At 39.5% G+C, this 250,385-nt stretch overlaps 2 protein-coding genes across 5 annotated transcripts; both read right to left on the bottom strand.

The window, feature by feature from the left end:
• Positions 1-52,671: 52,671 nt before the first annotated feature.
• On the bottom strand, positions 52,672-189,047 carry negr1 (neuronal growth regulator 1). Of its 2 annotated transcripts, XM_088312966.1 has the most exons (8): positions 188,605-189,047; positions 151,756-151,994; positions 132,184-132,309; positions 115,153-115,284; positions 99,771-99,891; positions 95,548-95,696; positions 85,323-85,364; positions 52,672-57,072 (listed from the first exon to the last, which is right to left on the bottom strand). In XM_088312966.1, the coding sequence occupies exons 1-8, from the start codon at positions 188,763-188,765 to the stop codon at positions 56,972-56,974; spliced, it is 1,071 nt and encodes a 356-aa protein (XP_088169092.1). In that variant the 5' UTR covers positions 188,766-189,047; the 3' UTR covers positions 52,672-56,971. The 2 variants fall into 2 exon arrangements, with proteins under 2 accessions (XP_088169092.1, XP_088169093.1); XM_088312967.1 differs by lacking the exon at positions 85,323-85,364 and having other exon boundaries at positions 188,605-189,040.
• Positions 189,048-235,341: 46,294 nt separating this feature from the next.
• Positions 235,342-249,333, bottom strand: vtg3 (vitellogenin 3, phosvitinless). Of its 3 annotated transcripts, XR_015846370.1 has the most exons (29): positions 249,245-249,333; positions 249,109-249,129; positions 248,866-249,017; positions 247,906-248,157; positions 247,662-247,823; positions 247,362-247,510; positions 247,123-247,279; positions 246,176-246,333; positions 245,589-245,754; positions 245,384-245,509; positions 244,138-244,356; positions 243,847-244,064; positions 243,657-243,754; positions 243,458-243,582; positions 243,281-243,376; positions 243,068-243,187; positions 242,797-242,986; positions 242,600-242,687; positions 242,329-242,514; positions 241,534-241,675; positions 241,286-241,454; positions 241,086-241,195; positions 240,920-240,997; positions 240,010-240,216; positions 238,342-238,487; positions 238,090-238,228; positions 237,869-237,999; positions 235,714-235,791; positions 235,342-235,610 (listed from the first exon to the last, which is right to left on the bottom strand). XR_015846370.1 is itself a non-coding variant. In XM_088313838.1 (28 exons), exons 1-27 carry the CDS (start codon positions 249,282-249,284, stop codon positions 237,910-237,912), a joined length of 3,804 nt encoding a protein of 1,267 aa, XP_088169964.1. In that variant the 5' UTR covers positions 249,285-249,333; the 3' UTR covers positions 235,342-235,791; positions 237,869-237,909. The 3 variants fall into 3 exon arrangements, 2 of the variants coding, with proteins under 2 accessions (XP_088169964.1, XP_088169963.1); XM_088313838.1 differs by having other exon boundaries at positions 235,342-235,791; XM_088313837.1 differs by lacking the exons at positions 235,342-235,610; positions 235,714-235,791 and adding an exon at positions 237,444-237,807 and having other exon boundaries at positions 237,892-237,999.
• Positions 249,334-250,385: the final 1,052 nt, after the last annotated feature.

Here is a 250,385-nt window from a genome sequence, read left to right as displayed (position 1 = left end):
CTGACTGCAAAGCCAAAACTGACTGACAGTAAATGCCTACAGGTGTATATTGTTTCTGTCCGTCACTAGATGGGCCAAAGAGAGGGAATGAGTCGCAATGTTGTTGTCTTTGTTTTTTTTTAAACATCTGCATCATACTCCAACACAGATAGATAGATAGATAGATAGATAGATAGATGAAGATCTAAACAGTGTGAGTGTAACTATGTTTGGGGCTCAGTGGTACAATACATGGTTGGTTCATCACAAAAATAAGATTTCAAGGACTGAAATAAACAGCATTTGATAAAAACACAACACACACATAATTCACTCTTAGTCAGTTAGTTTAACAGGATGATACAAAAAATACTGCCCTGATTTGTGTACAACAATGTGAAATGGTGGAAAATGCAAAACAAATAAGAACCTCATCACCATTCAACCTCATTGGATACTGCTTTTGGTTTGATTTGCATATTTCATAAACAGACCTGGCAGGGCATTCTCCATATAATTTTCTAGTCACAAAAATTTCCAGAATATTAATGAATTACTACCAGGAAACTTTTATGGTATGATATATTATTACAGGGGCAGCATGGTGGCCATGTAGTCAGCACAAATACTTTACAGTTCCAGGATTTAATCGAACCTTTGGCTTTCCTGCGTGGAGTTATTATGTTCACTCTGTGCATGCACAAGTTTTTGTTTGAGTTTGCTTCACTTCCATGACAGGTTAATTGAATGTATGGTGTGTTGTAAAACAGGATATTATGGCCACCCCAAAAATGACACTTTCACTGTGACAGTTTTCCTTGTGCTTTTTGATTATAGACTTGCATACTTTGCAAGAGACCTTGCTGCTCTCATTCTTGGAAAAAAGTATTTCCGCACGCTTGAAGCATATTAAATCCATATGTCGCGGTCATGCTGGTATGAATATTCTAAGACTTCTGCACACCTAATTTATATTTATCCTCTTTATCCGACCAACAGAGACATATGAAGACTCTGTAGCATTGTTGGCCAGACACTTTGTTGCTCAACGGGCAGGCGACAGCAGAAGACTGGCGAGCTAAAAGACCTCTGTAGAATGGCCAATTGAATGACGAGAAAGCAAAATTATGGTTGACTTCAAGTCCCAATGACTAGGCGAGTAATCTGTTCAACCCGATATCACCCACGTGCACTGTGAAAACATATATGACAGATTAGTGTTCCAGACCGTTCTGTGGTGAATTTACCAGCATCACTACAATGCCATACCACCTGGCCTCATTTTTCTAATTTTTCAGTTTGTTTTAGCTGTAAATTTCACTTTTTGAAAGTGGAAGGAGTGAGCAAGATTAGATGCACAGTAGTGTGTGCTCTACAATCATGAAAGCTTTGATCAAAAATAGGAGAAAAGAAATGGAAGTCGTCTCCTTCTCCATCTCACTCACTTGAGTTTCAAGTGATTTGTCATATTGTTGGAGAGTTAGTTACAACCTCTCTAATTCAGGGTCCGAATAATCAGCAACACTTCAACCAGCCAATCTATGCAGCTTCATAGCAATATGTGCTTTTATAGATTATAGGCTACATACTCGGTGCCTTGATGAAACACTTTGTGTACTCCACATATATCACATGTTGTAGTACGGTAATTTGTCAATGGGTGGTGCTGTTGCTTAATGCTGTGACTTTGTGTATCGCGAAGAAGACTCTTTGTTTACTTCCGTTTTTGTGCGCTGCTGTATGTTGCTGATTGTTGCGCACCTCAATAAAGAACGGCTCACGCCACAAATTCAATATCACACATTTTACAATTTGAATTTGATTACACTGGTAAACAAGTTTTTACAATTTCTTTATTATTTTTGCAAGATGCAAGTAATGCTTTGCACCGATTCTGAACTTGCACAGTAGCACATCATGTTTTCAAAAATAATAAATTAATAATAATATGTAGTGTGTTTTATATTTTTTAATTAGTGGTTAGGGTCAGCAACAAGAGGATTTTTTTCCCCTGAAACAGCAAATCAGTATTGCACAAGCAAATTTAAGAACAAAAAAATAAATAAATACATATAAAAAAAATTATGTGGTACAAAAAGTAAAGACAGTTTGAAATCGGATTTAAAATTTTTTTTGGGGACACATAAAGCCATTCTTGAATAAAATAGCTTGTTAACCGGTGTTATTATACCTTCATACACCTACATTTAACCCTGAGTCACTCTTTCGGGCTTGCATGCGTTTTCACTCATTGCACTCCTTTACTTCCATTTTCTGGAAAAAAAAGAACACACAACATAAAAACAAAAATCAGACAGAAGGGTGAGCTGTATAACTTTAAAGGTTTCAAGCTTGAACGCTAGCGGCAAGGATAGTAATTTGGCCTCATGTCATGAGGTTAGCATTTAGGTTAACAGTCTTGCAACACCAACCAGAACGACATACCATTATTTTGTGGATAAAAAAGATACAGTTAAGGCTTGCAGTGGAGCAGACCCAAGTCATACAGGTTGATTTTAAGGAGCTCAAACAGATGAGAATGAATGAAAAAAAAAAAGGAATCCTTATTAAATTGTAATTATCATAGCTAGCACCGCTACCTGTCCTACTGGTTACTCTTTTAGGCTTTCCAAATGATGGGTGCTAAAAAGTAATTAAACCTAATAAACCCAGTAATTAAAAAGCTTTGCTGAGCGCTTTCTTATTAAGTGGCACAATATTGTTCAGTATGCGTGATTGCGTGTGTGCGTGATCTCACTATTAGGATCCACATTTTCTCTCGTCATTAAACAGGAGTTGGATTTCATTGTTTGGGTGGTGTACGTGTTTGTGTGACATCGCTGTCATTTTGGCTCAGGCCCAGGTTGCCTCATCCAAACATTCACAGCTGTTGAGACTGTCCTCTGAGGCAAACGTGACACACTTTGTGATAGACACTCACGGGTAATTCCGCCCCAGTTAGAAGCTCAACTCTACATCATGCTTCATAGAGACGATCAGGAATGGCGCCGTAGCACAGTGGTAGCTCGCATTTCCTCTTCATTACATATTGGCTTTGATGAGTTCGTCACATCAGGGCTGCCTAATGAGCGTGTGCTGACTCCTCAGATGTGGAGTGGCCTTGTCAGAGGTTGATAGCTCTGAATGACAGATAAAATAACCATTTGAAAGACACCGTTATTAATTTTAAACTGATAAATAATTTCACAGCAGATGGCCTACAGTCACTCTTACAGTAGTGTTCATTCAGATGCTTTGTTATTTTGTTACTTTTGCAACTTTTGATGGAATATTAGGTGGACAGCTATATAGATCCAATGCCATTTGTAATCTGCTGCTTTACCAAACAGATGCCATTTTATGCTATTTAAAAAGAAACAAAAATTAAAATGCAGTAATTAATGATAAGACATTTTATTGATAAATATCCTGTCAGATTAGTCAATGATTCGTTATTCAAGGACTTCATATACTCTCAGTAAAAGAATTCTATAGCTTGTTTGATTCATAAAAAACATTATATATTTCAAAATATTCAAATTGTACCGTGAAATTTGTTCTTGGTTTCCGGGGAATTGATATTTCAGGACTGACATGAGGCACTATAAACTTTAGCTGTCTTGCATGTTTGTCGTTAATTTTTTTTGGTTGCACTGCTTTCTATAAAACATTCATAGCATAAACCTTTTTGTGTATGCATCTGTACTATTTATCTAAATGTAATAAAATATTGTCATATCCACTGACAAACAAAATGTTACATTGGTTCACCAATACATGAAGTAGTTCCGTCTTTTTAACTAATAAACATTATTTTGAGTGACTTCCTTCCACAGGCAAAATATTGTGATGTCATCATGATGTCTGACGCCATGACTCCTACCCCAAGTATCCATATGCCTATGAAGGCACTGCAATGAACACAGTTTATAATGTGGCAGATGGCTTAGTTATAAGAGCATCCTTTTGGAAAGGGAGCTCATTCTTCACCAGGACACTTTGACACATTTCAATCTGGGGCACTTGATTGCACTATTCCAAGCACTCCCCATGGAAATAATCTTGGATTATCCATGAGCAAAGCTTATCCCATCTCGCTCCAGCATCTCTGAAATGGATTTCCCCAAGATGCCAACTAGCACATGGCCACCAACTGCAGCGTTTGTCATGTGTGATGCCATCACTGTCCATATGTGACTGAAATGTTGGGGCCAGTATGACCAAAGATGAGTTCTCTTTCTTCCATGACCAGAGGCGTAGAAGGAATGGCACTGGCTCAGCGTTTTATTGCATCTATCTGTGAGGCTTCAATGGGTTGTCCGCCAAAGGGAACGCACTTATAGATAACAAAGAGCGTAGGTATGGAACCATGAAGGTCACTCCAGTCAGTCAGTGCCTATTATTATTAAAACAGCAATATGTCAGGCTAGAGGAAGGATGAATTCACTGTTCAGTAGTTGTTCCAAAAGGGAGTAGCCTACTTAAAATTGAATTAATCTGTTCAAGCGTCAAACTGTGACCATCATAAAATCTTAATTGACTGTACAGGAAAGCAGGAAAGTAAAAATTTACAAAGTGTACATGACTCTTTACATAAGTGTAAGCAATATATGAATATATATGACATATTTCAAAACTTACTTAAAGGGCAAACTTTTAAAACAATTAGCATTGCCGCCCCAACCGTGAGTCTCTGACCAAAGCAATGCCACTCACTGACATGCACAAGCTCAATTCTCCAAACTGATCATTCATAATGACATGCAATTAAAAGTGTGTATTGTGATAAAAATCAACAGAGAGTGCTTTGCAGCGAAAGCTCGAGCAGCAATGCAAGCATCCACAGTCCATTCACAAATTATGGCGTAACTCACCTGGCGTTGCCTAAAAGTCTTCGTAAAGCTATGTGCGCCATCGGTCAATCGTATGACGCTCGCAACTGTACTTTGAATCACCATGTTTACATCGATGTCCAACCATTCATTTGCCGGATTTTACAGCATACTGGTACCTATAGTGGGCGTGTCTATCGCGTTGTCCTTCACCCGCACCGTTTAACGTCCACTTTTGCACGCAAGCACACACACACACACGCACACCCACCCCCCCATGCACACACGCACACACACGCAGAGTTAATCCCTTGATGCTTTCTGAATTCAGGTCTCTTACAATATGCTGAGGTCAGGCGTGAAGTCAGTTTGAACTGAAAGTTTAGAGGCTTATTTTTCATGAAATTCTAGTCCAGAGTGTTCCACGATCGATGTTTCACTGAAAAACGGTAATAATGACTTATTTTCCTAACCTCCCCTTGAATAATATGTGGAGTGACTAGTTTTGTGCATATCAGTAGACTAAATCAATACTGACTGTCTCTCTTGGACTAATTAGTGTTGTCTTCCTGTCTCTCCTAAAAATATTTGCCAGTGGCCCTCCACAAACATGCTGAGTTTGTCAGGCCCTTTCGGAGTTCTGGAACTGGGCCCATGCAGTGGAGGATGAAGCCGATAGCCACGGGCAGCCCATGAGCAGATTTAGCTCCCAGTTTCCTTGTTCCTGGCTTTGCACAATAACTCCCACCTTCTCTTTCTCTCCTTCACACTCCTCCTTCCAAGTCTCCATGGCATGCCGCACCTGTCCCCGTACCAAAAATACCCAGGGATGACAGCAACACTGCAATCTGTCACCTCCAGGGCCTCGCTGACATTTTTAATCAGAAAACGCTAGGTTCACAGCTATAAACGATATTTGCCCTCTTAGCAGACACACCTTCTTCGCTGTGATTGTGATTTGTGAGGATCCTTGTTGTGAGAGCGGAACACTCTAGTAAAAAAAAAAAAAAAAAAAAATCAAAGAGGAACCAACATTTCCTACTAAAAGCTTTTTCTAATTTGCCGCAACGGCTACAGGTAGAAACAGCCTTGTAATTTTTGACCGACCGCATCAAATGATTGAATAGAACTATTAGTTTGGTAAAGTCCACATGCAAAATATTACGCTTTCCTCCCTTTCATCTATTCTCGCACTTAGAAAGGTCCTAATTTTTCCTCAGAGAGAAGCTTCAGAATAAAAAAAGTGCACTGACTAACGCTAATATGCTCCTCTCAAAAAAATGAAAGGAACACTTAAGGCGCATGTCCTATACCTTGTTACACACAACAACATTTTGGTGCAAATCTTTTGAATGATTTATGGAAACCCAAATCATTATCCCACTGAGGAATGGATTCAGACAGGTACCCTCAGTCAAAGTAGAACTCTCTGTTGTCTGCCAGTCAGTCGATGGCTGGGTGGATGGAGTTTCTTCATGCACACAAGTGAACTGCTAGAGGTCAAATTTTAGGGATTCAGCAGTGCTCCTCCAGATATTTGTCCTCCTGCTGCCCCTCTTCTCTTATCCTGGTGTGCTGACCTGTCTTCTGCGTCTCATCCACGCTGCTGACATTGTGCTGGGGGACACAGCAAGCCTTCTGGCCCGTGATCCGCACTGCATGTACTGCATGTGCTATCTTGATCCACACGACCTGAGCAACTTCTCTGCGTTATAGATACCGCCTCATCTTTTTGTGATAAGGTCAAAATTGCCAAATGCGTCTTAATGCCACCTTTCTTGTTAATTGCTTCTTCTTTGTTTCATTTACACAACAGCAGATGAATGCGAGTCGGCATCATCATTGCGTGCCAACTGGACGTCACGGACACACTGTAAGGATTATATGCTTCTTTTATTTTTGAGCAGCGTAGAGTTAATACATAATCACAGAAGTAACAACAAAAAAGAATATGGAAATCTAAACATAGTCTATTTGTCTTTTCCAAAAGTTTGTTACATCCCATTGGCAATTTATGAAAATGTGTGCTTAAGGCAACATTCCCTGGCCATCACTACAAAAGATTTCTTTGTATCAAGGGATGCTGCTGCCTCTGGAAAAATAACAAAGATTCTCTTGAGCATGGCATAAATCCCAAATGGAAAGTGAATTTTTATTTCAGTAGCTCTAATGGATAATTGATGCAAGACGGAGTCTGAGAAATGTCCCGTATAGTCATTGTCAGGACCCTGCTGAGGAGAAGCCGCACTGACTGGCAGATGTTAGCCTTAGGCGACTGATCTGCAAATCATATTTCCTCCTTCATCTTAACATGGACAATAGGAGGCACATTTATAAAATCATCTCAAGATGTGCACCGTCATTAGTGCGAATGCAAGCTGCTGAGACAGACAGGTGAACTGACGAGAAGTTCAAAAATCCGACGGTCCCACCGGAGAGATAAGCTTCGCCTCACTCTAACTTTTACAGTCTCCTGTATAATTAAGGGTCTCTCATCTCGCCATTTCAAATTGCTCTTTTTCACCGGCAGCCTATAAATACGGCTGTGGCTGTATCCCATTTTCTGGATGAAAGTGGCTGAGCAAGGCAACGGCTGCCACCCCCTCAGTGGTTGAATAATGGTGTGATGCCCCGGCTCTGCAGCCTCTTGGGGATTATGTTTCAACAGTGACCTGCCAGAGTAAAGGTTGTGGCAGTAATTAAAACCAAATATTTAAGAGCTGGCCAGCAGTCAGACACTAAATTTTCAGATCAGTGTGTGCCAAGCCCAAAGACCTTGTTGTCTGCCCAGGGCTTCGTGTGCCCCGCAGTGAAAGTCAAACTGATTGAGACCGCTCAGCCGCTGGCCAACTCACTGGGCTAGAAGGTAGAATTCCAGTTAAGATTTGTTTATGGATGAAAGAGGATGCTTGCAATATTGCCATGCTAACTGTGCAATCACAATTAAAAAAACCACCTCATTAGTCTGAGCAACAGAGCATATTGCATGCTTTAAATAAAATCCCTGAAGCAAACGGTGTAGAATATTTGATCTTTTATGCAATGGTGCCTAAAACCCCTGTCATACTGCGACCAGACTAGAACCATGTGCATGCCAGAGCCAATTCAACTCCAACTAACCCAATGAATGAGATATCAAATACCTCATGTTGAGATAAAATGTGTGCTTTCGAGTACAGAGGAGCCTCTGAAGTGAAATACCCTGGCAGTCACATCATGCAAGCGCGCTGCATATTTTGCAAGACTTCAGCCAATCTTGCAAGACTTCAAGCGTTGTTAACATCTAAAGGATTAATTGTAATTAAGCTGAATGTAATGTTGGAAATCTGTCTCTGCCCTGACTTTTCAGAACATAGTTGTCATTTTGAATTATTTTTATGTTCCCATGTAAATTAAATTTACACAATTATTTCTACTGTGTATTTATTTTTTGGGCGCTTGCATGGCTGTCAATAATGGTAAAATAATAATAATAATAATATTCCCTTTATTAGTCCCACAATGGGGAAATTCGAGATTCGAACCCAGGCCTCCTGGGGAGACTGGGTCCTGAACGCGGCGCCTTAGACCACTCGGCCATCCTGGCAGCCAAAAATTCGAGATTCGAACCCAGGCCTCCTGGGGAGACTGGGTCCTGAACGCGGCGCCTTAGACCACTCGGCCATCCTGGCAAAATATTTGTTAGTTTTATCATGTACAGTTGATAACCAGTGTGACTCAAAAATAATGAATCATTTGTTTCACTAGGGGAACAATTGACTGTAAATTCAAACAAACTAGATGAGGACCAACTTCCTTTGTATCTAGAATTATTTCCATTACAAAAATTATGATTATTTCTTTCTTTTCTTTTTAAGGTTTTCTGACTCCGGCCACATTCCAAACACACTCAAGATTCTTAATTTTCAATAAGCGTTCGTGGGATTGGTTATTTGTCTTTATGTACCCTCTGATCGACTCGTGATCAGTTCAGGGCAGGATCGGAAACCTTAAATACCAAGAGCCATTCTGGTCGTCTACCACAGAAAAAAAAAACCCTGGGAAACACAAAATGCTTTTAATGTCTAAAGTGCGTGAAACAGTTTTTTTTACCTGCATTTATGAATTTGTTTATATATATATATATATATATATATATATATATATATAGTGTTTTGCAGGTATAAAATACCATTGCTGCTTCAGGAAAAGCATTTTAATTTTCTTGGTTGAAAATTACTTTAAAAAAATAGTCAATGTTATCAAAGTAAAAGCCTTAAATTGAGTTTCAAACAAACTTAAATGATCTACGTGTAGCGAACAGAAAATGCCATATTTTTCTGTGTTCTGCCATCATTTTTATTGGTGTATGCAGTCAGCTGGCAACCTGAATTATATTTCAGATATACTGGATAATTGCAAAATATAAAAGAAACAAAAATAAAAAAGGGAAAAGAAATGTGTTTTACCTGGTTAATGTAATTTTTGTTCTCATACTCAATGTACAGCGTCGGCACATCATCGCAATAGATGTCACTAGAGTTTGACCGATATGGATTTTTTTTTAAGAAGATGCCAATTCTGATATTTGGCAGAATAAAATTGAGATAACTGATTCATTTAATTTAAAAACATATCTAATGAATAAAATACCTTCATTTTTGGTTGCTTAATGTTTACAGGAATAAAGATGTGGATTAGAGGTAGATCATTTAACTTTTGTACACAATCAAATGTTCTGTGCTTTCTCCAGTAGTATTTGTTTGACCACAACAGAGAGAAAACGGACGTGACCTTCATCTTCACACATGATTGTCAGCCGGCATCTGAGAAGCGTATGGTGCAGCATTGAACATTCGGTTTTCTTCAGAAACTTTTCTTTTCTTGGATTTATCAATGGTTAACCTACCGGAGGTTGAATGGATCAATAAATCTTGGCGACGGGTGTTGCACATCAGCGCTAATAGTGTGGGTTAAAAATGATTTGTTTGAAATATAAACAATCATTTGAAATGAAATATTCATTAGTCAACATCATTATACCCCCCCCTCCCAAAATTAAAATAAAATAATAAAAAAAAAAAATCACAGACAGCTAACCAAAGAGGCTGCAGGTTGGAGGGTATACCTCTTACCGAAAGTCAGCTTAGACTCCAGTTAGCCACAACCAGAATGAGCCCAAGCAGTATAGAAATTAAATGTATAGACAACACACTGGTCTATAGTTGTTATCTTGAACTACAGCTATGCTATACGCCATGTATTTCCGAAGAATGTCAATGTCACTCCTACATGAAAAGGTCAGGTGCTGATCTTCAAAGCCAGGTTACAATTCACATCCAAAGCTTCAAGTGTCTCTTTTGAAAAAGAAAAAAAAAATCGCTTCCAGTCAAAAGTAATGCAGGATTTCAAATCACAGGACAAGTGCCAGCTCCTCTCTTAGGCAGCCATGTCCTGGAGGCGGTGAGTAGGCTGGTGGAAAACATCCTTTGAGGAGCTTCATATCTTCTGCAGTATTGCTTCAAGACAAAAGCCCCTAGGCCAAAACTGAACAACAAAGTCGAATTCTCTTCAGTATTTTACAGCATGTGCATTCATACATCTACAAACAAACTGATAAATAATGTAAGCATTAAGCACAAACAACATAAAGAGACCTTTATGCGCAGTGAACACAATAGTTAGTTATTATTCTAAAGCCATGTGGTATGTATCATATTTGCATCCCCACTTGGTGCCAATATCGGTGAAGTAAATGTAAAAACGTTTTTGGATGAATAATAGTTTGGAGCCAATACGGTGTGACGATTACACAGCAGAGGACCCAGTGCTTTAAAACATTACATCACTGTTTAAAGCCATTGAAATAACAATGACTTGAAGGGATCAAATCATTTTCATCTCATGTCGTTGAATGTCTGCAATACGGCTCGCGGCATCGGAAAGCATTGTTGAGATTAGAACCAACACACTCATTCCCACCAAAATATGCATGACCCTGCCATTACATTAACTCACGTCAACTCCAGTTCACAGATGAAACACATCACACTGTGTATATTCATATGCATATAAATGGGGTAAGGGATGTGATGTTTTGTTTGAGTTTGGAGCTGGCGATTGTTTAATAACATGCCGACATTCTTAACAGTCATCCAACGATCACTTTTCGAATGCGCTTATCCTCATTTAGATTGTGGGTGGACTGTAGCTTATCCCAGCTCACTGAGCGGCGGCGTGCAGCCTGGTCTGGTCATCAACCAATTGCAGCTCACATACAAACAGCTTTCACATCGGAAAGATTTCAATAAACCTAACATGCATGTTTTTGGACTGTGCGGGGAGGCAAGAAAATCAAACGCGGATCCTCAGAGCAGACGTGTTAGCTAGCCACTCTGCTACGTTCACCAATGCTAATAGTAAAAAGATTAAACTCTGTAATCATGTTACAGAGTGACAATGTCTTCCGATGCACCATTTACCTTAATTTTCTGGAGTGCAAAAAGAGCTTAATCATTATTAATGACAGAAAAGTTGACCTTAACTTTGTGAAGACACAACAACATAAACAGGTGTGTGCACACTGGCCCTCCAGGGCACCATGCAAAATGTACAGTATATATTCTTCTAAATCTCGATGTCAAGCCCTTCTTTTGGAATAAGTGTTGCAAAAAAAGGATACAAAAAAGAGAACGGAGATAATCTGCTTAAATTTGCTGAACTGAGATCTTGTGAAATATGCTGCCATTTTGCCAGATATGAAATCACGCCTGATGGACCTTTAAGCTCTGAGACTTTGTGCAACTTTTCCCTTTGGTTGAATTTAAAAATGTACCTCCAGTACATACAGTACTGAGAGGACACAAACGGACTCCTGTTTCCAAGTAACCATTCTGCTTTGCTCTCTTACAATGAGAACAAGTTGCCTTGACATAGACAATATTATTATCCCAGTCTTATGGTGCATGCATTATGTGCAGAATCCCTCATTATTTTGCTTCGCCTCTATTAAGCACATTGCTCCTGTTTTGCTTAAGTCACTCTGGGTCAGTTACCACAGAGTCGGCTAAACTGTGATTGGGTGTTTACGCGTGGCCACAGTGGACTTTTTGCAACCCAGAAACATCATTTAGAGCAGTGACCCGTTTTGATTTGCTCTAATGGGGAGAACAGAGTGCACACATCCTCTAGGGTGCAATCCCTCAAACTGAATGGGGTCATATCTTCCACAGGTAGGAGAGACTCAGGGTTTCAGATTTTAAAAATGCAAAAAAAAAACTATATCAATAGTGTGTAATGTAATAATAAATATATTTAATATATAAATATATTTAATTATTTTTTTTTGCAAATATCTAAATTTGAATTTGATGTCTGCAACATGTTCAAAAAAGTCATCCCCTTTCCTTGATATCCAATGATAACTGGGGACACTAAGGATCCTATTTTCATAGACTGGGCACAATGCGCTCAGCATAAAAACAGGTGTGACTTAATTTTGTGCCAGCTGGTTTATTTTGTTTGAGGTTGTATTGTATTTAAATGGAGAAAACTAAAAGGCAAACTAGGAACTCAGCTATACAAAAAGGTCAAAGTACAAATTAAATATGAGAAAAGGGAATTGGACGTGGCATGGAAGAAAAGGCACTGGAGAACAAAACAGGAGATTTGCAGGAGTGACATGGACAACTGACACAGATATGAACCGACAGCAAACGGAACTAAATACAAACAAATTAAAGAGACAACGACGGACACCTGGACAAGACACAAAGGGTTGGAGGGAGCTGATTGGTTAACACTGGGGCTTGGGCAAATGAACACAGGTGAACACAATAATGACGACTAGACAGAAGACACAGGAGCGAAGCAAAACATGAAACTAATGTCAAAAACCTAATCCAACAAAGCAGATCATGACGTGTGGTGGTTTTGATCAACAGATTAAAAGAACGGTCATGCTCATCATTAGAGCAATGTCATCAGTGTATGACATCACCTTGCGACCAAAGGTAGTGTAATAATAATTTTTTATTTACTTTATCGAAATTATGTCGTTGAATTTTGTTTTCAAAAGCCAACAAAATGGCTTTTACAAGCACCCTCCCAAAAAAAGAACTCCAAAAAAACAATAGGACAAAGGGGCACTTTGGGCATTAGTCCCGAAAGGGTCTGTGCCAGTGCAAGCACGGCCCCCCACCCTCCTGCTGCATGTTCATGCTCTTATACTCTTGTATGAGAGGCTTGTATTGTTTTGCTTTGCCATTGTGCCAAGTAGTTGGGGGCACCTCTCCAAATTTTGGCCCAAGGACATTTCCTGTCCACCTATTTAACATTTTAATTCAATATAGATAGATGAGCATAAAAAGGGACAATTATACAAGTTAGTTATTGTCACTATTTGACTTCTTGATGAACATTCCATTTTGAAAGAGGGTTGTAAAAGGTTAAGAAGGTAGGGGCTCTGTTTTTGTGGAAAATGTGTTTCGTATGTTAGGAGCTGAGGTCACGGAAGGTGAGTGGGTTCATGCCTCATTCACACAGGACGCATCACCCAAGGGCACACTCACTGATGCAAAGAGACGGAAATAAAGAGGGAAGTCATCAATCCTGTTGTTAGACTCATATTTTCTACCATAATTTATATTTTTTTTCTTGCTCATACCAAAATCAACCACATTAGGATACCGGTCAAATGTAAATATTACTGTGAATTGGTTGTCAGTCTATGTCAATATGTGCCCAGCGATTGGCTCGTGACCAATCCAGGGTGTCGGGTGGAATAGGCTTCAGGAGCACTGTGACCCCCACATTCTAAAATACTAACAAAAAAAACATAGATTACATTACAGTAATTTATGCGTAATTTTAGGCCTATGGTTCATGCTTAACATTGATGTTCCCTTTCAAGACAATAATTATCATTCATTTCATCAACTAAAATGTGCGTATTTCCTGTACGGTCTAATATATTTAACAAATGTGTGTGACATATTTAGTCACTTATGGCCAAAAAAGCCACTGAGTGCATGCCGGAGCCCAGAAAGTACCGTGCTGCTCTCAGCATGTGGTAGGTAGTGCTGTGCTCCATTGACACAAGGCACACAAGACGCCCATAGACAAACATAAACATTAAAGTAGGGGTGTCAAATTCATTTGAACTCAGGCGCCACATGGAGGGAAATCTATTCCCAAGTGGGCCGGACCACAAAAATCATAGTATATTAATAATAAACATTTGGCGTCAAAAATATGCAGATAAAAGCAATTTGCGGGCCAGCCTGGTCCCTATTACCCAAGAACAGCCGGGGTCAACTGTAAATATGGTGTTCAGAATATCTAACCAAATATAATTGTATACCAATACCTAATAGAAATCTTCCTTAAATTGCAAGAAATTAATGGTAATTTAATTTTTTACATATTTTGCAGAAAACACAATAAAATGAACTAAAAATCCAAAAATAAATACACAAATATCCAGTGGCAGGAAAACATCCCACTCAAACTATGTGGTTGTACAACTTCTTTTCAAGGAATGTACAAAGAATAAAATTGAATACAGCAGTGTTTCAGTAACATTTAGGAATCAGGTAACACAAGTTGGTCATCTTATACATTAGTTACCGTTTAATTGACTGTAAATGACTTGAAAAGGAGAAAACTCTGAAAAAAGAAGTAGCGCTGTATCACATTACTGAACAGTGTTGACTTGAAATTGAAAAAAAATGTTTTTACTTTATTTGATATGTTTCAATGAAGGTCAAAATTAAAATAAAGGCTTATGTTCTATTTTGGGTTGATATCATTCTATCTGACTCTTGGGGAGTAGTGCCTCACTAGTCATGAACCTCTCCGCATCATCACTGCTTCCACTCATAATAACTGCATGCAGTGGAGGAACAACATTTATGCTTTAGTCACTATTTGTGATGTTTAGGTAATGACGGATACAAACCCCAAAAATTCTATTTTAAAAATATATTAGTTAATTATAATACACACAGCAAGTGATGACCAATAAAGCAAAAAAGTCAATGTGGTATTTTGAAACTGGTTGATCAGATTATTAACTGGCTACAACAACATTTCTCAATAGGCTCTGGTCAGAAAAAAAAATGGGGATTATTAAAATCAGTGGCAAAGAATAAAAAACAAACCAATCAACAATCTTTTCTTTCTCGTGCTTTGAATTTGTATGGTCTGCGATTACTATTAGTCACATCTTTTTTTATACAGCCCAGGGGAGCATTGAAGTTGTTTTCTCTCTGTGGGCTGCAGCTTGAGCCACATCTGGAGAGGTCACGCAACAAGGACAAACCAGCTGATTACGCTCTACGGGAGGGCACATCATGATGCGATGAGACACACTCCCCGAAGGACCATTCATGGCAGACCTTGTCCCCTCCACCTCATAGCCAGCAATAATCACAAAGCAGCCGGACCTTTCTCGGAAGCCCCTCTCATTCCTTTTGTTGCAGGCATTTTGTTAACATTGCTCACCCAACAATCCACTGTATGTTGTGGAACCGCGATTTAATGGACTAATTGGGGAAAGGGGTCAGCCGTTAAATCCGGCGGGGCTGAGTGGACGAATGAACTAGTTCATTTTTAGAACGATCAACTTGGTGAAAAAAAAAAATCATTTATGAACTATGAACCCAACTGGCTCCTTTTAAGATTTGCAAGCTGAACTTTGAACTAGTTCACATGGCAGACTGGTTATTACTGTTCTCTCGTTGCAGTCACTTTGTATAAAGTACATGTGAAAGGGGCCATAAAAACTCAAATGTGTTGTGTCATTTTTATGCTAAACGTGACAAAATGTTACTGTTATTTTTGGTGAGAGTCGCTATACAAATGCCAATCTATATGAAAATTGCTGCTTGACACAGCGCAGTTACATATGTGGACCTTCATATTTTTAGTTTTCAACCTTAGTTATTGGAGACGTGCGAGGCAAAAAGAGCTCAAACGCGCCACACAACAAAGCACTGAAATCTTTATCTGGGCTTGCACTGGCAATAACCGAAATGCTTTTATGCTGTTTTCAAGCCACCGCCATCATTTTGACGCGCTACATTAAATTGCTTTTGAGACCACAATACTGAAGATTGAAAGCATGCTTATGATGCACTGCGCGTTATCCCCTCTAAATTGTACCAGCCTCTAAGTCAGAGTTTGTCTAGATTGGTGTCCCACAGACGTGTTCATATGTGCAGAAGTCATTAGGAGCAGCGTGAGGAAACTGCTGGCACAAAGCGTCAAATTGTTCATCAGTCATCATCACCATGGCCCCTGAATCGAGTCACTTTTATTTGCAACTTCAGTCTCCTCACTTTCCTGACGGCATCATTGAGCAGAGAATAGCACCACCGCAACTACGAGAGAATTATTCCTCCTACTCAAACCACTGCTATATGTTCTTGACAATTTAGTCTGCGAAATAGCTGTTTATGTTTGAGGCTGGGATTCGAAAAATGCTTAGTTTCAAGGTTTGTCAAATGAAGAACTTTGTTTTTAATGTCTTTTGTTTGATGCGCCAAATACATGAGCACGGCATTTTCATTTCATGTTCGTTGATAATAAAAACAACCCTAATTCTTACAATTTGCTGGATACTCCAATTTATGGCTCACGATTTACTGCGCTTTTTTTAACAGGCCTTTTTTTGTTCCCTTTTCCACCAATAATGCTCACTGCATGTTCATATACAACTATACCTTATCCTGTTCAAGATTGTGGGGGAATTGGTGGGATTGATTCCTTCCTGAACTTGTCACTAGTCAATCGCATCATCGGAGACGCAATCAGATTGACACTGTCACTGAGTGGGAACTGCCCAATCTATCTATCTATATATATATATATATATATATATATATATGTATATATATATATATATATATATATATATATGCACTGGAGAGGGGAGCTCTCTAATCTCGTTGCACACTTGAGTACAATGACAATAAAGGGATTTCTGATTTCTGATATATATATCCATCCATCCATCATCTGTACCGCTTCTCCTCACTAGGGTCGCGGGGGTGCTGGAGCCTATCCCAGCTATCTTCAGGCAGTAGGCGGGGGACACCCTGAACTGGTTGCCAGCCAATTGCAGGGCACACAAAGACAAACAACCATCCGCACTCACACTCATACCTAGGGGCAATTTCGAGTGTTCAATCGGCCTGCCATGCATGTTTTTGAAATGTGGGAGGAAACCGGAGTACCCGGAGGAAACCCACGCAAGCACGGGGAGAACATGCAAACTCCACACAGGCTGGCCGGAGCCGGGAACCAAACCACGACCGGTGCTGTCTCTCACTGTGAGGCCATCGTGCTAACCAGTCGGCCACCGTGCCGCCCATATATATATATATATATATATATATATATATATATATATATTAATTATTGCAAGTCCTTCCCATGCCTGTGTGGGTTTTCTGCAGTTTCCTCCCACATTCCAGAAGCATGCATGGTAGGTTAATGGAACGCTCTAAATTGCCCCTAGATGTGATTGTGGATGTGAATGGATGTTCGTCTACGACGTGTCCCCTGCGATTGGCTGGCAACCAGTGCAGGGTGTACCCCGCCTACTCCTGGGATATGCTCCAGCGTGCCCGCGATGTGAGGATAAGCGCTTTTGATAATGGCTGGATGAACCTATGACAACCCCCGCGTCTGTAATTGATGTGATGTCATACACATACAGTTGCCTATTGCAACTATTGTTCGATTCATATCTATGTATGTATACATATATATATATATATATGTATATATATGCCATGTCTTTATCCACACCGCTTATCCCAGGAGGGTGCTGGAGCCTATCCCAGCTGACTATGGGTGAAAGGCACACTACACCCTGAACTGCTCGCCAGCCAGTCACAGAGCAGAATATATATATATATATATATATATATATATACTGATACTGTGTTGTATTTGTTCATTAAATACGTTCAAAGAGCATTATTTCTCTGAAGTGACATGTGATACGCTGCAGCCAGGTGCTTGAAGTTCACAGCACTTTGTTAAAATGTCTTTTTCTTCCCATCAATCAAAAGCACTGGTGACCCCAAAACCCACCACCGTAATTGCCTCCAGGATTAAAATGGATTGGACCCACCACTGAAATCACACATGCATTTCCTTTTTACCACCCAAAGTTTTTTTAAATTTTTTTTTTTATGTGAGCCACAATTAGGGACACAAGGCACAAATGTGCATCTATGCAAATTTCCGCTTCCGCATCTAATGAAGAAAATGTGGTTGTTGCAAATTGAACCTGTGATGTCTCGGCTGTCATTTTCCACTGCAGTCGACATAATGGTGACATGCTTTTCCACGTGTATTCAATAATGAATCGAGCCTCTACCGAGAGACGGGATCATTTAAGGTCCTGCATTGTCTCAAGCAAGCAATAGATGTGATTACATCAAACATTAGATTGCATAACATTAGATTACAGTTGGTCCCTATTATGAATACAGAGAAGGTCAAATGACTCACGAGATTGCCTGTAATATGATTACAGTTGAGTCAATGGAGGATAAGCATCCATGCAAGCAAAATGATTTTATCAACAGCGTGTCACAGAGGCAGCGAGTTGTTGCAGTGAAAGCCAATTTAAAAGATGCACTGTGAAAACAAGCTGCATCACAAGGCACATCCATTTGCATATTTATGACACAAAGAACCATTCAGATATTGCTCACACATTAATTGGGCCCGAGCCTTGCTGGCCATAAATAGAAGACATAGATTACATGCAGCATGTTCCACCCAGTCATTAGCTATTGTTTACTCCACTCCCACTCTCAAATGTATTCTTTATTTATTTCGCCTCTCTTATAACGGCGCTCCGTAATGCGACTTGCTGTTGAGGTCGTTCAACCTACTCTCACTTGCGCTGAGCTCTCGTGGTGCCGTTAACCTCCATTGTGTGCACTTATTACAGATAGGCGTTTAACCCCTGCCCTCAATTTATACTTTACTGTGTATGCCCCTGCAGTGAGCAAAAGAATCAACATGGCCATCTCCGCCCCTTCAGTCAGACAATTACCATCTTTTAGGCTAGCTCTTTTATTGACTTTTACATCAGCCAGAGGATCAATAAAATGCTTCTACTGGGACAAAAAAATAAAAACACTGCTTGTTAGTCAAAGTGTCCCACACTAGCTGGTTCAGACTTTCCTGTAAATGTCAGCATGCACTATCACAAAATAATGGATACATTTGGATTTCAATGGCGTAATTGGTGGTGTTTAAATCCAAAAGTGCTTATTGTACCATGCCAGCTGGGTTTCAAACTCACTGGCCCTCATCGGGCTCTCTTCTATTCAACTTCTTTCACAGAGAATGGAAGGTGTGCGGCGTGGCTGTTGTGTCCAGCCAGTTGTCTTTGGGCCAAGGTGTCTGTGAACGCAGTATGATGGTACCTCACATTTGCATGAAGGCTGTCTGGCAGACTTAACCAGCCTGGCTTTCTGACCCGTCTAGGAATCAGACAGCACACAGTCGTGGTCGTTGTTTCATTGCAGCATGCTCTGACTGCACAAATACATTACAATAAACAGGAAACAATACTCACTTCCCGTATAGACATAAGTGGGCTGTCATTTATCTTTAAAGCATTTTTTACATTTATTTTCAAATAATTCCTGTGTGTTGACTACGTCTGTGATATTTTGTCAAAACTTTCCACACCACATCAGCCCGTTTGAGTGGCCTCACTTCCTCATGCAAGTGCACCTTTAATACTGGTCGACCAATGATGAGTACGTGTTTCGTTAGCATGACGAAAAGGAGCTGAGGTAGCGGTGGCTGCGAGCTGCAAATCTCACGTGAACGTGAGCCCCTAAAACCACAGCCTGAAATCTGTCTTGCTTCGCGGAGGCAGCACCAAGTCGTCAAATCCCACTTGGCTACGAACCAATGCCCACCACGTCGACTACCTAATGGAGCAAAATAGTAAATGCCAATATTAGACCCAAACGCCAATTTGTGCATCCAACAAAACTCTTACCTACCGCTTACCTTTTGCTGGATTGTTTATCCTACTCTGACAGCCACCACTGCCTGATTTCACCACGGAGGCAGAAGTGTCAATTGTTTAACGACATTCACCTGTACTAATTTCGCCATTCACTGCGGCTTCACTCTTTTTATCAGCTGATTTTCACGGACGCAGTCGGAGTGACAGGTCGATCATGTGACCTTCCATGCCAACAAAAAAACATGTGCAAGAGCAAAAAAAAAATAAAAAAATCCTTCATCTTTGTTGAGAGTGTCCATATCTAATCTCTATTGCCTCTTTGATCCATTGTTTATGTTTGTGGTCTTCTGATCCAATAATTTGCGTTGTTCCAGTTCATGTTGTTATTTTCCCATTGCAGTGGTCAGAGATTGCAAATTTTAGCTTTTCTTGTTTGGCCCTTTCCTTCTTTGCTCTTGTGAGACATGTTGCAGCTTGTTTTTCCACATTCTTTCTGATTTTTTTTTTCTCCCTCAATTAAAAGACCTTCCTGTTTTGCAGGATATTTTGTATATTACATTGTTCTTATTGTCCAGAACTATTCTGTCCTTGGGGTGTACAAGTAGCTGCCTTAGTTTTGTATATGGTAGCCCTATTGTACCCATAATGTATATTGGACTTCCTCGTTGTTCTTTTTATTGGTTCTGTCAACCAACCTAACGTACGGTACTGTGATTATTTTCTTGAAATTGATTCTCCTGGTATTTTATTCTCCTGCCGTTTACTATTTTCCATACACCATTATGGATATATACTATTTTCGTTTGGCTTCCCTCATTTTGTCCTCCATATTTGTGATGATTTTTATGTGCACTCAAAAAGTGTTTTAGCAACTGACAATTTGAGTACAGTGGGATGTTTCGAGTTCCAGTGTAGAGACAGTTCCAGTTCTATTGTATTGAGAAGGTCTGTTCATTCTTGTGTTTGTCCTTGTTTCCATAATGTTGGTTTACATTGTTGTGGAGCTGTGGTTCTTTTCCAGGTAATTCAGGAAAAAATTGTTTACAGTGGCTGAAAGTGGCATGGCAAAACCTTCCTTTAGTTTGTATATTGTATTTTCAGATGGAAATAATGTGGATTTGGCAAAAAAAAAAGAGAAGTTGTATAATGTCTGTTATGGATGCATTAGATCATCTTGAGTGATTTCTACTTAATCAGCTTGTACTTCACGATCTATATTTGGTTACATGCAAATTCAATATGAAATCTTTGTTATGGCAAAATGTTTTCTCTTTATGAGTACATCCTCTTTGTCTTTTTGTTCGTGCGCGCCAGGATAAATTAGCGAGTCATTTCTTCTTATTTACTGAAAACTTGTGTTGTTTGTTCCTTTCTATTGGCGTCTCCAGGTTTTTGATGTGTCGCTGTTTTTTGTTTAGAAATTCCTTTTTGGATGCAATATTGGCCTCAGGTGATTCATGACGCCTTCCTCTTCTTGCTGGATGGGGTATAGGCAGCGGAAGCTTGCCATTTCCTCCTCGGTGTTGGCATTTAACGATTTTATTTGACACTATTCATATCCTCTCGTTGGTAGCTCCCTTTTTGCCTTGTTGATAATGTTTTGAGCCTTTTTTTTTTGTATGTAGTGGTTTCTTTAGGTTAAGGCTCATTCTTGATATTCCCTCATCCTTGCACCTCAAATTAAATCACAGGTGCCAGTGTCAAGTGAAATTCTTTTGTACAATCACAAAAGTGACTCAAAGGGATTAACAAAGCGAAAACAAAGAAAGATTATCAACTTCCCGTGATCTGAACCCCGCAACTGGGTAAGGAAAAACTCAAAACGCCATTTGGGGTACAAAGAAGAAACCTTAAGAAGAATGGATGTTATGTGGCCAATATTTATCCCATGATGTCACCACCGAGCTTCATCTACAAGCAGGAGAAGAGATGGGAGACGTAAAAGCCGGAGGGGAGAGAGGAGAAGTAGCAGTGCAACAGGCCTACTGGTAGTCGAACTATATGCCATCATATATTTAATAAGTCTGAGGTAGAAATTTTAACAACTGTACTGAAGTAGCCTCTCTAATTTCTACGGGTAGAGCAAAAGAGGACCTGGAGACTTCTTTTTAGCTCTCAGACTCTCCGAAAGACGCAGCCATTCAACTTCAAAATGAGTTCTCCTGTGTTTGTCAGATAACTGTTACAATTTGGTGTGTATTGAGTATTTCAAAGAGACTGGAATTTGTAAGTGGGGGCTATACTTATCCACTCTGATGATTTATTAAATTAAACAAACTGCAGTTTTTTTTTTCAGACATGAAATATTTTTCACTTATTTTTGTTGTTTTTGTTTGCGGGTTTCTTCTAAGATCTGACAAGGGAACAATTATTATGCATATGTACACATACCGATCTCTATCTTCATCAACAAAAATAATGTGCTCATATGAGAGTGGTCTGCAGAGTTTACAGTAACTGATAGGTGTGGAATCTGCAAAATTTGTAACGCATTAAAGGGAGGTACGGCGCTTGTATGTCTGTCTGCAGGGGAAGTAATACTGATATGCAGAGATGGGCATACCGCCCCGGGGACGGAAAGGTCCATCCGTCGATCTCGGATGGACACCCATTTTGTGGACGGAGGCCGGATGACTACAACTTTATAAAAAGGACGGATTTATAGTTTTTGGTCCGTCCATTAATTAATCGTCCCTAACCGGGTAAAGTACCCACGGGATGCCCATTTCACTCCAGAAACAGAGCGTTGCACGTGTAATCCGCCAATACACTATTTCAGACTGAATGTGAAATATCACGACACGCTGGGCCATAGGTCTGGGCCTGCATGTTTTTCAAAGTGTGGAAAAGTAAGGATGGAAGCGCTTTTTGATCAAAATAGGGTGAAGTGCCCATCTCTGTTGACATGTGTGTGACAGATGCCATCAAGGGAAATTTATATCTGACAAAGGGAAAGTGGGACATCTGATGGCCTCGCTACAGTACAACACACAAACATGGGCTTAGCTGTTTATGGTTAGCTCAGCCAGTGACTCACTTGGACAGAATTTCAAAAGAATTTCCCTGAAGGAAACCAAAGTAATGGGCTTTCCTTTCCCATTCTGCACATCAATAGCTATGTTTATCTCAGCGTATGTACAATGAAACATTTATGCCGGATTCAGGTGGACCCTGGGAATAAAACACTTTGATGGTTGACCAACTCGGAACAGTACCAAAAATGGATAGAAAAATGTGGACCAAAATAAATACCAACAAGCTAAACCAAAATGAGATGCTATGAGCTACTTCACCGATGTTTGATTCATTTCACAATTCCCCAAAACAAATACTTTGTGTTTTATTTATTTATTTTTTCGCCCTTCATCTCTTGTACAGAATTGGAGACACAAAGCAAACAGAGATACTTGAAATATTTCTTCTCAAAAATTAACTTCATAATATTTATCTAGCTCTTTAAAAAAAAAAATCTATTTTTTTTTTCATGACTTCTTAGTGAACGGTGGGATGGTACCCTAGCGCCCTCTCTTGGCCATCTAATGCAAATTCAATCAAAGGTCAGAAAGCCTCCTGGAACAGACTGAGTTACGCTTGTCGGCTGCACTGGATGTGCACTGCGTAATCTGTCACAGATGTTGTTTTGGTTGCCGTCTTGTCGCTGAAGACAAAATCTTAATGAGACATCCTTCCTTCTCTCTCCGAGTCGCTCTTTTAATGTCGGACTTAATGGTGGAGCCAATGTGGCAGGTGCCAATCCCCCTTTTCCTCGAAAAACAGATCGTCACACGGGCGGGCTATGGTGATTTAATTGGAATAATGTATGAAATGAGTCAGAGACGCAGGCAGGGAGCGTTAACTCTCAGCTGTGCCAGCTTCGACAGAGATCAATGCACCTAACCTCAATTCACGAAAACATTCTTTAATGGATCCCCACGGGACGTGCACACAGTCTCTTCCTTCCTCTTCTCTTATTTATTTATTTCAATCCTTTTTCATTTCGACTGCGGCACATGCTTTTTAATTACCCGCCGGAGGATTACCGAGCCAGTGGGAGAGGATGATTTTTTATCCTGTCACACAAAACAATACTGTTTCACCATGTTCCTTTCATTCTCTGTCCGTCCCCTTCTCTTTTGCGAGGAATGTAAATGTATGATGTCTCTCACCTGACAGCATAGAAGGTTACCTTTTGAATTCCCGCTGTGTTTGCTCTTTCCCCTTTGTCACTTGTTGCTTCAATGTCCATTTTTCTCAACAATATTCACACGCATGCACAGCGCACACAAAGGCATAGACCTCCGCCCCCAATATAAATTGTGTGGAAGTATTCTATGCATCTGTATTCCTTGTTTTCTAGGTTGCTTTTATCAGAGTTTCAGAATTCATGAATCACACAAATGCTAGACTACAACTCTGAAGTGTTGCTCTACTCAGGGAAACAAATATAGGATTTGAACTGCAGTTGACACCTTATTCTTTTTATTTATTTAATTTTTTATCCCCCTGAAAAAAATCATTTTTATATGATTAAATGACTGTACAGCCCAGTTGGAAAAGCCTCTCAACGGTGCTTATATTTGAATTAATCATGCTTCGTTTTTTTGTTTTAGCGTGGTTATTCAAAAGGTACTGCCTAAAGACACATTTTTCAATGGCTTTGTCTGAAGAGTATTTGCAGTCATTGAAATGTGGTTATTTATATACCTAATACATAAAAAGCCAGATTACAGATGCAACCTTTCTTCATGGAGAGAATAGCAATTAAGTACATCGACTGTTTATCCTCATGGCAAGTACATTTTTACTCTTCTGATTGGCTTCCAGAGACATGATCAAGTTGTGATCAGATTTAATCTAAATGACACAAAACTCGCTGTTTGATCATGGACAACAATACTGAACATTCCAATGCTTGTCTGACCACTTGGAGAAATTTCTTTGGTGAGTATACTACATTCCTATTCGAGTCTCTCTGTGGTCAGCCATCATATTTGGTTGTCAAATCGGAAAAAGGACCTTGCGGGGTCCTTTATACTAAGCACTAAAGTTGGTTATTAGTATGCACATTTTCTATCAGCTTTTCTCAAAAATTGTGAAAGTGTGGGCACTGATATAATAATCTCTCCCATGCCTGGAGTATTACTCACATGCGTTGGTTCACCAAAAGGGGAGCTCGACATTGCTGTCTGTTGATTGGATGATAGAGAATCACGATCCAACGGTAATGGAAAGGGAAGAGCTCAAAGGGCGCATTTTCTCAAACAAAGGCCACACGTCAAGAAGAAAGACGACAAAAATGCTTAATGAACTCTTTTGTTGTACTTTGTGGAAAATTTCCAGACGCATCATGGTATGAAAAAGTAGGTATGCCATCAAAATGACACAGGGTGCTTGGATTTGACTGTATTTCACGAAGGTGAGGATTGTCTGAGTAGTTGTTGGTGCATGGCAGAGCAAATGGTGTGTGTATGTCGTTATATAAGCTGTTAGGAAGAAAAGGCTCAATTGAAATTGCGGGTCCCACTTCCGATTTGATCCATTTATCTTTTTTTTTTTTTTAACTATTTATATGTACATTTCAAGTAACAAGACCAGATTCACAGCGTATATCCGATCTGTGTGTTTCGGCTGTCCTCACAAATCCAATCCGTGTCGGAGTTTTATCCACAATTGTAAGAAGCCTGATTCTGATCTGAAGCAAGCCCATTCCATGCCTTTTTCCTCCCTTAACGCTGCCATAACACATATCCAAATTGGGCCATTTGAAAGCAAAAAATTGGAAGTCAAGTCAAGTGTATTTCTACAGCCCTTGATCCCAAAAGAGACCCAAAGGGCTTCAGAGAGATCCCATGGTCTAAACCAGACCAAATGAAACCATGCAGTATAATCCAGCCACAGTTTATTCGCTTGTTTTGCTGTTTAAATCATTTAAATCTCCGAGAGAGAAAAAGCCCCCTGACCTCGTCCTCACTCAAGACCTCAAACTGTTTCTATCTTTCAAATGATTTCAAATATACCTTCAGTCAATTGATTTTCATCCAAACCTTTGCCTGATTCATTCATATTTTAACCACCTGGAAGACACCTGCACATTTTAGCCAAGGCCAGATAAAGGGCCCACAGAACTACAGTACCTGGAGCGCTTCCCCGTGTGAAAATAATAAATGAAACCTTTGTTGGCTATAAATGAGGAGCTGAACTACTATCAAAGCGCTTGCTGCATATGGCTGGATCTATTGTGGCTCTTTTATGATTCCATCAATACCTTGATGACATCTTGCCAGTCAAAGATAAGCGCTGGTGTGAGACCATATTGCAAAGCATGACCACGCCGTTAGTTCAACCCCTCAAAATTATCGTGCAAGTCAGTTTCATCAAAATTATTTATTTATGAAGAATAGTTAAAGCTGACAATCTCACCACTTAGCATTTGATTGGAGTTTGATGAGTTCAGTTGACGAGTCCAAGCGCAAAATTTGACAATACCATTTAGAAATAAATGAAACTTTAAACTGAAGAATAAATACCGCCGCTGTAAATCCTTGTACTTGTTCTTCTTCGTCTTTCATTTTGAAGATAAGAAAAAATGGAAGTCATGGCAACTAGTTTTGGCTTTCAATAAAGAGCATTTACAGCATCAAACAATGCATTGACCAAGCAGGTTTGTACCTTTGGCTACAATGTGCTGCGGGATTGTGATTAAGGCAATCCATTTTAAAATAAAAAGAAAACTTTAACGCAGTTATTAAGCAGACACTTTTTCATCCTTAGGTGCTGCCAGAGGCAAAGCGCTCCCTCCACTCACATTGATTTCTGAACGCAGCTGATAATCGTCAGCTCGTGCTTCAAACGTTTACTTTCCATGTAGCACCTGATGCACTGGGGTCCATCACTCCGCTTTTAGGGGATGAATAACCATACGGCATATTTGAACAATGTTCTTAGTTTCCGAACTGTCTTAGTGCAATCGGGGCGGTTATTCCGCACGCACCCACAACGAAGGAACATACACAAAAATACACAGTACCACTTCATCTGTGTATATTTGGAACTTGTCTGTTTTTGAAGAAAATACATATACATTTCTGCGAGCTGTCGACTTTTGCAACATTTTTTTCATTTTTTTCAAAAACTATCCTCTATATTGGTTATTTTATATGAACTTGAAAAACCCTAAATAAAACGATTGGCTAACAAGAAATTTGAAAAACATATCTTTCAGAATATGATGCAACATCAAAATTCTGTACAAAAGGGTCCTTCAAGTTTTCTAAGGTTGCTGTTGAAGATGAACATTGCAACAGTGCTAAAAATAACATCCAGAAAGAAAGGTAACTTCCTTGTTTAGTGTCATGCTGAGATGCTGCAAGACTAATTGGCTCCGCTGTCATTAAAGATAACCCTCTTGCCTCTCTTTACATAACAATGCCATCGACAGTTTTATCCAACATTAAAAGCATACAAACGTCTTTCAACGAGTCATTAACATAACTGTTTTCCGTTGAAAACTTGTGAAAAAAATGTCATTTGCTCATTTGAAAATGCAAAAAAGTTGCATTTTGCATTGATAGTGACAACCAATTGGCACCTGAAATTATATTCAACAATAATTTAAAAAATGTGTGTTTTTATTTTTAATTAGTTGCCAAATTAAGGTGAGAGTGTTAATTTGAGTAGAGCACATGAATTTAGATATGCAAAATTGGCGACCACAGGCGTTAATGGTAAAAAAGCAACTCTCGCGAGCTTCTTTTATTGATGTAACAAAGTTATTTTCAGAAGTTACAACTTTTATATCAGCTATATTATTATAAAACACTATCTATCCCTTTTCTAGGCCGCTTTTCCTCACAAACGTCACGGGCGTGCAGGAGCCTATCCCAGCTGGCTTCGGTCAGTACATCCTGAACTGGTTGCCAGCCAATCGCAGGGCACACAGACAAACAACTTCCCAGGCTCACACTCATACCTAGGGGCAATTTAGAGTGTTCAATCAACCTACCATGCATGTTTTTGGAATGTGGAGGAAACCGGAGTACCCGGAGAAAACCCACACAGGCACGGGGAGAACATGCAAAATCCACAAAGGAAGCCCGGTGCTGGAATCTAATCCACGACCTCTGAGCTGTGAAGCCATTGTGCTAACCAGTTATGTACTGTACCGCCCCCGGCAAACATTCCAAATGGTTAATTTTAATGCAAGGTGCCATGTTAGGAATGGATGGGGGGACGTCCAGGTGTTGATTGGGTTGTCCTTGCACTCGCCAGTTGCTATTGAGTGATGCTTGCCTATGGAAGTAAGTCTGTCTCGTCACATTATTTTTCTTGATGTGTTTTGATGTCTATTTGGCCAGACAGTCACGACCATAAGGCACACTTAAAAGTCTTCAATTTTCTCCAAAATGGATGGGGTGGCTTACAACGTGGTGCGCCTAGCCTGAGCACCGAGTTCCAAAATCTGTGAATGTTGTGCGACTTTGATGAACGCTCTGCTTGACTGACTTGGAGCCTTTACAGAGGAAAGGCAGACGTTTAATAGGGAAGTATGCATGATAATGGATGATAAAATTATGCCCCCAGGAGGTATAGGGATACTGAATAGAGCTTACCATTATTTCAACACTTGGACATCGGTGTAAACAGGGCAAAGTTGCAAGCGGCGTGCGAGCGATGTGAATGGATTGTGGATGCATGTGCCAACATGTCTGTTTGCACTGTTGTTCGAGTTTTTGCAAAATCCAGCATCATTTCTGGGGATTTTTTTTATTATGCCAGAGAGAATGACTCTTACAATGAGGAGAGGGAACAAGGCGTGTTACATACTTCAATAAAGAACAATTGAGCTCAGTTTTTCTCCAGCTGTCTTTTTTAAAACATAAAACATGGCAAGACTGACTCTGATTCGTATGAATGGCGCATTGAATTGGAGAGATGATCGGGCCAAGACTGTTTTCAACTCTACTACGTCACGGCTCCACTTCTATCAGGCACATTTGCTGGCATGCGTTAATATATATATTTTTTTTTTCCTTCTGACCATCATTTTCATTATACCTGTTTTTCAGAGCTGACCCACCTCCATTTTAGCACTGCTTGAACCATCTCCTTAACAATATAGTATCTTGTAATTAAGTTGAGAATTGCCTTTAAACTAGCTTCCATGGATACAGAATTGGTATTATCAACACTGGTCCACAGTGCGTGTGCTGCGTACGCAGTGTTTCACTTAAGTCATTACCAGGCTCTGTCTGAGAGCAATGATAGACAGCATCTTGTGCATTGCTTCATTTTCATTTTGGTGAAACGTGTTTTGTTCTGCCTGCTTCATTTTACTGCATTCTTTTGGCCATTCACTTTTATCTGAACACATGAAGCAAAACCTGATTATTTACCGACTGAGGCTCCACAATAGACGGATGGGGATGTGATGGCTTCAAAAGCCTCTCTGGCAATCAGATGTTCTGCAGTGCAGTCTTCCTCTCTAATTAAAAAGCAATGAGCAGCATGAGCTATATACCCAGTGCATCTCAGGTAAAACTTCAGAGTAAGCAACTTTCTTCACGATTTGCTTTGTTTCCAGCCACCTTCGTTTGCATCTTATGTAGGAAATGTGATGTGCATTCTTGTACGTACCTGTGACAAATGATACATACAAACTTATACAAGTGACAAATTTTAAAAGGAGGTACATCTCAGTCTGTATTATGAACAAGGTGGATTAACAGGAGGTCTGATTCAGTGACTTGCCAAACCGACACACTCTCATCTGAGGTTGTCAGCTCAGCCTAACAATGCTATCAATCAAAGCATCCAGTCGTGATACATTGCTGTGCTACGTGGTATGTTTCGTTCTTTTTTAACTCAACACTCACATGACTTCTCCTTCATAGTAGGAATTGAGTGCTGTCAAAATCAATGTAGAGCGCAGAATTGATTTCACTTTATTCCTTTCATCCACGAGGCAAAAAAATACTGATCAAGCAATGCAACATGGATGAGTTGCCATTGCGTTTGATTTGTAGTAGCTTAATTTCTAATTGGAATTGTAGTTTCTTATTCTTTTGGCAGAATTACTGTTTACGCTAAATCAACAGCACCTCTGCTGGTTGCAGTCAAGTAGTACACTCCATATTGCCACAATTTCTTCTTGATACAATGAATTCCACACAATCGACTTGCACTCTCACAGTCTCGCATGGCAATATGGTGCCATTCTCTCAGGGTGATGCATAATCCATGCGTGACTGGAGCAATGTCACCGTTTTAGTTATGACCTGGCAACATTATGAACTGGTTTCCTTATGAGATACAGAATTAGCTATTAATACCCATTGGCGACTTAAATATGTCTGCTGAGCTTGGCATCTGTCAGCCTGCACCACGATCAAAACCAAAATTGCGTAAGACCAGCAGTCCGTCCCGCGCCAAGACGTAGACGTGGTCTGAGCTGACGTAGGGTTTGATTGACTTTCTGCCACCAAATTGTCACTCCGACAGGCGCATCTTCACGGACAGTCCCTCTTTACAAACAAAAAAAAGAAACAACAAATATCAGCTACAATGATATAAAAATACTCCATCCTAACCAATTACATTTTGATTATTCGTCCACTCTGTGTTCTCCAGTATTTTACGTTTGAAATCCCTCACAATGAAGTCACTCTTGGTGCCTTTTTTTGAAAAAGAAAAAAAAAAAAAAACATTTTTTTTTTTACAATTTTACAAACAAGAAAGCCTTCGTATAACATTTGTTCCATTTTGGCCACTTGTGCTTGATTTCACAATCACTGTTAATGTTTGTAACAGGTCAAGAGACCAGAGACGCACATGTGCGAACATCTTGTTAATGTGGACGCTTGTCCATAGGCTTCAAATTAATCAAGTGTCATGAGAATGTTTCATTTACCAAAGTAGGGATATGTCATTTGCTCTCTACATAACAAATTAATGGTGGCCCTCTTTCCCAAGCTATTTTACAGTGTTTGCATAACAACAGGTCAAAGCGACAGTGTTTTTATTGAGCCATGAAAACATTCCTGACTGGCCTCCATGTTTAGTGCAGCTACAATCAATCATAAAGGGCAACTGAATTATTGTGCCAGTCAGCAGCTTTCCAGCACATCTGCAGGTCAACCAGTGGCAGGGTTAAAACACAGTCAAAGGAAAGCAAATGCTAGTGCTGAGGTGTGCTAATTATGTTGAAGCACTCTGGGACAGCAAAGGTGAGACCAAAGGGTCGTCATTTGGCTTACACTTCAGTTCATAAATTATTTCATACTACACAGGCCACAAAAACAAGTGATATAAAAGGTGCAAAGCAACAACAAACCTGGAATATTTTTCACGAGGCCTTCGTTATGAGAAAAGAGTTTTATTGAGTTTGGATTGTTGTGGTTACGCAGGTTCAAATTTCCACTCATAACACATCGTTTATTTTTAATTAGGTGTTAGCAAGTAGCTCTGACCAACAAACGTGAAGGAAATTGCAGTGACTGCTTTTTGTATTCGCAGAAAATAGTAGATAATTTTAGAACGTGAGACCATCCACTTTCTGAAGCGAGTCCTAATTAGCGCATACACACACACACACACACATATATATATATATATATATATATATATATAAAATTTAATAATATATATTATTATTGATAACTCAATAAAAAAACCTCATTATGTTTTTTTTCCTACAGTCTAAAAATGGGCATGAATGCACACTCTGTAGTGGTTAAGAATCCAGGAGTCGAACTGAACGTTACACTCTGAGATGAGGATGAAGAAACGGGTATTGTCGTGCCGAGCAAATAGGAATTGTTATCAAACACAGAGGTTTCTCAGTTAAAAACTTGTTATTTTTATTATTCTTAATAAAATCCATTCAAATTTTGCAATAAAAACTCATTTTAAAAAATGCCAAACGGTGACATTGAGTCAAACAGAACCATGCATTTTGTGTATTGTTACATCCCATATATGTGATGTGTACAGTATGTGGCCTTCTTTCTAAGTATAGCCAATACCATGAAAGCCCAATTTACGAGTACCTAAGGAAAACCATCATCTATATTGACTTGTCTCAACTAAAGGCTCAGTTCCACCGGGGTCTACCTAATACCTCTTCAGTAACACTATAAAAGTAATGAAAAAATAATATCATGGTCACCATTCAAATAAATTATCTCTGAGCTGTGCTTCAAAGGCCCATCCTTCAATTTCAGTTGGCCTGATAACTTTCCACCCTGTTCCACCATCTTTTACATCGGATAATGGTGATGTGATATTTAAGTGCTTGTCTTTTACCCCCATAATGGATAAGATAATATCTTTCACTTACTGGTAGAATGCAAGAATATATATAAAGTGCAAGTCACTTTTCTTTTTTTTTTTTTTTTGTAGAGATGAATGTTATCATTATTTTTCTTCATCATGGGCAAATCATCCACAGAAGATCCGAGATCCACACTGTATGGTGACAAGGTGAAGTGGATAGTCTATAAACTAGTTGGCAACGTTAATATTCCTACTGAGGACGTTAGAGCTTCCGAAAGTCTTGTGACTACTCCCAAGAGACATATTATTTTTTCGGTCTATGTTTTTATTCAGTCAAGCAAGAAAGTTTGGCATTGGCTAAACCTTTATATGAATGTTTGCATGTGCTCTCTGTGCTTCCGTGGGTTTCCTCCGGGTGCTCCGATTTTCTCCCACATTCCAAAAAACATGCATGGAAGTTGATTGGACAGTCTAAATTGGACCTAGGTGTGATTGTGAGCGCTGATAGTTGTTCATCATTGTGTGCCCTGCGATTGGCCTGAGGACCCAGTTCAGGGTGCACCTCACCTACTGCAGAGGACAGCAAGATAGACTCTAGCACACCCGTGCCCCTCGTGAGGAGAAGCGGTTCAGATGGATGTTTTGCTTCATATCCATAAAAAAGTTACAATTACACAGCAGTAGAGAACAATTCTAAGAACAATCTGACTTTTTTTCATTCTTTTCTACAATGCAAGATTAATATAGACACCATTGCATCCGTCTTGGAGGCACAAACACGCACACACTTTTACACACATTGTTTTCATCCATCTGGGAATGTATTACTATGGGCCAGCGCATTTACGACGCATAACTACTGACTTTTTTGAAACATCATCACCCCTCGTGTATTAGTATGACTGACAACGTAATTTGAATTTGATTACAGCAGCAGAACACTTTCTATTATATTGTACTTTGATATTTCCAAAGTGAACAGCCTCTGTGCTTTTGGAATGACAGCCAATTTTGCCAACGATGAAATAATGATCTTTGAAATTAGATAATTAATTAATTCATTCATTCTCCTGATCATGACCCGTGTACTTTCACTACAAAGTGAACTCAGTCTTTCTGTGTGATTTGCCAGGTTGCGGCGTTCCGAGACATTCACAGTATGTATGATCTAATTAAATAAGCTGTTCAGCCAAAAGTCAACTTTTACTTCCACTCATTCCACTTCACCGCTAACGTCAAGTCTCCTGTCGCCAATGACACATTAGCCATCAATTATAATGTAATTGAGATTTATCTTTACATTTCTTCGATGCAACCACGTGACAGAAGCTGTTGGGCAGTGCGGCCAAGTGCCCCGTGGGCAAACTCAAAACAGGTAGAAGGAAAATAGCCTTGTATCAAGCCCCCATCTCAGAAATCAGAGTTGGGTGTGCTAAGCACTTACTGTGCCAACCTGGGCTAACCTTTACTTTTGTATTCTTTCAAATTATCGGCAAAAAGTCAAGTTACAGGACCAGGTAAGTACTCTGGAACACTTTAACAGAGACATCTCCAGCCAAGCGTAGTTGCAGACTTGTTCCATTCCAGAAAAAAAACAAAGACTCACCAAAATGTCAGCCTGAGCAGATTTCATAGCTTATGTACCATCCATTTGTACAAACCATATTCCAAATGTGTGTTACATTAAATACTGCATGCACGTTCATCACAAGAGTTGGTCAATGGGCCACAGAAAGCTTGAATTCCTGAGAGAGAGGTTCTCCAAGTACATGAGGATCACCTGCTCCCCCATTTAATAGCAGCACAGCTCTGCATTCAACAAGGCACGAATCCCTGAGAGGGCATGTGGCAGGTATAAATCTTTCAGCTTCTCTTTTAAGAGAACAGCCATTTATCCGCAGTTCAAGGAGACGTGGCGGCTTAAGACACTTGCGAGTGAAATGCTTGCGGAGGGCTCCTAAGAGCTTGTGACATCGAGATGACACGTCATCAGCTGCCACCTTGCTCATATCAATATCTTTCTGCCTATCTCCGTCATGGGGGATTGAATGTTGAGATTGTAATAGATAGATATTGTCCTTCACCCTGCAGCTTTACTTCTAAATGATACAGCCTTTATATCTGTGCTGGTATTTTTGCAAAGGCACTCTTGATGTGTTGATGCTGGAGATAGAAACGTCTGGGCTGTGAGGGAGAATTTCCAAGTGAAAAGCACCTATGGCATGGTATTCTTTCCCCGTTGGAGGCATTCCGTACGATTATCTCTCTATCTTAAGACGATGGATCGCAACATGAAAACAGCTGGAGGGTGTCCCCTGAATAAAGATCAGGCTCCAATTGGCTCATCTGTAACTCTCTGTGTCGAGTTTGTAGCAGGCAAGTGGAGTGATGAAAACAACTTTTGGACACTTGCAAGAGTGATCCATATGACATCTTAGTTTATTCAGGCTGTCATAAATGGAAGCTATTTTCTGAGAAAAAAGGCATTTGAGACGGTTTGCGTAAAGATAAGGAAGATTTACATTTTAGCATTTTCAGCGAGATTTCTGCCTCACAATGCCTGCCAATATCGAAATGTTTAAATATTTTTGACCTCGCGATGTGCAAAATACACAGTTGTGTGGGCTACTTCAGCTTCTTCGGCATCTTCTGCTGAGAGCAAAAATCTGTAGTAGCCAATTTAAATGCATCCTCAGAATTCAAGATGAAGGCCTCTTGCGATGTTGTCAATAACTACATATTAAAGGGTACATTTGTTGATACGGGACTAGGCTGTTGTCACTCTTCATATTATTCATCCTATCTCTTGGAATGCATGCGGGCTTTTGTTCCCTTTTTTTCCCCCAAATCAGACGATGTTTTGTCATATAAGCGGTTAAATTTAGCCGCATAATCATAACAGAAGCACCAATGATTCAAAATGACGCTCCTGTTATATTGTAGCTTGTTACGATAGTTTTAGACATGTGAGTGAGCTTCCGACAATACAAGTCATTTAAAATACAATATAATACAATCAACTTTAGGAATATAACGTCTCAGAATTGACATTCAAAGATCACAAATATGCGCTACAATGGCAGGCTACCAATCCAGGGTGTATTCTAGCACAAAGTCAGCTGGGAATGCTATAGCTCGTTTGCAACCCTACTGAGGACAAGTAGAGAATGGATAGCTGGATTGGCAAAATTATATTCATCTATTAAACTTGATATTATCTGGAAAAATACGTGGTTTTTTTCCCCCTAAATTGATTATTCCTTTTGTGGGGGATGTTTTTATTTAATTCTAATCATTGACTATGAAAAGAAATGGCTACTGAGTGAATAAAGAAGTTCAACTGAAAGGTATTTCATTTATTATTTCTCTTGTTTTGGCATTGACATGTTTTCATTTTTAAAGTTCAGTGTCATTATTTCTCATTAACATTGCGTCGCAAATGAAAATTAAAAAAAAAAAATGTATTATGATTTCTGTGTGGACTGTCGAAACACCAAACATAACCAAGAGTAACGTTCACACCCACCCTTACGAGAACAAAGCATTACAACACGATTGATACAGGACATGATTCTGATGCGCTTTGAAAAAAGTAACAAATATGACAGTTCGGCGACAAAATCCAGGTTTTATTTTATTTTATTATTATTATTATTTTCTATATTATACTCAAGGTATAGTGATCGTTTTAGTATTTTAAAAATGCTCTCGACAGTGGTGCCATGCAAGCACTCAAAACAAAACACTCAAACATGAATGATGCAAGATGCTAACACACACAAGCACACTCCATATAAGGACTTAAACTTGTTAGAATTAGAACAGGTAATCTGCATCTGTAAATTGCAGTTCTTATATATCTGCATGTACAACCACTGAACATTATTCAAAGTTTCATTAGTGCTCATGCAAACACAAAAGCCTCCAACATGTCGCTAACTCGCCACCCCTCAAAAAACAAATAACATACACATTAAAGCTAGATGGAACAATTTGTGTTTTAACATAGTGTCATGGATAAAACAGGAATAATTTTAGAGTGTGGAAACACTGCATATAACTTTTAAAGATTGCATTAGCATCCATGTTAACACAAACACACAAATCAGCCTGTCAACAAGGTCTTTCTAAACGTGGATGTCATTGGCATCAGGCCAAAGCCTTCTATAGAATTAAATATTTTTTTCACACGTCTATATTATCGGTCAGTCTACATATTTGGGTGTTAATTTGACAAATTAGTGACTCATCAAACTATCTGTAACCTATGCAACTCAATTGAAATGTTTTATTCTTTTCAATAGGCGAATTAACAGGTGAAATCTTGGGGTTGCACAGGTGTGCACAACTCCTATAATTTGGACGTGGCTGTGTTCCGGAAGCACAATGCTGCCACCACCATGCTTCACTGTAGGTATGGTGTTGTTTTGGTGATGTCTGTGCCAAGTAGACTGTTCCTTTCTTATTTACAGCCCAAAAGTTCAGCTTTGGTTTCATCCGACTGAATGACGTTTGATAGACTCTTTTTTTTTTTTTTTTTTTTTTTCATGTGTGCTGCCTTCACGTAACTACTCTGATTGTTGCTGGCTGCTTAGGTTGCAGTTATTTGTTTTTGAATGTAGTGATTGAAAGTGAGTATTGTGAGTGAGGTTTTTCTCATTTGATGCTAGCAACAATACGCACTTGAAAGGAGCCTAATGCAAAATTTCTTTTAGCCATGTTAAAATGCACTAGCGTACTTTTCATCCATGTTAAGTATGCAATTTTAAATGTGGCCCCACCAGTTCGATGAATAACACAAAATATGTGGCCTGTATACACTGTGTTTTTGTCTTGAAGGCGGGCGACTTGTGTCTCACTGGCTTAAACAAGCAGTCTACGACTGTATTGACTTGTTTGCATTTGATTTGTGCATTTGATGGGCTGTACTTTGTGGCCGCATAGTACAAAGGTAAGTCATATTTTAGTGACTGAGACTCGGCATTCGTGAAATGTGTGTTTGTCGCCATCAGGCGCATCCCTTATACCGCATCATGCCGGGCCAAGTGGAGTAGTGCGTGGTGTTAGGGACTAATGGAAACGCGGCACTAGGTAATGATAAGTGTTCATCACTGTTTCCTGTGTCTTGCATGCAGCAGACAGCTTTATGAAGATGTCATTAATGGGGCGCAGCAGTCACATGGGAAGAGGTGGGGTTTTCGTGAGCAAGGTGTCCTACTTCTGGGTTTGAAAAATAACCCATATTTCATGAGAAATTAGATCACCATTTTGCAAACGGTAATATATAATCATATATATCCCTTTAGTCAATTGTGGAGAGCAAAAAATAGCATGGGTAGTGATACAAAATTCCTTCATCTATCCTTAAGTCTTTCAAGAATAACGAGAAACACCTGTTGCCAGTTGGCTAGAATTGAATCTTGTGCAACATGTGGATCTTGAGGACAGAATCAGCCCATATACACACTCAACTCTGCAAGAAAAAGACATTTTGGATTACAATCATCTTCTATAATTGTCTTGTTTTTTTGCTTCACAGTTCTCCTGAGGGCGAGTGGCCAGGTTGGATGGATGGAAAATAACAGATGGGTAGAGCACGCTATTCCCATGTTAGCATCCCACACAATCAAACAGCGGCCACAAAATACCCCTTAGCCAAACATTTTGTTCCCAAATAGAGAATCACTGAATACCATGTGGGGACCTGAGCAATGTGCAATGCTTGACGTGGAAGACGAGCATAAAGAATGTTAACTTTGAATGAGAAAGCTACCATTAGCGCATCATCACAAGGTCACAACATGTTTCGAGTGAGAAAGACCAACAAGGCTATGGTAATAAACACCAATACGAACATGACAAAGGAGAGTAAACACCAAGAAGAAAGCTTGTGATTGTCTTATTGAGATGGACGCTAAAGAATGTGCACATTTTGAATAAGAGCTCAAATCACACTGCTGAACTGACAAAATCAATTCAATTGCTCCACATTTTATGAATGGATTATAAAAATGACTTAATTACTCTGAATACTAATAAAAGTTAATTATATACTAAATGTATTCAGACAGATGTGTCCAATGAGGCTTATAATGGAAAATGGCCACACTGTCCAGAACAGAAGTGATGTCGGAGGGAATATATTACTGATTAATAAATATTCACAAAGGCTGAAATATTGTCATAGTTTTATATGGTGTGTATCTATGGGATAAATTGTGTGTGTGTGAGAGTGCGTGTGTGTGTGTCTCGACCAGAAAAGTTGGTGCCACAAAAATTTCAAACTAAAACTACAAACCAGGAGTTTTCCCCTCCAACATGGGCCAGATGATCAACCAGCAGATCTACATAGAGACCCATCCATCCATCCATCTTCTGTACCGCTTCTCCTCACTCGGGTCGCGGGGAGTGCGGGAGCCTATCCCAGCTATCTTCGGGCAGTCGGCGGGGGACACCCTGAACTGGTTGCCAGCCAATTGCAGGGCACACAGAGACGAACAACCATCCGCGCTCACACTCGTACCTAGGGGCAATTTAGATTGTCCAATCGACCTGCCATGCATGTTTTTGGAATGTGGGAGGAAACCGGAGTACCTGGGAGGAAACCCACGCAAGCACGGGGAGAACATGCAAACTCCACACAGGCTGGCCGGAGCGAGAACGAAACCACGACCGGTGCTGTCTCTCACTGTGAGGCCATCGTGCTAACCAGTTGGCCACCGTGCCGCCCCTGCATAGAAACCCAACGGCGGTTATTTTGTTGAGGCACGACAGACTCAAAGACAAGGCACCTGCTCACAATGCCCTGAGCATAAGCGAGAATACCATCGCTGTGCTGGAGCAAACTCCCTTCTCTCCTGACCTTGGTCGGAGTGATTTTATTTTCCCACTTCTTTTACAAGCTCAAGAGGTTACTCAAGGGGACGTGTTTTGAAGACGTGGATAGCCATGATGATGAAAACATGGAGGAATCTTCCAGGAGGGCATGAAGTGGAAAAGAAGGCTAGGAATCCATGAGACTCCAGAGGGGTTATTTTGAAGGGGAAAATTGTAGCTTGGATTTGAAGTACAGTATTTTTTAAGACACCGCTTCTTGAGACTTTCAGACATAGTTCGTATACGTTAGTAGATATAAATTGTTTACACACACCCTTGTTCAAACAACATTTTTTTTTGTAATTTGAAAAATTTCCAATAAATAAAAATAAATGTAAAGTTCAAGAGATTTTTGGGGGGATTCCAAGTGGGCAAGTAAGACTAAACAACTATCGCAATCACACCACACCAGGCAATTTACGGTCCTGACGTGAAATGCCCTCAACGAGAATCCTAACGTGGAACACCGTCAACGTCAACTCCATTGTAAATGGGTGGACAATTCTTCATCATTTAGTTCAATTAGTAAAAAAAAAAAAGCATTAACTGCGGCCAGTAGACAGCAGCATTGGATCTCTCTTGGATGAGCTCAACTTGAGTCACAACAATGTGGAAGGTCCTGAAAACACGACGGACCCATGGAAATGCGATTGTTAAAAAGAAATTGTGATTGATCAGTGTTTGTCGTAAAGAGTGAAAAAAATGGCACGGATTATTTAAATTAGGAGTAGAAGCGATAATGTTATGTATGTACATAATCACACAAACACACACTCATGCATCGCACTCCTGCACAGACACACACACTGGTAAATACTACTACTATTAATAACAAATAGCTTGCAGTTTTATAAAGTTTGTCAAATTGAAATTTTTACACTGATGATATATTTGTAAATACGTTTATTTTGTCCAAAACTGGTGACTTGGGTTAAGTCAACCCATTTTATTGCTGATTTAAAAAAATGTATTAAGGTAGAAACCAACTTTTCTGTTTTGGTTAAAGAAGAGAGTCTCATCTTACATTTAGTAGTTTGTGTTTCGTCATAAAATCTTGTGTAAGCCTTGAACGATCAGAATGCACCTCAATGGCACTCAATAAGTTCTCTTTTTTTTTTTTTTGTAAATGGCTACCACTCAAACACTTCATTACCTCTATGAAGCATTCTTTTTGGATGTGGTACGATGTCGGCCGGTCAACAGAGGCTGCTCAGGTGCCACCCCACCGCTCAGCTGAGTCACCTTAAATAAGACAAAAGAAAATTAAATATGATAATAAAATGTTTCAAAATATACCGAATGAATATTAGATGAGAAGGAACCATAGTAGACAGTAAATAATGAGGAAAGCCTTATTTTGTGACATAGAAGAGATAGGAGCATGGTGTGGCGTTATAATGCTTCATCCGACCATGGAGTCAACGCGACGATAGTTGAACTTGTGCATCTCATCATATTTCTGCAATTTGAATGTTCAGTGTACAAATACTGGTTGCTAGCCTGTCTTGGCATGAGATTTTTCACCATATATTCGAACCTGGATCTCCTGACTGTGAGCCAGATGTGCTATTTTATTTTAGCAGAGTAGGCTATGGTTTGAAGATGAAAAGCATTCATGTTTTTTTTGTTGTTTTTTTTTTATTTGTTTGTTTATCAGACTGCATGGAATTTTTGTGTTACTCTCGCCACTGTAATTTTTCTGTCTCTTTGGTTCTTTAGAATCAAGCGCAATCACCTATTAGGGCTTGTTCAGTTATTGATTTGAGCTTTCATTGTGCGGTGCAAATTACATGGCTGTCACCTTTAGAGTATAAAAGAGAGCCTGGTTAACAAATGGACAGAATGTCTTGTAATGGATTTTTTTTTTTTTTTTTTTAATAATGAACAGGATACTAGTGAGACAGAGGCGCAATCTTTTCTCTCAGTCTCTTAATCATGCAGGAAACGTCATGATCACCATTTGTAATGATCACCATTGTTTCCCTGTGAGCTCAGCCATCTTCAGGACGCTTGACATTTTCAATCCTCAAGAGACCTTTTCTCCACACGTCTCGCGGATACAAAGTGGCGGGTGAATACTTTCCAGTCATTTTTGTTGTCTCTCATGTGTGCCGTCACATTTGATTGTATGCAAACGAATGCGCTGTTTGTTTGCACTGCGTTACTGTTATGACAGCGAGGAAGGAGTCATGACGAGACAACTTGTGTTCTCTCAGCAGGACGTCACGCAGCACGCTTCTGCTGCAGCACAATCAGCTTTGCGCTCAACGTGTCTGTGGCACGTCAAAATGTGCAAGCTTGCTGAAAAAAAACAAAACAAAGAGATGTCAGTGTTTATGAGACATTATTCATCAATGTCCAACATGAGAAATCTGTAGCAGGACCCAGCGAAAGGTGCTGGTGTTTAGAAAGGGAAACGTTGCAATTATACGTTGCCACATTTTCTTACATTTAAACGGCACCACTTGGAACATTTGTAATCAAACCCCTTTAATGTCTTAAAAATAACACAAAGTGAATGATTGAGTTTTGCTATTCTTAGACTTTTCTTTTTCGAGGGTGGGTCACGTTTTCCGTATTCCATATACTCTGGCCTTTGAATGTTTGTTTGTCTAATTTAGCCAGGGATTGGCTAGCAACCAGTCCAGGGTGTACACAGCCTCTTGCCGAGTCAGCTTTGAAAGGAACCAGCTTCCATGTGACCCTAATGAGGACAAAGAAAATGGATGGACTATTCCAAAAAAGGAGCAGGCTCAACGAGGGTTGCTAAGTAGGGTGCCCAGGCGTCCAGATTTGCCCTACAAAAAGTAGCTGGCCGACATTCAAAAACCTATGCAAACGTTTTCTATACAGCTTATCCTGTTAAGTGTCACGCCAGTTGACTTTGTAGCAAAGACAGACTTCTCCAAGGACTGATAACTAGCCAATCACAGAAACAGACCATTCACAGGGACACTCAGTGAATTAATTCATCTTTATCAATTTAGCCCTTTAATACAAAAAGAAAATTACAAATATAAAATGGAAACAGAATTAACAGAACAGTATTAAATAAGAAGCAAAAGCAAAATAACTGAAATAATAAAGACAACAAAAAGATACGAAAATGACCTAAAAAATTCCACTGTCGTCTCGATATCTTTAACAGGATTTGAGCGCCCCATCGGCCTCGCTCAGCATGCACCTGCCAGTTTCCAGTGAAAACGTGAAATTTCACGAGGATTTGGCAGTCCTTTGTGTCCTCCATGAACCATGACTTCTTGATGCATGAGGCGCCAGGACTCATCTAATGACACAGCGGCAGACCACCGCGAGCCGCCAGTCCATGAAGACGCGTGACAGTCCGCCGACAGCTCAGAGGCCGCTCAGCCAAATCCAGCTGCTCGACGCTAATGACGCGCCGTGAAATATGGAGGCTGAGCCCGTCAAGAGGACGATCCGAGGAGAAGAGCGTAAGAAGGCATTATCAGGCTTGGGGCCTGTCGAGAATAAACACCATTTGTATCTTTTGACTATTTATCATCTGCCTGCTGACCTCTCTCCTGCTGATTGCATTTCCATTAGTCCTACTTTCCAGTTGAAAAATGCACTTTGAATGTAAGAGTGCGACAAACGTAAGCGTAATAACAGCATGCCACTGTTTTATTGCTTTTTCCTTTTTTTTTTTTTAAAACATTTTGTGTGACTGTGTCTCTGCTTGCGTGCATTTCCGTCTGGGACTTGAAAAGCCAAAAAATGAATCCAATTGAGGGAATGACGTAAAATAAAGGACGGTTCAGATGCAATAACGACATTTTGGAAAAACGCGCCGTGTTTGAATTAAAATGGAAAACATCGCCTGGGGGTGTTAAAAATATAATCTTGTGGGAAGTGAAAGAAGCAGTGATGTTCAATTTAAGCGTGCCTTTCATGTGCATCATGCAGGTGCTGATATGGTCCCAGTTTCCATAAAAGTACTATAAATGTTGGTATTTTTTTTTGAATGAAGACAGGCCCTGTATATATGTTTAGTCAATAGGGTTGCTAAAAAAGTTGCTCATGCACAAGTACCATAAAATCACTTGCATGGCTCTATGGTTCATTTCGATCAAGAATTCAAATGTCAATTTTCCTCTTTATACATATATTATATATGTATGTATAAAATAGAAAATTCAATAAATTCATGATATTACTTTGATCAGTTATCAGTGAAGTCAACAGTGAAGCTAACTTAACTATTTTACCTGCATCTGACAAATAAAGGTAGACGTCACAGATGTTATGTTGTCTTTGAGTTTCAAAAATTGCATGTTGCGATTGCCTTGTTCGCTATTTTGTCCAAAAAAATCGATAAGATATTGAAATGTAGTCATTTTTGGATTTCTGTGATACTTGCTCACTGCTCAGTGAGGCAGGCTCAACTTACGTCATAGTTGGTGGCTGGGTTGTCAGATTTGTCACACAAAAATATGTATTTTTTTTCTTTCAAAAACAAACGCAGACTATATTGAAAATTCAGATTTTCAAATGTATCATCAAGTCATGTTGTCAAAGTTCAGTCTATCAAGTTTTAGTCCGAATCAAGTCAAGTTGTATGACAATACATTTACAGTATTAAATCTGACTACCTGACCTTACCTTTGAGCAGTCTGGTTTATGTGACTTGTGCATGAGTGGTAACATGACGGTGCCTGGATGAGCAACTCTGCAGTACAGTTAGTGGAAGATAGCGTATGTAGAGAATTACAAGTGACTAGCGACAAACAAATACACAATTAAATGTGCGCTAGATGTTTTAAATGAGGATCCACTATGGCGAATACATTTTTGCTGAGTACACACATGAAATATGTCGTAGTGAAGGAAAATTCTCATTTGGTAACTTGTGTATTGACTTCACGCTGTGTGATTGGCGAGTCACACACAGCGATCGGCCCTCACTAGACAGACTTGCTGCAGCAAGACGAGTCGCACAGATGACTGATGATCTGTGCGCTTGCTTGCCTTGACTATAGCTCACGTTGCACTATTTCACTCTGGAAGACATTTAAAGTTACACGATTCATTTGTTTTTATTATATTTATTTTCAATTTTTCAGTTTTCCTCAGATAGCCTCTATTTCAATTTGTATCTGAAGCAACTCGGGAAATTTGTTTTGAGACAAGCCAAAGCTGTAAAGCACGAATGCATTCATCACTTTTTTTTTTTTCTTCGTCTACTTGCTTATAGTTTGGTTGGTGATATAAAGTTAGTTGGAAAACTGCTCGTAGTATTGAACACGAGGCTTTTGAGACAAATACACTGGCAATGGCAGACATTATTTCCATGTTTACCATCAATGCATTTTTGCAGGGTCATTAAAAAAAGAATTCAATAAACATTCTTAAAAATATCTACTTTTGTGATAAAAAAACAAAACAAAAAACAAACTGAATTTGGATCTCCATTTTGAGGCTGTTCTGTAAATATTTTCCAAATCAGCAACTTCTAATCAATTTATGTCAATTTTAGGCATAAAATAATGTACCAATTGTAGTTAAACACACCCAGTTCTGGTTTAAGCCCCGCCTACTACATGTCCAGAAACAGAGACGGATAATTTGGGTGTAGAAACAGATAGTGGAGTACTCAATCATCCCTAGCGATTACCTTCTATATCCAAGTCCATTACACGAGATTAAGTCGTGAAATATTCTGTGGATCATGAATAATGATGTAAAATCAAGTGAAATAAATAGCAAAATCTCCTCTAAAATGTATCAAATATAAAACTGTCACATGACGCCCCCCTTAGTGATGCATGTCTAGAACCGGACCGGGTGGACATTATATAGCAATAACAGGGTAAACTAAAGTTAGCATGCATTTTCTTTATGTCATTTGTCATTAAGTCACATAATGAATCAACTCAACCAATGAGCAGTGGTACAGGAATTAACGGCATTACTTGCTTTATGTAATGGCGAGGTTTACTGATGAGTGCAAGATGGCCGCAAGTTGCCTCATTACTTTCACTTTGCAGGTCTACTTGATGATCTGTTTTGACACTGAATAGAGCCGGCTCGTTTGTTCTCGGGCCGTGCGGAGTTCATGCCAACAAGCGCACTCTCTCTGAGAAAAGTGGCAGGAAGCGACAGATGGGTCTGCGGAGGGGAGGAGAATCCACGCTCATTTGTTTCTGAGGGCGTCCGCCAGCCTCACTCTTGCTCTTATGTAAGACATCCTGATCCATGTTGGAGTTTTGCTGCACTGTGATGTCATTATTATTGTTTGTTGTGGTTTTTGGAAGGATTAGAACAGCGCTTCCCCAACCCTTTTTCCATCCACATGAGAAAAAGCTCACAGAATAACAAATTAAAAATGTCCCCCAAAGATGGCTTTATACTGTGTCCTGAAATTTAAAAAAATCTCATCGTGGTTTACTCGCGAGTTTACTTAGTGTGAAATTAGGGCCAGTTTAACGGACACTAAGTTGAAATACAATAGTCACAGAAATTGAAGTAAGACGCACACAGAGATCTTCTGTCTGAATTTTTACTTTTTGTTTTCTTGGCAGTCATGCTTGAAAAGCTCAAATCACATAGAAAATATGGTTGGGTGATTTCTCTCAGAGCACATCTCATTTCAGATGATTTTGTAAGCGGATATTATTATTGCCTCTGCTACGGTGTGTGGCTGTTTGCATTTGGGGATGAATTTAGTGACTAGGTAGCTAGTTTTTAGCTTTTTTCGTTCACTTTGGCGTTTTTGTGAAATAAAACTGCCTTCTTCCAAGTCTGTTCTGTTAAACAAACTACTATTTGTCATTGTTTTGAAGTGAGGGTTGTTTTGTTAAGAGATGTCGTTTAAAGGCACCATCCAGCCAGGATAGCTCAATTTTCACTCATAAAATGTCGACGTGTATTTTTTCATCAGGAAAATGAAACGAGCTTGCATTTTTGATTTTATCAATTTGTTTTGGAGAAATCATTAAATAATTAATGACTCTTGAAATACCTCTTTTTAACTCTGCAATATGTGAAAACACAAATGCTCTGTCCCAGAGGTGGACAATTTACTACATTTTACAGGTCTGTCATTCGGCATTATTTTAAGCCAAATAAAACTTTAATCGTCAGTCTGTCCCTCCGTCATGTAATTTTAACCTTGGCAAACTGACAGACCCTCTGCCAGTATTTAAAGTAATGGACAAATTGCTCTATTGGACGACTACTTCCCCCAATCAGTGCATCAAATTGAGGTTCAACTGTACTTATGAAACCACAACTCCTCCAATGACTTTGTATTAAAGAAAGGCTATCCTAGCTGACTTGGGATAAGTGGGGTTTACCCTGGATAGGTTGTCAGGGAATTGCAGGTTTTATGTGTTTTGGAGCAGGATGTAACGAGATGAAATCAGATCTTTTCATTCAACCAAGCCTGATTGATGTGAACATGTCCAACTAACTTGTCTAAATGTGTTTGTTGAATTTAAATGCAATGCCCTGCGATTGTTTGGTGACAAGTCCTATACAGTCTTGGCCACAGTCAGCTACGATAGGTTCCAGTTTGTGCGCAAACGCTAAGGTGGCAAGTGCCATACAAACACATAATATATAACGATGACCTTTCATCCTTGGCGATTATTTATTATTAATAAGTGATACATTTACTTCTGCATCATTTCTGTTGAAGACAGCATAGCCAATTCCCATTAAAAGCCTCGTTTAACAAATCCGCCAGTTTCAAAGCTGTAACTGCGATTGGCAAGTGACTAGTCCAGTACAGAGTGTGCCCTGTCAAATGGGACAGGCCCCAGCTCACCTCTGACCCGAATGAGAACAAGTGGTATAGAAAACGGAATGGAGTGATTTCACATAACACACAAATCCACTGTGATGGCTGTAAAAACCCAGCTCTCGATTTCTGGTGCTAAATCTGTCTGATAACGGGTGTCTGTGATGTGTGCGTTTTCAAATAAAACACATAGCTGCAAAACGGATATTTTTTATTTTTTTGTTCCTGAAAATAAATCCCCAAAATGCGACATGTGGTTTTCACTGCACAACAACAACAATATGCTTGTTGAATAATGTCCTACTTTGGCCGCTCTTAATTGCTGTGCCAGAGCAGAGACTCATTAGCAAGAGTCTCAAGCACCACTCGCTGTCTGCCTTCCACTGCTGTCACTTTTTGGACCAAGTCAGCCGTTCAGGATTATAAAGTCCACCTCGTCTCATTTGCATCCCTGCCAAAGCCCCCCACATTCTCTCCTTCCCGCTGCAGTGTCTGCAGGTGAGATCAGGCTTAAAACAAGTGAAAAAAAGAGCCCAACTTTTCAAACCGCATGGCCTCGCCTCAATTAACTGCCGAGGGAGACCTGTTGTTGAAGCCACTGCAATTGAAGCAGCCAGCTGTGTTATCTTGACAATCTCCATGGCTTTTAATTATTGGACCACTTAACGTGTGCTGCAGAGTTCATCTTGATGCCGTTACACTCAATAGTAAGGCTGCCAAGAAGTAAAGAGTCAGTGGGTGGGGGTGCTGATGTGAGTGGGCAATTAGCAGTTTCCATTGTCCCGGTGGACCTATATGTCCTGTGGTTCCCGTCACAGCGTTGAACTCTTTACCAGCTCATCACAATGACAACCCCCGTGCACCAGTTTCTGGAGCTCAACTATGAACGTCTCATCAAAGTGATACTTGACTGTCATAAAAAAAAAGTATGTCTCCTTAAAGACTACGGCCAAATGTCTGCTAGAATTTTTTTATATTGCCATCAACAGTATTGAAAGAAAATATGAAACTAAATATCAACATAATGACAAAGTTCATGCACATTCATGCAAAACGCAACATCTCCATTTGTATGAGGCGGTTTTTGCCAATCAGAGTCTTGAAGAAAGTCATTTTTGAAAAAGGCACAGCGTCAACAATGGTGACTGCTGTCAAAGGAAAAGTTCATGTGAATTGAAAGTAAAGTGGATTTATTCATGCAGTAGGAGTCACACTTAAGTTTGGTACAAAAAAATAAAAAGATAACCTGCACACTGGAAAAAATGTGGCAAAATATATAGATGTATGCAAGGTCAACTATATATCTATAATGATCTAAAACTCCAGTTCAATCGACTCTGACTCTTTCCGTGCACTGCATTTTGTCTGCTCAAATTATTGAGATGATCCAACATAATATTTAACATCCATTTTCTGTAGCGCCTATCCTCATAAGGGTTGCAGGTGAAATGGAACGTGTCCCAGCTGAAATGGTCAAGACGTGGGTAGACCCTGGATTGATCACCGCTCAGTTGCAGGGCACAATCATTCACGCATCACAGTTTTCATTGAATCTAACATGCATGTTTTTGTATATTCAGGAAGCCAGAGGATGTATAGAAACACCACACAAGCACGGAGATAAAATGTAAACTCCTCACAAAAAGGCAGGTGAAAACATTTGAACCCAGAACCTCAGAATTACGATGCAGACGTGCTCACCAGTATTATATCATGCTAAAATATATCAGAAATCAGAAATCCCTTTATTGTCATTGCACAGTTTGCAACGAGATTAGAGAGCTCCCCTCTCCAGTGCAGTACAACAATAATTTAATTAAATATATAAATTAGATAAATAAAAGAATAAATAATGAGATGGAAAATAATACAAAATTGGATAAATAAAAACACATTACGTCGCTGTTCTGCAAGGTAAGGGTGGTTGTGTGTTTGTGTGAGAGTTCAGAATGGAGATGGCTCTATTAGTCTTTGATTTGATGGCACTTGTAGCGCCTGCCAGAGGGCAACAGGTCGAACAGGTGTGAGTAATGTCTTTGACGATATTGAGAGCTCTGCTGAGGCACCGGGAGGTGTAGATGTCCGACAGGGAGGGGAGAGGGCAGCCAATAATCCTCTGCGCCGTTTTGACTGTCCTCTGTAGCCTCACTCGGTCTGCCTCAGTGCAGCCGCTGTACCAGGTGGAGACACAGTAGGTCAGCAGGCTCTCGATGGATGAGTAGTAGAAGGCCAGCAGCAGCTTCTTGTCCAGATTGAATTTCCTGAGGACCCTCAGGAAATGCAGACGATGGTGGACCTTCTTTACCACTGCTGTGGTGTTGTGTGTCCAGGAGAGGTCATCGGAGATCTGTACTCCCAGGAACTTGAATGTGTGGACCCTCTCATAGTTGAAATCAAGTCACGGCTGTATTCAAGATAAGTATATAGTACATCACTATTTTTTTCTAACTTGAGTAATTTCTTCCTGCCATTTTAGTAAATAAATAAAGAAATATATATATACACACACACACATAAATGACAAAAAATCACAAAAAACAGGCAAATGTATGTCAATTGAGAATCATCAATGAAAATATGAGAAAACCCACATAAGCATAGACGGATACTAGAAACTATTTTTATACTGCTGCTAAAGTGAGATGCCTATATGAGACATTTAATTGTATTTGTTTCATGCAACGGGACCAGTAAATGTATTTAATTTTTTTTTTCAAGTCCGACTCGACTTACGTGGATATAAAGCGGATATGTGATGTGTAACTCGTGTGACTGCAGCTGGATGCTCAGGTCGCTCTTATTCGACATAGACGTCATCAAATGGCGACGTGATCATGCTTGTCTCTTCACACATGATTTCCATTCACGTTAGAAGTGGCATTTGTTTTTGTAATGAGAACCGCTGAACAAAATTTAATTAGTTAAATACCATTTTTTTTTTTATTATTCAGAATACAAATTTATCCATCATAACCTGCAGTGTGAACATTGCCTCAGATTCAAATCTGGATCCTTTTGACTGTAACAGACACTAAGCCAATTTTTTACTGTTCCACCCCCACTGGAACGCACAAAAGAAGCAAACTTCAGGTTTTTACAATTCCATCATCGACTGCCATTTATTAGTATCAAACCACTGCTACAAAATTACATCAAACATGATGAAAATGGACTTGCATACGTGCTATACTGTACACAATGTAAGCTTTAAATCAATTAAAGTACATGGATTTTCTCATATTGGGACAAATATCATTATATATTTATATATTTAAATATATATTTATATATATATAGGTTTAGGTATATAAGTGCCACTTATTCATATCATTCCAGTGATTTAGAGCCTATAAATATACAAGCGGCATCTAGGACCTTCAAACACATTTGAGTAAACCTTTCCATACTCCTCACACCGTTTCTTTAGTCATACCATCATATCTTCAACATTAAATACTAAAAAGAAGAGTTGATCCTATGGTGCCCTCAGAATAAGAAAGTCCATCAATGATTTTTGAACAAACACTAACACATTAAATGTGTACCTGTGTGTTTAACAGTAAACCAAAGAAAAACATATTATGTTGCATTTGTGGAAGAGAGCAGGAGTGGGAGACCATTTTCCAAGGGCCATCCTAAATGCATGAAAAAAAATATGACGCAAATGATAATTACTCTAGTTTACGAGCTTTGTTCTTGTATTTGTGTGTTTCATTTTTGGCCGCTTTTTAAAAAAGTTCCTCTGAGATTTTGTAAGATTTCAAAATTGCATGGCTGACCAAATGAAAAGCTCACATGGGCCATGTATTAGGTTCTCCACCCCTGCTTTCGATCAACAAACGAAAATGAGGACCAGTTGCTACAAAGAGGTGACTCATGGCGCCATTGTGAGCATTGCAAACCAACCCAATAAACACACAGCAGCATTGCATTGACTGTCGCTCATTTAAAGTGGCTTTTACAGCCTGACGTTATCAACATTTCACGACTTATTTTCCACGGGTGGCAAAATAAGGAGGCCTCATTTGACAAATACTTTTCAAACATCCACTCCAGCAATGGCAGCTGCCGCGCCGGCATTCTTTTTTTTGTTGTTGTTGAAGTTTTTACCAATTTACTTTGTTGGGCAAAGTTCATTTTGTCTTCCGCATTTGCTTGACGGAAAGACTTATTCCAGCCTTTCCATGTGTCAAACACGTTCACCAAGTGAATGTGAGTGTGTTTGTGTTGTTCTTTTGACGCTCACAACTCAGTATGCAGCTCAGGGAGGTGCAATGTGACTGCTGGGGGGAGTCAGACGGCAGAATGCAACAACATATCCCCAAATTAAAGATACAAAGGCATAGGGTAGGAAGGTAGGTAGTTTCATTAAAAGCAAAGCCAACCCATTTTCATTAAAAAACTAAATCAAATGAATAACTATAAAAACACAAATACAAATAATGGGAAAAAAAAGCACCATGCAGCTGCACGCTACCTAATTTTCCTGCAGGACCGACGCAGATTTAAATCAACTAGAAGTGAGCAGTAGGGGCGTCAAATCACTATGCTTGATATATTGAATAAATGTATTAATTTTAAAGCTATGAAGAAGCATTAGGGCCACACCGAATAAAAATAGTAAAAAAAAAGTGGGAATATTTCAGGAAAGGAACATTATTTTATGAGGAAAAAGTCATTACAATATTATGATTACAAACTACATAATGCATAACTGTGTATACATATATATATATATATATATATATATATATATATATATACACATTATACCCACAAAGTTTTAAAAGTCATAATAATAAAGTTTGGTGTTAAATAAATAAATATAAATATAAATCTATATATGCATATATCTATATGTATAGATAAATGCATACATACATAGACACACACACACACACACACACACACATACCGATATACCTCAGAAAATGGGCAACTTGCAGCCAGTGGAAACAAACTGCTAAAATACCAAAAAATTATGTGATTAAATTGATTTTTGCCTGAAACATTGTATTGTTGTGTTAGATAGTGGATGCTTTATTTGAATTGACAAATGTAGTGTCAAAAGTGAAATATATTAAATTCTGAATTTAAAATAGCATTTTTTACATTAGTATTGTCCTATAACACCTTCAGTAGCACTGTTGAAAAATAATGCCACCCCCCTCCAGTATTTAAGTTGCCCATCCATCATAGTATGTACATTTAATGTACATTATACACACGCACACACAAACGTTCACATATTTTTTTTGTCAGTTTAATACCAAACATTACTATTAATACTTTTTAAATTAGTTGTTTTGTGTGGCCCTAATACTCTTTTTGTAAACACAGTACATCACATTGTGTGCGCAATTTTGTCAGTTCTTCCAAGTGATCTCACCTCCCCATATTTTTACTAACTCACTACTGTCAATGCATTCTGACTGGTAGAGGAGTTGCTCCTGATTGTTGAAACCTATTTCCGCCAAGAAGCATTGTTTAGTTTATTTATTTTTATGTAGCTGCAGGGAAAGTAACTGTCAGGTGGTGTGTCTATCACCTTAAACGCCGAAAAAATGTGCGGCAAAGAATGAGTTGTACCCTGCATATTTTATATTGAGGGCCACAAATGCAATGCTTGGTATTTGGAGTCATTAAGTGTAGAAATCCAACAAGATGAAAAAGCAGTCCAATTTAGTAAAAGTGCAATTTTATCTCTTCTTTTGCTCCCTTAATTGATTTTTTTAGGCGCTGAAAGGTCACTGCGAAGCACATTTCTGGCTATAATTAAAGAGTCATATAATTTTGATTCTATCGCACAAACGTGTAAATGGATAAAAAATAAATTCCGACCATTATCAGTGAAAGTAAGGACTGAAAGACTGTACATACTGCAATATTCATTTTAAAATACTGTAATTTTAGTCCGTAGCTAGCAATTTCTGAAGCCTCATTTCCCCTAAGCAATATGCTTGCTACACCATTTTAGTTTATTTTTTTGGCGTTTCCATGGTAAAAAAAAAAAAAACAACAAACTGTACCGTAACCGATCTACTTTTCAGCACAGCATAGCGCAACAGGCTAGTGCAGGGCGGACAGAGAGGTGTCATGAAATGGGTTGCAAACAAAAAGCTGCACTGAAGCAAACCCTGTGAAATTATGACGTCTCGGCGCTTGCTTAAGAATTTTTCAGGAGTATGTCAGCGTGCGGCATTATTATTTGATGAAATCTCAACATTCTAAATTTCTAAACTTGTTTCATATCATGAATATTGCTACTCAGGAATTGTGCTACATCATCCATACGTAGCTTAACTCGGCATAGCTGACATCACATCGGGCTTCTTTTGACAGCAAACTAATAGCGATGAAATCCACAGCACCTCTGCTGCTTGAGTAATCCTAAACATAACCCTGCAAGGAGTACGCTCCATTTGGTCTCAAATTCTACCCAATTGGTCAAATTCTCAAGATCTATTAATCAATTGGTATGCCCACAAGCATGATTAAGATTGCCCAAGTAAAATGAAACAGTTTGATGTAAATGCGGCTCAAATGAAAGGTTAACTTTTTCCATTCTGGTGTTTGACAAAATATTTTGAAGGCACATTCAGTACAGTACTTCTGGGTCCCGGGACTGGCATAAAGAGTGGCTTGTATGCATTTGAACGCATCAGTCGGATCCTGATACATGGAGATGGCTCATTTCAAGCTTCAAGCGTGGGGCTGCTCTCCATGCAAGGGTTTATTTAAATGAGGTGATTTTTGATGTCAGCAGGGAGGTGAGGCAGTGAGCTTTCCGCTTGTAAATCAACATTTTAATTTGGACTGGAGATCATCATGAAAAAGCCTGTTGGAGCACACAGGGAGTTCAACATCATGTGATTCGAGTTTGTGCAAACAAAATACAATCCGAGCCACCCCTCAATGCATTTTGGGATGAAATGAACCGTGTTTTGTGTTTGTAAATATGCCAGAAGATTTAGCGAGCAACAGTGCAGTCAATAAGGACGACGGGCGCAAAAGCAGGATAATCCTATATGCTGTGTGCACCATGGCATCTGGCCATCTGGGCTCAGCCAAGTATTGGCACGACGCGTTCGAGGGCCAACAAATATGCATGATATGCCACAATAATCATGACTCAGCAGCTACACTGGGACTAACCCCGATGAGCGTTCATGAACTCACATATGGGTTTAAGTGTCGGAACGTGAAGGCTTTATTGCAAATAAGATTGAATTAATAAAAGGGAATCGTTTCTACTATTTCTCATCCCAAAATATTCAACATCCAGTACATTTGACGAGGAATGCAGTGGTGCCTTGAGATACGAGATTAATTCAATAGGTGACCACGCTTGTAACTCAATGCGCTCATACCTCAAATCATCTTTCACAACTGAAATGAATGGAAATGCCAAACGGGTCCAGCTGTCACTGTAAGTGAGTCACTAATATACATTAATATCAATCATTTTTCGCAGAGGATAAAGAATATATGCTCGTGTTCTATTGTCTGTCTACATGTGTTTTGCCAGCAGTGTGTGTTCAACATCTGTTCCTTAAAACGGAGATGTAGATGCTATCTGTTAGCCCATCCATGGCGATTTCCATTATGAGTTAGCATTAAGCTAGCGGACTTCCAAGGCAAAGTTGAATTTAGCAGTAGGAGCGGCAATAGACAGTTTGAAGCCTCCTTTTTTTTTTTTTTTTTTTTTTGGAAGAATTGTTCTCTGCCAAACTATGGCGTGTTATGGAGAGAGCTACATTAAGTCAAAGCAAAAAAAAAATTAAATAAATAAATCAGCCAAACGATAGTTCGTATCTCGAAGAACTTATCAGTTAAGTCATTTGTATCTCAAGGCACCACTTAACTAGCAGGTGGTTACTGCCAACAAAATTTCAGGCTATCCTCAAATATGCCACAGGCTAAATGATAGGCGACTGTGATTAAAAATAAATAAATACATTAAAAAAAAAAAAAAAGGCTGATGTTTCATGTCGACATGCATCACAAGCACACTCTCTGCACGTCAAACACTCAAGTGTGTGAAAACTAGGACTACACACACTGGCTCTAAAGATACATCTGTATCTATATTTTCTCCACATATACACACACACATTGAGTCTGCTCTAGAATACTGTAATATTGGTGCACGCCCTCTCCCTACTTCAAAAAGGAACTCAATCGATTGCAAACATTTGTTCTTTTACTCGACAAATAAAGCCCCGGACAGTCATGACCTCAATCAATGCCACACTGTGCCCATTCAAATCAAATGAGCGTCACATAATCGGTTGTGTACTTTTATACAATGTTTTTATAACGGAAGTGAATAAATATACTCCTCACTCATTGTTCATTGTAGCTTAACATTTAAACGAGACCATATGGTGCAGATTTTTTTCTTTTTCTTTTCTCTTTTTTTTTTTTTTTTTTTTTGTTTAGAATTTGTTTAACAAGCCAACAATAAAAATAAATCACCACAAAACCAAACGTAGAAGCAATAACAGTGTTTGTGCTTTAAAGTCTTTTAACTGCCATGGCTATTTTACTAGAAGATTTGCAGTTTCAAGTTCATGTGAGCATATTGGGAGTTTGACACCACGACAACTGAGTAAATGTTCTTTTCAATTTGTGCCCAATTGATAGATTTGGACAATTTGTTTGGCTGGAACATTCAATAATACAGTATGTCAAACGAACATTTAGTAGCTCGTCTAAATGTCGTTTAGTGAGTATGTTACTATTAAGGCATTGCAGTATCTTCTTACATTGTAGATTGATACGGTAGATACTGGAAGATGATTATGCCATATACTGAAAGTGAAAGTCAGAAGTCAGCAGGTTCGGTTAACAAAATAAAAAAAAAAAAATAGATTTAGACTAGACTTTAGATTTAGACTTCAGATGGCTGCTAACTTACTCCATGGATGATTCAAGATTGGTTTGCAGTTTTTAGCTGTTAGCAGGTTAAATACTTGGGGTGAAAAGTGAGCAGGATTTAAAGATACAGTACTTTTGGAGAAGCCGCGTGTAGATTTTGGGAACATGTTCAGCAATGTTTCATCCTATTTACGAAAAACGTAGAGTTGGTTTGGTACAAATGCTGCATTGCAGAGAACTGGGCAAATTGGTCATCAAAGTTGAAGTTCCTACGTATCGAGTCAGGACAAAGTTTTCCTGTTTGTTTGATGTCACACAACTACGGCGGTGCCCACTAACCCGCCATATAATCTATATTAGGCTGTTTCTATTAGCTTTGTCAGAATTTGCTATCCCATGTTAATGTATATTTATATATATCTAAATCATTATGTTTGCCCCCCCAAAAATTCTATTTTTATCAAATGCCCTATGCGCAGATTTTCCATTATGCAGAAAATTTTTTGGGGGTCGTAATTCATATTTTCTAAATGACCTCTTCCCGACTTCTTGGCATTTGTGAGAGCAGCAGATACCGTACCGTTTTAAAATGCAACAACACTGTAAGGTGTAGATCTATTTTAGAAGGAACACTTTTATATAAGAAAGAGGAGCAAAGCACTCCCCCAAAATGCAAACAGTGAATCACTAAACCTTCAAGATGTATGCAAAGCACATGAGCTGGGCTTTTTCCTCTCGACTGAAACAGATCTTTAACAAACGTGACAAGATATTTATATCTGTGAGGGGAAGCAAGGCTGTCTTCTGTACATAGTCATTTGATTGAAGTCCAAATTAAAAAGCAAGAAAACATTGTTAAGATAAAGATATGTTACAGGTGACTTTTCGATGTTTGACCGCCTGATTCGAGCTGTTAATCAGGGACACTAACTAAAAGCAAACAAATTGAGGTGACTACTGCTTTAGATTTTTTTTTCATAGTAAAATGAGGATTTTTTTTTCTTCCATTTAGCTACTCACAATACATTCAAAAAAACATTGTTATGGTAATCATCTGCACTGAGAGAATTGGCACAGTTGTTTCGTTATAGTGAGATAGATAAACAGATGCAAATATCAAGTGAGTGAAGCTGAGCGTTTGATATGATTGGACGCCAGGGAGTGGGAGGGGCTGATTCATCCATCAATCAAAAAATAAAAATGCAAATAAAGAAACCAACAAATAGTATTTACATGAAGTACACCGTGACAAAAACAGAAAAATAATGATTATTTTCCCCTCTTTGCCTCGCAACAAACTGCTCCCGATTGGAATCCAGTCATGGGCGATGCTGCCAAAGACTCGTAAATGCTCTCGACAGTCACATAGTGCTCGTCGTGCCGCCGCTAGTACGCCGCCATCAAGGTGGTCAGAGCCAGGACCAGGTACCGGCAGGCCATCGGGACGTGCGCACTTCCTGTACTCCCGTAGGGCGCAGTGTTGGGGGCTGCGGGTGGGAAACGAGACAAGATTAGTTGAGGTGGCGCCGTCACTCGGCAGCAAACTTAACACTGACACATGGACAAGAATCCTGTGAATGACGCTATCGTCTGATGGAAGTCATTCCTATTTTACCCACTTTGAGTTAGTACAGTTGGCTTCTCTGAAGGAGAAGTTTTGTTACATTAAAAAACAGAATTGCATCAGAAGAAAAAGTGCTGATGTTTGATCTTAATGAAAAAACAAATCTGTGCCTTTCAAAGCCTATTTTGGGAAATATTATCAAATCTTTTCACATTTGGTCGTTAAACATTCCTCATATTAAAGCACAGTAACAGATTAATTGAATATGTGCAGACAAATCCCATTTAGTCTCTTCTTTTATTTTGTGAGGCTCACAAATTGTTTCATCTTCAATGAAGTGTTGCACGAGACACAATTTTAATTGAGATCATTTAAAATATTAATGATGCTTCTCAAATAAAGTCATATTTTAAAGTCATGGACAAGTTTAATGATGAAATGAGGTTGAATAAACATGATTAAGAGAATCGGCAGACAAATGTACTTCCGCTCAAAATAAAATGAGTTGTGTTGAGGTTATTGAGCTACAAAAGTATGAAGGAACTAATTTTACCTCTGCCAAGTACAATTTCTGGGAACTTCAAAGAGGTGTGACACATTACTTTTAATTCCTGGTGAAAATACAGTAAAACTGTAGATACTTTTGCTTGATGTTATAGTCCGCTTGCATTGGAGCCAAAAGTCAATCCAGAAGACAGAACGGGCTCTACGTGACTAGACATGAAAAAACAACCTTACACAGATGACGGACAAATTTAAGTTTGTTTAGGTTTGCCGTAGGTCTATGCCAATATGATTTCATTTTTTTCTGACATGTGCTGTGTAGGTATAAAGATGTTAAATATCCCATACTGTGAGAATGTCAAACCTATGTTCGTTAGTGTTAAGAGTAATTTTCCAAACTCACAAAACTCATCTGTTAGGACAGCACATCTTGACTTGAACTAGAAGCACATTATATAGTACAATGATGCTCGTGTTCAGGGCTACCATTATTAGTCGACTAGTCACGACTACATCAACGGGCAAATACGTCGACAACCAATTTAATATTCTTCAATATTATTTTTGTAGTTATGCAAATTAACAACCCCAATGGTCAGGACCAGCCCAGAAATACACCATCCGTTCGGGAAAATTCACATACTTTCCCCAAATTCCCGATGATCACCCCGCCTCAGATGATGGTAATATCAGATCAGCTGCTCACTGTCGCAATATGATTCAATATACACACGATTCGATGAGACAACTAATCGTGATGACCATCAGTGACTTGTTGACTACCAAAATAACGCGAAGATAATATGGTATCCTGAATGATATTCTCGACTCAAGTGACTTTTTCCCTTTTCTTTCGGCTTTTGGTGAAACTTTTCTTCTGAAACGACAGCAGTAAAAAGGGAAAAATATCCACAGTGGAGTAAGACTAAAGCAAGGCTTCTGTTGTCGTATTTCTCTTATGCATAACATTCTTCAGCTCCACACCCAGGCAGGACTTCTCGACCAGAACTTCAACCTGAATTCTCATTCGCTCTCTATGATTATTCTCTGGATCCTGGACTTAATCGCTCACAGAACAGAGAGTCCTGATCCCTTATCACGGGCTATACAGGCTCCCTACAAGGCTGTGTCGTCTTACCACTACATTCATCCTCGACATCAGGGGTGTCAAGATCCAGTCCTGGAGGGCCGCTTTCCTGCATTCTAGCAATCTCTCCCAGCTGCAACCCACCTGAATCAAGTGATAAATGATCAGCTCATCAGCAAGCTCTGATAAATCCTAATAAGTATCCTGCTCATTTGAAACAGCATGTGTTACAGCCGGAAGAGATGGAAAAGATGCACGACACCGGCCCTCGAGGACTGGAGTTTGACACCCCTGCTCTACACTAATGAGTGCAGGACCTCACAACCAAACTCATGGTGATGTTTACTGACGATAGAGTTTTCCTGTCCCTTCTGTCGGGCCCCCTCAGCACCATGGACCTGCTCTGCAGCAGTTTGGTGAGTGGTACAACAACTCCTGGTTGGAACTGGGCATCGGCAAGCCCAAGAAAATTGTGGTGATCTTCTCCAGAAGACAGAAAGAGCTAGCGGTCATGAGCTGAGGCGGTGATGAAGAACAAACACTTGAGGACCATCTTTCATGACCACTGGCGGTTCTCCTCCAACAGAGGTGATCCTGAGGAAGTGCCTTCAGAGAATTTACGCACTGAGGAAACTGAGTTGTCTAAATTCAGTAACAAAATCCTTTCATTCTTTCACACCTTTTGAGTCATGTATTGTCATTCTTGATGGTCTGCTGGTACTGGTTCCGACAACCTTCAGGAGAAAAAACTGTCGACACAGTGTAAACAATTTGTTCGGCGGGATCATTGGACTACCCACTTGATCTCTGATTATTGTCTATGAGCAGACGTTTCGTGGCATGAATGCGTGCATACTGAAGTACTCCTGAGACCCTTTTCCCGGCTTTTGAGAGGATGGCATGCGGTTGCAGCTACATTGTCCGACCTGTAAGGCCCAGAGGGGGAGCTCAATCTTTGTTCCCTTGGATTTCCTTCTGCTGAACACGAAGAACTCTGATTTCAACAATGGAGTCGACGTGGTCTCTGAATCACATGATTCTTTATATAATTGATTTCTATGAGAAATGTTCGTTATTAGAGCGGTCCAAATCAAAGTTGCGCCATGGTTGTGGTGCCACTATAGTAGGTGATCAGTGTTGAGTTTTCCCTCATAAAAGATAATTTGAAATCAGTATTCTTTTTTACAAAAAAATTGCGTTGCATGTCACTGCATTGCTGAACTAATTCGCTGGGTGTAGGTGTTGGGGATTTTTATGGATGAAAGTAACTTTTAAAGTATAATGTTCCTTAAATACTATTACTAAGAAAACTAAATACTTGGGTAATGTAATTTAAAGCTGAGAACAGACACAGGAAAAATGGCAAAATAAAGACGGGGCTCATGTCATTCATGTACATTTAATTTCTCAAGAAGAGCATTTTGAGTTGTGATGTTTAAGTGATTGGAAAAAGTAGAACTTCAGGAGCGAGAAGAGATATGGCTTTGTCCTGTTCGTGTGACCATTAGAAAGCCAGAGTAATTTGAGCAGGCTTCTCTTGGGAGCTGTGTCAGACAGGGCAGCATTTCATTGGGAGGGGCTACTCCTCAATTCCAACTTACTCTTTTACCTCGTAGCTCAATAAAGCGCGCAGACGCACGCGCCGAGCCCGAAGAGGCAGTGCAAACAAGCCACGTTCCACCTGGGGAAATCATGTGGTGCAACGCCCATATCAGCAGGGTGTCTCTATTTACACGTCCAATATAATTAGTTCAGTGTAACTCCTTTGATGTGGACCTCACTCTATGCAAACACTCACCACCCAAGTGACAAGCATAGAAGCACACACATACAATTAGTAGCCCATACACATGTCTACATGTCACACTTTAAGAAGACTGGACTGCATTTTTCACTCTGTTTGTGCTGTATTGACAAAAACAGAGTGAATGTGATTTTTAGCCAACAAGGAGCTTGTATTTGACAATGGCAGGGAGAGAACAAAGTGACACCTGTCCTATTATCACCTGACAGTAGTGCTTTTATCTGCTATTTTCACACATTATTTGCTTCTACCAAAGTTGTTTAGCTATTATGGAGCAAATTCTGTTTCCACTGGCAGACAGAGAGAGGGGGAAAGCATCAGTTTGAGGTGTCCAAATGAGAGCACAATTTGATGACGCGGGGCTCTTTGGTTCTTGTTTTTCCTTTTGTCTTTCCAGTTCTATCTTTGTCTCATCTTTCTTTCTTCCTCAGTAGCGCGCTCTCCTCTTCTCTCTTCTCCAATCGGCACTACAGGATAATGACACAGTTTTCGGCGAGTGAGCCAAGAAAAGGTTTCCATGGCAACAGCTCCCGTCCTGCTCAGCCAGCCCAGTGTTTGCCCGAGTCTGAGAGCTCTGCATTGTGCTCCAGCCACACCACAGCGACATCAATTGGACAGGTTTCCCTCTTTCATTTCTATATGCAGTTATTATCAGCCCCTTGCTAATATTGTCATTTGCATAACAGCAATAAAGGCCACATGCAATAGGAAGTCTAGAGGCAGGTAGAAGGTTTGTCAGAGTTACTTGCTCGCCGCTTGCTCACAGTATTTGACTTTAGCTTATTATCTCTTTGTGTCACTGTGAAAAAGCAAAAGCAAAGCCTCCATTGTTTCCACTCTGTGGGCTTTAACTTGCCATTCTAATTAACTTGCAAACCTGGAACTGTCTTACAACACCATTAATGTGCTTATTAACATCAAGGTGAAAGACAGTCAGAGGAAGTGAGTCTGTGTGTGAGTGTGTGCGTGTGTGAGTAGGGGAGGGGGGGGGCTGATGGAAGCAAGAAGTGAAATCAAAAGAATTGAGAGCGGTGAAAGAAGACAGTGATTGAAGTGAAGCTTCTTTGGGGCTTCAATTTAATTGCCATGTACATCAGCGCACGGCTACAATAAAGTGTCAGCCCTGAGACAATATATCGTAAAATAAATAAATAAATAAAGTATAACAAGGTGCACGAGCGTTGGGATGACAACACAACTCCAAAGGCAAACGAGAGCTCAGAAACGTGCACGGATGAAAGCGATATGCTTCAATTACTGTTTTGCAACACAATGACAATAAAAAGCCTCCGCAAAGCAAGACACAAAGTCATGAAAAACAAAACCTGCTTTCGTGCTGTCGTTCTGGACTGGAGCCATCAGCGATAGTCTGCTGGGAATACGAAGCAGACTCCCCCTCCTTGTCCATCCCCTCCCTTATCATTCCAAACCTCCACCGACAGCAGTTTTGTCATCCACATATCATATGTACAACAAATGTTAGGGCCATGAACCTCACTCACTATCGACACAGACAATGAATCATACTGAAATATGCAACAGTGACACTCTATTTGGAGTTTGTGCGTAGCACCATCTGCGTATGTGTGTGCGTTGCAGAGGAACACCCTTGTGTGAGAACCATTTGCACAAAAAAAACCCTAAATATACACACACACACACACACACACACACACAAAATTGCCTCCCAGCAATATAATGTTGTGTAATATCATCGTCATCGAGTCAAACTCAGAAAAAAATTAGGAATGGATTAGTCATTACTCTTCTGAGGCTAAATAGTTTAAGCAACAAAAAAAAAGTAATTTTTAAACACAATGATTAGAAAGCAAACAATGCCTCAAAGCTCTTCCAAGACGGCATTTGCATGGTTTTTAAAGCGTTAGTCCTCAATTTTTTTCTTTACCCAGTGATTGATTGGCAATCCTCCTTGGTTCAAACTCCCTGTGACCCTAAAAGAATACGCTAAGCAAATAAATGGATTGGAGGATAAAATGTAGCTAGGATATAGCAATTCCCATCATTCCCAAGCATAAGACAGTTCATTAAAAAACAGCCTCTTCCTTCTCCCCACTCTTTTCAAACCTCCCAAAATCCAAAGTTGGCCAACAGATAACCTGTCAAGAATCAAGGAGACTCACTGGTGTGGTTGTATTGATTTGTGTTTTAAATTTCAGCTCTTTTATTGCTGAGTGATGATTCATCCCTCGACTCGGTATAATCCCCCAAGCAGGTCGTTAGGAGTGACGCGTGGACAGGCAGTAAGCCAGCCAGCCAGGCAGTAACCCACTCTCCCAAAGGACACTGCTTCAGATGGGCTCCAAACGTGGGGGGGTGGGGCTTAGCGTCCTTGACCATCAACTCAGTGGCCTGTGGTCCCGTCCTCACGGCTCGTGCGAGAGTGCCCACATGTGGCAAAAGTAATCCTGTTCACACAAGCTGTATAGCGGGTTAAATCCCTCCAGATGCAAGGGTCGCAGCAGCCACCAAAAGGATCTTCAATGCACTGAAAAAGCTGGGGCAAGATGGTTGGTCGATAACCACTCAGGACATTTAGTGGCGGTATCGTCCGCCCTCAAAGAATGTGTCGCCATCCATTTTCTTTTCACAAGCTGTGCCTAAGGCCCTTTTTCAGTACAATCATTCCAACAACAAACAGCACGATGAGTGTCAACCATGTGTGTCACGCTGCATCCAAGTCAGTCAGCCTGAGACATTGCTAACTAGACTCACTGACCCGAGAGTCTAATCATTTCTAATCCTGTTCTCGTTCAAGGCGAGCGGTTTTGATGTTCGAGATTCATCACCTTGGCTATGATCAGCGCGCGCGGCAATTCCTCGGAGCACTCATTCGCATGCACCTTCAAGCTCATTAGCCCCACCAATCATTTGCATTGCAGCAAGTAATGAAAAGCCTCCATTATCAAAATAGCCTTCAGAGATCATTTAACTGCCTCACAGCAACCCCTCTCCCAGCACATCATAGTACCTGACCCAGAGCATTTATGAACACCCAACTGAATGCTTTTTGGGTCTGAAGCTCTAATGGCCTCTCAGCGGCGGGCTCGGAATGAGGGAGGGAATGAGCAAGCGTGGGTCACCTGATAGCTGGCTGAGTGAGCGGGGGGCCTCTGATTGAAGGGAGACTGGCCTTCAGCTTGACTCAATCAACGAATCAGTGGGGTATCTAGACACATGACATGGTGAGCTGAGGAAGGAATCTCATTAGGGAAGGCATTTCCGGAGTTCTCCTTACAGATTGCCCTCCTTGTCAGGATGCCTCGAGTCCTTGCTTGACTCTTGTGTCTTAAGCAGTGTTTATTTGGATTCCAAACCTTTCACAGAAAAAAGTTACCAAGTTATCAGTGGAGAGAACTGGAATACCCGAATGGCCTGCTTTTGTGTTTATTGCACCCATCTGTTCAACTCTTGATGTCTGGAATTTGGGAGCCTGCAAATGATGCATTTTACAAACACGTCTCCTGGGTAAATCTTTGTTTTAAAAAGATATTTTATTATTTCCCCCCCAGCACCTAGAGGGTAAACATTCCAGGAATAAACAGAAAGAGCTGAATTTTTAATCAGTCTTTCAAAAAGTATAATTACTCAATGACTTTGACTGCTCCCTCTAAATCTGTTTAATGTTTGAGGCTTAATAAAATGCACAGGGAGACAAACAAATGGTGTCAGCATGCAGCAAATTCCCACAGCACCCCTCACCAACAGCCCACCCCGCTCTCTAATAATCCCCTTCTCATATTTGGGTCTCTCATGCCCACTCTCGCTAATAATTCCCCTGCCCTGTCTAATCGTTAATTCTTATCAGGGGGTTATTTCTGTGTTGCAGACACAAAGCTTTTGCTGAGTCAGTTGCTGTGCCCCCCCTCCGCCCCCACTGTGATGACAATGACAGTCTGGCCACTTATGAGCAACCCATACTAGTTCCATTCCCGTGAGTTTCTCCATCAATACAGCCTGATACCATCTGATCTCATGCCAGGAAGCAACCTTGTCTTTCTGTCCTCCGTTTCATGCATTGCCTTCTGTACGTTCCGGAAATAACGATTCCTGCTGTTATGTATGTAGGATTATGATAACATTGCTCGCTGTTATCGTTTCCCGAGATGGTGCGGATAACACCGCATGCGTGAACTGTAGGGCTACGTGTATTTTGGTCCTGATTGATTTAAGATAAGTTTATCGCTGCCAACCGGCTGGTTATCGCTTCTCTCACCTGAGGCTACTTGAACCGGACTTGATTTCGCTTCACGTCGAGCTCACTCATTCCGAGTTGCAGCTTGAACTTGACCGGCCGGTCGGTCGGCCCTACTGTCTTTGCCTACTCTGAGCCGTTCATTGATCTCACTCAGATCATCAGCCGTTTACAGAAGTTGCGGGACCAAATCAATTGCCAAGTGATTAGCATGGGCAGTGGATTATGTCTTGCAGCTGCACTGCATGAGGCAGGAAGGAGGAGAGTCACAACTCAATCGTGCCACATGCCAAACAGTTTGTGCAAGCAAAATATTCCTAACTCTCAGCTTTGGATAGGGCACGCCCACAGGCTTCGACGGTGTCACACATGAAGTATTCCATTATTAAACAAACACAGAACCAGAGGCAGTGAACACAATACAGTCCCTACTCCCCACTTGGCTTCCTCCTGCCTGCCTGAGGTCCAGATAAAAGCTTTAGTCTCCTAAAGAGAGGAACATTGATTCAGGAGTGGTTCCAAATGTTCCTCTCACACCACATACAACACCTACAACAATAGTGTACAAGTAGCTTGCTTTCAAATTCACCTTCAGAGCCGGATAAAATCCACCAGGATTTACCAGCATCTCCTGCTGCAATATCAATAAAAGCATGAAAAACTAAGATGAAAGAATATACAGGACTAAATAAAGAGCACTTTTGACGATGTGTGTATTTCAAAAGAGAAAAGAAAGCAACAATATATCCATTTAATAAGTAATTAAATACAACTCTCACTGCATATGCATATGAGTTCAAATTCTATATTGGGTGAGTCTGTGGCATTTGATATTATCGCCAATGTGGAAATTTGCCAATTTGTCATAGAAATCGGTTATCAAATAATATTTTGGGGTAAAATTAAAAACGTGGAAAGGTCATCATGTGAAACATCCGCGTGTGAAATTGATTTAATTCCGATATGATATATTACAATGACTCCAGGAAAAAAAAAAATTAGTCAATGCGGTCAGAATGCCCACCTCTGCAAATGTTTGGTATTGTTTAGCATTTGTGAAGCAACATTTTAACATTCTGAACTGCCATGCAAGTCAAACTGCAAATATAAACAGAAGTTAACCATTCCAAAATGCCAAATCAGCTAAATATTCACAGCCTTTTTCCTTAGATACTAGCTAAGACGGAATGCAGCAAAAATATTCAAAGGTCTAGTGCAATGTCATGCATGACAATGGTTTGAATTTGCCACTTTAAAGTCACATTTATCCAATTAAATACTTCTATTTAATCTTGCTTTAGAGGTTCCACTGTTTTAAACAATGAGAAAAGTGCGCCTTTCAAGGCAAGCAGGTACATTTGAAAGTTAAGTATGATATACAAGCTCATTCAATCTGCTCTGAGTGCATTCTGTATAATGGCTTAGAAGTGCTGAGCTGTGTGCTCTTTGTGCAATGACAATAATGTTTAGCACAACAGAAAAGGGCTGATCATCATCTCACACTGAAAAGTGTCAGCCATGATCTTATCGATGCATGTAAACACCTCCTTTAATTCAGGGTTCCTTCAGAATTTTCTGTGTAAAGCCACTCCAAAAAAAAAAAAAAGCCTAAAACCAATACGTAAGGTAAAACAATATTGACTTAGTGATGCATTTGAGCTGAGTACAGGTAGCAACAGACGCTTCATAGCCAAACAATTCACATGCTGTGTCATCATCATCTATTGCCTTCATTCCAATACATATAATTATAGCAGAATGGCTAAGAGTGCTAGTTTCGCTTAATCTGTCGAGAAAGTAATGATCAGAACACCACAGACAATTTATTAAACAATGTCTAATTAGTTAATAATCTAGAACATAATTATTGAGTTTGGATACCAATTAGGGCTGAACGATTTATCGTTCTGGGACAGAAATCGTGTCAGAATTTCGAGATCGTCAAAGCTGCATTTTTTTTTTTAAGGGCTCTTGTGCCCCACGCTCACAGAGGAGGTCACACTAACCAGCGCCGTACTGATTAAAAGAAAAAAAGTGTCGAGCTGTCGCCCGCAGTCGCGGAAGTAATTAATTTTGCCGCTGCTTGAATGCTTGGCGCCATGCTATCTTGCACCGCAGCCGTGCGGACTTTATTTGTACTATATGCAAGTCCGTGCACAACAGCAGTTACGAGCTGCGTGATGCGGATCATCTACTGCGTGGCGACAAATAAACTACCCCACAAAGTAGCGTTTTAGCCGAGGAGGCAAACAAGGAGTCGCTAAGTGTGCTGATCGCTAAAGTGAAATAGAGTCGGAATAGAACCAAAATAAGTGACTCGGTGAATTTTCTCTGAAGTCTGGTTAGAACCGCATGCTCTGAAGAGCTATGAAGAGAAATGTTGTATTTCAATCAATATATATCTTGACATAAAATAAGACGACTGCTACATTAGCAATGTAGCAGCAGCTCTCAGACAGGAACACGGAAACGGCTGACGTCATTATGACGAAGAGGTTCAATGTCAAACGTGTATTAAATATTAATTATCTCATCAATAATATTTGCACTATTTTGCAGTCATGAATTTTGCGTTCTACACAACAATACGTATCAAAATGATAGATTTTAATCAATGTAGCTAAGTGGACAATGATTTTATTGACATTTATATACAAAGAACATGTAAATTAGTACTAAATATAAAACATTTTGTGGTTTAAAAAATGCATTTTCATATACACAATTACACATAAACAGAGAATTTTACTTGACGGCAAGTAGTTATTAAAAACTTGAGAAAGACCTGCCCCTCTCACAAAACCTCTTTAGTCTCCTTGCGTTATTCCAGTAATAGCTTGAATTGTTTTTTAATGGTGTAATGGCCTTTTGTGTCATTTTTGTAAATGTCACTGTACATTGAGAAGAAAATCGTCAAATGAATTAAAATTGCAATAGCTGTCAGTTTTTTCCCCCCTAAAATAATTCAGACCAATTACCAATGCTGATTTAGTGAGCAAATTCCACTAAGATTCAACTCCATATTATTTCAATAAGCACCTTCCTAAAGCACTTTAATGGTACTTAAAATACACATACATGTATATATTCTTGAGGCGGAGTTACAAATCACTTTTTTACATTTATTTTAAAAGACTCCAAGGCTTGCTCTGATCTGTAACAAAGAAGTGTGTTACTCATCAATCTGCTAAATGTCATATATCAAAGCGAATGCACCACTGCGCTCCACTACAATGTCATTCAAAAAAGCAAGGCAAGTGAACAATAACAGAATGTCTTTGATATTTCTCTGTGATATCAAAAGCTTCTAGCGGTGAAAGGCACATTCCCTCGTATTCAGCTGTTTCATGTTCGTATGCAGATCTACGGCTGGGGCCCCACTGGGAGTCGCCCACCATCAAAAGGATCTCTCCATGTTAGATGGCATTAGGAATAACAAAATGGCATAATCTGCAAGTATGCTTTCAAGTGACATGGTTCAGGATTCCTCAGTTCCAATTAATTAAAAGGCAAAGGTGGCAGACCTAAGATGGGCTTGTGAGATGCTCAAACACGTTAGAGCAGATGAGGGAAAATAATAAGCAAATTAATTCAAGGTGGGTTTAGGACTTCTAAGGCCATCATTCTGGGCTCTACGTCCTTTTCCAAAGGCATTTCACAGCATGCTCATTGACGTTTTCTCATTATTATGAGTGAATGTAAAAAGGGCAGATCCTTGTCAAGATCCTTGAATAACTCATCAGCTGGTAGGCCCGGGGAATAGTAAAGAGTTAATAGTTTCTATTTGGGGCCTTGGGGGCTTTGCCCTTAAGCACTTGCATTTTAATTCCGCGGTTGTATGAGAAGAGCTCGGCTAAAATGAGAAGCGGCTGAGCTGTGCAGGGTGCAGGAAAGTGTTTGTGCAAGCGTGTGTGCAAGAAGAAGTGTATCATTGACTGTCAGCAGCAGCCATCCACAACTAATGCGCACAGCCATACGCAAATCCTACCATCAAATGGGACACACTTGGCTTGCAAGGACTTGTAAAGTTTGCAGACCTGCCAACCTTTGGAAAATAATTCTAGTGCCACAATACCAAAACCGCACACACGTATGCAACGCAAGCACTCAGACAGCCACACGCACACACACGCACACACATAAACCCTACTTGCAAAGGTCGGCATCTCATCCCAAAACATGATGGTCGTACAATTTCTCCTTTTGAATAATATGAACCATATGTAAATTAGGGCCCGATTGATTAATCGGACTGCTGATTAAATCAATCGATTTTAGCCCTTCTAACATCAGTAAAAATCATCAGCAAATTGGCAGATGTTTGCCGATTGTTTGTCCCGTTATGTATCTTAATCATTTATAACGTAGAAAGATAATATCTTCGAATAATCTTGTAATTTACAACAACAAAAGAAAACAACATCAATCTTCGAGTCCTTCAATATGTACTACGTGTGAGAAAAATAGTCATTCATTGGTTCTGTCAATCAATAACGAATGAATTTTGACTATTCCAAGCAATGCTATGGGGAGCATTGCAATCATGCCCCCCCTCAAAAAGAAAATAGTATAACAAAAAAAAAACTATAAATGTGACAGTTAAATAAAAAATACTGATAACACAAACGCATATGGCCAAGAGTGCACCATGTAATGCATGCTGGGAACCAAGTCACATTATTGTCATTACCATGGATATGAACAATCGGTAGATAGAGGTAACTTGGGCTACGTTAAAGCTCATACGGGCGAATTGATGCTGCCTTCCATATTGACAGCACATGCTTTGGCGTAGACAAAAAAGAAAAAAGTAAACTTCATGAAAATGAATTGAGAAATGTGCAAGATATGCCCTGCGCTTAAAAAAAAAAAATTGTATTGTCTTGTATTTTCAATGCACATGCATTACCTTTGATGGAAACGTTACCGCCACCGATGTCACTGACCTCCTGGCTAATGTTGTATCACAGCGGTTGAAGCGTTTATGCTTTTGTGACAAGATGATGGCTTGCCGATAACAGATCTGATCTAACGTGGGTAATGAGCGCTCACATTAGCATTAGCACGTTATAAATTAAAATTTTGATTGAATCTTTTTCTGGCCTCTGGTTATTTGTGTTTTATGAACAAGTGTAAAAAACAATCGCGATCAACTTTAGGTAATTTTCAGGAAAATGCTATATTGGCACATACGGGGGGGAGGCATGAAATTATTTTAGTTTTCAATCAACCAGCCCATGAATTGGTAATCTGTTTTTTTTCTTGCCAAATATTGGAAACGTCCAAAAAAAAAAATCCACAATCTAATTATGTAACATTATACAAGGTGGCACAATGTGATTGGAAATCAAATTCTTTCTTTGTTTTACAGCGGACAACTCACTGCCACCTCTGCTGGTACACATGAGTACTACACTAAAATGACACACCTGACAGCCATTTGTGTGTAGCTTTGAGTGACAAATTGTCAACAAAGATGCAGACCCATTATAAGTACAGGTTGATAGGTTCCGGGGACCAATTATTTATTTATTTATTTATTTATTTTACGAAGAATGGATTGCTTTGGCTGCTCATTTATTCGGCAATGGACTGAAAGTGCAACCTTTTTAAAAAGAGTAAGTGGAAAAAAGGGAAGAAAAAGAAAATAACCACACAAACAAACAGTGTAACAACAAAAAAGAGAATTGGCCATGTGCTTTATGGAGCATATTCTCCCATACACGCTAAAGTCAAATTGTTAAAACACCTTTGTTATGCTCTAACAAGGTGCCGTGGTTCTCCCATCTCAGCTTGTGACACACCCACATGCGTAACCGGTGAAAATCCATTGATACTCTGAATTCTGGGGATGCCTGCAAGTCCCACATTGTGTCGTTTTCCTGAGAGGTGAATTCCAAATAGAATGATTTGAAATACACGTCACACTTTAAATTTAAATTTGACTTTATGAAGTTATATACTGATCGGCCCAGTGATGCGCGCGGCTCATCTAGTATGCTACATTAAAGGAGCCCTCGTATTTGCATTGTGTATTTAATAGATTCAATAAAAAGATATTGAATCAGAGGACCGTGCTCGTGCCTGATTGTATATTTGGATCGAAAAGCGAGTGAGCCGGGCGTTGTGATGGATTTCATGACCGGCATATGTCATATGCAAACAAATAATTAATGATCTAAATTACTATTGTCACCGTTACAATGATTGCAGTTTTTTTTTGCGGCACCTTCAGAAAAAAATCCAAATCACCAGTATGAGTCAACAGCTCGGCTGTCACCAGCAAAGCACAGAGGCAGTAGATTAAATCAAAATGTGCAATATATATAATATTTTTGTTACTGTATAATATAACACAATAATATATACAGTACAATACAATACAGTAAAATACTTAATATATTTACTATCCCCTCGATGAGTTATTGTCTGGTTGGGCCATACTAATTTGCACTGATAGCTTTCAGTATTAGTGTAAGGTTAAACATCTCTTAGCTAAGCCAGAGAGAACTGGAATTGAGCTGATAGAACTAACCTTATTTAACTGCAATACACCCCCAACCCCAAAGAGAATGCCATTTCTTAATGCCATGACCTTTTCTAACCACGTTAAAAAACTTCAAGCTCTTCAGGTGAGGTTTGTCAATAAAAAAGATTTGGAAGACAGCGGGAAAGTCGGTGGATCTACTCTGCTTCTAATAGGGGTTATTATCCAGACCTGTCGTCCGTTGTTGGTCTGAATGAGAGCTTTTTCCTGAGGCTTGACAGTGATTGAAGAAGGTGTTGATTTTAGTTTAATTTATTTACAAAGTATGTCGTCGGGAGAAGCTCTGTGCTTTGCGCAAAAAGTAATTCTAAACATTGTGCAGAAGCAAACCTACCATGAGTGCAAAGTTCACAAGAGAGAGTGCAGAGGGAACACCACAGATATATTCTGCCAAAAGAGCTAAATGAGGAATGAAAGAAAAGACGACAGAAAGGACTCTGAGAGGTTAGAACACCTCACTCAGTGCTGCGCTATAAGGACAGTGCATATGGATCCACACAGTCGATAACACCACATTGTTGAAGGTGAAACAAGTCCAGAAAGTCAATAGGATTTGTTTAAAAATCCCTTTATATTTGGACAGAGACGATAACACAAACGGGGGGGAATCCTGCTTTGCGAGAGCACCGTTGAGTCCTCCTGCCACACTTCTGCCAATGAGAGGTGTGCTATTTGTCTGCAGGGTGCTGTGCTGAGGACCTTCTTGAATTCAGATACGGCCAAAGCCAGCCGATGAAAGGCCAAGAAGAGGCGCAGCACTGACGCCTCAAAGACACTTTCACGGCAATGTTTAAGCGCCAGTTCAAGTTCAAGAGGCCAAAAGTGACCCAGGGGCAAGGCAGTAAGTAGTGTTGTTGGCAAGACCAGATAAACTAAGACTAAAGGCCTCTTTATACTCCTGCGTTTGTACAGGTGACAACAGCCGCATTAGATGACATGACCGACTCGTTGTGTCACGTGGTTGTATCATCTGATCATCAAGGTCCATTTGTCCGGGCAGGCAAATGTTCCAGAGTCCCCATTGTTGTTGCTTTTTAACTTGTTTCGCAATGTAAAAACCGCCATGGGAATCGGCCCTAAAATGTAGAGCAAACACCACCCGGTGGTGTCCCAGCAAATACCAGCCGTAGCGACACCCCCAACTTGGAGTGAAACTTTATCACATTCTCAAAACAACGTTTGCGGGTTGCACACAAGGCAAACTGCTCGCAGTGATGCCGCAGTGACGTCAGTGTGGTTGCTGCTGCCCGTGCGAGTATAAAGAGGTCTTACAGCAAAATCAAGAGCAAGGAAATGTGTGACAGAATAAAGAACCCGACCATAGCAGATTGACACAAAAAGTAGACAATTATTTGGATACCGACCTGCTGGAATCAAAAACATTCAAAACAGACCAAAAAAAGTTAAAAAAAAAAAAAAAAAGGATAAAGCACTGAAGCATGATCGCTAAAGAAAAAAAACTTCAGCTTTTTCATGTGGACAGACAAAACTAGATGGAGGCAATGGATCATCCAACAACTGACAGAGTCACGACTGTGGTGTCCTTCAGCAAGACACCGATCCCCTGAACTGCTCCCCGGCAACTAAGTTTCCCATTGCTCCAGTGTGAGCCACTATCTATGTTTTTGGTGTGTTCACTATTGTGATGGGGTAAACAAAGCCGGAAAATATCATGAATATGCATGTATTTATCATGACAATAAAAGATACCTCTAAAAAAGTACCTTAAATGGCAACATCTAAAGCAGAACTTTTACAAACAGTGACAAATATTCGGCGCATGAATTCTGCATTTAAAACGATTAAATTACCGTACAACAGATCGCATATCTGAATAAAGAAGGAGCACAGAAATGTAAATATGCAGCAGTTTATCAAAACAAATAAAATGATATTCTACAAAACAGACCTGACTGCGGCTGCAATAGTGCACAAATGAATTCCAAAGCGTCGAAACCGGTTCACTTAAGAAAACAAATGAGCATTAAGTGCATTGCAGGCTTCTTCCTCAGTGTGTGCCAGTCAGAGTTTATTTCGAATAGAGATGCTAATTACAGTTCAATTCCCACCACTTATCATGGAGTGACATATACGCACCCTGTTCCTTCAAGATTCAACTACACGGAGAAATGGCATGTCATGGGTGGGTAGGATTCCAGAGGTTTAAGTATTTTAAGGCTGGTAGGCTACAAAGACTCCACCCCCGCTGGCACACTCGCATGAAACACCAATAATCTGCTGGAAGCCAGCTGTCGTATTTGAATACCTTTGAAAACCCACACCAAGATGCCAAGGCCTCATACGTGGAGTAGAACATGATGGGAATGTGATGCGTAAAACAGAAGTACAGTATATTCAAAATATATCAATGCTGAAACACGTCATTAAAATATATATTACACTCGTACCTTATTTCCATCCTTATGGCATAAATGAACTTTTACTGCCCCACTAAGTGGTAGTCGTTTACTTTTTTTTTTTTGACACCGTACACTAAGAAACATAATCAACGCCAGCCAAGGCTCGTTACAGGAAACCTTTGTCAAATTGCACAGAGCCGGTTAAAACCTCAATTACTTTCTATCTCACTCTTGACCATCCTATATTAGAGGAGCCATAGCTTACTTTTAAGTGTTTACAAAGCACACGCTCACTATTGGCCATCTTTCATGTTTTGTCACTGGAAAATGTGCAAGATCATACAGAGTGTGCGGGAACACTATGAAAACTCCGTAGCACTTCACTGTAAGAGCTCTACTTATTGATCCATGTGGCACCGACAACTGCGTAAAAGTGTGTGTAAAGCATGTATTGAAATAGATTGATGGTAACAAATAATTATTTGGAGAATGATTAGAAACGGAAGAGCACAAGATTCTGGGACATCAAAAAAGTCTGATGAGAGTTTTCCGCCGAGTGTTAACAGGTCAAATGCAACGCCTCGGTTGTGAATGATTGCTGAAGAGGATGGCAAAAACTTCACTTCCATTACCACTGAGTGTTCACTCTCTTACCTCAAAATTACTCCCATTTAACTTCGCCGGAGAGTGCTCCTACCACATGAGAGAGAGTGATGGTGATGTAAACTGCACAGTGTGAGACCACCACCATCAACAAAATTGGACAAAAAAAAAACCAACATCTTTTGTGATTTACTGCAGCCCTTACTGTAAGTGTGGGGCTTTCTTCAATCATGCTCCTTAATGCACAAACCATTAGACTCTGTCCAGAAAAAGAATATACCCTGGTGTCTCAATTATAGACAAAGACTGAATCTCTACAGCAGCCTTCTGTGGCCATAAAAGGAAATGGCTATCCATTTTCTGCTTCATCTCTCGCGCAACTCAGTCCTGTCTGCGTGTTGGGAGCACCAAATTCCTCTTTCCGACTGAATTGTTTCATTAATAACCACAAGTGCTGTGGCTGGAGTGCCAATTAAAGTTGGAAAAAGATTTGACTAAAAAAAAGATGGATTTCTTTGTCCCATAACGAGTGATCATAACATCTTCGCGTGTGTGGAAAATGTTCAACTTATGAGTAAGACTGCAGGTTTAAAAAAAAAAAAAAAAACACTTTAAGGAGAAACTGAAATTTGTCACAGTACACTGATAATGTGTCTCGATCCTCTAGTCAGAGATGAAGAGGTGTGCAGTCTGCAAGAACTAGCTGGTAAAAAAAAGTCATATTACGTCTATTCTCGTGTGTTGTGGTTGTACTGTTGACATGACTGCATATGTACACAGTTAAAACAATATATTTTCTCCACATCAGGTAAAAAAAAACAAAAAACAAGCATGCCAATTTTCTGCCTCCATGAAAACATTCTAGCCAATTAGAAGCCTCAGAAAACTACAGGCTTCCACCAGGAGGTCCAAAATGGGTTTAAAAGCAGCATGATGTCATTGCATGAGATAAAAGTTGAGAAGATAACATTTGCAGTTGTCCCCAACCTTTTTTTCTGCGTGGATCGGTTCATCCAACTCCATAACTTTTGCTGGCCAATAGAAGTGGGGCGGGCGCATATTTTGTAAAGCGGATTTTGTAAATGGTATAATTTTTACTCATTTCACTAGGTTGTGTGTTTAATATTAGCGGAATGTGACCGAGACAATTTGCAGTTTGACATGCGTCAACTGCAAGTTTAATTGTCTTTTAACTGTGCGGCCCGGTGCTTGGGGACCACTGATCTGAAGAAGGTAAACATCCATCCATCCATTATCTGTACCGCTTCTCCTCAGTAGGGTCGCGGGGGGTGCTGGAACCTATCCCAGCTATCTTCGGGCAGTAGGCGGGGGACACCCTGAACTGGTTGCCAGCCAATCGCAGGGCACACAGAGACAAACAACTATTCATGCTCACAGTTATACCTAGGGGCAATTTAGAGTGTTCAATCGACCTGCCATGCATGTTTTTGGAAGAAACTGGAGTACCCGGAGGAAACCCACACAGGCAGATGGAGAACATATAAACTCCACACAGGAAGGTCGGATCGAACCCACGACCGCTGTTGTTGTTGTTGTAGTTGAATCATCTCAGGCACCTGAGGATATCCTTCAGAAGCGCTAGACTGCCTCGAGGTAGACGGACGAGCTCGTCCATCGATTGGCCTTGCTGCCGTTGGTAGCGGTTGATCTGTAAGGCGGGACACCTCAGCCAGAGGTGCTCCGCAGTCTCCTCCTCCTTGTTGCATAGTCTTGCAGTTTGGGTCCTCCGTCTGGTTCGTTAGATGTTGGCACCTTCGGAGGGATGGATGGTGGCCGCTTCGAAACCGCACAAGGTCCGTGACGTCGGCTTTTGATAACTCGGCCTCCTTTTGTTCGTCCGGAGCTTTTCTGCTGCTGCTGTCTCTCACTGTGAGGCCATCGTGCAAACCAGTTGGTCCACCGTGCCGCCCGAGGTGAACAAAAGTTAAAAAAGTAGATTCTTCTATGCTTTTGGAAAATCTCACTGATCATTGTTTGCTTAAATTGTAGTTAACCTGTAGATGGAAGGTCAAAATAGCAATATACCTTTCTTAAAAGTACCAGCTGTGAGGACATGACCTTCCTTTTGCTTAGTGTATAGTATTCATCGGTACGGCTTCTTTTGCTTGAGTTGCATTTGTAGGTTTGCTTTCACCCTGGTGGTTTTCAATGAAATCACAATTCACAACTGCATGGAGAGCAGCAAAAAAAAACAACATAATGTTCCTTTAAAGTTACTTCATGCTGGCATGATCTTATTGTATGCTAATGCAAATGCCATCGTAAGACATGGGGGGTGATGGTCAGTGAAGTGGATTTGAATCCCTAGCCTGCTTTGATGTTTCACCATGTAACGCTCATGAGCACTATGAATAACTAGAAAGCAGAGGATACATTTGATGTAAAGGGTGTATTCCCCAGGGACGGAGCAAATAGCTTTGAAGTCATCTTTGGTCTCAAGTCTTCAACTCTTTATTTACAGCTACAACAACTACGGGACCAGAGGTCAAGTACTCTGGATGACATGCACACATCTGTTTATCAGGCACTTGATTTTTTTCGAAGAGTTGACTCTTGGCAAAAATGAAGGTCAGCTCTAAACAAACCATGAGACCGGAGGGAGGTTGCAGAAGGGCTTGCACTGCTCTTGATCTTCCTACCATAGACTGATAAGGCTGCTGGAAAACGCACATCCAAAACGGATTATCTGTGTGGGTAGCTCAGTGGGTCTGACAGCCGGCACACAGTGTTAAGTGAAGCAGGCGAACACTTTAACGCTGTATTTTTGCGCCTGCTAGGGCTGGCTGGATAATTCTCCTCAGAAAATAGAACCTTATCAGTGGGATACGGTCCCTCCTGATGAATGTTTCATAAGTGCAGTGTATTCATACTGCCATTAGCCGGGGGTGACTCGCAAACCCAAGGACACAGTTGTCCAAGCTGACAATGTTGTAATTGCCACTTGACACACTTCCACACTTTTAGCTTGTGCATTTGCACTACTACAATTTAACAGGAAAATGTGAACGTTTGAGAGATTCCACAGATCCATTTATCTGTAAAATCGACAACATTTTACTTTACGTTTACTCGAGTGTAATATCTTTTTTTTTTTTTTTTTTTTTTGCTAAAAATTGCAGGAAAAGGTGTGTAAGCTACTTTTTCTACCGCCAATAACATTCATTTACGTGCATGTGTGTGTGTGCCAGTAAGACTTAATGTGAATGGTAAATCAAGTTGGACTTGGAAGCAAGTGTGGAATAGTTTAAAACATACTAGTTTATTGTATATTGTTTCATTGTTTTCCTGCATAAATAAAGCAGATGGATGGATTGTTTTCGTATCCTCTCCTCATCGGAGGAAAAAAATACATTTCGTACATAAAGAAAACATGCTTTAATTATAAATAAAAATGAACAAAAGCATTACAACAAAATATCTGTCTTAGAGTGTGCCTCCTAGTGGGGCCGGATTAAAACATTTAATGGGCCGCAAGTGGCCCATGGGCCATATTTTGCCCATGGCTCTTTTAGATGTTTCCCTCCTCCAATACACCTGATTCAAATGATTCAGCTCACCAGCAAGCTCTTTAGGAGCCTGATAACGATCCTGATCATTTGAATCAGGTGTGGTCCATTGAGGACCGGCGTTTGACATCTGCAAATTAGAGTGTCATATTAAAAATAAAAAGCATGGCTTGTAATTTGGGTCATCAGCATTTTATGTTTACGCATCAACAAACTGTGGCTATATTAGGTGACACTGTGGAGAGGAGTGAAAAATAAAAATAAGTCAACGTCATGTTAGAGGTTTTAACAAAACAGCAATGAGCATGGGTAGTTTTTCATTCATCCCAATTCCGTAGACAAAGTATTCAGAACCCAGAAAGTATAAATCTTTCTAGAACGATCCAATACAAAAAACACAGGTGAAGTCATTTTTGGATTAGCTTCACTTTCCCAGAACCGTGTGGTCCATCCATCGTTTACATAATACTGAGAGTGAGAGTCTTTAAATAGTGGCTCAGGTCATTTGACTTCTAAGATCAGCCCAGATTTGGGAGCGCAATAAGTGAGTGATCTGAAAATGTTGCAGGATTTTGAAAAAATGACGTTTCTCTCTTTGAAAGCTTGTCATAGATGTTGAATTAAGACAAAAATGTGATTTCCAACCACTGCCTTTCTTTAACTTCCCAATAGCTACTGACCCATTTAAATGAAAGCAGCCGATCAGACAGATTTCCAGCACACGTGAAGACAAAGTAGCGTTCCGTTAAATCGCGTATGAGCAACACAATCCGGACTGGGATGTTGGCCTATCGTCAAATGTTACCGGCGTAATTGAGAGATGATTTATGTCACAGATGCACCACACATCCCACTTGACACAAGACCTAAGGAGGTTTTGCATACAGTAGGTCTCGCACAACATTGGTTCAAATTCCACAATTTGGATGAATTTGAATTGTTTGTATCTGTAGGTTTCACTGTATTTCTTATCTCAAAGATGACTAATTGTAACGCGTTGAAGGGCCTCTACACTCAAAATTTAGGTGAGCTTCAGGGTGTCGTTACTTCTCTAACTGCAGCGTTACAGCATTCATAAGTGGAGTCTTTCCTTAGCTCCTCATTTACAATCACTTGAGGCAAAGGTTTAAGTATTATCTTCAGTTCACGACATTCAGCCTGCATGTATTATTTTTATGGAGAGGAAAAACTGCAGAATAGGAGTCACACATATTATGTATAATGCATTTTGCGTTCCTTGAACCAGAAGTAGAGTTGACTTAAACATGGCTTAGTACAGCGCTAAGAACGTAGTTTTTCAACTGTCAAGTGATTTGCAGAAACAAAGACAAGTTCCAGCCTCTGGGAATAGATGCTTTTATCGCATATCTACATTTCATTTGGATGACAGGGTAGCAGCAAGCCAGCTGCTTCGGGCCACTGGGTATTATGTTGAGCTGAATGGAGGCAAAATACACATGCTGGAGATAAAACAAGTTTAAGAACAGTTTTGCCCTCAAAGATACAGTGGATATAAATGTCTACACATCCCTGTTCAAATATATTTTTTTACAGTATACTGTATACTATGCGGGACGGTGGATGACTAGTTAGCACGTCCGCCTCACAGTACAAAGATGCAGGATTCAATTCCAGCTCCGGCCTTCGTGTGTGGAGTTTGCATGTTCTCTCCGTGCTTGTGTGGGTTTTCTCCGGGTACTCCGGTTTCCTCCCACATTCCAAAAACATGCACGGTGGTTTAACTGAACACACCAAATTGTTCCTTGGTGTGATTGTGAGTGTGAATGGTTGCTTGTCTTTGTGTGCCAAGCGATTGGCTAGCAACCAGTTCGGGTGTACCCCATCAAGTGGCCTAAGCCTATCAGGAAAAAAAATAAAAAATAATAATTCTGTCAATCAACCACGACCAACACGCAGGCGATTCTGCAAGCGCCATGGCCGTAGCAGAGATCTATCAGGAGTCGTTTAGTCAAATAGTTCCATATTATTCTGCCATTAGTTGACATTTCTGTCATTCACTTGCCACAGCAGGACACAAAGCCCAATCACACAACCGCATGATATGCTATGACAATTTTCAGCCAATCCCAATGTACAGGAAGTTTCCATTATAGAGCTCCAGATGTCACATGAGAAATCCCCGCATGTATTTGTTTACGCAGCCAAGGTGACAGGACCGTAGCGGCGACAGTTTACCAGTCAATATTCTGTCTACGTGAACTCACTTCTCACTTTGATAAAAAGAACATTACGAGTGTGCAGGTTGGAATGTCACAGATGCACCACGAGTGCTTTTTCAACTATTTCGACGGCAGATGCAACTGGTGAGTTCTTGCATTTTACAAAGGCTTGAAAGGTTACAAATTTTCAATTACAGGCCGAGTAAGAACTGCATGGCTTTAATCTTTGAGACGAGCATATTAGCACTAGCAAGATCAATTATGCTGCCTTGGACCAAGGGATTTATAAAATAATATAGTATGTGAACCTTTCGATATGTTGGCTCATTTATTTGTTAAAATTTAGGAAATGCATAAATATGCATGCTGAACTGTCAAAATGTTCATGTTAACAAGGAGTTGGGCATCTCATCTCATTCAATGTCGCAAATGATTTATAAAACGTTCGCCAGATGTTCGCCAACAGTTTTCATGGTTTTCATGAACGTTTGACGATAGTCTTGCAAACATTTGCAACCTCTAAGCATGATAGAGGCTTTTTACGGTTGGCGAGGGCAAGCCTATATTTGATGGTGTGTCCCGTGACCTATGAGTAGATAAAGGCTGATGACCAGGGATATGACTGTCTTCAGAATTCAACAATCACTTTTAATCTTATATTATTTGGGCACACACCTGCCACCATTTATTTATTTCTAAAGTTCCTCCAGAAGTTTTAGAGACCTTTCCTGACATTTTTGTAGTCACATTTTACAGCACAAGCCAAGGTCTGCTTAGAATTTCCACAACGTCAGAGGGATCTCATTGTTCAATGGTATCAATTAGGAGAAGGGACAGAATGATTTCAAGTCACACCATTTAACTGCAGTTAAGAAAGTTATCATCAACTGGAGAAAGAAATGACGCAATAGTGACATCATCAAGAATGGGACATTGCTAAAAAAGATTTTGAGGAAAAAAAAAAAGGACGGCAAATATTGTTTGTTGTTTCGTGCATGTGACCTGTCTGCTTCTTACGTCTGGGCAGTCGGGTGGGAGTGGCAAGACAAAAACCACTCACGAAGAAAAAAAAATAAACACTTTGAATCCCCCTACCACATTTGGAAATGTGTAATGACCTAATGAAAACAAAACATTACAAAAATCTGACATTTTAATTGCGGTGTGTTGAATTCTTAAATCCACTTTATATTACCACCTTAAGGACTTAAGGAGGCAAACGTTCACAGAGTAACGGCATATCCATTTCCCTCATGAGTCCCTGAAGGGTATGGACATAACACAGTACCGGTATATTAGAGCTCCAGCTAAAGTAAGTTAATAAGTGCATTAAAAAGACTCATGGGTGTATGTAAATAATTCATCATGTTTATTACATTACAAAATACAGTAATGTATTCATAATTGTAATTCATGGTAAATAATTTAAATAATTATAATTAGGACATACAGTGCGAAAGATGTTTTATATTTATTGGTTACTATTATTGTTAGAGCTCAAAGTGGCACCCAAAATCTGTATTTGCTGTTCATGCTCACGTTGACGAGCAAGTACCAAATTAAGTAGAACCGGTTACATATTTTTGTGCTGCCAAAAATGTTTCATAGCCTTACAAAATTCCAATTGTGTTTTACCATTTGGATCAAATAAAGTGCACTTACAGTATGTAGCAGTTTATCAAGACCATAACATTTCATGTGTATTGAATATTAATCAATATTTTTGGCAGAATTTACGGGGGTTAAATTGTTTATTTAATATTTTTGTTTATTTATTTTCCCACAATGCATTTCAATGGGCATCAATTATATGCAAATTTTGACTATTCATGGGTTGGTCCAGTTTCAACCGGGGGTCAACTGTAAGTTGTTCAAATATATTGGATAAATTGGTCCATTGGATAAATCAGCTTTTAGTTTATACAATTTCGTTTAAAAAAAAAACCTGTGAAGAAATGTAACATTCAATGTTTATTTTTTTTAATTTTTAATTTAATAAATCATATTGACGATATAAGTCTCAGCGGTTTTGACCATAAACAGACCTAAAGCAAGTAATAATAAAGACTGAATTTTGATGATACTGTAGCAGTGATGAGCACAATTAGTTTGACATTACTGGGAGAGGGCAGCTTGGCTGGGGTGGATAGGTCACAGCTGGCTTAGACTGTGGTCACGCTTGCCGTGGTGGAGTTGTGATGGCCGGTGACACTAGTGGACGCCCGAAGCGCTCCCGGCTCGCTCTTTGGCGGAATGCGCTGGTGGATGAACGTGCTCACCATCTGTCACTGTTGGTCATAGTGTGTGTGGGAGGGGGTCAGTGAGGAAGGTGTTCATCTTATCTGTCACCCTTCTCTGTGCTCCTGCCTCCACACTGTCCACTTCCAGGCCAAATGCAAAGCTTGCAACCGAACATGTTAGGCTCCAAAAGCCGCCTCTCCACCGCAACAATGCCAAGTCAATTCTCTGCCCACCACGGGCTTTTGAAGAGATTTTCCAAATCCTGTTGCACACATGGCAAGTTTTGTATGAAAAACAAGTTTCTGCTCTCGTTGCCGTGTGCCCAGTATATTTTAAGTAGGACTTTCTACAGCTGCTCCCAAAATTGAGGCCCTGAATGTTGAGTGGGGCAGGATTTTCCAAACTGTACTTTTGGCTGTTTGCAATGTGACAAGGTGACCATAGGACCAGTTAGATAAAACAGATGTTTCTCATATGCATAAAATAGTTTTGTTGTGGTAAAAGTGTAAATTTTCTAAATCATATCACATTAATTTTGAGATTATCTTGAAATTAATAGAAAAAAAAGAACTTAGTCTCTGTTTAGTAAACTGCACAATGGACATTTATTTATTTGTAATTGCTCAGTAGTCTGCAACAAACTCTCTGCGATGAAAAATGCTTCCATCTCATAGTTAGTTATCCTGGCAGACATTTTTTCCCTGATCCCTGATGCTTTTTTTAAAGGGAGAATTAAGAGCAGATGCTATACAAGTAGAGAGGAAATTATCTGTTGATACCCATAATGATTCCCATTTTTAAATTTTTGAAGCAGAGCAACTTTCAATTTCAGAAAGTCAGGACTAAACAAGAACAGTGAGTTTCTGCACGGGTTGATCTCCACTGGTGTTCCTTTGGACCATGAAATTGTCATTTGTTCTGCCAGCATTACATCAAATGAGAGATGGGGGTCGCGTCGAGTCTGCTACTAGGCACTGAGTTTATTTTAATTTTTATCGGGCAGAATCTCCATGGGTAATTATATTTGGTACTGGAAGCACGGGCAGGTGAGTTCATGCTCATCCAAGACAGTTTCTCAACACAGTGAAAGATGAAACAATGGTATCTATTCATGAGGCTGGACAAAAAAAGCCACAAAAACACATCCATCATGCAATATGAAGCCTCGCATGAGGTTAGGTGTGGAAGTGCAGGTGAACTTGAATGTTTGAATACTTCAGATTTGTTCAAGTATCATTTCACAATGACAAACCTTGTGTTTAACATTCACAACTGTTTTTGATGGCCGATTTATCGGGCGATTCTACAATTTCTGGAGCGACTCATGAACGATGCTGGCATTGTGGCACCTCCCAATACTATCAATTGTGTGTACACAATTTTGATAGAGCCGTTACTAGTGGGCTTCTTATTGCTTCTGCTCCATAACATGCACAACTCCATGGCGAGAATGCCTATTAGAAATAGCACAGACAATGCAGCATACATAAAAACATTAGCGAACCACACCAAAGTCAACCTGACAGATTGAGCCAGAAACCCCTCCGAGTTAACAAATACTACACCCTTTGTAGCTTCAAAATATGTCAATGTAACTAAATTCATCTACCAAAATAATAAGGTCAGACCAAGTCACATGTTGAATGACATCACGTGAAACTCCATCAAAAATTGTATAATATATCCAAATAGGTTGACAATAAAGTCAGTGCATTTAGTCACTCACAATACAAAGAGACTCCAAAGCATTAACAGTGATCTACCACTGGACATTTATTACTAAATCTATTTCTGATCTTCAAAGTTAAGGCAACAACACATCTTATTGTTATACTACTAATATTGATTACTTGCGGTATTTACAAGTACAAGTACAGGTACAAGAAATATTTTAGGTAGGCCACACCTTGCAATGGATTAGTTCATTGTGTTTAACTTTACATTTTCCACAGAAGTTATACACGTGTTGAAATTTACAGTACTTGCTAAATTGTGTTTGTTTTGTCATTTTGTATTTGTATGCAGAGGCCCGTGTGTTTGAGGCACTGAGAAGCGCCCCCATAGGGTAGAAGCTCTGGTGGTCTCTAAATAAATATGGCCCACTTTGAATGAATTCATTCTTTCTTGTAAGAACACACGATTAGCATGAGTTGAACTTTTCCTCAGTGCAGTGCTTCTCACGTGGCATCTTGGCCTGTTACATATTTCTTTGCCATCCAGTCACACGTCGATGTCCCAAAAACCATCCATAGCTAACGTTCCCTCAACGATTGAGCATGTGGATGGTAATAAGCTAAAATAAGCAGCAGAAAGATTACATTATGGAACCCTAAATCCATTGGAGAGGGAGCAAAGAGGAACAGACAGAAGGGATTATTCTGGACAGCAATATGGGAGCGCACAGCGACGAGGGTGGACGGGTAGGGGGGGGGATGACATTGACAGTGCACCACCAACAACAACACAAGCAGATCAGGGTGGCCACAACACCACATGGTTGTTGCGTGAAGAGATGGAACAGAAAGAGTAGGAAGGGAGAGTGATGTTACAGGATTAAGCCCCAGAAGGAGAGAGGGATATATGAAGGAGAGATACAAAGAGGGAAGAGATTCCATCTTCCAAACAACAAACCGAGAGCCTTTGCCACCATCAGCATCCTGCCTTTGATGTTTGCTACGTTGAACTAGCGCTAAGAAGCGAAGGGAGTGGTGCTGCCGGTCGTGGGAAAGCCAGAGAGAAGAGGGAGCCATCAGCATTATGAAAAGCATCTGGCCCAGAGGCATATGTAACAACCACTTTGATGATGCTACCATTTACTCCATGTGGGGAAGTGAGGAGGAGGCGGAGGCAGCGTTGTGATGGAAGGGACACCGTGTGGAGATGGTTCCAAGCTATGGAGCCAGGCTGTCGAAGCCAACCCAAAATTATAAGTCAAAGAAAATTTAAAAAGCAAATATAAGAAATTAAGGACATACAACAAAACTGTACACCCAGCAGGCATTGCGGCCAGCCATTTGAAATAAGATGGAGACGATATCGGTTTTGGTTAGTATGAAGCTGCGGACCTCTTTGCTAGTTTGGTGTACAGCACGGTGACATATACTGACCTGGCCTTGAGACAGCACTAGTGGTGGTGGGTTCAATAATTGCTACAGGGGAGGAGAGGGAGGAGGGAAAGGGGAGGGAAAGAGGACATTCATGTATTATTAACAGAATGGAGACGTAACGTAAAAAGGAAAAAGAAAATAGAAGAGCATGCCAGGACAAAAGGATGAGCATCTCTGTGGTAAGATGCAACCTCTACATGCTCGAGACTTCCTGTACCACAGATGTCTCAGTCATGTAAATCTATAAATAGCTTGGAAACTCCACACAGAGTGAAAATGTCAATCGTACTGCATGCCTTGTATGTTAAATAAATGCATATTTTTCCGAGTGCTACAACTTTACAAGTGCCTGTTTGGGACTTCTTCAAGGAGATAAAATATCCCTTCCCCCCACCAATTAGAAGAGCCCAAGGATCAATAATCAGATCATACTTTGCACCTTTAATCGACAGACCTCTTAAAATCAGCCTGTTTTGAGGAGGGGTCAAGTGTCATGCAAATGAGTCATTACTAACCCTGCACCTCTCTACTCCAGGGTGGCTCGGTGTTACCATGACGACGGGGGCAGAAATACGGGCTTGCTAGTGGCTGTCTGTGCTCAAGGGAAAGCCCCAAGTTAGAAGTTAAACTCAAGCACTTATAAAGACAGTGCATGGATTGTATTTTCACTCATGGAGGCAGCACTTCATCTCACCAAGCTGCCAAATGACACTTGTCAATATGTGGGCAGATTCGTGCATTTGGCGCATGCAACGGACACATTGCCAAAGACAAATACCATGTATTATATAATTAAAAAACATTGGTCCAAAAGTAGTTGTATGGCAGTGAGAATTGAGGGGAAACATACATTCTTAACATCCCGTCAGTCTTTACTCGCTCAGAGGAGGCAACTCTGGGTCCCAATCTGATTAGCTTGGGAATTTATTAAAGGCTACGGCACTGATGACATTTGGGAGATGAAATAATGTACAATCTAGCAATGTTCTGAACTGTGTGGCCAAATTACTTTTTTTTTCCCATAGTGCAGGTTTTAAATGCCACATGTGGACACACCCGGCAGCCAGACAAGGCGTTGATAATACATATGAAACTCTCAACTCTAAAACACTTATTATAAAAGATGAACCAGCCTCAACAAGGCGTTTTAAGAAAAGTAGAAAAAGTTTGTGATCATGTGATCGCATTTGTTTGGCTGATTGAAGGTCCAGTTCAGGAGGATAAGCATTAACTGTAAATAAATGTGTTTCTTTATTACCCTCACCATCTTACACCACTTTTGGTAGATGAGAGTATCTCAGAGTATCGAGACACTTTCGATGCGGCGGCAAAGAATAGACATGATGACAAAGTGGTCATTATAAACTCCTATAATCTTGACACAATTCATCATTTCAAATCTCAAATCTCTGTATAAGACAAGCGGAAATAAAACCGAGACTTTAATTTCATGATCTTGAATGGTTGGCAGCTCGTCTTACTTTCGCTAAAACAGCATTGACACGGCCTAACATTCGCCTCAAGGCTAGATAGTGATTAGCACCAGAATCTTATATTTCCGTTGCGTACGTACGTTGAATATAACACAACGGCAACAATCAACCGATTGAAAACGGGCATAAGTAAAGTAGGTAAAATGTTTTTTCTAATATAGCATAGTGTTAAAGCTTAACTTCAATGAAAAGTTCAGAACAAAGATGGCTGTATGGACGGGGTACCTGGCTCAAGTGAGATAAGCGCTGCTGATTCACGAATACCACAGCGACCATCTTTTCCTTAAAAAATCCTGAGCATTCCCACCCACATTCAACTGTGATTATGTCTTCACATAAATAAATATTCAATATACTCAATACATAATAATATGAATTATCTATATTCCAACAAAGTGAACATATCAGAGCTCGACCAGCATCACAGATTGTAATGCGTTTGACCTTAAAGTTTCTACCATACAGCCAGTCAAATACAGGGTGGAAATGAACCATTACCAAACTTTCCATCCTACTGTTAAATTATCATGATTCATGATGAATTTTTAATGTATTAGAACATGACTGTCAAACACAAGCTCAGTTTAAAATAAATAGACAACATTCATGGTTTTACTTTTGGCAAACGGAATTTTGAATTGAATTGAGGATGAGTTGCGACAAGCTGTGTAAACTACCTTCCGTGCAGAATATGCTTTTGTGTCACAAGGGATGTCATGGCAGCCTTGCTTATACCTACAAAAAAATAGACCACCATGTTGCTAGACTTTGTTGTAGGATGTTCCACCTAAACCAAGAGCCTATTCAGACTTTTAATTTGAATCAGATGACAAATTAATGTAATATTCAATTCACCTGCACCATCTATAGTTTCTTTCGCAAGTTAAACAGCTGTTCACTGATTTTGTTGTCGTATATGCTAATAAGCCACAAACAATTAAGCCATCCATGCTTTCGTTTGATTTCATCATTCCCTTTTGAAGCTGAAAATGTGTCGGGATCAGCATCCATGACAATGCATACGGGTGCACGGGCAGGTCGAATGCATCTTTTCTCCAACGAAAGCTTCCACTTCAACTAGTCCTCCGGGAGCAGATATGTGAAGACAATTTCTTTTTAGTTCTTTCTTCACACAGACATATGGGGGCTATCTGATTAATATTTGAGTATGAATCACCAGTGAATCTGTTCAGCTCTCAGACACTCAGTCGCTCCATTACTGTATGGCATTAGTCTTTTGACAGGCAAGCTCTGCCTCTTGGATTTGCACATAGTGGTGGATTTACATCCTGTACATGGTGGATGCAAGATCCACCAACTGATAAAACAGTTTCTTGAAGTTTAAGTTCATTTAATTCACATTCATTCTTGAATTTGAATTACTTCTCTGCACTGTTCCTTTGTATTGAATAATGTTATTCATTGGGCTTACTCAGTTTATTTATTCCAATTGTAAAATGGAGTCATTACTTACACAAGAATAGAGCTTAAGAAAAAAGCTGTCCAGGGTTACATTTTCATTTTAGTGGAAGGGGTAAAATCCAAAATGACAGCTAAAATGCAATTTTCACAAACATTATTAACATATTTCCTTGCAGACTATTTATGCTTATGCTTGAAAAGATTGACAAATACATGCATTTTAATACATGATCTATTTCAAGTCTTGAGTCAACATGGAAATGGACAAGTTGTACTTAAAAGTTTAGGGTAGAGCTGAGTGATATGACAATATATAATGTGAAGACCTTTCTCATGTCGTGTCTGTCATTTGACTGTCGCATTGTCACCTACAGCAAACTGTTAGTATAAAGAATGATAAAGCATGATTCGATGGACAAAAGCTTCAAACTCACCATTTTTATGGCACACATTTGCTGCCCGGTGGCAGACTGAACAACAACAGAGAGAATCGAATCATAATATATGGTCATCATAAATAACAAACATCCAGTGTTAATGGAAATTAATAAATAATAAGGTGGGTGAATGCAAATAATGAATTATTCTACTTTGTGAAAGAATGAACAAACAACAACCAACCCATAATTGTTAAGAACTGTTTACAAAAAAAGATCACCTCAGGGCTTGCTGGGTACACTTAAGTACTAAGGATTGCAGCAGTTTGCGTTTTGAGCCTCATCAATACAAAGAATTAAACTGAAAATCACACATTTTTAAGTTTTTCCTATAACTGAACCACCATGGATAGTTCGAAAAATGTTTCGCTGGGCTCACGTCACCTACCAAGGGTGGTCTGTTCTACTTGCGCCGCAGCAGTTAATAAGGGTTGAGGTTATGCTCACTACTTCTGCGAATAAACACATTGCGTTCTCGCTCATAAGTCAGTCATTGCAGCCTCATGGCGACAAATAAGCTCAACTTCTCACGAAAAGAATACAAGAAGTAAGATGAAGAATACATGCTAATTGCTAAGCTAACCTAATGTTATTGTGAAAGACCGGAATTAAGTGATTGGGTGACATAAATTTGACAGAGGCCTAAACATCGTTCACCACAGGTCGTGCTCCTGAGGATACATAGCCCTATGGTTTGTAAACTTATAAGCACAACTGCATATTAAACGCGTTGACGGGAATATAATTGATTAATCGACCGTCAGTCAATTGTATGGAATTCATTGTTGATTAATCCTTTCTTGAAGCAAATGAGGAATCTGGGGAATCAGCCACAACTAGATTGTGGTCCAAAAAAACAAATGAAGCCAGTTATCAGAATTTCAGCGACATCCACACATGCATACCTCTGCTATGTCCGCTCCTTCGTTTCGAGGTAAAATCCGAACAATAATTCACCAATCATCCGTTTTTACAGACTATCACATGCCAAGTGGACAATACTAGAAATCAATTAGAAAAATAGGACTCATACCATGATCCAACTCCTCTGACATGATTAAATATATATTTGGTGGTAAAGTCTGAGTTAGTTTCTCCGCGGGCAGTAAAATTATTCATTCAATGTCATTTTTAATTCAGCCCGGAGTGTGTATCGTCCTGCGGGGCATCCACGATGCTCACTCATCCTGGGATAAACGTTTCTTGCTTCAGGAGATGTTGTGGCGTGGGTGTTAAGTCTTAAGCCCCGCTGGGCTGCAGCATGAACACATTGTCACTGCACTGAACGTTTCCTCATCACAGTGCGAGTGGAAAAAAAATGTTAATGGCTTTTTGATTGCCTAAATATGTAAATTAAAGCATTCAAATGATAAGTAAATGGTGCAATATTTTTAGTCTGGTTTTGGAAGAAGACACGCATTTCCATGTCCTACATATGTGAGTGTTTTAACTTAAAAGCACTGTGAAAAACACTTAAACGAACCAAACAATGAATGTGCATTACGTAAGGATTCACCTTGCACGACTGATAAAAGAAAAAAAAAATTTCACATACTGATGAATGCAACATGCAAAACAGTGAAACTGTAGGTTTCATTTCCCGTCTGGCTTCAATAATGATTTGCTATTGCACAGGTCTCACTTTTAGCTCTCATCTCCCTGCTCCTTGTCTCACAGACAATCACACGGCGTGAGCAAACAACATCATGTCAGATGAGGAGACATGTCTGAACGACGCCTACATGTGCTGACTGATAGGTGTGACAAACGAATACAATGCTCATTGACCAAGTAGACATCAGTGGCTCTCCTGCCTGAGGGAGACTGGGCGGGGATTGAGAGAGAGTGAGTTACTACTTTTTTTCCTCATCAGTCTCTTCTGATTACTGCTCGGGGGGGTGGAAGGAAAAAAGGAAAGAGGAAATGAAGGCAGAGGTATAGACGGAGGAGAAAGCTCCACTGGGGCTAAGCCGAGGTGGGCTGAGGGGATAAGAGCTTGACCAATTAAGCTGGAGGACTTCTCAGAAAATTGGAGAGCACAGCTTCACTTCTTTTCATCAAATTTTACTTCTATCCAGCAGCTGAAATGGGAAATCGAACTGAAGTAAATGTGGTTACCAAAAGGAAAGAGAAAGTGGGAAGAACGCAAGATAGACTAAAAAAAAAAAAAAAATTAATGGCCACTATTTGTTTTGTCCTTTCCTCCCCTAAATTTATTCACATAGTGAGCATGTTGGTGCAAGTCTAATCCTTTTTTTGGGTCATGCAATATGCAACATGTTATGTCAGCTCTGTCATACGCTATGTTTGTCTTTGTTGACAAGCATTAGTATTCATTTATGCATATATAATCAGTTTATAGCAGTGCGTTTATGGAAATAAAAGAATATCAACTCAGCTAGATACTGCTGCAAAATCAGCAGGCTGCTTATCTTTATTTCTTGAACGTCATTGATAACTTTTGACTGTTTACACACAGTTTGCGTTTGACATTTAAACTTATGTTCAAGTTTTTGAATTTCAATTCTTGATCCGAAATATGAGCAGCTGTACACACAGTACATTAATGTAGGCAAAAACAAAAGTCATCCTAGTTTTCCCTAATTTATCGAAAAAGGAAGAATTGGGGTAGCTTTGGTATTTTATGCACTTTGAAGTTGCACTTTTTTGCAGGACGATCATGTTAACAGACTTTTTTGTGAATGACAAATGTTTTTTCTTGCAAAAAAAAAAATCACCCATTATTATACAGCTCAAGAAGAATCAAGGAAATATGTCACATTACATTTCACGGTACCTGAGACTTTCATTGCTATTCTAATGTTACAAATGTATAAATATAAGAACATATTTTTCACTGCTCACCAAGATTCAAGACTAAATAGATTGGATGTAGGTCATCTGTCATACCAGACAGCATTTTTTTTTTTTTACTGCACGTTGCCAATTTTTACAATGCTCGGGTGTCGTCAAAGACTCTCAGCGCATATCCAGGACTTTTTGTCTTCTTCGTATTTATGACATCAAGCGAGAGGTTTTCATCTCACATCAGGAACCGCCAACAGCTCCGAGATATAGCCCGCAGCTAGCAAGGTGTGTCATAAGTGCCGAGGTGTGAGTATCGAAGTGTGGAGGCGATTTCGCACTACACGAATACCCGAGGAAGGTTTGTGTGTGGACAGCCAAAACTGTCAGCAAAGTAAGAGAATATCACCCAAAAAATAAAAAAAAATAAATCAATAAATAAAATAAATGTCTGAACACAAGAATGCCAGTTTATCAAGTTACTATGTGGATAATATGTTAATTGTTTAGCATGGACAGCAGGAAATTAGGGGAGTGCATCATACAAGAGGGAAATGAAAAATCAGTTTTAGAAGGGTGTGCGATATATATAATATCGGATAAGTGTTATTCTCAAGAAATGACAATACATTATTTTTGACGAAAGGTACATTTTTCTAAGAAAAAATATTTATGCAATGCAAGTTGATGGTAAAAAGGGTGGAAAAATTTACTGATAAAAAAAAATCTGATTTGAATTGATTTAAAAAACCACCCGCCTCAAAAAATCACAGCATTTTAAGGCCATTTTGCAGATACCTAACAAATTGTTGACCTTACACTGCCCACATTACATTTCCACGGCGCAAATACGCTATCCTATATTTCCAATTCATTTGAGACAAAAAAAAAAAAAAACTAATTATGTTTCTTGCAGCAACTGCTTCATATTCCCTGCAAATGTGTTTCTAGTTTCCTGGGGTATGACATCCAGAGTCACAGTTCATCTCATCATCAATAATGGAAAGTGTTTTTCTGGGCTGATTTAAAGGTAAATGCTAATAACATCTGAATAGTAACAACCTTACCGAAACTTGTTATGAATCATATTAAAATGAAACCAGAGTACTGCTCCTTTTGCATATAGACAGTATGAATGAATCTTTAGAGGCTTCTCCACACAACAGCCATGTGCTGTTTCCACTTTAAATTCAATGCAACGTATGTTGCTTGGTCAATTATGCAAGCCTCGTTCCCCTTCCCATCTTGCTCATCAATGGCTATTGACTGTTTCTAAAATAGCTATCCAAAGTCACCTGTGGTCTCACCTCTGGATTCTGTTATTTGCATCTGTGTACCTGCGAGAGTGCACCACGGTGATTGCTTGCCATTCCTCATTAAGGGAGACAGTTGAATTGTCCTTTCTTTGGGTGGAGATCACGGGAGTAAAAATGAGCGAGGGAAGACACATTTTGTGTACGCGAAAGAAGATGCTGGAAATGCGAAACGATGACAGAGGGTGAATAGGAGACAGGGAGAGGACAGAAAACGGAATACGAGAATCACAGAGGAACGTAAAAGTGTGCCAGGAAGACAAATGAACGGATGAAGAATGAGTTAATTGAAGTTGTGGGTGCTTTGCAAATGATTCCATTTTTTTTAACTATGTTGAGGGTTTCTTTCTTTCTTCCCTTTCGGCATCGCCGGCGTCACATTAAGATCATCCATTGGAAGATCTGAGGCAATCTTTTGATGTTCCATGTGCATGCATAAACAGGAATGAGGAGTGTTGCTTTGACAAAGATAATCTACAGAAATACATTTTTGTATTCCCAGTCCCTGACCTGCGAGGGACGATGTTATCATCTAAGGGTGCTGCACAAACTGGTGAATAATTTAATTCACCTGTTCATATTTCATCATGGAATACATTAAATTGATCCCCCCCCCCACCCCCTCTCATCGTTGCTCTACAATGTTGTTCTTCAATCCTTAACTGGCATTGCTTCTTGCAGCTTGGCAAGTGCATTAGGTGGAAAAGATAACTAGATTCTGTCTTTCCGGTCACATCCAACAAAGGCTCAATAACACCTTGTTTGTAAAATACTATTGTTGCTCCACTCTACTACCACACTCTATTCATGCTCACACCTTGTCTCAATTAATTGGCGGGTGAATCATCCACTTGAAACACACAAACCCCTGTCTCCAAACAGACAGCTCCCTTTTTCTTCTCAAGAGAAAAGTACTACAATTTGCTGCTATACTGAAATTGTATATATATATATATATATATATATATCTCACACATTTTTTCATCTAAAATATTAAACGCTGCCTGGGACCAAATATAGTATTTTTAGCGTAAAATGTACTCTACTGAATTTAGTGCGTAGTGCGTGGGTCGTGACCGAAAAACAAGATCAGCGGCCGAAATAAATTTCCTTCCGTGGGGTGTCCGAGCTGTCCCTTAAGGCTTCTTTGTACTAGCGCAGGTGACATCGGTGCGCACGTCACTGCGTCAATGTCTTGCACAGTTTATGTTTCCCGTCACACTCTCCCACAACCACACGTGCTGTTTTGAAAATGAGCTGCAGTTTCACTCCAAGTCGGGTGGAGGCAGCGCTACGGCTCATACTGGCTAGGAAACGACAGTATGTAGTTTCCTCTACATATGGCCAACTCCAGTCGCCGTTTTTTTCAATGAACAAAGTCACAGCGACAGCAATTGAGCTTGAGACAGCAAGAAAAAAGGTACTTTGATGAATAGATAAGTGATTTAATTGCATCACAATATCGATCAAGGCGGCAGCATAAGTGCTATGCGCGTGTGTAGGCTTCTCTACTAACACGCACACATATCCATGCCACCTCCAAACTAGCTTGCTTCACAGCAGCAGCAACGAACTGCGGCTCCTCTCTTCCATGTACGTCATTGCATAACGTGACCAAATGGACCAATCACGAGAGAGAATGCGCACAGCAGCCTATGCGCAGCAACAATTTCTGACATGTGTGCGACGTGTTGCAGACTTGTTGTCAATGTGCTGCACAGCACAACGCGACGGTTACGTGATGCAATGCGGCCGTTGTCGCCCGTGCCGACGCGGGAATATAACAAAGCCTTTAGAGATAGGGTGAGGAGCTCAGTCATCCGGGAGGGATGAGGGATTCAGAGTCAAGCCGCTGCTCCTTCGCATCAAGAGCAGCCAGGTGAGGTGGCTCGGGAATCTTGTTAAGATGGGAGAGGGATGTCTGCGCTTCCCTGCTTAAGCTGCGAGCCCAAAGATCCGACTTTTGATAAGAGAATGGATGGATGCCATTTTCCTGTCAGATGTTTTGATAAAATTATAAATATTAGATATTTTTATCGGCAACTTCACCCACGCTTTTATGACATTGATGGAAAGAGTTGGAGAGTCTTGCAAGACTGGATCATAATTATTGGCATAGCTAGTATCTTTCAGTAAGTTTTTGTATGTTAATATACAATTCAAAATTTCATTGCCGCTTATTTGTGATCATACGATATTTCAATCATCTGCATTTTGTGGTAGTCTCTTGACTTGGGTAATAACTATTTTTGTGATGTAGTCTGGCAATTCGTGGCTTTGCAATTTAGCCTTTGGCCTCCTCCACCTTTTAAACCAGTTTGGTATCTTTGAACAGTATAAACGTTATGAAAGGGTTGACTTGCAGTCTTCTTTTGGAGTCTGGGTCAGCCTGTCTTCTCAGCCTTCAGCTTAAAACTAAATGTCAATGCTCATGCAAATACCAAATTTCAAAGCAGATCCACAGCAACACACACACAAGATAGACTGTACACAAGCAGCAAGAGTGGTGACTTGAAAAGAATAAAAGCAAAGAGTTGGCGGGTGAACGCGCACTGACTGGCTGGTACGGAAAGTGAGTAACAAGAAAATAAGGCAATGCCGATGAGAATGTGTGGGCAACAAGTTTCGCTTACTTCTGTGTTTCTAAGTGCTCCGGTTTAAATGCTTCCAAGGTCACAAACCGCCTTCGGCAGCTATCAGACTCCTCTATAAACCAGCACAAGAAATAAAGAAAATCCGGTATAACGGTACTTACGGATGAGAGGCACACTGGCATTAGCCGTCCCAAGTTTATTAGTAGCGACACATGTGTAGTTCCCGTAACGATCCTCTGTCATGTTGGTCACCGTTAGGACTGATCTGGAACTGAGGCTCTTGATGTCGATGCCATGGCCCTTGATAATCCTGAAAATTGAGCACAATGCCAACACATTAAGCCTTTATTTCTCACCCACACGCACAGAAAATGTCAAGGGGGAGGTGGAAAGTGTCAAGGACAGCACAAATGTTTGTCATCCTGACATTAAGTAGCACTTCAATACTCTCTTCAGATAGTTAGTCCTTGGTGTCTCACATCTGAAGCCTTTGGACTGTCACACTATTCTAATGACGATTGTTTGGCACCGCATTGTGTTAAATGTTGCCCACTCTGCATTCATTGCAGCCTGGTCATCCTGGAGGAGGATTCCCCCATCTCTGACCTCTTCTCAAGGTTTCATATTTTCCCCTAGGTCGAGTTTTTGCTTGTCCTCCTTTCAGACTCTTCTATGATTTGACTCGACTTGAAAAGGAAGGTAAAATGACTCTGAGGCCAACCAGATGAGTGCTACTTTACGTTACAATTATGTTGTGTTGCATTATGAAATTAACAAACAATTATAGCTTTTTGTTATGGTTGTAATTATACTGAACATCCTGCAAAAAGCAAGGCTTGGAATTTTTTTTTTTTCTGTGAACAGCAATTTTGCTCATCAGTGACTTCATTTGAGGAGCAATTTACAAATTTTGAGGAGCATTTTTGTATGTTAATCCCAGGGACTTGAAAGGGTTTTATTAAACAGTAATAGCTATGGCTGAAGCTATTGAATATTTCAATATTCAAGCCTCCGGCTGAAAATGCTACAGAATGATAATGCATTCAAATAAATCATATTTTTACTAAATACATTTTCGTCAAGGCATTAAATAAATTAAAGGCTTTAGCAGCTTTTATTTAATTTCACTTGAGCGGCTAACATATGAAGCGAGTTTGTTCATGTTTTTATGAGCAAAGACCAGCTATCTCAGAATAAGACAACATGATAAGATAATTCACCTGCTAGATAATACTTGTCAAGTTGGATTTTAAGGACCTAACTCTGGAATAGGATAATTTTCCGCAATTCACACTTTGTAGTTGGTGACATCCTTAACATTTAACATTTTTGGTGATGAATTTTAGTAGGCTAAATTAAGATATCAGATAATTGTAACTGATTTCAAAAGCAAGGTAAAAGTGAACTGGATACAATAACCCACCATATGTTAAAATTGAACTAAAGCACAGGGAAGGTACGAGTAGGTTGGTTGTGTATACCGTACGCCTTTAATGACCATCGATGGCCATGCCCTGAGCCAGTCAAATCGCAAGCCATCTGGCATGCACACCGTGTGATTGGTGCGCCTGAAAAGGCAGCAAGCAGCCGCAAGAACTAGAGTGGATAGCACGAAAAATTGATCATAGACACGTTATACATATGTTGCGGTAATATGTACATAAGAGTAATACAAATGTGTTAGTTTGAGGTGCAAAATATGATTTAGACTCATGAACTGAATTGCGAAACGACTTATTTCGAGCCTTGGAATTTAATCCTTTCTTCCATGAGTCACGTTGACTGTGGGATTTTCAAAGTTGTTGGTTCTGCGTTCATGGCAATTGGGAACATTGTAAATCACATGTCTCGGTTCCGGACAATCTCGAACGTGTCATTTGATGACATTAATAATTTAGCTTGAGCAACTTATTTGGGATTCATAGGGAACAGTCAAAATCCTCCCCAGAGTAAAGCCACTTAATTGTTATTTGCTATTAATCATTTATTCAGAGCACCTTGGCAAGTGGAGCAAGTAGTTGTGTGAGTGTGTGTGGGCAGGGACTTAGACAGAATTTCTTCAGTGGGGTGGCCACGGCGAGACAACATTTCCCTGAGGGCTGGCCATGTCCAGTCAGGGTTTCATTAAATAAAATTCACAGCTATCTAGAAATGTTGGTTCTGGTGGGTAATATGCACTGTCCTGTTCTTTACTACTTTTTCAAATTCAGAAATTTAATGATGTCAAAAAGCATTATTTTTAAACGCAAACATATATTAGAAAAAGAAAATTCTACGTGAAAATAAAAATTCAATACAATCTCTATGTAATCTATATATTATTTTATTTTATTCAATCAATCATTCAGTGACAATATATTTGTGGTTACATTAAAATGTGAGATATGCATTATTAAGTTTCAGGCTTCTGCATTTTCTTGAACTAAAGCCCTTTCACTTTTAAGGAGGTACACCTGTCATAATCCATCACATACTCCACTTCTCTTTACTGTGGCTGCCTCATCCACCTTCAATTTCGCTTCTCTTACAGTAAGAGGAACTCTGGCTTAAACCATTTCATTAGACCTCATGTCAAGCGATGTCCCAAGGTGACATCCTCGCTAATAATCTTGATGGTAGTCTCTAATGAGCTTTCCTTTCTTTTTGAGTCAACATTAAACGAGTCCATGAGCTCCTCTTTCAGTTTGAAAGCACCACCACCCAGATGTACGCACACTAGACTCCTTCGCCTCTTTTCAAAGCCGTGACAGATCATGAAAAGGCGTTTGTCAAAGACTGTTACGCTTTTCCAGCTTGGGCAAACTAGCAGCAGCGTTGAGCTGATGTCAAGGCCGTAAAACAAATAGACAAAAACAACACACTGAGAAAACAAAAGTGGCCCTCAATTTCTCTTTCTTGGCGGTTGTTTTCTGTGTTGAAAAATGAAGACCACATACTTCTATTTTGTTGATAAAAAGTAAATTAAAATCTCAGCCATCTAGCCAGTCACCAAAGTAAAAGTTTTAGACACAAGTAAAGACCAGAATCCAGGCATTTTGGCGCCTGAGCAATTTAAATAAATTGATTCCAGCCCATAATTACAATTATCACAGCATGAGCTAATGATTGAAGTTGTGCTCACCAGGAGTGGCTACATGATGGTAAACGGTCTTTCTTCTTTGATCTAACAACACTTGAATATAAAATGACCAATGTATATGCAGAGACTGATTTTAGAGGATTGCCAGGGAATCTTTTATTGGAATTCAAGGATAGGACAATTGACTGTTGTTGGAACATTAATGTGGGCTCTCTCTAGCTGGCAGCCAAACAGAATGACAAACCATTTCCTTCTGAGGGAAACCAGATAAAGCCACCTCTTTTAATTATGCAAATGTGTTGCCTGTAACATCTTATAATCTTCTAGTTATACTTCAAGAAACATTACACTGCCTGTCCTGTGCATCTAAACGAAATGGATTATTTATAAATATTACTTATGCATACATTACATACAATATTTATTGTAAATAGTGTGTACACAATTATTGATCAATGATTTAGGATATAATATTGGTTCTAGTGTTGAGTCGTTCGTGAATGATTCATTCAACACATTTTTTCAATGAACGTGACTGAATGGATCACATACTTAAGTTCGTTCTTTTCTCAGTTCATTTGAGCTCAACCACGCAAATGTCGTCAATCTTCGCAAACGAATAATCAGCAGCCAGCATCAGATGGCTGATAGATTTTACTGAACATTCTGCCACGCTATTGGCATTCACGAACGATTCAGTAAGTGAACGTGATGCATTTCCCGTTCGCAAACGATTCAGTGATGCATTTCCCGTTCGCAAACGATTCAGTGAGTGAATGTAGTGCCATTCTCTTTCGTATTTTACAGCTGCAACGTTTTTGATAGAAATAATAATGATAATAAAACTAACTTTTTATTCATTCAGTCCATGAGCCAGCGTGAGGAGCGTGGGTGTGCTATTTTATTTTATTCAATTTTTTTATTCATTTATTTATTAATTTTTATTTATTTATTTTTTACAGGGGCTGTGAGTGCAACTCATGACATCGACTACTTAAATTAATTATTGATGATTTGGATATGGTGAATTCATCTTTAGAACGATTCTTTTAGATGAACTGATTCTAAGGATTCAGTTCACTGAAAAGAACTGCCATGTCCATTACTTATTGGTTCTAAAAACATTTTCTAAACTCTACTTTTTATATTGACTTTTTGAGGCCATGAGACTTTTGAGGCAACAACCCCATGAAAACCTCCTTTGGTGTAAAATAAAGCTGTGACAGACCCATCAGCAAAAAAAAAAAAAAAACAGGAACACAGCTCATTCAAGTGACCAGAAATGCTTGAACAATAATGGCTCACCTTTTCTCCCCTTTGTACCACTCAAATGTCGGCGAAGGCACAGCCGCTGCCTCGCACCTCAGTAGGGCAGTGCGTCCCAAACCAACACCGTGGCTTTTCATCTCATGGATGGATGGGGCAACTGGAGAAAACAAAGACAAATATGTTAGAAAAACATTTCCAATGTCCTTACAATAAACATGTTTGTGACAATTGAGACGTTGAAGGCAAAATTGCGTGGTTTTGTTCAGAAAATGATGAGAAATGACAGCTTTTAATACTGCATTCAATGTTCACATTGCGCAAAACTCCTGAAAGAGGCAAAGCTGGGGAGGAGTAGAGGGCATCCGTCGCCACTGTTGGGAAAATGAAATGACTTGTACTGGATGGCGATAAATGGCTTAATGGGAGTTCAAAGACTCAATGGCGGCGGCTGGTTCTGTGAATGCAAAATGAGGCTCCTTTTATGTGAAGAAATGTGAAGGAAATCTCGATTCCATTGTCGTGAAGGCAGCCATACATGTCGAGAATTTCTGAGGCAAACCACGCCTTTGTGCTCCAAATATTTGCATTGCTTAGAGTAGACACAACCTTGAAAGAAACCGAATTGAGGTGCAATGACAAAGAATGAAACTGACAGCAGTTTCTTGTTTGTCCTCTTCAAGATAAAATGCGTTGCATCCATGATTATATTTTAAAACCGAACATGTAGTACTGGATGGCCCTTATCTATGTATTACAATTTTTTGTCCTCTCCACAATGTTCTCCTTTTGGGCTTCGGGAACTCAAGAAAAGACAGAGAATGGGATCAGATCTACAGACAGTGGTGATATTGGTGAATGTTACTGGATATGATCCTCAAAAGATCATCCTTCGACCGACAACAATCTTACACTGGAAACATCGGAGAAAAGAGATGATGAAGAGTGGAGTGTGGACTGTATCCATGGGGTTAGCTCTCTTGCTAACCTGTATGAGTCTACAGACAGCTGACAGATGAGGTAGGATGCAAGAGATGTGTGCAGTATGAAAAAGATCTATGTGCGCTTTTGTGAACGTGGACTATGATCTCGTAGGAGAAGGCCGAGGGAGGCGACAGTGTGCTGTGTGATGATGAATTTCCTTCCACCACTATTCTGCTGCATCCTAATGAACGCACATATGACTTGAGTCTGCTGACTTCATGTCCTTCCATGCGTGTGCCAATTATAGCACTCCTTCCGTTCTTCCAAGGCTGGGCTGACTAATCTGAAAGACCTGAGGTAGTCATTCAAGTGTTGGGTTTGGTGAAAGCTTTTCACATTCATTTTTCACTGTTGGGAATGTTATATGCCGTGCTGTGGGGAAGGGCTAGAGTTTGACTGCTGCTTCCGTGCCGGCTGTGCTTGTAAATGGGTGTGCAGGCTTTAAGTGTGCATAACATTATTAAAAAAGTAATGACCCGATTCAAATTCTCACCCACCCAATTTGAATCATTCATCGTAATCACAACACACGACCAACATCAGAAAAATAAACAAACACAGTGTGTCTGTGAAGATGTGGAGAAAAAAAATACTTTGTAGTATTCAGAGTGGCCGAGTGGTCTAAGGCGCCGCGTTCAGGACCCAGTCTCCCCAGGAGGCCTGGGTTCGAATCTCGAATTTCCCCATTGTGGGACTAATAAAGGGAATATTATTATTATTATTATTATTATTATTAAACAATATTTTTACTGGCTCATGAAGTGAATATTAGAAATGAAACAATTATTGATCGACAGTACAGAAATATTAGGCACATCACAAATAGCACAAAATCAATGGCTTTGTAGGTTCTCATAATCATCCACTGACGTCTTTGTGCAGCACCATTGATTATCTGGAGCGGCTCTGTTTGACAGTACAGAGTTGAGTTTTTTGGGGGGGGTTTTCTGGGCGGGGGAGGGGGTTCGGGATAGTTTTCCTTCAAACAAATGTGACAGAAACCATTGCTAAACTTCTCAATCATTGATATAGAACACACTTTGAACACGACATCCATCCATTTCCAATAACGCTTAGCCTCATTAGGGTGTGTGTGTGCTGGAATCAATCGATTTAAGGTATATTATTTACTTCAAAATAGATGATGTGACTGTTTCCCCCGGACAATTTGCTTCTTCATTATGATCCATTTCCTAATTATAAGGCTTTTCTTTTATCTCACCTGTCTGAGTTTTCAAGGTGGACTGCATCAAAGATCCTAAAAAAGAGATTTCTCAGTGGGGTATGTGAATCTGATTTAGCGTTTACTGATCCAGTGAGGGACTGAGCATATATATTACCTATTATCGTCTCTCTTATCAAGGGCACCTTACATAACTGTTTACCACACAAGGTATTTAATCTATCCATTAGAAGAATTCATAACAGTTCAGGCAAGCAAAGGTTTTGCTCCATATTTCTGGACCTTTCTGAAAAAGAAAATAATGACCACAGGCTTGGAGGTGGTCCAGTAAGATTTACCTGTACATGCATATCAATTCAATCAAATGGATCAAATTAGGTCCTGCCACTCAGATCTGTGAAGAATGATCACACCTATAAAAAGCTCTCCGATCTGATAATTCCAATTTCAACTGGATGACATGTCTTACATCATCATATGACGCGAAATACGCCGTCCGTGCTTGGAGAGAAATGCAAAGTAGTGCACTAAAATTCCTGAAAGTCCAATAAGCCAGGTAATTTAGTGTCCTGAGAATGCTGCGGCGGTGCTGTAAATCATGCTTGGATTCATGGCGACGCCACCAGATTGGGGTGAGGGGTTGGGCCCAAGAATAGCAAACACACACACACGCACACACACACACACACAACAGAAAAATATGGCCTCCGTGGTACAGCCTGATGACAAATGGCCAGTTGTGAGTCGATTACAAACCAAATTCACTTGCATCTATATTATGCTGAGCTTGTCGTCTAATCAAATGCAAGGTCTCCAACTGTGCATCCCTGCAAAGTGAACAAACACCCGCATGTTAATGATTAGTAAAATGTTTGACCCTCAATGTAATATTCATGGCCAGGTCGTGTTCAGAATGCATCAAATCTTAATGTAAAATCATTCACCTTAAGAAGCCTCATGAGACTATTAATGATTAATTGGTGTGTTTCAAGACTGAGGGCCAGATGTGTGTATGCAGTAATGTGTGAAGCTAAAAGTTACCACCCTATGACAATAATTTGCAGCACCCAGAAGTGAATAAATCATTAACGACTGCCGAGTCCCAAAATTTGATATGTTGAAAAATCTAACGGCGCGGCACGGTGGGCGACTGGTTAGCACGATGGCCTCACAGTGCAGAGGTCATCGGATCGATTCCTGTGTGGAGTTTGCATGTTCTCCCCGTACCTGGGTGGGTTTCCGCCGGGTACTCGGGTTTCCTCGCACATTCCAAAGACACGCAACTCTAAATTGCCCCTAGGTATGAGTTTAAGCGCGGATGGTTGTTCGTTTATGTGTGCCTTGCGATAGGCTGGCAACCAGTTCAGAGAGTACCACGCTAAATGCTATAGAAGTTGAACTATTCAGAGGGAAAAATAGAGTGCCCTCCATTATTATTGCCACCCCTGGATAAAATGTATTCTATTCATTTTTCCCCTGAAGACTACAGAACCAAAATGAAAAAAAAGAGGAAAATCCAACATGTAATATCAATGTAATTTTTTTCTGTGGGCGATACTTTGTACAACCCCCTTTTGCCAACAAAAAAAGCACATAGTGTTCCCGGAGAAAATGTCACAAGATGGGAGAAAGATGGATCTTTGACCATTGCTTTTTTTGCATAAGCTCTCAATCATCAACCAACCTGAGTCCTCTCCTCTACACTCTCCTATTTAGCTCACTCCACAGGTTTTCAATGGGGTTGAAGTCTGGGGAGTGAGATGGCCATGATTCTGTATCTGGTGAGCCATTTCTACAATTTTCAGTCTGAAATTATTCTAATACAATAAAACAAAATAATATTATAATCCGAGCATTATATTGTGAATGTCCTCTGGTGGGAGGCGCTCGCATGTAAAGAGTGGAGCGTCCAGCGATCGAGGAGTATTGAAATTAGTGTCTCGTGTAAAAGGCCAAGTATGAGCTTTTAAATGATGGTGTTTTCCATTTCAAAAGCAACACAACCTACCGTAAATATTGGTGTGGTCCAATATGCACACTGAAATTTAACTGCGTTATTGTGCTTGCAGCGACTTGCAGTCAATAGACTTGTCAAAGAAGAACATCCTTAGGAACCGAAGATTAAGGCCAGGTATACACATAAAGATTTTACGAATCTTAAATGATTTATTTTCTTTTTTATCTTTGGCAGCACCCAAACATAAACACAAAAAATCGAGCATTTAACAACTTTGGTCGTATTGTGCGTGTGGCGTGCTCAGATAATCACAACATAAATCTCCACACACATAAAGATTCTCTTTAACCACCGGGCAAGAATCCAGTAGGCGGGGTAGACCTTTGAACTGGTTGCCAGCCAATCGCAAGGCATAAAAAGACAAAACAACCAACCGTGCTCACAATCATGACTAAGACTATTTAGATTGTTTAATTAACTTAACATGCACGTCTTTGGAATATGGGAGGAAACCGGAGTGCCCGGAGGAAACCCACACAGGTACGGGAAGAACATGCAAACTCCACACATGAAGGCTGGAGTCGGAATTGCACCTTGCACGTCTGCACTGTGAGTCCATTGAGCTTACCAGTATAACGTCCTTTGTCGGAAAGGGGCAATTGCATCACAAACATTTGTCGTGATGAAAATGAAATGAGAATAGAGACCTTAAGGAGGGCGTTTTTGATTTTTAATCATCCGTATATTGAAAAAAATATCAATCGCGATAATAGCCTACGTAATAGGCATATCGCAAAGACGTGCAATAATTTTCTCATGGAATTGTATGCTTTTATCTGAATTGGACCAGTCAGATGCAAACGTAAATGTGCATCACCACCTAAGAGTTGGATATTATCTCGAGTAATTACAATTAATAAGCTAGGAATACATTTCTTTTGCCACATGAACATTTTTTTTACTTATTTCATTAAGAAAACAAAAATAACCTTTTTTTTAGGTACATGGTAAACATCACAATATCAATATCACTAAAGTTAACATCCATATCGCATGTCACATGTTTTACCAATATACTATGCAGCCCTTTATCCAATAAATTTTTTGTCCATTGCTGGAACCTAACCCTTGTGAAATATGGTCTCTTCAGCCAGAGGGGCTTACATATATATTACCACATGTCGAAAATTGTAAGGTGAGTAAAACCATCCCTTTCGCATGAGTTATTTATACACTATTACTTGCCAAAAGTACCATGAGAACACAAGCATTTTAATTAAAAGATCAATTAACATCCCTATCTCTTGAGTCAGATTGGAAAATGAGTTTTCCCCGCAATTAAGAAATGGACTCATCAATGCATGACTTATCAGCTTACACACAGAGACACTGTTCCCAACTGCCATCTGTGGGCTTCACTGTCCTCTCTATTTTGTTTTTTTCATTGTCAGTCAGGAATGATTCTGCTGCCAAGATTTATTAATTCAATAAGATTTCTATTCAGAAGAGCAAAAGCACATTGTCTTCCTCCTGTTTTATTTAATGAAAGCCTTATAAATAGACAGCTTAGTCCCAGAATTGTGTGGCTCCCACGGGGCATTCAATCTATTGTGTGATTTTAACGCTAAATAGTATAAGGTACGCTAATATACAGGACTTATTAGATGAGGACCACAAAAGAAGGCTGTCAATTGTTAAAACTGCACGCTACAAGAGCCTCTTCTCAAGGGTAAGGATTTAAAAAGTAATTACTATAATTAGTAAGAGGCCTGAGTTTTTGCTAATCGCTACAGATGCCCAACCTTTATAACTTGAACGTTATGTCAAAGTACGGAGGTTATGCCATATTGTAGCATTATCACCACAGCGTGTCTGCCATGCTCGTAGAATGCAACAGAACAAGTTATTTGTTGTTGTTGCTGTTACTATACATGTTTTTCCCTGATAATTTTTTGGCAAGGACTAGTTGACTATAAATTTTGATATTAATTAAAAATGATTCAATTCAACATTAGTATTTGAGTGCTCTTTTGATTGGCGATTACAAAAAGTGTAGTTGAATCCGAAAGTCACTGTCTACTCTGAAGTGGAACTAACAAGAGCATTTAGTTTGCAAGAGATCAAGATTTTGCTCATTTAATGGTGCCCTGAATGCGGCAAGAAATCTAAATAGCAATCACGACGAGAGCTCTGGAGAGATGTAGAGAGACAGATTTACATCCCAACAGCTTGAGGGCAGTGACTCTACTTAGAATTAGATCAGAATCCATTTCATGGAAGTCTTCTCTTCTTATGAGTTGTATGCCTAAGTGTTAATAGATACTGCGAAGTGCAGAGCAACTGCAACTTTCCCCTTCATATCTAATTATACCATATTACTGTGCTTGTGTAGTGTAATCAACATATAGCATTTTTAAATTTGATCAATGTGTAGGGTCCCCCACCTCACCGAAGCAGCTTTTAAAACACACACACATACACACACACACCTATTCAAATGCAAGGACACAGTGCACACACATTAAATTAAATATCCTATAAATGTCATGTGTTAAGCAAATTTACAGTGCATAATGATTGGCAAAGAATAATGTTAGTACTGTGTAAATATACTTGGGCTCAACTAAGCACTGTTTAATTTTATGCCATTAGGAGACACAAATCATGTTTATGAATGAAACAATGTCTGGACATCCCTACCAAGACCTCCCCTCCTTCCTGTATTTCTAAATTGGCCCAGACAACATGGGGGCTTTCTAGGGGATCAGCGGGCTTAGATAAAACCACCAATGAGCACAGTGACGTGAATCATTTCAAACATTTAAGTTGGGTAACTGCATTTTAATAATGACCAGAGTTTGTCTGTTACTGCAGCTGACGATCTTTGAAGTTCAGACAATGTGAAATGTATGATCAGAATTAATAAAAAAAATAATCAGTGCTATGTTACTTATTGTAAGAAGCAATACTAAAGATATTTTATTTATTTATTTATTTTATAAACAAGGCTATTGTGTAAGTTAGCATCATTCACAGCTGCAAGGCTACTTGAGGAGGAAGGAGGCATTCAGATGGACGACAAGGTTGGAAGCACACTGGGAATGGTCTTGAGCTTCCCATAGAGAAGAAACCACATCTAGTTATTCAATCTAGAACCACAATTTTAAAAAGTATATTAAATGTAAAGCAATGTTTTCAGCAAGTCAGTTCAATCAACATTCTGAGATATTTAAGTGTAACGGAGAAAATCAATAAAATACAATAATAATATGACACTTGAAGGATGATTAGTGTTTAGGAAAGAGGAGATTGCATGAATTAAGTAAACCTTCATACATCACAGTATAAGTTTTTGCTGTCATAAAACTGCAAAGAAGTTAACTGTGCATATGGAAAATTAAAAATAAAGTTTACTAAAGAGCGAATTGACAAAATAATTGAGTGACTTTGGTGTGCCGCTTCCGGTAAAAATTGAGCCTACAGATAACGTCTAACTCCCAAAGCAGGACGCGTCTCGGTGCGCCTGTGGTATTTGTGCGTATTTAAATGAGGCAATATGCATATAATTAGCAGAGAAATTGCCCACCTCTATGCAAATGAGCCTCATTGATAAACAAAGTCTAATTCACTAACGCTAATAGCCATACAAAGTCTGAGTGAAGCAAAGCTGGCAAGGGGTTGCAATTGTGACCTGCGACATCTGAGCAACGTGAGGGAAACTCCAACATGTACGAGACACCGGACGGACATACGGGACATAAAGACATACGTGGCATAAAATACGTCGGTTAGAATTTATTTGAAGTATTCCTCTCCATAGGTGCTCACTTTAGCGCATTTTTGAGTTGTGATTTGAATTGTGTGAAAGTCTTTTGGATCACTTCGTAGTTGAATCCATTTAAGACAGTGGAGTCACGTGTGGTGTCATTTTGAAGAGGGCAGACCTTCAGCAAGTGGCAGAAATGGCTCCATGGTCATTTACTCCATCTTTGTGGCATATATTAAATAGTTCAACTGAGAATATACTTCTTCTGGTACTCAATGTTCGCCAATCATTAAAGATGAGAGGACAGGTGGAAGTTCCCACGGAACTTTTCAGTTTGATATGTGTTTTATGTAAAAAGAAAAAAAAATCTATTTCCTCTTGATTGTATTAACAAAAAATCTAAATTAATCGACACCAGAGATTTGAATGAAGCTGTGTTTCTTCCAATTTTCATTACTCCTTTGCTCATGCTTACTGCATCCGTGAGCTGCAATTTGACACCGGATAGAGCGACAACTTTAAGTGGGTAAACACACACACACAAATGCAGTCTCAATGCAAATGGAATTGCAATAATCAAAAACTGTGGTCCAAAGGGTGTGTTGTCCCATGCAGAGCGTACCCAACGGTACTGTCGATCTGCCGCAAGGTTATAGCACTTCAGTTGTTACCATCCATTTCCTTTTCTACGTTTATTATCAACCACACAGTTCACTGGCTTGACTTCTGTGCAGACAGCATGGGTCTGGTTCCTGCTCAGTGGTGGCTGTGATTGACTGGCAAACAGTCCGGCGTATAGTCCACTTTTCAATCGCAGTCAGCTGGGATTGGATGGATTGCCATCATCAGACCTTTTCTCTTTGCCATTACTGGTACTAAATGAATGCATCTCAATCCAATTGTAATTGGGGCATTTGATAGTAAAGGAAGCATGACACTATTGAAGGGGGGCAAGGGACATACTTTGCACAAAAAAAACACATGTGGTGCTAACGTGACATGAGCAAGTCTGCCTGTCTGTGTTGTATTCCTGCAAGCAGGCTTGTTGCCGTTCCTTTGAGAGATCAACAGAAAGAGTACCTTTAAGTGGCAGCATCTGAAAGCATCCAAAAGGGAGCACAACAAATAAATTAGAGGAGAAGACAGTTGGTTGCTTCCGTGCAGATGTGGTGAACGCTTGCTCAAACTGTCAAATTACATTTTGCAACATGGGGCTCTTCAAACCTCACAATAACATTCAACATGGAGTGAGAACACAATACTGTCACTGTTGAGTGCTTTCTAAAGCACAAAGGACGGTCCAAAACATTTTGGACTCCTTAACACGGAAAGGACGCCATGTTTTGTGATAGCTTCATCTAAATTCACCTAGTAATGGACACAATTTGTCTGTGAGGTGGATTCATTCATTAATTAAACAGTGTCTCACAGGGAGATATCATGGTGGTCCCCGTCTCATCCATCCCAGAGACTCAGTCACCTACTGTAGATTCATGTGAGTCTGTGTCGGCGGATCACAAGCCAATAACCTGCAGCGAGGATGAATTATGTAAATTTGAAAAGTAGGTCAGAGATCACGTTTAAAAAAAAAAAAATAGAAAAACTTCAATAAAAGCCATTTTGGCTGAGCAGGGATTTTCAGCAATCTGAAAAAAACTGTGAGCCCCTGGATGATTGCCACCTTTCACACTTATCTTATTTAAAAAAAAAAAAAATCACCCATTCATTTATCAGCAGATTGTACGAAGTCAAGAGGCAAGCGCAGCAAGTAATTTAATTAATATGGTCAGATCATTACAGCCTTGTGAAACTTTAAAAGAAATTCAAACAGAAGGTTAAACAGTGTACTCAATGAAGATGCCTCAATCTCTAGTTCTAATTCTTTGCATCATAGAAAGCCAAATGACATGCTTAGTGTTAGCCTGTTTTACCATAGCTCCGTGATGGGGCTTAAGTTTGTTTTTATTACTTGGTTATTTTAATTAGTGGCCTTAATCTGTAATTAGCCCCGAGGTTAACTGCACTGTTATGCCCTCTAAAAATGAATTGGTTTGAAATTGGAGAGAAACTGTGTAGCCACATATTTAATTAGACTGTTAACCCATTCAATGTCATGTGATTACTATGCTCTTATAACGGAGGAGAAAATAATACAGTCACGAATGACGGATATTTATGACATAATTTGACTGAACCAGTTTGGAGAAGAGTTTCACCTGCTAACATGATCCAATTTTATCCTTGTGTGGTCTGTTTATTCATAGCACTGGGCACATAGTTGAAAAAACAGCACAACTTTTTGTAATGCATTAAAGTCAACATTTCATTACTGGTCATGTAATCCATTCACCCATCCAACCATTTTCATAACATTCGTACTCATTAGGGTCGCAGGTGAGGTGGAGCAGACTTTAGCTAGCGATGGCCTGGTTGTCAGCCAATCACAGGGCACATAGAAACAAAACACTTGAGAGCACAAGCCTTCAACAGGCAGCTGCCAAAGTGTTATTCCTTAACTCTGTGTTTTGGTTGGGTCAACACATGTAGATCGGCGCTTGTCTCCATGCCAACGACAGCCTTAAGAAAAATCCCGAAGTCATTCATTGTGAGGGAAAATGTGTTCAACTGTATAATTTTAAATGCTCATAATATTATTACTTTGGGTTCATTGGCATACTTGTACCAACATTTTAAATAAAAATCAATAATTGTCTACATTGACTGGGCATTTTTCAGCCGTATCGCACTAAAAAGCACATTACGTTTAAAAAGGAGTTTATTTAATCTTTATGTTGACTTGTTTATTTGCCGGGGCAGCACGGGAGCCAACTGACTAGCACAATGGCCTCACAGTGCAGAGGTCGTGGGTTTGATTCCGTCTCCGGCCTTCCTTTGTGAAGTTTGCATGTTCTCCCCATGCCTACGTGGGTTTGAGCCGGGTATTCCGGTTTCCTCCCACATGCACGGCAAGTTGATTGGACACGCTGAATTGCCCCTAGGTATGAGTGTGAACGCGGATGGTTGTTTGTCTATGTGTGCCCTGCGATTGGCTGGCGACCAGTTCAGGGTGTACCATCCCTACTACCTGAAGAACGCTGGGATAGGCTGCAGCACCCCCCGCGACCCTTGTGAGGAGAAGCGGTACAGATAATCGATGGATTGATGTTTATTCGACTTTTTCATAGTTGCTTTGAGTTCTTTACGTTTTTTAATATTAAGTCATCACCGCATGACAGGACAGTAACATTATGTTAAAATAAAATTACATATTTTTTTTCCCCTTGGGTTAAATTATATTTAAAAAAAAATCAATATATATCGATATCATCCAATATGAAAAACCTATATTGTGACATACTTTTCCGGCATATTGGCCAGCTCTACTAACATGCATTTTCTGGAGTAAAGGAAAGCTAGAGTAACCAGACAAAACCCAGACAAACACTGGAGAGCCTGCAAAATCCACCCGGGAAGGTTGGGGCTGAGATTTAAACCCAATGTGCGAAGCAGAGGTGCTAACCATTAGACCACTTTAGTACTCAGTCATACAAGCCAACCAACATTTTTAGGTCGCACAGAGTTTCCTAGTTTAAACCACAGCCAAGTGCATGAAGCCCAACAAAACATCATGCGGAGTATCTTATTGCATTCACATTCTACTATTAACAGTGCTTTATGTGCAGAATTTAAAAAAAAAAAAAAAAAAAGGTAGTTGGATTGGTATGTTAATTTCTTGCTCCTTGCAGCAACAAGTGATCGAGTTACTCATTTGGTTAATTTCTACCAAGGATGTACAAGTGTGTTCCCTTGTATATTCAATGGTGTTTTACTGGCTTGTGATTTGCAATCTTGGATTTTGGAAGAGGCAGTGACAGACTCTGCTGCTTGTAGAGCTATCCATGCACTTGCCCTTTCCTACCAGTGTCATAGACACTGGGACATGGTCCAAATGATTTCTTGCAGAAGAACAGTTGGACCATGGTGAAAAACAAAGACTGAAGATTGTTTACCATCTGGACTGAGACAACTGTGATCAGGCTTTAGTCCCTCAGCTCTGTGCATGTCTAAAGTAGCTATCTAACAAAAAAACATAAACAAAAAAAAACAGATGGCAAAAGTCAGGAAGAAAACTACAAATGTGTTTAGTAAAATTCAGAAGTCTGTGTATGGATGCCTTTGTTTATAATAAATCAAATGACCTTTCATGTGCTTTTGAAGCAGGTAGAGGCAGATTCATGTTGACCATTACTCAAACAGGATGTCACGAATCATAAATATTAATGTCAAAAGAGTGTGAGGATGAGAATTCACATTACATTCTAAACCTCTTCGTTCAAATCATACCAAAACTGTAGTGTATCGGATCTTCGTACAAAAAATGTTTTATTCAGTAAACATAGTCTCTCGATGTCAACAGTGACTATTTAGGATTCCCTAGTTTGGCAAACCTCATCTCATGCCTTTAATCAACACCCATCCAATTATGCAGAAAGGTAAGTATTGCATGGAATTCCAATTTGTGCGACACTTTCCCTTTGGAGTATAAAAATCAAAACATATGCAGTTCAGGTTTTGGGGTAGCAGCAGCGTGACTATGTGGTTAGCATGTCTCCCACATAATTTGGAAGTGCCGAAGCCTCTCTGTGTGGACTTTTCTCCTTCTCGTACTAGTCCACTGGTATTCAGAGATAAGAATATGTTTCACGATATATTTGCATTACATGGTTTTTGCCTAATAAACATTTTCAATATCACCGCCCAATTTTACTATTGAATTGGAATATTTAGCACCATATGTACAACATCTGCACCCACATCCATAAACCCTGACTACAAACTACAAAAAAGTGAATGCAAATCCTTAAGCAAAAACTACGTAAACCAGTGATTCTTCAGTAGGGTGCCGGGAGATAATCAAGGATGTCACGGAAAAGTATTCTGATTCAGTTAAAAAGTATATAAATATATATATTTTAATGAATTACAAATCTACCTTTGGTCATCTATCTATACCAGTGACAGACATCATATTTTTACTTTTCCTTTAGATCAGGGCTCTTCAATCCTACCTTTTTTCTATCTCTCCCTGCTGCCACACACCTGATTCAAAGGATCAGATAATCAGCAAGGTCTGCACAAGCTGGATAAGGATCCTGATCATTTGAATCAGCAATGAGAGATGGAAGTCAGGCAGGACAGTGGCCTTCGAGGAACAGGAGTGAGAACCACTGCTTTAGATGGCAGAAGGTACACTAAACCTTTGTGTCCACCTGTTGCCATTCATACAACAGAAAGTCGTGGCTTTATGCAAGTATGAGCTTTGAGTTTAATTAAGAGGACTATATTTCTTACTGAGCAAGTCAATTTTAGTGTAAATTCATCTCGATTATCGTTAGATCAGTATTTATATTTTTTGGGTGGCATTTTGTGTGGTAGTGGGCTGTGATGTTTTTCAAATGGGAAATAGGAGTCTTGTATCAATAAAGGTTGGGAAACCTGGCGTAAACAATGTGGACATGTGCTGAAAACCTGCTATTTTCCCTTAATTTCAAAACCATTCTCAAGTAACCTCATAAAATATGTGCATTTTTTTTATTCATTACAATGCATGACTTTTCCTGAATCTGTAAACAATGTGTGAGTGAAGAGTGAAACAATAGTGCCGTCAGCATCATTCTCCTTGGGCTAATTCACAAATCACCAACAGGAGGGAACCCACAAGGTCTGGACAATTTTCCACTATGTCAGAAATCAATCAAAAAAGAATGAGCAATTGCTCAGTAACAGGAACGCTCTGACGATCTGTCAGCGCCTGATAACTCAGGGCAGGAAACACTGTCTTAACACTTGAGGAACGACAGCTTACGCCCACTCAAAGTATGACTCTGATGCTCAAGGAGTGGTGACTTTGTCTGACAGCAGTCCTCCTCATCAATTCACTCATTTTGAATGGAGAAGTCATATGCTTGTCGCCTGAAACGTGTCCTCAGACGATGACACGCCTTATTTGAAATGGTGAATATCTTTTGGGGACCGTAGCGCAATGGTACTGTAGCTACTTTTCTTCCTTGAACCCGTGTCTCAGCAGAGGTATAAATAACTGGCATATAAAAGCCCACTCAGACCCAGCTCATTAGCGCCAGGCATTACACAGAAAGTAATGGCCACAAGACTTAATTTCATAATGAAGCCAGAGCCAAAACGTCCATACCAATGAGCTGGAAAATATACAGCACATACATTTCAGGCAATAATGAAAACTATATAATGGGTACGTTGTTTCAAGTTAAAAAATCTTGCAAAATGGTCCATGAGGGGCTGTTTTTCAAGACTGCCCCGCCCTGCCTTAACAGGGAAGTTTGCAATTGTTCATGTTAGCGCGACATTTCTTTGACTCAACTCTTTGATTATGATTATATGACTTCATTATAAAAAATAAAAAAAAATTTTAAAAATCGCAAAACAATAACATTGCGCATTACAGTAACACTTCATTATGAATAAGCAGAGCTGGGCAGTCTGTCCCGGGGGTGGAACCGTCCAGGCCAGAGGACGCCCATTTTTTGGGGTCAGAGGGTGACACAAAAAAAAAAAAATGGGCAAACGACCAAAATTGCTTCAGAACGCGTCAAAAGCGCCACTACCAACTGTTTGTGTATCAAGAGACGTGAGAAAGCAGTGTGGGTTCAAGCATGCCTGTATTTCCTTATTCTGACTTCACGTAACCCGCACCTCCCACCTGCTACTGGAGCATACCATTACAAGAGGGGGTGGGGGGGGGGGCAATACCGCAAATCCCGATAATCATTTTTATGAATAAGGCCGGTACAGAGATAGCGGCCGAAGGTTGATTTTAGTCCGGCCCACGACAAAAAAGGGTCAAATGCCCAGCTTTGAGAATAAGTCATGCTGGGCTTCTTACAGTGATTGCACGTCTGCTGCATGTTATTAAGGGGCGTGGCTTTGGGCAGAGACCCGAGAGGCGGAGGGATTAGTGAAGTGTGGCTACAGTCAAATCTTGCTAGCACTTTTGAAACGGCAAACTCCCCCTTTAGGTTTTGATAAAAGTAATATTGTGCACAGTCTATCTACTGAGAAGCCCATAAGATTAAAAGTAGGAGCACTTTTAAAAAGAAAGACAATGGTATCATTCCCTCTCATAGCTCTTAGTTGTGCTTTTTCTGTGACCACAGCAGCTAAAGCCCAGTATCATTCATTAATGTCAAGGCTCCTCATTACTGTCTCCTCACACTTTTGGAAGACTCATTAACTGCATAATGGAATAGCGCTTGGAACAGTCAGACCTTCCCTTAGCGTGAATTAATCACCTATATGCACAGACAAAAAGGGACTTATCACATTAAATATTAAGAAACGCTAAGCATTCCACTTCTGCAACTTTTGGAAGGAGCAGTTTCTGGAGGTGCATCATCAGGGACACGGCACTGCGATCATTGAAGGCTGTGTCGGCGTCTTTTATAGGGCTGAAAGGCTAGTGTGAAGCATGCAGAGAATGAAGGGGTGTACTTACAGTTGACTGTGACTTTTACTGTTTTGGTGTCAGGAGAGGCGATGTCATTTAAAGCACTGCATTCATAGTCTCCAGCTTGGTCCCTTGTGATGCCAGTGATGTTAAGATATTCTCCGCTGTCATACTTCCTGGCTGTAAAGAGACAAGTGAAGGTGCTTACTGCATGTCTACAAAGACCACATAAACACATGCACACACTCTGTAAACTCAATATAGTATAGCTATCATCTTACAGTTACCCGTGGTTTATGCGAGGAATTCTTGGGAAGCAATTCAATAAAGTGTTGTAATAAACTCTTGGTGACCTCCCTTTCACCATAAAATAGCAGCGGATGAGCAGTGCACTCATATAGATGTTGTGGTTGGAAATTAAATGTTGACATCTCCACCTCTAATTTGGTTATGATTAACTCTACGCCAGGAAATGCATTTCGAGCTTCCCCTGCACCAAGGACAAAGGGCAAGCACATGTCAGCGCTTTATCCAACAATGTCGGATGTACAAATCACCATGACGAGCATGATGGCAAGGCTGGAGAGTAACAAAAAGGATGCGGGTGTACAAAAAGGTGTCCACTCTAATCATAAGTGGACAAAAGAAGGTAACTGTGCTGATGAATTGAAAGCCGACAAAAAAGCATGGTTTCTCTCTGCTAGCCCGTGATCCTTTTGAGCGGGTGTGTCAAACTCATTTCTTTTTTGACGCATGCCACGTCATAGCCATAGAGGGCCGTTAAATAAAAATGTATGGTTGCCTTATGTTATCACATATACACATTGATGGATAACTAGTTTTGAAATCAGAAGAAAGGAAATTGTTATACTATTGTAACTATTTTCAATTACTTTTCAAGAAATGATTGGGAACAAAAATGCTCGCATTGTCTCATATCCTATTTTTTTTAAAGGTGAAGTTATTTTGCAAGAATCATTAAAATCATTAATGAAAATGATGTGGGGTGGATATGGGCTCTGTTACTTGAGTTTGACAATGATGCTTTGGAGGCTGCATGGAAAATAAAATGAAGGTATGCGGCACACTGGGCAGGTTACCAGTCAATTAGTTCCAAGATCATTAACATCATTAGCTTCCACCCATGCAGCCAATTTTGAGTCAGTCCTTTGTGTCGGGAGCCTGTTACAACACCTCTCTCAACGTTATACTTAATTTACACTCAATCATTATTTATTTTGCATCATGCAAAACCATTTACACACTGTCAGAGCATTTTAGTCATTATGTTTTTTATTTTGTGGAGAATATCACTATGATGCTACAACCGCTAGGCGCTCACTCAGTGAGCATCGAAGACATTACTTTATGTCTTTATTCCCTAAAATGTTTGAAGAGGTGCAAATGTCCTGATAAGAAGAAAATATCTATACAATAATAAATTAATGCTAATGTGAAATGCTAAAACTAAAAGGCAAAGGGATGCATAAGAAGAACAAATAGTGTTTAGCAAAGTGTAACATAAAGTGTGTCAAATAAGTAGGATAATTCACAAAGTACAAACAAACAGCTACGGATGAGTAAGGAGTAAAGCAAGGGCGTAGGACCAGAATATTAAATTGGAATTTACTAAAAGAAAAACAAGGAGCAAAAAAAAAAATAAAATAAAATAAAATAAAATCCATCAAAAGCAGAATCCAATACCAAAGCGAGACAGATTGCATACAACAAACAACAACGAAGAAAAGTATTAATTTGACACCTTCCATGTGTGGTTGTTGGGCAAATGACTGGGAGTTGATTCAGAAAAAAAACCTCCAGGAGTGCGCCTCCCTGGAAAGAGCATTGTTCAAATGTACTGTTTGGTAATTCATTGTGTACCAAAAAAAAGAATGCCGGAGTGCGTTCTCGATGCTCCAACTGGAGATCCTCCGTGTCCAATAAGTCAGGTAGTATAGGTGCAAACAGTACCAGCACAAGCTGCTGATTGGTTTCTAACATGGGCAGCATGTTCGGAAATTAGTGTGCTCTGCCTCCCCGAACTCACCACTCTCAGAAAGGTGTAAGGGTGTGAATTCCCGTATGTACCTTAAGGGTAACATAGGGAGCACCAACTGACTGGGAAAAAAAAAACAAATCAAAAGATTACTCAGACCGAACGTGATAGGTTAGCGCTGAAGCGAGTCACTTCCGAGTCACGTCCGGGCGCTGAGTGTCAGCAGCCCGTGAGAGAAGCCCCAACTCGCTTTCCTTCTTATTTTTGATGCTACACACACACGGCGCTCGGCATATGCTTATCCCACACTGCGCGTGAGGCACCACCTGCCAGTGGGGGTACTAAAAATGTCAAGCTTGTAAAAATAAATAAATAAATAAATAAAATAAATAAATAAATACACAATAACAATAATAATAACAGTATATAATATTCAAATTCAAAGTGTGTAAAGCTTGTTAATTATGTAATACAAAAATAACACATTGGCTGATTTGTGAAAAAAAAAAAGTCTCCTGCGTGGCCAGTTCGGCGGTCTCCTTTCTACATAGTAGTTTGCTGCATTACGCTTTAATCATAAGTTTGGCAGAAGTTTATACTTGGATATCTGGACCCATGGCATCAAGAGTCAGAGGCGGAAAAGAGGAAAAGAAAAAAAAACTGCGCGTTGGTGCTACCCGTCACTTGCAATACAATGTTTTAAATCAGCGGTCCCCAACCATATTTTTTGAGCCAAAACCTGGGTTTAAATGGAGCTTTGATGGATTTTTATTCATTTTATTTTTTTTGTATGATGGTTAATTACAACTACGGAGAGTGATCCATCCTATTTCGGGCCAGCATTAAAAAAAAAAAAAAAAATCACTCAGATTATTTATTTATTTATTTATATATTAAATGAGGGGATCTTGAAAACAAGTGCAGGACACCCACTAATTACAATGACTACCGGTACATTGATTGTAGTTAATTCATCCATCCATCCATTTTCTGAGCCACTTATGCTCACAAGTGTCACGGAAATTTTTGTTGCCTTTTTTGTTTCTATACCAGTCAGTCATAATGTGGATATGGGAAACTGGTCAAAGGTTGTAGATTGCTGACCTTGGTAGGCCCACCCACTTTGGTCCGCCAAACATACAATGAAAATAAAGCACGGTATTCTGATAATATTAATTTTATTGGATTTATTTATACATTAGAATCAAATGTACCCCTTCAAAATGTGGTGCCATAGCGGTCCACACGTGCCAACTACTATTGCCAACTATTACTACATTTTTCAAATTTAGTTTGCTTTATTTTTTTTTACAGGTTTTTAAGGACAATACCCTAAAAAAAATTCCATTCTTCTATGATTAGATGTCAGATACAGCGGTCCATAAATCATGCCTGCCTCTTTCCTCTTTGATGTTTCCATGGTGGGTGGGTGTGTTAGAAACCCGGGTGGGAGAATATAAAAAAAAAAGGATATGGAAAAAAAAATAAATAAAAATGACAAAGAATATGACCCTAACTGAATTCCATTAACCAAATGATTGTTACAACCTCAATGCGCTGTGGGGTCGTAAAAGCGGCGAAACTCCAAAAGATGCAAAGCTGGAATATTAATGAAAATAAAGTTGTTGTTTTATTCTTGGAGCTTATGTCACTGTAATGTCAGAAATAATTTATGCTGTTCAAATTATTTATTTGTGATGTTCCCGTGGTTTGTTCGTGTGTACGACGGGCTCAACGTGTATGAGAGGAAGGCTGTCAATTTCCAGCCACGTATTTGACGTTGCTAATGTTGAGTTAATGTTAAACAAGAAAGAGGCGCTAAATTGCATTTTTGATTAACGAAGTTGGAAAAATAAGATGAAGTAAAACGATCATTTATTTAAATCATGTTTTTCAAAGTATTGTAGCGTCTTCAAAAGACACAACGTCAGACGTCTCCTTTTTTATTGTTACAACATGGCTACTGTGGGCTGGAGCCGAAGCCAACTCCGAGCAAGCTGCAGTTCAATGTTGTTGTGTTGTCGCTTTTGCAATTGTTGTGACCTTTCTCGGTCACCATTAAGAAACCCTTCTAAAAAGAGAAAACTTGTCACTAGGAATAATTCTATAATAAAAGAGTCTTAGATATCTATTTTTTTTCCACCAAATGTAGTTTTTGTTATTTTGACTGATTTGAATTAACTACGATAACCTTGCTAAAAAACAATTTGTGATATAAGAAGGAAGAAGAGATGGAAAAACCAATGTGGGAATTAAATCTATACTGTCATTACACATTGTAATTGTCAGTATTTCTGTAATTTATGCTATTCAGCATTTCTGTTCTCGTGTAGTTGACATTCCATGGATATAGTTTCGTTATTGTGTCTTTTTCTGCTGTGGCACCGTTCCCCACTTTTGAGTTTCGTTTCTTATTCTACTAGTGTTAATGTCCAACTTTTGTTATTGTTGTCTCTTGTTTATAATTGTATTGTTTCCACATTTATCATGCACCCTTGGTTAATAAATTTGGTTTGATTGTCCTGTTTTTGTTGAGTCTGCTTTGGGGACCTTGCAATTATTTTGTGTAGTGTTCTGTGTAGTGGAAAAAAGATTCTGGTTTAAATCTACGTTGACATTCACTTGCTCGACCCGTTATTAAAAAAAGACCTGAAACACAGACCATCTTTTAGCGGGAGAAATATTGCTGTTTGATGTGCCTTTTCTTAAAGTATCTTGAATTCATAAAACAAGCTATTTTTCTCACTTGAGCTGTAGTGACTTTTTATCTGCTAAATACGTGTTGCGAAACTTGAGACTGGGGGCACTATCAATAATTAGCTTTCCATTTTCTTCACATGGTTGCCGTGGCAACAATGAAGTTCAAAGTCTCAACGAAGACATTGGCGGCTACACAATAAAAGCAAAAGAAAGAACATGTTTAAATGGCTGATTCATAAACCCGTGCTGGATGAGGCAAAAAAAAAAAATCCCTGCTAATATAAAAAGAGGCACAAGGGGGAATATAAAAGAACATTGGTTCAGTTCGTTATAACAAAGCAAGGCAAGTGGATGAGCTTTGCAGAAGAGCAGCGGCAACATGCATTGTCTATATCAGAATAGGGCTCGAAGCTTCTTTAAATGAAAACTGGATAAACAACTACCGTACTTTGCACGTTATTGCCCTCTGCATTGGTCTCATGTGAAATGAGGCTTTAATAACGGTACTCGAATTTAAGTTCGAGCAGATGCAGACAGATCAAATAAGTCACTGATTAACACTAAAACCAGTCTGGAATGGTGAAGCCAATCACGCTGACAAGTGGGAAACGTTATAATTAGAATCCACTGATGCCATGACAATGTCTGGATTTAACATTATATAAATAACATTGTGACGCTCGGCAATCCATTAAAGGTCATTACAATAGAACATTTTATTGTCCCTAAATGTATTTTGACGTTGATTAAAAGAGGCTTCACTTTTTTTATTCTGCATCAGGCTCATTTCATTTTTAAGTTTAACTCGTAAAAGTGTGTGCATTTACGGATTTTACCATGCATTTTAATTTATAGTTATAATGTTTCAGTAACAAAATCCACCTGTTATTGATTGTAACCTCAAATTCATAAATATTACTAAATATATAACCTTGTTATTATCATTATTAATATGAAAACCTCACGTGCAAGAGAAAAAATGAGGGAGGATTTGGAATCAGCACAAAAATTCATTTAGAAAAGTTTACTTGCATCACCGATATCATAGGTTAGGCGACACAGTGGGCGATCGTCAGCACGATGGGATCACAGTGCGGAGGTGCAGGGTTTGAATCTGGCCTTCCTATGTGGAGTTTGCATGTTCTCCCCGTGCCTGCGTGGGTTTCATCCGGGTACTCCGGTTTCTTCCCACATTCCAAAAACATGTTTGGCAGGTTGATTGGACACTTTAAATTGCCCCTAGGTATTAATGTGGGCGCGGTTGTTCGTCTATGTATGCCCTGCGATTGGCTGGCAATCAGTTCAGGGTGTCCCCGCCTACTGCCCGTAGATAGCTGGGATAGGCTCCAGCACCCCCCCCCGCGCGACCCATGTGAGGAGAAGCGGGACAGACAATGGCTGGATTATAGGTTAAATTTACATCTCCTTAATTGCCCTGAGGGGGAAAAAAAACAAAAAACAGTTGGCAACAGTGATTAGTTGCAGTTTTATTTACTATGCAGCAAGTTGGTTAGGTACATTACACCCTGATTTGCTTTGTGTTATATGCTAATATGAGTCAGGAGCTAATTCCATTCCTTTCACAAATGCAACAATTTATTGTAGACCAGTCAAATAATTGCAGCAAGTCAGCCTTTGCTCTTATGCGTGCATTCATACAAATAAAGGCCTCCTTCCAAATAAATGCCTCATTCTTTCTGCAGTTACATAAGTAAATGCCCATATCCAAATTTGCCAAGAACTATTCCGCTAAAACTCACTTGTACCCCCTTCTTCTGCTCATTCCGTGAGCAGAAAATCAAGGTTGAAATAATTCAACAAGGTAGCCAGATAATAATCACAACAGGTGACTTCCAGAAGAACGTGACATTCTCATAATTATGCCTGCTTTATTCCACACGATATGCACCTACAGTACAATCTTAAAAAAAAAAAAAAAAAGAAAAATAGCTGGCTGCCATAGTGACATTAGCAAAATATGCGTACAGACATAAGGGTCCTTGGTTTATACGGTAGTTATGATACATTTCGTAGCAGGCAATTCAATTTCATCATACATGCATCTGACTGTTCAAACTTTTTTGTAAATAGCTTTTTTCTGCTCTGTGTATTTTATTATGTTGCATTTCCCATCGTGTGGTCTAATAAATATAACTACGACTACGATTGGCTGACAACCAGTCTGGGGTTTACCCCGCCTACTGCCTGAAAAAAGCTAAAATAGGTTCCAGCACGCCCGCGACGCTTGTGAGGAGAAGCGGCTCAGATGTTGGCTGAATGGATTCCCTAATAAATTAAAATGTACATTTTACAAAACTGTGTTTTTGCTGCAAATCCCATGCAACTCATTCTCTGTGGTTGGATAACATCAACCTGTACGATGGCCCGAATACACAACTCTACACCTATCTTCACCTTAATGAAGAATTGTTAAATGCGTGTGTGGATATCCGCAGTGTACACTTGTGTCTTTTACTAGGGCAATAAAATCAAAGGAACTGACCCATGATGCTGAGTATGCTGGATGCATCCAATAACGCTTACCAAGAAGCTCAATCAAATGCAGGTGAGTTCACATGGCGACGTTTTGAGTGGCTTCAAAGCATAGGCCATCACTCTTTATTTTGCCACTGGAGTTGCCTAGCGATATTGAACTTCCATGGAATGCATAATAATTACACACACCTTGAAAGCTTTAGTTGAAAACAGCCACAAAGCATTGTAGTTGTTTTAAAATGAAGTATTGTCTATTCATTGTAAAACCCAGACAGGCTCTCGTTTAAACAGCAATTAGTACATTTCCCAAGATTTACCATAACATAACAAATGTTCCCATTGTCTTCCTGAAAAGTTTCATTGAAAGATTCCCAGTCTGAAAACTAATGTGACACTGTTTCCTAAAAAATGCCCATGGTCTCTTCTCTTTCTGTTTCCCTGAATCATCAAGTGTACAGCATTTCTATCTTATATAGTAAAACTATTATCCATCGGCAAAAAGATCTGTGCCTATCAGTGATAGCCACAGGTAGTTTGAAAATGAGAACAAATATGAGAATGAAATGTTCAAATTAATTTAAAATACATTGATTTTAATAACCAAACGTGCAGACAAATAAATTAGCAGTCTCAAAACTACACGCGAGTTGAACGCAAAATAGACAGAATGACACTTAAATGTCCAAATTAGACAGTGTTGAATGTTTATTTCATTCTCTTTCAACGCCTGGTCCCCTTGCTTCTTATTCCTACTTTGTATTTCACAACATGAAATCCATCATGGAGCGTTATTCTAAACAACTTTACTTCATGCTTGTGCGTTACTGTGTTTATGAAAACAAATAAATAAGTGCCCTGTCCAAGTGTTGTGTCAGCATATTTGATATCAGCTTAACGTTGCTGTGGCCCTTCGTGCATAAATAAGTAAAACATACACTTATCATTCCAACAGCAGGCATAGCTGCGGGTATTCTAAGTGTCCATTGGACTTTTTTTTTTATCCTGTTATCAAAGAAATTGAAAACAGTTGTGCACATATCGTTCGCATTAGGGAGTTTTACTGGTAATCTCTTGCTTGTTCGTGGGCTGTTGTGCATCCGAGTGTGTAAAACAAATGCAGTGTACCACCCGTAATGCACCTTATGGTAAAAATAATCTCCTTTTTGAATAACGAGAAAATACTGCAACATTGGCTTTTGACCAGTATTTCTTAGTTAATGACACCTCTCATTACAAGAAAGAAGTGCCATAAAAATAAACAGGGTAGTTAGTACAACGTAAGTGGCATTTAGGGGTGAAACGAGTCCTTGGTAATTTGAGTACCAAGTTAATGGCTGTTTATTTGGTGTCCACTATCGAGAGTACAAGTCAAGCTGGCCGAAACACATTTTTTTTACACAATACAGTAACATGTTGCCTGTGTGTGATGTGGTCTCGGTAAGTCCGTTCTCGATGCCGTTTAACTGAGTTGTGAAGACTGGGCGGGCCTGAAATACTGACAAGAACTCACAGGCAGGGGTTTTTGGGAGTATTGGCATACTATAGCGAGATAGCTGGAAACTAATTGTAACCATGTAATTTGCAATTGCATTCAACTAACGCGAACAAAGGCACTCAGATCTTATATGGTGAAGGAGGGACGTCTCAGGTTGGACGCCAAAGTGTGGCGCCATTTTAGCCATGCCCAAAAAGTCAGGAAATTTAAATGGTGAGTCAGTCTTGTCAGTCTTTGCAATTAAAGTATCTTCAGACATGTAACAAATATCTGAATTCACTTTACAGGGTATTTGAGGCACACGATTGGATAGATGTGGCCAACACAAAGAGGGTAAAATCTGATTGGACAAAAAAAATAAAAAAATACTAACATTTGCATACAAGTGGTGGAAGCAGTGCAGCAAGAGAGGCTCCACAAAATAAAGGTCAAGGAGTATTGGGAATTAACTAATCATATTTCATGCATCAAATATTAATCTGGATAAAGTTTTTTTTTGATTGTGTATAGGACAGCATAGAAGACTTTCCTGGCCAACTAATGAGGAAGCCAATAAAATAGACACTAGGGCTACGAGTATATGCAGCAAGTATATCTGACACCCGTGCCAAGCTCAAGTCAATCAAGCTCAGTTCATTCTAGGTAGGAACAGTGGAGCAGTTGAGGCATGTCTGCCCTCTGAGGAATTTTGATTATGATTGGCGAGGGTATTGCCGAGATATGTCTTAATCCTCATTTCTATGTCTTGAATGCCAAATTAATTTTCCCAGTCAAATTTATTTTTCTAAGCTGTAATGAAGATATCCACAGTCCCACTTGGACAGCGTTATGATTGAAAAATATTGGAATGAATGTAAAACAAGTAAAACAGAATAAATATACTAAAGTTGTTAATATTATCAACAATGTGTCTTAACTGTCACATATATCATGACACATGGCATATTGATTTTTCTTTTATAAAACAGAAGATGGGATTTTCATTGTCCGTCTTGCACCCAGATACAAATTGTTTTTCTATTTCTATGTGATCCAATAATATGATTATCATTATTATACCTTGGCAGCAAAGAGTTTCTCGTATAATCAGGTATACAATAGGTTGAGAAGGCAAAAAAAAAAAAAAAACACAACCTTACTCTCTTTTATGGTTACATTATCACCTAATAACTGCCCCTCTTGAAAAGAAAACGGAATGGAGAAAAAAAATGAAAAATAAGTCTTCAGAGTAATATTAAAGCAGCAGGGGACCAGCTGTGTGTGACACCATGGAGACATATTTTCAAGACACTAACCTAACAGAAGTGTCACTCCAAGCAAAATTAAAGAAATCATAGCACGGATAATCTCAAATTCAGCGCGACACTGAAGCAGTAAGCAATTTCCCACATTGTGAAGTGAAGCTGTGCACTTCCTCCAGGGCTGCAACGCACAGATAGGACAGACATCGTTGAGGTTTCCATTACACCATCGAGGGCATCCCTCCTCCTCCTCCACCCAACACACACACACACGCACACACACACCAACACGTACAAAAAAGATCCTTTGAAATCTTTAAAAGGGAAGAACATCCCACACTGCTACACTGGCTAGAGGTGCCTTCTGGCCCTAACACAAGGTGCGAGCCAGAAAACATTTTAAGGAAACTGTGTGTTCCTTTACTGTTGTGTAACCTGGTTGACTGTGTGAGGCAGCCTGAATCCGAAATGGGAGTGTGCCGAAGGAGCATTAAACCATGTCTGATTGTATGTGGTTGACCTGTAAACCTCTAAAACTACAGAAAAGTCATTTTCTGACATGTTCGATCAGAAAGTACAGTGGGTAGGAGAGAGAGAAAGCGAGAGAGCGAAAGATTGTGAGAGAGTGAGAGAAAGAGAGCGAGAGAGAGAAAGAGAGAGAGAGAGAGATAGATAGAGAGAGAGAGAGAGAAAAGCATGATAAAGGAACAATCTATCTAGCAACATGATTTATTTCTTATTCCACCATTAGATGCTGTTTTAAGGACAAAAAAACAGTCAACTGTAGTATAGATACAGTTGGAAGGATGAAACTAGGGCTGGGCGAGAGTTAAAAATCAATATATATTACAATGGACACATAATCAATATCAATAGAAGAAGCCTTGGGAAATATGTTCAATATTAAAAAAAATACAAAAACTTCGGGTTCATGTGTATTGTAGTCAACGCGCAGCCGCGTCCAAATATGAAGAAGAAGCAGCTGAACCTACAAAGAAAAAGTAACTAAACCAACGAAAAAGAAGAGCCTGAGTGACATACTCATGCAGAACGAGTGTGGTTCAGAGGTTGACTCAGAATAATATTATATTGCGCATACTAACGCGATTAAACACCTCTTGATGGATATGTGGTTTAGCAGTACAGATGTTCCCTGTCCTAGACGTGTATAGCGCTAGTGTTAGCCATATCCAATTCTCCCACCTTCACCTCAACCGCACTACATTAGCACAGGGAGGAGCCACAGGTGCCTGTTGCAGCACTGGGGCGAGATGTCTTGCTTCCGATTGTGAACATGCATTTTAGACAAACAATGTCACTTTATTGTCAGTTAGCAACGAGATCCGAGAGGTCCAAAACAATGTTTATATAGTATAGATCAATTATTACCAGTCCCATAAAGGGTGGGGCTTATCGATACTGCAGTCTTTCAAAATTCAGCCAGTTTAGTACCCGGGCTCGGTATCCATTCCTAGAGATGTGTAACTTAATCTCCTGAGTAATGTCGGAGATATGTCACGATTTTCCTATCAGCTCCTGTCAGTCCATATGGCATCTAGCAATATATGTCAACACAGGCAATGGCATCAGCCACTGTACCGAGGCCATGTCAAGGCTGACCACATTGCTGACTGTCATTTGTCCCATCAAGCAAGCCATCGCCCACTGCTATTACAAATTGGAATTTTTTGTTGAAGGTATCCTTCATCTTCAAAGGAAACAAAGAGGCTATGTTTTGGTTTGTATGCATACGGGTGTGTGGCACTGACCAAGAACAAAGAGCACTGTATTTATTTGCATATCCACAGATGAGTGCGTGTATGTCTTCATCTCCCTCAATTGTGTGGCATTTGGCAATGTTTTAGTAATGTCCACTGAAGTTACCTTCCCCACTCAGAGTGGAATAATTAACTATGGAATTTTAAATCTCTTTTGATCAGCAATTCAGCGCCACCAAAATGTGTGTATTAGAGGTTGCCTCACTCAAAGCTAAGTGGAGGCAATACCATCAAGTCCTTCCAGCTCTTTAAGGCTTTCAGCATATTGTAAGTAGGTATGTCAAGTGGTAGATTTATCATGCCAGAGTGGCTTCTGGGAATCTTACCAATGTACTTCTGCTAATGGTGTGTCTCATTGATATTCAGCTTTAATTTAACCCTACAAGTTGATTCCGAAAACATTTTAAACTCAGAGACCCAGAACTTGAACTCCATGTTTGGAAAAGATAGCCTTCGTTATAGGGCTATCAAGATTAGTCGACCAGTTGACGATCAAATTAATTTAATACTGTAGTTGATTTGTTATTTATTTATATATTTTGTTATTGGGTGCTTTATCAGTCGAAATTGCCTCGTCTCGTTTTTCTCACGCTGGCTGTAATGCTTTGTCTGTGACATATGTGCATTAGTGGTAATCCGGGTCATCCGTGCATTGTGGGTCATGCAGTGTCATGGCTAACCCATGATAGTCCCTAAATTCGGGCGCATTTAATTAAAATTAATTCGGGCGCATTTAATTAAAATTACTTAATACGATGCAAACCTCCCTTTCATGGCAGAATGGCGTTGATAAATGAGTATTTAACAGGAAAGCACGTTGTGGCTGTTGCATATTATTAGATATTGTTGCGCATACTGGATGGATGAATGGATTACAAAGGCACTAGTCAGTGAACTTAAGTTTATTAATAAAAAAGACAGTTTGTGTATGGCCTTGGTTGACAGTGAACAGGAAAAGCACACACACCACTTCACGGTCACTCACGGAGAGTGTCGGGCATAGCAGCACTTAAAGTGACATAACATGACATTTTGCCACAAGCCGTCAACGGAAAAACACATAAAAATATAACAAACAACCAGGTTAGTTCCAATTTATAGTGTTAAAAATATATATTGTTCCTAATCTTTAAGGTGTTTTTTTTTTCATTTCGTTTTGCATAGCACAATTTGATTGTGTAGATCAACGTATTACTTTTTTAAGTACACATCCTAGTGAAAGAAAACAAAATGTTTTAGATAAAGCTTGAATCAAAAACAAATTAAAAAAAAAACGAAAAAAATATTTTAGTTTTCTTTTGCACAGTGCATTGTCCTAATTTTACACATCTGATTTCATTTTCTACATTAAAAAAATGTGGTGCTCAAGAAAAGTATTTATTTTTCTATACATAAATATTTTCATAGTATTAATTTAACTCTGCGTAGTATATAGTTTTTGGTTCCAGTTTAAAATGCAGTAAAAATGTTAAGCCAGAAATTGTAAGGCAGTATCGCCTGGAATTTCAGTTTCTCCATCATTTGTAAACATGTCAGGAATGCTGATAGAAGCTGCAACGTTTCATGGAAATTGAATGTACTATCATCTTAAGTGCCTTTATTACAGTATTAATGTGTGCATACCTTAAAGAATTCAAGCTGTAAAATAATTAATGATGGCTACATAAGAGCACCTGCTTGCTAATGTGATATGATGCGATTTACATATGATCCAATCAGTCAGACGATCATGACTACTGTAGGTCATTAGTCAACTAGCAAAATGATCGTTTCTGGTAGCCCTGAATTTAGCTATGAAGTGGTTTACTGGTGGGACAAATCACAAAACACATGAAGCTCAAGAAGAAAAAGTTACATCAATCTTACGTTTCACTGTTTATCCTAACAGGGTCACTGGTGAGCCTCAGCTGACGTTGGGCAAGAAGACCTGTGCACCCTCAACTGGTCACCAGTCAATAAGCGAACATACTGACAAACATTCACACTCACGTGACATGTAAAGGCCATTTATAGTCTCTAAGTGACCAAAAAAGGCATGTCTTTTGGAATGAAGGAAGAGGAAATACTGCGGGAGATTACCCACGTAGGCCTGAGCCGAGATTCAAATCCCTTCAAATGTCTGAGAATTGGATTGTCAAGAATGGTTAATTAAGCTGTTACACCAAAGGCTGTGATTCTTCCAGACATATTCTGGCACAGTTGTTCTTCTTTTCAGCATTAAACGGAAAGGCTTTGTCTCTGGGGGAAAAAAAACATTGCTTGCGCACAATTTTACATTGCAATTTGCATCTCTGTTACAGAAAAAATGACATGAAAAAATGTTATGAATTCATCTCTCAGTAGTTTATGATCACGATTTAGTGAATGCTCAGAATGTATTCATTTGTCAACTGGCAGTCATGTAAAGGGGCAAAAAATGCAAAACCTAAATAATCGCAGGGGGAATATGAATTTGACAGTCAGTCGGGCCAATTTATCATTCTGTCAAACTTCATTTAATAGTGCAGCAGAACTATCCAGAGTGTGAAACTAACGCGCTTCCACTTATAATGGTTCTGTGCTGAAGCCAGAAAATAATGTCAGCCACATGCTGACATATTTGTGACTCGAAAAAGGCCTTTCAGCAGCTTTCACTTATAAAAGTCATACAAATGGCCAAAGCGCCTTCACATCTGTGACGAGGACACAGACCTTCGCTACGACAGACGTGACACGTGTTACAGCAATCAATACGATAGGCAAGGCAATTTATCCTTTAAATTGACACTCGCAGACAATGACAAGTAGTTTAACTTGTAGTACAGTGCTGGCGTTTTTTTCCAATGGGCACTTGTACCTGAGACGACTATTTCCTTACACAACTGCTTACACATTCAAGGAAACTGCTCTGCATAGCCAAAGGATTTTATGGCATTCCAGTAAAAGGACATTAGGCTATTACAACCTTCCAATGGTTCCACATCCTTTGGACAAATCGACACAGCTACAATAGTCAACTCAAAGATCCAATGGCTAATGGCTTCGTTTCTGATGTGCACGAAGACAGCCTGTGATTACATTCAGGCCTGCACCCTTTCATTCGACCAGCATATAATTTTCTTCCCCGGCAAACTTCAAAGTGTGGACACTTCAAAGCGGGATGAGTGACTGCCACTCGGACTCCGAGGATGGCTCTTTTGATCATCTTCCGAAAACTCTGCTAACACAATCAGCCAGGCACACCACGCAGGAAGATTTGACAGCCAAAAGATAAATGCAGTTATCCTCAAAACGATCTGATAGGCACGGCCAGCTGTAATCCATTAATATGAAAATTAGAGAGGAGAAGAGTAGGTGATTTGGAGGTCTACTGAGTGAGTGCCTTATAGTTACGATTTCAAAGTATTATGTATTTCCAAATTAAATGAAAGGATGTGATGTGAAAAAAATGTTAATGGTCTAAATTTCCAATGGCAAAATTAGAGCACAGTCTCGAACTTGCACTTCTAAAAGGTAAACTTTTTTGAAAAAAGGATATTTGCCCTTCTGTTCATAAAAGCAGAAATATGTTGTCCATATTTTACACAAATTGATTTTAAAGTTCAATTCCAATCCCAGCAGGCCTGCAGCCACTTAAGTGTCTCATAGTTTCAAAGAGTTTCCTTTAGGATTATTTTTCCGTTTTCAGAGGGAGCGAGACGTTGAAATGTTGGTGGGTTAACCTCACTCTTCAATGGTGGTCGCTTTGCGGGGACTACATGCAGCCTACATTTTTCCCGGAGACCTGCGCATGTCGCATGTAAAACAGCTGTTCCGATTAAACACTTTTACACAACTTATCAGAACAAATCATGTCACATGTAAATAGTTGCACAAAGATCTTCATCAGAATGGTTGCAAACAGAATATATGTAAACCCAATTTATGCCAAACAAATCTGTAAAAGCACGATATTTGATCAGCTCTTATATTTGATGTCATTACACAGTACAAGAGGTCCTAATTCTGTGGCTGATCGACATCACATCACTTTAACCATCTCTCAGACACGCACAAATACACGTTACCTGTGTGTTATTGCATACATACACAATTGTGCACCGAGGAAAAGTAAAACAGATAATGAGAGACCTGACACTGCGAGGAGGAGGAGGGGATTTTTTTTAGTAGCATGTAAAGCCATTTTGGCAGGAACATCCCTTTTTTAGTTTGCGTGTCCCTTTATAAAATGCCGCTGCAGATTCCCTTTCTTTGCCAATGCCATCGTTGTATTGCATTAACGTAAGCAAGCTTCAAATGGGAATAAACAAAAAGTATAGAGTATACATTTTTCTTAACAGCTCTTTTTGCATCCTCCCTGAGCTGTCACCTTATAGCGGTAGTGGGGTTTCCGTGTCTGAATGATGCAAGGAGCTAAGCTGTCCTAGGGTTTTAGGCAAACAGATCCTTGGTGAGAGAGCAGACAAATGACAGCTCGTAGACCTCCTATGATGACGGAAACCTTGGTGGCAGTTGAATGCGGGGACCCTTGCAGCGCAATCCCCAGCCACAGAATCTGGCTCAAGGAAAGTGGAATGTCATCTCTCTGGCAGGGGAAGGAGTCTGGGCTGGTTTGGGAGGTTAGAAGTTCTAATTAGAAATAGTCACCTTGACACACGACTTGGGCTCTGCTACAAGTCCACTTGAGAGGGGTACTGGTGGATGGAAGCGCTTTAAAAGGATGAGGACGAGGTCGGGAAAGAGGAGGATTATTTTATGAATAAGGACGGAGGTACAAAGACCGAAGGGTGCCCAGGGCGCGGATAGAGGACAGACTGTCAAAATAGGGGAAAGATTTGTTGCTTTGTCTTGTTGTTTATCAAGTTTTTATTTTAAAACTTAATTCAGCCATTAGGAATAAAATGAGATTGAGTTGAGGGGTATTGCTGTCTGCTGAATGAATGACTCTATTTTGAAGGTAGATATAAAGGAGTAGAAATTGGCCAAATTTAATAACTCATGAAGATAATTACACAGTACATCCTGTAATTATATATAATAAGAAAGGCCTTGATAGTTTTTATTGTGCATTGTGTCTGACTTAAATGGACAGCCAAAGCCATTGCTGAACTTGCCTTTCTGCATGATGCATTGTGCTCGATTATTTTTACATCTACTGCCACCCCACCCCTTCACTCATGAATGCAGCCGACCACATAACCCACATCCTTCATCTCAGCCTCCCTACCCGTTCTACAACTCAATGCACACCACAACTACCAGCCATCTCTCCTCCGTCTTTCACCTATTGATCCCAACCATGCTTCCTCATTTCCTCTGTAGGTGCATCCATCCAAAGAGCCGTACGACCACCCATTCATTAGCATGAGTGTGTGTGAGGTGACGTGAACTCACCTAATGGGGTTATGTGTCTCCAGGAAATGGCTGGCTCAGGTTTCCCGCTGGCCGTACAAATGAGCGACACATTGCTGCCCTCGTTGACCGTGATGTCAGAGGAAATGTCATATATCTTGGGAGGAACTGTGGGAAAAAAGGAAACAAAATATTGATTGAAAGATTTAAAACATGGATAAAATAAAACATACAATCAGACATTTGAAAGGAAGCACGGAGGCAGTTGTTCAGGGTTATTGAAGGAGGCTGATGACATAATAATTAAATGAGCGTTCACTTTCAGAAAGGCACTCAACCACCCACAAGAATGAATGTCGGTTCCTAATTGACATGGCGATGTATAATACCGGATATAACGAATAGAACTGGTTATCATGATGGGCAGTGCAGTGACTGAATCCATAATGCTGAGTAAGAATCAATTAATTCATTTTGTATTGTACTGCATTTGTATTGATTGGACTGCTTATACAAAATGAATCCTTGGAAGCATTAATATTCATGATATCTATATATCTGCATAATCAATAACATTCTAATCAACAATAACTTTACAGTACTGACTACGATTGAATGGAGAAAGAGTAAACAGGACGTGAAAGAGGATCTATCCAAACATCTTTACATTCATCCAATGAATACATCATGTGTGTGTCAAGCTCTTTTCATGATTTCAGGAGTGAAGTGATGCGACATTCAAACTAAATTAGGAATTTCACAATAAATTTTTTTTTGCACCTGAGTCCGAGTCCAAATCCAAATTGATTTCGTCCCGAGCCAATACCTCTGCAATGCAACGCATTGAAGAAGAAAAAGAAGACCACATTCATATTGTTTAAATTGCTTTAATGTAATTGCTATTTGATTAAGGGTATCCAGAGATTAAAAAATGTATAAGGTTATAAACCAGAAGTGGTTCAAATCAAGTGAAGATGAAAAATTAAAAAAAAATATGCATGTAAAATATGCTATTCTTGACTTTGGAAATTTAAAAATACTGATCAGCTGAAAATCACGTAATCAAACCTGGTTTACGATAATGTCGATCAGATCGCGACAATCCTAATTCAAATCTTGTGTGCAGTTACAAAACAGCTAAATCAGCTTTTAATTGTGCAAAGACTGATTATGCACGATCTATCTTGGATCCAATAAAATCCCAAAACGATTATCGGGAACTGGATCAACATTTTGGGGAAATGCGCTTTGGAAGATGTGCAGCACCTCAGCGGTTGAAGAAATCACGTGTGATGTCTTGCAAGGATCAAAAGATTGACTGGAAGTGTTTTGTTTTCCTTGTTTTCCCTTCAGCATTTATTCAGGACCATCCTCAACAGAAACCACTGCAAAATCAAATCAGATAAAAAAAAAAAAGGGCACGTTGATCTGAGAGTCTCTGCACTATTTGTCATCAAGTAGGAGTGGTCTCTGTTCTGGATCCAATGTGTGCTTGTATAATGTAAGATAAAATGGAGTCCTTCAAAACACAGAGTTTACAGACATCTGTTTATTTGTTTACGTGAGACAATGCAGAGACCAACAACTGTTTAATATTTTACAGGCTTAGAACCCTGAGTTCAATCCACTCCAAAAATGTTTGGTAGGATTAGTGGTTTGTCAAAATGGCATTTACAAGAGCAAAATCAGATTTACGACACAGTATACTGCATTGTAAAAATTGAGATGTAGGCAGAGGCTCTAAAGTCGGAATCGAGCGCTGAAGGTGATAATAAAACAATACGAGAAAAGTGAAGACTTTTCTGTTCAGGGGAGCCAATTGTCAATAACTGCTGGGCATCAAATCCTAATTGTCAAGGTTCTGATCTGTTACAGTTTTATCAATTTGAGACACCCACAGACACAAATCAATCTACCGAGCATAACACTTGAGCAAATTTAAATAAGCCATGTGTGTGCACAAACAGTCCACATCAGCAGAGGCTTATGAGACTTTTTTTATTTTTTTAAACCGGTACGACTGACTCACTATAAACTATTCCGCCCTTAAAAACCTCCTTGAAGCCTGCTAAAAAGATAATCCAATGGGAAGATGACTCAACATTTTTCACAGAGTTCCCCTTTCAGTAAATACGCAACCCATACTTGGAGCCTTGAGATGGCTTTTCGGACAAGCCTTCTGGATGACTCATCATTAAAATAATCAATATGTGGCGCCATAATGGTTCGTGTGTGCAATATAAAACATAAAATCAAAGATTCAAGGCTATCATCAAACAAGTTACCGGCAGGGGTGTACCATTTGTGGAAGGAGCACTACTCTGCAGCAGCAGATCCACATTGAAGTGAGATGAAATTGCAAGTGGACATTTGGTGCAAATGTACTTGTGTTGAATCTTGGTTATTACTTGTCGGACACTTATGTTTACTGACTGTCAGACCTGACTGTTGACACATCTCCTCTGAGTCCGATAGCACAAAATTGAAAATGTTCGAGTTATCGACTGATGCTATCGCTTCTTTGTGAGCACTATTTGGTTTTTCAAACAGTCTGATGAAGAGGACTAAGCCTCTTGGTTATGACGGCAGATCAGATCATTTTGTGCCAACAAAGATATAATGGCACAGGAAGTGAAGAAAAGATCAAAACCAAGCATTGGTCACAATGAATGCCAAAATATTCTCAACAACTTTCGATGTGAGTTAGGGCTTTTCCAGGTATCTGCTGTGGGGATTCCAAGAGAGAAACAGCAAAATTGCGCCAACTAATAAAAATACAGAACAACATGGTGCATTGCATTATATTAAGAACACCAGTAGAACTGAAACAAAAGATTCAAATCACCTTACATGTGCCATAATCTGCAGTATTTATTAAATGGCATTTTTTTCACCTTCATATTTACTTAATTTCATTGTACTACAGTATAAATCTCAACACAGTGACTGACCGCAGAGCTACATTAAAAGTACAAATATTTGTATATGGAAACACAAGAATATGAAACTGAAAAAGTTAGTGTATTAAAAATATTGCCCACAAAACACTCATATTATTACAACCCAAAAATCCCAATCACTTATTTCTACTGTAATACCTCTTTTATTCAATTCACATAGATCAATAACTGATATTTCCACCAAGTCATAGAACAATTTTCTCCTTTGCCTCCATACACTACTTGTTGTTTTCTGAGCATGCTAATTCATTAAAAACGCAATGATTGTCATGTTTTCCCATTCTCCTCTAATTTCCCCTCCTCGAGCCTTGTGGGAGGTGCGGAGAGCGAGGTGCCAAAGCTGATCCAGGCAGCATTGTCTCTCTCTCTCTCTCTCCTGTCAGACACAGCGGGTGAAAAAAAAAAAAGAAGCATCTAATGATGCCCTCTTGAATTAAAGAAATGCTTACAGCTGCACTATCAAAATGCAAGGGTATTCTTCTGGAGCTGCAAAGTAGGATACACACAACTGAACTCCTCTCTGAATTCTGACAGCCCCGGCCATTCCGACTTTTGCCACCAAACGCAAAACACCCCATTACTGACTAAACATACTGCCATCCAGTTTTCCAATTAAAGTGCCGAGGAGAGAACTGGCCACTTGGTCTAATTGACCTCAGTCTAAGTGCAAGGAGGAGAGCAGTTGTTTTTCACATTTGAACCAGAACAAAAAGAGTTATCCACACTAAAAATAATAGTGTAATGGTCTCCCTAAAACTACAGCACAAACTGATCTGAGTGTAGATAATTTTTGAATTAACAATATAAAGCAATAACATTGTAGATTGGGGAGGGATTAGAGTTTTATTTAAGACCAGCTAATTAGATATTGCTCCAAGGCTTTCTTTTATCAGACATTGATGAAAAGTATATGCATTATAACATACCTGTAAACTATACCACAGTGTGTTGGTTGTAAAATACACCTCAGTAATGAGACAGCTATTCCTAAAGGTGTTCACTGCCAAGACTGCAACACATAGGAACAACTTCTAATTTGTTAATTACGTGGCACATCTTGAATGTAAACATTCACACTGACAGATTATGTTACTCCAAGGAATTAGCTAGATTCATAAATCCAGATCATTGGTAGCTATTTCGTTCAGGAAAAAAAAGTAACTTTTAATATTACACAGGTTGCAGGTTAAAAACAAAGCACAGGGAAGCAGCAAGGCAAGGCAGGGGTGCAGTATGCACTCAAAACAAAATGTATTTATTTTCCAAAAATAAAACCAAAAGGTAAACAAGGCATGTGGAATCAAAAATATTGAATTGAGGACACAAAGTACAGGAGCAAACCTAAACTGGAAATGGATTTACAATCTGGATCATGACAGGAACAACAACATAAGCAGCAAGGGCGCGGCCAAAAATGTTTTAGTGGCCAGAGTGACACCACTCTCAGTGAGAAATGGCCATAGGGCACCTTCACTTTGTGAAATGAAGCGGGCGTTCACACAAATGTCGTTTGCAAAATTAATACACTTCGGTGGAGTCTCCAAACATCATAACGTGCGGTCCAACTAGTGATGGGAGGATATATAATAATTTAGTGATGCAACGGATCTTTGTCGACCCATGATCACTACCGATCATGCACCACGGTTCGGGCTGTGCACGTTCCGCCGAATGGTAGGTGATAATAAATTCATGATTAGTCCACATTGATTATAATTGCAGCCCTCATGGATCACCTAAGTGGCAAGTTAGGGAGAATTGTGGCAACTTGGGGTGAAACGATTCCTCAAATCAATGATACAGGATATTTTTCTGCGTCTTGACCCTTCACCGTCATTCAAACATGTCAAAGAAGATGCAAACATATTCAACGAACACGCCGCCTCCGCAAAAGCTAACTTCAAAATAAAACTTGCCTAATAATATATTGAGTCATTGATACCAAATGTAAAGCTGGCCCGATGGCGGCGTAACGGCTAACTTGACTTCCATTTTCAACGCTTTGCCTTGCCTTTAAAGCCTTATAGCATTTTTAAGTCCATTTGGGAAATGTTTAACTAATGAAAAAACACTGCAATAGAGTGTGTTTTAAAAAAAAGTGGTGTTTTTAGTGGACTGGAGACTATTTTATGTCCCTTAAATCACAAGTCTGTTAAATGGTTATTGAATTTATGCCACTCAAAGAGCTTTCACCATCATGCTTGAACCAGTGGAGATGCAAACCTGATAAAATAAAATAAAGTAAATAAAAAACGTCACTGTATATGCTGTACGTGAGAGTCTATTCATTCAAATGTATTTTGCATACCGTGAGTGCTTAGTACTCACATAACTCTTTCTGTAAGCTGCTGTCATTTCAGTCGTAATAATTTTTACAGCAAAACACGCTAAGCCATAAGGTAAGAATAAAAAGGAGTACACACATTCATGCTAAAACTGAAAAGTATGGGGTTTTTTTTCACCGCATCCATTGAAGTGGTCCCGGCAGCGATATTGGCAGACTGAATGTGAGAGTGGCAGAGTGGAGTGGCAGAAGCCAAGATATAACCCTTATCAGCCTTTATTGCTTGTCTGCTTGGCATCCCATCATATTCCTCCTGCTTGTGGCTTTGACGTTGGCTATATGAATAGAAAATGGAGATGTGGGGAATGGTGGCAGAGAGCAAATGACTTAAGACACAAATACATTCCAAGCAAGTGCACACTGGCTTATGAGCATTATTCCATAATGGAATCATTATCAAAGATGAATTCAGCGATTCACCCTCCTAATGTTCCACAGAAATTAGCCTGAGGGAGTGATGATTGTGTGTGATGGTGTGGTACAGCGTGATATCAAGTATGTCAGCAGACACGTAAGCTTCTGTTCTAATGCATCATTTAATGTGCATGGAAATGGTTCTTTTTCTCTACAGCAATTCACATCTCATGTAACACGTAGGCATTTGGTGTACAAATGGATGCCGGATAGAACAATTTTATTCTTTGTAGTCGCACAGAGGCTTTACAGTCCTTGGATATTGGAGTTCACACAATCTACCTGCTGTATTTCCTTTATTTATTAACAGTCAATGAATTTGCTGGGGCAGATGAACAGAAACATTTTTTTCTGGTCATTAGCTCAGTGGTGACTTTAGTAATACTTAATTCCAAATGTTTAGCATAATTCCGTGTCACAATTTATTGGTGCAAAAAATAAAAATGCTAATTGTTACTACATTTCAGTTGGGGTTACTGATGCTAATGAAGGTTACAATCTACATGGTTATGGATTTTGTGCAATGGGGAATCATGAATCAAAGAAATCAACTGATGAAAATAAACATTTTGAAATACCATTAGTCTCAATGGGTTAGCAGAAGTGAGCCTGTCAATCAAAGATCACCCCCTGAGTCACATTACGTTAGGTTGTATTCACACTAATCGTTCAGTCTCAGCATTGTGCTCGGGATAAACAACAGCCCTCTCCAAGATCACTGGTTATTTTCAATCAGCAGAATATGAGGTGAAATCATCTTTTAAGAGAGACTAAAGGTGTGTTTCTTTCCACGGACAACAGAATTTCAGCCTGCGTCCGAAGAGTAATGGCTGGGAGTGATCGTCTCTTCAAGTCTTTCAGCGTATGTGTGTGCGCGTGCGTGTGTGTGTTTGTGTGCATGTAGAAAATCAATGATCTGATGAGAGAACAAAAGCTTCATCCCCATCTGTCACAGACCAGAAAGGTCAGAGTTCAACATTTTAAAGTCCAGGTCATGATTAATGTGGAGGGAGCTTTTGCCAGCTTGCTACATTCTGTCATAATACCGAACTTTTCACAGTTGGAGTTGGATTCTGCTCTTTAACAAGGTCTCGCTCTCTCCACTCAGACTGTGGGGTGTGTTAAGAGAAGTTGATGCGGTATTTTATACACGTTGTAGAAACATGTCCTCAATCTAAAATCCAAAACTAATTGTACCAAAGGAAATAATCATTAGCACTGGGAAATTCCTGCAGTGATACAAACAATATACATTAAAACAAATAAAATATACAACCACCGTCGATTAATCACTCAAAATCAAGGGTTTGTGAGGGGAACCTGGCAATTTGTCTCCGTCATCTAGCCAGCAAATGTTAGCATGTTGCTAAATCTCTTACTTTCGCAAACCACATTTGCCGAATGTCCGAGAAAATGTCCACAAGTACAGAGAGAGATACTTTTATAAATAGTTACTACTCCTTGGGGTGAAAAGACCTATGCCCACAAAGATCTATTAACAAATGAAAAAACATTTGTCAGATTGCAAAGGCATTTTTGACCAATCTAAAAAAGGTTAGCTTTTTCAGACTGTCAATTGTTCGTGCAGTCCTGAAATGGCACAAAAAAAGACTTCTATCCAAGCTTAACCTTGAACATATTCAGTTACAACAGGAACTGATAATTAAGCAAATTAAAATATCTGTTATTGCTTAACACAGTAGTGCTCCATTGGAGTTGTGAACAATGGAATTTAAATGCATCAACTACGATTAAAAATGATTGATTTGAGCTGTAAAAAAATACCCAAGTATATATTGATTACTTTATTCTCCCACCCATACTAAACCGCATATCCAAGCATCTGCATATTCCGGGATGTGTTATTGGAAATCCCCATTTGCTGAGGGATGGTAATTTTTCAAAGACTTTTAGGAACTTTCAACTCTCAAGTTTCCCAATGCTTATGGCAGCTATAACAACTGTCATGGGAAAAAAACAAATAAAAATCTCGCTTGGGCTTCGGGTAGTCATCACCATCAGGGCCATGAGTGAGACTGTCCTTGTTCATGCACTGAGGAAGACATTAAGCCGTTTCCTTAAAATATTCATGTCAATTTCTAATTTGATTCTTGGGTGGAGATGAAGTCTTCCTTTTCAAAGTTTAAACGCTTCATTTCTTTGACTGCCCTGTTCCTGTCCTTATTCATGTTACATTGAGATGAGTCATAAAGTACGGCATAAGAAATATTGTGACTATGGCTGTACGCTGTACACTTTATACATACAAGGATTTCAGAAGCACCCATAGAAACTTGTATTTTGGTGTCAGCTGCCACATTCATTCTCTGATGGCGCCCAATATTGACTGCAGGGTGGTGGGACACGATCGTGTCTGAACAACACGTGTGGACTACAGAAAAGCCGGTCCCACTGAGGTGTTTGGAAAGGCCAAAGTCATGAATATTCAATAAAGTGGTCATTATGAAAAACCCTGAGCTTGTGCTTTGCAGAATACAGATGTCAGCCCATCCCGTTTGTTTAGAATCTCCCTTTGGACTGCTTGCTCACCGATTCTTCAAATAAAGGCGTTCACACAAAACACCGGCAAGTCTGATCTTGTTAAATATGTAATTTCAATGATTTTTCTCTGCGTTCAAGTTGTTTGCCATGCTTCAGCAATGATGTCAAGTGTCAGAATTAATAGTTGACAAGGCATGCTCTTGATTTGCACTCTGGCCAATTGATGAAATTGAGGGATGAGACAGGTGGACATCCCCCACTGCTGGTGGTCAGTCTGTATTCAGCATGAGGCATGCAGTAGTGCTGCAGGGACAGGGAGCACAGCCTGTGATATTTATCTGCCCAATTAAGGCCAGCGTTTCTCCGAGATGCCTGCCAATGCTTCACCCCCTAAAAATCTGTTTCAGCGCAATTCTAATTGTGATAAAGTGTATGATAAACAAAAGCCTGAGGACTTTGGACGGTGCTTTAATCCACACAGTAGACACAGAACTCAGTCAACTGGGTTCACTGAGGCACAGCCATGCTAGAAAAGAAAATGGCCTTCCCAAAATCGTTCCCACAAAATAGGATTGGGTTTAGGATTTACACAACAACAATATAGTGCATACAATAGTTTTTGTTTCTTTGCTTTTTTTTTTTTTTGCAGGCACCAACTGCTAGTGATCTTCTCGTTTCCAAATGTTTTCCTTTTATATATAGGATGGCCGAGTGGTCTAAGGCGCCGCGTTCAGGATCCAGTCTCCCCAGGAGGCCTGGGTTCGAATCTCGAATTTCCCCATTGTGGGACTAATAAAGGCAATATTATATATATATATATATATATACATATATACACACATATATATATATATATATATACATATATATACATATATATATATATATATCTAGTCCAGGCCAATCCGATGGTAATGCGAGAATAGGCAATATGGTAACAATAGACAGATGAGCAGGTAACAGGCATGTCAGTCGTAAATCCGTCAACTAAGGAATGCGCTGTATAGCAATGGTGTGATGATGGAGGAGCACAGGTAAATTCATGCAATTAGAATTGCGACAGATGGTGAACTTGTCAAGACAGCTCCCGTGGTGATGCAATAGTAAAAATGGAGAATATAGTCCAAATATGCAGGTGAGCAGGTAACATTCACATCAAGCAAGGTGCATAAAACAATAGATATAGTGAAGTGGTGGACTAAAGGACATACAGTAAATATGAACTTAGTATCACAATGGTTTGAAAAAACAAAAGGGAAGCAATGGAGGATACATGTAATTAATACACCGTATGAAAGGAGTACTTTGCTTTAATCGCTAACACAAAATGGAAAGCGCCATAGGCATGGATGGCACTATGTGATGGTAATCTAACCTTTTGGGCTATGGATAATTGAACACAAACAGTGTAGCAACACATGAATACAGACAATATAACAATACTCACAGGTCTAATATAACTGATGTACTGAGAATCTGAGATTGTCTCCATGTACAGAATATCAGTTTGTCTGTTTTATGCTGCTATATTGACATCAGGTGGCCAAGGTGCGCACAGCAGAATGAGCAACACAATGTGACTTGAATTGAAGGACAAAGTGTGTTTTGAGTAACAAGCATGATCCAGGAACAAATTAAACTTGTGTCTCAAGGCATCACTATACTCTAAATCTAGTTGGAGGGATTAACCGTAATGTCCACATTATTGAGCACACTATATTTACAAGAAGGAAAAAATGTTGATGAACTAAAGGTAGCAATGGAGTATAGACTGCAGCTGTCCACAGAAATGTGCTATATAAAGAAAATTGTATTGTATAGTAACATGATATAGTTCCAAGAATATTGTATTCTTCTTCTTCTCATTATTATTATTGTTATTATTATTATTATTATTATTATTATTATTGTTGTATTTTATTTCATTTAACATGCACATATAAATCCCGATTCAAAAACTGAATTCTCTATGTATTTGTGGATTATATTTATTATCTGCGCAGCAATTTAATAGACTGGGCTTCCTTCCATTCAGACTAGGGATGGCTTGATACCACATTTCCGTATTTGATACCAATACTGCAGCCTCAAAGATCAGTTCATCTATCTAAAAACACTACTGTACAACAACTGTTACGGTCCCTTTAAGAATGAAGAAAAAAAAATATGAAGCTACTTTATTGCATTTAGATTGAGTACAACCTTACAAAAGACAAAGGTACTCTCCACAAATTGCGGTGCCATTTTTCAGAAAAGAATGCTGGATCTTAGTAGTTCTACTTCCTTAGAGACCAATTCTCAATTAATTTTTATTCATAGAAGCACAGCAGAAACAAAGTTCTATACATAAAAAATCAGTTATAACATAATGTAAAAACAATAAAACAATAAGCAAGTTAAAAGTGATGAAAACAAACAAGATATTAAAATAAGGCATCATGCCTCATGCTGTATCCACCTCTGAGTTATTGCATAGACTTTGGGACCTACAGGAGAAGCAAGTCAGATGACCACAGGCACTGGGTAGCTTTAAGTAAAATGCAAGTGACACAATTTATTAGTCATTAACAAAAAAAATCTGTTGCTTTCTCCACATTCACACTCTCACCACAGTTTCCCTGCAACATTAAAGCCAGGCTGTTTGAATGCCTCACTACCCCACTGAGATGCTTCCTAGGGATCCCCATTTGGAATCTTACTTTAAATTACTTACTTTAATTGTGAGCACTTGATTATAGCACATGCACTGTCATGGGGGTCTTTGTGAACAAAATGCACATCAATAAAAAACGGTCTTCAATGAAAGAAACAATAACACCACAGACAAGACTATGTGAGGAAGACATTATCTTGATACTATAAATTGAAATATTTTTAAAAAAGTAACCATAAAAAATTCTTTACATCTATTTTCTATAGCCTTTGTATTACAGGAAGAGCTGGAAGCCAATTCCAACTGGCTTAGGCAGGGCACATACAGAAAAACAGCCATTCATATTCACGACAGTTTAGAGTCTTTGGTGAAACTAAGAAGCATGTTTTGGAAATGTGGGAGTAAATTGGAGTACACGGAGGAAAACCAAGCAAGTGCCAGGAGAACATGCAAACTCCCGACAGGAATGTGACAAGGGACAGTGCTAGCTTATCACAATGTGCTGCACAGCATCGTGTGAAGCATGTTTATTGAGAGTGACACCTGGAAGTGTTTGCACGTGTATAGGAATATTTAGTCGGCTAATGAGCATTCAATTAAACTATTGAGCAATCAGTCAATTAAGTCCATCTATGCAGTGCATCAACGCCTTTGTCATTACTTCACTGCTAGCGTCTGACACTGTTCCAGTATGAAGGGAATTTGGAAACTAGCACTCTGGACTGGAGAGACAAACCCTTCCAGGTTATGTTAGTGCTAGCTGGTGCAGCAAAACATGACCAAAAGCGAAGAAAAAATAAAAACACTGCATTCTGCCGATGGCCAGTGGGTGGCGAGGGATCCTGGAGGTTCAAGTATGTTATCCATCCATCCATTTTCAAAGCTGCATCTCCTCACTAGGGTGGCGGGGGGGGCTGGAGCCTATCCCAGCTGTCTTCGGGCAGTAGGCGGGGGACACCCTGAACTGGTTGCCAGCCAATCGCAGGGCACACAGACAAACAACTTCCCATGCTCACACTCATACCTGGGGCAATTTAGAGTGTTCAATCAACCTATCATGCATGTTTTTTTGGAATGTGTGAGAAAACCGGAGGACCCGGAGAAAACCCACGCAGGCACGGGGAGAACATGCAAACTCCACACAGGAAGGATGGGAGATGCTTCTACTTGAGGGGTGCTCATTTACCTGCTGGTTGAGTAGATACACAAGTGGCAAAAAGCTCAACTGAGGCAAGGTTTTTAGCTACTGGACATGGATGTCCCACCTCTGACAATAAGTAACCCATTCATTGATTCGATTCACTGGTTAAACGATCCATTTATAGCAAAGGTGGATTTTGGGTGAGAGGCTGAGCTCTAGTAAGGCTGCGGAGCTTGTTTCAGGCATAAATCCACCATCCATAAAGACCATAAATCAAATTTGATGGTGATGTTTCAGTGCATTGTTTTCCGAGTTCTATTGTTTTTTGGAAATAGAGTGAGTGATACTTTAATCTCCCATAGCTCTTTGTTAGTACTACCGATTATATATTTCTTGGCATGCTTCTGGTGAACTCAAAGCAACCGTTTGGGGTAAGTGTGAATAGCTGCTTCTCGACAAAGACTAAGTGGTGAGGTGGCAATGAAATTCAGAACATTTATCTTATATTATATCCGAGATGTACACATTCATTGAAAGTGGAGACGTTTGCTTTTAAGTGACAGTATTTGGACCAAGTCATGCAAAAATCAATTTCAAGTCCACCTACGAATTATTTATCAGAGTAACAGATTTATTGCACATTATGAATCAGAAGTGATTAGGTAGGCCACATTATTTAATTATGCGCTTTCCCTTTTCTGACATTGTGAATGAATCGACAACCCAGAGCTTCAAACCTCAACATGTGCCTTTGTGTCATCCTACAGGGGCTGGCGGTGAGTTCTCTTTTCAGATCAGCTCAGATCCATATTAATGTCCGTGAGCTTTTTCATCATATGCCGGATTATGTCTTGACATTTGTAGAACGCTTAACCCTTTAGAGCACTGCATCACGTGGCATCATCTTGTCTCATCATAATTAAAAATTCAAATGTGAGAAATATTCCAAAATACATTCATATTATAATCTTGTATATGTCAGTTTAAATTCCTGTAATTATATCGTTTTTATGATTTCAACGAACATGCAGCATACATTGTGTTGGTGAAATGTGTGAATACATTTCAACAGCTTGGCCCAGAGGCATGTGTTGTGATTAAACAGACTACCAAGGGCCATGAGAGCGAAACGCCTCAAATTCCCCCCTCCCCCCCTCACTGTGACAAGATATTCTTAGACAGGGTGCATATTTAATGCATTAACACATCTACAATCTTAATTAACAGAGAGGGATGGTGGCAGCGTGGTGTGGTTGGAATGATAACAATCTCTCATTCCTCTGTACAAGATGAGAAAATGGTCAGAAGGACCCTATAAATAGGCCAGCATGTGTAAAATCTTACTTGGAAAAAAAAAAGGCATTTTACTAATTCAGCAGATCCCAATGACCTTGATGTTTTTTTATGTTAGCACAATTCGGAGAGCTTCTTGTGAACATTATCTGTATATTTTAAATTATCAGCAAAAGGCATCTTCAATTGCATCACAGAACTAAAATAAAGTTAAAAAGGAAAATTAGAGCTGTCATATCCAGGGTCATGTACCAAGCCTCGGTACTAAATTTACCCTGGGGCCAGATTTTTAAAAACTGCAGTATCGATAACCCTCCGCCCTTGACGGTTCTGCGAACAGTCTTGGAAAAATTACTCAAACTAATTGTGGATTGATTTAGGCAATAAAAAACACATTTTGCACTTTCGACCTTCCTGAAGCTGGAGAAACACCAAAGACTGAAGGAAGAACTAGAGAAAATGGGGAGGGAACAATAGTGCCAGTAGTGATTGAGCACAACTACCGACATCACCTTGCACATGAGGGCTCAGATAACAACCAATCAAGGCTCACCTGTTTTCTGGGTTTTAATTTGTCATGTGACGTTCGCAAGCTGAGCATTTTTTGACTATGATGGCATTTTCAATCGACAACAATTGGAAAATGGATTTTGCAGCTTAATTAAATATTTATCAAATGCAATATTAATCAGAATACCATTTTAAGATTAGTGGGTTTGCATAGAACATTTTAGTGTATAGAAAACTTTTAACCTGACTTCCCCCCTTCAATAGAAAGCATTTTTATTGTTACACTTTAAAATGTACTGTACCTGAATTATATTGCACGTTATCGCGATACATATTGATTCTTATTGAATCGTCTTTCATTCAAGATGAATTGGTCTCAATATAGCATGGTTATTTTATTCTTTGAACTTAATTAACTTGGTTTGGGCATTGAAGAGCCTTTACACATTGTTGCATGCAATAATTAATAAATTTGACAAAAGCTACAGAGGTATCTTGAATCGAATCGTAATTGAACTGAATCAAATCGTTCCACTTGAAAATGTACAATTTTTTTAATACATATCGTATTTTATGTATTGACATATGTAACAAATTGTCTTCTACTGAGGAGATGCACACCCCTACACACATGGAAGTTCAGTCGCATTTGGCTGCGGCGCTCGGTTACATCCATCAGGCAATATTGCCGAAAACTGGCACAGCAGCTTCAAGGTGGCTTGTGCCATATGGCCAGTTGTGAGGATCTGCGGTGACCCGGAACCCCCCACCCCGGTAAGATTCCCATTACAGAATGTTGAACAGAAAGCCAACAACTACAATAGCACGATGGTCCTGGAGTGATCATTACTTGCCTGCCAAGCAGCTGACTGCAGTTGATCGCATCATTTTTGGAGGCTTGGGCTTAGCAGTAAATGAGCAGGTAATAATTTTGGAGGGGTTTAGACATTCTTCAAAATATTTGTGGTTGATAAGACTCCATGGCTGTGGAGTCAATCATTTTGTGGTATCATTCTCATATTCATCTTTCTTAGCATTAAATTCATGAAATCTTTTAGTTGTAGTTCTCTGTCTGGCTAGTCATTCAAAGAATAGCAAGTCAAACGAGCCAGCTGAAGTTTGAACAGAACTTATCAAAGGACTGCCCCCGACACATCAGATGAATGGAAGCATCTGGTTTTATGTGTTATACATAAAACCAGATGCGTCACCTCATTTTGACCATGTGGTTTCACAATTGCATTGACTTTCACATAATCACATAATGGTGATGTCATTGGAAAAGCATTGCGATATTTTATTGCCATATCCAGCGGTACCTTGATTTATGAGCGGAAGTTATTTTGCAACCAAGCTCGTAAACTCAGTTTACTGGTTTATCAAATCAATATTGCCCACTGAAATTAATTGAAATTCTATTATTCTGTTCCAGGCTTTGAAAAATCCATCCATCCATTATCTGTACCGCTTCGGCTCACAGGGGTCGTGGGGGGTGCTGGAGCCTATCCCAGCTGTCTTCGGGCAGTAGGCGGGGTACACCCTGAACTGGTTGCCAGCCAATCGCAGGGCACACAGAGACGAACAAACATCCGCGCTCACACTCATACCTAGGGGCAATTTAGAGTGTCCAATCAACTAGCCGTGCATGTATTTGGAATGTGGGAGGAAACCGGTGTACCCGGAGGAAACCCTCGCAGGCATGGGGAGAACTTGCAAACTCCATACAAGAAGGCTGGAGCCGGAAACGAACCCACAACCTCTGCACTGTGAGGCCATCGTGCTAACCAGTCGTCCACCGTGCCGCCCCTTTGAAAAATCACCACCATTTATTGGTTACGTTTTAAAAAGTAAAACAAATAGAATAGATTGCAAAGGAATTAACTAGTTTTACAATGGTTAATTACTGTACATTGAGATAGGCCACAAATCATAACAACAGTGTCTATGCTTTTAGTCGTCAAAAGGGCCATGGCCTGGTGAGTGACATCAGATACATGACCGGTTAGACTCTGTGAGCCTCTGGAAGTAAGTTTTGGACTACCATAGCCGCTTCAAACAGTTAGCATTTTGTATTTGAGCGTTTGATGGTTCAAAAGGGCTGGCAAGGCATCAGCAACTGTAATTCATATTTTCACTTCACTCAAGCAAGGTGTTCATCAAATGTTTGCTCACAACGCAAACAAAAAAATTAATGAATGAAAAAAAACAAAACAAAACAAGCGACAGCTAAAAATAAACCGTAACTATTAGGGCACTTGTAAGTCAAGGTTCCGCTAATTAAAAGAAGTATTAAGATGAAAAAGGAAGCACTGCCAAGTCTACACGGTTCCAATGGCATTGTCCTCGGCATGTATTAGAACTGATTTAAATTCATAGCCCTTCTGCGAGTAACCCTTTACTAAAGGGAGGTGAGCGTGAGATTCTCCTCAAAAGCCTCTTGCCTCCCAGTGTAATGGACAACTACACAAGCAAGCACGATTGTTCAAAAGACACTTACGGCATATTCATACCTACCACAGCTCCACTTCATGCCCACTCGTTTTTAAAGTGCAGAGTAAGCAGATGGAAGTTGGCATATAACAGCTTAGAAAAGATGTAAAAACAACGCAGCCTGAGAGCACTGCAAATTTTGAGCTCACGTTCATGGTAGACAATGGGTTTTTAACGGGTATAAATTAGAGATGGCCTCAAAATTATATGACAATATTAGTAGGCAGTATTGTATTTTTGAGGATATCGAATGACATTTAACCGTAATTGCATTTTTATAGGCGTATCTGTGTAAATGAAAATGCTCTTGTCGCCAATACTGATATTTGTGATAATATGTGTCTGCATCTAGCTTGTTCTCCATGATGTGATTTAATGCTTGTGCTACAGTGAATTGTGATTTAAACATACATGGACACACAAACACAGCGTAGCCTTACAGCGGTAACAGGTTTTAGTTCAGCCTTCTGCATGCAGCACATACAAAAAAAAAAAAAAAAGCCAATACCCAAAGTATGTATTCTCACGTATGAGCAAGCAAAGTAGTTCATGTCTTATTTAATTGTGCATAGGACAGACAGAGAGATATTGTGTGTTTAGCAGGGCTTCAGGCTGCCCCTAAATTGTCAAAAATTCCACCTAAAATATGAGACAGTGTGAGTGATCATCCACTCATGCAATTGTGATCATTAAATCTACAGATTGTATTTTTAATTTTTGTTGCTCACAATTCTGCTCTAAAGAAAGATCAAAAGACTTTAATCACCGGAACAATGCTGGTGGAAACAGGATGCTGTGGTGATGCAAAAAAAAGAAATGATCCCCCACACATTGGGCACAAAACTTAAAGGGGCATGAATCGGTGTTCGCCTGACGTCGTTAGCGTCAAACACAAGGCCCGGGGGCCAGATCCAGCCCGCGACATCATTTTATGTGGCCCACAAAAGCAATTATGTTAATTTCCTGCTAAAATACCAAAATTGCTAATTATCTTCACTTTTAAAAACATTGAAATATTGTAAGCATTTTTGTTATCAATCCTCTTTTAAAGTAAATGTTCTAATAATTGAAAAACATTTTTAATAGCGTCTAATTTCAATTTGTTATGTATAATGTATATGTAATATGAGGCGCTCAAACATTTATTTGGGTTCTCTCTCACAGTCGTAACAAATCTCTAAAGGAAACCAGAACTACGATGTGGCCCACGGCAAAAATGAGTTGGACATCCCCTGGGCTACCCCGATTGCCGCTAGCCTAATATTAGTTTCATACTAGTGACAGCGGGACCGTGGAATAGAACAAGGGCAGTGATGCAATTTGACGCTTATGTCCAATAATAGACAGACAACAACTGCATGTTATTCTAATTACTTTATTCATCGTTAATGTTTTAAATGCTCTTCCGCTGGATGACAGAAGGTACATAATTAACCTGTATCGTGCATTGTATTGCTAAGTGGCGTGCCGTGAGAATTTTTTTTTTCCCCATGAGAAATATGTGCCTTGACTCAACAATGGCTGGGAAACAAGGCTCTATACGGATGAGTTCTTCTGCTTTTTTATTGAGCATTTGTTACATTTTCCTTTAGTAATTTTATCTATCCTATTTCGGCGTCATGCTTCTATTGTGTTCCGCCCAGCCGCTTGTGTATTTTTGTTTTTGCGTCAGCCATAAGATGTAGTTTTTCCATTTAACTTTTTTATCCTTGCTCGTGTCCTTGTTCTCCTGTGGTTGAATAAACAATTTGTGTTGGCTTCTGCTTAATAATTACTGAATTTCTGTGCAATGTGATTTATTTCTTGTAACGTGCAATAACTATTTAATACCTTACCCATTGAAGTTTATTATATTCATTTCTGCATTACACGTTTGTATTTTTGGAGTTTTATTTCATTTCATCGTACATTGGCATTTAATATTTTTATTTTATATTATATATAGGCACCAAGTCGTAGCAACCTCAAATTTCATTGCATTGTATACAGTTCAATGACAAAATATAAAATTCAGCGTTCTGCTTACTTATAGCACTGACATTGTTTGAGTCACATCAATGCATATCGTTACTCCCTACCTGCTAGAAATTACCATGATAGTGTTACCAAAAATCACATACATAAATATTTTTATGCGCACCCACATACACACACGCACACGCACACACGATTTGAAGTTGGGCAAGATTGAATCACCGATCCCATAACATTTAAAGAGACACTTTAAATGTCCCAATCAGGCTATGTAAACTAAATCCAATAATTTCCCAGAGTGTGGCTTATCACTAGCCGTTGCCCTGTTGTGAATTCAAAAAGTGAAAGCTATTAACTCTTCTAACAGCTTGATGTATAAATCCCTCATAAATATTCCTTATCAAAGAGTTATAAACCTCTTTTTTACTGCAATAAAGAAATAGAACATGGCATATGGAAGATGGATTTTAGAGAAAGCTGACAAGCAACAGTTTGATGATGCTGCATACAAACACAGCCAAGACTGCAGAGACTTTCCTTGTGCTTGCAGCCTTTTAATCTAGAAAATCTTTGACCATGTTACAGAGGGATGCATGAAGTTAAGATTCCATTTTGTCCTCCAAGGATCTAGCCTGCATGTTTATAATGTTAATAGCTACAGATCTGAAACCCTGCTCTTCAATTCAGTATCACATACAGAATGCTACCAACCAATTCATCTCAGTGTCATAATAATCACATCTAGTATTTTTCCTGCAATGATAAACCAAGGAGACTAAATTAAATCTGCCTTCAAGCATCTATTTTATGCGGCACGGCATTCAGCAGAAAAATGTGTTGGTTCGCATCCACCAAATAAAATGTGCGTCATTCTGCAGAATACATTTTCAAAGCACTTGCTCTTCCACCGAAGACTAAGAAGAGAAGAAAGCGGCACATATGGTGGCATACACACTGGAGTCGTGATAGTTATTAGGAGTGACATGAATTAGGACCTCTAGTTGAACACATCAAAAGTCTATAAAAACTTTGATAGCCCAATGTAGAAAAATTACCCAGTCTTGAAAAATGACGGAATGTGCGTTACTGATATCAATCACAGCAAAATTGTGTTAATATGAATGTTTAATGATGCTTACGCGTGATTGACCTTCCGTATGGTCTTCGACACTGGTTCAGATTAACAGGGACCAGCAATGTGAATATTATTTGTGCTGATACATGGCTATTGACTTCCATGTTTTAAACCATGTAAACTTTACACAGCAATGCCGAAAGAAAACAACCTCAACATGGAAGAATAAAACCTGTGACACTTTAAATATGTACCTACCTTTTACAATGAGGTTGAGAAGTTTAGGTCGTAGGTTGCGCTCGCTTTGAATCGAGCATGTGTACTGACCATCGTCTGTTACATCCACTTTCTGTATCTGAAGGCTGTACTCATGCTTGTCTCCAACGCTGGACACAATAGACACACGTGGGTCTGCGGACCACTGGTCATTCCCTGCAAAAATGATGCTTGAGCGGTTCAACCAGGCTCCTTTTGAGATCCCATCCAACAGGTAGCACCTGTAGGAACAAAGAACATGTTGGTCAGATTTGTGGAAGTGCTGCTTAGGTTTTTAATAGGGCTGAAACGGTTCAAATTGTTGCTATACAATACTATACATGACAGTAACATGATGCCAATGTGAAAGGTAGGCCAGCTATATAATAAATCTTAGTTAGTATGCAATATACTGACATCAATGCCAAGGCACGCTTTTATTTTGAACGTGTTCCAGGCAGCAGTCACGGCCTCACACCTGATATGACTCACTTTCTAAACTGTGTTTGGGGTTTTGTTTATTACAAAGTGTGGCTTCCGACAACAACAATATATTGTCCTGAAATGATGTATAATCACTAATTAAGGGTACTACAAAAACTGACTTAATTACGCTGGCACTGTATTGTAAGGCGCTAACAGCACTAGCTACGCTAGCAGGGCTTGCAACGCTCAATTTAATGGACCAAATGACAAAGTAAACTTTTATGCTGACACCTTGAAACAGTTTCCGTTCCTACTGATCACTTTTTACAAAAAGAGTGTTGTTTTAGCCGGCGATAATGCTACTGTGCCACTGACATCACATCGTCTCCCAAAATTTAGAGGGAGGATTTATCTGAAGGAAAATAGTTTACTGTTACGCACAGTTTAAATGTAATGGGACTGTGTGTGGAATTTAGTGTCATCTAGTGGTAAACTAATAGCCTACAACCATGTCTTCATCAGAGGTGCAAGCAAAATGTCATCACGAAGGACTTCTAGTATGAGCTCACGTGACAATGTAAGTGCATTACATTTGTTACACATGCTGTCGTGATTGATCCACCAATTTTGTGATCTGGCGATTGTCTCTTTTGGGCCCCCGTAGCAGAAAGATAGGGACGAGACATGTCAACGTCCTGTATGGTGGGCCACCACATATGTATTATAATTAGCAATTACTAGACCTGCAATTCTCTCTCTATTTATAAAGCAATGTGAATATGTTTGCGCATTTTATTGATAATAGTAGTGAGTTTCTAAAATGAATGAAGTTTGAGCAATCAATCAACAATCAACTTTGAAAAATTATACACACTGCCCCATTAAGTACAAAACGTTGATTATCTAAAAATTAAAACTAGTTGGCCAGTCATTATTAGGTGGCAAATTTGTTTGTTTGATTTTTTTTTTTTGGTGTTCTGTATCCTTAACCGAGCCAAAATATATATTTTTTTATTAATATCTGAATACACAATTATTTTATTCGAATTTTTAGTATAATATTCAAATACTAAAATATTCGAAAGCTGCATCCTTAAGTTAAAAATATTATCTTGTATAATGCAGGGGCGTGCTGATCATCGGGAATGTCAGGAAAATATGATGATTTTCCCAAAAAGCCTGTCTATTTCCAGGCCGCAGCAATTTTGTCTAGTATGCGTGCTAGTCAATGGTAGTGTCAAGGTTCTCAAAGCTGTGGTTAGTGCAGCTGCCGTTGAAATCATTTCACACTCACTGTGCTTTTCACAATCACCCTGTGATTGATTGGTGGCCAATCCACACCGATTAACTCTGCCTTTCTCAATAAGTCAGGTAGCAAGGCGATATAGAAAATGGAACGGTAGGTCCATGTAACACGAAACCTAAGCAATCATGGTTGATTGCAACATAATGTTACATTTCCACTGTGTTCCGTGACGGGCCATGGTGGACATGGAGGCTCAAAGGTGCGCCATGTTTGGGCCCACAAATCACCCCAGATGCCAGTATGTTCTCTGCCGACCCTACACATTGTGATGGAGTTCCTCACATTCGTCACGTTTTTTCAAGGCTTTTGACGGCTGAAATATGGATGCCAAAGTAGCCTTGGAGGACATTTGTAGCCCTGACCGAGTCCAATGATACTCCTGCCTGGCCTGGGCCCAGAGTCGGCGTCAGCACGGAGGGGAAAACGTATACAGTGGTTCAAGTGGCTGATATTAGTTTTCTGCCAACAACTAATTCACTAATCCATCTTTTATATCATAGCATACAAGAGCCCATTAATTGGATACACACTGCAAAGTGCGATCACACTCACAGAGAGCGTACCTTTCCCTTTTTCTCTCCTTCTTATTCTCGCTCTCTCTCTCTCTCTCCCTCTCTCACAAACACACACACATCCGATATTAAACATTCTAAACAAGCATGCCATGGTGGCCAGCTGGCCACTGTTGGTTAATTAAACACATGGCTTAACTATAGAAAAGTTGTAGGCCGCGAGTGCAAGATTGCGAGAATAAATAGGCTTCCTGTCCCGTTGCGGACATTCCGCATGTTGTTACGCCTCATTACAGTGCGTGCTGTCAGGTATTTTTGAATTCACCCCGTAGGCCACATAGGTTTCTCATCCACACCACGACTGTAGCAAATGATTGACAATTTAAATATATCGCCGAACAACCACAGAAATCAGATTTGCTCATTCGGTCACCCGTGTCCTCTCACGTGACATAATGCAAGTGTAGTTTAATCGAGACTCATCAAGAAAAAACAGACCAGGAATCTCAAAAATCCAAGAGACCTTCCAAGTATATATTTTTCATAAATTATCATCAGAAAAGCATGGCTTTACAAGTATGGAGCACATTATACCCAGACATAATCTCGACTTGACGTTTTTCTTCATCTTGATTGACTTGTCCTTGACGTTCATTCACCATCTGCTTATCAGTATTAATCGTCTTTGCACTATTCCACCAGAAATAATTACTGTTATCTCTTCCATTGTGATCCCTTACCAAGGTGTCATACGGTTACTTGTATTTTACACCTCATGACAAATATGTGTCAAAAGAGGCCATTTTTGACATAATACGACACCGAGATCCCAGGTGTTGTTTACTGTAGCCACTCCAATTTCTATATTTAATATGACTTCAAACGTTGGCGTAGTTTTTTTCTTTTTTTCGTTTCTATAAAAGGAGACATATTATTACACACATACACACGAGATGACTCCGTTTAGATCATATTCAAGCATCAAAGAAAGCTAATTGAACAGTCTTTGAATCAAAATACACTTAATACTTGGTGATTTTACATTAATTACATGATATTATTCAAGTAAATACCTCTTACAAGCTTCACAAAAAAATAGTAGTTAAAAAATGTGATTAATCACAATTAATTACGTGTTTTTTGTGATTAATTAGTTAAAAGATTTAATCGCTTGGCAGCACTAAATATATATGTGTATGTATATATATATATATATATATATATATATATATATATATATATATATATATATATAATCATTAGAGAAGTATACATATTTCCTGATGCAGAATTTTATAAACAAAACTTCTATAAAACATCCTTTTGTCGCACAAAACTCATTAAATGAAGCTTCACCTTGGGTCAGTCACGGGGAACACTATTCACATTCACCTTCACAGAGGGCTGAGCGCACTGTGCTTATTTTTTATTTATTTAGATTTTTTTGCACTTGCACAATCCAACCCATCCCTTCTCACATTTGCAGGAGACATATTCGAAGATGGACCGGCTGACTGCGCCTGTCTGCCCTGCTAAGAACCAATATCGACCAGCATCGTTTGTTGTGTTCTTGTGCTTGTCTTGGTGGTGACACCAGCTAGTAGCAGGGCAACAGCGGCATAAGTTGAGTGCAGAGATGGTTTAAATACAATTTTTGAAGCAAACCAGCGAGGTAGCACAAAATAATGATGCAAGCAAATTACATTTAAATGTCTTGTCAATAAAAAGATGGATAATTTCCTGAACAAATGGTGGTGTACACCCTGTGTTAAAAAGTTGCAGCTTGAAAAAACGACAAGCATTTTTTGTGGAACCCGGCACTCACTCCGCCTCTCAACTTCTTAACGACACCAAACAAACCTAAAATGTTATATTAGGTAATGTAAAAATAAGCTTTTGAAGATAATCTTTGTACCTACGGATTGTTTTGTCACTTATTTAGATTGGCATCAACATTTCCGTAGAAACGTGTTATTGTGAGTAAAGGAGAGTCAGGGTGTGATGTATAATTTTTCAATACAGTATCTGAAAATACGTATGTTGTGGTTTATCATTATTGTAATATAAAATGGCCTATATCATTAGAGAATTTATTATCCATCAGATTTTGGCAATTTTTTTCTCCGTATTCAAGTCTTGCTCTGTTCTGTCACAGTCTATCACTGTATTTGTGACGGTTGGTTTGTGGAGTTGAAGTGGGTGCTGAGTCCCGGAGACTCTGGTTAACTTGATGTTCTGATTGGGTCCCTCAAAATCCCTAAAAGTCTTGCATTCCACCACAATAACGGTCTTACACGCATAGTCACTTGTCCAAAGCATTCGTCCACAGTTGCATGAAACGTGACTGTTGTAGCCATCGGTAACATGACATACATAGGTGAAAAACACTGGATATAATGTGCAAGATGTATAGAACAAAATCTCAAACGTTGTGTTTGAGTAGTCAATGAGCACAATGATAATTAGGAGACTGAAATTCTCTGAAAAACATGAAAGTGCATAAAGATGAATGGGTCTCACAAATTAGCGGTTGAAAAATATGAGAGAATTAAAGCTGGCCTTTGCCATAAGTAGGGTGAGCAATTATCTAACAGTAGACAATTATTTCACATAATTACGAGAAAGTACTGTCCATAATACAGCCTTATTAAAAAGTCCAGCGAAACCTAAGCATGATTCATGAAATCAACATTTCAGAATAAGGGCATGAGCAGCAATTTAACTAATGTTATGTTGATGTCATGTTTGCTTGGTCCCTGCAGATAGAAGGGCTTTTAGCATTGAGACTCTTTTTTTTAATCTAGCTCAACATTGGAAACATATTATTTGTCACTTTTAAATTACTGTGTGAAGTTCCTTGACAAATAGCAATGAATGTCCAGTGAGAACTGTGTATGCAATTTTATTGAGTAACAAAAAAAAAAAAAAAAACGTGTTTTCCAACAAATGGGTTCACAAAAACTCATCTCAAAAATCTAAAACACACAGCTCAAGAAAATACAATGAAAGAAAATGAAACAAAACCAAAAATCTTATGATTATTACAGGGAGCCTTTCCTTTATTATTCAACTTGAAGCCTAAATGATTCAGAGCAATATAGTTTCTGCATTGAAGTTAAACAACGCATATTTAAACCTTACTATCAGTATCATTGTGCCTCTGGGCCTCCTGCGGTGGAGGGTGGACATCCATCTTTAAATGCAAGCAAACCACTGCACTGCAAGTGTTATTGCATTCAACTGTGTGAATAAATGGTCCTATCTAGTAGATAGTCGAAGGTTGTTCAACATTCTAGAATTTCCACACCACAATTACAAATTCATAGATTGAGGCAACCACAATAATATTGCATCATCCATTTGTTAAAGCTCTACCAACAAAGACCTCCAATAAGAGTGTCAGCTAAAATAAACCCCTTAACTTAGCGTCTTTTCCCGACTATAAGCCACTACTTTTTTCTTAGATTTTCAACCATGCGGCTAATACAATGATGCAGCTTTTCTGTGGATTTTTCTTTCACCGGTAGGGGTGCTCTATAGTTCAGAAAATACGGAAAATAAAATGTCAATTTTTTTTTTCTCTTGGGTCTGTTCTGTTTTAATTAGCAAAGTTGTTACTATGTCAAAAAGGCACTGTTTTAAGAATCTGTTTATGTACCTTTATGAGCATTCACAGTACAAAATCATTCTGTACAATCAGGGAAAAACATTTTTTTTCAACATAGAAATTGCAGTTTATAGCCTATTGCGCTTGCATATAATTTTTTTTTTCAAACTGAGTTGCGGCATCTTATAAACAGGTGTGCCTTATAGTTAGGAATATTCTGTGAATAGAAAGGAAAAATGACTCCTTGAAGCAAAAAAGGTTGCGGTGGGTGGTGAGTTGGAGCCAGCAACAGATAAATTCGGGCAAGAGGCAGAATACACCCCCAGACTGTTTACATCATGCAACACACCTGATTCAAATGATCAGCTTTGCGGAATCCTGATAGCCGCGTTGTCTTGGGATTGGGCACATATTGTACTTCTGAGTATTTTATCCCAAGGACAGACACATCTCCGAAACCAAGAGAATTTTTTCTTAAATCGCCATGAACACTCAAACAGGCATTTGTAGATATGCAAGTGCATGTCAAAGCAACAAGTAGCAGTTACAACCCTAACTGTCTGATCTTTTGTATCTTTAGTTGCCACCAACAATACATATCCAAATTATAATTATTGCGTCCTTGCAAACTGATGACGCTATATCTGTGGATAATCCCGATGATTGTTGAGTCTCCAAATGAGGCACTTTTGAGTCATCCTAAAAACTCCAATGAGGTTTTTAGAGTTTCCAAGGCTTAACATGTCTCATCAATGGAGCAATTGTGAAGTCGTAATGACTGACTGGCTTTTGACATTTGCCATGAACAGACGTCTGTGCAAATGCACCCAGACAGTTTAATAACTGAAATATGACAGATTTTTTATTGAATAATTAGATGCCAAGGACTTGTGTTATTGTGCACTACCAAATACTTTCCAGACAATGACATGTCTTTCACTATAACAGGAGGAAGAAGTACCACCCCGCCTCTATTACAGCTGCAATAGTACCTAAAATTTCCCCCACAGCCATGCCATCTATACAGTGAGAGAGAGGAAAAACATTTCACATTAGAGGTCCAATTGTAAAACGAAACATGGGAAATATGAAAAAAGAACCACTCATGCAGAAAAAATGTATAACAATAAAAGTTCGGGAATCACTTGTCCATCTATGAGCCTGGAGCTACATCTCAACAGTCCAGAGATGCAGCAGAAAAAGGCTTTTCCTGGACAAGTCTTTACCACTGCGCTTGGTAAAGACAAATAATAACTCAGCCAGATTTTTTTTTCCTATAAAAGATGTTTTAGTACCCGAAGAGAGACAGCACTGTCCGCCGAGGTTACATGTAGTTTGGGGAAAAGACCAGAAATTCTCCATCCATCCATTATCTGATCCGCTTCCCCACACAAGGGCATGCGGGCGCCTATCCCAGCCAATCACAGGGCACACAAAGACGATCAACCATCCGCGCTGACACTCATAGGGGCAATTCAGAGTGTCCAATCAACCTGTCATGCATGTCTTTGGAATGTGGGAGGAAACCGGAGTGCCTGGAAAAAACCCACGCAGGCACGGGGAGAATATGCAAACTCCACACAGGCAGGCTGGAGTCTGAACCCTGCACCTCTGTACTGTGAGGCCATCGTGCTAACCAGTCTGCCACCGTGCCGCCACGAAAAAATGTGAATAAAGATAATACATGACGTTATTTTTAGGCCAAAAATGGTGATGGTATTTCCTCTGTTGCAATGTTCCCAGTGACATTTCTAAACGTGTGTTTTAGCATCTGCTTGCCCAAATCTTGCCACCCGTTGTGAGGTAGCCTTTTTCGCTCTGCATACTTCTGTCACTGTTTCGGATCTGGCAGGGAAAACCCCAAACAGCTCAACTGGGACATCTGCTTCCCGCAGCCATCTGTGCACAGGTCCACCTAATCCCCGCTTGCTGTCAACCTTTCTCACTTTGCTTTCTCTGTCTTCTCTTTTGAATATGTGTGTTTGTACATCCAGTATTTCAAACAGGTGAAGATGTGAACACAAAATGCATACACCCGATACACTGAGTGTGAGATGACCTTGATGTAAACTTCGTGATGACTCCAGTTACAAATGGAAACCAATATTCCACCTTACGATGTAATATCAAAGCTACATCAGAGGCGGGTCAACCCCCCTGCCAAAGGGAATACCTGAACAGAAGTGTGAAGCGTTACTCACTTTTCCAGTCCTGTTTTGTTAAAAGCAATGTCACTGTCTGGCAAACTGCCACAGGCAATGGTACTAACACTTAAGACTTATTCTGGGATGCTGTGTAAAAGTGCACAAGTTGGGCAATATTACACCTTTCCTGGGTTCTATGTGAAAGATAAAAAGTTACATCTTTGATGAAATAAAAAAACACAAAATGTGTATATTGTGCCATTGGTTGAAGGATCATACGTTTACCACAGCCCGGTTGGATATTCTGCGGCTGCACAGTTTACTCCCACCATCCAGCACCCAAGTGACAGGTCTGCCTTGGCAGGAGGCCAAGGAGTGCGAGAGAAGAGAAGTGAGGGTCAAGGCCGGGTGGTGGGTAGGGACACTCACTGCCTGCTTGCCAAGAGCGCTAAGCACTTGCCGATTAGTTTGTTCCGCTTCGTAAGAGTTTCAATCTGAAGTAAGCGGAAAACACGTTTGTATAATGCTTACACAGGACTCTTGTGATTTGACAAATTGTCAGAGTTGTTTGCAATTCAGTCAAAGACAGCTGTTTAAAGCATAAAAAATGCACCTATTGTTATGACCTATTGCGATATACTGTTGGTATATGGCGATCAAGTGAAAAGAAAGGTTGTGTGCCACTGCTCTTTAATGCGATGATTTTTAAAATGCGCTGTTTGTTATTGCTTCCCTGCGGGGCTTATCCACCTAGTTGATGTGCTTTGTTCATGGCACAAATGGACAATCCTTCATTGTCAAAGGACGTTGGAACACCGGCACAGTCCGATAGGTATGACCACATTCATCATTCTGACAAAGAAAGTAAGCAATTGCCACAGAAGTTAACTAGTTTCAGTCATCTACAAATATTGGAATAAATGCTTCGCGCAGATGTGCAAGAGGCTCCTATGGGTGGCGTCACATTTTATATGCCCTACTTGTGCTTATGTGTTTGCTTCAGGGACACTTATGTTGTATCTCTCTCACTCTCAGTGCGATTCCCTCGATTACGACGAACAGTAAGAGAAAAAAAACTCGAGTTTTATTATACATCCAACATGGAACCTTCAAAGTGAAACGCCCCAAAATGGAGCTCAGTCAAAATTACTTTTTGAGCATCTAAATGATTAAATCCACCCGTGTGTTTTTTTTATTATTATTTTGTTTTTGTGTTAGTGATTTCACAAAAGGGTCAATCTAATCTTATTTATTGAGCATTTTAGAGAATACAACTGTATTTATACAGCAAGTTTGCCAAGCACACGCTAAAGAAAGGTTATTATTAATTTCAATACGGTGACATTATCACTCTGCCGACATTTACATTCATGTTTCCTCCCCATTGTGTCAGACTGGCACCTTCAAAGGGTAGGTATATATACAATGAATAACATTGTAATGACAATTAGACTGGAAAATAAACTTGGCCGAAGAGGATTCGTGATAATGACGGTTTGAGTCTGGAATAAGTGGGAAAAAACATCTGATTAGGCTGCATCCCCAAAAATGCAAGAGGCTCCTATTCTTTGGTGCTATCATCGTTTGAATGGGTTCACAATATTTTCCGATGTGATGATACGTGCATGCTTTTATGGAAGGAACTGATTGAGGGTTGGCTGAATACAGACATTCAATTTATGCTGCTCTGCTTAAAATGCAGAGACTGAGTACTGGCAGGGTTTGAAAAGTCTTTAGTTGCGCTAATTGCCAGTCCATTTGGCAGGGATTATGTGAAATTTAGGGTTGGTTTTATGGACAGGGTCTCTGACTGATAACAAAGAATTGAGAAAGTACATGGTAGGGAACTGACTATCTTTCGAGAATCACTTAATCCCCGGTCGACAAAGTAAATAGTGAAACATCAGCCCAATTCAATTTGGGCCTGTAATAGATATGTGAGTCTGTGGATTCTAGTTGGGTTTAACCTGATGACAAACGGGAGTCAGCAACCCATTTCTTCTTGATAGTCAAGAGTGTGCCAACATAGAGACACATATTTACCTCAATCCAGACAGGTACGGAATGCGGTGCCCTTAACACACGTGAGTGGATGTCAATGAGGTAAAACCAAATCATCCAATTCCTGCAGGATCGTCAACAGAGTCATACTATTGACCCACTAAGGTGACATGGAAGTTACAAAAAACCTTTGCATTACGTTGCAAAAAAACTTTGTGAGATAACGCAATGTTTTTTTTTATATTACAAGGGAATGTTTTTTTTTAAATACATCTAGGTCACCTTCTATGTGAGTCTAATTGAATTTCTATGAAATTTGCTTGAAATACAAAGACATAAAATCAGTTCTTGATATTGAGCACGATTTCCCAAATAAGCAAAAGACTGAAGCAACTGCTGAACAAAAGAGGACATCTCTTGATCAGAAAAAGCATTCTAAATTCTCCTCCATATATTCTTGCCGTCTCCGACATACTGCTTAGATGACCCTGAAGTACATAAAATTACGGTATCTTGCAAACTTTGTGTGTTTTTACTTCTGTGTCACCTTAAGGGCTCCGTGTCATTCACTTTTGGGAGCAAGTCAAACAAAGTCGAAATGACCAAGCAATTCAGGGGAAATGATGAACAATTCTGAGTTTAATCTGTCTAGACTTGTCTGTTTTTGTGTACTTGCCGGGTAAATAACAATGTCAGACACTGTTTGTATGGCAAGCCAGACATGAATGTTGGCAAATTAGACCAGGAAATGTGTTTTTATTCTGTTTTTAAAAAATGTGAAAATATTTTACAAAATACGAATGAATTTAAACAGGGGTATAAGAGTGGGCCAAAAGATATTTTGGAAAACGTTAGCGGTCTCTCTCTGTGTCTATGCATGACTGTACCACTGAGCACAAATGCAAGGTCCAAAAAGGCATGCTTGGATTGATTTAGAGGACTAATTTGGACACTGCACTTTTAGAATGAAGAGAAAGACTAGAGCGGAAGCGGCTGTTGTCTGCTTGTGCCACAGTCTTTTAGTCAGTCGAGTGTACAAATATACAAAAGAAGAAACGGACATTGGTATCTCAAGGTAACGAACAGATACGTGTGTTGCAAACTAGTGTTGTCATGATAACAAAATCTTGACTTCAATATGATACCTGCAAAAATTACTGTGATACCGGTACTGAAACGACGCCACAGCAAAGCCTTAAAAAAAATCAGTAACAGCAAAATTATAGCTGACCGCTAAACAACTTCCAACCTGATTTATATTACTTATAAAAAAATTAATAAATATATATCTATTAGATTAAATTTGATAAAAGGAAAAAATACATTTTGAAGATTTTTTAAGAACTTTAGAACAATTGGACATGAAACATTTAACATTTTCTGAACACTTCTGTAAATTCTGTCCGTAGTATTGCATAAAAGTACAAAGGCGCCAAAAGAGTTGTCATTTATCATTGATCAGCATTTAGACAGTAGAAACTATCAGTGGATATTTAAAGTTTGACATTCTAACCACAAGTATTGGGAAAAAATACAGAATGAAGGCTCAAGTTATTTGATTATGAATTCTAACATAAGTGACCATGCAGCTGTACTATTGATTGTAATGAAGAACATTTATTCTAATTTTAGCTTTATCATTTTTCTTGAATGTCAGCTTTTATATAGATTGATACAAAGCCCACATTGTTTAGATATTAGAAGTTACGAACGTTTAATGCATTGATGGGAGTTTTTTCCTTGGCGAGTCTGAAATGTCCTGTTCGAATGCACTGTTTGTGTTTTTTGCCGAAAGCGAGTCACGTCCGTGTTTATTCCTGTTATGATCCTCACCATTTTATAGATGAACCACAAAGGTTGAGTAGACTGCATTACAAACAAGAAGACAAATATTCACGTACATACATCTGCTATATGACACATGTTATATGACAAGAGTGATCTGAGTGATTCACTCGCTTTTATCCATCCATCCATTATCTGAACCACTTTTCCTCACAAGGATCGCGGGAGTGCTTGAGCCTATCCCAGCTGTCTTCAGGCAGTAGGCGGGATACACCCTAAATTTGTTCTCAGCCCATCACAGGGCATAAAAAGACGAACAACCATTTGCGCTCACAATCACCCCTAGGGGCAATTTAGAGTGTTCAATCAACCTAACATGCATGTTTTTGGAATGAGGAGGAAGCCGGAGAAGACGGAGAAAACCCACACAGGCACAGGGAGAACATGCAAACTCCACACAAGAGGGCTGGAACCGGAATCGAACCATGCGCCTCTGTGCAGTGAGGCCATCGCGCTAAGCAGTTGTCCACCGTGCCACCCCCACTGGCTTTTTTTTAAGCTAGCGAAATTTTGATTGGAGACCCAATCGACCGTATTTCTAATTTCTAATTCTAATACTGTGCTTTACTGCAGTACTAACAGTTTTTAAAATTACACTTGTACTTGTGGATCTAATGTATAATCGCCCCATTCCATCGCCAGAATACACCAAGCGGGTATCTATACTGCATGCATCACTGGAGGAGATTGAGGAAGTCGCCTCAAATGTCCTTTTGATAACTAAAAGTGTAATTATCCAGACTTGGATATTTATTTATGTATTAGCTATGAATTGAGAAGGATTTCCAACTGACGCGCATCACAGACAGCAATTGTTTGAAGCATGACGCATCCTAACTCAAGGCTATGTACAGTAGTGTACGCTCTCCCTCAAACATGGCATCCGCTGCCCAGAAAAGTGAGATCCATGTTTTAGTTGTCCGCATAAATATAATTAGGAGCTAAAAGAAGGAACTTATTCGTCAAACATAAAGCTGTAATTGTTTTCAAAAATATGGTTCAGCAGTAATGTTGTCAAGATCAATGGGGAAATACGAACTTGCAGAGAACGACATCCATAAAAACTCTAATAACTATTTAATTCAATTTAAAATGACAAAATCCTCAGAAAACTCTTCCAAGTCATACAACCAATTGCTTTTTAGTTGTTCAAAAGTGCATTCAATGGCACAGCGCCAAAAAGCAGTAACTGATTGGCACCAAGACCTGAACAATTAAGATTTTGCTGTATAAAGCTTATTACATGAAGGATTTGGCCAGGAATTTTCTCCAACATGCCAGCAAGAAAGGAAAATGGCCAGAGAATTACTGAACGCGCAGGTTCATTAAATCTGTGAAAAGCTACAGCATAGAACTATAGTAAAGGCACTCAACTGAGAAAAGTCCTTCTCATATCGTCCCTGGGCATTATTACGAACTTGCCATGCTCATTGCTGACATAGCACACTTGGCCACGATCAAAGAAAAATACTGTAAAAAGGAACCTCAATTTAATTGACCCGAAAACAATGGATTCTAGATTCAACAGACAGATAATAATGTCCAAGACCGCTCACAATGCCCCAATAAGGAGTGGTTGTCAAAGGACGTTAGTTCCAGAATTGGCCAATGTTGTGATTAGCGCTGTGGTGCAATCAACAGACAGAGGCTGGTACACCTATTTCCCAGTTGTGTCGCTATTGTCACAGACATTATGAGGACTATAGCAGGCTAACAGACATGGCTAAGTGGCGGCCATGTTGACAGGGGCGACAGTCCCAAAAAAGGTCATGAAAAGCCCGCTTGGGTTGAGTGAGCTCTCGCCATGTAGCATGTGTACATGTCTCTCGAACGTGACGTTTTTTAGAAAGCCTGCAGATGTTTTTGTTCACCAGGGCTCACACTATCAAATCATTTTAGAGTTGATCATCCTAAAGACTCTTTCATCAAATAATCGAGTAATGGGATGAACTCCCTTTCGATTCTCACAACCTTATGCTCTCTTCATCCAGGGTGCATGCTCTTAGTTGCCCGTTTCCAACTGTTCTGGTTGTTTGTACAACCACCAAGACAATTTTCAATGTCATTGAAATGATCATTTTTAAAAGGAAACTAAAAAGGTTCAAATAAACCGCCCCGTGAAACGAAAGCAGTTGGAGCAAATGGCTGACTGTTACTTATGATGTCTTCCAGGAAGTCTACAGCAGTCTACATTGAAAAACAAAACACATGCAGAGTTAAACATTTAATGCCATCTGAAATGAGGCCAAGTGAGTAGTCGCGTTAGCTTGTGTTATGCTAGAGTCATACAAACTTAATGCATATTTTCTGCAAAACAATGTGAGACTCCAACATTTTACAAGCTTTAAACCATTCCAATTGAGTAAACTCAGTTCATTTGGTCATTTCAGCTGAGACTAAAATGGCAGATAAACCCGCTCAGCTTCTCAATTAACCGTCCTGCATTATTATAAATGTTTTTTTTTGGGCTGCAGCCTGTACTAATTTGTCTTTATCAATTTATATAAGATGTAATTAGATGAAGATGGCTGCAAGGTTTGCTGAATAACCACATTAAAAAGAACAGTGTTAAATTGGAAAATGCGTGAAGGCAAATATAATGTGTTTTTTCATTGACATGCTCTTAACGTGAAGTAAAAGAATGGGTTTCTTGCTCCTATTTCAGATCTTGAACTCTCTGAGATGAATAGAATGCATTTATTCCACACTGGACGAATACAATCACAATCGCTGAAAAAATAAAATTCCATACATCATACATTTAACAGGAAAAATGAATGTGTTTTCAGAGCCTACAGACATGCTAGCCTCTTTTGGGTTGGGGAAAATATGGAGCAGAGTCGTTGTAAAAGCTTAGTAGATAACTATTTGTCAAACAAGATCCACTCAGTGAAAATGTGAGCTTTATAGAATCTATTTTTGAACAAACCACTTAGAGTCGCGTGTCTAATGTAGCGATGCTTTTTGTGTCCATCTTCTCAGGGACTCGCTTACATAGAAAAGTAGGAAATGAGAAATGTGCACTAATGTCGTTAGCCGCCCCTTGTCCCAGTGTGTCCTCTCGCTTTATAGGTAGACAACATCGGAAGTAGACAGTTGCAAGATAATTGAAACGATGTCAGCTAATTGTATGTTTTTATCTGATTCTGACAGAGGAGTTGAAGTAGTATTAAAAAGCAAGACCGTTGTTGACAGATGTTGCATTTGATCTCTGTATTTATCCAAGAACAGACAAGGTACTGCATACAATTTATGCCCATGTGTATTTATGAGCATAAATGCCTCACAGAGATATGTCATTCTCCCATCAGAAAAATGCCGATTTTTTTCGGCCTTACTGGATGGCTGGTAATGTTTTGAAACTGCTTTGATCTCATAACAGTCTTTTTTTTCTATCCAGAATGTGGCAGAGAAAATAAGTGGATTCAGCTAGCCAAACTGCAGTATATGCGCATTTCTGCTGAGGTCATGGTAAGGCTGTTTTAAAAGCTGTATTAAAGCCTTGCAAACTCTTATCAAACGCCCATGGACAAATGGAGGAGGCTAATTCCCAGCCTCAACTTTGGTCACAATTAATCCAAAAGCGAGCTAGTATTTGCCTGGTTCATGCAAAGTGGAGCATCAAAGCTTGAACAATATCCACTTTTGCTATTTTGTTCAAGATGCAATTTGTTCAGACTCTGAAACTATTTTTTCCCACGGTGAAATCATTTAAATTGATTTAATCAGTTCCATAGTCATGAAATCTTAATTGCCTGCCCGAGAAATGTTGAAAGTCATTTCAACTGTCATTCACTCAGCGTGAAAAGAAATTAACATCTGTCGAGAATAACATTTTAAAACAATTCATTACGTACTCATTCTTGACTTTGATGTCAAGTGACAGACGCAGTGACCATTTAGATGAAGGATTAGTGCGAGGCAATAGCTAAGTCCCAGCAAAAATAATGAATGTAAATTCTTACCAGAGACACAGAACATCTCTGTTCTGTTCTGTGCTATGCCCAATCTGCACTTAGTTGACAATAGGCTCAGGGTGTACCGTACCTCACCTATAACCTATTGGCTGGGAGAGGTTCCAACTCATCTACAACCCAGATAAGGACATGTGTTATGGCTGTGATGCATGCAGATGCTCACTTGGCTAAAGTCTAGTGATAATACTGCTAAAGACTTGCAAAGGCTCAAGAGATGTCATGAGACATGCGTAGGCCTGTTGTCTCAACTCGATAGTATGATCTAAAATCAGGGTTGATCACGTGATTTTCAGCTGACCGGTATTGGGTGATGCTCTTCCGTGGATGCTCTTACAATTCTAAATATCTGTTAGTGGCAGGTTGTGCCTTGATGCATTATTTTGCGCTCGTAAAAGAGCATCTGTTTTTCTCCTATGGCCACACCTGGTGGCCTATTAATAATCTCAAAGACAACAATTACTGTGACATTTAATGTAATCGGTGCTAGATGATATGTAGATGTAGCATAAGGAATGTTTTAGTACATTCCCAAGGTTGGAACTCTTTTTATCAGCTACATAACCACTGACCTTGACAGGATGATAGGACAGCCCCGATCCAAGAAGGTGAGCTCTGTTACCACATCATCCATCATAGGCGCACTGAAGCAAAGCCCCAGCTAAGGCCTCAAGCTCCAAGAGAAGCCTTCCCAACTCATGGTGTAAAGTGGACAGACGTACCAGCCAGAAGCCGGATCTCTTAGCCTTGAAAGGATACAGCAGGATGTTCATTTTTGTCACTGATTAACGATGTATGGAGCTCCATAGTGTTGCGGGAATTAGGTCTGTCAGTCAAGCACCTCCCTCCCACATGGACACAGACTCACGTCCATGTCGCCAACCCACAGGCACATTATACAAGCAGTGTGGCTTGACAGACGTGAGGCGAATAATGCTTGCCCCACACTCAGAGAGCTTGCTCTTTCTGTAGCTTTCTTCTATTTCTTTTTTTTTTCTGGGCTTTGCTGAAATAGTCTGCGGCTTCAACGGATCACCTCCTAACAGAAAAGACCTCAATTCCCCACCAGTACACACTAACAATAGAGCAAGACTTCTCCTTACAGCATGTAGGTCAGCCGTGCCTTTCACATCTACTGGTTACAAGAAGAGGTTACAAGGGAAGGGTTGCAAACTCGGTTAACGTTCAGGGCGCTGACCGACTTTTAGTTGGCTTTGACAAATACTAGCTTGTGTCAAAACTGATTACAGTACATTTGAGTGCATCTTTGCATGAGACTGAGAGCAAGACTCAGAACAAGAGTATGTCATCCCAACAGCTTGTTGGAATAAATCAGGACAAAGCTGATCCATGTGTGGCCTGGATTAAAAATGTAGGCATATGCAATTATACGAGCTGTTACATTTGAAAAACAATATTCTAATGGGAATCTTTTGAAGAAACATAGTCAAACACAAACCATATCATTGGCAATCTGCTTTTTACCATATGGCTTTGACAATGTTTATCCAATGAACAATAGAGTTTTCTTTCCGAAAAAAACCTGAAAAAAAAACCTTCATTGGGAGCAATTTCTAAACAGTCAAGCAAATAACTCGTTGTTAGACCACACCACGTTTGTGTTGATAATGTCCTTGGATCTTTGTATCCTTGAATTTGAAGAAATTAAAATCTCGTGAATGATTTAAAATTCAACTTTAAATATAACTTGCAAGGACGATGAGAAAATAAATGAGTAAGAATAGACAAAAATAACAGCAATTAAAAAAAGCAATAAATAAAAAAAAACTAATAACCGTCTGTTCCTGCTGAGCCTCCGCGTTCAACTTGGGAAAATATCAGTTAATGCAATGTTCTTTTCACTCATTAGGAACATCTACACAGAAGCAATAGCACTTTATACCTCCACTGGTGACCAATGTAGCCCCAAATGCCATATGGATATTAACATCAAGATAATGTTGTTGAGGATGATTTGTGAGTGGTGCAATATCGCTCTAATGGAGGGACAAAAACCTAATCACCGATTCAGCTAATGTTGATGACTGTTTTATGATGGGTGGATGCCAGTGAATCAAGAGTCATTGTGTTTGCATACCTGGTACCGACATTACTGCTCATGCATGTGTGCTAAAGGTCATATTAAGAAATAAATGCGGCGCAAAAGCATAATCATCACGCTAAATTCTCGTAGTCAGAGCTTGTGTCCCATTGTGGGGGCAGCTTCTGTGACCGTTCCTTATTATACTAATGTATGACTCCTGAGGGAGATATTACCTTTAAGGATGTTACACATGGCCGTATCAAGCTGTAGAGCATATGGTCAATAATGAAACAAAGAACTCATACTAAGAGAGGAAATCATAACTTTTCGATTTTTCATAAGAGGGTTTTCTACGTTAAGCCTATTTAGATGACCACAAGCGAAATTGTGGAGGCTCTGTGTGGATTTCATTGCATTTATTTATTATATGTGTGGTGCTATTTATCTCTTTGGTCATACTTTATGGACACACAGTAAAGCTCACAATAACATTAATTTTACTAAATAAATAAATAAAATAAACCAAAAATATCAAGTAGCCAGAAAAAGTCCGAATCAAAATGTGGTTTTAAAACAATTTTCAAAGCAAGGAAAGGCAGTTTTATTTATATGGCACATTTCATACATAAGGCAACTCAACGTGCTTCACAAAAGCAGAGACCTACAAGCATTTATTAACACAGCTGTTAAGGCAAGTGCAATTTTCAGTCAATACAAGAGTATTTAAAGTAACATTTAGCTTTGTTACAGTTCCAGCTGTTATGAAATACGCTATATAAATAAAGTTGTATAGTATTATATTGTATTGTATTAGGGCAACTTTTTAATCAGTTTCAACACAAGCTGTGTTTTCTCAGTCTGACCACTGGGAGGACCCACGTAATTATGAACATGACAGAAAGAAGAAGAAGTAAAAGATAGAACTCTAACTTTTCAATGAATACTTACTGTTGTAAGGCTGTAAATAAAATGAAGAAATAAAGAACAACAGCGATGGCTGAGATAACTACACAGATCAATCCCAAATGTCCATTACAGGCCCAGACAGCGACCTCCACCCATAGTGAAACACAGCAATTGAAGGCTTATATCTTCCATGTTCGGAACACAACAAGAGCAGGAGTGGATTTATCCCCGATCTGATTGGCTGCACACACACACACGCACACACACCCCCATCTGTACACTATATACAAATATTATATATATATATATATATATATATATAAAAGTAGTTATATAATAATTGTTATGAATAAAATAATTTAAAAAAAAACATCAGTGTTTCTCATATCACCAAAAAGGTCAGTGTTTCGTTCGTCAACGGTTAGGAAAATTAAACGTGAAAACGCTTTCATTACTGTCACATAAATACTGTTATCCGGTGTGGATGGTTTGCCTCAAATACAGATATTTGCATATTGATGTTAGAGAAATTGTTACAGCCGGTAAAATATCACAATAATACCATACCACCATTTACTCAGCGAATACCACCTCTCGTTCAGAAAATGACAAGACAATTGTTCGGACGTTGCAATTTTGAGTTTGAGGGGGATTGTTCAATGCACACCAAATAGTAAAAAGTTAAATTAAATCCCCGAAGCTACACGAGAATGTTATGGTATGTTCTTGGGCCCCTCCTTTTCATAAGAACTTGCAAAGAAGTTTTTTTCATTTCGGTTAACTATCTAATAAATAAACATGATCAATATCAATATATAATTTATGTTACATTTGGTGAAGATATTGCCTATTATCGTGATTCATCACCCAGTAAATAATATTGCGGCATTGAAAAATTAAATAGGATCATTAATAAGCAGGCACTGTCCCGAGCTAGGTCAGTTCAAACGTCTAAATTGGCTCCTCCTTTTGTCTTCATGTGGAATAAAATGGTTGGTACTCGCCGGGAGCTGGTGTTATGATTGATGACACGTCTCCTCTGGTGCACTCGTCACCGCTGATGTACTCTCACACTGCTTCACACTTCACAACTAATTGGGCAACCCCACAAATTCCCTACCCTGCGTATGCGAGGTCCAGCTCCAAGCAAACCACCCACGCAGACGTGTGTGAGCTACACTCTTCTGATTAGGCGCTACTCACAAGCCGGCTAACATGTCAGCCACACAGGGGGGTGTCTGTTCACCATGTAGTGCACATTAGGTGAGAAATAAAGTGGGCAGCACTGGCCACATATATCTTTGGAACATTATAACTACCAGTTTTTTGTGCACGTACAGAATACATTACAACAAAGTTTGTAAACAGCAACAAAGTCCAGACAAAAGCTTTGTGATTCCCACGAGACTGTCCTCTGGTTCACAAGGCTATCTGTGGATTCCTTTGTTTGTTTCCCCAGTCGTCATTGAAGGTGACTCATAAAATAGCCATGTGTGTAATGCTTATGCCGACAAGATAGTAACAGACACAATTTTGATTTAATGTCTCACTCAAGGACACATCAGCGGTATCCGCCGTTTCCACATTTGAACTGACAACCTCAGGATCTTTAATCCATTTAGGGCTTGGGGAGGTTGCTGCAGAGCAAACAGAAGGCCTGTATCCTTTCAAACTGTTTAATGAACAGCACACCGTGTTCACATCACGCATTAGTTAGGCACTGCAAATGCGGGCACTGACCAAGGTTGCGAAGCATATGGTTGGAAAGGATTGCAGTGTGGTGTGTGTTCTCTGGTTTAAAACAAAGGGCAAAGGTTCAGAAATTGTTCATGTGCACTGAGGCAAAACTGAACGGCACAATTTGTGAGTAAAGGCCACGGAACTCTGAATTGCCTTACATGATGATTACGCCTATGTCGGTATTGAAAAAATCTAAATGAACCACAAGTCCAATTTGGCTAGCCAGAATTTCAATGAATGACTAGAAAATCCGTCAAAATGGTTTTCATTCTCACGTTTGGTTTTCCTTGAGCCTTTTCTACTGCTATCGCTACACAATTTCAAAGCATCTCAGGGTCTCCAAGCTGTATCATTAGGACCTGTCACTTCACCAGGAGCAAAGTAAACTAGGAGAGGCTTCAGCTTGAGATATACCGAGGAAAATCTTAACAATTTCCATCGAGGAGCAGGTGGAGATATGTACAGAAGCTTTTTGGAGTTTTTGGCTCTTATCTGGGTTTACACAGGCTCTCTTGAGGATAATTTCAGAACATAGCTGTCCTTCCTTTGACAGGCTTGCTTGTTCATTAGCTGCTCAATGCGTTGCTTTTAGTGCAAAATATTCTTATTCCATCCTAAATCTCTATTAAGCAGTGCATGCATGAATAATTCATGCAGCTGTATACAAACCCATTATTAATCGTAAGATGATAAAAGTATATACATGTGAAAAAAAACGCCAAAAACCTAGCTGATAAATAGACACAGACGGCTTGTGCATTTCAACTGACGGAAAAATAAAAATAAAAGCAACCATTTGAAGTGCCCTGGAGAGTCGCATCCACAAAGGCATCTTCAATGTGCAAAAATATTTATTCAAGCTATGCCTCCAGAAATTTACATTACCACCATAAGACTCAATTTACTTACCATGAACTCAAACACTCGAGTACAGGAGATTTAACTTGAGGGTGGGGGGGGTCTTTCCTTCATCTACATTATTAACCTAGGCTATAACATAACACATGCATATGAAATGCAACAGCTTTCTTATACAGCTGCATTTTGCTTTGTATATTCTCACAATATTGAGATGAACAAGAGGGGACTCAGCAGTTAATGTGAGAGCTTTGTTACCTGTTGACAGGCCAAGAAAAAAAACTCATAAAGAAAACATAACAGCATGTCAGACACCTCTTTAATGTTAATGCATTATGACATTATGACGCCCATAGCTGCATAGCAGAGCAGGTGAAACAAGGCAGCACCGCACTGGAGTGCCCCGATGCATTTGAAATTTTTTGTAAAACAGCTCACTCAGTTTTCTAATAAAATTCACTGTGACAAAGAAGAAATTGAAACTGCAGAGAAAAAATGAATTGACGTGTTAGGTTAGAGAGTTTAAAGACAAAATTACATTGTTTGGTTTGTGTGGACTAGAGATTATTTCTCTTTATCTTTTAAATTAATAACAAATCTCTATTCTTCCCCAAAAATTCGAAAACGAGAATTTGACAATATTCTACAAGAAAAGAATGTGAATTTGCACTTGCTTCACAAAACAATCAGAGGTAGACAGCGATTATGAACGCCGATTCTGACGCTTGTTTAAATACCTTGTTTGAGGTATGAGCCTTGAGTCTGTGTGTAGTTCACGCTTGACGAGGGAGGTAATTAGTTGCCTTCCCCAGAGCTATGGCCACACTAAGGCCAAATACATTTTGTCAGACTCGTCAGGTTTTCTAATTTAGGCCTTCTTGGTTTTGCATACATGTGGTTGGTGGAGTCATTGTGTAAGACATATGTGCTAAAAGGAGAATCTGGCACCCATCTGGCTGCACACAAAAACACGAGCGAGTAATTCACATGACGTGCCTAAATCATAATCTCATGTTGGCACAAGTTAACATAAGAAATTATTCTTTTAGGTGGCTTGACAGTTGTGCGCGCGTGCAAGAGCGCATGAATGCATACACTGGCAATACAGTCAATACAGTGATATTGTAGTTTTTGTGTCATGTAAAAATAAAACAATATCACGTAAAAACAATGAGTTTAAGACAACTAGTTTAAGATCTATATGCTGTGCGCTATATATTGGAGATTTTTAACCTGTAACATCACAATTTAATGACCATTGGAATTAAGGGGATGGGTAAAGTGGCACTGCACAGATTGATGATTTTTCTAGCACCTGTTTGCCAGAATATTTTAATTTTGTTACTAGCACATGCACAACCATAATACTGCTATATAGAACTGCCTATTAATTATCACATAATTAGTCATTAAATTAGAGCTGCAACTAACAATTATTGTAATCTGTAGATTATTTTGTCAATTAATTGGATTAAACAACATTTTCCATTTCTATCCCTGTAATGTAGCATTATTTCAAATTGACAGTAAAGAAAATGAACAAAAATAAATTCATTATGACTCATTTACAGGTGTGGCAGCGCATTGGATGACTGGTTAGTACGATGGCCTCACAGTGCTGAGGTGCAAGGTTTGATTCTGGCTCCGGCCTTCCTGTGTGGAGCATGTACTTCTTGTGCCTGTGTGGGTACTGCGGTTTCCTCCCACGTTCCAAAAGAATGGATGGCAGGTTGATTGGACACTCTGAATTGCCCCAAGGTGTGAGTGTGAGCGCGGATATTTGTTTGTTTATGCGTTCCCTGTGATTGGCTGTCCACCAGTCGAGGATGTACCCCACCTACTGCCCGAAGACAGCTGGGATAGACTCCAGCACCTCGCAACCCTTGTGAGGAGAAGCAGTTCCGATAATGGATGGATCATTACTGGTTTGGTTAGGTAAAAATGTTGATCATTGTTTTCCAACGTCAAAGCAAATGTTTTATTTTGATTCACCGCAAGGAAAATCAGTCCACCTTTATGAAGAAGAGATATTGGATATTTACTCTTAAGAAGCTGAAATTCTGAGTATTTTGACAATTTTTAATTTCAAAAGGTGTCTAAATGATAATCCATTCTCAAATATATCTCTCAATTAATTTGACGAGTTGTTGGACCGCTACATTAAACAGATCATGTAAAGACTTAACCTGTTCTCTGCACTTGTACGTTTATGTACCCTGCAATACTCGAAGTGCAATTCCGCCTTGACTTTGTGCCCACATATTGCCTATTAAATTACTCTGGTGAAAGGTATCAGTTTGTCTGTGTTTGAACACTGGCTACTCTCAGGCAGCTATTCACTGTTGAAGAGCTCTCAGACGTGCAATTTTAGTTATTTGACTCTTAACTACAAATGGATGTTACAAAACAATTTGTTTGCAATGTTTGCACAGTCTTTGATGTCTTATTTCAGATGTTCACTTTCCACAATAGTCGTTCCTTAACTCATCAGTCTGGTAAATCTAAAGTGTTTGGGCATGGGCTGGTATCAGCAACCTTTCACTCATGCAAATCAAAGCAAAAAAGAATTGAGAGCGGTCTGGCCCCACACCGGTGCAGCCACCGCCGTCAGCTCCAAAAAGTATTGCTTTGAACACACACGTAAGAAAACGGTAAGTGACTATATTTCAATCAATTTCAGCCTTCATAAAAAATGACACTGACTTAATTATGCGCAACTTGTTTAGATGTTTGCACATGTATTGAGGACTTGCATTGTTTGGCTGTGAAGGATAACTTGAGCTTTGAAAGCCAAAGCTGCTGAAGGACTTTTTTTGCGGCTATTGTATGTTTTACTGACTACATACGGTAAAAATCATCTCAACAAAGCAAAACTATTTGACTGAGGATTTTTATTTTTCTATTTTCTATTTTTTTTAATTGAATTCATTGGTGGATGTAAAAACATGTCCTTGTTTTCAACCTTTACTTTCTCGATTTTGTAAAAATAAAGCTGTACTTAAAAACATCAACTGGCATGTTTTTCTGGCATTTTACGGACCAAACCAGAATTAAAATCAGAATCAGTTGATTAAAAAATGAATAATAAAAAATACATATTGTGTAGCAGTAGTCTGAATAACATATTGAAACTGTACTGCAGTTTTGCTTTTGTTTGTGAGCGTCTCGGGGTTGGAGGGTTGTTATTAATTGGATTGTGGTAATGATGGCCATGAAACAAAGATGACAGGCTTACCCACTTCACATTGTGAGGACTACAGTATAAAGTATGCTGGCAAGAACACATGTGAATGTTTGAGAAAAAAAAAAAACTGTTTCCCTCACATGGTGTAGAGAAGAAGCCAGCGGGGGCATTGTGTTCAAATCAAAGGCAGTGCCTGGATTTAGGTTTGTGGCAGAAAGACTTGGCCCACACAAGTCCACCAAAGACAACTGGCTGGTTTAGAGAAAACGGAAGATTGTGAGCAAGCTGGAAAGCGATTGCATGCCTCAGGGAATTTCGATTGTGGCACCTGACTGTGTCTCACAGAATGCAGATGGATGAAACTGGCTGTGTGTGAACGCGTGTGTAAAACCTACTTTAATGCGCAGACTTGTCACTACATTTAGCTTATCAGAAATGTAATGTATAGTTCCTATATTGTATCAATCTCTCAATTAGCATAAAGATATAATCCCCTTTTCATTTTCATATAAGGAATAAAAAAAGCCCAAACTTCAATACATACATTATCCATCCATCTTCTGTACCGCTTCTCCTCACTAGGGTCGCGGGGGTTGCTGGAGCCTATCCCAGCTATCTTCGGGCAGTAGGCGGGGGACACCCTGAACTGGTTGCCAGCCAATTGCAGGGCACGCAAAGACAAACAACCATCCGCACTCAGACTCATACCTAGGGGCAATTTAGAGTGTTCAATCGGCCTACAATGCATGCTTTTGGAATGTGGGAGGAAACCGGAGTACCCGGAGGAAACCCACGCAAGCACGGGGAGAACATGCAAACTCCACACAGGATGGCCGGAGCCGGGATCGAACCCACGCCCGATGCTGTCTCTCACTGTGAGGCCATCGTGCTAACCAGTCGGCCACCGTGCCACCCATAAATATATTATACCGGTGTTAATTCAAAGTCGGTGTGTTACATATTGCCTTTTTGACTGTATACTCTATCATCTATTTTAAACATACAATATCTGCGAGTATAATCCTATAGCCAGAAGTTGGCGGACGTGAAAATGAAATCGAACAGCAGAGAGAAAGTTCGGTGTGAATGAGAAACGTGTTAGGGAATGGCAAAAAGCGAATCCAACTCTTACTGAGATGAAAACAAAAACCTGAACGCCAGATGACCACAGCTGGAGCAACGAGTTTGCTGGTGGCTGCTTGAACAACATGCTGTGGCAGTCACCAGAGATGTTACACTGCATCTCCACGCTCAGGTCGTTGTCAAATTGATGAATATGAAGGACTTTGCGGGAGGACCTTCTTGGTGTTACCGCTTCATGGATTCCAACTGCCTCTCTAGCAAAGCATGGACAGCGGTATCCAAAAAACATTAACATGAAAATATGACACCTTTTCTCTTAATGTTTATTTTTTGTGCAGCTAAATAACTGTCATTATGTTAGCATATCTTACACCGATTAAGCATGTTATTTATTGTTTTATTAATATTATAACTTGCTGTCCAAGATGAAATGTCTGTTTTTGATCAAGTATTTTGAAAAATAAATTTGAATTATACTCCAGTGCGACTTATGTATGTTTTTTTTTTTTCCATTTTTGGGCAGGATCATCTTATACTCCGGAACGACTTCTAGTCCGGAAAATACGGTATTTTGGTGGAACAATTGGTAGGGTTTACGTCTACCAGTGAGCCGGTCCTAGAAAAGGGATTAAAAGTTATCTGATTCGACTAGACAAATTTATTATGGCAACATCGAAATGACGCGGGTAGTTTGTCCATCTTTTTCTCCATTTCTCCTTGCTCAGACACTGGCGAGCAGGCGCATATTAGCCCACTCATCTCACTTTCTCCCCCACCGTCTCAGCTCGGCAAACGTCTATCGTGCCGATGTCAGCCATTCCGTCATGAAGCAGCGGTTACAGGGATCGAAAAATTTTTGAGCCATGAGAACATTTATCCTCAGGCTGCAGCTGGTAGTGCTTGTCATTATTATTATTTTATTATTGGTTTTCTTTTATGTTTTCATAACCTGAATTTTGCTGCATCTATACCATAGAACGTAACAATTAAGGTTTTCTATTCTCTATACGCACTCTCAGTTGTGGTTGTTTTTGCGCCCTTTAAACAAAGTTGAGTTTGAAGGTTTCAAAAGAAGTCGTGCAAGTCCATGTCCGTGAGTACACAGACCTGAATTTATTGCGAAACAGCGAATGGCTCATTAAATCAGATATGATGCATTGATCGCTTCGCAAACACTGGTGCAATTAGAAAGGTGATATCTCATTTACGGTAACATCATTTCAGCAGACGAGGGGTATATTTTAAAGAGTTTGATGCTATCAATGTTATTGCTATGCATTAGACTAGCAGCCGGATTTTAGCACACTGTCATAGCCCAAATGCGGAAATGGTGTGTGCAGGGAGTCCATTGCTTTCACTGTTTGGCAACAACCAGCAGAGGGTTAAATTATTTCAGGCCCAACTAGTGTGCATTACTAAATTAGTTAATGTAGCAATCAAAATAGAAGTGGTCAATTTTTTGGTTAATCGTGAACACATTCTGAAGGAAGGTGTGCTGTAAAGTTTTAATCCCGTACACAAAATTGAATAGAAACATATTCTGCTCTCTGACTCACTGGTTCAAATATATTTTGGGCCAACAACACAGTACACACCCCTGTGACTTTGGTCATGATCTAGTTAGCTGCTGTAGAAGTCGTAACAGTGATTTAACATCCACGGAAAATAAGTTAGCATACCAAATTAAACATTAAGTAACATCTATCCGTTAGAGCCATATCTGAAATACAAAATTAAATTAACAGTCATTCAGAGAAAAGCAATTTTATCATTTACAAAACGTACACATATTAAAACAACTTTTAATAAGCAATAACAACATTTGGTATCTAAATTAGTAGTGATCTGGCTTTGTCCTGCTGCCTCCTTCTCTATTTACTCGTAATTACCAAGGCAGGCACTCCAATTTACCACCATTTATTATGCAGATGACAAATACTAAATAATCATTTTCTTTCATATTCCACATGACAAATATGACAATATATGCCTCCTTTAGCTTCCATCTTTGTAATTTCATTGAATAAATAAAACATTGCGTGCCATTTGGTGCTTTGGAAATTCTATGTACATCCAAAGCCTTAAAGTAAAAGTGAAGTTGGCCAAAGCAACTGAATTAAATGGATATTGCAGGGTTTAATATATAATATTATAACGCCCACCTCCGTCTCAAAATAAAGAAATAAATGTTGGATATTTAACACTACAAAAGAACTTCCAAAACAAAATCGGAATTGTGCTTTAATTCATTAAACTCAGTCCCAGTCTACCTTCAAAGGCCATAACCAGGATTACACAAAAAAGAGCTTGCAGTCATGGGAACAGCAAAACCAATGTTCTATCTGGATATGATATCTAACTAAAAATAGCACAACAGGTTCACCTTTTCACATGAAACTATATTCAGGCCTACCTGCAAGGAATGTAGCATTTCTCTCAATCTTACCAAAGGTTGAGATTCTCCATGATCCACATACCATGCAAAAAAAAACCTAAAAAAAACACAACTACAACTGTAGCCTTTGTTTCAAAGATTTGCATGTCAGCATGTTCCATCTACAACTTGCTGACATGAGAGGCTTACTAAGACGTGTTTCTATTGTGTAAATTGGATTGACTGAATATTTTCAGCTGAGGTTCCGCAATATTGTGAGTGAGAAGCAATACTAATTAATTACAATAAGGACCTGACGTTGGCAAAAACAGAACCTACAGTCTCTCCAAAAAACACATCTTTAAAATAGCCCTACGGAAACACTGTAACGACAGTATGTGACAGTATATATACAATGACATATAAAAGTTACATTTTCCACAAATAATCATTTCCCTTGTCCTTTTAATTGTTTTTGTTATTACAGCATTGTTGTTACTGAGATGACTTAAAGCCTTACATGAAAGAATATTTCCCTTCGAGGATTTAATTTGAAAACATATTTCTATCAAGGAGTTGATTCACAGGGGCACTGCTAAAAGATATGCTTAATTTTTGGAAGGCAAAATAAATTTACTCCCCGATGAGCCTATACGCAGTCTAGAAATGCATTACGTTCTTTTCAGTACATTAAAAAAAGCAACACACAACATCGTAAATTAGAAAATATAACTAAAAGGCTCGGGCAGCATGCATGTTTAACTAACTTCCCTAGATTATACACAAATTAAGATTTTTTTGGAGTCTGTTAGATGATGAATTGCCTGGAGAAAAATGCATTTCACTGGCAAAAAATGATGAGATTAAAGCCCGTATCTCACTGAGCGGCGTAAATTTGCAAATGTTATTTCGTCAGGGTTCAGAAGCTGGGATTGATCCCATACGGTATGTAATGGATGCCTGTATTGATTTTAACGTATTTCCACAAAAGACTGAAGTCTGTTTATTGACCACTGACACAATTTCTGATCATTAAATTATAGGTTTGTTTGAAAAGCAATGCAGTAAAAAAATAAAATAAAATAAAAATAAAGCAGCCATCTTAAAATAAGCTTTCCTCAATTCAATTTTATATGCTTGCATAAAATATTTTTTGGTTTGTTTCTATCATGGTTAAGAAGACGACCTAGTAGGGTTGGGCGAGTAAGCAATATAATCGATTCAATACGTTTTATTCATTTATTTTTTTTCTCCAAATTTTTTTTCAGGAGAGGCACATTTTAATCAGCCATTTGAAATTAACTATGGTTTGTAACATCAGACAATCCATTAAAACATAAATTTAAACGCCATTGCAGCCAAATGGAGTAGTGCTAGCAAATGAATTCAACATTTGAAACAGAGACATGCAGCAGCAAATGTGGCACCGAACACCACTCAGAAGGACGTGAACGGGGCCTGAAAACTCCTGCTAAGAATAAGATATGAGCAGAATCCACTTTACATTGCTTGGCTTACAGTATAATAAGAAAGAAGCCCAGCGGAAGGTAGTCAGGATGTCCATCTTTCTGGACATTGCAAAAGACTTGGTGTTTGTTTGTATGGTTTTAGCCGACATGCTGATCCACTTCAATAATGGATGCAGCATGAAATAAACCTCCCACAGTTGAATAATATTGCCTGTCAGAGAGGATGTTCAGTGTCAGGGGTGGCATTGCAACACATAGCAGAGCTTGACTAAAGCCTGATGTCATCTGAGGGGTTGTAATGGCCCTTTGCTTACTACGTTGTGAAATTAACCAAAATGTGACTTGTGAGGTTTTGGCCCAACCCCAGTGGTATATTAAAATTAAAGCTTAGAGTGGCACACACAATTATCCTCGATGGCTGTCACAAATGAATATCTTTAGAATCGATTATTCCATCAATTAATCTATAAATTAAAACAATGCAAATTCACGGGCGATTGTCAATAATCAGCCAACGTGAATCAGATTTTTGGCTTTTGATGATGCATAGGATGTATGTGGATGAGAAGTCATACTGCAGACGCATTGCATATATATCCGATTTATATCCATATATGAATTAGAAAAAAAAATCTGAAATTGAGCGGCTAACACTGGATGAAAAAAAAAAATAGATATGTGCTGCATATGAGCAAAAAATCAGAATTGAGCTGCAGTATGAACATTAAAAATGTTTTGTTAAAATATATTAAGAAGTTTGTTTAAAGGGCTATTTTCTCCAAAGGCAACCACTTTCAAATTGTCTGCAAAGAAAAGTTGAAACAGTTAATACTGGAAGGAGAACGGTTGAAAAGTTTGGTCAAAGTATTAGTTAAATCCCAGAAGGGGGAAAAATTCCAAAAATCCAAATGTGTTTTTAAAACAGGTCGGCTATAATCAGATTATTGTGATGAAAAAACCCGCAATTGAGTTTTTTTTTTTTATTATTCCATTTTATTTTATATTGCCCAACACTTTTGTTTGTTTTCTTTTCATTTTGGTAGAAACATATTTTACTTTACTTTTTACGGATACAAGCATTTTTTTAACTCATCCTTCGCATGAATTGAACAATAGTATTTATATTTGGCTGAGCCGCAATTGTGTAGACATAATAATATGCTGTGGGGTTGATGCAGGTGACCCAGCAAGGGAAACCAGTGGCCTGTGATGAAAAAGAGTTTGACATCCCTGCTTTGAGCAACATGCTAATAAAAATGCCATTGAGTGAAGCAAACCAAAACATAAACACCGTAAAACAGGGGTGAAGCTTCACATATAGGGTCACAGGCAGAGCAACATAGCTTCAAGGGAATTGGGAGATTGCTGATTCCAGTCCCAGTTCCCCACTAGACTTGCCAAAGGAGACGAAGATACTAAACCCCCAGTTTTTTCATGATTCTATTTCATTATCGTTTTGTGTTTTTATCTTGTATATTAATGCCAAAGCCTCATTTGTTCTTTATGATGAAGCAACTCCAATGGCTTCATGGTTCACGTGGAGACATTGAGTCACAGTTTAATCAAAAGTGAAGTTAATTCATTGAAGCTCAGTTGGTTAGTGACATCCACAGATGGATGACTATTTATTAAATACCAGTAATCCCAACAGCAGAAGCAATTTGTAGGTCCACATTAAGAGACGCCCAACAAATTTTTATGCGACCACATTAACTATGACAATCTTCTGAAAGCATGACAAAGCAAAATAAATGCCAGCAAGTTGATAATCCTGTTCTAAAGACATCGTTTTCTCCAACTGTGGTGTCTCAGAATCTGAATTTGTCATTGCACAGCAGCACAAGATTAACAGCTGAACCTTAAAAATGCCACCACAAAGACACAAAACACAATGACCAGTTAAAGCCACAACACTGGTGGCACCACATATAAATAAGACAACATAAAAGACACGAAGATGAAATATGACGTCATGTCAAATGGATAATTGGAGATATGTGTGTTGTAAATAAAGTGGATAAAAAACACCAACCAAACCCGAATGTACAGGGCCAAACAGCGACCGTCGCCTCTTGTGAATCTTTGCGGTGATCGATGGTGCACAGAAGCTATCAGCTAATGCTAATATAAATGTGCTCATGACGCGCTTTCTATCGCGCCACAATGTTCAGCAAGCTATTCATTTGTTCCTGCTCCGTTCCAGAAGCGAACATAGTAGTAGCCCAGCCCGTCAACGTTGATGGCAGCAATGTTCCCATTAAACGCAATGCACATTGGAAAGGAGTCCTAACTCATTCATTTCTGAACCGAGTTTACTTTTTTGTCCACGCTTTAGCTTGTGCTATCAAAGCACAACATACATCCTTGATATTTAGATTTTCGAGCCGTCCAGAAAAATGGGCTGCAAGAACACTTTGCCGGTACTAGTTTTAACGTCGCCATGGTCACAGGCGTGTCATATCTACCTATTGCTCATATCTATGGTAATGACCACAAAGACATTCAGTTCCCAGAATGCACTGCACAGAACAATGCATTGAATTATTTAAGTTACAAGGATGTTAATTCTTGTTAAGAGTGTTTGTGTTAGCAGTAGTTTGTTGAATGTCTTAACTGTCGCAGTTCTACTTAATGTTAATAATTTATGTTGTCCTATTGTCTGTGTGGCTTTTTTTTTTCAAAACAAATAGACTTTAGGATGTGTATAAATTAGTGACAACGGTCACACACTCCACATGAGTTGCAACGCTCACCAGAGCATTGCTTGTAAAAATCAAATCTCATAAATAATTGGTGACTTTAGTTACTGATACATGTCATACATTATGGAGCAATCCAAGTTTTTATATCATTTGATGTGAAGTAAATTACAAGATTATCATTGTTTTGATACCAGATCGTAAATGCTTAAATACATGAAGAGAAAAGCGATATGCAAACACTCGGTAACAAATTTGCTGATAATATTTACCAATATTAGAAGGGCTAATATTGGCAGATTTCTGGCTGGCAAATGAATCTGTCGGGCCCTACCGCTGTCTATAAAAATAGGTGGGTACTAGAAAAGTAATCTATGAGATGAATACTCCAGGAAGCAGTTTCAACAGGATAGAAACAGAGTGACCATGAGGCTAACAATACAGCTAGCTAGACTGTTTGAAAAGATTTTTTTTAAACATCACTTGCTTTAAATGGAGGTCAAATGTCTATTCACACAATAGATGCAAGCTGTGAAGAGGACAACGAGCATATAGACTGGGAAACGCAGCAACACCGTTCAGACAGAAACACCAGTCACATTAATAAATGGAAAAAAAAAATACAATAGGATTTTGCTATTTCATAACAGTCACATTCTAAGATGTGTCTAATGAGGTAAACAGAATTGCTCCAATGATTGTCCTGACTCAGAATAATTGACAAGTAACAGACATTTTTCATCATTCCTATTTCGCATCGCACCAGGAGGAGAGCGCCTTAGTAAACCAAACTTGTTATGGTTTAATGATGAAAAGTGTTCAAGTGCAGAAAGGGATTTTCTTTCAACCATAATCATGTGTTAAGAAGACAGCAAACAAATCAGTCGCTGAATTGGACTGTATTGAGACGAAATGTCCCCTTAATAGTTCCTATTTCTGTTTTCACAGAATGTGTGATTGGTAAGACACAAACCTGTTAAAATAGAAGCTGGTTGCACAAACACCTTTAAACCGTTATGGTAAATTCCAAGAATACATGCTGCTAGGGATAATATCAGGTGAGCATTTTCCCCTTCTATCTAGAAACAAAACTTAGCACCCTAGGCGATCAACCAATACAACTCAGTCATGCAAAAAAAAAGGGTTTCTAATAAAGTGTCTACAGGCATGATTTGAGTGTTAAATGTTATGAATTGTGTGAGGAAATTCCAACTACTGCATGTCCCTGCAATATTGTTCTGGTCATATTTACCTCTGGGTGATAGTTTGGCTCAAAATAATAATAACAATAATTATTGCAAATAAAGCTTTTGTCAGCACGTTGCATCTTTATACAAGGTTCAGATATTTTTATTCCCCCAAAAAAAAAAGAAAATCCGCATGGATAACTATCTTCCCGAATTGAATCATAGGAAAATATCTCAATGTAGTCACTGTTTATGAACTACTCATCTCATGCTTCACATTTGAGTGAAGTTGGACTAAATTAACAGACATTTGCTATTACAGCTGCTTATTCATGTGGAAGAGGCTGCCACTGATACTGAGTGTTTGGTGACAACCGAGTCAGAGAGGGCGCTCTTCCTCTGGCTGTATACCTCAAATTTGTAGCCAGATGAGTCATTTACAAGTAAGAGTCAAGGTTTAGTCAACTGAATCCAAAATGAGATGAAATCTGTGAAGGGGAAGGGAAAGGATGATGTGACTAAAGGACTAGAAAACAATAAGCCTCCAATGGGAGCGTGTTTAAAAAAAATAAATAAATAAACAAAAGAAACGGGCATATGGGCCTAACTTAGATTCACTCATGCATGGTGAAATGCTGCGTAATCAGCACAAGCCATTACAAACATTGTTGCAGGCTTAGCTTTCGGGCAATCAAACATTCTTAAAAGGGTGATGAGACACGTGTGGACGATTCCTCATTTTCAAGAAGCCCAAAACAATTTAATTGGGCGTGGTCCAACATGAATCAGGGCAGCAGTAATGCGGTGCTGGGAATTGAATAAGGTGAGGGAAATGAATATGTGACAGAGCTTGCACCTCACGGGATCGACTCCATAATCCAGTGGCAGTGACTAATTGCATGCTCTAGGCTTTGTCAGTTTGTGAGAGAGCTCACATTTTCTTCAGCTTCAGCCTCATTCAGCTTCTAGGCACCTTCATAATGTTCAAGGAGTTCTCTTGGCAATAATGGCCAGGACCCTGAACTCCCAGAAAAAAAAAAGAAATCCACATTTTTATAGCAGATGCTTTGGAGCAATGAAAAGATGTGAAGAATAAAAAGCAAAGAGCCCATGTGGTTAAAGAAAACAACAGCTTTTATCGCTACTCTGGTCAAAATGGAACACAAAGCAAGCCAGGGAGGAAAGAGGAGCGATTTAGAATTTATTGCAACAGGTGCAAGCATGTACTCAAAGGTTAAAGATCCCTCTTGATAACCTCAGAAATAACAGTAACCAAGCTACTTTAAGCTGTTTTCCATTTCCTACATTTTGAGGTGGTCCTTGTTGGAGGGATTTACATGCTGAGACTTACTGTGAAGGTAGGAGGCAACTGAGCTGATTCACAGCACCGAGCTTACTGTATCTCGGGTGCAAAACACAATCAGGATTCAGGCAAAGCTTTCGCCTCCCCAGACTGACACCAGCGGGTTTGAAGGTTTCTCCCAAGACACAGCCGCACACAGTAGCTCCCTTTGAAGGGATGATGTTTGGCTTGAGAAGTAAGACAGCAAAAAGTAAGAAGAAGAACCAAGCAAATCATAAAATTAGAAAGCTGCCTACTGCCTCCCGATAGCATTGCATGGATTGCCGCACTCTGATGATAACCTTAGAACACAAACAATTCCTCTATTCAGCGGGCTACTGTGAGGCATCAGAGACTACATGCAACCCTGAGTGGAACTTTCAACAGTTCAACTGCTCTGTATTCAGGTCCACACCCGGCATCTCCTCGTGTCAACATCTAGAGAATTTACTGAAATGGGGCAGTCTTGCCCTCCACATCCTTCGCATCCTCTGAGCCATCACAGCGGATATTTGATATTGGTACAACAAGATATCATCGAGGCTTGCCTTAGATTGTGCATATTTTGGGGCGTATACTGTGTGAATCAATCTGGAGGTGATATGAAATTTCAAGTGCACACCCTTTATAATAACCTACCACAGCAAGTATATATTATTTCCATACATCCATTTTTAGTGCCACTTATCCTGTTTGGTGTAGCAGGAAGGCTGGAATCTATCCAGCTGACAGGGCGGGGTACACCCTGAACTGATCACTTGTCAGTTACAGGGTGAGCACATAGAGAGAGACATCAATTCACAGTCATTTAAAAAAAATGGATTCTATATTCTAGAGTCATACATCTTTACAGAATGTGGGTTAAGTCTAGAGTATAACAAAAGACAGACCAGAGGCAAGCACAGAGAGAACATACAAAAGACAGAAAGCCTCAGCAGATTCGTACTGTACTTCATAACTTTCTTGCTGAGGCTACAATACAAACTATTGATCCACTGTGCTGCTTTGTATATTTCCGAAAAGGTGAACCACTGAGGATGTCACCACCAAGGCCAATATTTAATCCCATAATTCAAAATAGTCAGTGAAAAATGTGTTGAAATTAAATAAGTCAGCAGATCTCACTCAGCTCTTTTTTTAATTATCTTTTTTTATGGGGGGGGCTGCTTTGCCAAGGGCAAGGTTTGCAACATATTTTTAATGTTTCCTCTGAACAATAAACAATTTTTTATAATTAAATACCATCACAAAATCACATGAACATTCCATTTATGGATAGTACTCTATGGAGAATATTCATATCCAAACAAATCAAAGCTCGAACAGGATAGACGTCCAAGTGCAGAGAATCCACAATCGCTTCAAGATGATCAAAATTATATTCTAATGACAATTTTCATATATTTTTGGAACCTTTGATAGACATGAAGTCATTAGGACCACACCACACCCAGAGCAAATTATTATTTATACCCTAAGGTCAGCTACCTGTACAGCTGGCATGTCGCCCAAGTGATGGAAGAGGGTGAACTCGGGATGGAGAAGAAGAGAGAGGGGGAGACATCGAGTCATGACCACACAGCCCTTCTTGTGCTTCATATTTAAAACTGCGACATCACACTTTGCCGATCCCCCAAGTTTGCATAAAACCCCGCGATTGTTTTCTATTCAATTGTATTATATTCACTTACAAAACCAAGCCGCATGAGAAACCTTCATTAAACATACCATAAACATTAAACGATGCAAGAGACGCGACGCTCTGCAACGGACGAAAACGTCTAAAGATGCCTTGAGAAACTATCGGAGCGATCACGTTAAATAAATGTCATCTAACGAGGTTGTTAAGTCCACCGAAGAAAACTAATCATGAATCAAAACTTCATTGGTGCTAACGAGCCGAGCTAGCTGCTTTGCACTTGCAGCGGGCTGAAGCGTTGTTAGCGGGGAACATGTTCGGCAGTAAGCGCACCCCCCCCAGGATCGACTTGGAGGGTGGGGGGGGTGGAAAACAGCACCCCATTGTATCCTCTCTTGGGGTGACAAAAGCTCTCTATGGGGTGTTTACAAGCACCCAGTTGAATTTAAAGTGTGTCGAACTCGCGTGAGCTGTAAAAAGTGAAGTTGTTGTTGTTTATTTGTTTTTTTTACCTGAGGAGAGCCGTGTCGCCTTGCCTGCTGACCACACTTTCCACGGAGGAATAGTCCACAGTTTGTCCCGCGGGCAAGCACGACGGTAAGAGGCAGCCCAGACTGAGGAGGATCGCACTTAGCCACTGACCAGGAACGCAAGCATCCGACAGCGCAATCATTGTGTCCGTCGCAACTGGACGTGGCCGCCGCTCTTGCCCAAGTCTGCCAAAATTTCGGGCGAAAACTGAGGAGAAAGCCTTTTATTTCCACGCTCCACGCAGCCGGCAATGGACGAGCGTTGAGTTGTCCCGGGTTCGTTCGATGCTGTGAGCCCACAGTGGAAGGGGAAGTGTACTCTCCAGTGGCTTGCACACCATCTAGCGAGGAAAGGCGGTTTAAAATGGGAGCAGAGCTAGAAGCAGACAACCCCCAGGCTCTGATCCTGTTGCCATGCGGCCGTTTCCCGGGCAACCCAGTTCCCAGTGGCTGGCGATGGAGCAGCGAGACCGCCTGGTATTGATACAACCCAGGAGCAATTAAAGATATCGACTGGAGAACCACCCCTATTATTTATTGCTATTAGGGAAAAAACGAGGTGAGCCAATGGTGCAAATGGAGTTGGTACTGATAGTGACGTACACATGAACTATAAGGGAAATTATTTTACAGTTCAATATATTGTAATGGATTGATCTCATTCGTTACAAAAAAAGAGAAAAATAATTCTACAATCAAACTAACAAACAAATATACTCAAATAAATAATTGCTAGGGAAAACAACACGGACAAATATAGTATGCTAAGAAAATACAGTGGAACCTCTGGAGTCTTTTCCTTCAAGATGGTCAACTTTTGCTTATGTTGTATTTGAAATAATTTCTTCCCTTGGGAAATATAGACAAAACTGTTGGAGCAGTCACCATTAAACCATTGATTGTTGAAGCTACAGGCATGGTGGCCATTGGGAAATTCAGGACAAGTCCCGAACGGATCATTACTTATTTTTGTGCAACCAACAACATATCAGAGCACAAACTCAGTACATCTATGGTACAGACACTTTGTTAAGTGCTATTTTAACATTATTAGACCCGTCGTAACACTGAGTGAAGATGCCCAACAAAACTGGACAATTGCAAGCAAATCTCTGCCAGTAACCCATATCTGCACATGTGGAAATTGACCCTCACACCTATACTGTAATAACTCCCTGCAACAAAAAAAACTGCAATTCTCGGTTTTATCATTGCAAAACAAGGTTCTGAGAGTGAAAATTGTCATTTTATCGAACCACAAACAGCATGATATGGTCGTCAAGAAAGAAGTAGATTGTAGTGGTCAACATAGCCAATTATAATAATACAAAGAGAAGAAATGGGCAGAAGTGGGCATTTAAACCTGTCATCACTTGTCCATCAGTACCGACAAAAGGCCCATGGGTCCGTCGCTGGTGGACTGACAACTGACAATAACTTTGAAAAATGATGCAATGAGCACCAACCAAAGTGATTTTCAGCTGTCCCCTGGACTACTACAAACATGAAAGGCAAAGACGAGGGGCAGTTTGGGGACAAGAAGCAGGAGGAGGTGCAGTAATACTATAAGAATTTATAAAATGATGTGCTGTTACCGTTGAAAACAGATTTAGACTGACAGACCTCTTAGAACTTCCCCTACTATGTGACTCTTAAGTCACACTTGGCCGAAGCAGGCCTTAACTTACTTCTCAAAATAAGTGTTTGAAAAAAAAGCACATAAAGAAGTGAAATGTAAGATGCATAATAAAGAAAATGCTTTCTCGTACGACGCCATTAGCACTTATTTTTTTAGACCAAGTACTTAGATTTGAGTACTCGGAATTGTGTTTTGTTCGAATCAAAAAGTTTTCCAAATCACAAAAAAAAATCAAATATTAATTTAGCTTTTTTACATTTTTGTGAAAATTTAGACAATTACCTTGACGTGTCACTACATAGCAGACATGGCTAATACTAAACCTGACTGGAAGTAATATTATTATTATTATGATCATCGTCTGCTTTTGTTATGCAGACCTTGGCCTCTAGGGGGCTGTATGCAGATAATGCCTAGATTTATACCACATCAATGCCAATTATTTTTTTTTTTTACTGTATAAGGCATTTTACATTGTTTGCTTTTAGCCGTCAGACTTTTTGACAAAGCTCTGTGTTTACTTCTCTTTATGTTGTGTTAATTTTACAATAAACCTCAACTTGGAGTGTCAATAAATACCTAATGAAAGCACAGTTGGACTCTTTATGTACCACGTGAGGTGACGGGATAATCCGGTGTCTGGCTCCTGGCGCGGCTGGATCTTATGCTGGTCATGATTGCTGCTGACGATCCGCAGGTGCGCAGGAGCCGACACCCACTTTCTCCGGAGGAGTGCCTGGCTGGGAAAGGTCGCGAACCTGCAAGTAATCAGAACCGCTAGGCCCTCCTCCCAAACTCGAACCGTCACACTTTATTAAGACATGTTCACTGTCTTCCAAACTGGACACCGGAAGGGATGGTAGAATAGTATATGAAAGGTTGGCAAAATGGTATTGGTGTTGTAGTATAGCAGTAGTTTGACAAGTATGAGTGAAGCGTACAGTATCAGCAATGACATATTTCTGGTATCAGTATTGTCTCATCACAATGAGTGTTGGACCGATACAGATACCAGTATCGGTATTGGTACCGATACTGCCTGGTATCGGATTGGCGAGTACCAACAAATATGGTGCCAGAACTACACTGGCCCAGTGTATTCATATATATGATAAGTTTCAATGATTATTTATTATTCAGTTTATACCGTATTATTTAAGCCTTTAAGAAAATATTACTTTTGTGTAGTTACTTTGTTTGTGTGCTATGTTTTGTTCTTTTGCAGTAAAAAATCTCACTGAACATTTAACATTTTTAATTGAATTTATTTCCATTTATAAGTACATAGTTCCATTGTAGTAATGAAACCTGGTGAGAAAAATTACTCAATCTTTTTTTTTTCATTTTAACAGAATGTGTGTCATTTGAGAAGAAATATAAACACTTTAAAAAATTCTAAAAATACACATAGTATAAAAAATGTGTGTTGAAGTGATTCATTAAGGTATTTAAGTCTGTGTTAGTGAAAGCTCCACCTACACGTATGTGTGCACACGCAGCATTGCACACACACGCACGCACCCACACTAGGGACTTAGCAAAGTTTGTTTTACAGCAGTAGCCCCCTGCATTATGCTGCTGTAAGCCTTTCGACTTAGTCTACATAATTCCTCACAGGCTGAACAAGTGTAACCATGGAAATGACATACATTTCTCAGATGTGACATGTTGACATGTTTTCAAGCCTTGGAATTATCGCAGATGACACATTATTTTGTGGGGAACATGACATGCCAAAAACTGCCATGTGGAGAAAAGTTGGACAGTCAATCAAGACAGTCAAGAAACTGTCGGGATTTTCTAACGTTGTAGTTATGTACCTTCATATTCCTCAAATATCATTTCCTCAGTTGTTCATGCGGGATTAAAACTGTTCTCTGCTTTCACACACCCACAGCCATTTTATTATACACCATTTGTTCACTTGACCCCACATTTTTTCTAATATGAATTTCCCCAAGTGGACCCTTGTAGTGCCATGGTATCTTTAAATTCTATCTCATAGACCACAGAGCCAAGTCTGCAGTTATCAAGCTGCACTGTTTGGAGCAGCTCTGGTGAAAGTAGCTTCAGTTTTCATAGTTCATCTTCTCAAAATGGGGGCGTGACGCATTCTTTCTCCATTTCTGGTAATTATTTATCTGAGTGCATCCACTGTTTATGTTAGTTTCTATTTGCAGGTTTATGGTGAGGCAGAAGCCTACAGTGGAAACAGTTTCCAAAAGGTTACAAAGGACATTCACCATGTCGGAATAAAGTCAACAAATAGTGTCAAGCAAACAGCGCTGAAGAGGAAGAGTGAAAAGTTCAGGCTTTCAAGAATACAATTCAAATTTGCATAAATGAGGCTCCTTCGACAGTGGCATCGCCGCAAATAAGATACTTAACAATATATTCTGGGTTTGGGAGACGAGTGCTTTGAGGCAGTGGAATTTGTCATCGGTTGCTTGTCGTTAGAAATGTCATTAATTTTTGTTTGTTCTGCTTTCCTTTTAGCCTTTTCAAATCAGCTCGACGCACCTCGTCATGCATGAAAGATACAGAATAATTACAATGACTCCTTATGTGCTCTATTGAGACTACGGGGGAAAGAGTTTGCCTTTAATATTCAACTCTCAATAAGATAAAGGAGACCTGATGCTATAAACACCTTAGGCGTTCACACTAATGGATATATACTTTTGACACTTGAAAAAAAACTGTGATTTTTTTTTCTAAGGCAGAGGGAAATTGATGCTTGCGATTTTTCTCTCAGGTCCATGTTTCGCTGAAACGACCTCACAATGTTAAATCTCTAACTCAACAATAAACCGAATACAGATGTTTTTTTTAAAGACCATTTGAGCAAGATCGTTTCCAACTTAAAATGGTTAAGAAAAATCGTCATGGCAATCAAAAAAAAAAAATAAAAATCAGGGTGGGATTTTTGAAGACAGTGGCAATACCGTTTTTGTGTAAATACATCAAACCCAACTTAATTCAAATGGGGAGCATACATATTAACTACATGAGTACATAAAAAAAAAACTATAATACACAGTGGTCTTGTAGTATTTTTGTCTACAATGTTTTGTTGTCTGGGAAGGGAAGCATTTGCTTTGGTGCCATCACCAACTACTGACTGGGTATGCATATATAGTCTGTTCAGGTCTATCTTAGTTTGTATGTTTGCAAAAAGTGTTTTTGCAAAGCTGTTGGCGTTTAAATCATTTTATGTTTTTTTTTTTGTTTTTTTTATGGAACCAGATTTAATTGGTGGCTTTAAAAGGGTTAATTGTTGGCTTAATTGCATGCTGATAATGTGGCAAATAATGAAGCGCATGCTGCCTAATTTTGCCCGATGACACTGAATGATGATCTGTGAACACAAAGCCTACACAATGCTGCTTTATTGCACCATGTTTTGTTCAGGTATTTTTAGATTTGAACACAATGTCGTCCATCCATCCATTTTCCATAGCAATTATCCTGTTCAGACTTGCGGGGAACTGGAAGCTTTTTTAGGGGGAACGGCAGAATACACCCTGAAATTAGAATTAGAAATCCCTTTATTGTCATTGTACTCAAGTGTGCAAATGGTCACCAGTCAGTCACAGGGCACATAGAGACAGACATCTTTACGATCATTGAGTGGGCATTGAACCCACAGTACCTGCACCAAAGCCAGGCCACTGTACCATCACACCATCAGCGACTCTGATGTCATTCTCTGTACGGTTAATGCGACTAATTTTGCATTGTACAATGAAAGCTATTGTTTTCTGAAGTACTTAAATGAATGAGCATTTTTTTTTCCCTCTAATAGTGATTGAGCCTGCTATTATGATAATGGATGACATCCAGCAGAGAAATGCGCCAGTTGATCACAACAAACACAACAGCTTGGTTAAATGGATCCCCGCAGCCCCATCTGTGGTGGGGTATATGAAAGGACCATTGATCTCATTTTTTACATGCGGATGTATATAACCCTGCAAGCACTAAAATCAATTCATGATAATACTCCTTTATGTACTCATCTCTAATTGTTATTCCACAGAAAGTGGGAAGGAAACTAAAATAAAAAGGTTATAAAAAGCACCCAATTCCCATTGTGGCTCCCCTCCAAGCAAAGATCACACCGTACAGTAATCATTAAAATGGTTATAGTGCCAACACAAAACGGCAGAACGAACGTGCATCTTTCTAGTCAGATCTGCCGTGTTCAACAGACAGCGAAATGTATTTCACAATGCAAAATTCTATTGACTACTCAAGGCAACGACAACACTTCTGGTTCACTTGGCAATACTTGGACTATATCGGCATAACACATCCTGCAAGTAAAGCCTGACCGTTAAAATTCAAGCATGGCAGTAAAGTAACGTGGTTATGCCACAGGAGCTATTATGTTGTTAATGTTCCCCTCACACCGGACTAAAAGATGGTGAGGTCGTCTTTTCCAGCCATCATTCACTGTGAAGCAGGAAGTGGCTTACTAACACACTGTATGGACACTCAAAGAGATTTGCCTCAGTTTTTTTTTTTTTAATAGTTCAACTTTGAAATGCTGCATAGAATTGAAATAAACTTTGTTGTGAACCGGTGCTCGACAAATACATCTGAATGGACCAAAACAAAACACCATCTCCTCCCATGGTTCCCACCTATGTTCACAGTTTTGAAGGCTCAAGAGCCTTTTCACAGCCTTTTATCAACAATGACTGCTGGTCTAGGCGTCACACTGCAGTGAGCATATTGTGGGGCACATTCATTGCACAGAAATATGAGAAAGGAAGATAATGGAGCTGACTGATTAATACAGAATAATGTTTTTCCATTGAGTCTTGGAGCAGGCCATGTTGGTCAGAAACAAAAGTACAAAAATAACGTGGGACAGTAATACATTAGATTTTGGCAGTAGTATAGTAATATTAAGAGTAACTCAATTTTGTTTTGTAATATTATTACAGTTACTGAGTTCGCTATACGTTAAAAATTTCAGGACATTAAGACATTTAATGAAATATTTTGAAAGTAAGTTCACCTGACCTTCTCACTTACTGGACAGTCCACGAAGTGAACGCAAGCGTTATAATCAGAGTTCATTGACTTCTAACGTAACGCAGAGAGTTGAGCGAGTTGTCCGTTTGAACTCTCTTTGCAGCGCTTGTTTTGTAATTAATATGATCAGCCTCCTTAATGGCTGAGAAATAGTTTGTGACACCAATCACAGTCATGGTTTCATAAAATAAAATGCAAAACATACTCCAAATACAAGCAGTAAAAAACTGTGAATAAATTGCAAAGAATTGAGTCATTCTGTTTTTTTACATTTGATTTCAATGAATTTTGTGACATCATTTGCAGTATGTAAAACAGTGATCATTCTGATTGGCTGTTCGCAATCAAAATGCAAATCGTCTGCCTAGAAGCCAAAGACGTGCACTTCCAATCGGACAAACTACGATATGCGCTATTAAATTAGAGTCTGATGCGCTCGATTATTATTTCCATATTTTTGTTCATTCACCTCAAACCTTTGTCTTTGTTGTAAAGAGAATTACAACTAACTGAACTTGTGTCATGCAAAACTCATGGACAGCTTCTCATGTTTTGTCTGAAAAGGATTTGAGCTCTACTGTGCCAGTGGTGACAAAGTTACTCCTGCTTGTGCTCCAGTCTAAGCAGGGGCAGGGGGGGGCCCAGCATCCTCAAATAAATGTTCTGCCCCAGCAAACTAAACACCCCAAAATACATTACTGTTCACATATTTTCATGATTTAATGCCTCTCTTCTCCACTCCACTTCTTTCAGTCTTAAAGTTTTGCGTGCCCCCTCAAATATAAATGATATCAATTTGTTTCTCGTGTCATGTTTCTCGACACCGCTACATCTACCGTTTTCATTCTGCTCAGAGGATCGACCTGCTGTCTGCAGCAAGCAGAGACCCAACTTCCAATCACCCTTCAGTATCCAAATGAGCCAGTGTCAGGTTTCTAATAGCACTTTGCAGCAGAAAACTGCTAATGTGAAGCAAAGAAGCTTGTTTTAACTCATTCATAATGTTTTGTATCGTGACATAATGAATTGCTCATCGCATAATAAATAATAGTTAATATCTTTCTTGAAAATATTTATTTTGTTCTGTTCATAGCCAAAACCATATAACCAAATTCCTCTACTCGCTGAGCTGCAGCCCATTTTACAAGAAAATTATCTGTGCATCCAGACCCAAAAAGAAAGCTCAGCCCGAACCCAACGTCTGGAATCTCGCTGATATCTTACAATCACATCTTCCCTTTACACTCCTGCAAATTTTTCAGCGGACTTGTCCCAACCTCATTCTTCTCACGGACTCAGTCTTGTAAACAAGCGACGTACATAGGAACACTGGTGCAGAGATGGCTTGCATTAAATTCTGATGGTCATTCCGAGGTTACGTATAAAATGCAGCACAATGCCCCCACAAGATTTGTGGCTGCCCCCTCATACATGCCTATCTAGACTTGGCTTTGTTGTGCTCACTATTCATGCTAGAGCAGACCATGGAAAGATCATTCGCCCTTCAAAAAGACTCAAAATATTAATTCAGAAATTGACTCATCAAGGAGGACTTTATTTAGGGGGAATAATCTCTATTTAGACAGAGAGAATTGAAGAAAGAAAAAAAAAAGAAGAAAATTCCGAGATGAAGGTAAAAGAATAAAACATTTTATATTTCGCCTTAATTGAGATCAGACTATGAAATACATAATCCAAAATTCAAATATAAATGTATTTCAGAGTGGATATAAATCATGTTTTTTGTTTTTTTTTCATGATTTGTGTGAACAGTCCCGGTCCACCCTTCTCCTGGATTTGTTTCTGGTCGTGACCATGGATGTGAGCATTTGTCGTAGCTCAGCATATTAGAGTCGTTGAACTCTTGAATGATGAAAAATAAACCATCTATCCATTCATCCAGTATCTGAGACGCTTCTCCTCATGAGGGTCACGGACAAAAACAAATCGTTTAATAATAAAAAAAATATAATAATAATTTGCACAATTTAAAAATGTTTCTTTTTTGTTGATAAAAGACACCCCCGAGTTTATTTTAGGGAGCGTAGTGTGTGTGTATTTTTTTTTTTTATTTGTTTTGCATTTTGAGGACCAAATCCAATTAAATCAGTCAAAGAACACCAGATGATTACAAGTAAATAAACCAAAGCAAAGGTCCCCATTGCCCTGACAGAAATGCTACCATTTCGGCATTAATTCCGCTAGACTTCCTAGAAAATACAAAACAAGAAAACATAATGCCTTTCCCTTACATAAGAAATCCCATTATGTTCCAATTCAACAACCCACGCTTGTCCGAATTCCACTAATATATTACATTTCTCAACCTTTACTAGCTGTCGAGGTCTCGACGCACATTTATATCACAGATGCAATGAACAAAACACAGTTTGAATGAACTTGATATATGTAGCCCTGCAGCAGTGAATTGAAAGCCTTTTCCTCTCTTTGTCTCAACTGCGCGGCCTATGTGGGACAAAACCTACAGCGTTCATGAGTCATAAGAGATTTGTGCTTCCAGAGAGCACCTACCACATTTTATCCACACAGGAGGGTTCAAAGAGCTCTCACGAGTCATTAAGTATATATCAAGCAAAATCTTTGGGTCCCAAGAGGGGTCGTGAGCATGAACTTCCTACACTGCCGGGCAAGTGAAATTAAAAAGCGAAGGCAGACAAGTCAAAAGTTCAGGTTATCACAAATCCCGATAATAATAGAAAGCACTGACATATATAAGATATCGTTGAGTTTCTTGTTCATTTTAATTGCTTAAACGTGGAGCAGATGTCTCGAACAGTTGAGTGGCCAGTTGGCAGAAGGCTGAGTGTTCTGCCGTGTAGCGACTTAGCTTCAGGCTACATGATAATGAGGCTCTGGGAGACGACACTAGATGAAATTCTCCATGAAACCTTCACGACTGCAAACATCTCACTTGGAACTTTTGTTAGACTTTTTACAAAATGCTATAACAGAATTCAGGTGTGCCTATTTATATATAATGTTTTTTGTTCATGCTTAAAAATTCAAGGGTCTAGCTAGCCTGAACAGTCATATAGAGTTTTAACCCCATACATTCAGATGGCGTGTGTGTTAACAGACACACTTGCAGATTTTCGGGTTGCGCCGTGCATTATGGTTAAGGGTGTGGAAGCTTATGATTTGAACCATTTTTTAAAAATTTGATCTATTTTAAACTGTGTCATTTGATAATCTGTGTACTGATCGCCCTCTGCTGGGCCACGACTGTTAAGATTAATTGCGTTTTTAATGACATTGTAGAGCTAGGAGGATGTGTATCCAGGACATGAGGATGAGACATTTGTTGTCATTTGCAGTGCATGGGGATATTACTGCTTGAAATGTATTTATAGCGCACCGACTGTAGCTTTATGTGAAATGTTGCAGTACTTAGTTGTTGAGAAACTTCTTTTTTTTGGTCGTTTTGCTCGCACAACGTTAGTGAAGTGATCTGAGGCAGCGTAACAGTCACTCACTCAGCTTTAGCATTAGCTTAAGTTTCACTGTCTTTCAGCGTTCTCTTTCAGACTTGTCTTTTCACGGTCGGTTTCAAGATCTTGACAAAATAAAGAAATTTGGTCAAGAAATTTAATAATTATTATTATTTTTTTTAATCATTATTTCTTAGTCTATTTCTGTCTGGAAATTGTGAAGAATGAACAGAGGTTTACAGTGCATTGCAATGGGTTTTTTTTTTACACCAATGTTCAAACTTCTAAATACTCGCACAGCAGTTAAACATGGCACCAAGTGCAAATGCCGTTTTGTCGCTAAAGGATTAAAGGCTCTTAAACAATGTCTGCAAACTTTAAGATTACACAGTGAGCCAGAGTTGGTCCGTCCTCCGTCCGCAATTTGGGCACCCTTCGGTCATCGTCCCTCGGTCCTCATTCATAAAATCAATCTTGCATCCATGTCCGTCCTGCCTCACAGTCCGCCCTGTTTTTTAAGCATTTCCATCCTTGTATTTCACAAGTCTGAAGTGCTGTCATACAAAACCGCTTGTTGTTTGGTAGCCTCTATTTTTTTCACCTGAATTCTCATGCATGCACAGAGTAGATCTGCAAGTGGTTTATAGCATAATAGTTAACTTGATTCATTTGCAGAATTTAATATGCCTTTGCTCCAATTATCTAAAGTTGGAAATCCTTTTGAAGCTGTTATTTTGGTCATTTCTGGCCATTTGGCGACAGTAGATCAACATGAAAATACACAGTAATAAATATTTAAGATGATATGGCGATCCATATGTGCTTACAAACTAATCCCTATGCATAATCATTCAGAAGTGACGCAGTTTACACTCATTTCAGTTTTCTATTTTGGTCTCCACTGCCCCTCAAGAGTAACATCTGGCTGTTTAAATGCTAACATGCTGATACTTTGCACATTGACGGTCCGTCTAGCTTTGTAGTCCCGACTTGTTTTGAGCACTATTTCGGTGCCGTCTGTTTTGTCGGGTAACCCCATGGAGGAAAGTAAAAGTCGGAAATTGAAAAAATAAATTAAAAAAAAAAAATCCAAAATAGAGATTACCTATAGCTAATAGTTACTGTCGAAGTAGAAGTTCTTGTTGTTTTTTTTAACAGTACTAGTGGGTCTTGATGGTTGACATTCTTACAATGCTCATAAAACAGGAATTTGGTTTGTTAGTCCAGACTTGAAAAGAACCCATGGGAAGGATTACATTTGAATGATACAAAACGAAATGTTGATAAATTGACTTTTTACACACCCAATCAACATCTATTCATAATAATTCAAATCAAAGCTGCTTCATTGGTACATTTGTTTAAATTCAAATAGATGTATCATTCTCAGTAGTACTATTACAAATGTATTGAATCAAGGTCTGAGCATAATAAGTATTTTTTTAGTTGAGTAAAGAAACAAATGGCCAGAGGCACTTTGAAAATTAACATGTATTTATTTAATGCAGAGGATTAGTAAAATATAAATTTATCCACCTTTTATTTGTTTATTGAACCTTTCATTCTTCCAGTGAAAGCAAGTGAGAACGGATTCTCATTTGCAATGCGGACGGGAGGAAATTTACCTAGAAGGTGTCTGCCAGCTGCGATTGAGTGGCAACCAGTTCAGGGTGTACACCGCCTACTGCCCGAAGACGGCTAGGATGGGCTTCAGCACGCTTGCGACCCTCGTGAAGAGAAGTGGATCGGATAAAGGGTAGATGGATGGGATGTCTGCCAGACTGAGTAGGGGTCGTGAGTGTGGAGCTTTTTAGTTCTGGGGGAGGGGGATTTCTCTCCTTTGAACATCTGAACTTAACATGACCTTGTTCAAATGCAGATTCGGTCTATGCTTTGTTATATTTGTGCATGCGTTCTGTTACATTACTACCTACTTGTATACTTTGACTGCCATAGATACTTCTGAGGCAACGTTGCCTGCTGTTTACTGTGATGAACAAAATACTTTTTTTGCATAAATTGTCTGAATGCCTTTTGTATGGAAAGTGTATAGTGCTCTTTTGTGCACTTGAATTTGTTGTTTTTCTGACAATAACCCAGCCAGAGGCAAAGCAACAGTGCCAGTGTGATTTCTTTGATTGCATGGGCTCACATTTCAACCCCACGTCTGCCAAACCGTTTTTGTTGCATCTGGTAAAAGCTTCTTTGCTTTGCCAGGGTTTTAAACATTCAACTGTTGTTTTATCACAGAAACCACAGTGCCCTGTACAACTTGCAATGAAGAGAGTCGAACCGTGTCTTGGGTTCAACACAATGTCAAAATTCTCAATCCTTTCTTTAGACTGGATGTAGGCAGTTAGTGGACGTGACTGGAGGTTCGTGAGGTGGGACAACCTGTGCTGTGCTCTCTTAAGTAAGTCATTTTTGCAGAATCAACGTAATTTTTTAGACATTGCCTTGTTTCTTGACTCACTTCCTGTGGGACATTTCCTCCGCCATGATGTTTTTTTTTTGTTTTTTTTTACACCAATAATAGGCCTACAAAATGAAGATGTTCTGAGACAACACAGGATGGAACAATCATTATATCTGAGGCAAATTACTGATACATGCAGAAGCTGGTACGAGCTGGATTAACTCAAAGTTTGTGCATGCAAACCAATGTGGAAGTTCATCTATTCAGCCAGAATTGTGACGAAACGAGCAAAATGGCAGCACAACCTTTGCGACTTTCCCTCAATCAATTTGAAATATTGATAATTTCTACCTGAACAAGTATAATAATGTGAGGAGTACAGCAAAATATGTATAGCATGTGCTGATTACGTAATTGCAGTCTTTAAACACTGCATCTAAAAGGCATCTGTAAAACTGCACATCTGTGCAGAACGAAAAAAACAAAACTACTATTAACGCTTTATATCTATTCCGCAATGCAATTTTGTAGCTTCTAAACAAGCGCTCATTTGGAGCCAGTCACAAGAAGGTGTCATGGCAATCAGTATAACCTGTGACAAAACCATTTTCAACACTGCATTTTCCTCTGCCTGGATCATTTTCATCCACATTTCAGCATCTCCCATGGCAGTTTTTCCTAAAAACCTTAATGCAATATTAAGCAGGATGGTCACACATCCAGTTTCACACTCTCGACATGGCTTTCAACCACTGATAGCTTTCCCAAACTTAATTGTAGCGATGTATTAATTTTTTGAATCTCAGTGATGTTTTGTTGCCTCTTTCACTATGAATCAACATTTGGGTTGCCCTCACACATTTTGGATGATGAAAACCATTGGAGCACAAATCTTCATTTAAATAGGAACATTTCCACCACTTCACTCCTGTTACCAACTGCGCTGTTATCTTTGTTGATCATGTACAACCACCCATCAACACCACTGGATGGAACAAACTGGAATCGTAGCAAAGGGGGCCTATCAATAACATATTTTAGCACACTTGAAGAGATGTGTCGCCATCATAATTGATGTCTGTGAGGAGCCTGCATCATCTGCATTTTTCAACACAACTCTGGTAGGGGACATTGAGTTAGTAGGTTTACACACACACGTACACACACACAAAATGCAAAACCCATTTAAAAAAAAAAAAAAAATTATTTACAGGTGATGTATGGGCCAAGGAACCTGAAGGATGTCAATAAATATCCCAGAAACAGTATATAGTCATCGAAGGTCATTGCAAAATATTTATATTAAAGGAAGCATCAGCAATGCTGTGGTTGGCTCGGGCGCCTCCTCTGTTGCAACTTCATGCAGTCCATCACATGTGAGTTCTCCATCATTCTTGTCACCTTAAGGCCAAGCACCGTCACGTCTGTGTGTTTTCGCACAATTACGCAAGATTGTTCCAAATTCAAAAGTGACCCATAAAAGGGCCCACACAATGAATCAACACACTTGACTTGGCACTTTTGATTTATTTCCTTGAAAAACAAAAGTGCTCTGTCGATGGAGCTTTCTTGAGCAGAAAAGCGTGGTGGTGCAAACAGTGGAGGAAAAGGTTTCAGCCTTCCTCCGTCACCCCAAAGAAAGAATTCTAGCCATGCCTTATTGATTTCTGCTCTACACCATCTCTGAATTGATGTCAATAAACTCTGGAGTGCTCCTTCCATACAAGAGCCGCTAACTGTTACATTTAATAGAAGTGATGACATTGGGTCTTTGTTTGAGTGGTCTAACACAAGAAAAAAATATTCTGCCCTCTCTTGTTCGTTGGCTTTTTCGTAAGTGAAACTTACATGTTTGTCCTGGAGGAAGGATTAATATTGCAGCATTTGAAACGTTTTATTGGGACAAAAGTCATCTCTTTTAAGTTAAACCTGCAAAGCTTAACTTACGTTTTTTTTTTTTCTTTTGAGATCTTGTGTGACAAATGGTGACAATGCATTGTTTTTATTTTGCAATAATCAAATTTGTTTCCCCAATAGCCAGTGTAATTCATTTTTTGTTATACCGATGCCAGTTCCCTAAAAAAAATGCTAAATGCTGTGTTACCTTTCCCAAAACATTATTTGGTGCAAATAACATATTGTACAATAAAACTGCTTAAAAGGTCACATGCAAATATCATTTCTCTAATGAAGGTAGTAAAACAGATTGGTTTGACCTTTGAATGGATTCCAAACAAAAGCAAAGGCAAATAAAGATAATGACTAAAGCTAAAGCTTTTAGTAGACCTCAACAATCATAATTAGACACAGTTTTTTTACATTAACCAGGACATTGTATGAAACAGCTGGAGTGTAAATCAAATAGAAGTGATTATTACAGTGAACAAAATGGGAGCCATTGTAATGCAGTGGTTCAAATGAGGAGGGGGAAAAAAAAAATCAGACAGCGTGTTTGCATAGAAGAGCTTTTGGCAAGTCATGTTAGGTTCCAGACTCAAACGATACAGTATGTATTCAGTACAAATGCATATTTAAACAAGACAAGTCATTGCGTGAGGATTAACGCCGTGACTATGCAAATGCAAAGATGACTGGTCTGCCTTTCGCCATCACTTTCACAATGCTGAATGTTGACCTTAACAAATGCATTCGTGAAAATGAGAGTGCGTTCCTCGGTTAGCAGAGTATGACCTTCACACCAAATACAGGAAGTTAATTTTACATCTCATTGCGGGTTCTGATTTCGAGCTGTGCTCCCCTGCAGCTGTCGTGAAAAAAGTGGAATCTGCATAGCGGCGTTTAATCTTTCTGACCTTTTGCCACAAAAAATAGATTACCTTCTGCACTCCAGGAGCTCTCCCTTTCCTTACTCCATGTATTACCGTCCGCATACCAAAAAGGACATCATGCTAGTTGTCCATCATTAGAGTTTCTCTACTCCTGTAAAGTTGGATCAATGAGTCATATTTTGATCTGTGTAAACATCTTTCATTAATCTCGTATTGAACAGAACTGTGTCCTTTTGGAGAGGTCTGACAACAGCTCATAAGTGGCAGCTATAAAAACTTTAATGGGGAAAAAAATACCATCATTCCCCCGAATAATCAGTATATAACTCCAGTGATGTGAGTGCACCTCAATAGACTGCACTTCAGTTGGCATAAAAAGAATTTTTTTGCTTTGGCGTTTTGCAACACTTATTCTGAAAGGACGATTGTGGTACGAGAGGAAGGTGAGAACAAGGGAGAAGATTCTCATGCCGTGTATGAATAAGTAACTACCAGGACTGGAGTTTGCATTACGTGATGGAGGAACGTCTTCTAATTGACTCAGATGTGACTGACTGTTCAGTAAAATATGGCTTTATTGATAATAGTCACAAAAGTAGAAGTACAGAATGCACTCAATTTTTTTTTTTTTGTGGAGACTCACCATGTCTGTCCCGATCACATATTTGTCCTCAAAGATGAGGCTGTTGACAGTTTTACCATTTTTAGTGGTGAACGTTTTTTTTTTTAGACTTTTATGACTATTAAACGTAAAAATTTCTCACTCCCGCACTTCCAAACCACATAGAATATCTTGTGAAAAAGCAGTTGCTAAAATTGTGTTTGCATTGTGATAATTTATATACGATTTATCATGCTTAGTACCTTTAAGATGTGCATTCATCACTGTGAATTATACACTCGAGAAGGATGGTTTGCTCTGGGCACTTGAAGGGTCGGTCGATGGTACTATTTATAAAGCAATATCGGTACTATTATCTCCATATATTTGCACCTTAATTACTCGGTCTTCGGTCACAACATATTTTGCTTTCGGTCTCCTATGCTCATACGAAGTTGGGTAAAAGCTTTTGTTTACGATTATATGTATGTCAGAACTAGGCATTCAGTCCCAGGGTTGGAAGGTAGCTGCTCTCCGGCCCGGCCTGACGCCCATTTTTGGGGTGGAGGGTAACAAATTAAAAAAAAAGGTTCGATTGACAAAGGCCAGAGGTTGATCTTAGTCCGGCCCACCAATCGGCCCTCGTGCGTGTGATGAGCAGGCAAACGAGAAAAATTGCCATCAAAAGCGCCACTACCAACTTTTTGTGTATGAAGAGACTTGAGACAGCTGTGCGCGTTCAAGCGTGCCTGTATTTCACCTAACCCGCACCTCCACCGGCTACTGGGGCATACCATTAAAAAAAGGAGGGCAACATCACCAACAGTACTTACTTGCATTGGGCATGTTCGTGGAGAAGAAGAAAAAAGAAGAATGAGACGTATAAGAAGAAGTAGACAAAAAAAGACCATAATAAACCCATAATAAGGTAAGTGGATTTTAATAGTAATTTAGCCAGCTAATTCTGTTTAAATATATCTCAGCTGTTAATATCTGCCCCGTGGTGGCGTCATGCAAGGACGCTTTTTTTTTCCGGGGTTGTTAGCCAACAATTTTTAATTAAATTTAAAAAAAGGGTCAAGTGCCCAGCTCTGATGTATGTATATATGTGTACAATATAAAATTCTGTGATTCATTTATACATAACTGCATCTTGTGTTTATCTTTATGATGGACTCCTTTGAACAAGAAGCTATTAATCTCGCTGGTATATTTCCTGGCTAAATAAAGGTTAAAAGTGGCTTAAAATAGCCCTTGCACTGTTGACTAGGTTACAGTATTAAATGGAGGAAGTTTGGTCCTGTAATGGATGAATTATTTCATCAGCTGAACTATATTTGACTGCAGTCCTAACATATTTGCTCGATTGTAAGGCCAACCTTGAGCTCACACAAAAACAAAAAAACAAGGCTTTTGTATATTGTCCAGCCAATTGCCTCGCTCGCAGAGGTTCACGAGGTCACCCGTTACAGTTTTATATCTCCCATATCACAAAGCACATCTTCTACAGGCAATGTGTTGAGCCATTTGGGTTATATAAGTCTCCGGGCTATTTTGTTGCAAATCTGAATGGAGAGAATCACCAGGGACGACAACAACAACACATTTTCCAACTCGAAAGATCCATATGATTTTGCTCCAGCGCTCTGCTCTGTGGCCACAAATGTACTTTTCATGTTGTTTTGACTCCGGCAAAGCTCGAGTTTTTTTTTTCTTCTTTTTTTTTTTTATTTATTTCCTCTCAGTCAGTTGACAGGCCCAGCAAGCCTCGGCGGGATGATGAGGATAGAGGTGAACATGTCAGTGTGAAATGAAATGCTCTCTATCTCCGGAGGGAGGTCCCTGCACTGAGGCGCACCACTCAAGGAGAAATAACATAGCAGTGTACATGGATTTGTGGAGCAAACTGTGTGAAAACACTAATATTTGACTGGGAGGTGAAATGGAGGCAGCACATTGGAGGAGACTGGCAGAATGTGGTTAAGTGTTGAGTAATTCTCTTTGCCTTTGTGAGTGATTGAGCAGAATCACTAAGCCCCGATCACTGATTGTGGATGTGGATTAATCCGTCACGAGTGTGATTGAGGCGTCCTGTGTGATCATAGTTTTGTACACTGCTTAGTAAGGTCTGAAAATGAATGTCAAGCTCCATTAGAGGATACATTGAGATCTAATGAGCTTCGTAACTGTTTGAAATCATTACGCCTGCTGAGGGGACTATTAGGTGCCGTTTTCATCAGATAGATTGATGTCTTCCTCCCACTCGATTTGGAAGTTCCGACAGTTTAAGATGTAGTTGCTGTAAAGATGTAACATTGCTTGACTTCTGCTAAGTTGTGTGAAGATGCATTTGCAGATGCAATTAAAAAATATATATATTAACATAAATACTACGAAAATTTGCAAAACCCGACTGTAGTAAATTATTTTTTCACATCCTTAAAATCACATGTAAATTTCGCACACCACGGAGAAGATTGTTGTTACCAACCTTGGCAAATTTGAATGGTTAAAAAAATATTAAAAATCAAGAAAAATCTAAGTATTGTTTCTGCTCTCAATTGCTGTGTCCTTGTTGGCTAAATGCTTTGAAAACACATGAAAAATAAAAAAAAGTCAACCTCAGTTGCGCCGGATAGCCACCGATGCAGACAAAATCAGTTCTTGCATCATGGGTGAGAGCCAACTCACGCTGGATGCCGACATGCGTTCATAGGCGCCTTTGAGCGACATGCCCCCCCAAAAAATCGGGAAAACTGGAATAGTGAAAAAGAGTTGAACATCATATCGCCACATTTGAGTTCTAGATTGTTGACAGTTTCAACAACAACGGCCATAATAACAATCATTATTCTTGTTATTTTAATTCTAAGTAAAAAAAAAAACATCTTACAATTGCACAGGGCAGAATGCCATTGCTGACAATATACTGTAAAGAATAATCTGACCAGCTAAAAGTATGAAGTCATTTTGAGCTTTATGGTAAAGGTGTCATGGAAGGGAGGCATTGGATGACTGGTTAGCACATCCGCCACACAGTAAAGAGGTGCAGGGTTCGATTCCGGCTTTCCTGTGTGGGGGTTTGCGTGTTCGCCCCGTGCCTGCGTGGGTTTTCTCCAGGTACTCCGTTTTCCTCCCACATTCCAAAAACATGCATGGTAGGTTAATGGGACACTTTGATTTGCCTCTAGGTGTACGTGTGAGAGCAGATGGTTGTTTGGCTTTGTATGGCCTGCGATTGGCTGGCAACCAGTTCAGGGTGTATGTACCCCGCCTACTGCCCGAAGAAGGCTAGGATGTGCTCCAGCATGCCCGCAAACCCTTGTTAGGAGAAGCATATCAGAAAATGGATGGATGGTTTGATGATGGCAAGAATTGGAACCTGGTAGAGACTATTTCTAGTGGCCTAATCTGTAGTCCTCTGAAATATGTACCTTTCTTCCCCATGAAAAGTTGAAGAAGCTACGTCTCGAGGGAAAGCTCCCTCTCGTGCTCTGTGCGGGGTCTACAACAAAAGCTGGGGCTTCATAAAAGATCTTTTAATCGCCCTCCGATTTGTTATCTCACCATTGGAAATCCGATTCTGGATTAAATCCTTTAATCTCTGTTTCCTCTTGAGGCGTGCTGCTCTGGTCAATAGGGAATTATCTCAGGTCAGCCATAGTTGAATGCACCTTTGTAAAAATAAACCTATCTGCTAAATGACCAACGTCCGACTCATTTTTTAATTTGTGATGAAATAAAGACCTCTTAAATGGCAGCGCAGCTGATACTTTTTCTTAATTGCTCGCATTATGTGTGCACTCACGCACTTTTGAGAAAGAGTCAATTTCCAAAGGCGTGTGTGTGCATTTTGAAAGTCCCTTTCCTGAAATTCACCCTTTTGGCTAATCTAAAATTTACACACTTTCTTTGTCCCAAATATAGTGGTAACTAACTATTGGCTAACTGCTTTCTTTTAATCAGCAGCTTTTAATTGTGATGATAAAACAGAATTTCACAAGTTCTTTTTTTTTACTCCCCAAGTGTTTCATGATGTTAGATTTTTATATCATGGCTCTTTATAATCAGACGATAGGTTTACTGCAGGGAATTTGCTGTCGGAGCTCACATCTTAAAATAACAAGCCTCTTTCTTCTGAACGTCAAATTGCTCTGATACAATTTACTGTGTCAGCCTTTTCTGCTGCCTGGAGCTATTATATCTTTAATTGAACCTGTTCAGCATTTAATTGGACAATTTTTTCCCCGCCATACAAGAATGCACACGTCCATCCATTATTTATCTGTTCCGATATAAATCAATATCTTTCGCAGTCAGTCATAAAACACTCAAACATTATTGTGATTTTGTTCTGAACATCAAATCCAATGAAATCTAATTTTTGGGGATGTGTCTATGTAAGTATAATTATTCAGTATTAATTATTGAAGTATGCAATGATACGATAGTACAGGTGTTTTCGTCCCCCCCCCCCAAAAAAAAAGTAGAACAACGTGCAGTGCTACAACTCTTTAAACAGTTGTTTTTTGGCCTCATTTCACCAATTGTCAGCGTGGGTTTTTCGAACAGATTTGGAACAGGGCATACCACAGACAAATTAAGAGCGTTGTAGGAACTTATTTGGTTGAAATCAATCAAATCAGACACAACCTCATGGAGCACCTCTCAAAGGTTCGTAAAAACAATGATGACAAGGTCCAGTATTGAAACTTCAATCAGATGAAGAATTGCACCCTTGAATCCGGCAGATCACAGCTTGTTGTTTGCAAATCCAAAATTGAATGTTTTCTTTTCCTTCCTGATTTCAGTGAGGCATAGCAGCAAGCAGCAGATCCTCTATTTGACCAAATAAAGATGTTATTTCCTTGACCATTCCTCTGACAAAATGCGATGATTCACACGTCAAGAATGCAGTGGATGAAAAATTGGCCGGCTTGACTTGCAGCTTCACCATCCACAGTTCAGCCTTGATTCATTAATTGAGGGCAAAAATCACTCCCAAGTGTACTTGTAAAAAAAAAAAATAAGCCTGTCACCAGCCCCAGAGTAGAACTGATCACAAAACCTGGTTTAAAAAGAAAATGTTTATTTTTGAATGTAACAATTATTGCAACTATCAGGGGGGGCAAACGTACAGCCCGCAGGTCAAGACTTGCAATAAGAGGTTCAATCTGACCTGTGCAAGGGTTAGTGTGATACTTCTGTGATTCCACTTGTTCTGGAGGGTTTTGGATCTTTGGATTCCATTTTTTCTAAAAAGGAAAAAAAAAAAAAAGAAGCCTTTCACCTCTACTCCTCCATGCAACAGACAGACCGATACAGAGCTTGAATCACTGTAGATGTTGCATCAATTCCCCTTTCGCTCTCTCGCTCCATTCATACCTCAATTGTGAACAAAACCCACGAGATACTTAAACTCTTCCACTTGAGACAGGATCTCATCTGGAGAGGGCACTCCACCCATCCTTTTCGACTGAGTACATTGGTCTCACATTTGGAGTTGCTGATTGATTCTCATCTCAAACACTCAACAATCGGCTGTGAACCACCATGACAAGAGTTGGTCATCGCGACTTGATGAAGCCAGAAAAAAACACTGATACAAAAGCAGAATCACAAGAATGAGGTCACAAAAACGGATCCCTTCAACACCTGGACTTTGATTAAAACTTCTGCCTTGAAAAATTATGAACAGAAACAGTGACAGTCCTAACAAGGTCCGACCCTCCCTGGAAACGGATCCGGCTGACTGCCGGCAATGTGCACCAAACTCTGACAGTAGTCATGTTAGCAATGGAAAGCCTGAATAAGGGGGGTACCCCATACTAACAGAGAACCCTCCTTAGGACTTCCTGAGGGTCAAGGTCGAACACCATCCACAAGTCTACAAAGCACATGTACTGTAGAATGGTTGGTGTGCTCCCATGCACCCTCCAGAATCCTGCTGAGAAAATACGCCCGGCCACCACTGCTCCTTCTGAATCTGTGATTCCGCATAATTTGCCCTGGGAAAACCTGCGATCCCTGTCGGTACTAGTCGAGAGTTATGCCAGGGGTGTGCAAACTAGGCCCTGAAGGCCCATTGCCCTGCCTGTTTTCCATGTCACCCTGCTGCAACACACCTTATTCAAATGATCAAGCATTTTCAGAGCTTGTTGATGGCCGGCAGAGCAGCAGCCCTGGGGGACCAAAGCTGGACATGCCTGAGTTAGGCACACTCACTAACTGGCAGTGCTGGGATTTTCAGATGTGAAGCTATATTTTCGTGATTACCTAATTTGTTAGTCCTACTTTGTAGTCATTTCCCCACATAATGCCTAAATGCTCAATACATCTCTTCTGTTTGACATAATATTGTATAACTACCCTCCTACTAATGCCTGCCCAAGATGGTGCAAGTTGTCAGAAGCCGTAGCCTATGGATTATGGAAAGCGTGGGACTGGAGACAATAGCAGAGGAGGGAGCTGAGGCGTATAAAGTCCATACCCTCAATCCCCATGGCCATACTTTAACAAATTCATGCTACTTATTGAGTCTTCACGTTCACAGAACACTTTAGGTATATGTTCTGGTGTATGTTTACTTTGTAACAAGAGGATATCCAACACATACTTAAGGACACACATTCAGGAATGCCCCAAAATTAACACACAAATTACAAGCTAAAGCATTGCAACATTGAAGAGACTAGCAAAAATAGAATAAAAAAAGAATTGCATCATTACAATAAAATTTCATGTGTGTGGAATTTAGACAGGAGAAGGAAGAAAATATGAGGATTGCAATGAAGTTGAAACGTGTAACTTTAATTTGGGTTATGTTACTCAGAAATTGGGTTTTTGTTGTTTGTTTTCTCTACAAAATGCATTTGATATTTGAGAACTTATTAAAGCTATATTTATTAATAGAAGAGAAGTATGACCACATCGTCAAGTGTGCAGTAAAGTATTAATTAGTTTTGTACACTGATCAGTCAACAACTGATATTGCAGTGATAATAAGATAAGCATATCTGAATATTTTTTTAAGGTTCTTTTCTACTACAACGGCACCAGTAAAAAAAATATATAATATACATATATATATATATATATATGTATATATATATATATATATATATATATTTTTTTTTTTCTTTTAAAGAGGTTCCACCCAACTGAAGTAGCCTTGTGTACTCACATAAACACACACGTGTAATATTTTTTTGTCAAATGCTGGATTTGTGCACTACTTTTGCTCATGTCCAGTGCATCTCCTGGGGGTTAAGGCACACCCATTCATATAACACTAGTGACGCCTCGGCTATCGCATGTTTTGCCCTGCCACTAACTGAATATCTATTTGAGTGTAGAGGTTCATAATCCTACGAGGATCCCAGAGATTTTCAACTACATGCTGAGATTTGGTAACCAATAAAGTCTGCTTTAAATTTCCTACTCATAAAAAAATCAAAAGGTGGATTGTAAAAAAGTAATTAAGTCTTTATTTGTACTTCATAGGCAGGAAGTTCAGGTCGGGAACATTTTATATGATTTGCGAGCAAAATACATTATTTACTGTTAACTTTCTATTTCATTATTCACTTTGTTCTTCGAGTCTCAAAAATGTGTTTGAGTGCAAAGATGTGGGATCGCCCTGCCAGTCACCTCTAACATATTGCACGGCTGTGTCCCTGCTTCAAAGCGTGACCTATATCTTAACCAAGTTCTCAGCAACCAGAAGAAACCGGGGTACCCGAAGGAAACCCACGCAGGCACGGGGAGAACATGCAAACTCAACAGAGGAAAGCCCGAGCGGGAATTGAACCTATGACCTCCGTATTGCGAGGCCATCATGCTAACCAGTCGAGCCACCGTGCCACCCCAGCGTGGAAAACAGAGTTGGGCAAATCATTTTCTAAAAGGGCTGTGTGAGAAATTGGAACAATTGTCGAGGGCCATGCCAACATGTTAACCTCAATTGTCTTTCATAATGATTTAATTAAATTATTTAAGGCATTAAATTAGATGATTTTAAGCTGCTACTGGGGAATAAAAATGGTGACCAAAATCAGTCATTAGAATGACATTGACTTCACTATTCAACATTCATAAAAATGCATCTACAATCGGCATCGATTTTTCTAACATTTCGAGAACTAACCACTAAATAATATTATCCATTCCTACTCTGCATTCACAAATTATTATTAGAATAAATCCCTCAAGCCCACATCCTTCCACTATGCAGGAATGATGCCAACAGGAGGCCTGCTTTTGACATTGTCACTTTTTTTTTACTAGATGTTGGAAGGGTCGGAAATGTCAGAAACGTCACTAAATATATCAACAAAGTCTTGAAAGGTTATATTCTTCCCTTCTGTGCAGATATATTTTTATATGCACCTGGCTTGCACACCTTTCAACTACGCGCATTCTTTCGTCCAGACTTTTGATACACCCACTACGCATAAGCTAGAACATTTATGCTCAACCACCAAAGAGGCGTGAGCCATTGAGGTCTGAGTCTGCCTGTAAATAATGGAGCATGGAGCTTTCCTGAGACTTGTGAATGTCATAGAAATATATTTGGAAAGTATAGCACACTTAAAATAGAAAAGTAAGTTCTTTTAGTTCATCTATAGTGGGATGTGTGCACTGCTCTGGCAAGCACACTTACCAGGATTTTTTTAAATTCTATATATATCTAATATATATATATATATATATATATATATATATATATATATATATATATATCACACCGGTCACTTTAACATATTGGACGACCGACAGAAGCAAATAAAAACAAATGATTAGGTATAACTCATTATTGCGCTATTACATCAATGAGTGTAGTTGTTGTAATACTGAGTGCTGTGCAACTCCCAACTCCGAGATGCAAGCAGCATGTTTGAATGTTTGAAGCAGAAAAGTTCCTTTCAAAAGTGGGAAAAAAAAGCCGGCTGGCTTTGTCGTGTTAATATGATATACATCAACGTTGGGCCATTGTTATAAGGTAGTAGGGACACTTTGCGGCTGTTGTGCAGTGACGATGAGTGTAGGTGAGTTTTTCTGGGCCGGGCGTATCTGGAGTTATTGGACAGGCACACCAAATTTGGATGGAGACGGACTAGTCACTGGAGGAACAGCCAATGGCCACCACATGCCTGCATTTTTGGCATCCCCTGCCACGTGGTTTCTGTCTGGTACCCAGTTTGCTTGGAAGTCATTCTTAAAGGCCCTGGGGGTTTCTGTTAACCTGTCATCTGGCTAGCACCCCAAAACCAATGGCCAGACTTACATCCACTGTGTGCCATCAAGTCCCTGCTTCCTGACCATCATGCATTCCTTGGATTGAGTAGGCCAACAGTCACCGGACACCTGCTCCAGACCATCAACCTGGACAGAGGGGTGTGACTGTCACTCTGGGCAGTCTCCTTGGCCTCAAATTTCTGCTTTGGTCCGTTTAGTATTCAACATATTCATAGAAAATTAAGCTTTGAAAATTCCAAATTTAAATACCATAACAAGAACTCAACGAGGGGTACAACCTAGGTGCAATTCAGACACAACATTTGGTATAAACGTGTTATCAATCAGGGGGACTAACACATGGAAAGATGTATATTCAACAATGCAATTTAGAACCTTCAAAACTCATCTGCGTGAAGTTGGCCCCCTACCCAACAGAAAACGCTGGTTAAATAGTCCTAGGTAAGTTGTGTGTATTTTACAAACAAAACCAATATAAAACAAAGCACATTGTCCAACAGTGTTGTGATGTGTTGTTTCTTTAGTGACCATCGGTTTTCACTACTTTACAATACGGGGTAGATTTAAGACAGAGGGCAATAAATATTGCCACTATTCATTTAAACAGCACAACAAGATGGCTCTTCAACTGTCTCAAATCAAGGCAGCACTATAACTAATGCTCCTAAGTGCAGTGATGTGGTGAAGGTCTAAATTTGAAGAGCCTAAATATGAAAACCTTTTATTCCGCTCTCATTTATTTGTGTATTTCGTGTCCTTAATGCATTCTGTTTAGATAATGTGTTCCATTGAATGTTTGGTCATTTACTCTCCCCAGTGGACGGGATTAGACCAATTTGAGTTATTTGTTTACTACCACAAACCTGCACACTACCCAAACAACCATTCATGCACCACAAATGGGTACTGTATTTCTGGTGCGCTATACTTTACAGACCCGTGGCTGCTGTCTTTTATTGTCGTGTAACTTCTGATTCCATTTTATGTATTTCTTATCACCTGGCAAGGGACTACAAATGTAAACAAGTGTCATGCTAACTTGCTAACACATTTACATATTTATATTGTATACAAATATCATTATTACTGTATTAATATTTATAACACATTTTCTTTTTTTCTATTTTCAAAACCAAAAGGTTATTCCTTGACATAAAAAACATAAAATTAAAAAAAATGAATAATTCCAATGATATAGTAGGGAACTGGCTGGAGACAAAAGGAGGTTGAGAGAGATCAATAAAAAGTCAGTGTGTGATGATGGATCTCCTAAAAAGTGGAACACTTCACTACTGACTCTCCTGACTGTGAGAGAGGCTGACATGTGAAATCAAACACTCCATTTGTATCCTGTGCAGCCGCTGAACACAAGCCTTGCCCCGCTCACCTTTTTAGAAATCAGCAGATGTTTGTTATGATTAATATCACATGTGACCAAAATTTCCTTAGTTTTCCTGCAAAGTGAAAAATTGCAGCTGTTAGTTGTCTGCAGTGTGTGCGCATGTGTGCTGTCAAAAGCTTTGGGTTATGTATTCGGGGGCAGTGCCGACCGGCGCTGTCGTGTATAACCGCGAGTAGGTATAATTTATCCTCGCTGGATGTATCCAAAGCGTTGCTATTTTTTCCACTCTGCTGTGATATGACAGCAGACTGGGGAGCGGCTGTGTGAGGCACAAATGGGTACCAGAACAGACTCATGTACAATTTGAGCTACTCGGTTCACTTACTTTTCGAAAATCGAAACCTCACATACTCAATAAAGTTTCGACATTGGGAGTTGTACCCTTGAATGGCCCGTGAATCATTCAATTCGAATTTTTCCGGTAAAATACTTCTCTAAAGTTGAGCAAAACATATCTGCGACCACAGTTTGTTTCACCGTTAAAGTTTGTGTTTTGCAGAGCTGGGCAGGCCGTCCTGGGGGCGGAACAGTTCAGTTCCCCAGTCCGGCCGGACACCCATTTTTGGGTGACGGGGTGACAAATTTTAACAAAGGGTTTGATTAACAAAGTCCACAATCCCTTTAACACCAACTGTGCGTACTTGCTTCCATTGGGCACGCTCGTGGAGAAGGAATGAGACGAAGAAGAAGGCGACGAATAAGTCCATAATAAACCCATAATAAGGTAAGCGGTTTTGAATAGTCAATTATCCAGCTAATGATGTATAAATAGCATCTCTCACACGGCAGCATCATGCACAGATGCTTGTTTTTTGGGGGGGATTTGGGGCGGGGGCCGACAATTTTTATGAATAAGGCCGGCGGGCTGAGGCTGGAACTGTACCGAGATAGCGGCCGTATGGCAGGGGGCTGACAGGCAAAAATGGGTCATGGGTCAAGCTCTGGTGTTTTGCCTTTACTTTGTGTATGTATTTTTAGTTATTTTTAAAGAATGACCAACTGTAATGATGTCCATTAATGGAATGTTCTGTTGCTTAAGTCTAGAAGACTGGAATGGACCATTTCAAAATTCCATTATTTCCAATGGAAACATCCATCCATCATTTTCCACCAATCAGGTTAACAGGAAATGTGGAGTCAATCCTAGCTGACTGTTGAAAAAGTGATTTAACTGCACCCTGCACTGGTCACTAGCAAATGTTAGGGCCTACATAGAGACATTCACATTTCAATGCTGGTTGCAGTCAGTCTTGTGTACCACTATACCACCAATGACCTCATTTTAAACAAATCGGAGGTCGACTACGACGACACAAAAAATGAATTCCCATATGCCAGAGAACTTTTGATAGGGAGGCGTGCATTGCCAAAGAGGAACCTATTACAGTATTTTATGCTGTGGTTAAAAAATCTTGCGCTGTAGGTCAATCAATCAATACTTCATGAGGAAACACACTTGGTCAATAGGACAACGGCAAACAACAACAACACAAACAAATGTCACACGTTAATTCATTACAAATTAGCCAGAATGCCAATGGCTCCACAAATCCATAGAGAGCCCGACCGAGGTTAATGGCTGTTTTTGGAATCGTTCACTCATTCTCTATACTAGATCGTTATATTGGTTCATTACAGATCAGAACATTTTGAGTAAAATCAATGAATGCAAAGTGCGCGAGAAATCGAATGAGACAGAAATTGTACATTAATCTACATTAAATAACTAGGTGAGATAAATCATACTTAATGAATAGATGTCTTGGAGGCATGAAATATAATAGCAGGTTTCAGTAAGCCTTGCTGCATTAGACGTGGGGACATTTGTCATGTTTAATGACAAAATACAGAAATGGTAAGTGAATTTTGCCTTATCTCCATTGTTCCTCATATCTGCTACCTTGTGACGAAACGGCGCTTTCGGTGGCTCTACTGATGATGTGTGCTCACGTGGCGGCCTGACCCCCTGTCAAGAGCAGTGATTTTTCACACACGCACCCAGCCAGCCAACCAACGGAGGCGACAGTTCGGTCAGGGAGGAGAAGATGGAGTATGCGACTCCTCCCTCTCTGTCTCAAAGTGGCAAGGCTTCTCCCTCCAAACCTTCGCATTCTCCTAATGAGGTGATAAAGTGAAGGAATGAAGCATGAAAGGAGTCATGCTGCCAAGGCCAGTGTGTTCCCCTGCCACCACTCGCCACCCCGCAACCTTTTCATTTCTCTGTATTTTCCGGGCGAGAACAGTCGAGAGAGAAATCTCAGGAGAATGAGGCAATTTCAGCCATGTTTCTGCAACACATTTATCAGTCACGGGTGGCATGCAAGCAGCCCAGGTGCTTGATACGATTAGGTTGAGGAACAGGACTGAGAGAAGATTTGTGAAATCATTGCCTCCATCCTACACTTCTGTCATTGTTAACTCCCCTTGGTGCTGCAATTGACATATCTTTGAGCTTTACATTCCACACGAAAAAATATATTGTTCAGCCAAGCTCATGAGTTCAGACAATAACGAAAATGAAATATGGAACAAAAGTGTCCCTTTTATTTCAACTGTCCGACCAAGTAAATGTTTCAGATTTGCAAGGCTCTTTGTCATGCAAAGAAATGAACAGAAGCTCTTTTAAGCAGAAGAATGAATAATCACGCAGTAAAATACCAGCAGAGTGGGAGGATAGCTAATTTATTAGGAGAAATTGAATGCAGAAGGTTTATTTAAGGAAACGTGCTGTGTCAAAATGGCTTCTCTTATTTTACTGATTGGCTCTACAGTACAATAGGTCCGTTCACTTCATAGAACATATCCAAAAGACAGCGACCATTTCAAAGTAAATGTGGTATTTATATTCAAGATAAAGAAAATTACTGTAGGTTTAATTAGCAGAAACTTATAATGAAATATTTTACAAAGCCGAGATTTTGATGCAGCTAAAAGAAGCACTACGAGCGCACGAGGGGTGAAGCCACAAATTTCCTCACCACTTGTGTGCGCCTGTGCAGGAATAATTTTTCTGTTTACCCTTTTTTTCCATTGCATGTAATTAGCACTGCCATTCCATTTGCAAAATCAAGTAGCTACCAAGGTGCCGTGTTTGCAGAGTCAACACCATATGAGTGACAAAATAGTCACGCTAACGATACTTCACTGTTGCTGTATCTTTGCTGTGGACATTGCAATATTAAACTGCATAGCCTTCATTTTGTTGCTGTCTGCCCCCAATTTCCTCCTCCTTAGTCTGGCTAGCTGTCACATCTTAATGAGCAAATATTGGAGATCTCCTCCACTGAGAAAAATGAGAGTAGCCAATATAAGTATTCAACATACCAGAATGCACATAAATTAAATGTTTAACATGAATAAAATTGTTTCATTTTCGTATGTGACCAATTTTAGTAGTTTCAGAGGAAGAACGATGTTTGTTTAAACACAAATCATGTAGTTTGAGACCAAAACAAACGAATCCACATCCTGCTGCAAGAAACAAATTGTCATGTCAATAGCCCCTGTGTCATCTCAAAAGACATTTCTTACCAGGATATCTAAAAGCTTGAGATTTGGGCACCTCTTGTTGATTAGTTTGCCTTGAGGAAATAATGTTTTCCTGCTAACAGTCTAAATCTGTCTGTCCCAACACTGGCAAGTTGTCTGTTTCACATGCCAATGAACAGATTGTTGGCTTGACTCAAAGCTAAGACAGAAAATCAGACTCTTGTTTCACCACAAGGGAGCAGAAAAAGGAGAGCTCTTTTAGCAACCAAATCCTCAAATGAACTTAAAGTGACCAAGAATACTGATTTTTGCGACTATCTGAAACACAATTGTCTGTTTCTTTATTTCAGTCGATCACTTTTTGGCGCATTTCCGTTAGTGCAATGGTATGGTACAGATCGCTCATTGTCGAGTTCCAGTGGGAATGAAATGGGAATAATTGAACACAAACGAAGAGAAAGAGGATTCAAAGTGATCAAAGTTCCTTGTTCGAGGTTCAACAACAACTTATGGCAAGTTTCTCTTGCCATTGCCACACCACTAAACTCAACTGTACGGAAAAGATGGCAAAAAAGACGTGTTCCTGCAGGGCATCTTCAGGCTGAGTTTAAATAGAGAATAAATAAGCTTCAAATGGAAGATGACATTCAGACCATGATGCAAGTGATGAGGCCAAGCCGCAGGCCCTGGAGCGGGACGGCACCAGAACTCAAATCATATTCCTGCTTGAGCAGCACCTCCAATGGCCAGACCTCATAAATAATATGATAATGTCATATTTCCAGTCATGCTGAGGTTAGCTGTATGGCAGGGGGAAACAAAGCACCGAGCTACCAGTGTGACCCAAAGTGAGTAGAGAGGATCACGTCCACCCGCCAGGCGGTTGGAATATGTGCTCGCCACTAGTCAAAATCCCGGCAAGCTGGCGAGTGTTGACTCATTAAATCAAACTGTGTCAAGCATGACAAGCTCAACATTGGCATTATACGACTGGCTATAGGGGGAACGGGCTTATGTCAGATATACACAAGGTAGAGGATCTATGCAGAAAACACCTTGAGGAAAGAGAACACATCTCAAGCATATGAAAAGAAACCACTTGGCTCAGATTATACTTTGAATACATATACCTTTGCTATTTTGAGCATCTGTTCTAGGATGTCGAATGATAAACTTTAAATCTGTTGTGATTTTGAAACAATCATTTTCACAGCAGCATTTAACACCAGATATAATATAATTCAGGGCCAAAATGTTACCACTGTAGAACCATTATTAACCGTATGGAGAATTACAATCACTGTGTGAGGTTATCATAAGCCAATGCAACATATTCAGTAAAATACTGAATTATGACCCGAAATAAAAGACCCAGTATATGGATACATTTACTTTATGGATGCTCAGATGGCTCGCCTCCCACTGGCATCCGCATAATGTCAACCCCGGTGATGTTTTATGTAGCGGGCCATCTTTTTAAGTTAGTGTTACTACAGTAAAAAAAAACAAGATGCATTCATAGTTAATCCTAAATGCTCGCTATATATATATATATATATATATATATATATATTTATATATATGCATATACATACACATATATATAAAGAGGATATATATAATGTTACATAAATCAAAAACAAAATTGAAATCTTAATAAAATACACACAGTTGAGTTGAACACTACAGTGTATTGGAAGCTCAATGGTTTGAGCGACCAGTTTCAATTTGTAGTAGAACAATGCAGAAAAAACACACACTTCTTTAATAAAAACATACAATTCATACTGAGATTACAGTAGTATATTTGTGAAGCTGCAAAATTAATTGAAGCATAACAAAAGATGAAAAAAAAATCATTCAAAATATATCCTTTTTAGAACCTCTTAAGTCCTCAATGTACAATATCAATCACCAATTATTCATTTATAAGACGGTAACATTTTTTCATTTAATAAAATCTACAATAGTTGGTCTCAATTTTTGCCAATGTTATGTAGTATGGGAAGCAGAGTCAGGGTGAGTTGGGCTACTTTTAAGTTGATTTCTACCTGTGGTGAGTGTAACTCAAAAGTGCCCCATTGATTTTTTTCAGTCTTCACCAAAAGAGAGACTCAGGGACTCGCTTCTCTTGTCAGTAAAATACGATGCAATTCATTCTTGACTCAATGTCCCAGAAAACAAATATCAGCACAACTTTATTCCTTTCTTCCTTTATATTTGCTGGCTGTGTATCCATTAAAAATATTTTAACCTTTCTTAAGCAGAATTATCATAATTAGAGGATGCCTTTGGCTGCCATGTTCGTTCATCACAGCCATCAAGCTTTTAAAACTCCATTCATTTACACTCTTTCATAGATTAATCAGGCACGTCCACATTAAGGAATCCGGCGCGACAAGAAAAGCACTAAGAATACTGTTAGTGCTTAGTCTTTAATTAGGCTTAATTAACATATGCAAGCTGCCGATGTAAGTAATGTCAGATGTAGCCATGTGGGCTGTGTCGCTTCTGATGCAGTAAAAAAAAAAAAAGGAGTTAATATATTCCAGCAGCCTGGTGATGTTTGTCATCCTCAGTATATCAGTGGATCATATTCAACACTAAATAGTCAGGAAAAAGATGCATTTTTAAAACATGTCTAATTTTGTCTGACCACTGCATCTCCATCCCTGTGTCAAGATACGTGGTGACGTGGAGGTTGAAGAAGAGGAGGACCCAAAAATGCAGAGAAGCGAGGCAGAGGAAACCTAAAGGGTATTTAATTAACAAAATCAAAAGGCAAACAAGGAACGTGGAAAAACTAAAACATCAAAAAGTGCAAAACATCAGTGACGAACAAAACACAATGACTTGACTTAACTAAACTTGACTGCGAGACAGGTATGAAGACATGGACATGAACATCTGACACTGACAGCGACAATGGATCAACAAAAACTGAAAGCAACCAGGGAATTAAATACAAACTAAGTAACGAGACAATGAGGAGGAGCACCTGGACAGGACACAAAGGGTTGGAGGGAGCTGATTGGTTCACACCAGGGAATGACAAGCACACGTGAACACAATCAGACACACACTAAACAAGGAAAACTCTGAAACTAAATACTAAATCAAAAACAACAAACAGACCATGACAACCTGTCAACCCCCCAAAATCATTTACAATCATTTGTTCTTTGCAGCCCCACTAGTTCAAACATTCTGGTTAATACTGCATTTGTGGAACTGGAATTGGAATTTTGTAATCTCAGGTGTTTGCTATTTGGCGTTCACTGAAAATGACATCACAGTTGCTCAGGAGTCAGCTAACGACCAATCATGGCTCACCTTCAGAAAACCGCTGAGCCGTGATTGGTCGTTAGCTGAGCCCTGAGTATCTGTGATGTCTTTTTCAGAAAGAGACAAAATGGCTGCCCCTGTGAAATTTTGCTGCTTAAGACAGTTTCCACAAGCAAAATATTAATCAAGATGCTCTGTTTCAAATAGTGAAGGCAGATGGAACATACAATTGCAAAGAATTTTGGGGGTTTGTCATCACCTTTTTAAAAAGCACCTTTGGATGCACCACTGTCATCAAAGGCTTTATTTCCGTGCGTAATATTGGTTCAAATTTGAGGTATGCTCACCATCGAATGAAAACATACTACAATACCATGACATAAACGCAAATTGCGGTAGGGAGACAAAAAAGAAAAAGAAAGAATTGTGTGACTTATACCATGCAGTGTAAATACAGTCTAAAAGACAAACAGAACAAGGATCTTCCCTAAAATAGCAACGTGGTTGTTAGAAAAATACGGAGGTTGTGTTACAGTGTTTATGTATTTATGCACTGCAGGTGTGGGTTGAAACCGATGGCCAAAGAACAACGTTCGATGCTCTAGCAGAATGCGTGCCAACATTTTTGTGGCGGATATAGCTCAAACACTCATCCAAACCACCTCGGGACACACACCTAATGACTTTCAGACAACGCTGCCACGACACTTAGATGGTAAGAGTATGTAAATCAATAGTTGGCAGTTTCACAAAGAATTCAGTATACCTAATGACTATTTACATTTACATTTTTGTTTTTCACAAGAAAGTTGCCCAAAGGCGAAATTCTATGCATTATTTAGTATTTTATTATTTATTATTTTGTACAGTAACCCTATGGACAAGGGAAATACGTCAGTCTGCCATAATAAAGAAAGCTTCTTACACAAGCACCACATTTCTGCTAAAGTTAACAATTTCTCCACAATAGAACACACAAACTAGCAGAATTGCCACCTCACAGCAAGAGGGCATTGTGTTTAAAGACACCGTAAAGCAAAAACAGCAAAAGTCTTGTAAATTTGATACACCGCTGAGAAGAGTGCCGTTAACAACATTGCAAAATTTATAAGTACATCAAATGATGCTTCAAAATGCTGAAAAATAAAGTTCCACTGTGGCCACAAATGTATATTTCAACCATACCTTATACCTATTCGGTGGGCACAAAATAGTATTTCAGGGCCACAAAGTAGCATTTTGTATGCTCATTATAACTAGATGGCCGCCACAACGAATTGTTTTTGCCCCCATTCATGTCTGGGGCTCCTGTGCGCAGCTCCTGCATGTGCCGTATAATAAGTCAGCAACAGGCACAGCAGGAACACACTAGTCACACGAGTTTATTTCAGATATGTACAAAATACTATACAGAGTACAATGAGGAGTTTTTTGAAGCCTTCTTCCATGTGCTCCATTTTACTTTTGAGCACCTGCCCCTCCTAAGCTTTTAGCATGCCCCTGCCGTACAGCAATTACCAATCCCAATAAATCCCCTTTGGCAAAATCCTTTCACAAGTCATACATTTAACGTATTTAATGTCACCCCTCTCTGCCTCTGTAGAGGGAAACCTAATGGTGGGCAAAGTAGTGATTGTGCTCCTGTGAGAATTTTCTGTGACTGTGGAGCATGACAAGGCTTTGCTGTGCTGAATTCATTCTACATTGGTCACATTGCCGGGCGCTCTGCTCTCAATCCAGGTCAGTACGGGGTGCACTTGACTTGAACGGACTGCAACATCCTCACTGGAGGGAGACTGAACAAAAGCCTTGTAAAACCGCAGAAAAAGTGGTGTAGCAGGGCACAAAAAGAAAAAAAAAAAAGATGTGTGACTGACAAGCCTCAAGAGGCAGGAGGACATTGCCCTAAAACAGATTCTCCCCCTTTGCTTGAGAGCCCCCCCGTCAAAGATACAGCTAAAGTTTTGCCATGCTTACACACATGGACATGTTTGCTATGTAATGTGAATTGCAATGTGTAATTTCACATTTAATACAGAGCAGTGATGTCAGCAAGGGCATTAGTAGTGAGCATGCCTATGTACCTTGCAACTTGCTCGTATTTAGTCATAGGGTGTATGGTACCACAAAAAGAATGGTTAGACCAACTACTGGCCCTGCATGCATTTGACAGTATTTTCAGTCGTTTTGCACATCTGTATGAATGTGGAAGGTTTTGTTTGTCAGTCTAAAACACATAAAATAACCTGATGATTTTTACAAGGTATTAAATACCGTAACAATTTCCATGCTATAGTTGCCTATGGCACCATTCGGATTCAACTGGATCTGCCTGGCAACCACAGACACCCCAGTAATGAGACAGGACCAAAAAATCTTAGTGGTGTTGTTTTAGTGTAATAGCTCAAATTCTAGAATGATTTTAATTTTTGGAAGATAACTAAAGGCCGACTACTGTAGTATTTCAGTATGTACACTACCAAAGTGGATGGCCTGTCATCATTTTGTTCATATAAAAAAAACATAACTCAAACAGACACAGGTGGTCTTCAAAGCTCTTGTCAAGCCATTTTAACCTCACCGTCTCTGCATGTGGCCCTAAAACCTCACCTTTGTGTGGTACTCTATGCCACTCCAGGTATTTATATTTTCCTCCTGTGGTTTGGTGAAGTAGCACCACGACACAGCAGATGGAAAGAACGGTGGGAGGCTTTGGAAGGGATGCCGGGAAATGTTCCAGCCCTTTAGCAATTCCAAAATAACCACAATAATTGAGCAATATTGTCCAAATATTAACCAATGGTGAAAGAGAGGTCAATAAAGGAGATTTAATAGCCTATGACATGTACTGTACTCTACCCGACATAAGCTGATTTTCTTTCCCCTGCGTGGTGAGGAGAAGGTTGGGTAGCTGCAGAATCAAGGTCATGCAAGCAATGACCAGTGGAATAAGCTTTTTATTGTGAGGCCTTGGGCAACAGTGTGTTATAATTTGACCTTAAACTAACAGTTCCAAAATCATTTTGATACTACACTGGCTTGTAATAATGAGAATCAAACCTCATTACCGCAGTGACCTCTCCTACTTTTAGGGTTTGCGATAAAGTCAGGACACTCTCTTATGTTGTGCTCGCAATAGTAAGTGTGCTACCATTGCAGTTCATAGTTATGGGCAATACGTGACAATGGCGAGATAACACTGATATATTTCATTGCACAGTGCATAAAAAAATTCAATAAGATTAGAGCAGAGATCTCTGAGAATGCCAAACAATCATGAGCAGCTGTGTATGAAAAAAAAAATGTTATACAAGGCAATATTGTTCCATTGCAACTACGGTGAAGCTCTGTTAGATAGTTCTCGATGGACACTGCACCACTTGAGACCAATGCAAGTGGATTTTAAATGGTGAAAAGATGAAAATAATTTGGGCAAAAAGGCTTGTTGGTATGGGCCCACTTCAAAAATAGAATGTGCTCGAAACGTGTGGGGTTAAGGTGAAGGGATGTCATTAATTTTTGTCAGCTCTGGCCATGTGAAGCCCTTTCTTTTGTGATTTAAGGGCTATGTAAATAAATGTGACTTGACTTGACTTGATAAAAGCATTCCCCATTGCCACACAGATATATTAATTGAATTCATGGGACAATATTTGATTATCAGGTGTGTTACTCTTTCAACCAATACAGCCAAGAATTACATTTTAAAGCGCTGCCCACAGTGAAAGCTCGCTTTGCTCTTTTGTTTTTTTCCTTTTTTATTCTATTTGGCCCACAAGCAGTTCTTCATGCATCACAGTGAAACTCGAAAGTGGGCTGAAATAATCGCATTTGTCTGCCCCCTCCAAGATATTCCCCAAATGAAATCGGTTCACATCTGAAAGGTTGCACAGAAACTCCCAGGTTGCGTCATAATGGAAAAGAATCAGATCAAAGCCAGGAACTCTTTCAAATTAGCCTCAATGGATTGTTTGAGAATATTTATATGTAAAGAAGAAAGGGATAGTTGACATGAGATAAAACGTGTGAGGTCTGTAACTATGCAACTCAGATTTTCAATAGATGTGAATTTTCACAGTCTGAAAAGAAATGGTCAAATGATTTTTGACCTCAGTTTTACTATCTCTTGAAGGGAAGGCAGGGAGTTGAACAGCAGTACAAAGGTTAAGGCAACACAAGCTGCTCCTGACTTTAAATGTGGATGTTTTCGAAGCACCCGGCAAGACCCAAATGGAATTCCACTTTCATCTTAAGCTTTTTATCTTTTTTACTGCTTCGCAAATTAATATTTTAACATATTGTGAAGTCTCTCTTTATCAAGCAGCCTCTACAAAGAGGTCAGCTCTTCGAGAAAACACTTTTTAAATTCATGTGCAAGTATTTTTCCACGAAGGAATTTGAATTGTCTCCATTGGAGAGTAAATAAATTTGAAGAGAATCTACCGGAAGCTCCAATACATGCATATAATCTATCTAATGTATTCATAATTGCTTCAGCATTATTTTACCTTAGCAGGCACGAAGACTCGCTCATTAAAGAATAACACTTCAATACGGCTCTAATTAGACATACTGTATGAGGCATGCTGCTCACAGACCTTTCACAGCTAGTGGGCTAGCCTTTGAACTGTTTGATGCACAGTATTGCAGTTCTCGTGTGACTGAGAAACATGTTTGAAAATGAGTAATAATGACTCATTTTGCAGGATCGCGTACAGAAACCAATGTACAGATGAACAGAGTGTATTGCATCACGTCAATGTAAGAAAACTGCGTTGCTGCAGCGTTTGCACCCGATGCATGAGGCTTGTACACTCATTTATTTTGTTCATAGAACGATACTTGTAATAGTCATTTGCTTGAGCAAGAGTTCCTACTAATTTCAGGTGCCATCAGTATGGGCTCAAATTTTGAGAGGGCTCAGTTGAACAGGAACAGTCGGAACATTTAACACCTGTTGCAGAAAATTTGCATTATTGTATTAGTCAGAGGGAAACTTGCAGAGCTGGACACTTGACCCCATTTTGATGGTCAGTCACCCGCCCTGTGGCCGCATTCTGGGTCGCCTTCCGGCCTCAACTCTCCGACCTCATTCATAAAAATTGTCGACTACGGAGCGCGTTCCGCCACCAAAAAAAAAAAAAAAAAACGTCCGTGCATGACACCGCCACGGGAGAGATGCTATCGGCAGAGGTTTATTTAAAGATCATTGTTTGTTTTAGAAGAGACTTGAGACAGATGTGTGCATTCAAGCGTGCCTGCATTCCCTTATTCGGACATCACGTAACCCGCGTCTCCCACCTGCTACTGGGGCATACCATTACAAGAAGGGGGGGGGGGGGGGGGGGGTGTCAGTACAACAGTCCGAATAATAATCATTATCTGGCTAATTTACTATTCAAATCCACTTTTCTTATTATGGCCTTATTATGATGGTAAGTGTTACGTCAAACCAAAGTGGCACTTTTGACGTGTTCTGAGGCAATTTTTGAGATAAACCTTTAGCCGCCTTGCGAACACATCACATGCATGAGGTACAATTCGTGGGCCAAACTCAAATCTTCCTAGGTCCTTTGATTGAACCCTTTTTTTAAATTTTTCATCCCTCACCCCATGCCCCAAAAATGGGCGCCTGACCGGACCCGAGGGCTGGACTGTTTCGCCCCAGAGACGGACTGCCCAGCTCTGATCTTTTCTAATCTGGGAAGTTCTCCACCATCTAACTTGTCTGTATATTTTGGTGGTCCAGTGACCAAATATGGCATTGAACCGACAAAAAAGGGTCAATTGCCCAGCTCAATGTCAAAGGTTTATTTGTGTTTACTTGTCTGCTTCCTTTCCGTCTTTGTCGGATCATTGCCTCTATTGGTGTTTCCATGAGTCCATTCCCGTTTTTTGGGTTTGCTAAATAGTGTTAAGTATTCTTCGACTTCTGTTAATGTAATGTTTTTGATTTCACATGTCTTATTTGGCCCATCCCATCTGATTTTTGGCAATCGACCGACTGCATACTGAACTGGTCAACAGTCAGTCGCTGGGCATACACAGACATTGTCACTGAGCGATCCCACACTGCCTGCACACAAGTCAGGTGAGCGTACCACTAGACCATCAGTGACTGCCTTTTTTATTTTAGAAAAATTATACTATACATTTTGGTTTGAATTAATCCTGCACTTCTGCGTTGCCTTCCTGCACTCACACCTTTCAACACCAATATGGAAAATTGATGGATGATTGGAAACGCATAACAACTGTATCCCATCCTTAATTCAATAAAATCTATTTCATTTTTGAGGCTATCATACTTAAATAAAAATAGTTGTGCTTTATTTAGTGTTTGCTAAAGGAGAAAGTCAAAGCTCTTCTTCCCAGTATTCCCAGCAGACTGTCCACAGACTTCTCTTTAAAACGCTCCATCTGTTCATTCTTTAGCTCCATAGAGACAATGTCAGCAACTACAGAGGCTATGAGCTTGGAAGTAAAGTATTAAATATATGAATTTATTCCAACATAAAGTACAGTACAATAAATGAAGCAAATACACAATGTTTTGATTCAAAGACATGCAGGAAGTACTTGTTCATCTTCAGCTATCGGAAGTAGTACAGTGGTTAAGTGCTTTGAAGTGGTCTCTTTACCGCAGGAAGGTTCTTACTGAACAAGATAAATTGATCTGCGACTCGCATTAGACAATAAAAACTGATGATTCATCAATTTTACGGTTTCTTTGGCATCAACTAATAGACAGCTGTGATCCTTCGGCCTGCTACGTATGCCTGGTGCTCCTCGGGATTTGCCACATGGGTTGCATCTGGTTGGTGCTGGTGGTGGTTATAGGGAATTTGTGTTAATGTGTTAATAATGTGTTATCTGTTCCCTCATGCTTCACGTTTTGTAGCCTCAGTGCTTTGCGTTTTTTTTCTCAAAATATTCATAAAAAAACAAATAAATAAATAATTAAAAAAATATAGCCATTTTGCGGTAAGACGAGTTGTTTCAAAGAGATGAGTTCGCTCGAAAGCTTTGTACATATCCACGGGCACTCATACAATGTGTGTGATTGTTTTCCCGTATATATATATATATATATATATATATATATATATATATATATATATATATAATCCGTATATATAATCCGTCTGGGAATGAGCAAGTCATTATCGCAAAAAAGGAAAGTTTGATACGGTACTCAAACTGAGTTATAATATGAATCAGGAATAGTGTGTTTTCTGTAGAAATCTGTGTGTCAGACTCTTTGTGAGGAGGTGCAGCAACAGTAGGCTTGTCACACACAAAGTGTTGCTTTGCTGCAACTTTAATCATTCCGCGTCACGGCGACATGACAGCGGATATGCATAGAACATGTCAAAACCCACCAGGCTGGTCTTTGAGCGTGTCTAAAAATATTTGCTCGTTGCAATATAGAAATGCTCTCAATTAGGAACCGTGTTGACATGCTAATTTGGAGCGACGTTTCTCATTAACAGTGTATCCAATGATGTTGACGCATTGTCACAACAAATGAAAAGGATGCTCTATTAAAATGCAGGAAATAGACTTACAGGAGAATAAAACTATTTAGTTTAAATTCAGAAAGACAAAGCAAATGTGAGTATTGACATCTCATTCGTGTAAGCCTGTTTGTCAAACCCAGTCGAACTTGACTGAAAGTGGTGACTTTACTGTGCCCAAAAAAAAATCGTCAACTTTTCTGTGAGCTTTTATGTGTTGTATGAGATACCAGTTCTTCCTCCTCGTGAGAGCAGAATAGCACTCCCCTCCTTTGAGGTGGCAAGACTGCTGAGATAAGACGTCGGCTTTCCACGAAGCTCCATCAGGGAGGTTCACTCTCTGAGGCGGGGTTGGTTGCCAAGCAACGGGCAGCAGGGTAGCTCAGACTGTCACTTAAGGCAAGAGAGTTTCCTTGACTCTATATGGCAGTAAAGTTGATAAGAAACAAAGAATTTGCTCGATCTGAACTGGCTGTTAGATGAGCGAGTCTTAACTGGACTCAATAGAAATCATTGAGGCTTTGGGGAGCATCATAATTTCGTGGTCAGTATGTCTGGTCTGGGGTTCAGGGTTTGAATATCACCTTTGGTCCAAAATCGCCAAATGAGAAAATGCGCTATTGAATTTGGATGAAAATACTAAGCTTTTAAAATGGATTGTAGGTTAGAGCAGGTGTGGGAAAACTATGACCCGGGGGCCACAGGCGGCCCGTTAAATGTTTTAATCCGGCCCGCCAAATTAGAAAAAAAATATATATATATTTTCTAAATACTCTGGTGTGTCAAACACATATATTTTGTTGCAATACTTTTGTTCATTTTCATTTCAAATTTAATGTATTTCTTTTGGCTCAGATGAGGTGAGGTTACCGAAACACTCCATCCATCTGCTCCTGGTCCGGCCCCTCTATCAAATTTTTGAAACCATTGTGGCCCAACAATCAAAAACTTTGCCCACTCCCGAGTCAGAGGAACATAAAAAGCAGAAGAGAGAATTTTATGAATAAGAACATATAAGATAACCTACACATTCATTGGGAGGATGAACTGAGACTGGATGCCCGATCATCTTGTCACTCAAAGGAATGTGGCTCAATTTAAGAAAATTTGCTGGGCGAGTTGTGCAAATGGCACCACAAAGCTCAAGATGCTCAGAATCTGTTAAAATATATGTCACGTAAGTCAATAATGTTCTTTGCAATATATGCATGCGCCCCCACTGATTAATGTTGCATGTGTGACAAAAGAATTAAGATGAATCCATCGGTTTCCATCCATTTCAGGGGTTGACATTTTATCCTGCACCCCCCGGAGTGTCGACTGAAATTGGTTTCAAAGTGCCCTTGGGTTTGCATTGCGGTCATCACGTGATCGAGAAATCAGGTGAGCTGTTTTCTGCAGTATGACGGCATAAGCAAGGCAACAGTCAGCTGAACTATTTCAAAAGACAAGAATAAAAATAGTAGTAAACTGGTCTTAATTCCCAGAATTACTCACCTTCCATTTCAGTTTAAGGTTTGCTGTTGGTCATGGCTGTATCCGCTTTTGGACATTTGGGCTCTGCCAAACATTTGTGACTTAAACCAAAGTGCTTGCCTCCTTGAAGTATGCTGACCCAAAAGTTGAGAGAATACAGGATTCAGGGGTTCAGACAATGCAAATACCTCGCAAGCGTTAAATGTAACTGGATCAAGGAGGAATCAAGGACAACCAAGAACCTTGCTCGGACAAAAGGCAGACTACAACCTGGACATTTTGCCCGTCAATCACACACAGAGACCGGAAGTGGAACTAAATCCATTCACGGAAGTCAGTCAAGTAATGCACGACAACCTCGATGACTTAGCAAGAGACTCATATTACTAACATCCATCTTCCTGGTAAAACTACCTCAAAAACCTTGTGATTGCATTTTTTCATGATCAATTAGTTGAGTTTGTCAGAGTAGCATGAATATGGTTTTAATAAGGTTGAATTTTGTAGCGGTGGCTTTGAAGTCAACAGAATCTAGGTTTCAGATGTGTTGTCCATGAGGGTTTTTCCTCTTTCCACAGCAATACTTTAGTAGCACTTAATGGAGCTTCTCTATTACTTTCAATCACCGCATTAGGCGACAAAAACTAAAATGTCGTCTGTCCTCTACCCTGCGGCTCTTGTTGTCTTTTCCATCTGTCTCAAGCACACTTGTGCCGGAAAGACGATAAAAATGTTCACGCATTGAGCCTTTTCTTTTTTTTTTCTGTTTTGAAATGGGCAAAAGCATCCAACAAGCAATGCCCACAGTGACATTCTGAATGATTGTGTTTCTGTTGACGTCAGCAGGCAATATGAAAGAAGTCTCCGGAATGCACTGCCTCAGCCGTATACTGTAAAATGTCAGTACATTGGAATCAGCAAAAAAAGGTGGAAAACACAGTTCTGGAAATACGCTACACCAAAATGCATCCCACTCAACAGATTACAATATTTATTTGAACATGCAGCATACAAAATGTTCAACAAATTGATGTTCCAACAGGAACATGTGCTTAAATGAAAATGTCTTTTGGCTGACAATCAATGTCATAACTTGAACAAAATTTAAGACAGTGACACCATATTGTGACCAAGTACTGTTTCAAATAAAACTGTGCCCTGCATTCTGGGCCAAATAAATATCTTTTGGCACAGCATATGGGCCACTATGAATCCATTGTAGCCAAAAGTGGGATACAACGAACGACACCTGATCCTTTTTTATGTGACAATGCTGGCACACAAACCTCAACAGTAATACTAGTAACTTTCAAGGCAAGCGATAGTGTTCAGATATTTTTTCCCTCTCAAGTGGCCCAATTTTGATATGAGTTGTGTAAACAGAAAAAAAATATGCAATTTGAAACCAACAGATTGGAATCAGGCCACTACCAATTGTGGAATAAAAATCGTGGACGCACACATCAGATGTAAACCGTCATTGCAAGCTTGTTGTAATTTTAATATGTATATTGACGGGTGATGTACAGTGTGTGCGTAACATTATGTTTGCTTAAATGACACATTTTCTGTAAATCTAACCGACACAGAAATGACCGAAAATTGAGTATCATCAAATGAAATCTTTCTTCAAAAAATTCTACATGGAACAGCAATGAGGTCAGAATCGGAACAGACATCTCTGGGAGGCATTTATTGCTAGAGTTGACAGTTTGCCATCAACACTGCTGGGACATGCAGTACATGTGAACAGTGACAGTGACACATTTTCGCTTTGAGCAGGCCTTTAACTAGTGTGAATCTCACTGAGATGTGCTTTATTTGCCACATTACTTACAAAGTGCAAATTCTCCAGCAGACCTACAAGGCACCAGTCATGCAGCTAATCTCTAATTACCGTGCCACCTGCTTACCAGTCTACACTATGTGTGTGTGTTGACAAACTGCATAATTTTATGACTTGACTTCTGATGCGGTGTTAAAGTCAAAGCAAAAAGCTCAGCCACATATATATATATATATATATATATATATAATATAGTATTTTTTTGTTTTGACTTATTTGGTTGCAAAGTGTACTTGCATGTTGTGCTAAATTAAGTGTGTTCAAAACCTTTGTAGCCTCTCTTTAGAGCGTGCAATCTTGATAAACGGTGTGGTTGCCATGGAGACTAAATTTCACAGGCGGAGAGGTTCAGCGGCCCTCTTTTGAGGGTGATACTGAGACTTTAAGACTACACATCAAGTGTTGCCATATTCTTGGCCAGGAACGCTTAAAAGAACTTTGCTGCCTTTTCAAAAAGCTCTTTGATATGATATACTTTCTTCTGGAAGAAGACAGAAAGTTTGATGTCCTGTTTATTGTTTTTTTCCCCCTCTAATTTTCAGTGCTTGAAACAATAACTACTAAACCAAGAAAAGTGGACAGGTTATTCTTCTGTGAGCCATATAAAAATGAAATATGTTCTGTTATGCTTATATATGTTCAGTCCAAGAGATAATGTAATTATTATGAGGTGGTTATATAACATTTGAAAAAATGGTACCCAGACACATGCTGAGCACACTGCATCAGGTTTGACATCATCATCATCAGTCAGCGTCATGACACTCATTTTGTTGTGGGGTATGCGAATTTCTGGGTCAAGTGTAACAGAAGCATTCCAATGATCCGCGAGACGACATCCATTTTTCACACGCAGTAAAAATGGGGAGTAGGAGAGTCTGGGGGGTGACTAAGACTCCTCAACATAAGTCTTACGTCACTGCTAGGACAAACAGTGCCCCCTCATGGCTTTAAGATTACATGCATCCTTTGTGAAATTCAATAAATGGTATTTGGAGAGATGCGATAGATTGAATCAGTGCAGGGATGTGAACTTGACAAGAATGTGTTGCATACGTGCAAGAATTTTGTTCAAGTGTGCAGAGTAAATAATTAGTACACAGAGTATTTCTGCTGGTGGGGGAGTGGTCTTCATTTGTTCCAATACATCTTTGGAATAATATTACCTGCATTTTATGTCAAGTGGCGTTAATAAGAAAAAGAAAAAATGTAGCAAAATTTCAAGAAAAGGTTTTATGATATGCTCGGTCACATATTGAATTTAAACATGAAGACACACGCAAACACACGCATTGAGGGTCCGATCAGTCCCTTCAGGTTCCTCACGACCCGCAAATGATCTCAACCTATAAGCTTGGAAGGGATGGACGAGAATCTGGGTCATTTACCATGAAAATCAACAATCATCCATCCATCCATTATCTATACCGCTTCTCTTCAATAGGGTCGCGGGAATCAACAATCAATTTATGTTTAATTATTACTTTCCAGAGTGTGTGAGAGTGAAAACTGGCTGAAAATAACGTAACATAATGAAAAGATGAGAGATACCAACCATGTTATTTCTGCTTGTCAATGATCAGTAAAACTAAAACAAATTTTCATATATCGAGTTAATCTTGACAGCTGCATGCATGACGTCATTTTCTGAACTGTGGGAGCTGTTGACAATCATGTCCACATTCCCCATGAAAATCAACCGATGTTTTCCTCCCATGAACAGAAGCAATTACGTGAGCTCATGATGCTTTTCATGACCCGACACTATATGGATCATTCACTGCTGCACTCATCTGCCAAGTGTTGTTTTTCATTTTATATTTTGTGTCCCCTCTTTCACATGCCAAAGAGTTGAGGGCCAAACATGCATTTATCTTTCCCCACAGTGTGTCAATATATGCTGCACAGTCCTCTCTGTGAACTGCAAAATGCTGCCAGGCATATTTTCATATCTGGTAAATACTGTCCTCTAGTGCTCAACACAAACACACGTTTGTTATTGCAGCCCAGGAGCAATGAAATTCATTTTCGGGTTTGACATGATGACCATCAGGGAAAATTGGGTGCGGTTTTCATTAGGTTTTGAAAAGCATCACGTACAAGCGACATTAACATGCTCAATTTGCATGGATTTGAAAATAGGATGAGACACATGACAGGCCTTTTGAATGCAAATTTAGAATTTGACCTAATGTCTTTGCGGTGTTGGAAATGCGGGGAAAAAAAATCTTTTTCATTTTGACAACACCAAATGAAAAATGTACACGAAAACTACCATTAAATATTATAATATTTGTAATATAATATAAAACACATTCACTCAGTTGTCGAAAACAACCACTTCAAGACACACCCTAGCAGTTGAATTTTACAATACTTTTCCCTCTCCTGACTGTTTCTTATGTTGAGTTTGTGTAATGCTTGTGCATGCTTCTAATGTTAAAAAAAAAAAAAAACACACACATCGATTAACAGCACAGTGTTGACTAAAGTCAGCCAAACAATCTAGTTGTGTTTTGATTGGTTTAGTTGTGTTGAGAAAGCAAAAAAAAACTGGATCCGAGCCTGGTGTTGAACTATTGAGTCATGCTGATGCCAAACAGCATAATGGCACCCTGATGCAACTACAGGTAATAAATGCATGAATACTTTAATTTACTCATCACGTCGTCAGCATGTGGATGTTAGCCTGTCGTCTGATTCTTTTCACAGCGTGAAGATAATTTGCTTTTGACATCCCCTCAAAGCACATTTGACTCTTTGCCAGTGGACTGTAGCCTAAAATAAAAATTTTCAACATTTTAAGCTGTTTTCTGGGTTTTGTCTTGTGATTGTTCGCATATGGCCGACGAGATCACGTCATCATTTGAGCAAATCTTACAGTGTTTCATTGACAGCGTAGGAGATGGTGATGGAGACGCACATTTCTGGTAGGACCAATTTTCCCAAAAATGACAGTCTGTAAAAAAAAAAATAATATTAAAAAAAAAAACAGAATTGCCACTTCAAACTGGGTACAGCGCACCAAGAATTTTAATAGTCTGATCATGTTTAGGCCAGCCCAGAAGATGTTGCTGGGCTTGAGCATTCACCGCTGGGTATATCTGATAATTGGAGTTACACTGCAGGCCCATGGGCAGCTACTCGATACATATAAGATTATTATCCACATTTGGAAGAGGTCTGATTCCAATCTGGTGATATAGAATTCCTTGCATTTTTATCTCTTCACTCTGCCATGACATAAAATAAAATTTGGTATTATAGGAGAAAAAAATATATATATATAAGCATTGTAACACTTGAACCATGCAGTGTAAATCCAGCCTTAATTATCCTCCGTCTTCTCATTGCACAAGCACACAGCAGTACAATTGGATGACTACAGTATATCTGCAGCCATTGTTGTTGTCAGCGCTCCTCTGATGACTATATAGGCTGCCTAATGAGGCTCATCACCATCTCTCGAAAACCAGCAAAGTAGGTGGGAAGTGTTGATCGCTCCTCCTCCAAACGACCTGATCTGTCATTTGCGGTCATCTTTTTTTTTTCTTAACGAGTTGAGTTCACACAGCCAAAGGGTATGTGAGTGCAAGGTCAATACGTGTGGAGACAACAGGAGGGCATGTGGATCTTGATTTTGACATAACACATTTGAATTCAGGCAGTCAAGTGTCTCTTGACAGCCCACAGCATATTAGAGATTTAAATGAAACATAATGACACCATTAGAATTGTGCTCATCCCGCAATGTCTACTCCACAGCCGAACACCATCTGGCTAAATCAGTGCGGGCAGGAGATGCGGTGCCATCCGTATTGAGGACAGAGAGTCCTTGTTTAAAAGTAGGGACTAATTATCACCGGTGATGACACATACAATTTGTTGTCATGGCTAGTTGAGATTTAGACCCTTTATCATAGTACAAAAAGGCTGTAAAGCTCACATAATTGTATTATAAACACTTGAAACTTAAATATGAATTATGCAAGGGTTTCACTGTGAAAATCCTTTCATGTATTCATAGGAAAGCTTCTCTGGACTGTGTGATAAATGTTTAATTGCTGATGTCAATGCCCCATCGCTAGAGATCTATTTTTAGAACAGGCCCACGCTAATATTTTTTGACCCGCTTCTGACAAAAGACACAACTTGTCTTTTGGTAAGTTATTAAAAATAGATACATTGTAAGTTAAGCTGTACTGTAGTGAAATAAAAAAAACATTAAAAAAATGGTCCTGCTATAATATGTTATATTCGTTTACTTATTTTGTAATTACAGCCAGCTAATGTTTTTCTCCAAGTATGTGGACGAGGTTATATAATATGCAATTAGTTGTTTTCCCAAAGGGCAAAGCGGCCTACTTTAATAGCATGGATGGCGACATTGTATTGTGAGTCTGCAAACATTACTAGTAGGTTATCAAACAGTGCAGGTCATCCTGACCTAGTAAATATCTGTATCTTTCAGTAGAAATCATCCGTAAAAGGAGGTTATTGTCCTATGTGCTTATTTCGAATTGTTTAGCACACTTCAATGCAGGAAATAATTTGTTGTTTTTGTAAAATAAAAAGATACCATGGAAACGATTGCTTCTTTAACAAAAGAAGTGAACTTTGGTATAATCTTTATCATTTGGACAAGCACAAACTGAACAGTTGCAGGATATTTGAATTATGTACAATATTTGTCAGAACTTGGTGAAGTGAATCATCTATTTTGTCATTCCACTGTGTGCATCAGAGTGTTTGGGACACAGAAGAGAAAGTTTCCTTCAGAGATGGTTGTTCACATATTGACATACTCTAAAACCAAGAAATCAAGACTGTTTACAAGTTCTTTCCAAACTGGTGACATACTGATACTGATCATTAATGATGCTGCGTTTTGTCACAGTGGTGAGAATTTAGTAGTTTTGTCTTTACTACGGAAAGGAGGGACCGCTTCCATTTGTAATGTTCCTTGTCTCGCTCTCTGCAGGGTAAATACAACAATGGCACATTTTTTAAAACTCTATTCATGAAACAGCAAACACCTCATTGCTGTAGATTGGCTCACTTGGTATTATCCATGGCTCTACATTGTTGCGTTTCCGGCGTTGTAATGGAATTCCTGAAGACTGCGACGTGGCAGAGGAACTGGGATAGACTGGCGGTAGACTGTATACTAATGAAAATGCAGAGGAAATGACACATGGGTGTAAATACTTCAGTTTAACACGAGGGAAGAATGTTAGAGGTGTCTTAAAGTGCGCACCTCTGGGTATTGAATCTTCACATCGATGCTGTCCGCCGAGGCAACAACAACTGAAGCAGAAAGTTCCTGCTCTGGATTTCTCTCGAACTGCTGGTTGAAGCCAAGAAGCAAAGCCATGCCTGGGATATAGGTCTTAATACTGGGAAGGGTAAAGAAATCTTTTTACTAAACAGTCAGTTTTGACAAAAGACATTTAAGAGAAACAACATTTTGTGAGTTAAAAGTCTCATTGTCCTTTGCTTGTGTTCTCACCCCCTGAAAAACTCTGCCATGGTTTCCGGGACTCTGGTCCAGTGGACTTTGGCTCTAAGCGTCGGCTTGGAACCAGGCAGACGTGCAGTATTGGCTCCCAATGACATTTCAAAGGACTGACATTCAGCTCCCCATCGAAGGTGTGCCTGGGCCAAACACAGGACATCAGCCAAGTTTGACACAGAACACTTGGCTGTAGCACCACTGTGTCATACGCCAAATACCGACACCAAACACATTACGGCGACTTTAACCCCTGTACAATCTTAATTCCAATTATTGGACATTAATTATGCCCAATATCTGCCTTACAATGCAGTGCAAAAGTATTTGTCCCTTTCTTGATTTCTGTGTTTTTTTGCATACTTATCGCTGACAAAGGTTTCATTTCATCAAACCGATTTTAATATCACTCTGAAACAGCGCAAGTATAAATAAAATGCAGTTTCAAGATGATTATTTTATTTACAAAGGGGGGAACACAATACAAACCTATCTGGCCCGATGTGAAAAAGTAATTGCCCCCCTTTGTTAAATCGCCACGCAACTGTGACTCACCAAAGTTTTGGGAAAGCTCAGTTCAATTTCACAGGTAACACCCAACCACCACCTTTGTTGAATGAAGAAATGACCGAAATAAATCTGTAAGACAATGTAAAGTAGGCTACAAAATCTCCAAAACAAATGGATCATTCCACAACCCAAAGAAATTCCCCCCAAAAATAAATAAATAAAAAAGTGATTGAAAATCAATCAGTCTGTAAAAGGTTACAAAGCCATTTCCGAGGCTGTGGGGCTCCAGTGAACCTCGGGCAGAGGCATTACGCACAAATGGAGAAAACTGGCAACAGTGGAAACCCTTCCCAGGAGATTACTTCAAAGTGGGATGATGACTCATCCAGGTCACAAAGCAACCTAGAAAAGCATCCAAAGAACTGCAGGCCTCACTGGCCTCAGCTAAGGTCAGTGTTCACGACTACACTATAAGAAAGCTACAGATCAAAAATGGCATCCATGGGAGGGTTCCCAGGTAAAAACCGCTGTCACAAAAGGACAAAAAGCTTAACATTAACATTCTAAAGTCCGGATTTAAATCTAATTCAGATGCTGTGGTGAGATATTGAACGGGCAGTTAAAGAGTGGTCCAAAATCCCTCCACAGTGGCGTGAAAGACCTATCACCAATTATAGCAAATGTTTGATTTCAGTTATTGCTGCCAAAGGTGGCAGAATTCGTGATTATGTTAGGGGGGGCAATTACTTTTTCACATAGGGCCAAATTGGTTTGTATTGTTTTCCCCTGTTGGTAAATAAAATCATAATTTAGAAACTGCATTTTATATATCCTTGGGTTGTCTCAGTGTGATATTAAAATTGGTTTGATGAAATGAAACCAGTTTGAGTGATAAATACGCAAAAAGCACAGAAATCAGCAAGGGGGCAAATACTTTTTCACAGCACTGTAGTAATAGTGTGAATGTGACTGTAATGATCGTTTGTCTCGAAATGTGCTGTATGTTTGACTGATGACCATGCAACTCAGCGTGTAGTATGTCATTTCCCAAAAGTCAGCTGGGAAACGCTTCAGCTCATCACAACCCCGAACAGGATCGGCGATATAGAAAATACCTGATCATTGTATGGAAAATTGCCCATGTTTGTGGTTTACCTTTACTTCTGCACGCCCATCCAGCACAGTATCCATACACATTTTCCAGTTGGTATTGTCTCCCACTTGGGACACAATGACTTGGGTGTTCCTCAGGTTGGTCATGGGTGTGCAGTACACAGCCGTTTCATAACCTTCAGGCTTATCGCTCCCGCTCACTGCAAGAGCTTTGATGTTCAAAATGGCTTCAGGGGTTGAGTTGAAGACCTGTTGAACCAAAAACAACCATGTTTTTTGTTGTTGTTTATTCAAGTCCTAACCATGATTTGCAGTGTGCGGATCAAGTGTGGAATTCAGCTAAATGGGAATTGGAGGTGTATTGGTGTTTTGGCCGTTATTATTATTTGTTTCACTTGTTTATAGTTAAGAGACTGTTGGATGCCATTCCCCTTTAAGCCGTAGTTTAGTGGTGCACTGTCCCTTTAAGAGAGTGTCAAAAGTCAGCGCGAGAACAAGCGCTTCCCGCTCACTCCAAGTTCTGTTGTACATGAAGCCAAGTAGCAGTTAAGTTGTGTCTGATGCTTAAGTCCATAAAACGGCATTCCCTGTAAGTGTTTTCCAAATATTTAACCATTGATTGATGCTAATCAGTAGAGTTTGTAAATCGAAAATTAGGATGTGAACTATTTGCACTGCCGACTGTGCCGCCATTTTATTTATTGTTGTGCTGTATTTGTTACAGTTTCACAACTGCCATATAAAGAGAAGGTCTAAACCCATCCTGGCGTCACTGACTGATTGTGTGGAGGTGTTTAACTAACTGGTTAGCAGAAAGGTTCTGGGAGGCCAGTTCAATTGGATAATGATAATAATAATGATAATGATAACTTGACAAACTCATTCATTTAAACTCAGGCGAGATCCACTTTCTTTGACACTCATGCAATTGTGAGGTTTCTGTTTCCACTACCGTGCCAGTGGGGCTCGGATTAAGTTCTACTTCACTTGATTCTGACCCCGAGGACGGTTGATCTCCTGATGTGGCTTCCTGTAAAAAAAAAAAATTAAATAGCATAATCATTTGATGGCTGAAATCTAAAATGTAGCATCATGAAGTTGCCGGGGTAGCTGGAGACCTTTGAGAGCTTTTGTTGAGTCTCAAGGAGTTCTTGGGTGCCTGCAGGGATTCGACTTGGACCAGCATTGACCTCAAATCGGATCTTATCAACAGCTTTGTTTGCCTGGACTTGAAGAAGGATACGCTACTCTGTTAGCTACGTTGGACAATCATTTTCTAGCATAGTACGATGTAGTGTTTCTGAGCAGTGAAATTTACCTGGGACTGCTTTAAGTGCCACATTAGTGTATCCCAGAAAGTAGTACAAGGGGTACTCCTCGTGGTAATACGCTCGTCTCAACTCGGATTCAAAGCAGAAACCTGCTCCATAAATGTTTTTCTCTGTGCACCATTTGTCCCTTGGATGCCAGTTGTTGGGCTTCTGCATCTGTTGGAGTTGAACACCGTTAGACTTAAATGGGTTTCACTTGTAATTAATTCCCCCAATGAAGTTGGTGATACGGTACCTCTTCTTCAAATTCAAGCTTCACAACTGCGGGATCCTTGCGGACAATTTCATTATTAGGGGCAATAGCTCTGGGCATCATGGGGGTCATTTTAGGCAAAGCTGGCGCTTCAATGTTCCTTGAGACTGCATATACATCAGAGCTATCGTTTGGAAAAAGACAAGTGTTTATTCTGTATTTATTGTTGCTTTTCCCACACTGACACTCATTTATTGTCCTGTCAGCTTATGGATTCCATACACGTCCAGCTAACATTGATGAGCGGAGTTACTGTATGGGTCAGGATAGCGAGCAAGACCATTTGGTCACGCAGCAAAAATTTTATTCATTTCCATAATACCAATTCAGTTTTTTTTTATACACATTATACTTGAATTTGTAACCTCTGTTTTAATTGAACTACTCAAACATTTGGAAGATAATAAAGCAGGCTTGATTGAGCCAAATAATTTGCAACCAACACCTGCGGCACGGCGTTAGTGCCAAATGCTGTGAGTAACTCAACCCATGTACGCACACCTTGGCCTGTTGAATGGCCACCAAACAAACAATTAATCAGTGAGGTACCACAAATTCCCACATGCAAGTTATTTAGCTAATTAGCTTGTTGATGCCAGTTTGGCCCAACTAGATGTTGTTGTGGTCATTGCGCCGCAAAGTCCCTGTGAAAAAATATTCTATGTAGAGCGTCTAAATAAAAGACAAGCAATGATTTTACAAAACACATAATAAGAATAAAAGACCAGAGAGGGTTACAGTACTATTTTTTTGTACTTGACCACTCCAAAATCATACCTGACTGTGATAAGCTCCACTTCCTTTTTGCTCAAAGGAATATCAAGTTCAAATTTCCCTCCTCTGATGTTCACCTTGGCGGATAACTTCCATGGGATGGAATATGGTATTTTGCTCCTAAACTCAACACCACTGTGGAAAAGTTCTGTGTTGATACCGTAGGACATCCAAATATCCTTTGTGCAACTGTAAAAAAAAAAAAAGAGTTTAATTCAAGAGAGGACGTGGTATTAATTTTGTTCCCATGGATATTGTCGAATATGTTATTTACCCAACAAAGCCATCAGTATCCAGTGAAATTTCAGAGGTCAACAGTTGTCCAAAGTGGTCAGTTAGTGGTGGATTTATTGCGGCTTTTGCTAAAACAAAAAAAACAACAACAACAACGTCAACAATATTGACTCCAAATTTAGCTTTAAATTGAATCTCAAGGTTATCATGAAGTGGATGGTTTAAAAAGACTCTTACCATTCACAGTGATGCCATTAAGAGTCTGATAATATTTGCTGATCTCCAGTGGAAGACCGAGAGTGGTGGCTTGGAAGTAGCGAGTTTCAAAGATTAAGAAGGCCTTTGTTCGATGCCATGAAATTCCCTTCTGTAAATTCTCAATGACCGTCCATACAGGGCTGTCTTTGGCTGCAAAAAGACTGACAGTCTACAAGTACAAACTAAAGAGTTAGTACACACGACAGTGGGATTATTTTTTTTCTCTGTATATTGTGCTTTATCCTCTCACATTGATGATATTGCGAATAAACTCTCTGTTGATATCTGCAAAGAACCATTCTTGTCCAGAAGCGCGAGAATAGAATTGAAGAAGAGGTTTGTCACTGGCCTGAGTTTCCAAGTTTCGAAGCTGAAAAGAATGACATGATATTTGTCAAAGATACACTTTATATTGACACATTTTTATTAAAAAAAAAAAAAAAAATCTAAATAATGTCCCAACCTGCCGATAAATGGCCTGGAAGTCACTAAAATCTCCTTTCAATTCAGCGATGATGGATGCAAAGATTTCCTTGATTCCTTCAGCACGTATACCCATCTCCAAAAGAAAAACACCTCATTGTCATGCATGATGAACTTGACTTCAATTGATAGTTGAGTGCATTTCATTATACTGCACCTCCAAAAGCTGAATAATTCTACCAATGAAATACAATTTTCCTCTCATCATGATTTCAGTAGGGATGATTTCTGTTGCATTTCTTAGCATGAAGAACTCCGCAGCTGACCCAAGGAGTAAATCATCTGCATTGGGAAAATAGATGTCATAAAGTGTCTTCAAAGCAAATACCGTACTATATTTTTGTATGTGAACGTACCACTAAACCAGTCCAAGCGCATTGCCTTGCTGAAACGATAGGTGAGGCGACCAAATTTCGGGGTCAGGATTTTCACTGCTACGTTACAGGCCGTGGACCTTTTGCAGACACCAGGTAAAAAACAAAGTAAGTCTCGCTAATTCATGCCTTTGATTTCTTTTTCTTTTTTTTTTTAAATCAGTATACCCACAAGAAGAAATTGTCGGGAGTTCTGGATTTGGCCATGCTTCTCAAATATGAGTAAGTAAAACTAACAATATGAAGGTCTTTCTCCTCCTGCACATGGGCAGTCACAGTAGACACCAGCGCCATTGGTGGCTTTGTGTCAAATAAGATCATCAAGGCCAACATGCGCAACTCAGCAGAAAGGTCCTTTTGCAGGTAGAGACTCATGGTGATGTCTTGGACCTGAAAATTTGAATATTATCGTGAGAATGAGCTTTCAGAGTCTGGGTACACCCTCCGTGAATGATGTTCTTACACTGTGTGGGTCTCGCGCAGCAATGAGTCTCAAGGACTGGACAGCAGCACTCAGCACGCGTGGAGGGAGATCAACCGGGTTGGCGGACACTCCAGGGAGGAAACGCATGATGGTTTTAATGCTGCCTGGATGACCCGCGTTGCCCAGAGCTTTCAGAGCCAAAACCATGTCTTTCTCATTTTTATTCTTCAGGCTGTCCATAGCAAAGTCCAGCAGTGGCTAGGAAATGGAAGGAAATCTTTGTCAAAGTCAATATCATAGATGAATCTTTTCATGTAATGTATCGTTTGTATGTGCAGAACTTCAACAACAACACAGTTAAGTGTCTTCGGTGCAATACTAGGTTGTAATGTAGTATGCTGACGGTGTAAGCAGTGTAGTTAGGAAAAGAGACGAGGTAGAGAAGGTGCCCTACTAAACCCACAAACCAGAGAGTATATATGCTTGAGAGTCATGTTGCAATGTAAAATTCTGTTTAACATGTTGTTGTCAAAATATGCGATGAGTAATTCACTTGGTGTGTTAAAGTAGTAGTTTTTGGAACGTTAATAATTACCGTAATTTTTCAGGAAATAAAACAATCCAAGCCTTTCATAATCTATGTTAGCATTAATCTAGCTGTCTTTTGTTAGGTGGTTTGCTTTGAACGTTTTGGTGTTTGAATATACAATGGTTGAGTCTCTTTTTGTCACTTTTAAAGTCAAGAAAGCATATCATTTATTTGGTCATCTGTCCAAACAAAAGAGTCGATCAGACTTTATAACTGGGGTCTTCCTATCCTGTTCCTCAAGGTCCGGTGTCCTGTTTTTAATCATCATCCAACACATCCGATTCAAATGATCTGATAATCAGCAAGGTAAAAGCTGGACAAAGATCCTGATCATTTGAATCAGATGTGTTGCTTCAGGGAGAGATGGAAACTGTCAGGACATCGGTCCTCGAGGAACAGGATTGAAAATACATGCTATGTGAGGATCACCCATTTCTTGTCAGCAAGGCTTACTTTGAAAGTGTGTATTAATAATGTGGAATATGTTTTAAGTTGTGGGAGGCATAAAACTATAATATATATTTTTTGTCTCCACTTGATCTCTCTTTTTCAGGCTGGCGTGTCTTGAAGAGATGTTCGAAAACGTGCCTGTCGGCTAGTAGACTTTGAGTGGGGTGGGGTGAATTGTTAAACACTAGATCACAATTTCAGGTGGTGAAGGAGCGTTGAAAAATACACGTATGATTGTTTCATTACCTGAACAGAAGACACTGGACACGGTTTGTAATAGGCGCAATGCTTGTACACCAGAGAGCCATAAGAAAAGACCACCGTTTGCCATACAAAGATGTTAGATCGACAATAGGGCAGGCTCAGGAAAATCTGAGAACAAAAGATAACGTCATCATGGAACACAAGAGTTGCCTTTGTTCTAACATCTTTTTGCTCCTTCCATCCTCACTTTAGCCATCTCAACCAGTTCAGGAGTGGCCTCCAGATGGTTGAACGCCAACAAGAGTGTTTGGAAGGCCTCGGAAGCAGTTAAGTCTCTTTCCTGGAACCTCTTTTGCAGGAACTTAAGGATTCTGGCATCGTTGACTTCCACAATTGTGTCCAAAAACCACCGTCTAATGAGGGCAAAGTCAAGGGGAAATTGATTAAGCAATTCTAATCTTTCATGTCAAAGATTATCCTTAAACTAATTAAATTAAATGGTGTTGGAGCGATAAATGTCAAGGGTTGCTTTTAATAAAATATAAAGTGTCAATAGTTCTAATGGAGAGCTGCTTTTTACATTAACCTTTCTTTAATCAAACCGGCATGATAATGCATCTTTCATCAGATAAAGTGTCAGACTGAAGATGTTTTAACCTGAATGAAAATTAAATATTCAGTCATTACTCATTCTGTTGAAGTGGATCTGATTTTGACATAATGTGCGGCTGTGTACTGATGAATCACCACCTTGCCAATTTAACGCATCAAAAAAAAAAAAAAAAATTCAAATTCACAGGTTTAGTATATTCTTATGACTTCCCGATACTCCACCTGTTCTCATCATGTGCAGCAAACTGCTTCCACATAACTTCTAATCCTTCGAATGGCACCATCCGCAAGAGTTGATACAGCTTCATCACGTCCTCAGTTGTTGCACTCTCAATTTGGTAGCTATTGACTTGAGCTAAATGCTTGATCAACTCAACAGCCTGCAGAGAGAAAAAAATAGTTTTCATCCATGCTTTGCACATATAACATTTGAATTTCATGGAGCGATACCATCAGAGCTGGGCACTTGACCCTTTTTTGCCTGTCAGTTCCCCGCCCTCCAGCCACCTTCTGGCTAGCCTTCCAGCCTCCACCCTTCGGCCTTATACATAAAAATTGTCGGCTGTGCTACGCAAAAAAAATAAATAGTAAATTTAAAAAAAAAAAAAGGCTTCCATGCATGATGTCGCCACGGGAGATATGCTAACGGCAGAGGTTTATTTCAAGATTATTAGCTGGCTAATTTACTATTTAAATGTGCTTTGCTGATTATGGTCTTCGTCTCATTCTGCTTCTTTCTACATAACTACACAACATTTCACTCGTGAGCCAATCACCCTTGTGTACACTTCAGGGACCACACGGAAAACATAAACTCAAAGAATATTAGCCAATGAAATTAAGTACGCATAGTTGATAGTCTCGCTTTTGACGCGGGGGATAATTTTTGTCATCCGTCCAATAGGCGTGACCACATCACATAACCGAGGGCCGACTAGTGGGCCGGACTAAAATCCACCTTCAGCCGTGATAAGAACCCTTTTTTAAAATTTGCCAACCCCCGGCCCGGCCCCAAAAACGAATGTCCGGCCGGGCTGGAGGGCCTAAGCGTCCGCCCCCAGCTCTGGATACCATGAAATCATGAAATGAAACTAAAAGGTTAATGCAAAGTGTTTCTACATTGATTTCTTTTTTCACTGTATTTGCATTTGATTCGGTTAAATCCTTACCTTTGACTGCGCGTCATCCAAGTTCTGCATGACGATGGGAATATGCGGTCCAGCTTCGATAAACTTGTAAATAATGTTGCCTCTGTTTTCCATTGGCCCATTCGTGCCGGTAACAGCAGAGGGTGTGTCTCTCACATCGAGCAGCACGATTTCCTTCCTGCAGCATGGATGGTTTGAACAAGTCAGCATTGAGAGCAAGATTCATTGTGAGCAGAATTAAAGATTTAGTCATGTCTTACGTCGCTTTCATCTTGAAGCTTCCGCCCTTCACATTGAAAGGACTGAAGTGTTGTTGCTCCAAGCCATGAGCCCTTGAAATGAGGCCTCCATCAACCGTTGGTTTGATTGTGTAAACGTATCGCATGGTTGAAACAATAGAATCCCCTCTCTGGAATGGACAGCACATCACATTATAAATTATTGTAGTTATTTTGCAATAAAATAAAATGAACAATTTTTTGAGGTTTCTTTTTCATTCGCCCAAAAAGTTACCAAATATTTTTCTATACATTTTTTTTAATCGTGTCACCCAAACAGACCTTTTTGGATATATCATCAAGCACAGCGGTTGCCATTCCTCTGTAGCGTTCTGCCTTCTCCCTGCAGTTAGTGACATCCACAACCTGAGTGATGGTCATGTCCTTCGTTTCCTTGTTTTCTTCAGTGGCGTAATTACTCTGACACATTCCATGAATGCCAGCCTGAAAATAAAATCACATTTTTTTTAGCAACACTTCATGTGACTAATAATCATCGAATACTGAACAGATTGTGTCTTCTCACCTCCTCGAGTTCGTAGAATCTCTGCGTGGTCTTGATGGTGATGTGGAAGAAGCTGAGTATGCCTCTAATGATGTTGACAACAGTGTCAGATACCTCAGCAGAGGCGAAGATGTTGCCCACATGCCCGCTGGCAAAGTCAAACATGAAGGGTTTGACAAGCTGGGCCGCGATGCGCTGAGTGAGTTTAGGGACAGCAACGAAGCTGTTCTTCCCTAGGAAGCCGTTAAACTCCTCAAAGGCCAAATCTGAAATCTTTCATTCGGAATAGATGACACTACCATAAGATTAGTGACAACTTCAAACTAATTGGAACATTATGAAAATGATTCTTTAAAAAAAAAAAAAGGACAGTTTATAATTCATTTGAAACATTTTCGCATGGTTTAATCTGGTGTGGGCAAACTACGGCCCAGGGGCCACATGCGGCCCGGTAAACGTTTTAATCCGGCCGGCCAAACTTGAAAAAAATTAAATGAATAAACCTTGTTAATGTTTCTACATACTTTGGTTTTTCAAAGACATATATATTGTTGAAATGCTTTTATTCATTTTCATTTAAAATTAAATGTACTTTTTTTCTCCGATGAGGTGAGGTTACCAAAACACTCTATCCATCTGCCCCTATCTCAATCAAAGAGTTTGCCGGCCCCTGGTTTAAGTGGATCAGGTTGTATTTGACAAACTTAGTTTCCGGACCCATTGCTGTTCACTTTTTATTCAGTAGAATAACTTATATGGATTGATGCCTGTGGATTTCAGTCAATAAACACAGTTCCAAAACAACGGATCCATAACTGTGGGAAACCAACCACCTAAGGCCAGAAAACTACACCACTGACTGATGTGCTTTCGCAACAGCAATGCACTAAACATAGAAAAACATTCTCTATGATAAGAAAGGAAACAAGCCACACAACTTTGTTACTTGTTGGTTTTACTCTTTTTCACATCCCTGCTCACCTGGAGGAGGAAGGTGTGCGCAGACACGCCGACAATCTTGAGCTTGCATGTTAGTTTGGCTCCAGATTCAGCCAGGTTTGGCATGCCCAGTCCAAAATTGGCCACCCCCTCATATCTGTATTCATAGGTTTTCTTAGGATTTAGGCTGAACTCTGGAATTAATTTTCAAAAGTATGCATTGAAAATATTTAAACACAATACCAGAAGTCAGTTCAGTCCAGTGGCGGATGCTGTAATACTCACCGTAGTGGACACTTTGACATGCTACAAAGAATAGATTATTACAACAGAGTTAGCTAGAAGACTCAACTGGGAAGCATTCTATACAAAACATTGATTTGAAAGTACATTATTATTTTTCTTAATGAAAACCACTTACTGGCTAAGGCCACAAGGCAGCAGAGGATGAGCCCTCTCATGGTCAAGGTGGGTGCAAGCAAACATTTCACATCACTCTCTTAAATAGCTGAGTGTGTTTGATTAGAGAAGCTGGTTGTGTTGACCCTGGTGGGCAGGTCACATGCGGTTTTCAGCCAGTCAACATCAACGTAAAGTCAATACTGACTTGGCTGCAGCAAGCTGACATTGTCAGAATGACATGGCAAATACAGATAATCATCAACAGCAGCAAGTGGAAGATAAATAAAAGCAACATACATTGCTAATCATACTGACATCATTTAGTACGTTGATTATTTTTGTCATTTCGTGTCCAACCTCATTTCATATTAGTGAGAGCTGTTTCCAAAATTGTTATATTGTTTGCACATGTCTGACAGGCCTTCACTTTTACATTCTAACGTTTAGAGGTGAATTTTATTTTAAGGTTTGCAAAAAAAAAAAGTCCGACTGTTTAATGTTTCAACATTTTGCACAACTTGCTGTTCTCTAACAAGATGCAGAATGGTTCGGAAAATAAACATTTGAAATTATCTTCTGTTTAAATGCCTGGTGGTATATGTAAACCAAAAGTAAATCTTTTCAAATCTCAAACTTCTTCTACCTTTAATGTGACCTATAAACTGTACATGTCAACTGAAAAATTGAAATCTGAATGGGGAAGCATAAATAAATTGGCCGAAAAATTGCACGCGCTCAATGTTACACTTTGTTGCACCGCATTCACCTTTTGGGGTAGGACTCTAACAGTGTTGCACATTTTGATTTGGCAATATTTGCCCACGGTCCTTTGCAGAAACACTCCAAATCTGTCAGATGGCGAGGGCATCTATACACACATGTACACACACGCACACGTACATGCACACACAAGTAAGGTTTCAGATTTTGGTGTCTTGTTCATCCACGACCCCGGTGGAAATAAATAATAATGTAAACGGATAGATGAGCATATAGTTTAAATAATAGTTTTTATATTTCTGTTAAGAAAAGATTGTATGCTCATACAGATGTGAAACCTAAACAAAAACAACTAAAACAATTATTTTATGGAGAAAAAAATTAAGGTGCAGCTCATAACATAATTTTTTATGAAGATTTTTTTTCTATATTTTTAGGTG

This window comes from Idiotropiscis lumnitzeri, chromosome 13, assembly GCF_059441095.1.
Source record: "Idiotropiscis lumnitzeri isolate Australia: NSW breed Sydney's pygmy pipehorse chromosome 13, RoL_Ilum_1.0, whole genome shotgun sequence".
Lineage (NCBI taxonomy): Eukaryota > Metazoa > Chordata > Actinopteri > Syngnathiformes > Syngnathidae > Idiotropiscis > Idiotropiscis lumnitzeri.
This window is presented reverse-complemented; position numbering and strand designations above follow the sequence as displayed.

Bases quoted from the DNA above. Each gene is read 5' to 3' on its own strand.
- vtg3 (XM_088313838.1), bottom strand. From the start codon at position 249,284: ATGAGAGGGCTCATCCTCTGCTGCCTTGTGGCCTTAGCCA. The intron at 243,377-243,457 runs GTGCAGTATAAT...TTTCTTTTGGAG, and splicing joins GAATTATTCAGCTTTTGGAG to ATGGGTATACGTGCTGAAGG. The intron at 242,688-242,796 runs GTAAGAGTCTTT...TTTTTGTTTTAG, and splicing joins TAATGGCATCACTGTGAATG to CAAAAGCCGCAATAAATCCA.
- negr1 (XM_088312966.1), bottom strand. From the start codon at position 188,765: ATGATTGCGCTGTCGGATGCTTGCGTTCCTGGTCAGTGGCTAAGTGCG. The intron at 115,285-132,183 runs GTGAGTTCACGT...GTCTCTTTACAG, and splicing joins GAGACACATAACCCCATTAG to CCAGGAAGTATGACAGCGGA. The intron at 95,697-99,770 runs GTGAGCCATTAT...CTCAATTTTCAG, and splicing joins TGGTACAAAGGGGAGAAAAG to GATTATCAAGGGCCATGGCA.